The sequence below is a fragment of the Sparus aurata genome, chromosome 16 (genome assembly GCF_900880675.1).
Source record: "Sparus aurata chromosome 16, fSpaAur1.1, whole genome shotgun sequence".
In the NCBI taxonomy this organism is placed as follows: domain Eukaryota; kingdom Metazoa; phylum Chordata; class Actinopteri; order Spariformes; family Sparidae; genus Sparus; species Sparus aurata.
The window spans coordinates 4,445,757-4,689,549 of record NC_044202.1 but is presented as its reverse complement, the minus strand read 5'-3'; the positions used below and the strand labels follow the sequence as shown (position 1 = coordinate 4,689,549).

The 243,793-nt window shown below is 42.2% G+C and overlaps 20 protein-coding genes and 1 long non-coding RNA gene across 44 annotated transcripts in view; 12 read left to right on the top strand and 9 right to left on the bottom strand.

The window, feature by feature from the left end:
- Positions 1-537: 537 nt before the first annotated feature.
- Positions 538-4,900, top strand: marc1 (mitochondrial amidoxime reducing component 1). Its single transcript, XM_030392133.1, has 7 exons — positions 538-864; positions 2,046-2,216; positions 2,810-2,972; positions 3,051-3,194; positions 3,498-3,559; positions 3,785-3,856; positions 4,262-4,900. The coding sequence occupies exons 1-7, from the start codon at positions 614-616 to the stop codon at positions 4,386-4,388; spliced, it is 990 nt and encodes a 329-aa protein (XP_030247993.1). The 5' UTR covers positions 538-613; the 3' UTR covers positions 4,389-4,900.
- Positions 4,901-8,609: 3,709 nt separating this feature from the next.
- On the bottom strand, positions 8,610-17,115 carry hhipl2 (HHIP-like 2). Its single transcript, XM_030392132.1, has 9 exons — positions 16,235-17,115; positions 14,465-15,117; positions 13,341-13,484; positions 12,764-13,095; positions 12,474-12,600; positions 11,337-11,482; positions 11,176-11,257; positions 10,444-10,526; positions 8,610-9,799 (listed from the first exon to the last, which is right to left on the bottom strand). Exons 1-9 carry the CDS (start codon positions 16,592-16,594, stop codon positions 9,048-9,050), a joined length of 2,679 nt encoding a protein of 892 aa, XP_030247992.1. The 5' UTR covers positions 16,595-17,115; the 3' UTR covers positions 8,610-9,047.
- Positions 17,116-18,475: 1,360 nt separating this feature from the next.
- Positions 18,476-27,515, top strand: wdr32 (WD repeat domain 32). Its single transcript, XM_030392149.1, has 7 exons — positions 18,476-19,167; positions 21,337-21,450; positions 21,713-21,910; positions 22,335-22,537; positions 22,882-22,962; positions 23,070-23,215; positions 23,568-27,515. Exons 1-7 carry the CDS (start codon positions 18,707-18,709, stop codon positions 23,937-23,939), a joined length of 1,575 nt encoding a protein of 524 aa, XP_030248009.1. The 5' UTR covers positions 18,476-18,706; the 3' UTR covers positions 23,940-27,515.
- A 256-nt stretch (positions 27,516-27,771) lies between these two features.
- On the bottom strand, positions 27,772-36,980 carry LOC115566319 (probable carboxypeptidase X1). Its single transcript, XM_030392148.1, has 13 exons — positions 36,561-36,980; positions 35,485-35,594; positions 34,524-34,663; positions 34,315-34,399; positions 33,113-33,263; positions 32,907-32,995; positions 32,641-32,764; positions 31,500-31,696; positions 31,202-31,381; positions 29,687-29,981; positions 29,016-29,155; positions 28,837-28,939; positions 27,772-28,724 (listed from the first exon to the last, which is right to left on the bottom strand). Exons 1-13 carry the CDS (start codon positions 36,955-36,957, stop codon positions 28,363-28,365), a joined length of 2,373 nt encoding a protein of 790 aa, XP_030248008.1. The 5' UTR covers positions 36,958-36,980; the 3' UTR covers positions 27,772-28,362.
- On the top strand, positions 35,750-48,644 carry LOC115566318 (RING finger protein 145). 2 transcript variants are annotated; one of them, XM_030392147.1, is made up of 11 exons: positions 35,750-35,909; positions 40,234-40,484; positions 41,128-41,236; positions 42,240-42,331; positions 42,990-43,231; positions 43,406-43,581; positions 43,674-43,814; positions 44,858-45,040; positions 45,182-45,329; positions 45,540-45,896; positions 47,140-48,644. In XM_030392147.1, exons 2-11 carry the CDS (start codon positions 40,316-40,318, stop codon positions 47,962-47,964), a joined length of 2,442 nt encoding a protein of 813 aa, XP_030248007.1. In that variant the 5' UTR covers positions 35,750-35,909; positions 40,234-40,315; the 3' UTR covers positions 47,965-48,644. The 2 variants fall into 2 exon arrangements, with proteins under 2 accessions (XP_030248007.1, XP_030248006.1); XM_030392146.1 differs by lacking the exon at positions 35,750-35,909 and adding an exon at positions 39,716-40,019.
- A 2,041-nt stretch (positions 48,645-50,685) lies between these two features.
- LOC115566321 (ubiquitin-conjugating enzyme E2 D3-like) lies at positions 50,686-58,241 on the top strand. 2 transcript variants are annotated; one of them, XM_030392150.1, is made up of 8 exons: positions 50,686-51,165; positions 52,322-52,385; positions 53,341-53,372; positions 53,583-53,660; positions 54,093-54,198; positions 55,211-55,304; positions 55,414-55,464; positions 57,156-58,241. In XM_030392150.1, exons 1-7 carry the CDS (start codon positions 51,142-51,144, stop codon positions 55,460-55,462), a joined length of 447 nt encoding a protein of 148 aa, XP_030248010.1. In that variant the 5' UTR covers positions 50,686-51,141; the 3' UTR covers positions 55,463-55,464; positions 57,156-58,241. The 2 variants fall into 2 exon arrangements, with proteins under 2 accessions (XP_030248010.1, XP_030248011.1); XM_030392151.1 differs by lacking the exon at positions 55,414-55,464 and having other exon boundaries at positions 50,687-51,165.
- Positions 58,242-59,504: 1,263 nt separating this feature from the next.
- On the top strand, positions 59,505-67,725 carry manba (mannosidase, beta A, lysosomal). Of its 3 annotated transcripts, XM_030392429.1 has the most exons (17): positions 59,508-59,916; positions 60,891-60,985; positions 61,068-61,173; positions 61,257-61,430; positions 61,891-62,014; positions 62,197-62,366; positions 62,476-62,586; positions 63,282-63,433; positions 63,626-63,743; positions 64,035-64,121; positions 64,312-64,479; positions 64,559-64,777; positions 64,943-65,107; positions 65,407-65,551; positions 65,825-65,967; positions 66,406-66,663; positions 66,757-67,725. In XM_030392429.1, the coding sequence occupies exons 1-17, from the start codon at positions 59,596-59,598 to the stop codon at positions 66,979-66,981; spliced, it is 2,781 nt and encodes a 926-aa protein (XP_030248289.1). In that variant the 5' UTR covers positions 59,508-59,595; the 3' UTR covers positions 66,982-67,725. The 3 variants fall into 3 exon arrangements, with proteins under 3 accessions (XP_030248291.1, XP_030248290.1, XP_030248289.1); XM_030392431.1 differs by lacking the exons at positions 65,825-65,967; positions 66,757-67,725 and having other exon boundaries at positions 59,505-59,916; positions 66,406-66,638; XM_030392430.1 differs by lacking the exons at positions 65,407-65,551; positions 65,825-65,967 and having other exon boundaries at positions 59,506-59,916.
- A 1,000-nt stretch (positions 67,726-68,725) lies between these two features.
- Positions 68,726-77,622, top strand: slc39a8 (solute carrier family 39 member 8). Its single transcript, XM_030443993.1, has 8 exons — positions 68,726-69,298; positions 70,949-71,111; positions 73,427-73,596; positions 73,677-73,799; positions 74,187-74,333; positions 75,533-75,740; positions 76,392-76,576; positions 77,204-77,622. The coding sequence occupies exons 1-8, from the start codon at positions 69,074-69,076 to the stop codon at positions 77,348-77,350; spliced, it is 1,368 nt and encodes a 455-aa protein (XP_030299853.1). The 5' UTR covers positions 68,726-69,073; the 3' UTR covers positions 77,351-77,622.
- Positions 77,623-79,098: 1,476 nt separating this feature from the next.
- nat8 (N-acetyltransferase 8) lies at positions 79,099-81,179 on the top strand. The gene is made up of 2 exons (XM_030443994.1): positions 79,099-79,351; positions 80,116-81,179. The coding sequence occupies exon 2, from the start codon at positions 80,125-80,127 to the stop codon at positions 80,797-80,799; it is 675 nt and encodes a 224-aa protein (XP_030299854.1). The 5' UTR covers positions 79,099-79,351; positions 80,116-80,124; the 3' UTR covers positions 80,800-81,179.
- Positions 81,180-82,556: 1,377 nt separating this feature from the next.
- On the bottom strand, positions 82,557-86,019 carry LOC115597746 (uncharacterized). The gene is made up of 2 exons (XR_003987150.1): positions 85,269-86,019; positions 82,557-83,004 (listed from the first exon to the last, which is right to left on the bottom strand). It is a non-coding gene; the product is annotated as an uncharacterized LOC115597746 (long non-coding RNA).
- On the top strand, positions 82,943-119,791 carry dctn1b (dynactin 1b). Of its 7 annotated transcripts, none has more exons than XM_030443988.1 (31): positions 82,943-83,053; positions 91,771-92,022; positions 94,348-94,426; positions 96,834-96,865; positions 98,281-98,325; positions 103,592-103,609; positions 106,186-106,206; positions 107,312-107,482; positions 109,402-109,599; positions 109,869-110,073; positions 110,762-110,840; positions 111,214-111,373; positions 111,482-111,586; positions 112,519-112,710; positions 112,810-112,926; positions 113,158-113,310; positions 113,394-113,554; positions 113,678-113,846; positions 113,960-114,028; positions 114,228-114,440; positions 114,563-114,724; positions 114,823-114,954; positions 115,057-115,185; positions 115,273-115,415; positions 115,515-115,672; positions 115,888-115,899; positions 116,652-116,779; positions 116,984-117,170; positions 117,473-117,546; positions 117,641-117,730; positions 117,875-119,791. In XM_030443988.1, exons 2-31 carry the CDS (start codon positions 91,795-91,797, stop codon positions 118,010-118,012), a joined length of 3,768 nt encoding a protein of 1,255 aa, XP_030299848.1. In that variant the 5' UTR covers positions 82,943-83,053; positions 91,771-91,794; the 3' UTR covers positions 118,013-119,791. The 7 variants fall into 7 exon arrangements, with proteins under 7 accessions (XP_030299848.1, XP_030299844.1, XP_030299845.1 ...); XM_030443984.1 differs by lacking the exon at positions 82,943-83,053 and adding an exon at positions 87,657-88,112; XM_030443986.1 differs by lacking the exon at positions 82,943-83,053 and adding an exon at positions 87,658-88,112 and having other exon boundaries at positions 98,281-98,301.
- alms1 (ALMS1 centrosome and basal body associated protein) lies at positions 119,063-132,645 on the bottom strand. Its single transcript, XM_030443983.1, has 18 exons — positions 132,395-132,645; positions 131,205-131,385; positions 130,989-131,109; positions 129,053-130,880; positions 128,677-128,836; positions 127,321-128,466; positions 127,096-127,211; positions 125,739-126,750; positions 125,366-125,479; positions 124,348-124,506; positions 122,798-123,723; positions 122,480-122,597; positions 121,875-122,054; positions 121,482-121,744; positions 121,221-121,386; positions 120,967-121,024; positions 120,287-120,386; positions 119,063-120,142 (listed from the first exon to the last, which is right to left on the bottom strand). Exons 1-18 carry the CDS (start codon positions 132,407-132,409, stop codon positions 120,098-120,100), a joined length of 6,708 nt encoding a protein of 2,235 aa, XP_030299843.1. The 5' UTR covers positions 132,410-132,645; the 3' UTR covers positions 119,063-120,097.
- A 157-nt stretch (positions 132,646-132,802) lies between these two features.
- LOC115597743 (nucleolin) lies at positions 132,803-144,131 on the top strand. The gene is made up of 18 exons (XM_030443992.1): positions 132,803-132,959; positions 133,223-133,275; positions 133,569-133,641; positions 135,465-135,622; positions 135,829-135,912; positions 136,016-136,072; positions 136,190-136,396; positions 136,559-136,759; positions 137,036-137,090; positions 137,195-137,285; positions 137,380-137,521; positions 137,749-137,853; positions 138,663-138,771; positions 138,860-139,046; positions 139,143-139,217; positions 139,672-139,774; positions 140,763-140,869; positions 141,124-144,131. Exons 1-18 carry the CDS (start codon positions 132,932-132,934, stop codon positions 141,257-141,259), a joined length of 1,971 nt encoding a protein of 656 aa, XP_030299852.1. The 5' UTR covers positions 132,803-132,931; the 3' UTR covers positions 141,260-144,131.
- A 25,904-nt stretch (positions 144,132-170,035) lies between these two features.
- LOC115565948 (nanos homolog 1-like) lies at positions 170,036-171,862 on the top strand. The gene has a single exon (XM_030391640.1). The coding sequence runs from the start codon at positions 170,182-170,184 to the stop codon at positions 170,857-170,859; it is 678 nt and encodes a 225-aa protein (XP_030247500.1). The 5' UTR covers positions 170,036-170,181; the 3' UTR covers positions 170,860-171,862.
- A 3,038-nt stretch (positions 171,863-174,900) lies between these two features.
- neff2 (neuronal intermediate filament family member 2) lies at positions 174,901-178,286 on the top strand. The gene is made up of 3 exons (XM_030391639.1): positions 174,901-176,064; positions 176,647-176,771; positions 177,110-178,286. Exons 1-3 carry the CDS (start codon positions 175,057-175,059, stop codon positions 177,165-177,167), a joined length of 1,191 nt encoding a protein of 396 aa, XP_030247499.1. The 5' UTR covers positions 174,901-175,056; the 3' UTR covers positions 177,168-178,286.
- A 2,927-nt stretch (positions 178,287-181,213) lies between these two features.
- On the top strand, positions 181,214-183,736 carry mrps26 (mitochondrial ribosomal protein S26). Its single transcript, XM_030391641.1, has 4 exons — positions 181,214-181,585; positions 182,700-182,846; positions 182,967-183,090; positions 183,250-183,736. Exons 1-4 carry the CDS (start codon positions 181,365-181,367, stop codon positions 183,379-183,381), a joined length of 624 nt encoding a protein of 207 aa, XP_030247501.1. The 5' UTR covers positions 181,214-181,364; the 3' UTR covers positions 183,382-183,736.
- A 1,327-nt stretch (positions 183,737-185,063) lies between these two features.
- Positions 185,064-204,752, bottom strand: loxl3b (lysyl oxidase-like 3b). Of its 6 annotated transcripts, none has more exons than XM_030391632.1 (16): positions 204,504-204,752; positions 201,080-201,442; positions 200,713-200,876; positions 198,356-198,573; positions 196,537-196,602; positions 195,485-195,541; positions 193,988-194,195; positions 193,686-193,866; positions 191,390-191,544; positions 188,880-189,035; positions 187,439-187,598; positions 187,106-187,349; positions 186,889-187,004; positions 186,561-186,697; positions 186,316-186,427; positions 185,064-186,229 (listed from the first exon to the last, which is right to left on the bottom strand). In XM_030391632.1, exons 2-16 carry the CDS (start codon positions 201,432-201,434, stop codon positions 186,156-186,158), a joined length of 2,403 nt encoding a protein of 800 aa, XP_030247492.1. In that variant the 5' UTR covers positions 201,435-201,442; positions 204,504-204,752; the 3' UTR covers positions 185,064-186,155. The 6 variants fall into 6 exon arrangements, with proteins under 6 accessions (XP_030247492.1, XP_030247490.1, XP_030247491.1 ...); XM_030391630.1 differs by lacking the exon at positions 188,880-189,035 and adding an exon at positions 190,570-190,740 and having other exon boundaries at positions 204,504-204,751; XM_030391631.1 differs by lacking the exons at positions 188,880-189,035; positions 204,504-204,752 and adding exons at positions 190,570-190,740; positions 203,544-203,609.
- A 1,052-nt stretch (positions 204,753-205,804) lies between these two features.
- Positions 205,805-212,180, bottom strand: pank2 (pantothenate kinase 2). 2 transcript variants are annotated; one of them, XM_030391638.1, is made up of 7 exons: positions 211,785-212,180; positions 210,931-211,283; positions 209,710-209,963; positions 208,713-208,856; positions 208,269-208,392; positions 207,734-207,859; positions 205,805-207,648 (listed from the first exon to the last, which is right to left on the bottom strand). In XM_030391638.1, the coding sequence occupies exons 1-7, from the start codon at positions 211,996-211,998 to the stop codon at positions 207,598-207,600; spliced, it is 1,266 nt and encodes a 421-aa protein (XP_030247498.1). In that variant the 5' UTR covers positions 211,999-212,180; the 3' UTR covers positions 205,805-207,597. The 2 variants fall into 2 exon arrangements, with proteins under 2 accessions (XP_030247498.1, XP_030247497.1); XM_030391637.1 differs by having other exon boundaries at positions 208,680-208,856; positions 211,785-212,179.
- Positions 212,181-213,028: 848 nt separating this feature from the next.
- mavs (mitochondrial antiviral signaling protein) lies at positions 213,029-219,599 on the bottom strand. The gene is made up of 5 exons (XM_030392274.1): positions 219,487-219,599; positions 217,125-217,247; positions 216,842-217,022; positions 215,891-216,750; positions 213,029-215,337 (listed from the first exon to the last, which is right to left on the bottom strand). The coding sequence occupies exons 2-5, from the start codon at positions 217,245-217,247 to the stop codon at positions 214,585-214,587; spliced, it is 1,917 nt and encodes a 638-aa protein (XP_030248134.1). The 5' UTR covers positions 219,487-219,599; the 3' UTR covers positions 213,029-214,584.
- Positions 219,600-227,481: 7,882 nt separating this feature from the next.
- On the bottom strand, positions 227,482-229,617 carry LOC115566457 (probable G-protein coupled receptor 151). The gene has a single exon (XM_030392360.1). The coding sequence runs from the start codon at positions 228,952-228,954 to the stop codon at positions 227,821-227,823; it is 1,134 nt and encodes a 377-aa protein (XP_030248220.1). The 5' UTR covers positions 228,955-229,617; the 3' UTR covers positions 227,482-227,820.
- Positions 229,618-234,511: 4,894 nt separating this feature from the next.
- The window catches only part of LOC115566456 (uncharacterized), a 9,544-nt gene continuing 262 nt past the window's right edge, over positions 234,512-243,793 (bottom strand). Inside the window, exons 1-7 of one of the 8 annotated variants that reach the window (XM_030392353.1) lie at positions 243,713-243,793; positions 242,310-242,345; positions 241,164-241,346; positions 236,903-237,998; positions 236,596-236,742; positions 236,234-236,335; positions 234,512-236,135 (exon numbers count right to left, since the gene is read on the bottom strand). The exon at positions 243,713-243,793 is cut by the window's right edge and continues 262 nt beyond it. In XM_030392353.1, coding sequence (XP_030248213.1) covers positions 235,827-236,135; positions 236,234-236,335; positions 236,596-236,742; positions 236,903-237,998; positions 241,164-241,346; positions 242,310-242,345; positions 243,713-243,793 — 1,954 coding nt within the window. In that variant the 3' untranslated portion in view covers positions 234,512-235,826. Of the gene's footprint in view, positions 236,136-236,233; positions 236,336-236,595; positions 236,743-236,902; positions 237,999-238,690; positions 241,347-242,309; positions 242,980-243,499 lie in introns of those variants that run through there. The other 7 variants (XM_030392354.1, XM_030392359.1, XM_030392355.1 and 4 more) reach the window with 7 other exon arrangements.

Sequence of the window (243,793 nt, the reverse complement as noted above, 5' to 3'; positions counted from 1 at the left end):
TACGAGTTATTTTTCAGATTATGTGCTGCGTCAGAGCCAAATCAGTGCAATTTGAAATGAACTTGTTTTAAAGCAGATGCCAATAATCAGAACAATTTTGAATATTAGATCTGATAATATGATAATCAATCGACCAATAGGATAATCTAAAAAGATTAGAATATCATGGAAAAGCTCCTTTTTTTTCTTGACATTTCTGTATTATAAATCTTTTTAAATTATTATTATTGGTCTTATGTAATACTTTATTATGTTGGGATACTGGATATTTGATTTTCATGAGCTGTAAGCTAAACAAACAAAAAGGGCAGTTAATCTTGAATATATTGAATTACAGAAATAAAACAACTTTTCCATGAATTTCTAATTTCAAGTAAAATATGTGAATTTGCTTTTTTTTTTTTTTGCTAATCTACCACAGCTTGTGTTTACTCCTGTTTACAACTGATCCCAGAACTTTTGTTGCACATTTTGTTTGTGAATTGCTCCTCTCAGTTATTGGCAGGGTAGCGTCTGTGAACGAGGGTCCCTGAACGTCACACGCATGCAGAGCCTCCTCCTGTGCCTTTAATGAAAGTTCAGTGGTCGTGCAGAAAGTCTGCTCGGCTGCAAAATGGACCTGAAAGCGCTGGTCGTGAGCGCGCTGGCCCAGCGGAAGACAACCGCTCTTCTGATCGGTGGAGCCGGCGTTGCTTTTCTGGGATTTGGCCTCGGATATAAATATCTGCGAAAGCCAGAAAAGCTCGTTCGTGTAGGCGTCGTGTCGCAGCTCCTCATTCACCCTCTCAAGTCTGGCAGAGCTGCGTCTGTGGCGCTCGCTGAGTGCCAGAAGTTCGGCTTGAAGTTCGGAGAGCTGCAGGATCGGTGAGTGTGTCCAGCTGAAGATTTTAATGTCTGTCACAGTCAGAGAGTTACTGAAAAACACACCATGGTCACAAAAAAACATATTCACAAACAACATTTCACTTGATTTTTTTTTTTCTTCCCAGCGTGTTGAGTACAACTTTTACTCCACTACAGTTCACAGTGCACGTTGGATTACGTAACGCTTGCATTAAAAAAACAACACATTATTATAGATTGTCGAGCTGTTTGGACCTGTAAGGAAGTCTGATTTGAAAAAAAAAAATGCATAAAAATCCACGTGGGTGTCAGAAATCAGAAGTACAACATAAAGAAAATGTAAATATGTGCACCAAACTATGGAATATGGCAGCTGTATTGATACTTTAAGTGCCCAGTTGTGCTCAGAATCTGCCTTATTAAACTCAACTTTGTTGTGGTTTGATTCATATTTTGAACCAGGTCACACCAGCACACATTTTTACCTGCAGCATCCTAATTTACCATTTTAATAGCAGAGGGTTTTTCAACACATCTGGTGTCTCTTAAATGCAAAATATAAGGAATAGTAACGGAAAAATGGCTGATCAAAGTGAAGATATACCTGAGGTCCAAAGTAGGAGACACTGTTTGAAGGGTTTCCCTCATCATACCATCATATTTATTTAAAATATTTATTTTAAAACCCACTAAGTCGATGTAACTGTGTCTCATAATTTTGATTATTTAATCTTTTTCTATCTTGTCTAAGAGGAAAGTTATTTTCTGGTAAGGTCGTGGTGACCATGAAGCTCTCCTCGACTTGACATGATTTATATTTTTTATCATCGTTTGTATGTCACTGCTACACAGAAATAGTTTGACTCTGAAAATGAACAAAAATACTTTTATTTGAGCCATTTTGTGCCCCTTGAGTTTAATCCACTCAGGGACACAAAATGGCACGAATTGAATCAACTTGCTTTTCCGAGGGAACTGCCCACATTTCGTTCAAGATGCAATGAAAAACAAAGCAGGACTTCATGAAAATCTGGGATTTCACTGCTGCTGTATGAGCGACCACACATGATGTCATCAATCTGGTGTTGTTTACTTTCCTGCGCTCAGAGTGCAGGTTTGTTGTCTTGGATGGTGGCGTCGATCCAGGGATGCCAAATGTTGCAAATGAGGACAATCCTCAGTTCTGTCTGTTTTGTTTGCAGTCACTGGCTGGTGGTCACAGATGACGGTCACATGGTGACGGGCCGACAGCAGCCTCGCCTGGTGTTGGTGTCTCTGACCTGCGAGGGAGGTCATGTTTGTCTCAACGGACCAAACATGGAGGAGCTGCGGTTCCCCTTCAAACAGGCCGACAACCCGGTCCTCAACTGCAGGTTTCACATCCGGATTTCACTCTGTCGCCACAATCTTTCTCTGACTTTGATCATTTTTCGCCTTTTATTTGACAGTGTAGACAGACATGACACATGGGGAAAGAGAACACTCCTCTGCAGCTGGTCAAAGGAAAAGTTCACACAAAAATGAAAATTCATTATCGACGCGCAACCCCCGAAGATGGAAAGTCAGGTGAAGTTTCGTAGTCCACAAAACATTTCTGGAGCTGCAGAGCAAAACGGAGTCGCAGCATAAACAACTAAAGTAGATGAGAGCAACCAAATAAAAACACAAAATGGCTCCATACAGCTTGTCCGGCGTAATGCAAGACGTTATTTGCACACTTGTCATGTGGTTGAACACCTGCGTCCGCTTCAGGCGGGCTGAGTGCCAACTTTTTAACGTACAGCTCCAGAAATGTTTTGCTGACAACGAAACTTCCCCTGACTTTTTATCCTTAAAAGATTGAATTTTTAGAGCTCATTTTAGAGCAAGTTTAAACTGAGTTTGTCTTGTTCCATATTTACTTTTGTTCCGGTTCTGATTGCAGTCTTGAATGAATGATTCCTGCTTTGTTTTTTTTTGGCTGCAGAGTGTTTGGCGACAACATTCAGGGACGGGACTGCGGCGACGGAGCGTCTCGCTGGCTCACAGATTATCTGGGGACGGGGCAAACCTTTCGCTTGGTGCACTTTGAGCCTCAGATGAAAGCGAGATTGTCGGTGGAAATTGAGCCTCTTTTCCCTCGGTCCGAGGTACACAGGCTGGACTTTGACAGCTGTTGTTCTTCTGATTATTGCATTCTTTAATCATATTTACCTTTTCACATCCAGAAAGTTGCCTACCCAGATGTAGGACCTGTGATGCTGCTGTCCGAGTCCTCCGTAAAAGATCTCAGCAGCAAGTTGGAGAAGGACGTCACGGTGGAGCGTTTCCGCCCGAACATCGTCATAAGTGACTGCCAGCCGTTCGAGGAGGTGTGTTGTTTAGCACATCTTGAAAATTTACAAAAGAGCACTAAGACAAAGACAAACACACCAGAACGTGATGTAACGATTAGATTAGAACCACAAATGTCATTAAAGGAGAACAGATCCAGTATTTCTCCACACTGCAGCCCGTGAGGTTCTGTTTTCTTCTCCCTCCTGTTTGGAGAAATGATCATTTGGTCCTTTTCTTCTGACTAATACTCTGCCCTTTTCAGTGTGAGCAGCGTGGACTAATTTTATCTCCCAACTCAAAAAACCAACTGCTTTGCTTTGCTGTTTTTTTTTTTGCAGGATTCATGGGAAGAGCTCCAGATTGGCAGCGTGAGGCTGCAGCGTGTAATGTCATGTGGACGGTAACACAGTTGATGCTTCAACACAGATTTTAATCGGAGGCAGAATCACTTCATTTATCCAGAGCAATCAATCCAAAAGCCGACGTCTCAGTCACCGCTGTGGCGCCCCTGGACACAAATTCAATTCACAGATGATTATCATTTGAAGTGCATGAGTGTGTCTTTCTAATTGGAGATTTAGGATTAACGGGATTGATCACACGTATCTGTCCCTGTTGTTTCCAGATGCATTTTCACCACAGTTGACCCTGAAACTGGTGTAATCACCAGGAAGGAGCCTCTGGAGACACTGAAAAGGTAAAGGGATCATTTAATTTTGTGTTGGGTTGCCAGATCGGAAGGTTTTCAGCACATTTGGGCTACTCTCTTTCTTTTCTTTTTATTTAATCAGGCTTGTTTGAAACATTTACTAGTCGTCGTGGTTAAAAAGTAACTGTACCGTTTCTCCGGTCTGCTGCAACTTCAAGTAGAAGAAGAAGATATTGTCATGGGGCTGAGTTCAGAAAGCTTGAATGCTTGATGCAAAATTATAAGAGAGCTGCTGACCAAAAAAAACAAAACAAATGTCACTTTGATTTATTACGACTAGGCTAAAATATTTACATAATTCTTCTACATAAACTCATAGAGGGCTCTTTTCCTGTCTGATCTCAAACCCTTCATGTCCCTTAAACTCTCTCTCATATGGCGATTCTTTCACAGTTATCGTCTGTGCAAACCATCCGAGAAGCACATCTACAAATCGGATCCACTGTTTGGACAGCTGCACACCGTGAAGCAGACGGGCATCCTGCAGGTCGGCGACGTGGTGTACAAGATCAGCCGTTGACTGAAGGGAAGGGGAGTCAGATTCTCTCTCTGAAGGAAGCCAACGAGTATGAAGCCGAGGGGGGGAAAGAAAAAATCTTTGTTATCAGCACTATCACTTCGAAATCACTGGGCCGGTTCACACTAACGAAAGCACTTTTATAAATGTATTATACACAAATAATGAAGAACACTAAAGCTGCAACGGAAAAAAAATCACTATTTGTGAAATGAGACTGTGATTCAGAGACTGATCCACTGATGCAGAACAACAATGAACAATTTTCATGGTGAGTTGTGTTCTGCGTCCACATTATGCAACACTAACGGTGCCTGTATTAAGCTCGCGTCACACTGAGTTCACTGGTAATTAAATCCTGTAAGTACACGCTGCTATTAAAGAGAGAAATTAAACTGCCTGAAGTCTACGCGGCAAACTTTTACACGTGTAATTATTTCCTGGAATAAATGAGGCCGGAAACGATTGCTGAGCAACGGCAACCTCTGGTATGAAAAAATAAAGAATAAAAATAGCAGAGCATTTGAGGTGTTATCTGTCTGACTGCAGGAAGGTCTGAATACATTTTCACGTTTTCATATTTAAGGCGTGACAGCATCTAATGTTAATACAATTTAAATCATCAGCATCGAGGCTGAGATATACATGATCATTTATATTTTAGAAATCAAAGCTGATATCAAACTGATGTGTTTTTTAAATGTTTTCCTGTGAATGTGTAAAGCTGGAACTTGAAAAATCAGACAAAAACAGAAAACTGATCCTCTTCTGTATCTGTGTGTCAGGGTTTAATGTTTTCCAGCCTCACTGTCGTCATGCACTTGACACTTTTATCCAGTTAAACTTACAGGGTTTCACCAGCAGAGGGTCAGTGGTTCGGCCACGCGTGAACAAGACAAACACATCTGATGGAAACAAAGATCAAACCTGTGACCTGCCTGTTAATGGGCCACCTGTGCCGCCCTGCCAGTATTACAAACCAGTCACCTGATTTTGGTCTCTTAAACACCGAGACCCAGTTTTAGTTGCACGCTATGGCCAGTAGGGAGTGATATCCCTTTACCTAACCACCATAAGAGCCTGTAGAAGGGAGGAGGATCGCCTCTTTGCTTCTCATACGGCAGCAGTGACCGTTGAATTGAATTGATAACGACATCACAACACACAGAAACAGAAGTATGCGTTCCTGAGCCTTTACATAAATCTAAATATAACAATATGTCACAAGTCTTTATTATAGCGCTGGCTTAATGTCAAACATGTTTCGACCACGTGTTTAGAGACCCGATGAAGACACTGAAACATGCTGGGTGCCTGTATTGCTTCTACTCTGCTTCTACTTACGCATGATGACATTTGTCTTCTGTGATTCCAACATTTCTTTAATATTCCTCCTTGAATATTGTGTTTGGATCGTCATCCCTTGTACCGCTCCAGTTTTTTTTTTTTTTTTTACTCCTAAATCAAAACAGACCCAAACAGACATTTGGGTTTTTTAGCGGTCAGTCACATATCATCATTTCTACACCGAGAACAAGTCGTAGAGAGGTGCTATATTTCTCACTGAGCTGTCAGAGGGCTGATGTAAAAGCAAGAGCACTCCAGAGTCCTTTTAAAAATGCATTTGTTTTTATATACCTTAGACCAGAGGTGATCAAATCTCAAGGCACACCTGTAATCATAGCCGTGCAAAACAGCCTCTGGTTTTCAGTTTCCTGGATGGTTTTTAAAATACTTTTTCAGGGTATAGAATTTGCCTCTGTATTAGGAAATGGATTTGTACAAAGGGCTGATATAGTTCACTTTAAACTCAGTCATTACTTGTTGTATAGTCACATATTGCTATAATAATAGGTTATAATAACTTGCTTCGTGGCACACCATTTGGGCACCGCTGTCATAGAGGGTCGTCCACTTATATAGAATAATAAAAATGCTTTCTTCAATTTTTTTTTTTTTTACTACAACAAGCTCAAGACTCTGCAGCCATGATATCAGCATGAATGTTTGCTGTGTTCACTGTTAATTGCATTTATTTTTTAAAATTGTATTTTTCTTAACAAATTGTAGCTGAGGATCACAAAAAGTCACCAAAGTTTTTTGGATTCATTATCTGTGGACAAAACTACACCAATCTATTTAGTAGATGTTGAGATATTCTACTGGATTAGAGATAACTTGACATGATGACAACTGTTGAGGGATTGTCAGGTGACGTGACATAATGTGATGTGATGCGATAAATCATTTAGCAAGAGAGAATCTATGTTCTAGTCACTTATTTATGTATTGGGCAACTTGTTGTACATCAGTAAAGTTCAAAGGAATTCAAGAAAAATGGCAGAACACTGAAACATGCAAACATCCTCTCCGAGAGGAGGGAGACCACCGTGTTGTGTGTTGCCTCACATGAGAGAAAAGTGCCTGGTTTGCTGAAAAGTGCACTTCAAACGGTCGCCCCTCCAGCAAAACAGCCACTTAATGACCAACAGAGCTAATAGGAGTCGTTGCACAACAGGAAAGGAGTCATCTCTAGACGGCTCTTCGGCCTCTTTACCGTCACAAAATGAGCACGTCTGAGGGAACAAAAAAAACCTTTTTAGGTGTAGAGTGAACAGTCAGTTTCTAAATGATTGACGTTACGCACAAAGACACAGTTATGTAGGTCTGTAATTTGTTTGGGTGTTTGGTTCAAAGGCCTTCAACAGACACAACACCATATAGAAGTTACATAGTAGTTCCACCTCAAGCCCCTACATATTTTAAGACCTACACATTTAAACCCACAATCACTTTTAATGACTCTTGTGCTTCCTTTTCTAATCAGTATAATTTACGTGTAGCACTGCGGTGCAAGTTGTGAGGGGATATGAGTACGTTAGGCCCTGTAATATAGCAGGACCCCTAAAGTTTCCACACATCGCTTCAGTTGGGTGAAGGAGAGCTGGAAATTACACAAGAGGATTTGTCAAAGTAACATGTATTCTTTATGTGTGTGACTGCTGCTGTTGTCTTAATACGTAGCAGCAGCACTTTTCTTCATGCATGATCTTAATTGAGGGTTTATAGGTGACATTGTTATGTCACATCTTGTCGCGTCATGGTATGTTTTATGTCCTGTCAAATCATTTCCGTGCCGTGTTGTTGTATGTTTTTAGAGTCGTGCCAAGTCATGTCATGTCATGTCATTCACGAGAGGCGGCTGTGCCTCAGGGGTAGATCCAGCATCTTGTTATCGAAAGGTTGCTGGTTCAATTCCCCCTGGTCTGCATGTGAAAGTGTACTTGGGCAAGATAGTGAAGCCCAAACTGCTCCTGATGTGCTGGTCGGCACCTTGCTTGACAGCTTCCAACATCAGTGTATGAATGTATGTATGAATTACTGTAAGTCGCTTTGGATAAAAGTGTCTAATAATTGCCCTAAAATGTAATAGTGTGTTATGGAAAATATGTCCCACCATGTGTTGTTACAGTATATAGTGTTGTATTATTAATATTGTATAACGTAGCATTGTATATTAACGTCACTTTGTCATGTTATGTTATGGTACGGTGTGTTTAAATCATCTTATGTTATGTTATGATACAGTATTGTATAGTGAGGTTAGGTAATGTTATTCTAAAGTCATACTTACATATTACATATGTTACATAACATACATATGTTTATGTCATGATGTATCTGTAAGTGTCATGTTAGGTCATGTTTTGGTATTGTATGGTAAGTTTTTGTCGTGTCTTGGTGTATAACAATGACTTCATAATGGCATGTTATTGAGTGGTGTGCAGTGGTAAGTAAGGTATGGTAAACTTATACATCTTACAGAATATTTCATCTGTATATGTTTAAGTTATGTCATGTTACGGTCATGTAATGTCATCTTATGTCACATGTTATGAAGCAGGCTGGGTTGTAGTTGACTGGAGGTTGTACAGTTTATCCTCGGGTAACCTTTCATTCATAACAATTTTAAACAAAAACTGTTAAAAACTGTCAGACGGTGGTTTTTCCAGAAATAATAAAAAACAAAAAAACATGTTGTACGTCTCCGGATTGGCAGCAGAGAAGACGTTAAAGAGATTTGTGTAACTGCACGCTGCAGTCGTGTGGCTTTACGTTTACAGGCCTCATTATGTGATGTGAGCCACACTCACAGCGGTTTTCAGTTACAATCAGTGGTGTGGAGTTAAATTACAGAGAGCTTCTGAAACACACACACAGAGACACTTTCTAATGTTTATTTTTAACACTTGCATGTGTTGTAAAATTAGAGAGAAATTAAACAACAGTCGGCTCTGCTATGTTAGGAGGTTGGTTTTTTTTTCCTTTTTATGTTTGCTGCTTATTTTTTACTTCAAACCCATTTTGATGTGTGTTAAATACAGACAGGCTGATGTTTTTCGGACAAATGAATTTGACCAACACTCCAAAATAAAAATGTAAAAGAAACTGTCTCATTACATGCATAATGTGTGGTTTGTACTCATGCACTTCATGCAGAAAGATAAGATTGATAAGCCTACCAGTCTACATATCAAGCTAAGAAAACAGGGGAGAAAGCTAGGCTAAGCTAATCGGCTGCTGAGGGTAGCTTCATCTTCACACAAGCATGAAAGTGGTATTGATCTCCTCATAAAAAAGAAAAAAAAAACAACTTAAGTTTTAAAGTGCTTTTGCATTTTTTGCTCGCTTCCTTTTCACCTGAAGTTTGTTTTGCATTGTTCTGTTTGTTTCCACGTTCAAGTTCGTCACGGTTTTATTCACGAAGGCGTGATATTCTTTCGCAGATTCTTTCACCTTTATGCTGTTTTTGCCGGGCACGGTTTGCTTCTGTGCAGCTTTCCTTTGGGGCATCTTCTTCGTCAGGACCTTGTGGGGATCTCTCAGGCTCTTTGGGGTTTGTAGAGTGTTAGACTGTATATCAGCTGTGGCAGTTTCGTTGGTCTTCATCGGTTTTACTTTGGCACTTACGGGTTGTACCGCGGCGGTCTTTTTTGAATTCTCCTTCTGCTCCTTTGACTTCTGTTTCTTTTTTTGTGTGTTGGCTGCCTGCTTGTTCAGCTTTTTCTTTTTCCTCCACGGTTTCAACTTATTCTCCTTCCTGTCTTTCTTATCAAATGATTTCCATTTCAGCTTCACCACAGTGTCGCTTGCCGTCGTTGTAACGCTGGCTGCAGTCGTCGAAGGTTCGACCCGGCTGCTGGTCGCAGTGGTGCTTGTCGTGGTCGACACGCTGGCTGCAATTGTCGTAAGTTCGACCCTGCTGCTCGTCGCAGCGATGCTTGTCGTGGTCGACACGCTGGCTGTAGTCGTTGTAGGTTTGACATTGCTGCTCGTCACCGGTGGTTTAGTGGTCAGTTTGAATTTTCTCGGTGGTGGTCTGGTGGGTTTTTGATTCATGTCCAGCACGGTCACTGAAATGGCACAGATGTCAGTAAGTACTCATTTTCACAGTTTTACTTGTCGAATTCTGCAGCCACATGTATGGAATTTAAAAGGCTTGGATTGAATATTTAGCTCAGAAAACAAACCTAAATGTTTGAAATGCTTTCCTCTCTGTTTAGCATGTTTGATGTATATTGGGAAACTGCTTTTTATAGTTTTATATATGACCTCAATGTGATTATACAATTTGGCTGTATAGATGTGAAACGGGGAGGGAAGAAAAAGCAGGGTTCTGCTCAGGACTAGCATACTAAAGAGTAAAACGGTAAATGTTGGCAATTTGTTGTTCATGCCAGAACAGATGTCCTATTATAGAAACCTCTAACATCAGTGTAATTGACTTGATAATATGTTGTGTATGTGTTGTTTATATTTAGGGCACCTTGATTGACCCAAAACTATTTTTCACTTCTAGAAACATGAAGAACTCGATGCACATAATTCAGTTTAAGGCTCAATTTCAGAGGCTCCACTTTGTCAGACAGGCACAGACAAAGAAAAATTTTAACTTTAATGTGTCTCTCTCCACATGAAGAATGTGCAGACTATAAAGTGAGAAGTAAAGCTATAAGAAGAAGTCATAACAATATAAAGGTAAGTTGGAGTAACTTACGTTCCCTTGGCACAAAAGGGACCTTTTTCCCCCTCACTTTCACCGGCAGCTGCTTCTGCTTACACTTCCCCGGAGGAGCTCTCCTGCAAAAGTTCAACGAGAAGCGATTCTTAACAGTGATAATACATTAATTATTCCCCCAAATGTCTGCTGACTTCAATGATTATTGTTGTTAATACTGAACTTTCCTTACGACAACTTCATATTGATGAGTTTTCAGTGTTGCAGACCTTGAAAATCCTTTGTATTATTGTGAGAATGAAACAAAAAGACCTTTAAATGCAGCGTTGGCCTTGAAGATACTGATTTATCTTGAATCAAATCAAAATTCTGTAGAGGTTAATCATTAAGCAGCCTATTATTTAGTTGTCAAATTAAGTTTGTTTCGTGGTCTTTTAATAGGATTTTCACAAGGAGGTAATGTAATCTGACACTGGCTCACAGGCAATTCCATTAAGAGAGACAATTTAAGAAATGTGTCTTTGTTTTAAAATCATTGCCTTTATTATAAATACTGGTCCTTGACTCAAATATATAACTCAAATGGAAGAAGGATTAGTTGTGTTGAAAACTACAAATGTAGCTGACTACAAAATGTCGTCCCGAAACTTACTAGTCCACTTGAATTGTTGTTTTCATGTTCCAACATATCCTACTCCTACCTTTCCTTGTTGGCAACATGTATTACGGTGATTAAAAGCACATGATTTAATGCTGTGTGTGATACTGCACCTGGAGGGATCCATGAACTTGAAAACAGTTCCGTGAGGAGACATGGCCCCGGGGTACGAAGTGGCCAAAAAATACAGTTCCCCTAAAAAAACAGAAATATCCTTTTAGTAGCTGTTAAATCGATACACGACTAAACTGTGAGAGGTCGACTGAAACGTTACCTGCTTCGTCTTCCGCGAACGAGATGATGAACTTGTGGTACTGATTAATGAGTCCAGGAAACGAGCATGTCTTCTTGTCGCCCATGCACACACTCCTCTCCTTCCAGCTTTCTGTCGATTTCTCCTCCTCCAGCGCCATGATTCGGCTGCAAGGTGGACAGGAACCACGTGTGTTGTTATAGGCAAACATTAAAGTCTCTCAAAATCTAAAAAGACCAAGAAATTATTATTCATAGTAGCCTGGAACCTATTCTTCCTTTAGAATTAAGAACAGCGTAAAAAAGGAAGAAAAACGCTTAGAAATAATAGATTAATAGGTCAACATTTCACGAAATATGCTTACTCAGTTTCTTGCCAAACTTGAGAAGCGTCAGTCAGCAGGCAGTATATGCTGAGTTCAGCATACAAGCTGGAACTGATCCAAACAACAGTCACAACAGACCCGTTCGGTAGCTAATTATCGTTAGCACGAAGTACAGACCTACAATGAAGAGCAGCAATTGCCGGTCCAGGTAGAGTTTCTTCATGAAGGCTATTTTGTTTAAGTTCACATGATTGTGGCATTTATGTATTGATACATTTTAAAAAGCTCAAAGAGAGCATGTTGAATTTCACATTTTGTTTTTGAACCTGTGGCGATAAAAGACGGAGGCTGGATTCTGATTTCTTCTAACCTACTTGCAGAATCACATGGATGGAGTTTTGTCTCATCTGGACTGGGCAGATGGAAGTGATTGAGAAGTACAACTGTGTGCTAGAACACTGCATTTATCCTTAGGTTGTGTAACCGAGCGTTCCCTCGTGTCCTAAATCATCCTCAAGTCCCCGATCTTAATTCTCAATTCAAGTGTGAGCACGAAACACAGCCTGAAGTCAAAATAAAGTTAATATGTTGGATCAAACATGAGCTTAAAACAAACATATTTATGATGCGGTTGAATATAAATGTTCTACCTACATCACTATTTTATTGTATGTATGTCTTGAATTCATTGAAAAACACATTGGCTTCTTAAAAAATGCACAACAGCTGAGCAAATATAATCAGAGGAGAGAGTCTGTTTCTCCTCCCCCCCCCCGGAAAAGCTGACAAACAGTTGGAGAAAAAACTTTTGGCATCGATCGAAACAATCTTACCCACTCATGAAGTCTCCGAAAATGTACAGGCCGTTCAGATTGGGTGATTCACATCCTCGGTACACATATCCCCCTGTCACAGACTTCCCAACATGATGGCTGTATGCAAATATAGGGAGGATGTCATCTGTGGTGGCAGAGAGAGATGCACTGAATTCAACTCGAATCTGAAGCATCCGAATTAGATTAGGGGGGGGGAATAGCAGGTGGTGGACGTATCAAAGAGTGAGAAAATAACTCTTTATTTTTAACCATCGGTGAAGTTTTTAATGTGAACAGAAAACACTCACTCAAGGAGGAGTTGTAGCACAGCTTCACATCATAGCACTCGAAGCCTTCTTTGGCTCTCCAGCCGTAGTTTCCTCCCTTCACGATGATGTCGACTTCTTCGTAGCGGTTTTGACCCACGTCTCCGCAGAAGATCCTGCCCCTGCCGTGACCGCTGACCTGGTCTCCGCGGTCCACAGAGCACCGCCACATGTTTCGGACTCCGTATGCGTACACCTCTGGCCGGGCGCCTGGGTCGTCGGGGAAGGGGTTATCAGGGGGGATGCTGTATGGCTTTCCACCGGAGTCACTTCCATCTACGTCAATGCGAAGTACTTTTCCCAACAGTGCACTCCTGGGTAGGATAAAAATGGGATTAAGCAACAGTTAAGAGGCCTGCATGTACAGTAATTCCCAACCTGGGTTATTGCAGCTTGTAGCCTAGTTTAGGAGGTACTTTTGCACTTCTGCATGTTCAGTCAGCTGTAACACCACAATAGACTATCAGGCTAAAAGTACTGAATAAAAGAAATGGATAAATGTCAATTGATGAATGTTTTAGCTTGGATGAACTGTTGAAAACTCCTGAAGTAGCCTTACTTGTTCTGTGCGTTGCCATACTTCCCAAAAGGATCCCCGGCTTTCCCCCCGTCTCCGGTGAAAATGTACAGATATCCGTCCAGACCGAACAGCAGCTGGCCTCCGTTGTGGTTTGCAGCTGGTTCCTCGATTTCCAGGATGACCCTGAATGTCAAAAAAAAAAAAGGATCAGTTGAGCTACTGATCTACTGAAGGGTGATAAATGTGTTTTTCAGACGTAAATATCTGGTTGCCACGATCTTTAAGTATGCCTTCAGGTCGTGCTCATCCTTCCTTTAACCTTTTCAACAGGAACAATTCTGTGTGTGTCACTCTTATGTGCAGTTAACAGAAAGAAGTGATGACAGGGTAGACCTCGGGCGTTTAAAAGAGCCCACTCACCCCAAATTACACAAAACAGTTTTGTTTCATCTGCCCTGTAATATCTGGTCATGCTGGTTTAGAGGGGGGAGGTTTGATTTTCTTGTTGCCTGCCACGCCTGAACAATAGAGGATTGTTCGTGAGACATTTGAATATTAGCCTGGTGGGCGCTTAGATGTTCAGACTGATACCTCTCTGGTTATTATCAAACTACCGCAAACAGTTGGCTAGCTTAGCTTAGCATAAAGACTGAAAACGGATGGAAACAGCTAGCCCGGCTCTGTCCAAAAGTCATGTAAGATTCACTAATTAACTCTTTCTATCACTTTGTTTAATCTGATGGGCCAGATATTTGTGTGTGTGCATGATGGTGCATGTAAGCAAGTCTGGAGATAGTTGTTCAGTCTCGTTCCAGGGTCCTCACATAATGATATGATGCTGTGAGTTATTGGCAAACCACCAACACAAAGCAGCGGTATTTGACAACCTGAGACTCAACAGCAATCTGTGTTTGTTTTTGTATATATGTACCTGAAAATGTAATGCTGCTCAGGCTGAGAGGGGAATTTACAGTATTAAGCTCTGAACATGTTTATGCATGCTTTGGTGCATTTACAGCCCATGGGGGGGGGGAAGGGGGTCTGACAGCATAATCCTATACGTCTTTCAAGGAGTAATTGCTGTAGGTGAAGACGTTAACACCAACAGCCAAACTTTGATGCCATGAAAAGAGAGATTAAATGGAACCCTTTCGTCTGCATACCTCTCTGAGGAAGGATCAGCCGTGTTCATATCGTAGGCAGACACTTTCATCTCACTGATTCTGACTTTCTCCAGCTTGCTGTTGACCTGGATCGAGTAGTAGATGAAGAAGCGTCCGTTGACCCGGTACTTTGGGTGGAAGGCCATGCCCAGGAAGCCCCTCTCATCCCCCAGCCAGGCGGTGGTTATCACCTCCCCGCTCAAGTCCAGGAAGGGCTGCTCTAGCCGGCTGCCGTCACGCAGGTAGACCCACACGAAGCCCAGCTGCTCTGCGATGAACATGCGATGGGTGTCGTCGCCGCTGTGCAGCATCAGCACGGGGTTCCTGAGGTTGTTGGCCACCTCTGTCAGGCACAGCTTGAGACACCCTGTGGTGTCCTCTGCCACCTTTCCCAGTTTGTTGTTGAGGACTGAAGTCTTCAGAACGTTGGGGTAGCAGTAGTCCTGGTCGGACAGGTCCAGCAAGCTGCAGAACGTGGACACATCTCGCTCAGAGGTGTCCTGCAGCAGCTTGTTCTCGGTCAGATACTTGACCACATGGCGACATTTGCCGTGAAACTCATAGCAGTAGCCAGAGCAAAGGCCGGGAAGCTCTCTGACAGGCGTGTACGGGTCCTCAGCATCGTAGAGGTGGGCGGCATACGGAGAGCACTCCTGGGGAGGGCGAACACGAGACACAACAGAGACATTTCAGGACAAGAGGAACTCGACAGTTACAATACACCCCATCTCTACCACCTAGCCCTCCAGTTGGGGGTGCTGAGGGGTGAGTCAGCGGCGGATGGCCAAGATACATTTTATCTCATAGTTACTAACAACAATTTGAGATGGTTTTGCAATACAGCCGACACCAACTAACTATAGGCCAAAGACGAGGGAGAGAAATTACCCAGACTCTCTTGGCACTCAGCTAGTTGCCCCCCTGCCCCCCACTTACCACGCCACTGTTCTAACACTATGGAAGCATTTATTCATCTAATGTCCAGGTGTTGAGGCTCAGACTTTTCACACCTTCACACACATGAATTAAAGCTTATTTCTATCTTAAGCAACATCATATATAAATTGGCATTTTGCAGGACAAAAGTTTACAATGTCAGTGAAACAGAAATTGGCATTTTGTGTGACTTGGCGCCCCCCACAGTTTCTGAGTGCAACACCACTGTCATAAATACAAATCCCAGTTCTGCAACAATTTGTCAGATGTAATGCAGGTGCTGACTACAGATAAAACTCATGAAGTCATAACAATGTTATGTGCTGGAAACTTGTATCCTCAGGCAAACATGTTATCCGACCCTCTCAGTGAAGTTACAAGTGCAGAAACAAGTAGCAGAGACACTGAACCATCAACATGGTCTAAAGCTGTTATTTAAAGTTACATAATGTTGCTTTAAGGTACACAGCTGGGTGAGAAACACAAGAATCTAATGTATCACAACCAAAATATCACCTCTTACATGTGATCTCCACCTGCTAATTAAAGTTTGGATTAAATTAGAGAAGATGACTGTCGGGGAGTACTGTGTGTTAATTCAGTTCATGAAATCATGAAGCCTACATTTTTTATTTCTTTACAAATGTGGATCAGTTTGATAACAGCGGTCAGTAGATAAAAGTAATTCAAAGGAATTTATGGACAGAGAGTTTCGACGGTGCCTCAGCAACATCGTGTAATTAACGGTGTGCCATAAAATGTTATACCCATTTATTAGAGTAGCATGTGTAAAGCAGGGCGCACATCCAACCTTTAGGGAATAAATATATTTACCTGGCACATGATGTCTTTCAACATGTCTGCACAGAGATCATAACCCGCCACTTCCAGCTGGTCGATAATGTCCCAGTATCTCTCCGCTATCGTGTTGTCCGTTTGCTGGTCGCAGCAGCCAAACTGCTCGTACTCCACGCAAAACTCAAGGTGCCACTGAGGTTTGAAAGGTGGCTCGAAGTCCAGACACTGAGGATGAGCGGATGCCGGCTGGACAGTGACGAGCAACATCACTGACACGATCAGGAGAAGCTCAGGAAGGCTCGGGGTCTTTTTGGATGAGCCGGGACCAGCCGCGCGTAAAACCGCGCCACAGGCGCCGTGTGGATGGAGCGCAGCATCCCGCCACATATTTGTCATTTTTGCCGTCTGCCCCTGAAAGAGTACAGCTGTTTGCTCTTCTTTACTTATGTGCCAGAGCTTAAATGTGCGGGCGTGTATAGCAATACATGCGTTGCGCGTGCGTAAACGTATGGAGAAGGATGTGCGTCCCAGCTTGCCTCCTCAAAGCAAGGTACAAACGCACCTTGTCACCAGTTCTGTCTCCAATCAGACTTATTACTAACAATTAAAATAAAACAGATTCGTAATGTCGGTCAAGTCAATGGTATCCTGCATCATCCGCCGCGCACAGTGGGATACACCACAGTGAGGATGGCAGAGGAGACGCAGTCAGCTTTAAAGGGCGCACGCAAAACAGGGCACAGTGTCGAGACACGCAAACATCAATAAGTAAACTAGTTTAGTCTCACAGTCATGTTAAAGCGCCTCCAGGCAGCTTGCATTTGGGTAACAGCTCCTCAGCAGCTGGGCCTCTTCCTAAAGATCTACTGTCCCGGCATGTCAACTCAAATTTGAATATAGAGTCATAGGTGTCTGTTATCATCATCTCCTGGTGCCAAGAGGAGGGAGACGGAGAATGCAAGAGACACCAAATCACTGCGTTTACATAGTGCCAGACCAGCAGTCTAACAACGTGAGCGTTATGTTGTTAGGATTTAAATGTGTCGATTAATACCAGCAAATAAGAACTATTTCATTCAAGTGCACTGCGATTTGGATACAAATTCTACTTACTACCTAATTCATATTTTCAAGCATTTTAAATGACACCAGGCAGTAAATAGTTTAGCTGGGGGGATAAATACATAAATAAATGGCATATATGTGACAAAACACCTTTGCAACTTTTCCCTGAAGCCAATGCTGGATTGCCAACTTTGAAACTGGCCCCATTAATCCAAGTGCTAAACAAACAGCTATCTACCTTTAGTCCAAAACCACAAAATTATGTTTTGTAGAATAATTCATATGCAACTACCCAACAAAATAAAGTATGTATGTATATATATATATATATATATATATATATATATATATATATATATATATATATATATATATATATATATATATATATATATATATACATATATATATATATATATATATATATATATAGAGAGAGAGAGAGAGAGAGAGAAATACTATATCGGGTTACATAGCTACTACTTACTACCTTACTCGTATATATATATATATATATATATATATATATATATATATATATATATATATATATATATATATATACATATATATATATATATATATAAAGAATTAGGTAGTAATTTTAGGTAGTATTTTTATCCAAATCGCAGTGCACTTGAATGAATAGTTCTTGTTTGCTGATATTAATCGACCCATTTAAATCCTAACAACACAACGCTCAGACTGCTTGTCTGGCACATTATGTAAACGCAGTGATTTGGTGTCTCTTGCATTCTCCGTCTCCCTCCTCTTGGCACCAGGAGATGATGATGACAGACACCTATGACTCTATATTCAAATTTGAGTTGACATGCCGGAACAGTAGTATTTATCCAGCAGATGGCAGCAACCAACTCATGGATGCGCCTTAAACTGGCCCCGGAAGCGGAATTACGTCATTTCTTTTTATTTTGCATTTGTTTTGGTCAGGATGAAAAGTGTCAAGGTAGTGACAAGAAAATCGTGACACTTCCGTCTGAGCCCTTCATCTTAAAATGTTTTTCGATAACAATGTATTTGTTGCGACGTGATTGAAATCACATAAACGGCGATACGGTAAGTACATTATAATAAGAAACTAATGGGTGATAATTGTAATATTTCTTGTTTCTTTTGAACACACACACACGTGGAAAACAAATGTGTGCTTTTATCTTGGGGGCAGAACTGTGCTCTTCCGGTAGCATTTAAGCTAACTATGTTCGGTTTGACGCGCGGCGACACGGCTCTGCCAAGTCTGACAACAAAATGTAATTTGCCTAACCTGTGCAGCTAAATTCCCCTGCCATGGCATCTTAAATGAGTGCATGAAGACACGGTTTCATGCTCGGTAGGTGACCCAACTCAGTCAACTTTTCGCCGTTGAGCCGAGACGCTTCGCTCCGAAACGCAGACGGCTGCTTGGACGTCGGAGAAGCTACAATGAGCTCCGAGCACCAGAGCGACAGCGAGGACGCCGACGAGTCGCAGGACAGGCCCAACAGCGGCAGCGACAAAGAGGAAGACCCTGACATCGACGACTCGGACGTGGAGGATGACATCGCTCCGGTGGCTTCTCCTTCACCGCCCAGGAGCAGCGAGGAGCGACCGGAGCGGACTGCGAGCTCTCCGGTGTTGGAAGAGCGAGAGCCCGGCTGCCAGGCGCCCACCGCGCCGCAGACAGGGAGCGGCGGGGACTCCAGCAGCGACATCCGCAGGGGGAATAGCCTGTTTTCATGGTTGCAGAGCAGGACAATAAGACGGGGGGTGTTTGTGGACCCAGCTAGGGATAACTTCAGGACAATGACCAGTTTGTACTGCTCGATGAATCCGGCTGTGGAGTCTGTCAACCTGAGCACTCAGACCCACGGAGCGGTGTTCAACCTGGAGTACTCCCCCGATGGGTAAGACATCATTTTAGGCCTCTTATCTGAAGTTCACGTTCACAGGTATTCCACTTACCTGGGGGATATTTAAAATGTGCAACAATGCATTGAAAATGTTTGAAACTTATTGTGTAAAGGACCTGTAAAGTGCTTGAAGTGTGTCATCAAATTCAGCCTCACATGCTTCCTGGACTCCAAGGAAGAAGCCAAGTGGGTGATAATTATGGGAATACTGCAATTAATCTTGACATTTAAACATGCATATGAGTTGTCAAGCTGCCAGTTAATCAGTGCAATCCAAAGTTCTTGCATTTCTCAAAACAAAACCTCGAAAGTCTTGCAAAAGCCACTCAGAGTAACCACAACTAAAGAGAGTACGCGCAGGGTTTAAGCCTCAGTAACCAGACAGCAGATGTAAGCAGAAGTAAATCCTGCAGACAAACCAGGTCAAGCTGTGTCCAGTCTGGGTTAAGTTCATTTGTGGGCGCGTGAGACAGCAGAACACAACACTTGTGAGTCTCCCTCCCTGCACAGTTAAGTGCCTTTTGTAGAAAATGCATTATGTTTTTGCAAGAGAATAAAATGTCCTGAGCCACAGTTTTGATCATTTTGATCATATTATTACAATTGTTGTTACTTGGACACCTCTTACAGGCGCTTTTGCGTCACAGACAGGGATGCAAAAAAAGTGTGAGTTGTAATTTTGGCTGCGAGGCTGTCAGAAATCAGAAATTCTTATGTGGCAATGTTTCATAAATCTGTCTTTTCCACGAGTTGTCATAATTCAAATTAACGGAAACTAGAGCCTGATCAACACTCGATTCTTGGGGAGTAAAAAAGTTAAATTTCTTCCCACTGAACCTCAGTTTTTTAGCTCTTTGCAGTTTGGCATTATTTGCTCTATGAAATATGTTGATCAAGCAAAGTTTATTTATATAGAACCTATTACAGACACCAGTCATAAAGTGCTTCAGTGTCAAACAAAGTAAAAAATAAAATAACAACAAATTCAAGATACAATATGAGCTGATGAAACACAGGAGTAAAACATAAAACCTTATGTTCTGCTGTGTCTATATAAAGGAAGGTACTGCTTTTAAAAGAGATCTCAAGCATTCTGGGAGACTAATCCAAAGCTTGGATGCACCTCGAGTCTTGGGCTCAACTTGTAGTGTAGTGTGGAGCCTGGCCAGGTAGGGCTCCACAAGCGAGCGCCAAGAGGAAGTCGGGGAGATTAAAATCGGTGTAATATGCGACCTGGCAGCAGCATTTTGGACAGTTTGTAGGCGGTGTAGTGAGAATTTGCTTAGCTGTGTTGATAGTACCGCACCTGCCAATGTGCGATGGCGTCACCTGACATTTGAGATAAATCCAGCGGAGTATCTAACAGACGGACTGAGGCTTGATTCATTTCTTTCGACTGTATCATGCAGCGCAACCTCTGCATCTATGATCCGTACAGTCATAAATAAGAGAAACACAAGCCGCCAATAAAAAAGAAGTTTAAGTTCTTCTGTAACGCTGCTTGACGCTCAGCCTCTGTTTCTGCTTTGTGGTTTTCCCCACCCTTTCATGCAGAAGACGGCTGTTCAGTGTTGCTCACATTTTCCCCAGAAAAATATATTTCTCAGATGTATTGATAAAAAAACACCTGCCGATGTGCACCAACTGACAGTGGAGCTTCTAACATGCATATTTAAATGTATTTCTTAAGATTATAATTTATTTTCTTTGTCTCCTCTTTATTTGTTGCGTCGCGTTGCAATTTTTCCCCATTTATATTCCCAAAACATATTAATGTGAGTGTTGGATTATCTCTTTGAGCATGTCATGTGCAACGTGCATCATATATCCTGGAAGTTAGATGTTAAGTTCTCATTAACGCTGTCTGTGTTCTCTCTCAGGGCTAAAGAGATGGGGATGCAACTAACTAGATTTTATTTTCTGCCAATTACTTTCAGCCTCAGTGAATCATTTAGTCCATAAAATGTCAAATCAAGTTGTTTCTTTGTCCAATCAACAGTCCAAAACTATCATCTCTTATCGTAAATGACAAGGAAAATCAGCAAATCCTCAGATTTAGGAAGCAAATGTTTAACATTTTGCATTATTGCTGCAGAGACTGACTCGTTTCCTCACACTGTATTTCTTATGAGCGTCTCTGATTTGCGTGTCTGCTCTGCTCAGGTCCGTCCTGACTGTCGCCTGCGAGCAGACGGAGGTTCTGCTGTTTGATCCCATCTCCTCCAGACACATCAAAACCCTGACCGAGGCCCATGAGGACTGCGTGAACAACATAAGGTGTGTTTGTCATGTCTTAAATCATCCAGAGACGGTATTAAAAAGAAAGCAAGCGCATCCTGCATCCACATCAAGGACGGGGCCGAGGATAAAAGATTCTGGATGGCAACGTGATGCCTTAAATCATCTTCTTAATATGCCAGATGAAGCTCGTGAGCAGACTTGACGTGCAGAGGCTAATAAAAAACTTTTAGATTTTAGATTTATGTCTGTAGAGGATGTTAAATGTTCTACTGACTGACTGACTGACTGTGCCCTGCAGGTTTTTGGACAATCGTTTGTTTGCCACCTGCTCTGACGACACCACGATTGCATTATGGGATCTGCGCAAGCTGAACTCAAAGGTTTGCTCATTGCACGGCCACGCCAGCTGGGTGAAGAACATCGAGTACGACACCAACACTCGGCTCCTCGTCACGTCTGGCTTCGACGGCAACGTCATCACGTGGGACACTAACAGGTATGTTAGAACTTACAGCTGATTAAATGTGAATGTGGTGATTGTGCTCACTGAGAAAAAAACATGAGATGCTCTACAATCCAATCCGGTTATTTCCTGGAAAATTTCCTTTTCTAGTGTGCACGTCATGCTCTACCAGGAGCTGCAAATAAAACTTCGACCAATCCATGACTGATATTTTAAAGAGTCTCTTTCCTATATTTGTCTGTCAAATAAAAACTTCAACTTTTCAACTCTGAAATGGGGTAAATTGGGTTTCTGGCTGCACTTCAAACCTCAAAACCTAATAACCAAGCAGAGTTTATGTTCCTCCAGACGAACCGTTTCTCTGTTGATTGTTCTCCAGCTCAGGAAAACCCTTTTAACCACAATTAAATCTGGAAATCCTCCCCCAAGTATTCATGTTATTGTCTTTCTCCTGCAGGTTTACAGAAGACGGCTGCCCGCACAAAAAGTTCTTCCACACCCGTTACTTAATGAGGATGCGACTGACGCCCGACTGTTCCAAGATGCTCATCTCCACTTCCTCAGGGTACCTGCTCATCCTCCACGACCTGGACCTCACCCAGTCCCTGGAGGTGGGCAGCTACCGTATGCTGCGAGCGCGACGGACGCCCCTCAGCTCAGGTAAAAAGAAACACGTTTAACGTAATTATTTTACCCCTTTTTTCCCTTTTTTCTGTTTTTTTTTTTTTTTTTTAGTGTGTTACTTCCTTTCTGTAAAGCTTATATGGATTTAGTGCCAAAACAACTGGTTGATCAATCAATTTTTGATGGTTGAGTAGTTACTTCTAGTCCTTTATCAATAAAAATACAATATATTTTATTACAGATTGATGAATGCTAAAAGTTATCAGTTTTAAATGACAATTCGCCATAATTACTGACATTCTGTTGACTAAACGTTGATGTGATTAGAACATTACTGTTCCCAGATTAAAGACATTTCTCATCCTGTTCTGATTCTGTAGATGGCGGCACATCGGCGTCCAGGTCGGCCGGCACTCCTCGCCAGGGAAATGACTCCAGCAAGATCCACCCTCACAGAGAAGGTCAGAGTTCACGGTGTAAAACTGAATAATAGATGTCAGCCACGGTTCTCCTCTGATAGAGCAGTAAAAGATTAATCACAAGGTTATCACACACTTTGTTCTTGCAGGTATGTCTCCCAGGAACAGCCTGGAGGTTTTGACTCCAGAGATCCCCGGGGAGAGAGACCGAGGGAACTGCATCACCTCCCTGCAGCTCCATCCTAAAGGCTGGGCCACACTCATCAGGTGCTCCAGCAACATGGACGACCAGGAGGTGAGAACCATAAATCTTATCTATTAGGTACAGCACAAGAAGTCGTAGGCCTTGTCGTTGATGTACAATTGCCTGAAGCGGACATAAACAAATAAAATACTGTCCTTGTCGAAGGATTTCAGGAATCTTTGCCGTAAGAGTAGCCACACACAGTAGATAGTAGGGTTAGCAGTAGTAATTGCTGTTGTTGTAATTTGTATTCAGTGCAGCTCTATTGTTAAATCACAAGTAGAAAGCCACTAATGGTCGGTGTCACTGTGCGTCCAGTGACCAGTTTCTTTTTCCAGTGACGACACCAGCATGATGAACAGTTTCCGACTCTGATATGTTGTTATCCTGTTTTCTTCCACAGTGGACATGTGTGTATGAGTTCCAGGAAGGAGCGCCCACCCGCCCGCTCGTCTCCCCCCGCTGTTCCCTCCGCCTCACCCACTACATCGAGGAGGCCAACGTCGGCAGGGGCTACATCAAAGAGCTGTGCTTCAGCCCGGACGGACGACTCATCTGCTCCCCGTATGGCTACGGCGTCCGCCTGCTGGCCTTCGACGAGAGCTGCGGCGAGCTGGCCGACTGCCTGCCCGTCCAGACCAGCTGCCTCAGGGAGATCCGCTCCATCTACTCGCACAGCGACGTGGTGCTCACCACCAAGTTCTCCCCGACACACTGCCAGCTGGCCTCGGGCTGCCTCAGTGGACGCGTCGCCCTTTACCAGCCCAAGTTTTAGCAAAGAACGATGCGCTGCAGACCTGGGTAGAGAAGTGCTAATCAGGGCTCCTGCACAGATCTAATCTAATCTGCATTGAATGATTTTACAAAACAGACGACACACACCAACACACTAACTAGAAAACACTTACAGTACATACAGAACATACTGTCAATACAGATGGCCTTCATTTGTTTCACAGATCACAAAACAATTCAGCAATACAAACTCAGATATGATCAATAACAGTTATCTTAACATAAATATGATTTTTCTCTTCGTAAAGTCTCTTAATACTGAGCAACATTTGAAGTTTTTAAGCATAGATTCCACAGTTTGGCTCCAAATACTGAAATGTGCTTAAATGTAGTGCGTGCATACAGACTGTGTTGTCATGGAAGAACGGAGGAAATAAGACGTTCGACCCATGACCATTTAGGCTTCCGTATTTAGGAAACCCTGAATGACATTTCCTTGCATTTGTTTTAAAGTGCTGAAGTGCACCAGATGGGTGAGATTTACCGCCTGCAGATATCAGATATGTCTATAAACAGTCTGACGAACGGTATAAATAGAGTATTGTGATTTTTTTTGTGTGTGGAAACCTGAAATGTATTGAAGTACTTCTAGACCCAGGTCTGCAGCTGTGAAGCAGACTGAGTTTGTTTGGGTGGGAACCCTTCAGCTGACAGCCGCCGACCCGGAAACAAAACTGAAAGACGAAGACTTTCAGCTGTGACTTGTTGACCAGGCTGCGGTAGCGGATGAAGACTTTAAGAGTTTGAACTTGAAAGAAAAACAAAAGAAAAAAAAGAAACTTTGAAAATCACAAAAACGAAACGGCACCATTGAGCTTCTCAAACTAGCCTCCCACCAGGACTGAGGAGAGGGTCGAAGCTCGGAGGTGCAGCGTGGCGTCCGTCAAAAAACAAACTCTGCAGTTCGTCTGTCGCTCTTTTTCATACTAAAGATTCCTTTTGTCCTCTATAGCAGTGGAAGACTTATTCTGAGACGCAGCACATCCAGATGTTGCTGTCTCGGGGCAAAAACACTAAGGATGCAAACAGACAGATATTAATCCATTAATTCTAACGAGACAAACCAAGAAACGTGTCGTCTGCGCTGTTGTTTTTCGTCTCGACAGGTGCGGATCGTGTCGCTCTCAGCTGCTCCGCTCTGCTCATGCCTTTTTCCACAGGTGCTGCTTCTCTGCTCATACAATCTGAACTTTGCGCCCCCTCACTTCATCATCGTCAACGCCTTTCCCGCTCACCTACCTGTCACTTTTCCATCTTCCATCTTCCACCCTGTTTTCGCCTTCATTGTCTTTAGCGGTTTTATTGTTGTAGCGTTGTCACTTCTTGTTCACGGTGTTCGCTTCGTTTGATTCTTCAACTCACTTACGCTTTAGAACGAGTTGCACCTCTTAGTTCCCTGCACAGTTTGTTTGTTTTTAACTTAAGCCTGTGAATAGAAACCTCGTGCTGTCTGGACAAATACAAAAGTCCAGCTGATGTCATTATCTTAGTTTTCAAAGTATCCCCCTCTAGACACACCCCGAGCAAGGAAATAATAGAATTGCATACGAAATGATAACGCTGGCATTTTCTGTATTATTTTTGTTTGGACTGTAATCCGTCTTGCAAGACTTTCTGACTTCCCATCATTAAAAGTCCTATTCTTGACCTACAATCCCAATACATCAGTATTTGACAAGTTGGGCATGACACTTAGATATCAACTTTTCTTACAAATAGCACCTTTTAAGATCAGACAATATTAGTAAGTTGACTCAACACATCTTTGTCATGCAGTTTGTCATTATAAATATAGAATTTTGCCAGCTTCAATTCGTTAACCAGCTCGTTGACTTCAGTAGAAGTTGCCTCAGCTTCCTTTCGTTTAACCTTTCTAGTATGAAATCGTTGCCAAGAAATCTTGTTTTTTCGGCCTTGTACCTCATTTTGTCTGAGTGTTGATCCACATCAGTGTTTGAATATTTCCCCCTCCCCTGCGCATCACATCCAGTTTCTCATTTTTACAACGTTGTCATAAAGCTGACCAATCAGGTTTTTAATCCTCTCTGCGGAGCGAACGGATCGCTTATTGACTGTTCTCGTATCGGCAACGCTTTTGTGTTTTCAACCACTGTAAGTATAGTTCCTGTAAAGAGCCAAGCACATGTGTGGATGCTACACCTCAATATAAACTGGTTACAGTTCATACTTACTGACTGCAGAATAGATATAAACAAACGAATAGACGTTAGCGTATACTACTATGCATACCAGCCTTTATGAAGATTCTCCTTTCTTATTTATACGAGGGTGACGCTCTGCGTGGAGCGGTCAGATGCCAAAATGTGTTTTTGCTCGGACAAGGCAGTGTTTCTCCTCGGTAGTGAATTGTGAGCTGAGAACTAAAGGTGAACATCTGCGATTATGGACGTAAAAAATGTGGCAAAAGCTTTGATTTTACAAGAACGGATGGATATCGAGGGCTGCAGCGAACGCTTATTTTCACTGTTGATTTATTCCGCCATGAAGTAGAGTTAGCTTTTGTCTTTTCTTTTTTCCCGAATGTTTGAAAACACAAAGCATTAAATTAAGAAATGCAGCTGCAGCGTCAGAATGTCAAACATTTGCCGGTTGCAGCTTCTTAAATGTGAGGATTTGCTGCTTTTTCTTCACCATGTCATTTATGACACTAAATGAAGAGTTTTTTCGGGGATTTTGTCAGACAAGAGGAGCGATTTGAAGACGAAGATGAACCAAATTTTTAATCATGAAAATAACCAGCCGATTAATCGATGAAGGAAATAGTCGTTCGGTGCTGCTCTGTTGAGAAATGTATTTCAATTTGAAGTGAAAAGATAAAAGTTGTGTGAACGCAGATGTGACTTGTTAATTCCCAGCTCACAACATGGTCCTAAATGTACTGAGAAAGGATGCTTTCAACACTTTGTACCTCAGTTATCTACTCAAAATGTGCATATTTCACAAACGGGGCTCATTTATCTTTCAGTTCAGTCAATTCTGTGACTTTTCCTCCTCTGGAACAACAGAAATTAAGAAAATACCGTACAATAACTTTACGAGTAAACTGCTAAATGTACAGATTTAAAATTGGCTGAACTGAAGGATAAAGCAGCAGCCATGCTGTATATTCAGTGCTGCTTTTATTTCACTTATATTCAACAACAAGCTCTTCGGAGAGAAGTGTCTTATCTGCCATTTTCACTTCAGGTACAGCAGCTAAACACCGGGTTCATTTTTATTATGACTTTGTTCCTTTTGTTTTGTTTTTTTTTTTGCTCACTCCTGTTCGGGGTTTTAACCCATATTCTGTTGTGGATTTATTGAATGTTCTCAGTAGTTCTGGTGTTACCTGTGCACCGTCACCTCAACTGATAACAGCCGGAGGAGGAGGAGGAGGAGGAAGAAGGGTGGAGACGGAAATCATGTTGAATTGCTCGCACTGTTGTTTCCTAAAAAAAAAAAAAGGCTACACACAGCAAGGAATCCCAACAATGATACTAAAAATGGTACTTATAATTATCTCTGAAATAAAAAGGTTAGCTTCTTTTGCACTGCTGACTGTCTGGTGTTTGAGTCCAGTATTTATATCTTTCAGTATTTTTGTTTTATTTCAATTTAAAACGTCGCACTTGGAGGAGAATCGACCACTAGATGGCAGCAAGTAAACCAGCAATTACTCTAAACCAGTGGCTCACAAAGTAGAGAGGATCCTGAAGGGGTCATCAGGGAGAAAAATGTTGTTTTTTAGACTTTCTTCCAATAACGTATTTAAATAAAACAATCTGAGGGGGAAGACTCGCAGGCCTACTTATTTGATTTATATCTAGGCACTTTAATATATATAACACAATTAAGTCATATTTATTTGAGATTTTATTGTCCTTTTGGACTTTAGTCAAAGAAAAACAGACACAGTGTTAGAAAAAAAAAAACATGTCACATATCAGACCAGCTGACAGGTAAATTCTCAACTCAGTCGTCTTCCGGATAAGCAACGAACACTACAGCGTCCTCAGCTATAATGTCGAATAAAACAGTCCGCCTGTCCATGGATGTGTAGATATCCATTAAAACCCTGCTTTTTTAAAGTATCCTGTCAAGTTCTGTTAGAGTTTGTATGACTGTCATAGTTGAATCTGCCTTAAAGGGTCAGTACACCCAAACACACCACGGTTTCAATATCTTAAATCTGTGATCGTCACATTGGTGGAATTAGAAATCTCTCCTCACCAGATAAACTGTCTGCCTGTCTTGAAAACACTGACCCTATGCAGAAAGATACATGTTTGTAATTTGGGTGAACTGACCCTTTAATAGGAACACGTCACTAAACCCAGAGGTCAGGTTTCTCCGTTTGAACTGAACCTAATCAACCCATCATCCAGCTTGTCTCTGCGGCCTCTTCAGCCCCTGATCCCGTCTCCTCCTTGCGACCTCCGGGCTCCGATGGACCGAGCTCTCCTCCGCTGCTCCTGCTGCTCTCGCTGACTCTCCCTGCGGCGGTTTATGACCTTGGTGGTTGCGCGAAGCTTGCGGAGCCTCAGAGCCCGAAGACGCAGCTGAAGGTCCTGGGGGATCTTCCCTCCTTTGGCCCGGATCTCCTTCAGCCGCTGGATGGGCGTTTTGGTCAGGGTGAAGTCGCAGATGGTGGGACGTGGCTCCATCCCAACGCGGCAGTGACGCACGGACGGGAAGTAACCCTCGGCCCAGACTATCACCTTGTACTCGCCCGGGTTCAGGAGACGCCAGTAGTCTCCATCAGCAGCTAAGGACACCAAAATGCATGGACAAAAATAAAGATTGATTTTGTCTCTACATAGCTACACATGTTCCAGTAGAAAGGAGAACCAACAGATCAATGAAATCAAGGGTCAGACCTGATCGGATGTCATGATCGTGGTCCTCCACCTTGATCACAGCGTCTGCTATTCCTTTTTTGGTCATCTTGTCTTTGATCACACCCTTAATCCCTCTGTGAATCTGAGGGAAGAGGAGAAAGTTATCGATCTACAGCTGCCGCTGCTGCTGACTTGTGTGATTTCCTCTGCAGACTGACCTGCTCCATGTAAACCAGCAGAGACTCCTTGTTGTTCTCCCACTCGACGGGAAGCTCACTGGCATGAGGGAACTTGTCACAGGACAACTCCACGGTCACCTCGAAGCAGTTGGTGTGCATATAACTGAAGTCATTCATACCTGCAGGAACAACAAAGAACAACGTACATACGAAAGATATTTACTAGTTTTATTGACTCAAAGAATCGATTGAAAGGCTTCTTTCTCAGGTGAGCTCAAGAAAAAAAGAAAAAAACAGTTGCAAGGGAATGTAAAATATATAATTTAACATCCAAAGATCAAGAACATGATGTCCTGTAATCAGTCCCACGTTCTGCACGACCTCGCAATTTTGCACAATCACCACAACTTTTCTGCAAAATTGACCAATCACCATAATGATGCAGCGTTTGGACATAATGACGAGGTTGCTCAGAATTCAACTTCAATTCAACTTTCTGATGGGACTGTCTTGTTTTGTCCATACCCCAGATATTCAGCTTACTCTCATGGAGGAGACTGAACCAACCAGCCAGCAGCAGCAGCAGACAGTTATCACTTACTACGCTGATAACTGTCTGCTGCACACTATGCAATTTTATTATTGAAACATCCTCTCCTCCTCCTAACTCTCCTCAGCTGGTTTCCATAGTTCAGTCTGAGCTGACTCACTGCCGGGGACGGTGTGCCAGGCTCCTCCGTTGATGATGTTGTTGTGCGCCTGGAAGTCCTCGTAGTGGCACATGCGGCGGTCGGGGTTGGCCATCACCAGGTTGGTGGAGGCGTAGACGGTGGCCAGCCAGCGGAAGAAAGCGTTGTCCGCCGTGGGGGTGTCCTCCTGAGGGGCCCAGTCCCGGGTGCAGTCGAAGGGGTACGTGACCACCAGCTCCCCCCCGTGGAGGTTCGCACTGAGGACGAAGGGAATGTCCTGCATCCAGCTGATGACGGCACGAGTCTCCGGTGCAACCTGAGAGGGAGGGAAAACATTGTGACGTAACAATCAGGAGAAACTCATATATAAATAGTACTTTTAAATATTTCCATTTATCAATACCTGGTTATCTGGAGGCAGAGTTTTCAACATGTGGTGACCTTTAACAAACTGTTACCCAACATTGAGTGACAATGTTTCCAGGAAAACCACAGCCCTCTTGGCTCTTATTACTTCCTGATCTGAGGTTTGCATGCTGCTGCTGCTGCTGCTGCTGCAGTGGAAACATTATTTTCCTTTTCTGAAACCGTCCTCACACACTACCCTCAAAAAGTGCCTCTCAGCGTGACCTACATTTATCCACTAATGAACTGGAGACTCACTCAGTCACTGTTTAAAGAGTCGGGTTCTTTAAGGCAACCATCTGTATTTCATTAAATTCTCTTTCCTCTTCTCAGACAGCAGAAAAGTCCCTTGTGTTTGTTTTATAAAGTTATGTGATTCTTGTTGCTGCCTGCCACAGTGCTGTTGTTTCTTTACACCACCAGATGGTGCCAAATAAACACATTTTTTTGAAATCTTACGCCCTGGTGCTTCACCTAAATCCCCAAACTTAGTCAGCAATCTGTATTGCTTGTCACATCAATAAAGACTTTATTATTTTTTGGGTTGTTTCATAGATGGAATGTAAAAAAATCACATTTAATCATCTGCTGTACTTTAGTACGTATTTAAATGTTCACTGAAATTTCTTTTCATCCACCTACAATGCTGTACTGAGTTCCCTCCCCAGACAGCTTAACAACCATTCACATCTGGGCTCAACTACCTCTACCATCCCACATGAAGGCCAGTAAGGTCAACAACTCACCAGTGGCCCTAAAGACTCTGTGAGGACACTCCCACACAGCCTGCAACTCCCTTCCAGTTAGGTAGAACTGAAGAAACCTCTTAGATGAGAAGTGAATCCTCTTCAAGAAACTGATAAAAGTCCAGTTGCCTACGATACAGCACTTGGAATTACAACGACCTGGATGACTGAGAGTCGCTAAAAAGGCAAAAGGCTTTCTGTAGAGCCAGTGTTTGGTTTGGTTTGGCGGCTCTGGGCTACTGTAGAAACATGGCGGAGTGTGTGGAAGAGAAGCTACTCTCTCTGTAGATATAAAAGTCATTCTAAGGTAATGAAAACACAGTGATTCTTATTTTCAGGTGTTCGTACGACTCTACGACTTAAGAATTGAGCTACGCATCCTTACCATCGCGTCTTCTTTGGTGTAGTACTCTGGGATGGGGATGTAGTGGTTGGAGACTTTGGACGTATCTGCTGCCGTCTCTTGAGCATCCCACATGATGTTGTTCAGGTCAGGAAAGTTATGATTCAGGTCGATTCCCTCAAAGCTGTATCGTCCATCAGCCCAGCCGGCCAACTCTGAGCCCTGCAACCAGGAACAGAAATTAATAACTACAATTGTATAAAGCATTCATTTCAAATTAGGGGCAAACTACAGAGACATATCCGTTAAATCTACACAAAGTTACTTGAACTTTAACAACCTTCACATAGGCTTCTTCATATCCATCAGGGTTCATAGAGGGCAGGAGGTGGATTCGGGTCTCGGTCACCAGCCGAACAACACGTTGGTTCCCCTTCTTGTATTCTTTACATAAATACTGCATGAGGTTGAGGACGAGCTCTCGGCCCAGAGCCTCGTTGCCGTGCATCCCCGCCACGTAGCGGAACTCGGGCTCGCCTGCCGAAAGAGAAAATAGAGACATTTACTTTGCGTGCCAAGTAATAAACGTTGAGTCTGGGTCACACTCTACATCAAGCACCCGCAGCGTTTTATTGGATTCGATCAGAGAGTCAGGGCTAGAGGCACATCAGGAACCTCTCTGATAAAACCTTCAACACCTTTTATATTGTGTGAGGAAACAGCGTTGATCTGGCTCACAGCACTTTGCCAATGATCATGCATGAGTTGCAGAAAATTTGCATTGGCTGGTGCCCCTCTCCTTCTTAGATTTGGCGCCAGTGAAACCACCGAAATTTGAATCAGCTGCTGACATTATAAATAACCTAGATTCCCATCTTTCCTGAGTGTTTATGCCATTTGTCCGAGAAGAAGAAGAAGAAGAAGAAGGGGAAAAAATCTGCCCTCAACGTAATTTATTTAAACTCTTTGGCAGATGTAGAGGCGAGAAAACCCGGCATCTGAGGACAAGATCACGCAGAAATCTGTCTTGTATGGTGGCGAGAGAGTTGTCTCCGATTTCAACCCTTTATCAGTGTGTTTACACGCGGGAGGCCCCCTTTTTATGATACGCCTCAGCCTCCCTCAAGAGACAAGCCTGTATAAACACCGGAGGATGTTGAACCAGCAGGGGCCTCTGAGCAGCCACGCCGCCAAAAAACGAAAACCACGCAGGATTAAATGTCTTAAATCAAGGCAATATGTGCTTGTTTTCTGTCTCACAAAGCAGTTTTTATGCTGCATTTATCTTGTTTAAAAGCCATTTTGTCCTTAATAATCTTTTAATATATACAAAGTGTTACTGAGATTTCATGGTTTTTGAAACTGGAGAATCCCAGTATGAACTTGTTTGAACACCGTCAGGATAACTTCTCTACGAACTCTGTTAGACTTTAAAATGTCATCTCGACTCATAAAAGAAGGGCTGAATCACTTTTCCTTACCTAGCTCGTGTTTGCTGGGGTTATCTGAGATCACCATGACGTACAGTTTGAGGCCCATGTAGCTCTTCCCGATGGTGTAGACGTGGGTGATGTCCGGGCACTCCTCCGTCACAGACTTCATGAGCTTCAGGGTTGAGAGGACAAGTTGGACTCTTTAAAGGGTTAAATCTGACAACTGAATCTGAGTAAAACCTCTGGTATTGGCTTCGGGCGAACCACGGTTACTCATCACGCATCTGTGGCCCCGCAGACTCAATCGCTCTAACCTTTCTCATCTCTTTGTAGTTGTGGTGTCTGAAGTCCAGAGCGTCTTTTGATCCGAGTTCTCGCTCTGAGGCGTAGATGTCAGTCGGGTCTACGAGGAAAGAGAGCGTTAACTCCTGAAAGACCACCTGGCAACGTATCGGTCAGTGTGAATCTTATTATCAAGTGAATCATCATTACTGTCAAAAACTTGGAGATCTGTTCCTACCATGAACTCGGCAACCGAGTATCTCCGCCCTGAGGCAGATGGTGCCGTTGAAGTACCAGGTCTGGGGGTTAATGCGGATGAAACGGGCGACGGTGGGAACAGGAAGGAGTCCGAGGATCGGAGTTTCTGGATTCTGGTTTCCTTCGAAGATCTGTGCAATTCAATGGGACACTTTGGTTTGAATATTTTTGGATCCCCTGTAAAAATTACAACATTTACACATAAAGCTAGACAACAATTAGAGACAGAATGACCTACAACCACCAGGACTGCACAACCTTCACAATCGTTACTGTATTCCAGACTGTATATCAACATATTTTTGATGGATTATTGTTCAATTTTGTACGACACTGACATTTGTGGTTGTCAGAAGATGAATCCTACTGGCTTTAAGGCCACAAAACACTGCACTGGCATCAAGATAAACAATCTAACATGACAGTTGGTGGCGTTAATGCTCCAATTGGCTGTAAGTCACAGTAAGAAAGAAGAAGAGGAAGATGGCGATGAAGAAGAAGAAGAAGAAGAACATGGTGGCTGAAAACTCTTGTTAATCTTTTGGCTTTTAGAGTTTAACCAAAAGAAACAAACTTGTAGAGAATCGATGGGACATTTTTTCCAGCTGTGACTCATAATAAGAGGGAAAAGAGTCAAAGTTGCGCCTGGATCGACACACCAAGAGCTAATTATTTGTTTCTTGACCTTAATGTTAGTCTTTGAGATCTTAACGGACCAACAGACAAACAAACGGGACGGAGACAAAACCTCGTTAGGGAAAACCTTACGAACTACAACGGGGCAAAGAATTTTCTGTTTCTCCTCCAGCTCCTTGGAAAAAACTCTGACTGTCCAACTCACTCATGTGTGGCGCTGAACAGAAGACGTCCCTTCAGTTTTAGTTGCAGGTTTCAAGGTTCATCGAGGTGTATTTAACTTTGACTACACACCTTAATTTTGTCATTTTAGAGGCAATTAAGGTCAATGTTTACTATGCCAACCGTAAAACTCCAGTGTTCTGCCGCCCTTTATTTGTTTTCATTTTGAGCTCTCTGTTATTTGAGTGGCTCTCTTCTTACTCGCAGAACATATTTCACTTTGGCTCAAGCGCTTCGAAAATCTGTTTTCCATCTGTGTGAGGTCCAACGGTCACGGTAGAAAACATTCCTCAAATCAGAGAACACAAAAAAGGTTGTTCTTACTGCTTCTTCTGTCCCGTTCATGCAGGGCTCCCAGTTCACAGAGTCGTTACTCAGCTGGACTTTGTAGGTGTGGACCCAGTCCCAACTGGAATGAAGACCAAAACGTTAATATGCTATCATCTTGTGATCTTGTTTCTGTGTTTCAAGCATCCCTTTCTTTCCATTTTGGGCCTTAAACTCTTCAGATTTGAATCCTGATACTACCTGACCTCCAGATGGAGTTTCGGCCCTGCAGGATGACTCCAGTGAACAGCGTCAGGTGCAGCGCGTCCACCTCCAGCCACTGGTGTTGGTCCTTATAATCAGCACACCAGGCTCCGTCGTACAGGTCGCCGTCCTCGATGCCAGACTGCAAACACATGTTACACAGACGTTTCGAGGTCAGCTGTGGAATCCATTAATCAGAAACACGCCTGGCTCAGCCTCTGTCTGAATCGTTGCATAAGATTTCAGTTTTGACCCTGATTGTTAAATAATTGCTTTCAGCCTGCAGAACACGAAGAGGGAGGCTGGCGCGTTGAATCGCACTGCTGGCTCCTCACTTTACTGTACTCGACAAGAAGGCTCTTTACTGCAAGGCCAATCAGCGGCTTTCATTACAGTGGTAATTTTAAATGCTAATAAAAGATCACAAGCAACTATTGCAGCTGATTTAACAGCTTAAGCCACCTAAAAAGCGACAGGAGCAGTGGGCATGTTCACAAAGACTTCTATCAATCATACACCAACAGAATGGAAATGAAAATGACGACTACGACACTGCTGGTACAGCATGTTTCACAACAGAACCACTACATAAAGTAAGAGAAGTCAGGCGTCATGGATCTTGCCGAGTTTCTGACTTGGATGACCGTCCTGACTTGAGTTAATCTGACCCTTTCTGAGGCTTCTTCCCCCGCCTGTGGGCGCCAGCTGTCGGGTATCATCCATTTCCTGACACCCTTTGGAGAACCAGAGAACCATGGGAATGTTTGGGATGTATGCACATTATTCGCCACATGGAGCTCCATTCCTGGGTAAAGATCCAGGCAGTTAGGAGGGACAACCTGGGGTCATGTACCCGACTCAGAGTTCCCCTTTTCCTGGGTAAACATCCAGGCAGATACGGGGGAGATAAGAAAGCTGTTCTCTGTACTTTGTGTTTGAAGTGTGATCCAGATCTAGACCCACCTGGATGTTCAGCCTCCCCCTGTGAGGACCCAGACCCATCCGCTGGTAGGAAGACGCTTGCATCTGGCTGTCATCGACCCGCAGGGACTCAAGGCCGAGGGGAGGACAGTCTGGAGAGAAAATAAACACGAGATGAAAATCCTTGTGTTTGAGCTTGTCTGGTGATACTGAGGGGTTAAAAACTCCCCTTCTGGTTTCTCTGAGTAAGCAAACACCCGGCTGATGTAACAAGAGGTCCCCGCAGTTATGTGGAATATCTCTAATCATCCGCCGGTTCAGTGGAAGTTTGGAGGCCCTCTCCAAAGGAAACCGCAGATAAGTGAATTCAAGGAGGGTTCGAATGTAATCTGAGACAAAGCTGAGGGCCAAGAGAGAGTGAAGGCAAACGTCCAGCAGAGCAGGGAGACGAGAGTCACAGCTGGAAGGTATTTTATGGTTTTGGGAAGAGGCAATAACAATCCTATTAATCATAAACACTACTGGTACAGGCCGGGCAAAATACCTTTGTTTGCTCTCTTTAGGTCAAGGTTGTTTGTTTTTTTAAAGGTGCACTATGAACAGAAAGATCTTCATTGGCTGATTTTTTTTATTTTTTTCTATTTATTCCTAAATTAACTTTGGAGGAAAAATGTACTTTTTACTCCAGTAACTTTACTTACTAGTTACTTTACAGATTCATTTTATGAATTAAAAAAATCATATAAGCGAGTAAATAATGATATATAATCATAGATTAAGATAAAAAACAGTATATAAAGTACATGATAAATATTTCCAGCATTAAAAGCTGCAAAATTGGACATTTTAACACACTGATGCATAAATGGTAAAACTTTTAATGCACTACTTTTACTTGTAACAGAGTATTTCTACACTGTGGTAATGTTACTTTTACTCAAGTACAAGATCTGAGCAGCCTACTTGAAGATATCAGGAGCTCTGCGTGTCCCTGAAGGCATCATTGATTCATTGCACCTAACTGCTTTGTCAGTTAACATTGATATCTGGGTTAAATCAGCTTGAAGTCTCCCTGGATTCTCACGCCTTCATGTAAAAAGAAAACTGTTCTATTTTACCCAGTGTGGTTTTCTCCTCCCCTGTCTTCTTGACATCTGGTTCTTCTTTTTTCTTGGTGTCTTCTTTGCTGTCTTCTTTGTTGGTGTTTTTGTTTTCCAGCTGTTTGTCTCTGACAGTGGTGGTGGATAATGTAGTCTGAGCCGTGGTCGGAGTCGGTCTGTCTGTGCTGTGGTCCTCGGTGACGGACTCGGCCGTAGTCGTCGTGATGTTTAATAAATAATAACTCTGAGTTGATGCATCTTCAGTCAGAGCTGCATCTGAAAATCCTCCCAGAAAAACCACTGCAGCCAACACGAGCAATGACTTTTCCATCTTCTTCTTTGTTTGCTGCCGCAGAGTGGGGGGAAAAAAACTCCCAGAGCAGTTTATGTGGATCTGACAGAGCCAGACCTCCATCTACATCCGTCCTCCTCCTCCTCCTCCTCAATCCCACCTCCCCTGCCTCACCCTCCCTCCTGAAATTCCAGCCAGAGTCCTGCAAAAAAAAAGTGACTTTAAACAGACATTATTGCAGTTACATAATGTGGGTTGTGCGTGAACCAGTGACCCATATATCAGTATATAGGCCCACGCTTGTGCTGCAAAGTAACTTAAGGACATTCACTCAAGTACTGTACTTAAGAGAGGGATTATTACTCTACTTTAGCATGAATTTTTCTATTCTTAGTCATTCATTGTGCCCAGAGACTTTGAGGCTCTGAATGCCTAAAGTTTTCATCTACACTGTAAAATCTGACAAAGGGACTTTACTTTAGAGAGTGAGGAAACCAATTACCTCAAAGTTTGTCTTCTTCACTGATCAGCTTACATTTCTTCAACTTTTACTTCTTTATTTCAGGGTTTGGTGGCTCCACGTTATCAAAATACATATAATGTGTGCTTGTCCAGAGTTGCTGGAGCTTCCTGTTAACAACAACAACTTTTTCTCCCAGATTTCAAAACCCAATTTCCCGCACATCCTGCCTTTCGAAATTTCAGGCCACTCCAAGCTATAAATTTGGACATGTTTTGATTCTATTTTTCATGATTCACATCCGCTTCCCTCTGCTGCTCTGACTTTCTGAGAAACTTCTTACTCATTCAGCATTGTCTCCAGCTTATTGCGCTCCTGAATCATGACCCGAGACAATGTGAACCATTTTAATGACAATATAAGATGCATCTGTGTCAAGATCAGCATGTTCACCATCTATTGAACCGGAGAAAGATGCTGAGATTTATTGCAGCAGCACAGATTAGACAGATTAGTTTGAACGTGACAAACGCTTACTGGGAACGCGCCATCCCCTGTTTCTCTGCTTCCATCCAAACCACACATTTGCAGTTTTTCAGCAAACCATCACATCTGTGTCGTATTCAAGTCGCTCTGCCGTGAGATTTACTCACTTTGGCTGTCAACATCTGGCAGAACTAATATGCTGCAATGCAATTCGACATTTAGACAAACAAGGAGTCCCTCACTCAGCTGTATATGACTTGTTCCCAGATGGTCTGTGAGCCTGTCGACATAGACAGTATATACAGTGATGCTGTTTTTGTTTGTGTTTCCAAGTTTGGCTCATTTTCTCGCTGCCAGCCTCTCTGAGAGCATTTTAATCATCTTCTCTTCAGCATTGAGTCGCGTAACGCTTGTAAATATTTAAACTACTGCTCAGCTTCACGGCAGTAATTCTGCCTTTGAACATAAAAGAGACCAAGAAAGCCATTTTAATTTAAGTTCAGTCGAAATGATGACATTAAACCGAGTGTCAACACCTCATTAAGTGTCATACACTTACACTCGTATGTAGTTCGTTAAAGTCAAAGATATTAGTTCTTGTACATCCATCATATATCTGTAAATACAGTACACGTCTGTGTGTTTGGGAGGAAAATATATGTTTTATTTCTAAGAGCATCATTCCATTACTAAGGCCATGGTATATTCTTGATCATCTAAAGGAGATAAGAAGTGTCTGAAGTTTAAGAGAGAGATTTCATGCAAGGATATCTTTGTAAAATCAACTGTGAACAACGTGGCATGAGTAACATTTCCTCTCTAGATGTAGAGACAAAGATGAGAGCCGTGCAGCCTCTCACCCACACAGTCAGGAAATTCACTTTCTTTATATTAGTCATCTCTTTTTCGGAGAATTAACAGTTATAACATCTACACTTTGCAGCAAAATGTATTATCCTAACAGGGCAGTCATGTGAAAGATACTGTGATTTCGACTGCTCGTTCTGGGGATTTAACTTAATAGTTTATTTGTTTGGGGAGACAGGATGACATTCTATCTGAGAGAGTCTGTGTGGAGACGACAGCCGTGCAGTGCTTTCGGGACAGAGAGAAAACAAATGCTGACAACAGATGGACGATGGTAGGAAAAGACACAAATACAACAAATGTCCAGTCATGTCAAAAACACGTCAGATACAAGATGATGGAGGCATACATTTGGATTTTCTGTGAAACATTATGTCTTTCATTGTGCTTTAGACAGGTTCAGGAATATCTTTATTCTCCTGTTTCCGTCCAAAATCTAATCACAAATGTTATAAGGACAGAAATCGTTTGTATACACGTTTGTCCAATGTGGGAAGTGTGGAAACTGGTCGAGAAAATAACACTGATTGTTGTGCCTCCAGTTTGCAGCATTTTGTGAAATAGCACATTTATCATTGCAATATAAGCCCAGTGTTTCCCAAATGTATGCCTCTTACAACCCCCGTAATAAATCTTGTGGACTTGAGAAGTTTGAACAAAGACTCATTAATGGCATTATATAGCTATGTCATACCTCGCAAAAGACATTTTCTGGTTCTCCTTGACGTCTTGCCATGGCTGTGATGTTTGTTTGTTTAGGGTTTGTATACAGAAACTACATGGAGTTCTGTAAGTTCATCATCTTGTCCAAATTCATCTTGGGAGCCCAAACACAGCAAAGAAATAATAAGAATATATAATTTCTGACTAGAAACACACATGAACGTTAATTTATGATATTTTGTTTCTACATTTAATTCAATTGTATACAAAAATGGCAGCTAAGATGGTCTAAGTTGCATCATGTTGCTAAAAAGTGCACTGTAAGAGTAGTAACACCAGTTCTAGCTTTTATTTTGAAATCGAGAATGCCTGAACCCGATGGCCGTAGAAGAAGAAGAGCCTGAAGCTGATTGGTGCATTTCTCCGTGACGTATACACGGGAAATGGCCACGCAAGCGAGCGGAATCATAACACTGCATCTGAAGTGTCTTTACTCACACCGATATCGCTTAATTTGAGCTTTTTAATTTCACTTTCTCCATGGCGGCTTCTTCTAAGTATCTCCGACAAGCGGCAGTTGCAGAATAAATTAAATATTTGTCTCGCGGCGCTGTAAAAACATGTTGCTGGTCGCTGTGAAAGCTAACAACCAGCAGCAGGAACTAGCTAGCAAATGGCTGTTCGGCTGTGATGTCTGTCACTGTGCAAAGTAAGTGAACCACTGTCACTTTACACACACCAGCTTACAAAAAGCTTCACCACTGTGATATCTGACATTACAAGCTCACTGCTGCACTTCTCTAGAGTTGATTAATGGCTTGAATTTGACGCTAAAGCGGGAAATCACGGCCTGGTTGCTGTTTCCTTGGATTCCATGCGTGGCTCTCATGAGCCTAACTTGTGTTTTTTGGGGTGTTTTCCAGATGACAAGAAGACGAGCAAAACAGTGTACGGGTTAGCTAACAGCATGTGACACACAGGCTCAATACACAGCTGGTTTCAAAGATGCCTCGACTGGAAGAGTTGGCCAACGTTGCCCTCAGGGTGCCGAGCATACTGGTGCTGGACCTGCTGTATAAATGTGACATTGAAGGTTTGACGGATCACCTCAAGGCCAAAAATGAAGACATGCTCTTCAAATACAAGTATGTCATCTGGAACATGTACTACGTTGGTAAGTATGAATGTGGTGAAATTATATTGCAGCTGTGGGTTTTTGACACAATAACTTCTGTTTGATCTGTTCAGTTAGTTTTCAGGCAGGGTTCAGCTGATTTAATCACGATTCTTCATTAACAACAAAGCCACTGTCTGTTTAAAGGCTGCAATGCAATTTTTTTTGTCTTGTGAAAGCCTAAAAACACTTAACATTGCTGCTTTCAGTTAGCCTCTTTGAAAAGCTGCCAACCCAAGAACGCAGACATGAGTCAGAATTCTCTGTGAAACTATGATCTTTGTTGCTAACGTAAGTGAACACATAAAGGAATTTTACCACAGTTCCAATAAAAACATTTCAGGAAGTTCCCCCCTAATTTTTGGGGGGATTTTTGACTTTTTGTTGGACATAACAAGATGTATAAAGGCGTCATTCTGTGCTGCCAGAAACACTAAGGGATATATTAACTATTTTCTGACAAATTATTGATAAGCTCTAGACTTTAATCAACAGTTGAAAACAGTGTACAGCAGATCAGATGATAGAGCTTGATATAATTGCACCTTGTGTGCCTTTCTAGCGTGTATTTTTGATTTTTTTTTATCTTCACTCAGGTTTTCTTTGAACACAGGAAACACAAACATTTCATTTTTGCCTTCAGGTCATCTGATAAATGTGGTGGTTTTGGTTCTGCCACTGAGGCACATTGTGACGCTCTACCTCCATATCCTCGCTGCCCTTCTCCTCTACATGGGGCATCAGATTTCCAAGTGAGAGCCGCCCTCCTCCTCCTCCTTCTACTACTACTACTTCTCAGACTGCTAGATTTATTGTACCTAGATCAGGTTTCTCTCCTGAAAAAGCTTGGCTGCAGCCAGAGTTCCCCTCCCTCCCTCCCTCTGTGTATCCAGTATCCTTCAGCCTGATATTTAATTTTAGGAGACAGATAAGTGTATCATGTGTTGAGGCCACTGTTGTTTACTGCTCGCTTGCTTGTTAATTTGTCTTGCAACTTGAGAACAGCCTGGTTTTCTTTTTACGGCTTCAGGCATGTTACTATAAAAAGACCAAACCATATAAATCTGAACAGATATAAATCAGGGTTCGTACGGGTGCTTGAAATCCTTGAAAGTGCTTGAATTTAAATGTTGTGTTTTCAAGGTCTGAAAAGTACTTGGATTTTCGTTTAAGTGCTTGAAAGTGCTTGACATTATAACTCTGTCTTCCACAAAATTGGGATCAGACTGGATAATTAATTTCTGAAGTTTTTGCTATTATGAAACATAATTTTAGATGTTTACAGCATAATACAATGTACATAATTGTGATAAGAAAAAATCACGAGTATGTATATTCCTGTAGATACGTATTTTACCCCAGCAAAAAGGTGCTGGAAAATCTTGAAAATTACCCTTAAAAGTGCTTGAAAAGTGCTTGAATTTGACCTTGAAAAATGTGTACGAACCCTGATAAATACGTGAATAGACAGCTAAAAATACAAAATAAACTGAGAAATTAATTAACTAGATTTGACCTTTTTCTGTCACCTCAGGAATTGTTATAATTTATTGGATTTATTAATTTAAGAAAATATATATTTCATAATAAAACCTGCTGGTACAAAGTCCACAAAAGAATCTCAAATTTGCCAAATGCAGCCTCAGGAAGTTGTGTGGTGCTCTGTGTTTTTTGTAATGATGTGTCTGATATAAACACACAACAAACACTGCACAAAACATTATAAAACCTGTTTTATTTCTGTTCATTTTACAGGGATTATGTTCGTGAGGAGCTGCAGTACGGTTATGAAGGAGCAGTGTACCTTGATTCTCTGGCCTTCAATAGATTTGTCTCTGCAATGACTAGTGAGTCCTGAAACCAAACTTTAAATATGTGGTATAAAGTCATCAAGCTTCATATTCTTGGACTGTTTTGTTTTCATAGGGCTTCACTATAAATATCCTGCAATTTGGCCTGCTAGCATACAGTTTTCCACCCTTTCCCAGCTTTATGGTTGGAAAATCGTCATCATCAGTCATTTTTCTTTCGTGTCTGACAGTGATTGATATTCTGTATTAGTTTGTTCCACTAGAAAATTACATGTCTCCAAGTTTTATGGCTCCACCCTTCCATCAATGGTAATATTGTAGATGTCTTGTGCATCATTTTATACACATTTCCTTGAAATGTAACTGAACTAAACCGTAGCTTTTCAGGAATTTTTTACTTATGATCTGTGGGTTTGAGTTAACAGTGGGGAGATGATTCATTGAATAATTTATTCTTTTTAACTATCAAATGAATTGCCAGCTATTCTAATAATTGATTGCTTGCTTGAGATTTTTTTTATAAAAGAAAAAGCTCAAAATTATCTGATGCCAGCTTCTTAAATTTGAACATTTTTCAGTTTTTTTTTACTCCTCTCTGACAGAAAACTGAACTAATTCAGACTATAAAGATCGGAGTAGTGTGTAAGTGTAATTCATTCAGTTGTATCAATGCAATATGTTATTTTCTGTTCAGGTCAGATTATTCTCAGCACGCTGTGTGCCTTCCTGATGAAGACCAGAAAGGTGTGGTTGTTTTCTGCTCACATGCTCCCCCTGCTGGCCAGACTCTTCGCTGCTCCTCACGCCACCCTGTTAACAGTCAACACGTTCTCCATGGGACTGACTGGAGCAGGAATCACCGTATTCCTCCTCTCACATCTCTTTCTGCCATATCGCCTCGTAAAGGCTGCCTACTCAGAGCTGCTGCAGCTGGAGGTGCTCTTATTTTGAAATACTTCTTCCTTTTCTTTTTATAAGGAATCCTGTTTGTCTGAAGAGGTTTTAGATGCTTGGGTTTGTTTGTTTGTAAAAACAGCCACTGACGGTGTGGGTTCACACTTCTCTACCTCTTATCTGATCTCATCTCATCCCTGGTTTTCTGTCCCTCAGGTGATTGAGCTGTACAGACTCCTGGCTGTGGGAATCTCTCTGTGGAACCAGTTTGCCGTCCCAGTGCTCTTCAGTGTCTTTTGGTTTGTGCTGTTCATCGTCCAGCTGTGCTCAGATGCCATGTCTAGCAGCGCCTCAGCAGGCCATCAGGGAATCATGTTCTTCCTGCTCACAAGGTGCAATGTCATTCTGTGTATTATACACATTATTCCTTCATTACTTATTTTCTTTATAATTTAATGTTGTCTTTGTTTTTCAAACCCTACAGTGTCTCTGAATGTTGTGCCACTCCGTACTCTCTTCTGGGTCTGACCTTCGTGGTGTCCTATCTCGCTCTTGGACTGCTCAACCTATGCAAGTTCTACCTGGGAGGTTATGCAGCTGTTCAGAATGAGAACGTCATGCACAGGTGAGATGTTATCTCCGGTTTCGTACTCTCACCAATTAACCCCTTTTTGCCAATTTTCCACAAAAATCCAGCAGTAAAACATTTTTGTGCTATTTATTAAGCTGATATATTGAACTTGTTGGCCAACAGTAGACTATATCCACATTCAGCAGTTACTCAGCAACATTATAATTCATTTGGAGTTGTGCTTCTGTCCACCTGGTGAATGTGGGTTGCAGTATTCATTCTTGTGGCTTTGTGTTTGGGCTCTACCGACTCCTGAGGGAAATATGTTGCTGTAAGCAACTAAATCCTCCTCTGTGTTCACCAGTTTATTGCCAAATGTGTCTTACTGCGCTTTAGTGCTGATCAGTGGGCTTCTAGAGCTTTTTTGATAAACAAAGCTGTCTGCTGAGGCTGAAAACAACGCTGTGACAGCGAAGAGAGTGAACCAAATCAGTAAAGTTGCAGAATAAGCTGAAAACATAAAGCTCTGCAAAGTCAAAAAGGGCTGCAGATTTGGGTGATATTCTCTGTGGGTTCAACTGTTCAAACAACTTGTTTTATAGTCTTTGTGTAGAATGTGTGAGATTATAACTTCTTTTTGATAATATTTGTTACCACTGGAGGGTGCTCCCTGCCTAAGTCACATAAAAGCGACAAACATTTCAGGTGATTTCCAGGAATAAAGTCTTTGTCACTGTGCTCAGGAAGTTGGAATCTGGAAAATTCCCTTTCCAAAACAAAACTTGGAAAAAAACAAAACAAACAAAATCACAGAAAATGATCTCCCTTTGTGCTCCTCACAAACACTCAAGGAAGAATGACTCTTTAATCATTAGGATGGTAATTAAAAATCATTTTCATCATTGTTGATTATTTAATTGATTACATAATTAACTCCATTCACTCTCTTCCAGATCAACAGTTTAAAAACAAGATTTCTTTCAATGTTATATAAAAAATTAGCGCCTGAAATGACTTTAAATCTGTACATTTCTCAGTATAATGTGCTGTGTTATTTCTGCTCTGTTATGACTTGACCTTTCCCTTGTTGTCCGCAGAGGTGTAACTGAGGGCGTCACGCTTCTCCTCCTCGCTCTTCAAACTGGCCTGTTAGACATGCAGGCACTGCAGCGCACCTTCCTCCTCAGCATCATCCTCTTCATCGTGGTGACTTCAACCCTGCAGTCGATGATCGAGATAACAGATCCAGTTATTCTGGCTCTGGGCGCATCGCGCAACAGGTAACAACAGCCACAACAGTGAATTTCACCTCCTCAGGAGAGATAAAAGTGAAGCTCTCTGGGTGAAAAAGTGAAATGCTTCATGTTCCAAAGTTCTCTTTTGCTTTATTCCCTTCATTACTGTTTCTTCTGTGCTTCCAGGAGTGTGTGGAGACACTTCCGTGGCCTCAGCATGTGTCTGCTTCTGCTGGTTTTCCCAGTTTTCATGGCTTATAAAATCTCCCAGTTCTTCCACATGGACTTCTGGCTTCTTATATTGGTGTCCAGCTGCATGTTGACTTCCCTTCAGGTAGGAAGAGCGGGTGACCTTATATGATTTCCTGTGATATGTTGAGGAAAGGAAGCTGGATTGACGCACATGCCTTATAAGATTAGAAGGAACAAACCAAATGCTGTTAGAATAATATAAACGATGTCATAAATGCATAAACAGAATAAAACAAAAAGTAAAAATTAGATTTTCAAATATTCTGAATATAAATGTTTACTCTTTATTTAGGTTACTGGCACTATGCTCATCTACTCCCTCTTCATGGTGGAGCTGTTTCGTCGCGACCCAATCGAGAGCCTGGATGAAGTGATCTACTGGGTGAACGCCGTTAGCAGGGTGCTGGAGTTCGTGGTGGCGCTCTGCGTGGTGGCATACGGCACCTGGGAGTCACTGTTCGGGGAGTGGAGCTGGATGGGCGCCTCTGTCATCATCATTCACTCGTACTTCAACGTTTGGCTCCGAGCTCAGTCTGGCTGGAGGAGCTTCCTGCTCAGACAGGAAGCAGCAAAGAAGATTAACTCCCTCCCCAGAGCCACAGCTCAACAGCTGCAGGAACACAACGACGTCTGCTCCATCTGCTTCCAGGTTAGTCACACTGTGACTGTCGTCATAGGCAGCTCATCAGAGGGCTTCTGCTGTATATTACTTAACACTGCATGTACCTTTCAGACAGTGGGACTTGGTGGCTTTTACAAGGGAGGCGTGGATGAACAGGAAAACAATATGGAGGGAAACTAAGTTGAATGAATTTGATCACGTAGGGGAAATAAACAAGAGCTAACTTTTACTCACTAAAATCAACTCGGATAATAACGTGGAAGTTCCTTCCTCTATCATTATGAGAGATTTAAATGTTTGTGGGCTGTCGGCTTCTGAAGAGTGGGCCATGCCGGATAAGGTTTGACAACCACTGTTGTGAGGCATGTTGTTCCTGTCTTTCCAGTTTAGCTCCACCTCTTCTTAAACTGTTACAGTACAGTCTTTGGCCCTCGGCCAGAGTTTTTGTTAAAACTGGTTAATATTGTTTTGCTTTATTTCTACCTGTCGTTGACATTATTACTAGCATGTTACCAAGGGAGCAGCTACAGAAAATCTTGATGATATTACAGAAAGCAGTTGCAGAGAAGATGTTAATTATTTGCTGTTTTTTAAAATCATCTTGTCTAAAGAAAAAGGTAAGATAATTTAAGACTTACGTGGAGACGTTCAGATGTAACAGCAGCACAGAAACAACTTGCAAGGTAAAAAAAAACAACATTTGAGTTCCGATCAGTCAGACCACATTCACTGGAGGCCTGGACCACATTCTTATATCAATGTGTCCGCACATGTGTCCTGGGCCACATTGAAGAACTGCCTACTCAGCTGATGTCCTCTGCAAAACAAGCAGCAGAAGAAGCCACAATAACAGGCAGAATCCATTACTGACTTATTTCCATGTGGTTTACTACAATGCAAACTAGAGTACGTGTTTAGGCTCTCTTAGCTTGTCTATGTTTGCAGCAGATGTTTGTTTGTGTATTTCGACAAACCATAAATTTAGTGACTGTAATATTGCCAGACTCCCCTAGAAATTTAGTGTTTTTAAGAGTTGTTAACTGAAGAGAAATGTTATAAACTTTGTGAAATGCTGTCTGCAACTGATTCTCCACTATTGGGGCCTTCTTATTAATCCGGCAAATGTTATACATGAAGATATTTCTTTAATTGTGTAAAAAACATACTGGTATAAAGGTCTGAATGAGTACAATTGCAATGTATATATTGTTATATTTGTTTTACTGGTCAACAGGTGAAGAAATATAATAAGATATCTCTCTCCCTACAGGAAATGAGCTCTGCTGTGATCACATACTGCGGACATTTCTTCCATGGCAACTGCCTCCGCAAGTGGCTGTACGTGCAGGAGACCTGCCCCATGTGCCACCAAACGGTCAGACCCACGCCACCGGGTCAGAGCCAGGCTTCAGGCGACGCACCGGAAGCTCCAGCTCAGAGAGACGCAGGGCCAGATCCGGCTGCACAAGAGGGAGATCAGAACCAGAACAATGACACGTCCCAAGAGACACAGAGCGAGAGCGAGGCTGTTACTCCTGATCCCAGCGAGCAGCAGGATCAGACGGGAGGATTTGCGGATGGAGATCGTGAGAGAGAAGATAAAGCTGACGGAGAAGCTGCTGAAGGTCTTCGCTTCAGCTCCAGTGGAGATTTTGTTGGATTTGTCGGCCCAGTGTCGAGCTCCTCTTTAGCGGACGTTTCTAGTAAAACTTTTCCTCCTTACGTTCGAGTTGAGGAGAGCGGCAAAGACCCTCCTCTGCCATCGACTCTTAACGCTGTGAATGAGAACACAGCGGAGAACCAATCTGACTCTAACGGAGCAGAATTTAACGTCACTTCCTGTCCGAGAGTGCCACAAAATGGTGACAGGATACCGAAATCATGGAACAGCCTGAGTTCACCTGAATCAAACAATACAAATACAAATCTTGAGGCATCTGGTTTCAGCCTCGATAGCCAAACATCTTTCAAATCATGTAACTCAAAACTCTTAGACTGCAATGACGACCCTCAGATTCATAAAGGTAACGGTACATATTCGGACTCGGACCTTGACGGGCTTGAAGAGGCTGACAACAGTGACAACAGAGACTGACTGCCCTGCATCAGTGCCTTGAAGGAGTAAAAAAGGGTAATCCTCCATACTGGGGAATAAAAAGCACATTTGCCTTCTCTGTGTACCAATAGAAAAATAATTGTATCCTTAACCAGACAGTGTACCGAATGTGCTTCAGTGAGCAGATAACGAGCATCCGGATTGAATATTAAGACTAAATCGTGCTAAATGACACTTATTGTACAACTGTAAAGAAATTGTAAAAAAAAAAAAGTATAATTCATAGAAATTATGTGTAACTATAAAGCAGTTATGTTGCATCAATATTCACCTAATTCTAGCAGGTTACAGGTAAAGACGTTTACTTAGAGAATTAGGTGATATTTGATTTATTTTTATTTTGTCCAGTGTCCTGGTCGCTTTTTTGTTTAGCATTTTTGTGAAAACAGCGTGGAGGAAAAAAAAAGGAAGAGCTTCAGCAGTTGTCTTTGTTATTCATGAATCAGCCTTTTGTACTGCAAAGGTTCTCTGCCCCCACCCCAGTATTAAATTACTGCTGTGAACATTTTTTTTCTTTCTGTAGTTTTTATATTAATTAATAAAACCGTGGCAGGTGCACGGTGACGTTGTCATCGTTTGCCACATCTCTGAAGTCTAAACAGAACATTACCTCTGTAGCCTCGAGATATGAGAGGCCAGATTAAACTTTTTGGCTCACATGTCGACTTGTCACTGTATAATTTCACAATTGTCTACAGTAAAATATCATAAATCATCATTAGATGCTAAAAAAACAACTTGACAAAACTTGGGTTATAACATACAAAGCATTTTCTTATGTTTAGTTTGGTCAGGTCTTGATTGGAAAAACATCAGGGGTCTGAACTTAAATATGTACAAGTAACCCACATCATTGCTTACTTTTGATTAGATCTATATAACGGAAGAGTTGATGCTTGCATTTTGCATTTAGGCACCACACTAGAGTGACAAATACATTGTGATGAGTTAAAATGACATTTATTATAAAGTGGTCGAAAACAGCTGCAACAACTGCAGAAGGCATTATCAGTTACATCTGTGCTTTCCCTTCTAAGACATGTTCAAATGTAACAGATTATAATCGCCTGTTACCGTAATAGTCAGACAGTTTATACAGCGTTTTCAAATAACAGAAGAGGGGTTGATGAAGACACTGCTTGTGTATCCAAGCAACAACAAATAAGCAAAACAACAGTGGAAAAAATAAAAGATTAATTAAAATAAAGTATAGGTTTCAATTGATATATAACTCAAGTAATTCAGATAGATTTTCAAGTCATTTTTAAATGCCACAAAACTTGGACCAACTTTAAAGAAATCTGAAAATATATTCAAAGTTTCAACCTCCAAACTTTGCAATGTAATATATGCAAACAGGTTTTACTTGATCTGAAACTAACCACTCGTGCATTCTGTCCCAAAAAACGTCAAACAGTATTACACATGTAGGAAAGAAGTTCCTGACATTCAACATCTATATGATGAATTTAATGTATTTATATTTTATTTAAATACTTTCATTTTTTGCTACTTTATCCTCCTACTCCACTACATTTTGGAGGCAAATATTGTAGTTAGTACTCACTACACTTATTCTTTAAATTTAATTACTAGTTATGCATTTTTAAATCAATTGCTTTCTTTAAAAAAAGGACTTATTCTGATATTCAGCTGAGACGAAAATTGCTCAACCGATAGTATCCAATATATACATACAAGGGGTCGTCTTTGTGGCTTTTTCAGGGCCGATACCGATTATTAGAAATCTAGGAGACTTAAAAGCAGCACTATTTGTGTGGGTGACTTTCAATTTTACTAAATCAATATTTAAACATTTTTACTCAAGCGTGACTTTTGGTTTCTTTTTGCTTTGACTAACTTTTTCAGCTGTGTTAGAATTGAATAAATAGGGTTCGTCTTTGTGTTTTTTTTCAGGGCCGATACTGATTATTAGAAATCTAGGAGGCTTAAAATTTATATTTGGGACGGATATACATTTGAAGTAAAACTTTAAATCTTAATTTCAAACAACCAGAAATGAATTATTGTTAGTTATTTCCATTATCTGCTACTTTATTCATCCTCTCTGCTACATTTATTCATACATCTTGCAGATCCAGATTATTTTTAATGTTTATAGGCTGTTAATTGTTACACCAATCAGATATTGTGTGAAAGGATGTTGCCTCAATTTTAAATAAGTTTATTTTATCGGCAATCTGACTGAAAAATCACAAATAATGATACTCAATCCACCCATAATACTTACATTTAAATATGTATATAATTTACTTTTACTTATACAATTACATAATATATACGGTTCAGACCCTTAAAGACTGAAAGCAGCACTATTTGTGTGGGTGACTTTCACTTTTACTAAAGCAATATTCAAACATTTTTACTCAAGCGTGACTTTTGGTTTCTTTTTGCTTTGACTAACGTTTTCAGCTGTGTTTTAATTTAACAGATGTTTTTTTTTTTTTTTTTTGAAAAAGGGAATATTTTACTTTCAAACTAGAATTTCAAAATAAAAGTCACATTGTGGCTTAAAAAAATGCTATCATAAGTTATAAGTTATTAGTGTCGCATTTTAATTTAAGTGCCTTTATAATTAAATGCTGACATGTCCCAACTGGTCTGTCACGCATGTTGTTTTTTTTTTCTGCCGGCTTGTAACCAATCTGCCTTCACATCCGCCCTGTCAATCACACGCCGACCGCACCGCCTTCTGCTCATAAAGCTTCAAATACATGTAGAGAGCTGCTAGTCGGCTAACGGAATCGACCGAAACCAAAAGAAGAGAGGAGCCTTATCGTCCGGGTTGCTTCACCTGGCACACGCACTTATTCAGCCTCGACCGGGGACACGGATAATCCGACAGAAGACGTCGAAACTACGGGGAAAGTGAGGTTTATCGAAGGGCAGCGTGAGGTCTTGTCGTTGGGCGAGAATAAGCTGGATAAAATCGCCAGCTAGCTTTGTTACCAACTCCGCGCATACGTAGTTTTAGCTCGCTAGCAAGCTAACTACGCTAGCTCGAGAAGAAAGGCCGTCGAGTTGACCCCGCGTCAAATCATTTAACAGGGAGCGAATCATCCTGGCATATCACGGTTGCCTCTCACTGCTTGGATCGGAACACCTTGAAATAAAAGAGAAGAACATCGAGAGAGGATGGCTCTGAAAAGGATCAACAAGGTAAGATAACATCGTTGGCTAGCTAGCTAGCCAGCTTGCTAACTGCACTAGTTCGCCGCGCTAGCCTCCCACAATGTAACGGGGACGCTGTATCCTGTGTAACATGGCGGTGAAACATGTTCGAGAAAGTCTCAAGTTTTCTGTTTCATCGTGTGTACAATAATTTGGTGTGTTCAAGAGTTGAGTGAATCGAGTGTAGTTTTTATTGCTGGCGCCGGCTGGCACACACGGCACGGTTTGTACGGGAAACGCCATTCATAAAGCTAGCTAAGCTAGCTAACGTTAGCAGTTTCGTTTACAGGTTCAACTCGTCGAAATGGACTGACGACAAAAAAGAGGCCTCGTGAATTGCCCAACACTTCATACCTTTACATAAACATACACGTGTTGTAATGCTCTCTGCTCGCGATACCAAGTCGTTATTGAAGCCTTCCACTTTGACGACGTGTGTTTTCTTGGCAAGTGAATCACTTCAACATTGTATAATACTCTGTTACCAGAACCCATGACTCATATCACTCCCTGAATCTGTGTTAGCAGTCAGAGCCGTGTTCATGAAACACTTCCTTGGTATGTGAAAGTATTTGCTCAGTGTATGGGCACATCACAGGGTGTGTACTGGTGCTCATATGGAGGAAGTTGGCAGCAGTAGAGAGAAGAGTGACATGTGAATTGTTCCCCTGAATGTCTTCTTTTCTTCCGTGTGTTGTTCTGAACGAGAATTTTCTAACGAAATCCATGAAGTAACTTATCCTGTCATGGTGTGTTTTGTAAGCCGGGGTGGGGCAGTGGTCGCCACCTCACCCTAAAGTAGCCAGGGACCTAAAAATAACATAAGAGGCTGTAGTGTATATGCTCCTGGCTCATCTTGCGGTTAACTGGAGACGATAATAAGGCGGCCCCCGGCCCCTGAGCTGCTGCAGAGTTGAACTTGAAGGAGATAACAACACCGGGGGAGGCTTGTGAAATAAGTGACACGCACAATGACCTCCCATGTTGCATTTCCCCTCCCCATTCCCCATGTTGGCATTCATACCCAGGATGTTAAGTGCTATTCAGTCTGGTGTATTGATTGTAAATGGTGTCTACTCTTTTGTTTTGCCTCTGAGGATCACTGTGGTCTAATTGGTTATTGTTGTAAATCTCTTCGTTATAGGAGCTCAGCGACCTGGCTCGTGACCCTCCAGCACAGTGCTCAGCTGGCCCAGTGGGTGATGACAGTAAGTGTCAAAAAGTTTTTAAGCTCAAAAATACCTGTTTATAATTCCCCACAGACGAGGGCGACCTCTTCACATGTATTGTTTTGTCTGACCAGCAGTCCAAACTCCAAAGATATTCAGATTACGGTCATGTATGACAAAAAAAGAAACATCAAATCAGCAAATTTGGTAGTAGTTTATAATGTATAACTAACATAGGTAGTTATCAAAATAGTAAATGATAAACTAACCATATAATAGATTTTTGGGAGATGGTGGAAACGGCAAGACGATTAAATACAAATCTAAAACTGAACCAGCTTCATTTTAAAGATTAGGTTATCAGACACTTTTCCAAAATAATTTAAAGGATAAGTTCACCCAAAACTTAAAGTGTAGTCATCTCCTCTCTCCCGTGCTGATGGAAAGTCAGGTCAAGTTTTGTAGTGCACAAAACATTTCTCGAGCTTCACAGCAAAACAGTGATGCAGCATTCTCCTAAACAGCTGAAGTAGACGGGGACCTGTTTGAAATTTGTTACCCCCCACCCCCCCCCCCCAAAAAAGGCTCCATACAGCACGCCTAGTATTCAGCAGCCCTTAGAGCCCAAATTGTTTTGAAATTACAGTGTTAAAAGCTCAAATTGTCTCTGTTGCTACTAAGCTAAAAACGTTTACACCCGACATGTCAGTTCAAATAATTTTGGATTACACCCATCATTCATACAGCTAAAACTTAACCAAACTTTCCATCATGACAGGTGTTAAACTGTTGAGAGAAATGTATGTATGTCTAAATGAAAGTAAAAAAGCGCCGGTGGATTCGGATCGAGTACTGCTAACTCGTTATGAATACCTCCACCCTAAAATTCCCTTCTCTTGAAGTGGCAAAGACTGCTGAGAAGCCGTGTTCCTGTCAGATCACATACCTGTGACCTTTGTCCGCTTTACTAAAATATACTTTCTGTTCTCTGCAGTGTTTCACTGGCAAGCCACAATCATGGGACCTGTAAGTAGATACTTTATGACATAATTGTTGCTCTCTTTGTACTTTAAAGCGCCACGATGTAGAAATTTTTGACCAACGTTGTGTTCCTGGCTGCTTTAAATGTATTCATGAGATAAAGGTTGAAATTTGACTTGATAATGAGAAGCTGTGGACAGCAGCTTTGAGATCATTCCTCTCTAAAATATATGTAAATGTTGTTCTTGCTTTCAGAGCGACAGTCCATATCAGGGAGGAGTTTTCTTCTTGACAATTCATTTTCCAACAGACTACCCCTTCAAACCACCCAAGGTAAGCGGAATCACGCCTGAGACGAGATTTTCTGTTCTCGCTTTGATCATAAACATTTTGTCATTTATCTATCACGACACCCGCCTGTGGTAAACTTTAAATATAATGGCTTATATGTTTAGTATCAGAAACTGGGGTCAAACATTGTATTTAAACACTCAAACTCATTTCATGCATAGTATTGTTTTAAAAGTTGACGTGAAACAACAAAGAAACCTTCCTCGTCATGAAACTGAGCCAGGGTGTTTGGCTTCATCAACACATTTTATCTGTTGACAGCCCTCATGAAGTAATACCGGTCATTCCAGAAGCTGATAGTCATGAGCATCAAACGTCATGGCTTAGTGTCAAGATACTAAAATTGCACAACCATGAGTTGTTGTGTGACGCAGGCCTAATTTGACTTGTCCCTTTTTTTTCTCTTCTTTTCAGGTTGCATTTACAACAAGAATTTACCACCCAAATATTAACAGTAACGGCAGTATCTGTCTGGATATTCTCAGATCACAGTGGTCTCCTGCACTTACTATTTCTAAAGGTATGGACACCCACAATCAGACGCCACAAGTTGTTGAAAGTGAACTCATTAGTAGACGACAGGGTTTGAAATGAGCACTAGCTAGTCGAGGAGGGTAGTTGCTTCTAACAACATGAGTTTCAAAGTGCTCTACTGTAGATTGAGTTCTATTTTACTGCAATTAAAGTGGAAAAAGTTTTGAATAAAGGCAGTACTTCCTTTAGTAGAGTTCTCACCTTACGGAAAAATGTTGATATTCAACACCGCAGTGATAAATTGGCAAAACAAGTCTCCAGACAAACCTTTTACACTGGTTGCACTGGTATGACTCACTTTTTCCATTAAGGTGCACCCATTGATTTTAATTGATATGTTGTACATGTTAATGGCAATAAAGGTACAGATAATCGTTTTTCCTTCCTGTCCAGCTATAATCTCTGAACATGGAATATTATTGGGGTATTAAAAAAGTCCATAGTCTCACTCTGGAGCCTTGCTTAAAGGTTTCAAGATAGATATAGCAAGGGTAGTGTAGTGTGTGTGTGTGTGTGTGTCTGTTTTTTACAGGCCCATAAACAAAAAGGGCTAAAAATATGTTCAACACACAGAACAACGGCAATATGGGTCTAAACAAGCTGCTTTCACAGCTGTTTTCTGTTGAGGAGGGGCTGAAAAAGTAACACATTGTCACTATTAGGACATCCGAGTCAGTTTTCCTCTGACTATAACCAGACTTCATTTAATATTTTAAGTGTTTTATACATCTGTTTTGATATTTTCAACTGATGCTATGCACATAAAACATAAACCGATCACAGCATATTGATGTGGAATGTCTTTGGCAGGTATTTTATTCTCTAAAATATATTTTTACATTTGTTATGGACGCTTTGAAGCGACCTGACAAAAAATACACTACTAGATGTCATCTATTGTTTAATCAACTTGTGTAGATGGTTTAAATGTGACAAAGACTGCAAACTATATCCCCTTATTAGATTAGAAAACTTATATTCACGTTTCTTTCTTGCAGTACTTCTCTCCATTTGCTCACTCCTATGTGACCCAAACCCCGATGACCCACTAGTGCCAGAGATCGCACGAATCTACAAAACAGATAGTGTGAAGTAAGTGTTTATAATGTACACATGTGATTAACTCTTTCTCCCAAAAGGAACAACTGTCCTGTATTACATTATATCCATGATGGTATGTAATCTAGTTTCACTCCGTCAGGTACAATAAACTAGCTCAGGAGTGGACAACGAAGTATGCCATGCTTTAGGGGTAAGGCCAGGAGGCGGTGCTGCATCTTGGCTTGGGGATTGGTTGGTTGTGTTGCTCTGGTCTCACTGGAATAACCAGAAGCTTCAATCTGTTATCACGTGTATGACTGTTGTGTGGGGTTTGACTGTGATACTAATCCGTGGCTGTCTGTACCTATAGAGTACTCTGTTGGCCATGCGTGGCTCCAATCTTGGGTCCAGTGTGCACCTTTTTATAACCTTTTAGATGACCTAATTAATTAGATATTTGTGCCTTGCATACAAGCACAATGTTGTTTTTGACAGTTATGCATTATAGTGTTCTGTTGCATGAAGAAATACTCCAATGAATTAGCTTTCATGGGCCCAGTGGTTAAAAATTAACCGTGGTCATTTTCTTTTCATGGCCAATAAACTCAGTTGTTAGAGAAGTCTTTATAATGTTAGACCACACCTTTTTTTAGTAGAGATCATGGATCTTACACTGTTGCTGACACATATACTAAGTTACTTCATCATTCGTTTCATCATGACAGGAAAGTCAACGTTTAGAAACTAGAAATTGGTGATCCCTCGCAGTAAAAAATGGGTTGCCTTTTTGTTTTTGTTGTTGCTGCATTGTAAAGCAGTTGTCAGCAGGGACCACCCTGAAAATGTCCTTGGTGGTGCATTCGAGGACACACCAACATTTGGCTGCCAAAGAGCTGCATTCATGAGCTATGATGTCTGAAACTGAAGCCCAGCAGATAAACAATAGTGGTCATACGAGTTAGTTTTCTTGTATGAAAAGGCTGATGTTTGGTTTGTTGTCACCTGCAGGTTCACAATCTGCTCAAAGGTAGTTTGTTTTTTTTACAGTCTGTGCTGGCAGCTGCATCAACATGCGATGAACAGAAAAGACAACAAACCATACACTGTGACGTATTTTGTCTCAAATCATTATACAAGTATTTCCAAGCTAATTTTCATATCATACTGAGATGGACAGACAGTACAAAAGATGGAACGAGTGGCTTCCTGGTGGGAAAATCCAACTATGTTTGGTTTGAAGTACAACCTGGAGGATATATAGATGGATATATCTTGACATTGTTTCAGGGTCGTGTAACATTTTACTAAAACAGAGCATAAAAAAGTAATAAGAAAATGTAGAGGGGAAAAGCTTTGGTGTGACTTTTAGAATTTGTTTTTCATTATTGTTTAATCTGTAGACTATTTTCTTATTGGTTTGGTCTGTAAAACATAAGAAACCGATTTTAAAGACAAATGTCCATGACAATTTCCCAGAGGCCTCGCTGATGTCATCTACCAACAAATGGTCTACGGATTTAATAGTTTCATATGAGCGGGGCGTGAGCATAATTATTGCTTATTGTATCTGTCATAATGGCCACCCAGCCCCAAATTAAATCCCTCGCGTAACAAGTTTTGTAGCTGAATCTTCTTCTGTGCATGTTGTCGTATCCACTAACTCCTGCATGAAAAGTTTTTGTCCCTTGGCAGGTAAAGACGACGTCTCAAAGACATTTCACTGTTTTTAGATTAGGAGGTTTATCTTGTACAAAGTGTCGAGTATTGTGCATTTTGTTGAGGTGCCAACTTTGCTCGCAGTGTTAAAAAGGCAATGTGCTCAAATGCATGTTAAGAACAAAATGATGGTAGTGGGGAAAGTGTGATTCCTTTGGTTAATTTTGACCCGTTCTCTCTTTGCAGATACACCAGAACAGCAAAAGAATGGACAAGCAAATACGCAATGTGATGGCATCGTTTGGAAAGCTGGTGGAAAATGTCATCGCTGGTTCAAACTGAAAAAAAAACCCCGGAATTATGTTTTCTTTACACTTTTTTTCTTTTTCTTTTATTTTCTGTTAATCAGAACATTTTACCCCCCTCCTCCTCCTCCTCCCTACATTTCACCTGTGCGCTCATAAGAAGATAGTGTTTTCTCTCTAGGACACGTGCCAGTTTCTGTGAAGTTTCTGCTCCCATTTTGTGCGGAGTTAAAAAAAAAAAAAAAAAGAAAAGAAGAAAAAAAAAGTTCTGAACACTCGGTCTGAGCATGCACCAGTAAGAGTTTTTACAACCCGAAATTGGTGATGTTATTCATTCACTCTGCACACACTTAGTAGAATCTGATGCAACTGGTCTCCTGACAACGAACATTATATCAACCCCACGATGATCCAGCTGTTTAACTGGTCGGCTCCTGTGGGGTTGATATTTTACTGGATCACTGGATTTCTCAGAGCACTTAGAGAGGCCTGTCTTATGCCATGCCCGTAAAATTCAGAATTTTAAAGCTCAAATTGGCTAAATAAATTAAATTAAATAATCAAATCTTGGCTCTTGTATCTGCCTCCTGGACTGGTGTGATGTCGGTATGTTCTTCTGATCATTAGTATAGGAATCTATTATCTAAGGAAAGAAGTGTATCTTATTCCACTATCAAAGTGTGTGTACAGAGAAGCACAGCAGTATATATCAATGTTAAGGAAACAAAATATAAGAACTTCAATGTTGTATTTTATGCATGTTAATAAAGGTAGGCTATTATATCTGATATGTTTCTGCAAATTAAGTGGAGTGTAAGGCTGGAAGTTGGAAAAAATTTGGTTCCCCTCAAAGGCTTTCTATTTCTTTTTGTTATTTAGAAGCCAGTAGATATTAGTTTTATGCCCACATGAACACTGTCTTCTTGTAGCCCTAAAATATTGATGCAAAGCTAATGGTTGATAATCAACTTCTGGCTCTGTTTTGTTTTTACTTTTCCCTTCAATAAAGTTACTTAAACCATAAAAACGAATCGGTGTGGTGCCGTTTTTGTTTTTTATTTAAAGTCAATATGTGAACTTTGTTAAATGTCTTTGAAGTTGCAGAAATATTTGTCTTTTTTGTAGACTTGTGCAGAGTTTACACCATTTTATTTCCTCTTGCCTGTTGAAACTATGAAAAGTAACATCAGCTGTCTTTTCCTGTAAAGCCTTGATTGTTTTATTTTAGGGTAGGGCTAAAAAAAACTGGAAAAAAATATCTAATTGCGATTATTTTAACTGATATTGCAATTAAGATATTTTATTTGAGGGAGTGATGGTGAAAATCATTGTTTCCATTCAAAAACATTTTAATCATGACGGGATTATCTTTTTGTTTTTTTCACATGAATATATATACTTTAATTTTTTTATTTAACCTTTATTTACCAGGAAAAAAAGACTCATTGAGATTAAAAATCTCTTTTACAAGAGTGTCCTGGCCAAGACAGGACACTCATGTAAAATAAAGAAACTAATTTAAAATGGTAATTGATTTAGCAAAATTGGTTATTTGTAGTCCTGTTTTTGGGAAATTCTTCAGTGATAAAGACTAGTTTGAATATTTGAATTTAAAAAAAATATTAAGATTAAGACGATTATTTTTTATTTTAATTCTTTTGTATATGCTGCGACAGAACTTAATGAATCATGAAGGAAATTCTTGTGCCAATTAGTACAGTACAGCTAGTAATAACCAGCAGGTAACTCTGGTCAGGCTCACACACTGGGCCAAGCTTTATAATAAATTAATACAGAAATGAACTAAATATAAAGGTTTTAGGGAGTAAATGCAAAAAAAAAACAGTGCCTAACAATAGAAGTAAGATAAGTACAAGAGTAAACTTAAGTAGAAGAAAGTAATATTGGCAGTGATATGAAAATGTAGTAAAAAATAAAGTAATATTGCACCTGATAATCTACTTCTAATGCACATGATATTAAATGTTATATAATGATAACGAGTAGTTGAAAGAAATAAAAGATATTACATTTTTTCTGATACTTTATGTAACACATGCAAATTAATATCTAACTTATCATCCAATTAAATATGTATTTATTTGCATAAACATCTTGAACAGAAGTCTGAAATAAAAACACACCTAAAAGTGTATTTTGTAATTGTATTTTTTTTCCACAGCAAAGATCTATGAAATAATAATATAATGATAAATAATGGACTCATCCATGAAAAATAGATATTCACACCTGTAGTGCGTAATAATTCATGTGAATCTTACTGCTTGCATTAACAGTTTTCTGATAATCTCAACAAAACATTAAAAATGGCCAAACTCTGGAACGACTCCTGCGTCACGTGACTGCCGCCTGCGCGTCACATGACAAACCAGGAAGTGCCCTCACAGCAAACACACTTGAACCCGGACAGTACACTTTTAAAGAGTGTTCCCGTTACTTACCATGTCTTAAACAAACCAGAAGTCATGCCTCTGCGTGTCGACATGTGTATGTTTGTTTCTGGTGTGTTGTTGTGTTCGTTTTCCGGAGTTTTATCCGGATTTTCTTCGGTGACGGACCAACAACACACCGTGAGTCTGAGCGGTAAATGGAGTCTGTCCAACAGTAACGGCTCACTGTCTCTGCCTGCAGAGGTGCCAGGATGTGTTCATTCAGCCCTGCAGCAACAGGGATTCATCCAGGTGAGTAACGAACATATAAGTACACTTTAATCACTTTACTTTACTTTATTGTGCAAGTGCAGTAGTCAGTTATTCACTCTGAATCAATACAGTAAGTCCAACAATGCAATAAAGTGAAATGAAGGAAGTTTTGTACTTTTTACCTCACTATAGTACCCAAAAGTCATAATTAAGAAATAGTAAAGATATCCTGTTTAGTTTTTACTTTGCTGTTTATGAAAGTCACCCATAAAAGTAGTAAAAATAAAGTCTTAAAGTGTCTGATATTAAATTTACTTAAGTAACAAAAGGACATTTCTGGCATAAATGTACTCGAGTATCAAAAGTAAATAAAGTCAAGTAAAGAAAATATATCTTAACTTTTATTTATATTGTTTATATTGTATAACAACTAGTTACTGAAGTTATCAAATAAATATAATGAAGTAAAAATGCAATATTTGCCTCCAAAATGAAGAAAATGAAATTGAAGTACAATTACTTCAAAATTGCACTTAAGTTTAGTAATTGATTGAATTTTACGTTCAATCAGTGCGTTTATGTCTCAGATTTAGCCGAGTAACTGTACAAATGGAGAATTTTGTGCACAAAACATGTATAGAGCTTCTCAAATATGATGTTTTGTTGTAAATTAAACTTCCCAACATGTTAAAGTACATATGAAACCATCAGTCAATTAAGCAATTAGTCGATTGACAAAAACATAATACAGAAAAAGAACTTTTGGGGTGATTTTTTAAGTATGTGTAACACTTTCCTGGGTTTACTTACTTTTACTTTTACTTTTACTACATACTTTTACCCAAGTAAAGGATCTGAATACTTCCTCCACTTCTGGGTATTGGTGCCTTAATTAACGTATGTCAATATTTCTTGTACCACCTTTAATCAAAGGTAAATATCAACACTTTTTATAAATTAAAGCAGAAAGAAGTGATTCCTTTCAGCTAAATCGTCTTTTTGTCCCATTTCAGGACCCATATTTCAGGTTCAACGATGTGTCCTATCGGTGGATTGCTTTTGACAACTGGACATACACGACCACATTTAATGTATCGACCCAGCTGAGGTCAGAATCATGATTTGTATTATTTTTAAGGCATATTCTGTTCCCTCCTCCTGACTCAGCTGTGTGTTTTCTGCATTAACAGGTCAAAACAGAAAGTGCTTCTTGTCTTTGACGGTGTCGACACTGTCGCATCGATTCAGCTCAATGGAGTCAGCGTCGGGAAGACGGACAACATGTTTCGTAGATATGTACGATCACGATGCTCTGTACACATTTTCTTCTACATCAGAGCATCGTTTGTTTGAAATAACGTCTGTTTTTGGTGTTTTAGGACCTCTCAGTCAGAGACTTGCTGACAGACGGGGATAACGTGCTGAAAGTGAGCTTCTCGTCTCCTGTTCTGTATGCGTCCGAGCGCAGAAAAGCTCATTCTGCCTACAGAGTTCCTCCTGAATGTCCTCCAGATGTCCAGAAAGGGGAATGTCACGTCAACTTCATCAGAAAAGTGAGTGTGTGAGTGTGAATTACCTCTGAAAGTCAAACAATCTGAGTCAAAACCTGTCCTTTTTCATGCGAAAAGGTATTTGAGGAACAAAGAGTTTTATGTTCAGCCAGTGAATCATCATACTGAATGATTTTTGATACATTTTTGTAATAAGAAATGTCCTTTTGTTATATTCTAGTTACTTAAAGTTGAACTTATCTTATTCAGAGCAGCGAAAAAATCTTCCAGGTGAAATGTTTTAAGGTTTTTCTTTCTGTTTGATTGTATTCTTAGACACGAACTAAACACTGATCTTCATCTCACCCAATCTGTTCTTCCTTCCTCATTTTCTGCTGTTTGTGTTCATAAAAAGTGAACCGAATAAGCGGAACAAACCCTGACGTCCTTTGAGGTCACTCATGTTTTATCAGTATTTATATCAGTGTACGTCTAACACGCCAGCTTCTCTGTTTTATTGTAGGAGCAAAGCTCTTTCAGTTGGGACTGGGGGCCTTCGTTCCCCACGATGGGACTGTGGAAGGGAGTTCGACTGGAGGCGTTTGATGTCCTGCAGCTCATCCAGGTGTCTTCTGTTCCTCTGTACAGTACGTCCTAACAAATCTTTACCACCACCTTAAAACTACAGACAATAAGGAACAAATAAGGATGTTATTTTATCACAACATCCGCAATCTAAGTTGTTGCACTTTTCCCATTTTCTTGTTCCTCTAGAAGTAGTTTGTCTCCTCCTGTCTTTTTATTTAAAGCCTATATAATCTGTGTCTAGACTTCAGCGTCTCTCAGTGGCGGGTTCAGGTTCAGCTTCTTGTCGATGCGGTTCAGACAACAAACGGCCAAATCACGCTCTCCATACCTGAGCTGGATTCAGAGCAGACCGTCCAGACGAAGTTTCTATCAGGGAAGACCAAGAACAGCTTCACCTTACACATCAACACGGTATTAAACACAACCGGATCAAACTGTTGCACTGTGTAAAGGCTGCCTTGTTAAAATATTATTTGAACCTGTGTAGGAGTTTTTAGTCCTTTTTGTCTTCTTCTTCCAGAGCAGCCAGGTGAAGCAGTGGTGGCCCAACGGACACGGTGACCAACCCTTCTACCAGCTCACTGTCAGAGGCTTTCAGGATGGATTTTTAGTCCTCAGTACAGAATCTAAGGTCAGAGGTCACTGACTGTCAACACTTCCACTCTCCTCATATGTTATTTAGGCAGTCAGCTTGAAGAGAAGCTTAAATTCCAGGTTTGCTGACATCAAAATCCCAACATGACAGATAAAATGAGCAGGATTCAACTTGTTTTTCATGCTTGATTTGTCATCCAGGAGCGGGTTAGATTACACTCATGATGCTTAGAAAGTCATGGTTACTATTTATTATATGGCCACATTACAAATGCAGGAAAACAACAGTGGTGAAGGATTCAAAGTCTAAACTCTGACAGATGTCGTACGGATTTAAATCACAAGATGGAGCTGTGAAGTGACAAACAAAGTGTGTTTCAATGCATTGGTCCAGAGGTTTTGCAAAATTTTTCCTCTGGCACATCACCCATCAATCACTGTACTGTTATATTAAACTATAAACACTTATTAGTTTTGATAAACTGAAGGAAAGTTATTCAAAAAAATGTAAATTGAATGTGTTTTATTGCTCCTAACTCAGATTTTACATTTTAAGAACAGCTCTTTATAGGAATCAGAGTGTCTGTTGGTCCTTAAAACGTCTTAAAATGTCTTAAATTCATTTCTTTAAATAGAAGCATGAAAAGTATTACAGTTGTACAGTACAGCATGTGCTTCAGAGACTGAACTAAATCACAGAGGTCAGTGGTTTGATGAACGTGTCCCCTGCAGGTGTATTTCCGCACGGTGGAACTGGTCCAGGAGCCAGTTGTCGGGTCTCCAGGATTGAGCTTTTATTTCCGAATCAACGGGAAGCCAATTTTCCTCAAAGGCTCCAACTGGATCCCGGCCCACTCCTTCCAGGACCAGGTCTCCCCTGCTGTGTGAGTTCAGCTTGAAAAGCTGCGTCGCCTGATGAGGAGAATACTGATCAGTAATTAAGATCATGTTCAAAGAGAGTCTGTATCTTTGTATAGATTTTTGTATTCACAGGACAGACGTAGAGTTAGAGCCGGACCACTGAGTTTGTTTGTTATGAATATATCGTGACTCAAGCTTCTCTGCTTCTCCTGCAGCCTGAGGAACTTGTTGCAGTCGGCTGTGGATGCTAACATGAACGCCCTCCGGGTCTGGGGAGGAGGGGTGTACGAACAGGATCTCTTCTACAGCATCTGTGATGAGATGGGAATCATGGTAACTACTACTTCTTCAAGTGACATCGATATTGATACAACTACAGAAGAAAAAAATCTATATAGCAACATCATAATGTCGCTAAATCGCTCAAAGGCAACTTGTTTATATGTTGTACTGGTAGTTAAAGGTGCTAGAATCAGTCAGCCACTCTCACATACCATCACTCTAGAATTGTGCGGCTATTTAGGGATGCATGACTATATTCTGTAAGATGTAGGTTGTGTAACATCACCGTGACTCATGGCCATATTGCGGGACAGATGGAAGCTCAGAAATATTTGTCTTTAGGTTTGGCAGGACTTCATGTTTGCCTGTGCCATGTATCCCACCGAGGACGACTTCATACAGACCGTAAGAGAGGAGGTCAGCCAACAGGTGAGTCGAGCATTTATTTTAATTTAATTTAATTACACTTTTATTCAGTTTGCTCATTGTAAGAAGAGTTTTAAAATGCCAACAAAAATAATCAGAGGTGCAGCATTTCATGCTAATATTCGGTTCCTGAATGTTGCATCCTGTCCTGACGGTAAAGGTCGTCTGTTTCGTTTTGTGTTCATTTGTTAAGGTTCAGCGCCTCAAGTCTCATCCTTCCGTAATCATCTGGAGCGGGAACAATGAAAACGAAGCTGCCCTCGCGACGGACTGGTTCAGCATCCCCGTTTCCCAGAGGCCTCTGTACCGGAAAGACTATGTGACGCTGTATGTGAACAACGTGCGGGCGATAGTTCGAGAGGTGAGAGTCAGATCGTGTTTTTAAAAGTGTTCAGATAGTGTGCAGCAGGATGAAAGGGAGAGTCTCATCTGTCCTTCAGGAGGACGAGAGTCGGCCGTTCCTCGTCTCCAGTCCGACAAACGGAGCTGAATCGGAGCAGGAAGGATGGGTGGCAGCGAACCCCTACGACCCTCTCTATGGGGATACACATTTCTACAGCTACTTCCTGGACTGCTGGGACTGGAGGACTTTCCCACGAACACGTTTCGCCTCTGAATACGGCTTCCAGTCCTGGCCTTCCTTCTCCACTCTGCAGCCGGTGACCGCACAAACCCTCCATTCTCCAGTCCTTTGAAACATGAATTATATCTCAAGAGGAAGATGCCGATTGTGTCCATCACATCTACGGATCTCAATTTAACCCCTTTGGTTTATTTTTTATTTTAGGTGGTGTAAAGTTTCCGCCTGTTTTGTGACGTTTCAGGTGTCCATCAAGGCAGACTGGAGCTACAACAGCAGTTTCTCTTCCCATCGGCAGCACCACGAGAACGGGAACCAGCAGATGTTACTGCAGGCTGCTTTACACTTCAACCTGCCGAACGCCACAGATCCCCTGAAGAGATTCACAGACACTCTCTACATCACTCAGGTAAAACACACACACACACACACACACACACACACACCACCCTCAGCTCACGTCTGATTCTTCCAAAGCCGCGCGGGGCAAGTTAGTGCAGGTACGGCGGCTTCAGATGGAAGTTAAGAATTTGGACTTCAGCACAGATGAGTTATGTAACACGAAGCTGTACATTTATGTCTGCTGATCTGTGAAAACGCTGAGCTCAGACTGAATCGTTTGACGATATTCAAAGTGATACGATATTCATTTGATCTTGTAATCCTTCGAACTCATCGTTTAAAGCACTAATCGTGTCTCGTATCCAGGTCACGCAGGCTCAGTGTGTGAAGACTCAGACTGAGTTTTACCGGCGGAGTCAGAGTGAGATCATCGAGGGCAAAGGTCGCACCATGGGCGCTCTCTACTGGCAGCTCAATGATATTTGGCAGGCGCCGTCCTGGTCGTCGATCGGTGAGCAAACGCCGAGTCAGCGGATCATTTTCACTGATATCTTTATTTATTATTTTCACAACTTAATTTTGTAAATAAAGGTTACTGTCACCCTGACATACAATTCTGGACTCTGACTCCTGCACTCATCACTTTGTGGGGATTAAGCAATGAGAAAATGGAAATTTTTTGACGATCACGATAAATAATTTGTTGTGTAATAAACATCTTATCCGTGCTTGAGATTAGATATCGCTGTTGCAGAATAATCACACATAATTTCCGTGCGCGTAGAGTTTGGTGGGAAGTGGAAAATGCTGCATTATTTTGCGCAGAGCTTCTTCGCCGCCGTCCTTCCTGTCGCCTTTGAGGACGACGACGCGCTGTTGATCTACGCCATCTCAGACCTGAGCCACGACCTGAAGCTCAGAGCCGCGGTATGTTTACAGCAGTAAACTGTATCGTCACATTAAATTTGTCCATACTTACAATACATGCATTCAATATTACAAAGGAACAACAGCTGGACATTCAGATGAGAATAGAAGTTTTCAGAGAACTGGTAAAGTATTTACAGTTTCTCTGTAATTCAGACAGTAAAAACAGAATGAAAATATATCTTATTAAAGTAAAAACAAGATCAGAAAGCATGCATTCTGTCTATCTATTATTTGGCTGTATTTGTCAAGGTCCAATTTGTGTGGAAGTTGATTTTTAGCATTTTACAGCATCTCAAGGGTCACAAGTAGAGGAAAAGAGTGATTGAGTGATAAAGTAGTTTGTAGATAATTGAATTGATGCCTTTTTTCTCATTCCTCCACCTCCACCATTTTTGTAAATGTAATAGGTAACAGGTTTATTCTTTTGCCCATCAGGTGTCCGCGTACTCGTGGGCCGATCTGGATCCTGTGTGCACGCTGAAGTCAGACCTGCTCCTGGTCCCCGGAGGCAGCGCCGCGGCCATTTTTAAACAGCCGGTCGCCGCCCTGTTGGCAGGATGTGGACGCTGCACTCGCCTCACCTGCCTGCTCACCTTTCACCTGGAGGACAGCAGCGGCCAGCAGGGTCCCACCAACCACCACTTCCTGAGCTCACCTAAAGACGCTCAGGGACTCCAAAAACCAAACATCACAGTAAGACGACAAGAGTTCCACTGGTTTTATTTATTCATAGACAGATTTTAAGATCGCAGCAATAAATGAGGATCTGTGTGCGTTTCTCTGCAGGCTAAGGTGCAGCAGGATGCGACGGGATACACCGTCACCCTCCACTCTGCCTCTGTGGCTCCGTTCGTCTGGCTCGATGTGGGAAACGTTCCCGGACGCTTCAGCTCCAACGGCTTCCTGATGGTTTCTCGAAACATGACAGTGGGTTTTGAAGCGTGGCGTCCCACCAGCGTCGCTGAACTCTCCAGATCCCTCACCGTCACATCTTTGGCGGATGTTTACTGACCTGAGACCAGCCAGCAACGATTATACCAAAGTGCAGAGGCAACAGAGGGCATACTGGGACTGTCCTGTATCTGAGCGGACTTTGTGTCTTTTAAAGAGATAATACTCTGTGGAAAAGAGAGGTATATTTTTTTACTGGACCTGCCAATTTTCTAAATGTTTGCTCATCTTTTCTTGCCAAACATTCAGAGCAGAAAAGCATCTGAAACCTGTGGTGAGAACATCATGGAGCACTGAAATTCTCCGACGGACGTTTCAAACAAAAGGAAATTCTTTGTGTGTGTTGCAGCTCTTGACAAAAGGACGACCTGCTGTATATTCAGTCACAATGGACCTTTACATGAAGCATTCATTCACACAAAACCCATCAGACAAAGAAATGGAATGTGTAAAGATCAATACATGTTTGATAACGTTTAACGAGATCAGCTGGATGAAGAATTATTCCAGATTTTTCCTTTTGCCGTTGACATAATTGGATGATTAATTTAGCTCAGTGGCATTGATCTGATCAGTTTTGTTCACTGGAAAATGTTTTACCTTTTGTGTGTTTTGCTTGTTTGCACATCTCTCAGATAATTGACTGAACAAAGATTCAAACGTGACATCATGGATGAGTTGTGTTATGTACAGAACTGTTCAAAATGTGCTGTTTTTTATTCTGCTGATCAGTCTTAAAATATCCTGATTGTATCAACTGTGATTGATTGTTTAATAAATAAATATGAAGAAAATATGAAAAAAGTTGTATATTCTGAGTAAATGATTACACATGAAGTCTACATATTACGAGTTTATATAGCAGCTAATGGTTATTTGCATTATGGATCGATCTGCTGATTATTTCCTACATTCATCAGTGTTTTCTTGTTTGTAAAAAATCTGAAAATGGTGAGAAACGCCGTCAGAATGACCCAAAGTGAAGCCTTCACAATGTTTGTCTTGTCCAACAGTCCAAACCCCGAAATCATTACGAGTAAATTACTTTTATTGCAATTATTAGAAGGAGAAAAAGCAAATGGCTGAAATCTTGACATGTTTTAAGAACAATCAACATGGTCAATTTCTCCTGATTAACTAATTGATCAGTCATTGCAGCCGCATGTTGGATAGTTGAAGTTAAAACACACATATTTTCTAATGTCTTCATATGTTTCTGCCTGTAACGAAAGCTGCAAAACAACTGTAGCACTAAACATGGAGATGCAGAGGTGAAGAAGTAGAAAGTGTATGAAATGTGTAAGTCCTCCAACAAAAAAGATCAGTAAACAAAGTCGTCTCTGGATCATTTTCAAGCTTAAAAAGGCCAATAAATGGAGTGAAAGGGGTAAAAGATCTGCCAGATATGTAGGATTCAATTTATTATTTACTTTGCATTTGATCAATATAATACAATATAATAGTTACCTGTTTTTTGATCATGTCCCACCTGCAACCTCCTCTTGCCTCTCCCTCCTGCAGTGCACACCTTCTGCCACAAGGTGGCGACAGAAACATTAAAAACAACCCTCACATGTGTCATGTTTACTTTTTTTTTCTTCACTTCCAGCTGTTTCATAGTTGATCTGACTGAGACTCGGCAGCTGTAAAGTGACTCACGTCGTCCCACATCCGCCACTTTTGCACTTTTACCCTCCACATACACACAAACACACACACACACACACACACACACACACACGACCGTCGTGTGTGTGTGCGCGTGTGTGTGTGAGCACGTTGCATACCAAGTGAGAAAGTCAGCCACAAAAGAAGGCATTGAAAGACGAGAGTGGCACGCGGTCGGTCCCCTCCATGTTTTTCCTCCTCCGTGCTTCTTCTGCAGAACTGATCTTTGAACCTGATCTACCTCCGATTAAGTCCCGATTGATCACCAGAGAAGAAACACACACACACTCACACACACTCTCACACACACACACCCGGGACTTTAATCAAGCTGCTGCAACTTTTTTTTTTTTTTTTTTTTTTTTAAAGGACTGCCATGGATGAGACTGAGCTTGCACAGATATCCTGAGTGAAATGCTCTGAGAGGAGCTGAAGAAGAAAACAGATTAATTCACTGAAGGACTTCACACTTTTTTAAAAGAAAATGTCTAATTTAACGTGTTTGATCAGCTGCCTGCTGGTCTTTATCTCACAGTCGCACAGTTTACATGTGTTTGAGAGGGATGGACAGAGATTCCTTGAGGATATTTTGCGCTATTACGGTCAGAATAACTCCATCTCCACAGAGGATCTGGATCACTTTCTGCTTTTAATCTCAGCCAGGAGATCCGAGGAGGTCACTGAGGAGAACCCGCTGGAAAACCAAGAGGTATTTTACATTTATCAACACATTTTTTTTAATGTTTATACCCATTAATAAGCATTTAAAGCACCAAACACCACCGAATGTGCTTATTTATTACAGTGTGTGATACACAGTTCATAAATAATGTTATAAAGACTAAAACATTCTAAGTAATGTTATATCTTACTGGCTCGTTCACTGTAGGCACTCGTGGTTAAATAATGTGACTTATTTTTGACAAAATATGCATTTTGATTAATATTTGATGTCAGTTTTTGCAGCCAGTTTATACATTAAAAATAATCTAAATTTAGTCGTAAATGAACTTAATTCTATTGTTGTACATTTTGTTGACACTGTATAGTAGTATTTAAGTAATTTGGCTTATTTCTTTGCCAAATACTCGCCTTAATGCATATTTATGTGATTTTCACGCACATTTTAAGAGATATAACCAGTTTAGAAGATTTATTCGTAAAAACAAACACAATTCAGTTGTAAATTTACCTTATCTTGTTGTTGTACACTTTATTGATACTCCATAGTAATAAATAAGTGTAATAAATGCCTGAAACATTCTTACTAATCATAAATCTTACTGACTTGTTGTCAAAAATGTGATATTTTGCGTATTTATGTCACTTTTTCTCCTTGCTTTGTGGTCAGAGACAGTTTATAAGGATTATTTGTTAAAATGTATTTTTTATCTTTATTTATACTTGTTGTTTACAGTGTTTCGTCATGTATACTTTAGTTATAAATGCCTGAAACCTTCTTTCTGATGTTATATCTCACAAACTTCTTCATTGTAGACATTTGTAGTTATATGATTTGGCCTATTTTTGACTAAGAACGTGCAAAAATGTATAATTTATGTAATTTCCTGCCACGTTTTCAGGGTAATGGCAAGTTTAAAAGTTTTATCCTTTTGAAAATAACAAAATAACAGATACTGAATTAAACCCCTGAAACATTCTGACTAATATTATATTATACTGACTTGTTTTTGACCAAATAAGCACATTAATGTATATTTTATGTCAGTTTATTCATAAAGAAAAAAGAAAAATTAGTGGGAAATAAACTTTATTCTGTTGTTGTTTACATTGTTGACATTGTATGGTAATGAATAGAGTAGATTATTTATGATCAAATACCTGCATTAATGCCTTTTTAATGGCGTTTTCAAAGCATTTCTTTGTTTTTTGCTGTTGTTAATACATTTGAAGATGCTGAATTACAGGAATAAAAGGTTAATTTATAGTTAATTGTCTTTAGTTCACTGTTAACAGATGATACAATGCTTCATAACAATGTATCAAACATCTGTTTATTGTAAAGTTGCATTTTATGTTTATAACCCTTTACAGCAATCAATCAGTGGTTGCTGAAGCATTTCATTATTTGTTGTGATTGATCACGCACACTGCTTTACCTTTCCTCTTTTCTACCATACATTATAATTAGGTTAAGTTGCTCCATCGTAAAATAATCTACTTTCATCCCATGACAATAATAATAAGAAGAACATTATTTGTATAGCACATTAAATTCAAAAATAATAATGAAAGAAGACAGATGCAAGAAAGAAGATCATTAAAAACGCAGCAGGAAGGACTTTCGAGACTATAAAGATATTTAAAAGTGGTCTGATCAGGTCTTTTTGTCCCTCAGTGTCCCTCCACAGGGCAGATCTTGTCCCACTATGGGCTCAGTAATGTCAGTCAGCTGACTGTGGAACATCTGGAGAGGATCTGCCCCGCCGTGTTGACCCAGGTGCTGCTGCCCTCCTGCCCCTACGTCGTCCCCACGCCTGTGGCCCCTCTCGACTACACTGGTGAGTTGCTTCATCACCACATCGGTTTATTTGCTGAGACCCCCGCAAGTCAAATAATTCACAGTTCACCGCGGTTTGTTGCCTTGAATTAGGTCCAAAGTGACACAAATGCTCGGGATGAATCAGTGATCGGAGACGGAGCTGCCTCACTGAAGTCTGCGGTCGGCAATTTGCCCTAAAAACCGCAGGATGTGGGGCGGTAGAAGTTTCCTTTGACTCAGCTGTGAAGTCGAGGGTTCAAATCCGAACCGTCTCTTATCTTTCCCGTCTATAACAAAAGTGTTAAAACCTGTGACGCCCAACAGCTTTTTATCTTTTAGATTCTTTCAAATGAGTCATCACTGCAAGAAGGAAATGACAGGAAACAGAGAATTCACATGTATTTATGGTTAAGTTTGAAAGTTGTTGTCTGATCATTTGAGTTTCAGTCTGAGAGCCACTGACGTTATTTACTTTTCAGGTCTTCAAAAAACGAAATTGGAAAAATCTTCGTTCACATTTGGTGTCAGATTCCCTGCGTTCTCATTTTGTTACCCCACTTATCCTGATACTTCTCACTATTAAGGATAAATTCAGGAAAATAAGAATTGGAATAAGAGCTAAATCGTAGCTTGTAGCTCTCATAGCTGTTCTGAGTTTATTTCTATTTCTTTTACACATTTTAAGGACAAGATTTTAGATTATTTGTCAACTACTTTTTAATGATAATTACCCTGAGCATCTACAGTTCCACGCTGACTGCTGTTACCACGGTCATGAACTTTAAATCAGAGACTACTTTCACCTCTGCCTTCATCTCCATTGAGCAAATAAATGCTTAAACTTGTAGGTATAAAAGATATTCTCACATTTGTCCCGTGTATATACGTTTGTGTGGACAATTTAAAGAACTTTACAGCACATTAAGAGAAACGATATCATGCAAAGAAGACAGGAAATCACTTTAAACTCTCTAACAAACGCTGTCTCCTTATGTCCTTGCAGGAGTTGGTCGAATTTGAAAATAAAATGGACATTCCCAAATCAGGGTTAACGTACTTTTAATCTGCTTCATGGTGAACTCATCAATCAGAGCGGGGAACAGCCGCTCTGATTGATGGGTTCGGTGTCCTGAAGCCACCACCGGGCTTGACGCTGGCCCCTTATCTCAGGTCGTCACTTGTTATCTCCCATTCTCACTTATCTGTTTCCATTAATGAATAAAATCTAATCATCCAAAGTCATCTCCTGCCGAGGAGCCATAACTCTCCATAAAGTCCTGGACTGAGTCACAGAGCTACTGACCCCTCGGATTCACCCTCAGACTCTCCTCCTCCTCCTCTTCTTCCTCCTCTTCTTCCTCCTCCTCCTCCTCTTCCTCCCCTTCCTCCTCCTCCTCCTCTTCCTCCTCCTCCTCCTCCTCCTCCTCTGTGCTGTTGACACAGTTACAACCAACTGTGACTGTTGTTCAGTGTGTTGTTCACGATGCACGCTGGTTCCTCACCGGCCTTGTGAACAGAACTTTCCCTCTGCAAATAAATAATAATCGTGTATTTTGTTGCATTAAACATCTGTTCGGCGACTTCGTTACTTGATGATGAAATAAAACAAAATGTAGGTTTTCAAGTTAGACATCTTCCAGAGTAAATATCCGGTACCGTGGTGAAGGTGCTTTTGAAGGACTGGTTCTGCACATGTCACAGATCACACCACAGCAATAAACCTAAAGCATTAAAGATGTCAGCAAAACACTTTACATGCACACAGTGGTGTGCACAGACTTTTTGAAGGGCAGGGGCGAAAATAAGGGCACTTTAGCGCACGTTTTGACTCCCAAGAGTGCACTTTAGCATGTGTTTTTGCCACCAAAGAGGGCACTTTAGCGTGCGTTTTTGCCACCAAAGAAGGCACTTTAGCGTGCATTTTGGCTCCCAAGAGGGCACTTTAGCATGTGTTTTTGCAACCAAAGAGGGCACTTTAGCGTGCGTTTTTGCCACCAAAGAAGGCACTTTAGCGTGCGTTTTGGCTCCCAAGAGGGCACTTTAGCATGTGTTTTTGCAACCCAAGAGGGCACTTTAGCATGTGTTTTTGCAACCCAAGAGTGCAGTGTATCATGTTTCAATCAGCCAAGGGGACGGTTCAGTGTGTTTTGCCAACCAAGAGGGCACTTTAGCGTGCATTTTGGCTCCAAGAGAGCATTTTAGCGTGCGTTTTTGTTTCCAGGAGGGCACTTTATCGTGCGTTTTTCGACAATTGGGCCACGAGGGGGGGGGGGCGCCCGTTGCATGCACATTACAATGCTTCTGTCTCACTGTTTATTCTCGATGTCCTGACAGTGTGGGGTTATGGGTTTCTGGCGGTCACTGTGATCAACCTGGCGTCGCTGCTCGGCCTCTTCCTGATCCCCTTCACCAAGAAGTCGTATTTCCCCAAAGTGCTGACCTACTTCATCGGCCTGGCCATCGGGACTCTCTTCTCCAATGCCGTGCTTCAGCTCATACCAGAGGTTTGTAGCAGGTGGAGTGATTTGAATGGAGCCAATATTTACGTGCCACTAACATTAACGTTCTCCCGCTCATTTCGCAGGCCCTGGGTTTTGATCCCAAAACGGATAACTATGTGGCGAAGGCGGTTGGAATATTTGGAGGGTTTTACCTGCTGTTCTTCATGGAGAAGATCCTGAAAATGGCTCTCGGGATGGAGCATGAGGTGAGGTAACAGTGCGGTATGTGAGTTTAAACGGTGCAAAGCACTTTCCTTTTATTGCAGAGTGATATCAATTGTTCTAGTTGCATATCTACCACTGATTACCTGGATTTATTAGCTAATTTGGCTGCTAATTAGTGACTACCATGAGGACATAGTTACAGTTTATGGGAGTCATGTGCATTATTTATATTTTAATAGTTTTACACAAGGATGGGGGGGCACAGTACTCATTAAATATATCTTTTATATAGTATCAAGGCATCCTAATGTCTTAAATAGGTATTAAAATCTGTCAGCAGCAGTAATGAGAATTATAAAGGTAGAAAAACATTTCAATCAGGCGAGACTTCATGTTTTTTTTTATCCGTGTCTCTCTCTCGTCCTCAGCACGGCCACAGCCACTTCACTCCTGCAGAGAATCAAGAAAACTCCCTCCACAACGGCGACATACTGGACAAAAAGGACTCCATCATCATGACCGGCATCAACACCATCGCCACGGACAAGAGCAACCCCAACCCAGAACCCTCTCAGGTACGAGCGCCCGCTCACGTCATCTGTGACAGAAGTCTGAATCGCACCGTGCGCCTCACGTGTTACGTTGACCTACAAAGCAATCAACCTTGTGCTCGACTGTCTTTTATCCAATGAGTAGCTCAGTGTTCAGATAAGCTTGTAACAACAGTGAGTCTCTCCTTAAGTCTTATCATTTGTTGTGCTTGATAGAGATTTGCTGTCCATGATCACAAACACGCCTCACAGGAGCTCAACGCGGATTATGAATTAATGACTGTATTTAAAACTTCCAATCAGTCGCTGTGAGTCACGGGACGTGTCACCATGCAAAGAGTTTGCGATTTCAAACGGTTCGGACCCACTTTTGTTTTTCTGCAAGCACTGTTATTCAGCTCGGGACTCATTTAGTGCGCTGTTATCAGCGACACAGGGCGTTTGGAGCTGCTGTTAATATTTAACGGTGAAATCTCTCGTGTCCGGTGGAGTAGTCTGGCTTTGAAGGGATCAGAAATGCTAAACAAACAGACATGGCGCTGTCACAGAGGGATGAAGCGGTGAAATCAGGCTGAAAGCCTCGGATCCGTCCCCTCCTGATAAATGCAGGAATTGTCTGCCTCGAGCACAAAGACTCCTTGTTCGGCCGTGGCTAATAAAAGGGGCCCAAATGCTCTGTTTCTGTCCGCCTGCTCTCAGGTTTCCCATTAAAGACACTCGTGCCTTTATATCTGTAATTGAAGAGTTCTGTTTGTAATGCTGCGCATTCATTTAGGGGAAATACTTCCTGTATTTGTTCATCAGTGTCTCTTACATTTTGAGGATCCAAATGAAAACACTCAGCCGATCGGAGCCTTTGGTCAGGAAGATTCCCTCAAAGTCTTTATTTTCAGCTAATTCTTAGAGCTGTGACATGTTGTAGACATTTAAGGTGTCTTATTTTGGCGAGACTCTGACCTACCTCTAACACCACAATGAGGTTTTATGTCAGCAGATGTCACGTCCCCCTCAGGATGAAATGTAATCACTTTGATGATCCCTTAATTGTCCAATAATTGGACATTTATGACTAAATACCTGCAAAACTAAAGACATTCCTATTGTCCTCTGTGCCTCTGGACCATTTAGAAACAGTGTCACAAATACATAGTTTCATTTTCAAATGGTTTAATCAAACAGCAGCATGAGTCGTGTGACCTGAACCCGTCCGCCCTCTCTTCCAGGAAGCCCCGGGCTCAGATCTGATGTGCCACTGGTTGCGTGGGCGACGCGTCTCCAGCATCAAGACGGTGGCGTGGATGATAACGCTGAGCGACGCGCTGCACAACTTCATCGACGGTCTCGCCATCGGTGCCTCGTTCACCGTGTCCTTACTGACGGGGTTCAGCACGTCCACCGCCATCATATGCGAGGAGTTTCCCCATGAGCTGGGTGAGCGAGCCTTTTATCCGGTTTGACCCCGTGCGGGCCTCATTCGTCACAAACCGTATGTGCTGTGCAGTTAAACATTGCTCAAACCCACTGAACTTTGCTGGGAGCACTTGTGGAGATCCCAAAGTCACCAACGGTAACAGATATTTCAGGCTTTTCAGGCTCATTAGTTTGATGAATAACAGATCGTCAGGTTTGAATGTTTCATCGGTAAAAACATCATGTAGCTTCAACGGAGAGCGGGACTGAGTTTAGACAGGATGTGTGATTCTGATTTGATTTAAAATATAATATTTTTTAAAGCAATATAAGAGGAAATGAAATGAAAAAACTGGATTTGTAGGTCAAAAGCAGGTAACATATTTTAATTTAAACTCAAGGGATCTTTTCATATCTGTGATCTTCAGCGATCTCTACTGACAAACTGCAGAACTGCACCAAAGCATTTATCATCATCATTTATTTTCAGTTTATGCAATTAAAACACTTAATGTCACCTTTCAAAAGAAAAGTAAATAACAAATACTCGACTCGGACATCATACAATCACACCAAACTCGGACGACAGAAGACAAAATAGCAACAGAAACAACAATGAAACTCATCTTTGACCTCCTGTTGTATCCACCCTGGGTTTCCTTCCCTCTGCAGGTGACTTTGTTATCCTGCTGAACGCCGGCATGACCATACCTCAAGCTATTTTCTTCAACCTGCTGTCGGCTGTGTCGTGTTACTTCGGTCTCGTGTTCGGCATCATTCTCGGGAGCAATTTTGCCCCCAATCCAATCTTCGCCATCGCGGGAGGAATGTTCCTGTACATCGCACTGGCAGACATGGTGAGTGACGTTACACAACCCACGAGGATCCTCGCGCACCGCCGTTAGTTTTGCATCTTTTACGTCCGCTTACTTCCCTATCCTGTCCTGTGGTAGTCAGACAAAGTAGTGTGTGTTTAAAATAATAATGGATGAATGCCAGGATTGATCAAACATGCACCATTTTGTTATAAACAAAATGCGTCTGTGATTTATTACCTCAGTTTACAGTTTGAGTTGATGTTTTAACCAAATGCGTGATGTCACGGTGGACTTGCACTTGTAAGGATCAAGTGATAGTCGGTTTTGGCCTCTACATGGAATTTGTTGACGATAAAACAATTCCCTTTCTGATAAGCTAAAACTCTTTTGTTCTTTTTTCCAATTACAACTTGTCACTTTTAAGGAACCAAAAAATTGCTAGTATTTTCAAACATCGAGAAGCAGTCAGCGCTCCAGACAATGACAACGCTGACTTGCGGTCTGTTTTCCAGTCTGATTGCTCCGGGACAATGTAATAATTGTGGCCACACAAACTAACACTTCTTGTTTCTGTACTATCACTTCCTCATATGTGGGCTGTTGAACAGTAAGGCCAGTGTATTTGGTGCACCACACAGCCGTCTGATTGTCTTTTCTCTGTCTCAGTTTCCAGAGATGGACAATATAGCACGGGAACAGAAAAGAACCTCCACAAAGATCGTTTTCTTCCTGATCCAGAACGCAGGGCTGCTCAGCGGCTTCACCATCATACTACTGATCACCATGTTCGCAGGGCAGATCAATCTGGGCTAGCAGGGCACGAACACAAGCTGGAGAGAAAACTCAATAAACGAGCTGCTTCTGTTTCTGCTCCAGCTCGTCGGGCTGGGCAGGAAAGTGAATGTAAAGTGAATGTTTTGTACAAACAAAACCAAATGTTTAAAGGAGAAATGATGCTTTTATATGTCCTGACTATCAATTTAGTTTACTCCGTATGAAAAAGGGAAAATCTTTGCAATCATTTGATGTATGAACTGTAGTCAAATCTGTTTTCAGGAGACAATAAATTATTTTTTTAGTCTTCACATTGTGTGTAATATTTTACATTTATTGTATCTCACTGATGCTGTAGTGTAAACTAACGTTAGTTGTGTTGGTGTGACAACACTTATTGTTTTGCCTTTAATGGCGGCGGTGTTTGACCTCAGGGTTTTGTGACCTCTGTGACCTTCACTGGTGCTTTTGTGAGTTCTCCTTTTATATTTATTTGTCTTTTTTAATATATGTATGTTGCTTGTGTAAGGGAGAGTATAACAAAAATCATCACCACGACTTCATATGATACAACTCTTCACCACATGCACTGTTTACATTTTTTCCATCAGGGTTCTGACAGATTCTGTCAGTGGCTGTATGATTAATACATTAACCAACATGGACTGCCACAAATACCAAAAACAAATTAAAGAAACTTTTAAACAATGCAAATGAATCAGTTATATACAATCTGTGCATTTTTCCAGTAAGATTCTTGAACGTTTCACCTTTGTTTCTCTTTATATGCAAACCAATTTGTTTTAAAGTTCATTTTGAAAATCCTTAACAAAAACAGCCGATAAAGCAGTTCATATGATTGAAAAAAAAAATGTATGCACATTTGCACTGGCTCTGATATTTTGTCTAGACGATACTGATATTGAGCACAGCTTCCTAATACAGGCTGAAATAAAAAGGAACAAAAACTAATAGTCAAGGAAAACAAGGGGTAAGAGGAAAATAGTCATTCAAAAATAAGGGGAAGTTTAGGCAATACTAAGTTAAAAGGTTATGAAAGAGGGCTAGGGGAAGTGAAATGGACATTTGTTTTTCAAAAGATTGTTGGGTAAAAAATTTGTGAAACTGCGTACAACTAATGGGAAAACAAAGAGGAAAAAGAAAAAAAGAGATTACGTGGAATTTATTTTTTTGTATTGTAACTTTGCCATACAACAAATCACAGTTCACCTTGGAAAGTGACAGAAAATTGGTGTGGAGACACAAATGGCCATACAAATAATGTTGAGAGGTCTTCAGTAACTAGATGTTAACCATCCTCAAGCCGTTCTTGTCACTTGCTGGGATTAAAAATGTTTTAGAGTTAGGTGGTGAGGATACCTTATAAACAATAAATGCCAGACATCAGTGTAGGCAAGTGACAAGAGGTCCAACAACCAAAAACGAAAAACTGTTTGATGCAAAAAATAAAAATAAACAAGACATCTATTCATTTAGAATGTCATTTACTGTCATGATTCTTCTTGTGAGTACATTTTAAAATATATATAATGAGTTGCTAAAAGTGTTATATATACACACAGGTAAAGTTTACACCATACAGAGGGGATGTTTTGTTTTATATAAACAAATGACGTGGACAATTCGTCAGCAAGTGGCAACCAATACGCGTTAAACAGGAAGTGGTATGGGTTGCGTTCAATTACACGGCACAGCTCGTAATTACCTAAATCCATTGTAAGACCATGTTAAAGAAATACTTCACGCCAGCAGCCTGATTGTCATTCCACGCTGAATATATCGCGGATGTTTGACAGAAGATTCGACAATCCCACGGGAGAATCGATGGAGTTTAATCTGAGGGAAATCCCGTACTGGCGAGACGTGACTTGCCTTTTTCCTACACCCACGACATTCAGTGAATGCACCATACTAGACGTTGGGGAATTGGACATTGAAATTAGACGGTTTTGACTTCTGGCGAACTTTTTCTGCGCTCAGTATATACACAGCCTGCTGCCGAGCTTCACAATTAAACACGTAAGTCATGTTTTTTCTTGCGGAGACTTTAAGAGCAAATTAAATCAAAGCAAAGCAATTACATCCTCGGCTTTGTGAGGCTAGCATTGCTGTTAGCTGCTATAAGCTAATCAGACGAATTAACACTTAGCTAACGTCTTATCTTTGGACATTTTCTGAAAGAATATGTGTAGTTAAAGCTTTCTATTCATTTTTTAAATGTCGCTTGATTGTGTGTTTAAGTCTGTCAGTGGCTAGCAGAGCTAACATTGCTAACATACCCTGGCTTTTTGGTTAAACTGACCCTCATGTGACGTTTGAGGGTCACAGATTCGGCTCTGTTTTCGCCAAACCTGAGCCTGCAGCAATAATTACTCATGGTGTGTTTATTGTTTCCACTACTTGTGCAAGACGGGGTTGTTTGTAATGATTACAATTCGCTTTGGTTCACTAGGTAATATATACATCACACATCGATTAAAAGTAGAAGCTCCACATTCATTCACTTGGAAACAGTAGTAAGTAAAAGGTCTTATTCTGATGATTGTGGTCCACTTTGTGGCACTAACATAAAAACCAGACTGACACTGGATTTTTAAGTCTGAAAGAATATAGATATAGAGTTATAATATACAATAAAGCTGGGCAATATCTATGGTATATATTGTTGTCTTAATATGAGGCTTATATCGTTAATATCATTCAAGTGTTGTCTTTTTCTGTCTAATCATTTGTATTGTTTTGATGACTCTCACATTTCCACTTCCTGTCATTTTAAAACCCAGGGCTGAGCCATGGCCAGCATTCAGATCCGGAAGTATCGGGATGACGACGCTGAGGCAGTGAAGGAGATGTTCACCCTGGGGATGAGTGAGCACGTCCCTTCGTCCTTCATGCACCTCCTGAAACAGCCGCTGACCCAAATGGTGCTCATGTGTTTGTTCTGCGCTCTCACGACCAGCTCCAAGTCCTTCCTGCTGCCCATCCTCGCCATCACTCTCTTCTTGGCCGGGGCCAGGCAGTTAGTCGTCTACATGTTCAACAGATACATCGATCACTCCCTCAGCGAGGACCTCAACAACATCAGTGAGAGCTACCTGGAGCAGAAGAACTCGTGTTTTTGGGTGGCTGAAAGTGACGGTCGGGTGGTTGGCTCGGTGGCTTGTCTGCCTGCTAAGCAAGTGGCCGGGTGTTTGGAGCTGAAACGCATGTCAGTACGGCGCAGTCACCGCGGGATGGGCATCGCTAAGTCTCTGTGTCGGACAGTGGCTGATTTTACTCGAGAAAGGGGATTTCCAGCAGTCGTCCTGTACACCTCCGTGGTGCAGACGGATGCTCAGAAGCTGTATGAGCACATGGGCTATGAGAAGATAAGAGAGTTTGTCATTCCTGAGCTCATTGCCAAAATCACAAACTTTACACTCATTGAGTACAGACTGGATTTACAGAAAGATGGGAAAAGGGACTGAGTGTTCTTAAACGGAAACACAAGGCTGTGTAACATATCAGGGGGACAGTACTGTCCATTCTCCCAGTTTCTATGCTTATGTCTACCCAGCATGCATTGCAGTTAAGGCAACTAAACTCTCAGGACAGGTCAGGTAACATGAACTGTTTACTCAACACACTCGAGGTAAAAGGTCAGGCATGTTTTCCTCTTCTTCCACAGGAAGGATTAATCCATTATAGTTGTGTTTTGAAGAAACACCTTTTTTCAAAATAGTTGATAAAAATGTCCATGTTCATGCTGTTAAAGGTCTGTGTTGATGAGCTTCTTGAAAGTTATTTGATTATTTAATTTTGTAAATGACATTTTACATGACACCAAGAATAAATTGATAGATCTGAACATGCTCCTACAATTTTTTCTTTTTTCCCCTCAATGCTCCGGATTAGTATCGGTGTTGCAACTAATGTTAATATTAATAATAATCCATTTTAGTTGTATAGCGCTTTTCATGGGACTCAGAAACACTTAACATGTGAACATAAAAGCGAAAACTAATGATGATTTCATTGTCAATTCATCTGTCGATTACTTTCTTGATTAATCGATCAGTTGTTTGGTCTATGAATGTCAGAAAATGGTGAAAAAAATCCCAAGATGACGTCTCCTCAAATGTCTTTTTTTGTCCGCAACTGAAATATATTCAGTTCAAGGAAAGAAACTGGAAAATATTCACATTTAAGAAGCTGGAATCAGAGAAAGTTGAGCTTTTTTTCTTCAAAGAAGAACTCAAACCTATAAATCCGTTATCGAAAATAGTAGGCTATTCATTTAATGATTGACAACTAAATGATCGTTGTATCTGAACCTATTGATTGATCAGTGTGAGGCCATAACTTCACTAAACATTAAATATTTTTTATGAGGGCATTAGGGCCGTCACAATATCAGATTTTTTACTGGCAGATTATTCTAGACTGAATGAATTCATAATATTAAGGGCGACAACGATATTTCATAGTATTGCCTTCTGACACGGTATTTGACATGCATGTTTAAAATGTACCTCACATTTTCAGTTCTTTTTTTCTTCTTCTGCTGGTTAGCCTTGTTAGGTTCTCTGCAGCAATCAGGATAACCTATTGTCTGATTTGTTCAAATCTAATCTATTTGTCAGTCTTTCTTCACTCAGAGTGATTTGTGCAAACCGTTTTCTGAAACTGAGCCCTGCAGCTTCACCAATTCCCCTTTTTCTTGACCACAATTGTGCAGCCTGAGGCATCAAAGGAGGGTCTGGCAACTGTTCAGTCAAACGGGGAGAACAAGTCTTGTTTTTTATTAGAGCACGAGGAAGGTTGTGGCCACAGGGCGAGGATCCTGCCGGGAATGAATCAGATATTAATGGGTCAGGGGAATACTGAGGTTCTGCTCCAGGGTTTTGTTTCGCCCACAGGATGCATCGCTATTACCGTTGTTGTTCCATACTGATACTCATAAGCATTGAGGATGTCAGGTTTTAATTTTTTTTATTACAGATCTTATGAATATCTCTGTTTCATCCAAACTGTTAATTTAAATTGGGACACTACTTCAAGTTTCTACTATTGATATTCAACTTTAATTTGAATTTAAAAGTTTGTCTTTCTGCCAGATGATAAACTGAAACACAGAATGTACTCATATAAAATATGAAACAAAATATTACATGAATATGTAAAACAGTTGCTGAAACCAGACACACAAACTCACATTAAACAAATGTGGATACATGTGCGTGCATTCAAATTCAAAAACTTTATCGTCCATTAATGCAGGCAATAAAGAACATTTTGTCTTTGCTGCTGCATTGCTCATGAAGAGATACAATAAAGTACTGTAAGAACATCAAATGCACATAAAAATACAACACATTACAACTCTGATAGTTCATTTTATTTTATGCTTTGTTTTATTTTTCCTTTTGTGAAAAATACATGACATTTACCAGAGGAGTTCCCCCAAATGTACTAAATTCTCACATAAAAATATATATAATTTATACAACCTTGTCTGTAAGCTGTCATAAACCTACCAGGGAGTGCAGTAATGTATTTACCATTTTTATAGTGTGATACAGTGTTTAGAAAATCACCGGTCTTCTCTGTGTCTGTGAGGCGGGCTGGGTCAGGCAGCAGCTCGGACACCTCAAACGGATGTGTCCGGTCAGACCTCCATGGATGGATGTAGCCTGTCAGGGACGAAGCTGAGCGGTTAGCCGGATTTTAGGACATAAACAGGTGAGATTAAGCGTATGTTTGTAATCTGAACGGTGTGAGAAACATTTGAAATACATAACCACACTTGTCTAGAAACATATATGTGTGTGTTTTGATCAATTTAAAGCGTCAAGAGGCTTTTTATTGAGAAAGACAACCAATGCTAACGGCTATGCTAGCAGGCAGTCAGGGAGTGTCCAACTGACAGCTGACAGCACCAAACCTCAGCGGTAAAATTGACGATTTTAATGTGAGTCACAGCTGTTAAAATGCAACATTTGCACATTAAAACGACTAATTACGGAGTCGAGACCTTTACATATATTTAATTAGCATCGGCTTGGTGATTATGGACGCCTTTTGGATCCAGATATCCAGCCCTAATGGGATCAGAGGGCTCTCTTCTGGTTTAAATTAATTAATCCCAAATCCAGATTGAATTCGTTAATTTCTCATCCAATTTGGTTAATCTAAGGGGAAACACTGTCATGTCAGCCTGCAGCCACACCCATGCTGTGATTGATCATGACTCCCACCAGGTATAACAGGCAAAATATAGGCATTATTTGCCTTTTTGTGGAATAATAAATGCTCATTTTGTTACATAAATGACTTGAATAACATTATTCAGGTCAATAAGGCAGTAGGATGTCTTTGGATCAGAGGTCTCTGGGCTTTAAACTCACTAGATGGCACCAAATGACAGATTTGAGAATTCCCATCTCACATTATAGAGGATTTATTTATATTTTGCAGGGATTATTTGTATTGATCATGCAGTTTAATTAGGCACGTTGAAGCTAATTTGATACACATTGAGTGAAGTACTGGACTGAACTGGCTCTGCCCCTGTTTTCTATGTATGACCTATTTCTGTCCTGTGTGCTTACTATAGTACTGACTGAGACCAAGCTGAATATCATTAGCATGCATGTAGTGGAGAGGAAGCCAAACCTATTAGTAGCTAATGTGTTATCCACTATTAATCTACCGATTATTGTTGCAATTGAATATTCATAGTCACAAAGTCAATGTTAAAACTTTGCGAAAACAAAATGTCCCTTACAGCTTCAAGAATATCCTCAAATTCTGTTGTAAAATAATGTAAAACTAAATCTTCTTAATCATTTTCAGTTGATTAACAACCCAGTTTTCTTGATAAATCTCTATATGTAAGGCTTACAATTCAATATCTATAATTGCAACTAGTCAACAGAAAATAAATCAGTGACATTTTAGGCAATTGATTAATATTTTTAGCAATTTTTTTTAAAAGCAAAGATGCTATAAATTCTGAATCCAGACATTAAAATGTCATATATGTGTCATCTTTTAAATTTGCATAATAATCATGAGATTATTTCATTATCATTTTAATCACATTATCTTTGAATATTGGACTGTTGGTCAGATAATATTAAACTGGATTATTGTTAATAAATCATATACAGTTTATCAGATATCATATATGTCCATACCGATATATCTGTGAGAGTTCAATATCGGTTGATAATATCTGTTGTACTTAAATTGAGCTTTGGGAACTTGTTATGGCCATTTTTCACTATATTTGCTGGCATTTTATAGACCAAATAGTTCATCAGTTAATCCGGAAAATAATAAGAATAATCAATAGTTGTTGTCCTATGGCCAAATGTTAAAGTTGCACTGATTATAAAAGGCTAAATTGATTAGTTCTGGTGTTTTGATATGAATTAACAGAAGTTTAGTCACACTGGCGTCATAATTTATATAATGAATGAGACCACTGATGCTGAATTCAACTTAAAATTGATTGATTCCAATTTGAATCAATAGTTTAAACCATTTATCTGGTAAAAGAACAGATATCTGCTGGAGAAAAGGTTGCTCAGTCAGTTTCTGAGTCATCTTTCTTCAATGAGTCATTTGATTTTCTGAAAGCAAGTAGTATGAAGTCACCAATCTGAAAGCTCTCATCAGTCATGTATCATTATTTTTAAGGTAAAATGAGCAAATTACTGATCATTGACTTAATTAAACAGATTCATTCGTGACGTACTTAAGAATTCTTTACCTTGGTGACATAATGATGACACCTTGATGCGTCCTGACACAGCAGTTTCGCATTTTAGCCCGCGATTCAACTTCTCAATGAAGACGCAATCATTTTTTACCCGTGACAAACTTGAATCATATTTTTAGGCCTCGTTTTAATCAATGCCAGCTTCAAGGACATAGACATACTCAACCTTACCTTGTGTGATGACGTCGATTTGTTCCTCCTGGACCTGCAGACCGGCTGAGGTGCGCCGTGGTCGCAACGTTCCTCCTAAAATCCTTGTGTGTCACCTCTGTTCCTGCAACCTTCCTGTGTGCGCCGGTCTGAAGAGGCTCGCAGCAGCGTTTGGCTGAGCCGGTGACGCCTCTTTCTGTCCTATTGTCCTCATTTTCTGCAAGAAGGCAGCCGTTCTTTGATTTTGGCTCTCTGCTGGTTGACTCTCTTAATTTTTCTTTGGAGGGAGAAAAGGGCTCCCCCTCTTCCCCCACACCCTCCCTACATTTTTGGTTCTGCCTTTGTCATTTGCATAAACGGGTGCAAAGAGACTGCAGAGGTTGATTTTTGTCTCTAAACAACCTAAACTGTGAATAACTCTCCCATGTCTGAGATCCAAGTCTGTTTTTCAGACTTTAAATGCAATTTTGGGTGTTTTATCAAGGCTCTATAGGTGAAAAGACATATACCTCTTCAATCTGTAGTCTCTGCTGGATATGTAGGGATATTTCAGAGCCTCTGGACAGTCCATGTTGTTGTCCTGATCCACTCTTGGTTGTTGAAGCATTACGACCAATGCATTTCTCGACAGAAAGAGGAATATCTCCCTTGTCCCGAATGGTCTGTTTCTTTTGTTCTGATCCTTAAATGCATACTCTTACCACATCTCTCATCAGCCTCTAAGCTGGAAGCTTTCACAGAGAAACCCTGCAGCGTTTGCTTCCATTGCAAAAAGATGACAACACAGAAAATAGAGAGAGTTGGAAAAAAAAAAAAAAAGAAAAAGCCCAGCCACGCAGTTAGCTGATAAAAGCTGATAAAGGAGAGCTAATCCTCGCTCTGTGATGGGCCACAGCATCAGGCGGGGCCCTAATGCAATGCTGCTGGCTTTTGCTTACAGTGTGCTGCATTATTACAGAGCATCACCTGGGCCTTTTGTGTTCAGCCACAATGAAACGGCTTCAGATTGAGTTGAACTGGTTTCAAAATGCTTACTGCCGGCATTTCCGTCCGCCCAGTTGTCACGATTTTACTGTGGCTTAAGAAAGAAACTGAATTGGACAGACATCTGACATCGACTGCAGTGCCTCTAAAACAATTCCAAATTAGGGACTGACTGATATATTTTTTATTCAGGACCTGTAACTTAAAAGTAAAAATAAAAATGTTAAAAAATTTAAAATAACTAGTGAATGTAACCCACAACAATTTGTTTAAGTAGTGTACTGAAGTACAGTTTTGAGGTACTTTCCATTTACTGCTACTCTATACTTCCACTCCATTACATTTATTTAATAACTTCAGTTGCAAGTGACTTTACAGATCACATTATTCAATGTTGAAAGGCTACTGAGAGGCGAATCCTGCCCTTTTCAGTGTGTCCCATGCGACCTTGTTTTGCAAAAACATTGTACAGTAGTCAGACAAGACAAGACAAATACATTTTTGATCCCATTTGAATTGTGCCATGAATCACACAAATTATTTCAGTCAGTATAAAAGATAATTTTGCAAGTCAAGAAGTCAAAGATTGTTGTAAAGATATTAAAAAAACGTTGAGTATATCGACAGCTGCCGTCATGTAAAAGGAGAGTTTGTCAGTTATGTGAGCGATAAACAAGACAAACGCGGCTGTGTAGTCTTCCTTACTTGTATTTCATTAGTTTTTACTTGAGTTGAAAACTGACCTTTAAAACGACAAACATCATATGTGGGATCAACGATATTTGTCTCTTGCCTCTCGCTACCAAACATATTTATTCTGAAATAACATCCCGTGCTGGTCCAATGGAAGGGGCGTGACTCCGCCTCTCTGTTTAGGCTTTTACTTGTGACGTGTAACCAATCAGATAGTGTTGTGGGTGGGACATTGAGTGAGACTGGAGCCAATGCCAATATAAAGGAGGTAAAGATTGCCAATATTGATCAGCCGATTATGCTCTATACACAGAATGTATGCATAACGATGATCCTTCAAATGTGGTTTATCAAACAGACAGATAGACTCGTACTGATTTAACTTAGGCAGGATATTTAACCATCTAACAATAAACTTCACTGGGAATTTGATTTTCATAAATAACAACCCCTCATCTTCTTCTGCACGATGTCCTGTAAAAAAAAAGTTTCCATATTTGCCCATATCAAACAACAGACACGCTGATACCAATATATCTGTGATGGGCTAATATCAGCCAATAGTTACGTTGCTCTGCTCCAAACCTCTCCATCGTGCCTAATTAGCAAGACTTGCATGAGAATAATGACTGTTAAGTTTACTGGGAGAAGCTTTTGAGTAGCATATTTGCAGGCTTTAGGACCCAGCGCCTCAGTCTGGGCCTAAACCTCCCTCCCTCCTGCAGAAGCCAGCACAGACACTAGCGCAGCGCAGTGCTGCCGCTCAGCTGATGCACTCACAGCAGACTGAGCCTGGCCGTTTTTTTCCTCCTGTCCTCGCTCTGCTGTTTTCCTCCGCTCCATTCATCGGAGGGGTGGATCGGCAGCGTCTGCCCCTCTGAAACTTTCTGACAGAGCCCAAAAGCTCCTGCAGCTTTTTCCTCTGGCAGCAGCAGAGAGGAGGAGACAAGGAGTTTTGGGAGCTCAGGCTGCGCTGAGGATCAGGAGAGGGATGGTGTGATCCTGTAAAGAGACAGAGAGAGGAAGAGGGAGACGCTCCGGCAGCATCACCGAACCCCCCCCCACCCCCCCCCCAACCCTCTCCCAGACCCCCTTCTGTCTGGCTGACGCTCACCCCAATAACACGCTCCTTCAGACGAGACAATTTGGGGAAACATGTCACAGACAAGGAGGAGCACGTACACCCGGGTGAGTGTGTACGAGGTGTTGAGAGGTGAATGAATGGGCCAGACTGTGGTGTTTAACTTAGTCCTGAACGGTGCGCCATTGTTCCTGTTACGTCTGTTCAATTTGTCTCACTCTGTCATCAGCTTCATGTCGATTTCTACTTTCAATAGAGGGGTTTCTAATCCATTCCAGCGCTGCATTCCTCTGTCTGAATTGTCGCCTCTTTGTTCGGCTCGGATGCCCCTCCGGGTTCAACGTCGCCGGTCTGATGTTGAGGTTCAGACCTCTGTTATGACTGTTACATGAGACATGACAGGCAGGTAATGGCTTCACAAGGGGTTTTGTTATCAGCAGGCTGCTGGACACACAATCCATGAGCCCCAGAAGACTTCCTGTTTGTCATCCGTCTCTGAGTCAAGCAGCTTCCCTGTCACCGGGAGGGATGACATCAGTGCTCGCTCATACAGCACCTTTCATCTACTCTTTCCTCTTTCTTCAGATCAGAAAAACCCTTTGTAGATCAAGAGTAGTCTTTACATTGTTTACTAGCCTGTGTAACATGGTGTTTATATGTGAAAACAACGTGTATGAAAGCATTTGAAGAGCTTATTTTGTTGAGATAACAAAGCAGTACCACCTTCAGTTTGATCAGTGCCTTCGTCAGAGCACGGCGAGTGTTACAGTGCAGAAAAAGAGGCTGTATCACTGTTTTTATCCCCCTTTCGTTTTACATCATAGTCAGTGCGAGCTCGCGTGTGTTTAAGAGTAGAGTGGCACTCAATAATTCATCTCGTCCTCCTCGGGTCCTCTGCTTCCAGCACATGACGAACAGTTTCGGAGCAATGACTGAACTACGCTGAGTGCTTCATTACAGACTGGTAGCTGAAGCCAGAACTCTTTTGTTTACATTATTTAATGACTTTACAGACGACAGGAGTTATGACCCCCAATGGATGACTGATTGCAGATTGTTGACAGGTGCATTTGAACTTTGAAGCGCTGTAAACGAATGATTCCTGCTTCTTTTATGGCTCTGAAGTAATTTTTATGTCTTTAAATAGAAGTTGAAGCTTGACTAAAAGATCTGAGGCGTTGATGTGATGATGAAGCGGCTTAACAAAGACTCAAGGATGCATCTACTCCACATGACGAGTTAAAATGTCTCTTTCCTTGCTGGTCATGAATTATAAGATAGGTTAATTAGACTTTAAGCAATCACGGGAATTCAGGGTTGGTTGGCAGCATCTCAGCGGTGATGTTAATAAAAGATCATCATCTGCAGCTGTTAAATGATGTCTGGAAGCAGAGAGAGAGTGAAGATGAAAGACTACGAGGTGGAGGAGATGATGATATTTCATGTTTTTTGCCAACAAAATGTTTGGATATATTGATATTTTATGAGAGAAAGAAAGTGATTGTAGCTCTGAGTTATGCCTTCAGCTGAGAAAAAAATTAGTTTCCATAAATGCTAAGCTGAGAATAGACCTACACCTCCCTCCATTGTGACTGAGACCATTTTTCTTCATATACAGTCCGAATCATGACCAGTAAATCCATGTTTCACTGGTTGAGAAATATAAACCATTCAAAAAAGGCTCTTAAGAAGTGACACCAGCTTTCAGCTTATGTTCAACAAAAGATTTGTTATGTTACCACATTCCAACCTATACTTTACTCTTTAGCTTAGATTTAATGGCCTCCACCTTGTGCAATATCAGTAGCTGACTGTTAAGTCCTATAGATTTAACCAGTATACAGTTCAGTAACCCTAACCCCTAAATACAAATATACAGTTTGTGCTAGCTTCCTGAAAATGTCCCGTCTTTGTCGAAGAACACAAATGAGGAGCAAATATCGCTGTCAAGAGTGCTAGCCTGTTGACTTCGGAAGGTAGACGACAGGAGCAGAATCAAGAAGGATGAAGATACGATACGATAAATTAATTTAGCAAGACCTGTGTATTACCGATAATCAACACTTGGTGGAATGCAATAGTGATGATATGGCTCATTGTAGATCTATGAGTGTGTTGCTGCCAGAGGTAAAGAGAAGTCGCAGCAGAGATATATAGAAGATGTTTGAGGTGGGTTAGAAACATTGAGCCATAACATAGTTTGTCCACCAGAGAGCACTGACAAATTTTACAGCTGTAATATGTTCGTTAAAACTTTTTAGGGCTGCTTAAAGAAGTGGTTGTTATAGGACTATCCATGACTTTTTATTAAAAGTACAGTATCTAAGTCAAAACAATAACAAAAGTGGAAGTTTGTGATGTCATATAGTAGTGTAGGATCATGGGAAACGTTGTCCTCATTTTCATACATAGCATGCAGCAAATGGCCATGAAAAAAAAAATCATGAATTGATGGAAACATTTAATAAAATTAGTACACAACTCAAAAAATAGATGTCTTTAAAAGCGGGTTTTAATGGGGAAATGTTACATATTATGCTTTTTATGCGAACAAAATTAGTAACTGTAGTTTGTGTTTGATATTTCCTGAGAGTTTTGTCTGAGTTAATAAAAGGAATATTTGTAAGTTGTCAACAGATTTAGCGACAGAAACGTGTCAAAAGTGTTGTCAGAAATTAAATTAGCTTGGATCGGAAAACAAAAACAGTCTAATGATTGCAGAAAGCTGCAGTGGAGGAGACAGACCGGGATTTGAAAAAGCCGTCACGTTGCAGCTGTTTGTCTGTTTTGGCTCCCGGTCCTGCGGAGGCTTCTTTGTTTAGTTAAACAGCAGCATATAGACGGTGTATGTTTACAGTAAGCTGAAGGAGAGTCAGAGTATGTTCTCTCAGCGTAATAATATCTGCTGCTCCTCTTTGAGCTGTTCTGCTGAGTCACCATCAGTTCTAGGACATCACACTGTAAATTGGGTTATGCGGGATGATTTGATTACAAAATATTGCAGCACGAATAAGTGTGCCCTATTGAAACCATTTTACTGTGTGATTGCGTTTGTTTCCGTGGATTTATCACAGAAATTTGGCCTCTTCTGCTAGAAAGAGAAAGAAGCTTATGTTGACATTTAGAGAGTGCAGGTCAGGACAATTCCTGCTTTCACTTTCTGTGTGGTCCTGAACAGCCCGGTGGATCAGAATGACACTTGAACTGCTCTTTTGCAGTCTTATCCCGGCTGCACTACGCCTCTGTGTGCAGACACGACCCTGTTAATGGTTCTTTTTTAGACGATATCCACTGAACAGCTTTAGTATGCACCTGTAAAAGGATCTTAAGTCCCATTTTTCACCCTGAATCGTTGCAACAAACATTCAGTATTCAGGGGAACTTGTGGCACGCAGATTGAAAACAGTGCAGTATTTGGTGCTGGTCTATATCAAGCGTCAAAACACTTGATGGTGTCTTCTTTAAGATCTTCCCCGTCTGGTAAACACCCACACCTTTCATACTCTACTCCTCCAGTTTGTAACTCAGGCTTTCTTTAAAGTCACCTTTAAAGGCCAAGGTGAGACAACTCTGATGACATCATCATCAGACTTTTGGACAGGACTCCTCCAGAAGACATTATACAACAGGCTGAGATGTACTCATACACCGACACCTACACTGATATGTATATTTAGTGGAGTGCCCCTTTAAACATTTTGATATGAACATGAGTTCTTGTTTTAAGAGTCCAACTCCCTCTCTGTGTTCCTTCGTCCCACTCAGACCACCAGCAGCGGCAGCAGCAGGATGAGCTCCGACGGGGGCGGGCGGCCCGTCAAAGTGGGCTCCCTGGTGGAGGTGATCGGGAAGGGGCAGCGCGGCACGGTCGCTTACATCGGCAACACGCTCTTCGCCTCAGGAAAGTGGGTGGGAGTCATCCTCGACGAGGCCAAAGGCAAGAACGACGGCACCGTGCAGGGCAAGCGCTACTTCACCTGCGAGGAGAATCGTGGGATATTTGTGAGACAATCACAGGTAAACTACAGAACTACTTGCCCTGTGCTAGAAACCTAAAGCGTATAATGATACAGTTTTTATTCAACATTTATCTATTGTTCCTTATTTTGTGAGATGTTTGACATTTTGTTTTTCTTGTTATTTGACGCAGTCTGTCTGTGTGGGGGTTGATGTTTTCCTCTGCTGTCTCAGTGGTGCCAGCATTTTTCTTCTTCTGCTTCAGGCTGCATGCTCAGTTGTTTTGGATCAAAACAACTTTATTATTTTCTCCCAGAAAATACTGCATAGCGTCCCTCTGTGTTACTCTGACCATTGATTACATGCGGCAGCCTGGAGAGGAAAGTCGAATATATATCCCAGAGGAAGGAAAGCAAAATAATCTTTTTGGGGCGGTTTTGGGTTAAATCTCATGGCATTTAATGAACATCATTGTGGTGTTTTTTTAATTGTTTGAAATGGCAGATTTGAGTAAAGCTCTCCATTTTTTCAAACACAAACAAAGGCTCAGAGTTCATGGTTTCTTGTGGAGTTTTCTTTTACAGCAAACAAACAAAAGTTATGTTTAAATTCACTGTTACTCACCATAATGCATTTTGTGTAGCCAAGATGTCAAAGGATATAAAATCTTGCATTGTTTACATCTGTGTTTGTGATATGGTAGAAGTTTGCCTTTGGGACAATCTGCCAGAAATCTCTTTGAAAGTCATGCAGGAGACCAGCGTTGTGTCCTTTGTGTTAAGTTAAGGCAACAACTATATACTTGGTTAGGTTTTGGAGAAGATCAGTAAACGGTGACTTCAGGTTTTTACATGGAGCAACAACAGCTTGAAGAAAGTTTCCCCTGGAGGCAGTTGTCTCCCACTTGCCATGTTTACTAGTTAGCAGTTTTCTTCCTCCTTGTCGTTCTTGGCACATTACAGCGTTTCTTGTCACATTATCACAACCTTTCCATCAGTGGAATAGTGTGAAAACCATTGGCAGTAATGTCTGTCACATCACCAGTGTGCATGTGTGTGCATGAACATTGGAGCAAAAGATCCCCACAGAGCACCGTTTAATGCTATTTGGACCTCCTGCAAGAACATTTCTTACCTCGCGTACAGTAACTGAAACCTTGTCCATCTGGTCCTGTATGTTATCTAGCTGACAGAACTGACTAACTTTCCTTATTTAAAAAGCTTTTTTCAATGCTGAGGTGGCACATAATGTGTGAAAAGATGTAGTTCACTGATAATCGTATTATCTTTATGACAAGATGCAACATTCTTGATATTCAAAATCATCTTTGAATTTGACAAACATCATATGTGCAATTCATGGCATAGTTCAAACAAGATCCAAAAATTTGTCTCTCACCATACTACAGTTATTTTCTGAAATGGGGTCCTTGAGAAAGGGATTATAGTCCCTTAAAGGAAACCGGAAGGGGCTCTGTTGACACCCCCAAATCACCGTATGACTCTACGTGCTCTGCTCCATTTATGTGCCAAGTGTAGCCAGTGTTATTAATGATATAAGGGGGGCCAGAAACAATGTGTTAAATACTGGTACTGTAAATGCTTTGTCATTGTAGTGCAGTGACAAAACCAAGGTAAGAATACTCCATTCAATACAAAAATATCCTCCTAAAGGAAAGCAGTTCATGACACAAATGAGAGCAAATGTGACCCTCATGAGAAGGACAAGAGAATATATTTCATTACAGGCAGCAGATGATGTTACCCTGTGCAGGGACCTGCTGATATATGCAGAACAAAATATGTATTGCATACCACTTTGTATTATTCTTATCATATATAAACACCTAATTACTTCAGATTTATACGTATGGTGGTTAAATGGTTAAACGCTATGAAAATGGCGTGGACCACTCTTGAATTTTAATGCACTTGACACCTAATAATGCCTCTTATTGACGGTTCGATGAGTGAGACCTGAGAGTAACTTCTTCATGGTGTTAATGCTACCTGTGACCCAGCTGTGCAGGCTCAGACACATACAGGTCAGCGTCAGTATCGATTAGGTGTCGTATTACTAATCCTCCTCATTATGTCCCCCGCTTGGCTTGAAAGACTGTCTGATGCTGACTGAGCCTGCACTCCACTTGTAAAGGTTGTTATGGAGATGGAAAGATCAGGACTCATTTGGAGAGTGCTACATTTAAATGAACATCAGTAAACAAGTCAATTTGATTTTTGTAGCTGCCCTTTAACATCTGTCGCCTGCTCCCTGCCAGCTCTGCTGATGAATATGACAGTTGGCAGCCAGATCCTGTGATGTTTTGGAAGAAATGACTAAATGTGTCTGGCTGTCTTTCTTCCTCTTTCCGTGTCTCTGTCTCAGATCCAGCTGGTTGACGATGGGGCCGACACGACGTCACCGGAGACACCTGAGCCCGGCACTGGCAGGGTTCCCAAACGAGGCAAGAGCACATGCATTCAGTTTTTTTTTAGTATTCTGGAGTTGTTTGACCGGTGAAATAAAAGGGAAATTTGCTCAGAAAAAGTGCATGTCATGTCGATTTTGACCTTCTTGAAATGGAAGTTGTCTAGGGGACATGCATGCTCAGAGTGCTAAACGTGCAGCAGTATTGAAAAAGGAACGAAATGAAAAGTTCTGCAGTTTGAGAACACACGGGTACGAACTTCCATGCGTCCTTCACGTTAATGGATGTTAAGCAATACAACCACTAGAGGACCTCTCTTGTCCTGTGGTCGTGTCTACACTGCTGCACTGCCCCCCATGACTAGCGAAGGTACTGCTCTGTTTGTCCTTATCCATAAGCTTTCAGAAAACCTGCAGAAATACAGACTAAGTGAACGTAGAGTGCCGACAGTACAGACGTTGAGCATACATGACATTTACTAACCACATCTGCTGTGTCTGCATCTCTGTGTCAGTGTATAAGTGCATAAGTAAGACAGTGTAAACCCGCCTGCTCACCCACTGTTAGTCACTGTGGTTTCGAGTTTCTTCCTAAATGTCTCATTACAAGGACACCCTATGGTTTTATTTTGGTCATGATGAGTCACTGATCAAGCAGAGTGTGGCACCATCACTGCCAGAGTTGTGGGTTTGAAAACCCTCTGTTGCTCCAGTAAAGTGTCTACCGGGTGATGATCTGTTAATGTCAAACTTAACAACAACACGTCACCTCACCCAAAGTGTTTAAGATGATTCGGGTAGAACTGCCAGCAACAACATCTTAATTCACTTTCAACACAGGGCTGCAGGACACAGTCACAGTAATCATGAGAGATTCATTTGAGGCCAGTTGGCAAAACAGCCTCATTACCGGGGCCGTTAGTAGCTGGAGCTTTTCATCATAACATCGTCATCATCATCATCGTCGTCTTATCTGCTGAGGAAGCTCCAGAAAAGCTTCTAACTTGATCCTTAATTTTAAGAGACGTTAAAAGACATTTTGAATTATTGTCCTCTCTCTACTTTCAACAAAATGAATAAAAAATAAATTGCCTATTTTATTTTCCCACATCTGGTCACTAATATGTTTTATCCTCTGGAAAATGGAGCTGCACTCTGTTTCCATGGTTACGCCTCACTTCTGCCACATCAAATAGGGGGGTGGTGGCGGCGGCTGGTGCATTGTGATCGGTTTAGTGTCGTCCACTTCCTGGTGCAGAATGTTGAAAGTGCTCACACACTTAGCACTTACTTGTGGTAATGGTTGATGTTTCAGTAGCAGGAAACAACAAGGAGACTGTCGATGATTCAGATGTTTTATTTGACAATGAGATGTTTCTTGCGTATTGAACGTTGAACACAGAGGAGGGTTCTCATGACGCAGGGGTGGCTGTAAATGCTGCCCTGCACCAAAATAAAGATAGAAAAATGATTGAAAAAATGTCGCACCAAGTATAATTGTCTAATTTTCTGGTGAAAATATCTTGATGTACTTTATATGAGACACAAACACTTAGAAAGTAACATTTATGTGAGCTATAGGGGCTTGTTTTTATACAGTATACAGTGGCAGTTTTTTCTCCTTGCTTCAAGCATGAAACGCCCTCTATTCATTGTTTTTTTAGTAATTATTGAAGTGGTATTTTTTCCAGTTGATGCCCGTCTCCAGAGGCATATTGACGCCCTTCTCAGACATGGAGTATGTAACCCTGTGCTTAATTTTTCAGTTAAAGTGATGGCTTTCAGACAAAGGTAACTTTATAAATCAGTTTAGAAATGACAGGACATATTAGAGAAAGAGCCACGATCTCCACCAAACACTGGAAAGATAAAATATTATAATAATAATTATGAGGAACACACTTTTTTTTAGTTGTGACTGTGATTCTTTTTGCTTGACATTCATTCATCTGTAGTTGTCATAATAAAGGGAGTGCAAGGAGACAGAGATAATACATTTATTGTAGTAATGTTCCCTCTCTGAATGTTTAACCTTGTGGAGTCTTAACATCAGTCTGAAGGCGGTCGATTCAGACGTGTGCCTTGTTGAAAGTAATATGAAAAGATTGTTGCCGTGCGTAGGCGTGAAGTTGACCAGGGCGTTCATTCACACGTAAAACCGACATGTTAAATCGCCATCAGATAAAAGAAAAGGGGTGTAAATACTGAAATCACCAACACACAAATAACAGCTACTGAAGGGAGAAAATGGACACAGAGAAACTAATTATAGAGATGTGATTGTGGTGTTGCAGCAGCACAGTTCCTGCAGCTCACTGTGCATCTGTGCCAGTGTTTGCACCAGGATCTTTGTGGGACTTTATACCTTGTAAAAGACGGTAAACACTGATTTGATATGACAGCTCACCCCTTACTTTCTTTATTTGTCCTTTTTATCACTTCAGAGATCCTGGAGACGCCCAAGTCCACTAAACTGGTGAGTCAGATCACAGATAACACTGCAGCGCGACAGAGAAAAAGTTCCCCCTGCAGGAAGTCAGGAGCAGATCCGGCAGCGCACACCTGGACTCACAAATGGATCCGCTCAAACTCACATACCTGCACACACACACACACACACACACACACACACACAACCTCGGTGTTATCTAAAGTAAACCCAGTGTGTTACTGTTGGAAGAAATAATGCCACACCTGCTCCGATTGTTCAGCCTCATCCAACAGTGAGAGTTGATTCATTTCTGACTGATTTTTTTCAAAGCAAATCTTCCTTTTTACAGGTTTTGTTGTAGTTACTGTGTGGGAAGATGCTTTATAGCCCTCACATGAGTATATGGACATTTGTTTTTAGTATGTTTAAGTCACATTTGCTTTGCTCAATAGTGTGTAATGATTCAGTCTAAAAGAGATTTAACTAAAATCTTTCTATGTATGAAATGAACAGTACTTTTAGCACGTGGCACACTGACAATATGCAGCTTAGAGGTAGTAAAGAAGAAATAGAAAAATATAGCGAAATATTATAAACATATTTCCTTCATACTTTAACATTTCCTTCCTCCATAATTGACAACAGATTTCAGATTTATGTAGTATAAAAACATTAAATTGTCCTTTTAAATCATCCCTGAAAATTAGTTTACCAAGTTGGACAAGTTGTGTTGAACCAACTCAGATCTTGAATCTTGAGCCAAAGTGTCTTTTCACCTTTCTGACCACCAGAGGGCGACATTCACTCGTGAATGAAGTAGCTGTGCTGCTACCCAGACAGATTATTTATTTAAGTGACGCAAGTGAGGGAGCTCCCCTGAGATCATTTTAACATTATAATATAAAAAACATATAGGAATATTCCCCTTTCAGTGCGTTTTAATAGCTCTATTATAGCTTTATGAATCTGGCTGTATAACCACAAATTGAAGATATAATTCAGAACATTTAGATTTAGCATTTGTGCAGTTGTGCCCATAGATGCAATGACTCTGAATTCCCAAAAGTCTATAAGAGTCATTAAGACACAAAACTGAGCTCTGAATTAAAACAAATATATGCAACACGGATGCATAAGAATGTGTGTTATGTTACTATATGTTAATGTAATCACTGTGGAGAGAGACACTATTTTGGTGACACATCAGTCATGTTTGACTCATTTAACAGGATTTCTTGTGTGCAGTGTGTGAGAGAATGAGCTGAACGAAGGGATGTTTGTGTGAAAGTGAAGATGTGTTTGTGAAAATATGTGTACTGTGTATTCGACTGAGGTCTTTGAAGAGCACCGACTCACTACAAGCCCCCGTCACCTCCAGCATGACAACTCTTGACCTCTAACCTCCACCTTCCCTACTATCCTTCCTCACTTCCTTCCCTTCTTTCCTTCCGACCACGCAGCGAGGAGTGAAGCCTAAAAAGGTGCTGCATGTTTCTCTAACCTCGGTACAGTGGTAATGTTATGACCTGATGATCGTAGTGTCCGTGGCTCTGAATGGCCTCGCTGCTGCATGGCAACAGGGCCTCATCCCTCATTTACCCATGATTCCTCTCAGCCCACCGCACCGCCATCCTCTGTGTTTACATGAGAAGAGCGAGAGGTGACACATGTGTCTGTCCGTCATCGTGCCACGTCCACTTCCTGTCATCTGACCTCACCGTGCTCTGTGCTCCGGTCTGTTTGTGTCGATGCGGCTCTGTGGCTCATGGTGTGTGTTTCTGTGTTTGTCTGCTGTCTGTGCATTTAAAGCATGTTGAAGTCAAATGGTTCTGGCAGCCGTTTCTTACTGACGCACGTTTGATTATCAGTGCCGAATTATCCTTATCTCAAAATCCAAAGAGCCTCAGGGAAAACTGTTGTTTTAGTGATTATTTATTGTACAAGCACAATAGATTCCATCCAATCTGGTTTTTTGAGAATCAGTTCCTCTTGATAACAGAGACGAAGCGTTTTTGAAGGGTTAGAGGATGTTCAGAAGTTTTAGGAGATTGTATTGAAAGACCAGAAGCTGCAGCTGAAGATACTCGTCAGTTGGCTTCATTTTCTTGGCGGTGTTTGTCGCTATTTAACTCTTGTTTCCGTGGGTTAGATGGGTGGTGTTAGACGCGTGAAAGCAATAGGGCTGGTTTGAGGTCATACATTTTGAGAAATGGTTGACTGTTTTGGTAATTTTCTATTTCCTGCCTCCCAATTTGTGAGATTTTGCTGATTTCTGTGCCAGCGATAGCTGCAGGCGTCATGTTTTCAGCTTGTCCGTCCATCTTAGAAAGACAGTGAGGGAATTTCTTAAAATTTAGCACAATGTTCGCTTGGAGGTTGAAGCGTTTGAATTCGCTGGTCAAAAGTCACCGTGACCATACAGATGATTGTATTTTTGTTCATAAAAGTTTCTGGCTCTACCCAGGCACAGCAGTTTGACGTTACTTGTTCATCTTTCCTTCTTCTTCTTCTTCTTAGATTTAATTGGTGGATTACAAACCAAATTTTAAAAAAGCATACTGTTTTTGTGTAGATGCTACGCTTGTTAAATCAATAAAAGCAATTTGGTTTCGTGTTATCAACTCGACTAATCGCTATAATTTGTTAAAGGCCACTAAAATACATTTTCCATTTTTGGTCATCTTAGAGATTAATTGATGATAAAGTCAAGTCGGCAGCCTTTGTGCTTGCATATTCTTTTACTGTCAACTATCAGTAAGGCTTAGCATTTTCATTTTGTATTAAAATGCACATGTCCATCTGCAATATCTTATTCTAGCTGAACATGCATCGAACAAGAAGGTGTAAAAGATAGAATGACAAAATATGATTTAATATATAGTGACTTTAACATTTTATGCTGTGCCACTCGGGGGATTCATCGCGAAGTCCAGTGCTCTTTAATAATCACTCTCCGCTGAGTCATACATGCAGGCGTTCCTCTGCTGCGCTGCTTTGAAAATGTCAGACTGTGACGGAGGTGAAATCGGCCGCCCTCCCGCCTGCGGAGAACGGACCTGCAGAGTATGGATTTCCTGTCGGCTCGGTTCTACTTTACCGTCTCCTCTTCTGCAGCTACTCCTCAGCAGACTGACTTTTAACACCGAGAGCTCAGTTTAGTCTCGAGCAGGAAGCTTGAGTATTCTTTGTTTCCCTTCGGAGATTTAACTGGGGAATAGAGGATGCAGACGAGACAGAAATGTACTTGTAGAGATTAACTGAAGGACTGAATGACATGAAATACTAAATTTGATAGTTCAGCCCCAAAAAGGAAACTGAGTCTACAACTAATAGTCCTCCAACTGAAGGTCAGAAGACCTGAAAAACAGCAGTTTAGTGCCCAGATTTAAATTTCAGCCTTCCCCTAAGCGTCCAAAGAAAAAGAATAGATTAAATATTTCTTCTTTTTTTTTTTTATCCTGAAGTCCATGCAGAGGAGGCGTCAGTGCTTGTCTTTAGCCCTGAGTGCCTTGAGCCTTTCTGTCAGACTTGCACACCCCCAGAAAACCTCGACACATGAGATAACCTTAACGGAAACATGTCCTGAGAGACTTGGGGATGCAGATGAGCATGCAGCATGTTTAGAGAGAATTAAAGCGAGTGAATCACTGACTGAAACGTCAAAAAAATGGGACGAGCGGACAGAGAGGATGACGGGATTTCTAAAAAAGTTACGTCATCTGGTCAAAGCCTCAGGGAACAGAGTATAATGGATGTGTATATTGCTCAGTTGGGACCCTGGAGCATTAAGCTATAAGTATGATGATGTACCTCATCCTCAGTGGGGATTACGCACATGCAGAAAACCAAATACACTTAGATTTTTATTCTTGTGCTGCTGTCCTATGAGATCACATCTTTCTTCTGGCAGAGCGCGCTGGGTTCTGCTGCGCTGATGCTTCCTGGGCAGTAATTTTATCCTCTTTCCGTCCTGCTGGAGGCTGCAGGGCAGTGACCTCAGATTCAGCGATCCTCCCCGTGTGTGCTGGGAAAGCAGGAACTTGATCCATCTCCACCCATCCCATCATCCTCTCTGTCTGTCCGCCTCACTACCATCACTTCAGCGGTCCTCTCAGAGCAGCACTTAGCGTGAGAAAGTCAGGGGATTACACAGAAAGATGTTTAATATTTCAGCAGGACAGATTTCCCTTTCGCTGCTCTGTAATGGATACGCGTAAACAGTTTTGCTCTGTAGTTCAGGAGCCGGGAATCTTAAATTCCGCCTTTTTTCTCTCTCATAATAATCTATTTTCAGTTCCTTTTAATACTCCCTATCAAACACTACAGAGTCTGTGCTCACTGTGACGTAAGCCTCATTTAGTTTCATCACATCAATCTCAAAACACTTCAGCCAGTTCTCATGGCCACAATGTAGAAGTGTTTTCAGGTTTAAAGCTCACAGCTAATCGGAGTATCCCCCACTGAATTAATCCTCTTACATCCCTCTTCGCTTCCTGCTGAGCTTCTGGTGAAGAGGACGAGATTAGCGTAGCTGAGGAAGATATGATGATAGCTACTCAAACTCCGGCTCTCGGCTGTTAAGGAAGGAATTGACCCATTAAATCACTTTTACACTAAAAACTAATTTCGCTATAATCAGTGTTACGACTAAAGCTTGAGGCTTATGTTTTATTGCGTAGAAGAAAAAAGACATGCAATGGTGTGTACAAAAAGTCATCAAGCTAGAGCAGATAATAAACAAACAACACCCAAAAGGCTTTGAGGCAAAACTTGCTAAAGAATCCCACAGGGAGGACCAACTACGACCATTAAATCTGGGGAAAAAAACTCATTACCAGATGCTCTCCACATTGATTTTAGGGGTTGCTCAAGAAGCCTGGGAACTGCGTGTAAGCCGTATAATGGTTGGGAAATCCCTGTAACCCATTTTGCAAGGATTTGTTCTCCGTGATAAGAAGAAGTAACCTGTGTAGAACAAATAAGACCGTTGGGAAATAGGCATTATGAGGTCTGTGCTGGTGCACGCTTAAGAGATTTTGCTGTAGTTCCAGACCTGCAGATTGTTTCAGTGATCCCAGAAGTATAATCCATGAATAATGGAATGAAATGGCACTCCACCATCATTTACAGGCTTAAACAGTGGTTGTGATCGCTTAAATATCTCCGGGTGCGTTAAGCCATTGTGGGTAATGTTGCGAATCCACCAGCTCCAAGGCCATATTGGATTTAAAGGGGCACTCCACTGATTCCCGGAGAGACACTGCTGTAAAAGCAGCTGCGTTACAGTCCAGATGAAGTGAAATTTTTAGCATTTTTAAGCATGTTGGATCATAACCCCCTGTCGTATTGTGCACCAGTTTAACAATACATGCAAAAGAAATCACAAAAATCTATTTCTTTGTATTCTTATAACAAAATCTTATTGTGTTTTCTTCCTGTTAAACAAAATATGACTCTTTTAAACCAAGACATCCTGAAATCACCCACCATCAGTCATTCTTTTTGCGGTACAGGCACTCGCTAAGATTAATTAATTAGCTAGCTGGCAACAGTGTGGTAGGTTACTGCGTCCTCGCCACCTCAAACCTTGTTTCGTTTACCTGAAATACTGCGTTTTCGGGCCCGCTGGCTAGAATGTATTGGATTTTCTGTGATAGCTCCAGATTATGCACAAGTCATTTTCCAGGGGAATGCTTTAACAACCATGTGGAAGAATGTGTTCTTCATGACTCGGCTGGTTGATTAAAGGTCAAATAGAATCGAATAACATGGTGACAACAACGAATACAAACAGTGTCAACAGGCTAAGACAACAAAAAGAGAACCTTTGGGAAAGATGCATCAACAGATATGTGTTTCTTCTGCACATTGTTCGAGGGAAAAGGGTCACGGTTTACCTTCATACAGTTTGTAATAGCAGATCAGGTGTTCCCTCGTCCTGGTCTTCATTGTTTTTGTCTCATTTCAATGAACCCAGAGGAGGAGGGCTTTGCGAGTGTTGCTAGGAGACAAGAGAGGCTTGCATCACTTTCCCCCCCTCTCACCTCCGATAACAGCACCGCCCTCCTCTGTCTCACATCCTCCCCTCTGTCTGTCCCCCGACACCGCTCAGTCTCACCCATCCCTCCCTGTCTGTCTGTGGTTGAGGTGGTCATGAGTGGGTGAGCAGCAGCAGCGAGCAAGGGGAGGAGAGAGAGAGAGGGAGGGAGGGAGGGAGAGAGGGAGGAGGGTGCACAGTGATGTAATGCAGGAGCAGGGCATTGGCCGGGCTGACAAATCACAATGAGCAGAGTGAGAAAAGGGTGGGGGGGGTGAGTGAGGCAGAGGGGAGGAGGGAGGAGGGAGGAGGAGAGGGAAGGTTAGGGGAGGCGAGGCGTCTCCTGTGAGCAGTAGCAGGTCGGAGGCTCCACGGCAGCGAGATGTCAGAGTCGTAATCGGAGCGGAAAGGAAAGGGAGGCACCGACCGAGGGCTCCGGCGAATGGATTATGAGAGAAGGAGGACATAAAGGAGGACGATAGCTGGAGGAAGGGACGGACGGAGGCAGGGAGGGAGGGGGAGCCTGGGAAAAAATCGTTGCGGCCATTTGCACCACTGCAGCTTCCCGGCCTGAGTGGCTGCCTGTCTTGTTCGGCTTCAGCTGTCTGTCCTAAAGCCGGTGTCTGTGGATCGAGCATCTTTCCCTGTTTTATCACCTTCCTCTCTGTGTGTGTGTGTGTGTGTGTTTCTCGGTGACTGTGTTGTCTTCTTCTCTTGCAAATATGATGAGACAGACTCCTGCACCCCGGAAGGTACAGAACTCCAAATGATCGTCCTTAAATGTTGGGATGTTGCTGTTATTGTTGTCATCATCCATTTGTTCTGTTGGCAGAGCTGCTGTAAAGGTCATGCCCGGAAGTTTCAGTTATTCCTCATTCTGCTTTGATGGGAATCGCCCTTTTTTTTTTTTTTTTTTTTTCCTCCTCTTGATATTCCCAGAGTGGAAGTAGAAGTGTACCTGCAGCTGGGTTGTGCTCTCTTTTGATTTTCCTATTGATTTTTTTTTTTTTTTGCGAACTCACGTGTCTTCTTTGCAGAGTTATTTCATGTGTGTGCAGCAGCTTCAGTTGTATTTTTCTGTCTATCCTTAATTTGGGCTCAACTTGCACGAGTCATGCCTTCCACAGCTTTTTTTTACGAGGTCAGTGATTTTAGTCCGTCGGGGGAGAATCAAGGGATTTCACTCTTGGGTGCAGATGTAATAAACAGACTGATGCGATGTCAGTACAGCGTGTTCTGTTATCCACAGCACGACACTATGGCTTAAGTAGGCTGTCGGCTCTTATTTGGTACAGCTGTTAGCTCGGGCTAATTTCTGCTGAATGGTCCAGCTCTAATCCAATAAAGAACGATAACTGACCAAAGCGATGGCCGTGCCCAAGTAGAAACAGAGAGAGAGTCAGTAGGGTAGAAGAGAAAGTGCTGGACAGCGTCTGCACAGACCTGGGTTAGAAATTCAGTTTTAATCAAGGGTCACCATATAGGGAAGGCCTCTGTGGAGACAGCGTACTGTCACTGTCCATTTTGTAGCTGTTCTGGCTATCTGCAGATTGAGTTTGCTCAAAAACTTAAATATATATATTTAGGTCCTCACAATTTTTCTGATAATGTCCTAGAAAGTTTCCAGCACAGAACAACGTAATGTGGCAACGATCATGAGGAAAAAAACAAGACAAAGTTCAAGTGGTTCACTTCTGATGAATAATTCAAAAACCACTAAACTAACATAATCGATATTCTATTACTGAACAGGAAAATTATTGATTAATAAATGTTTACTTGGGTTTAAAAGAGGCTTACCTCAGTTGTTCCTTCCAGGAAATGTTCTCGGAAAAGTTAGTATATAAAGAATGAATAAAGTAAAGTTTTACAGATACTTATTTATAATCAAACAAAACGTTGATAGTAAAACATGTACTGTACAAAACCCCACCACCAGAGTAAATGTTGGCAATTCAGGTTTCTGCAAACAAGGATATGTCACAATTTTGTATTTCTTTATGTTCAATTTTCAATTTTAAAACCCAGTTGGTTAGGATTAGCAAAAGATCATGGTTCAGCTTAAAATACACGGTTCCATTGCCACGATCTTGGCTAAATTGTCCAGATGTCTCCTCAAAAATATCCAGTATCTTCACACTTACAAATGTTGAAACCTGTATTGAACAGTGGTCACTGGCTTGGCAGCTGTCTCGCCCTACTGCCACACCACCACTATTCAAGTAAACGTTAATATACGTAATTTCAACGTGACATCATGTATTGAAGAAGTGAACTCTGTGTAAAGCTGTGACAGTTAGTGAATTGATGCCCAAATTGCCCAAATTGTGCCGGTTACAGCTTCTCAAATGTGAGGATTATCTGCTTTTGCCAGTTTTATATCTACTAGATTAAATGTGTTCATGTTTTGGACTGTTGGCCGGACTAAACAAGACATTTGAAGAAGTTAACTTGGACGCTGGCAAACTTCTTTTACTCAAATAACAGACTAAAGATTGCAAAAATATCTTAGCTTGCAGAGAAACCAGATCTTGAGATGAGTTCTCTCGTGGAAATCAACTAAAAATAGAGATGCAGATTTTTCCTCGAGAGCACATTACACCGTAAGTGTTTGCTTTGATCGTCTTAGAATAAATTGTGGGATTATCTCCTCTTCCTTAGGATGCTCTCTGTTGTCCTCTGCAGCCGATCTCTCCTTCTCTAAGCAGTTTAACTCAAACATTCATAAGAACACGGTTAAAAAAGATGCAACCCAGATCTGGTGGACGGACTCCTTTTTAGAAATCAGATAAGAACAAAGAGTGGATATCTCTCCGCACACTTCACTGATGATCCACTCAGCCAGCCGTCTGTGCAGCGCGTCTGAAACAGGCGGTGTAGCAGGATAACAAGCTATTATCCCAGTATGAGCAGCAGCACAACAGCTCTGGTTTCAGATGAACCTGCTGCGTCCCCCGAGACACAATGCAGTCATTTAGGTCACAGCAGCCGTACCAGCCACTGTGTCCATGTTGTTACTGGGGATTTGTTTTGGTTTTTTTTGGTCACGTGGGTGGAAGAGATGAGGCCCCGGAGAGCGGCGAGGACACGAAGGAAAACAAAAGGAGAAGAGATCTGTAGGGATGTGACATGATAATGGATTCGTTGTCGCTGTGTCAGTCTGAGAAGTTTCATCTTCCACTCATTTTGTCCTTCTGTCTGTGATTTCCAGTTTAATATGAACTTTGCCTTGAATCACTAACCCTGGCTGTTTGTTTCCTTCCCTTCCCTGATCCTCCTCCTCCTCTTCCTCTCCTCCTCTTCTTCCTCTCCTCCCTCTGCTCCTCAGACCACGGCCAGAAGGCCCAAGGTGAGCCCAGTCCTCAAAGTCTTCAGGGCTTCCCATTTCAGTCATATCAGACTCAATTTTTAGTATTTATTTTTTTACGTGTGATTGCTTTTTCACTTCATGCAGCAGTTTGTGTGTGAGTGTTTGAGTGAGTGTTGCTGAGACAGTAGTGACAGTACATCACCACAGACGACATCCATTTTGTCTTCATTAGAGGATTCACAGCTTTGGTGCCAACATTTTTCTACTTACGTCGCCGTTTTCCTTTATTTCATCCTTCTTATTTTGGACGTCTTCACATTTATATTCACAGCACAGATTCACGTGTTCAACAGTTTTGTTTTCAATGTCTTTCTTTCTGCTCTAGTGACTGTTTTTATTTCTCAGTTTTGTCCCTCTTTTTGTTTGTTCCATGGTTTCAGCATATTAATGGCTTTGTTTGCTTTCTAATATTGTTTTTTTTTCCTATTATTTATTTATGGTCATTATTTGTAAATCAGATGTGGCCATGATGGAGGTCCAATGAAAGAGTCAGATAGTGAACATTTTCACAATTTCATACTGTTTTGCTTTGTTTATATTTGGCGGACCCTGCCACCATTCCAGCTTCAAACAGTGTTCTGGGGACCTGATTTTCCTCTCCCTTGGAAAAATGTATAAAGTATTCCAGAGTTTGTATTATCACCATTTAAAAATGTTGGTTGGGCAGCGCAAAACAAGTATTTTCATAATTACATGGACATTAGTTTTCTTGTTATGATCAGTCAGAGTATCCTGGTTATGTGTTGAGGCGTGTACTAAACATCATTTCATGCTAGATTTGCAAGTGCTTCATCAATTTGAGTGACATAGTCCTCAGCAAGTGAAGCGTGAACAATGTAACGATGCTAAGCACACAAAATTAAAAGGATAGTGTGACTTGCAGAGCTTAAATCGAAACTAAAAAGTTCTTAAACCCTCAGCTATTGAAGATTTCAGCCCGTTATAGTTTGTACAAAATGCATTCATTCAGCGACCTCCATTATGGCCACTATTACATCATCAGACAGCCATTTATACCGAGCGGGATCTTTTCACTGTCTTTCTATCCAGATTTCTAATGGTTTCCTTTTATTTGTTTCTATAGCAGCCCACCCGACCTGCTGGTGGGAAGGGGGCTGCGTCCGGCTCGGCCTCGGCCTCAGCTGGGGAGATGAGCAGCAGCGAGCCCAGCACGCCGGCTCAGACCCCTCTGGCTGCTCCGGTCATCCCCACCCTCCACTCCCCTGGAAACCCTCCGGCGCCCGTCCCCAGCAAGGTCTGCGTCAGCTCGAAAAAATATCTCGTTTGTAGTTCGCAGTGTAGCAGATCTGATGTTCTACAGTCAGTGTGAAGTGAGAAAGGCTGCCTGCCAATGAATTAGGAAACATGTTGCATCCAGCAGATACAGGGATAATTCTATATCTGTTCTCCATGTAGTGACCAGGTGACTCAGCCAGCTATGAGAATTACTTTTTCTTTCTTTTTAAACCAATGACTACCTGCTATAATCAGGAATCGGGTTGATAGCTAAGTCTTTCGATCTTGTTGGCACGGTGAGTAATGCGTTACAAAACCACGGAGCACGGCGTGCCAACACCATCAGAAATGTCTCAACACTCGGTGCATGAGCAGCAGTAGTAGTCGAGGTGTGGGAGTTAAATTAGAGGTGACATCTCTTCGCTATAGCTTCTATAAATACACGTTTTTTGACACAGCTGTCAATTTAAATTGGTGTCATCCAAGAGTCATCGGGCATCATCGGAGGCCATAACTGGTATCTAACAATACATTAGGCAACATGCTGAAAACATAACAGACATTTCAGTCAAATAAATCTAAAACATGAGGTTATTATTTATGATGTAGTGCCAGTCTTTTAGTTATATAATCCATTCACCCACTCATTGACAAACGCAACATCCTGTTGATGGTTACAGATGTTCGTTTTCGTTTTTTTCCTTTTGCCGAATCAAAAATCTGTTCTCTGCTCCCGAAACGCTTCGTCAGTAGTCCCGCCTTTAATTCTGTAACTTTGTGACATCACCATGTCACACGTTTGTGCAATTTGATTCCTATATTTTACGGTAGAAGTGAAGCCACCTGGAAGCTGCAGGAGACGCAGGGGGCGTGTTTTTTGAGCGTTAAACCATTTAAGACTATTCAGGTAGTGACCCAAAATAAAAATTCTGAACCTGAAAATGAGCATCTGTCTCATTTGAATAAGTCATTAACTGGAGATAACGAGAAAATGTCTTTTAGTGCCGCTTCTCAGAAATGAGACAATCAGTAATTGCTGAAGTGATTAGCTCTGGAGCACACAGTCAATTAAGCACGATTAAGAACCGGTGCGTGACCAAATGTTAGTCAGTTCGAAACCAGTAAAGTGGCTTAATGTTCTGTTAATTCGTTAATCAGAGAACTGGGGACAGATTCAATCTGTTGCAGCCAATAGAGCGAAGCAACATGTATGAAAATGTCACCTATTATCACGTTAACATTTAGTAAAAGTCAGCTGCTATTCGCTCTTTGATTTTTTACGGCGGACGTGATCGGTCTGATTCATATTTTATCCCCTCAGGAGGACGTCGCTATGGAAACACAGGTGCAGTGATGTGGCGTGATGTGATGTTTTCTGCACTTGATACTGGCGTGTTGTTTTTCCTCTCACTAACATTCTTAACGAGATGTCAAAAGTGTGACTTCTAGGCTTTAATTGGTGTGTGAGGTGGCTGTTTCTGTTACAGGCTGCAAAAAAAAAAAATTCTCTTCTATTGCCAGATTGATATTGTCAGTGTGCACTTCCTGATAAGGCATGTGTGTGTCTTTTCCACTGACTTTCTCGTGTCTACAGGTGGAGTCACTGCATGGCAAGTGAAACTGAAGCGTTCTCTCTAACACATAAAAAGACGAAAGTGCTGTCAGAGTGTCAGTGAAAGCTTTGTACTTGAAATATTGCTTTCATTATTCGCCGAGAAGAAATCTGAAAGTAAATCGATTAAAGAAACATTAAAGAATGAAAAACTGGAGCAATAGAGGGAGGTTGAAACCTCCTTTTGTGTCTTGGAGCGCTTTTACTTTGTTAAAATGTGTGATTATCTCAACATCCTGCTCCACTAACGCGTTGAAACTAATTAAATTGCTACTGTTCCTCCCATCTGTCCTTTTAACTGATCCTCGCCGCCGTCCTGTATCCAGGAGGAGGAGGCGCTGCGTGGTCAGGTGAAGGACCTGGAGGAGAAGCTGGAGACGCTGAAGATGAAGCGGACGGAGGACAAGGCCAAGCTGAAGGAGCTGGAGAAGCACAAGATCCAGCTGGAGCAGCTGCAGGAGTGGAAGAACAAGATGCAGGAGCAGCAGGCCGAGCTGCAGAAACAGCTGAAGGAGGCCAAGAGGGTAAGAAGCAACAGATGGATGAGCGTATGACTAGATGGACAGGTAGATGTAGCTGATTACTAGACCATTTTTATGACCAGTGACAGGTAATCATGTTTTCATCCAAGAACAATACACTTGTCAGGATGGAGGAGACAGTATTTCAACTAAAATCAGACAAATGCACACAAATAAAACATTTCTGCAGCCACACCCAGCAGCAAAAATAAAAAATGTATCCTGAGAAAAGATTTTATTCAACTGTCCATAACTGCATTTTTTCTCTGTAGGAGGCAAAAGAGGCCCTGGAGGCGAAGGAGCACTACGTGGAGGAGATGTCGGACACGGCGGACGCCATCGAGATGGCCACGCTGGATAAGGAGATGGCCGAGGAGAGGGCGGAGTCTCTGCAGCTGGAGGTCGACTCGCTCAAGGAGAAAGTGGACGAGCTCACCATGGACCTGGAGATCCTCAAGCACGAGATCGAGGAGAAAGGTGCTGACAGAGAAGAAGAGATGATGTTTTTATCTCTTTATTTTAATTGTTACATCCAACAAATTACAGACAATGTTAGACGGTCAAAGTCGTCCACATTAAACTTTACTTTAATGTAAAAGTTCACAACGGTTCAGTACAACGACAACAGTCTTTCTGCTTTAACGCATATAGATAAATATATTTTTATCTTTTAAGGCTGTTAAAAAATAAACCTGTACTGTAAGCTATCTAAAGTAGAGTGAAATACTTAAAGTGGTCTGTACAGAAGGGCTAAAAATAAAATAATTAAGTTTCTGTCTGTGAAATTTGATCTCTCACTCTCCTGTCCAGTTGCTATCAAGTAGCACAAGAGGATAAATCTCTCGGGCTTTAATGTGATCAGACTGCAGAAGGAGTGCAGAGAGAGTCAGTCTTCGGTGACCTCTGAGTGCAGCTTGATGCCGGCTGATTTATCGATTTCTTTACAGCTGCGGCAAACAGTGATCAGAGCCGACTCAAGAGAAAAGCCCCATTCCTTTAATTAAAATATTCCATGTTCTTTTTTGGCAATAACATGCAGCCACATCAATTCTCTTCAAGTGTCATTTGGTCACATAAATTAAAAGTTGTTCTTGGTCTTTTAAAAACTTTGCATGAACAAAGAAAGTGTGTGTTTCAGCTGTGTTTTTTTTTTTTTCTCTAACAGGTTCAGATGGTGCCGCTTCCAGTTATCACGTGAAACAGCTGGAGGAGCAGAACGGCAGACTGAAGGAAGCACTGGTTAGGTAGGTGTGCTGGCAATTCCTTAAATTGACTCTAGGGCTGCAAGTAATGATTATTTTTATTGTCGATTGATCTGCAGATTATTTCCTTGGTGAAAAATTTCAATCAGTGTTTCCCAGAACTCGAGATGACGTCTTGTTTTGTCCACAACCCAGAGATATTCAGTCATGGAGAAGGAAAGAAACCAGAACACATTCACATGTAAAAAGCTGGAATCTAATAAATGTAGACTTTTCTTTCCAAGAAAAGCTCTAATGGACATCTCATCCTGCAGCAAAGCCGGGCAGAGTGACAACGGACAATAAATAGAGATGAGAGAGAAAAGGAAAGAGAAGTTCTTCATCCAGATGTTGATGGTTTTCCTGTTTTTGTCAGGATGCGCGACCTGTCTTCATCGGAAAAGCAGGAACATGTGAAGTTGCAGAAGCAGATGGAGAAGAAGAACGTGGAGCTGGACACTCTGAGGAGCCAGAAGGAAAAACTGCAGGAGGAGATGTCAGCGGCAGAGAAGACCATCGACGAGCTGAAGGAACAGGTCGGTGCTTTACAGTGACGACGATCTGCCTATTAATATGTTCAGAGGAGATCTGAGGAGATGCCAAGGAGACAAATAATAAACTCCATTTCTGACGCTTCGTTTCAGGTGGATGCAGCTTTGGGGGCGGAGGAGATGGTGGAGATGCTGACAGAGAGGAACCTGGACCTGGAGGAGAAAGTCCGGGAGCTGAGAGAGACCGTCACTGACCTGGTGAGTGGAAGTCATCGGTCTCATTGACGGCAGACGTGTTCAATGACATTAAATTAACAGAAAACACAGAGTTGATCCAGTTTTTAATTAAAAAACTAACGACTGAAGACTCGTTCATTTCCTGCTCTGACCCTCTGAGTATTTATAGGACTGAGGTCAGAGAAAATTAAAGTGCCACAGTTTGCTGACTCATTTCATTATCGATATGGGATCATTGCCATTAATATGCATGTGCTGCCCTCTGGTGTTTGTAGTCGCTGCAGTCATTGTTGAGTTTCTATTTTAATTGGATTGAACTTGTGTTTTGACCCCGATCGGAACAAATGTTGCTTTAGAGGAAACCCGACAGGTTTGTAATTGTTTTAGGCAAAAGTCATCAACTACAGTATGTGCAGGATTTTAATAATGATTGCATCTTTAAAAACATTATGGTGGTGTGAGAGTTTTCCCAATACACACATCATAGTAACAAACAAAACAAACTATGTTCAGGAGTCAAAATAATTTTAGATATTGCCAATTTGTTTGCATTAACAAAGTGTTATGAGTCAGGTAGTTAGTGTGAGAAGCATCAACAGCAGCGCCACCTACAGAAACACAAACTTTACTACAGATCAAGTTAATCCACGTGTTCTTCATCAGGCTCTTCTTTCTCTACAGCAGATTTGTTTCTGTTATGAGGAACGGTTTTAGAAATAGAAATGGCAATTTTTCCCCTTTTAATATCACTGAAAAGGAGATTTAATTATGGCAACAATGTGTTTTTTGCCGGGGTTTGAGCTAAACAAGCATGTTCCCTGCTCGGATCGAAAAAATTGCAGCTCCTGTGATTCCAAAATCTGACAGACAAGCAATAATTACAATTTTCAATAGTGGTCATAGAAGTTTTCCAGTAAAGGACCCTGTTTGATTTTCGTTGTCTCGCCCTTCAGGAATCTATTAATGAGATGAACGACGAGCTGCAGGAGAACGCCAGAGAGACGGAGCTGGAGCTGAGGGAGATGTTGGATCTGGGCGCTGCGAGAGTCCGAGAGGCCGAGAAACGAGTCGAAGCCGCTCAGGAGACGGTCGCTGATTACCAGCAGACCATCAAGAAGTACCGAGAGCTCACAGCTCACCTGCAGGTACACAGTTAGTGTTCAATGTAGCGTATCGAGCCAGTTGTTTGATTACACGTTTCTGTCTAATGCTGCGTCCTGATTCTACCTTTGTGTTCTCCGCAGGAGGTGAACAGAGACCTGACGAGCCAGCAGGAAGCCTCCGCAGAGCTGCAGCAGCAGCCGCCTGCAGAGATGTTCGATTTCAAGATTAAATTTGCAGAGACGAAGGCGTACGCCAAGGTCAGAGACAGAAAGAGCTCTGTGGTCTGAATAATGAGGAAGTCTGATAACGTTAAATGTGATTCTGTATCAGTCTGAATGTCCTTTTTTTCACCTCTCTTTTGATTAAGAGTTTCAAAGTCAAAACTTTGAAAGTTTAAGTTTGAACCAGATTATAAGTCAGAGTCCGTATATTACATTCTCTGTGTTGTGTTTAATCTTGTGTGTGTATGTGTCTGTATGTGTGTCCAGGCCATCGAGATGGAGCTGAGGAAGATGGAGGTGGGCCAGGCCAACAGACACGTCTCTCTTCTGACCTCCTTCATGCCCGAGTCCTTCCTCCGTCACGGCGGCGACCACGACTGCATCCTGGTGCTGCTGCTCATCCCCAGGCTCATCTGCAAGGTAAACACTTTACTTTTATAACTACATTTCCTCCAATAGACGAAGAAGGACGACAGAAATAAAACCTGTTTGTGTGTCTGCAGGCCGAGCTGATCAGCAAACAGGCCCAGGAGAAGTTCGACCTGAATGAGAACTGTGTGGAGCGAGCGGGACTCAAGGGAGCCGCCGGGGAGCAGCTGAGCTTCGCTGGCGGTTTGGTCTACTCGCTCAGCCTGCTGCAGGCCACGCTGCATAAATACGAGCAGTATGTTTCATTAGGGTCCATAAATTCAAGAATACACAGCAGGAGGGAGTCTGAGCACTAAAGTAGCACTAAAAAAATGTAGTTCAGTTGAATATAATGTTGCCTTCTGTGTTTGTGTTTAAGGGCTCTGGATCAGTGCTCTGTTGATGTCTATAAGAAGATCGGCTCTCTGTACCCGGAGATGAGCGTCCACGAGCGTTCTCTGGACTTCCTCATCGACCTGCTGCACAAAGACCAGCTGGACGAGACGGTCAACGTGGAGCCGCTCACCAAGGCCATTAAATACTATCAGGTACACACAAACACAGATGGTTATTTCAGCTAAACGTAATGAGGCAATGATTTGAAATGAAGAGGATATAGTGTATTCAGGTCCACTTATCGATGTGTATACATCTTTCTCAGCACCTGTACAGTATCCACCTGGCAGATCAGAACGAGGAGTGCACCATGCAGCTGGCTGATCACATCAGAGTGAGTACCAACATCAACATCAGGACAAAGGTCCCACCTCATACTTAAAATAACTTTTACTAATAAACCTCTCTCAGAACTTTAAGAGAGAGTGTCTTTTTACGTCACATTCTGACTTTAGTCCATCAGCTCACGCGTTAATCGTGACAGTGTGTGAGCACCTTAAACAGCTGTGGATCTTGCCGCTGTCACTGTACAGTTTACCCAGAGTGCCTTGGACTGCATGGCGGTGGAGGTCGGTCGCCTGCGGGCGTTCCTGCACACCGGTCAGGAGAAGGCCGACCTCGCCGTGCTGCTGAAGGACCTGGAGACGTCCTGCAGCGACATCCGACAGTTCTGCAAGAAGATCCGCCGCAGGATGCCCGGAACCGACGCGCCGGGAATACCAGCGGCACTCAACTTCGGACAGCAGGTAACCACGGCAGCAGAACCCCACAACTTTTACTGTTTCTCTTATTTTATCACTTCGGTAGAATAAATATTGATTTTCACACGGTTGTGATAACTTTAGCTCTGCTGACGTTTGTCCCGCAGGTGTCAGACACCCTCTCAGACTGCAGGAAACACCTCACCTGGGTGGTGGCGGTGCTGCAGGAGGTTGCCGCAGCCGGAGCTCAGATGATGTCGCCTCTCGGTGAGCAAGAGGGGCTGTCAGCCGTCAAACTGGAGGACGTGGCGTTCAAGGCAGGAGAGCAGGTATACAAAGTGATACTTCAGTTTATCTGTGATGGAAACGGCACAAACGCTGTTCTGTGAACTGCTCCGGTTCTAAAATATCTCACTATCATTTTCAGATCTATGGATCCCAGGGCGCCAACCCCTACGAGTGTCTGCGGCAGTCATGCAGCATCGTCATAGCAACCATGAACAAGATGGCCACCGCCATGCAGGAGGGAGAGTATGACTCAGAGAAGCCTCAAAACAAGGTGATTCACTCTGATGTGATTTCTCTCAGCTGTAGTTTTTGGCTCTGACAGAAGGATTAGAAGTTTCTTGAGTTTTGACGTCATTCTGTCGTCCCCCCTCAGAACCCTCCACCCGTGGATGTGCGTTCAGCGGCTCTCCGAGCTGAAATCACTGACGCTGAAGGCCTCGGCATGAAGCTGGAGGACAGAGAGACGGTCATCAAAGAGCTGAAGAAGTCTCTCAAGATCAAGGTGGGTGAACACACACACCTTTCTCGCTGCAAATTCACCGAGGAATAAAAACGCAGAACTGCAGAGTCACTGTGTTCGTGTTTTCAGGGAGAGGAGCTGAGCGAGGCGAACGTCCGCCTCAGCCTGCTGGAGAAGAAGCTCGACAGTTCCTCCAAAGACGCAGACGAACGCGTTGAAAAGATCCAGACTCGACTGGACGAGGCTCAGACTCTGCTGAAGAAGAAAGAGAAGTGAGAACCGACCGTAGATTCAGACGGTAGAGTCGTGTTCTGTAACAGAAGTCTGCAGCTGTGTCATGTTCTCCTCCTTCCTCCTCCTTGTCTCTGCAGGGAGTTTGAGGAGACGATGGACGCTCTGCAGGCCGACATCGACCAGCTGGAGTCGGAGAAGGCCGAGCTGAAGCAGAGAATCAACAGCCAGTCGAAGATGGACGGGAGAGGAACCGGCCCGTCAGGAATCGCCTCCATCGTCACGGGAATGGCAGGAGGTAAAGATTTACTACACATGCTTAACTTATCTCACAGCTGTTTGTAGAAGTGTCAAGTATTTTCACTTTTGAACCATTTTCTGGTTATTTATCATCACTTTAACTCCAACGCCTGTTTTTAATTCCACCTTTTGACCCTAACAACCTAAACACCTCCTCTTTGTCTTCACTCTTTTCTCTTTGTATGACTTCTTTTTAATCTTTTACTTCTGCAGAGGAACAAAAAGGTATCTACTCCTGTTGTTGATTCTGCATGCTTAAATTAATGATGAATTAATCGTGCATGGTTTGACTGCAGTTAAATACTTGCACGTTTTTTTTTACACATTGTTTCAAGTCTTCAAAATAAATAAATCCAGGACTTATCTTCCATACTAGTTATCTGTCTTACTTTAATACAGCACAGGATGATGGAAACAGATATTAAGTGGAATTTAATGTGGTACTATGAAAAGTCTTAAATCTAACGAATTGAATCTGCAGAAGAAACTGTTATTGAACCATTAAGACTGAGAAGGTTTTATGTTAATATTCATTACATCTATTAATGTGATATTCATCACATAAATCTGTTTTTCATGGCATGTACATCATCTTCGTGCATGATCTTAATTGATATTTTGCTAATTCTGCGAGTCAAACATGAAAATCGACATTATTTTTAAAACATGTTGAAGCAGAAAAACTGAACGATGATAGTTTGACCTCCTCTGAACAGTTGAATCAGTATGAATCAGCACGACGGTCTAAAAATACTCCTGCAGTCAAAAGTCCTTGCTTTGGTTACAGTATTGTAGAATTATCGGCTGCAGCAGAATGGCTCCTGTCAGGGTGGAGCTGGCAGAACATTGTTTGTTTGTACATGAAGATTTGGACAATAAAGAAAGTTTATCAGGAGCGTTTAATGAATGCAAACTCTCACACGAGTGGAAATAAAAGTTTGGTTCCTGTTCTCTCTCTCTCTCTCTCTCTTCTGCAGCGAACATGATGTCCGGTGTCGGCTCAGGTTCGGGTGTCCAGGTGATCGACTCTCCTCTGCTGACTCAGCAGATCGAAGCTCAGAGGCTCTGCATCAAACACCTGAAGAACGAGAACAACAGACTGAAGGTACAAGTCACCTCTAAACCACCTCAACTCTTAGAATTTGCTATTTTCTTCATGATGAATCTTCAAAGACGTGAGGAAATAGTTACACATGTTAAAAAGAGGAGAGAAGTCAATTTAAAAGCAGCTAATATAAGTTAATAGATTGATCTTTGTTGCTGCTTTCATGTCCGTATTAACGAGTGTCCACGTCTTTTCCCCTCTCAGGCTGAGAAGATGCGCGCTCAGCTCGCCTCCCTGCCTCCTCTTCACGTGACCAAACTTCCCTCCAGAGACGGAGGACGTCCCGAAGTGCTCTCCAGCGCCCTCTATCGCAAAACCGACCAGCTCCTGGAGACTCTGCTGCAGATGAGTGCCAACGTCAAGGTGGTGGACATCACCGGGAAATCTCCAGGTGAGTGAGTGCGCGATCAAGCAAGTGGGTTTGTGTCCTGTTTTTGTCCCCCTGGGTTTACAGTCTTAGTTTGATTTAGCATGTTGGCTCGTTTCTGTCCTGGTTTTTGACTCTCAGGGAACGCAGAGGCTGTTTTTAGACTTCTGGTTTGTGGAGCTTTCGGAGCTGTCACTTATCTCCCTCCTCCAAATCATCAAATCTGTGGTTTGGTTTACAGAGAGACGAAGACTTTGTGGTTACAAATGTAAACACTAATGTTACACATTACTCTTTTAGGGATAACTGTTTTGTTTGTCCTGCAGTGACACCTAGTGCTCAGCTCCTGGAACAGACGGCTAGATTACAGTCCCTGAGCGACACTCTGAGCAGACTGAAGGTAAACACATCTTCACACCTGCACTGAACAAATAAATACTCAGCTAAAATTCAGTTAAATTAAAATGTCCTCCTCCCCATCTCTTCTCTGTCAGGATGAAGTAGCCGAGCACGTCGTCAACCACCAGCCCGGAGCTCGAGTCTCGTCTGATTTTGCGACGTTCCCTTCGACCACGTTTGTCAAGGTGAGTGCAGCTACAGACAACTGTCACTGCTCATCATTTATTTATTTTCTTGAGAGTTCATAGAGGAAGGGAGGGGACTCGGGGGACTCACCACACTCTACCCTCGCCCAGCTGATCTAACACTGAACTCTTTCCTGTCTTCAGGCGAAGGAGGAGAAGCAGACCGACTCGGTGCTGGTGGGTCGGGTCATGGTGCCGTGTCCCCGCGGTCAGGAGCAGATCCACCGCCTCGTCCTGTCACAGTGTCAGCTGCAGAGAGTTCACAGTCTGCTGCGGACCTGAGCTACACCTGCCCTGTAATCCTGCCTGCTGCACCAACAAAACACCACCACCACCACCACCTCTCATCATCAGCTTGGCAGCCTGGTCTCCACTCCAGGGCCAAACAAGTCAGACCAGGAAGTAAAAATCATGATCATGACTCCATCTTCGTTTCTTTTCATCAGAAACAGAAGAAGAGATATCACGACTGCACTGCTGCATGCTGCCCAAGATTCACTGTATTTTATATTAGTTTATCAGACTCGTGTTTGGCCCTGCTGTGGAACCTGCAGTGTGCTTTGAATTAGGCCAGAACGTTGGATGTCGCTCCATGTTTCTATGTTACACTATCGGCGCTACACAGGAGAAGAGAGCTCATGACTGTGTTGTGAATTTTAATCTGGTGTCACTGTTGTGTGCTCCGTTTTTATAACTCGACTGTCTAAAGGGAAAGAAGGATAAGTACGGAAGCCCTGAAGGTAAATAAGGAAACAAAACAAACTCTAGTGATCTATATTTTAAAGTCTGAACACGAAGAAAATAATTTATTTTTGCCAGTATAATATTTTCGATTCTTTATTTGTGTTCTTATTAATCAGTGAAACAGGCGGGGATAAAAGTTTTTATTTCAATTTAGTCTTTGGTCGTGATCTTTTTTGCTTTCATCTATAAAAACAGGCAGGGAGACGTTTTGCAAGGTTTATTGTTTTGTATATTTTTTTTCAACTATTTTATAAGTGAAACAGTTGGAAAAAAAAAGTTTGGGCCAGTTGAAAACAATTTAAATCAAATGTTAAAAATGGATCACTAAAGGGTATTTTTTTCCCCTCAGGGCTTCCGTAATTATTTGATTTAGATTTGTCCATTTAAAGTCGTGGGCGTTTTACTGTGGTTTGATCATAAAGACTTTTTGCACATATTTAACAAGTCATGAGTGACAAAAGAACAAAGTCCTGCACATTTGCTTTGTTGCTTCAAAGACGTTTTGCTGGTGGTTTTATGAGAAAATCATTTTGGAAACTAAGATGCAAGAAAACTACGGAACATGTTGAGGATTTTTTTGTGTTTTTGATGAAAATCTTGTTGGACTGCACGGAACAAATGAAGCTGATTAACCTCAAGGGATCTACTGTGGAAAAAAAAACTTGTTTATTTAAAAAAAAAAACAGATGAAGCATTAATATGATTTAAATTATTTAGTATTTATTACACTGGTGGTGTAAATTCCTGTACGCTGTTATCATCTTCTTTTACATGCTTGGTGTAAATGAAATGCTGGTTGTGTTGGTGAAGTTACTGAATTATCCACAAACAGACTGTATTACCTTTTGCTGTTTCAGACTTTGTCCGAGCCTTAAACCTGCAGAGAGCCTCGAGCTGAAGAGCGGTCGCCTGCCTTATTTTTTTGATTCGTTTAGACCAAACCTCGTTTGAAGCAAAACTACATCTTTGCCAAAGAATCTTTGTTTCTCTCTCACCACATTTGCCACGGCTGATTTTTAAGGCTTTTAGATTTAATTCCATGCTAATTATCGTATTTATGATCTGTTAGAATATTTATGTTTACACTGTCATAGCTTGAAGTTTAATTTAATTAAATTATTGGGCATAGTGCATCTACTTAACTGTAGTTAAACGAGGAAAAATGCAGCTTATTTATTCATTCTGTTATTTATCTGTTGTCTCGGTGAGCAGCTGATGTACTCGACCTGCAGCTTGTCTAACTCGTCTTACAGTTTCCTCGTGTGGCTTCCTGCTCTTGCACAACCAATAACTGATCAATAAAAGACATTAATGCCAGTGTATCTTTCTGGGTCTTCACTTCAATCAAAACATGAAATTTAGCAAAAATGTCATTAAAAATCTGCAGAAATCTGGTTTATTTTTTTACATTAAAACATTCTATTGGTCTGTAAGTAAAAAAAAAAAGTACAAAACAGTAGAATTCAACTTTTCTACATAATATATAAAATATCAACTAAAAGATTTGGTCGCAAATAAATAAAAACTCTTGTTCTAGTTAGGTAGTTTTGTTCTTAAAAATTGTAAAAATGTTTTCATACTGTTGATTTAATCTACAGTAAAAAGTGTAACTGCTGTGTTTGATCAGTGCCACGCTGTTCTCCTGCCCAGGACTCGACCGGTGATTCTCTGAAAAACACAAAACATTCATTTGATTAATGCAAATATTTATCTTTTGGCACAGGTTGGAAAAACAGCTCCAGTCAAATATTTACTTTCAGAGCTGGAGTTTTATATCAAACATCGTCTGATGAATGTGTGTTTGTGTCGTACCTTGTTGTAGAGCTGAGCGTTCAGCCGGTAAGTTCGATACTCTGCTTTTCTTCTTTCCTCCTCTTTCCTCCGCTGGACCTCCGGCAGATTCTCATAAATCCTGGAGAAGAGACAAAGTTCAGATGGCTGTATAGTTGAGACTTTTTTCTGCAACATCCATGTTAAATAAAGATACTGCAGCACTATTTTTACTTTCTCGGAATTTATGTCACAATTCTCAGTCATAATACCTGAACATTTAACACATCTGCTGTAGCTGGATGGTCAGGATTGGTCACATTTATAGTGTAGCCATCTCTTAGTAAATGAAACAAGACCTGACATGATACTTTACTCGCATTTAACCATTAATAATGCAATAACAAAGTAAAATCCAGCCTAGATTTTAAAACCTGGAAATGTAGGTGGTCAGACATTTCCAGCAGCCTTTAGCGTTCCTTTTCCTACAATCCTTCAGGAAGGTTTGTCCCAAGAGTTGGTGTATTCTAATGTCAATTTCTCTGAATTATGTTCTTTAATTACCGCAACAACCTCGTGCAAAATAAACACATTTGGTTTTTCATTTGGCAGATGGCTGTAAAACAAGATAAACTGGAAAAATGGGCTCAAAATGTTTTTAGCCAAGTTGTCAACATAATGAGTTAAAAGTTATATTCAGAACAGAACAAATGTCAGCTTACTGTTTGGACCTCTGAATCATCTCTTTCCTTGGAACAGCCCTCCTGAGCTGAGCAGTGCCTTAACAGAGAAAAGAAATAAAAAGTTGTCAGTAAGACCTTTAAATACAACAACACCGTCATTCTTCTTCACAATACATGTGCAGTAAAAAGGTCTACATTCATAAAACATGTAGCTGCGAGACAGGACATTAAAAACACCTCAGTTAAGGATCATCGGACGCTAGAAATGCGAAACACTATTTCCTGATGAGTACCTGCGGGCTTCGGCAGCCTCCCTGGTCCTCCGGGCCGGCTGAACAGCTCTTCTCTCTCTCTGCTGAAGACTTCCTGCAACTTCCTCTCCTCCGCCTGCCGAGCCAGGCGCTTCACCCGCTGCCTGGACTGAGAGATGAACTCCGGACGACGCATCTCCAGAGCCTCCTGCAGGTTTGAAGAGGAGCATCGATGTTTTTAAAAGAGCACCATTTACTGTTCTTTTCAAAATGTCTTGTGTGATGTTTGCCCAAGAAACTAACCTGGAGAGAGATCCGTGTCAGACTGGAGGATGTAGTTTTGGTTCTTGGATCTAAATCAGTTTCATGGTGAAGTATAAACCTGGGCTGTGTGTTTCTGTCTTCAAGGACTTGTCTCTGTCTGAGCGGCTCTCTCCACGGTTTCGTTCTGCTGTACGGTTCAAACCAGGCGGTGTTCGGCCTCCACGTCGACTCCTCTTCCTCCGGCCGGTTCTCCTTCCTCGCCTCTGGCCTCAGCTCGTCAGCTGATATGAACCAGGAAACGCCTGGAGAGGACGAGGGAGATTCAAACCAAACACTTCAATATAAGGATTACTGTAAAACAAATATACAGTGTACACAAATGCAACAATACAAAACAAAGGGCCCAGACAGATCATCTGTTGTCTGACGTACCCTCAGGGTAGGTCTTTGGTGGGCTTCTCTTGCTCTTTCTCTGCCCTCCTCTTCCTCTATCTGAGCTGGATGAGGAAGATGAGACCCGCCTGTAAGTTCTGGCTTCACCAGGTGACGGGAACGTCGTTCCAACGTCGCGGGTGTGACGACGAGTCCCGTTACTGACGAGCTCCAGATCACCTGAGGAAGATGAAAACAACAGACAACTTTATAATCCAAGTTTTTTTTTACCATTTCTCAGGTTTTGGTTACAGAATTCATCTCATTAAAAGGTTCACCTCAAGATGTTTAAAATAAATAAATAAATAAATAAATAAAAATGAAGAACACAACACATCTTCACAACAGCGGAGAGAAACCGTCTATTTGGGTTTTTGTAGGTTTAAATATTGTAGCTTATTTTGAGTGATTCGGCCCTTTAAGTGTTAATTTCATCTCACATTTGGGTTGCTGCCGACTTTTTCTGACTGAGGAAACACAACAGGCCCTCAGTGATTCATCACGTCGACAGTTCAGGAAATAATGTGCCCCATGTGTCACCGGTCTTTCTTGGTAAATGTTTTTCAAACTCAAAAGAAAACAATAAACGTTCAGCACACACTGACCTGCCTGGATGCCTTTGCTGACCAGTTTAACAGCCTTCTTGGCTGTCAGAGTCCTGGAGGGGCCGTGTTGTGATGGGAGGCTGTAGGTGCTGGTGGATGATGCAGAATCAGCAGCAACCTGAAGACCGACGACAACAAAACATTGGAGCTTTAAAAACCTGTTTTTTTGGGTTTCATCTTTGCTCCTACACAGATCTTTGTCACAGACCACATTTCAACACAACAGAAAAAGAATGTCTGTAAATAATAACTTAATGATGGTTGAAATGGTTCAGTTTCAGGGTGCTGGCTCATTTTCGTGGTTAACTGTAAACTTACTGATTCATCAGTGCCGGTGGTCTCTGACAGACAGATGATCTGAGGCGGCTCTTTGTCTCTCCCTCTCCTCTGTTCCCTCCCGTCTTTCTGCCTGTTGATGGTGTTGTACAGTTTTCTGAGGCCGGAGCTCGTCTTCACGTGCTGGACTCTGTGGGCGCCGAAGGCTCGGATCAGCCTCGCCGTGTCCACGGTGGACATGGAGCCGGCGGTGGACAGGGTCTCGGACTCTTCTCTGTCAGCAGGATAGATGAGCTGACTCTGGGAGGAGGCGTGAGAGAAGCTGGAGGTGGACGAGTCCTCGTCTGCAGGTGGAGACGCCTCCTCTGTTTGGAGCCTCTGCGTCCTCTGTGGGATCTGAGCTTCACCTTCAGCCTTTCTACCTCCTCCGACTCTCCTCTCCAGGTCTTCACCACCTACATTACTCTTCTTTCTTTCATCTCCTCCACTCCTCCCTCGCGTCTCGTGTGGATCACCATACACCTCTGACAGGTTTTCATCCCGAGTGTTATGAATAAGACGAGACAGACGCTCGAGGCGCTCCAGCAGCGACGCCTCTCTGTCACTGACGGGTCGGGACTCCTCCAGACTCCACCGAGCACAGAACCTCTGCCACAGCTGGTCCAGATTGCTGCTGCTCTGCTGGGTAGAGTCCCTCCTTTCCTGATCTCGCTCCAATCCATCCTGAGGGACGGAGCTTCGGTGTAGGCGGTGGCCGACTTCCACATGAACCGGCTGAAATCTCTCACTTCTGGGCTCCGGTTGATCGTAGCTGAGGAACTGCACCGGGCTGGTCCCCTGGTCTCTCTTGGAAGTCTCCTGGTTGCTTGATAAAGGCACTCGGGCGAAGGCAACTGACACCTGAGAAGACGGCTTTGGAGTTTGAGTCGCACTTATTTCAGAGGCTTCCTCTGTTGATACAGACACACCTGTGAAAAGAGACAACAGGTGTTTAAACACAAACATTTTTAAATAAAATACTGGAACATCAAGAACATGTTGCTTCATGATAGAGCTGCAACATTAAGTCAATTAGGTGATCAACACAAAGTCTATTTCGTTAACCAATTTATTTTTTAATCAAAAGTGTCAAACATTTGATGCTTACAGCTTCTTACATACAAGGATTTGCTGTTTTTCTTTTGTCATTCATTACAATAAATAGCAACATAATATAGTAAGACTCTTTTCTGAGACATTTTTAGAGCGTTTGCACTTGTAGAAATGAGTTTCTGTGTGACCGGCCCCTAAATACAGAGAGCTTTCTGAAATAATGTTCTCTACGATGTCTCTAACCTTTTCCCAAAAGCAGTTACATTTTCTGCATTACCAAACTGTGTGAAATCCTTTTCACCTCAGTACATTTAGTGTGTACATTTCAGATGTTTACATAATAATGAATTCATTTAACCAGAGTGACATATGTTTGAATTAACCAATGACAGATAATATATCAATTAATGGCCGAATGATTCTTGCTCCCAAACCTCTGATGTCATTTCAGGAGAAATTCAAAAGACTGAGTCTGTATGCTGTGTGTGTGTTGCGCTCACCTCTGTGTTCTCCAGCCTCGCTCATTTTGAAGCTGGCTGTCTTCCGCCTCTTGCTGTAGATCCCCTCTGTGTGTCTGATGGAGACTCCGCGGTCCAACCCCGGGTCTCTGTGTCCGAGGACCTCACTGCTGAAGCGTGGAGGCACAGCGTCGTCTGAACCTGGTCAGAATCCCAAAGCGTCTCGTTATCTCATGAAGAGTGTGACTCAGATAGTTAAACCATGATTGTCCTTATTTTTAAGATAAGAGATGAATAAAACTGCTGGAAAAGTGACCAAAATCCTTCATTTTCAAGATGCTCAGAGACATGGAGACTACGGTCTCCTCTCCCTCGTCTCTGCTGGGGCCCCAGCCTGCCTTTGTCTCTCTCTGCCCCTGAACATGAATAATTAATGCTCTACCGGGTGTGTGTTACAATAGAGCAGCTGCTGCCCAAAAGGCTCAGGGGAAATGAGAGCAGAGCCTCCTCATTCATCTCAGATTCAACTGACAATTCAATATTCTGGATTTGATCAATTTCTTAATTTTCAATATGATTAACTTTTTCACTCAGGGCCCGTCGGGGACAGTTGCCAGACTGTTTGGCCATATTTGGAAATTGGCAACCAATTACTGGCCTTTGACTAATCGAATCTCATAATTTGTTCCAGATTCGAACAAAATCTTTCAAGCGTTTCTGGAATATCATGTTCAAAAGGATGGGACGCCATGAGAACGCAAAGACAGGTGTGCAAACATAATGCATCCAGCCCTGGCTATTTCCGGCATGGAGACATAAAATTATATAATTATTAACTCCACTGCCCAGTTATTGTGAGACGAGCCAACACCGGGGCGGAGCAGCAAACTGCCAGATTCTCTCTGACCGGCCTCGTCCTGTTTACAGCGTGTAATTTACAGCCTGCCGCGCAGTTGCTCCTGCACTTGTCTCAGTGCATTGACACAGCTTTAAAAAAGTGCACTGACTGTACTGACAAAATGCAAGTTGACCAAGATATATAAATATGTGTAGATTATACCTGTGTGGGTGCTCTCAACGGTGGTGTCGGTAGAGGAGGAATCAGCTTCGGTTTGAGGGACGTAGAAGAGCTCCTCACTGCCGCGGGGTTTGTAAGGCAACAACACGGGCACAGCTGTATGAGGAGAAGTAAAAAGAACAGATAATTAGGAATAAAGTTATGTTGACATTCATTTCCTGATTATCTAATTTTGCTAAGAGTGCACCATCAGCTCCACACCCTTCACTTGGGCTCTGTGTTTTAGCCAAAGTCCAAGTCCTTTAGTTCTCTGCCTTCGTTTATTGTGCGATAAAAAACATAGCGAAGGGTTTAGTTTTCTTATTCTGTTAAAATCTATTGTAAAACTATAAAAAAGTTCTTCTGAGGTCACTACCTGGTGATTCAGTGGTTAAGGGTCTTTGTAACACTGCAGCTCTGTGACTTGGTGTAAAGAACCGTGAGGATGTGGACGTCATCCTGTCTGGAGGCACAGCGGTTTTAAACAGTGTGGACGTGTCGGCTCTTTCTGTCCCTCGTTGTCTCGTTGGCTCTCTGTTGTCGTACCACTCTGGCGGACTGGACAACCCGACACCTTCGTCTGGACTGCTGGCAGGAGAAGACGTTTTTCTGAGGGGGACAAATTCTTTACGAGGCAGTCCTGTAACAGCAGAGGCCGAGCTGTGATCGTTGGCTTTGGGGGACAGAGTGAGATGGACATGTGAGACGTGACCCGTCTTGTGTGGAGATTCAGATGTAGATGAACTTGTGGTTTGTACAGATTCATGACCAGAAACAGAGCTGTCCTGGACGGATAACTCGTCATCTCGCCTGGAAGACGGTGTGCTGTCATTTTTAACAGTCACGTCTTCTCTACCTACACCCAGAGAGGATGGAGGAGGCTCTTCACTTTGGCCTCCTACAGCATCTTCCCTCCTCTGCTCCCCTGACACTGACTGAGAAGTCTTTTCTTCTTCATCCGCGATGGGAGGAAGCTGCTTGTTAGGTTTAGGGTGGTCGACTGCTCCTGTAGAAAGCTCTGTCAGGTGAAGTGGCTCTGGTGCGGGACTGAGAGGAGTTGCGGGTGACGTGGAGGGCGAAGGGGAGCTGGAGCGCCTGCGGGTGGCGATGGTGATAGATGTAATGGCCCTAGGGTTCGTCTTAGGGAGAGTTACTCCTTCTCTGGCAGCAATCTCACGTACATGAGCCTCTAGATCTGGATGAGGAGGGTTTTGAAGCTGCACGCTGGAGTCAGAGGGATCAGTGCAGACGCCCTGCAGTGCCTCGGGTGGCTGATAGTTAGGGTCACTGATGGTGGTGAACGTCTGCACTTGCTGAGCCGCTTCCTGTCGCCTTGGGGCTCTAAAGCTGGACGCTGCACTGCTCTCAGTATCTGTGCTAGCCTGACTCTGAAAGAAAGGAAGAAAAAAAACAGTGTATGAAACTGTGTGACCAGGAAAATTATACTGTGAATTAATCCACCACAAAAATTCAAAGAAAACATTTTCACTGAAACAGTGTAAACGTGCACGCCATTGACTTATCGATTAATCATTGCAGCTCTTATTTGTTGACACACCAAACCTGCAACACACGAGTTACCTCGAGCATGAAATCTGAACTGTCCAGAGATTGGAGGCAGACGTCAACGGAAACAAAAAAATATAATTTTTTCAGCATTTTCATGACTACAAATTACAAAATGTGCAATTATGACTTATTGCAGCGTTAAGATCTCTTCATCAGTTGTTTACCTTCATGGGGTTTTTTAACAGCAGCTCCCTCTTGATCTCTTCAATCCGCTCTCTGTCTTCTTTGTCCAACTCGAGAGGCTCACACTGCTGTCCTGATATCTTCAGCTTGATCCACTCTGCAACACAAAAACATTAATACCTGTGCAAAACCAGTTTATCTCAAAGGGATAGTTTAGATTAGATTAGATTAGGGAGTAAATTTGTATAGCATGTGAATCCTCTTACCTCGGGCTTTGCTCTCCTCCTGGTCGGTGACACTGGGTGTACTGGACACCATGGTGGCAGGAGATTCACTCTGCAGTAATCTGGCCACTCTGACTGCCAGCAAGCTCTCACTGCTTCCGTCACTCATCACACCCTGGTCAGCGTCCTCGAGGATGGGTGAAGAGGAGCTACTCTGTACTGGCCCTTCCAAAGCAGTCTGTTCTTCCTCCTCTGCCATGTCTGCAGGAGTGGAGGTGAGCTGTTGTGTGGTCAAGGCTGGTGAAGGAATGATGATTGTTGGCGGGGGTGGGAGTGTGTTGTCAGGGGGAGCGGCACTGCAGCCTTCAGGCTCTGCCCGCCGGGCTGACTGAGAGTGGACAAAAGACGTCCCTGCACCTCTACTAACACTGCTATCCTGTGGCTTTCTGTATGCACCTGTAGCCGGTGCTGTTACAAGAGGCTGTGTGGATGGATAATTAGATGGCCCTGATGAAGTCGCGCTCTCTCGACCAATAGAGCTTTCTCTCAGTTTCTCTGAGGTCAGCATGGAGTCGGACGAGGACCTGGCCCACAGCAGGGAGGATCGACTTCTGGGATCTCCAGTCGCAGAGGAGGAGGAAAATGATGATTCCTGGAGTTGGCTGGTTGTCTTCCTGACCGAGAGGAAAATGTCCTCATCAGAGAGTGGGAGACGGGGCGCTGCAGGGGAAGCCACCGAAGACCCAGCAGAGACCACGTTTTCTGCCTGAAAGAGCAGCTTACGGATCTCCAACAAGGCCTTGGAACTGACAAAAGAAGCTTCTCTGCTCTGCTCCATACTACGGCTCGTTTGCAAAGGTGACTCCAAGTCACTACGTAACGAGGGGTCAGAGCTAAACCTGTCTCCCGGCAGGAGGGTGTTCTGGCTGCTGGTTAAGCTGCTGTCCCTCTGTTGTTGTAAGGCCGTCTGCAGCGTGGAGGGATAAGAGTCTTCATCAGGCTCAGAGGAGGGGGCCAGTCTGCGTTCACTCTGGTTCGAATCGGTATCTGATGAGAGAGAAATCCGTCTGGTCCGCTCTGAAAGAGATGCGGCTAGACCGAGACTGTCCTGGCTCAACGGGATGGATATACTAGAGTCCACTGACAGAATGCTGGACCTGGAAAACTCTCCTTTATGGTTACTGCCAACTGAAAATACAAAATGGAAGTATTCTTTAAATCTTTATGGGTAATTAAGGTACCAAATAAAAGTTGATAAAAGTAGATCCGTTCATCTTTTATAGACTTCTTTACAGACCAAACAATAAATCAATTCGTCAAGAAAATAATCAACAGATAAATCGACAATGAAAATAATTGTTCGATGCTGCTCTCATAAGAACATCAGCTGTTAATCACCTTCAGAGAGTTGGGTGCTCTTGGTGGGGGTTCCAATAGATCCTTTAATCGTACAGAGATCGGTGGGAGAGAATTCAGGCTCTCTGATTGGGCCTCTGGGTACAAACGGAGTTAGGATTGTTGCGGGAGACTGGTCAATCCCCAGGTTATGGAGATACAACTGCAGGAAAAACAAATACAGAACATATCAGAACCAATACTAATCTACACATATACACGTTTGATTTGCATGCTGAAAAAATTTTGCTGCTAATTTTTGGGGTTTATTATCTTCTGAAAGTGAACCTGTAATAACAAAATTACATAATATGTTTTCCAAGTCATAAACATATTTTTTTATATCTTGTATGTGTGAGATTTTCAGTTTTTCAAATACCGGAATTCGTTCTTCAATGTTGAGCTCTCGCGGCCTGGGCTGAGGTGGTGGTGTTGACAGCTTTGAGGTCCAGTATGGGGCGTAGTTATCTACCTCGAGGCTCACAACAGAAGAAGCTCCGACTGAAGTTCCTAATTTAACTCCACTGTTGTAACTATCTTGGGAACTTGAGAGTGCCAAATCTCGATCAAGTGACACATCACTGAACTGACCGAGGCTCATGCGGGGCAATGGCTGAGTTATGGCACTTGGCTGATGACTGACATCATCCTGAGTGTGACTCGTCTCTTCTTCTACACGTCTTTCTGTCTGCTGATCTTTCTTAACTGACATGACCACTGTGCTAACAGAGGAGTGGGACTGTGACGTGCCAAAGGTCGAGATAGAGGGTCTTGTTGTAGACCCAGTGTTGTCTTTGTCACTGGGAGCCCTGCCAACCGCCTCCCCTCTTCTTGAAAAAGAGGGAGTAGTGGAGGAGCTCTGTGTAACACCCTCATTGGCAGCAGCTGAAACAGGAGGCTGTTGTAAATTCCTCGTCTGCTGACTCAGGAGGCGATTCAGGGTGTCAGATACTGCATCGTAAGCCTTCTTTTTAGGAGAGATGCCAGAAAAACCTTGCAGTGCCAAGCTATCAAATAGTGACGTCTTGCCTGAAGTTTGGTTTGCCCTCCAAGCATCTACTTTCTGCATATAGCTGAGACTTGGGAGAGACTGGACTTGTGCAGTGGTAGCTTTCTCTTGGCACTGATTTGATGAGTCTGGGTGGTGGACATCAGCCACAGGAACATGTGGCTGTGGAGAAATCTCTGTGCTTGACTGATAGGAGTTCTCTTTATTGGATTCAATAAGAGAAAGTTTAGCCTTGACACTGGATTTGGGTGGGGCCTTAAAAACACCTGGAGTGGACTGAGACTGTGGAAGGAAACCTAGGTACGATCCATCAATCCCTGTTTGGTTCCCAGATGACCAGAGGTCTTGCTCTCTGGGACACCGCTCAACACCAGCTGAAAATGGGCCTGTCCATGGCATGCCACCCAGATTTGTTCTGGTGACACTTGGCTTGCCTCCAGACATCTTTGTAGGATGTGGTGTGAAAGACTGACCAGGTTGTGTTAGGCTTTGCTGTGGTTGGTTTTTAGATTCGGCTTCACGGCTGCTGCTCCTCTCTACCTCAGACAACAGCTCTCTGTGTAGCTCTTCACTACTCTCATCAGGGCGAGTGCTGCGGACCCCCATGGTGATGTTACAGACCTCAGATGACAATGTCCGAGACTGATTTCGATCACGTTGTTGTGTGTGCTGCTGGGGACCAGAAGCTTCACCTGGAGGACCTTCTCTTCTAACAGTACTTTGGTCGATCTCTGGTTTGCAAACTTGAGTGCTTTTAGACTCTTTGGAAAAGGATGCAGAAATCTTCACAGAGGTCTCAGAGGCAGAAGACACAGCACTGCTGCTGCTGCTGCTTAGCATGCCGATATCTTTCTGAAGGAGCTCGAGAAGATGCTGGGCAGGAATATCCTTATTCAGAAAGAATGTCTCATCTTCAACAGCCTGTCCTGCTGGCTTGTCTGGAGGGTCAGTTACAGTGTCTGAGTCCTTCTCCCTGTTGCCTGTATCATCTCTGGATGGAACTTCCTGTTTGTCTTTGTCCCCTGGTGACAAACTGTGCTGGGACAGAGAGCCGCAGCTGCTCACTCCTTCCTCAGACAGGACGGTTGCCTGGGCCAAAGGGTGCTGGGACAATGAGCCGCACTCAGAGGCCTGAGTGGTGCGATCCTGGGGCAGAAAGTGAAACCTCTCTGATGCCATAGAAATGTCGGGGTATGACCTTTGAAAAAATTAAATACAATTATAGACTTGAGAACATTTAAGTGATACACTGCACAAAGCCATGATCACAGAACCAATATTCTATTTCTTATTTATTTTATTTTACCTTAAAGGGGCAAATTCATTGTCACTTTGTTGGAATAAAGAATATTCTCTGAACATGTGCTCCACACCAGAGTGGACAGGAAACAGGGGAAGGGCTGGAGACAGGTTACTGTCCTGAAATTCTGATAATACAGAAAATGCTGATTGTTATCCACACCATAGTCAACATACTTACAACTAACAACATGAGTGTTATTCATTCATGTACTGTACATACCTGTCTGAGAAGAGGGCTCCCACCACTGTTGAGGCTCCCAGCCATCTGTTCCCTGCCTGTGTTGCCCCTGGTCCTGACTGGCAGTGCCATGAGTCTGAGCTCCAGGTTGGTTTATGGATGTTTGTCCAGCAGACTGACTCACATCTTCATGTGCTGGAAAATGAGGAGATGCCGCCTCCCTCTGTCAACAGAATCATCAAACAACTCACTCTCACTGTTTTCTTGTGAAGTTTTTTAGGAGGCTTAAAACAACTGTAATTCATCCTCAAAAAGATTGAGCAACTGCTCCACCACCTGCTGGTCAGACAGCAGAGCAGAGAAATATATTCTTATCCTTTATATATATTTGGTCATTCCTGCTCGCTGTCATCCATCACATTTTATAAAGAGCCTCCTCTGTGTTGGGACAGTTTTCAATGCACAGTTGATTCAAATAATATCCAAACATAATCTTGCACCTCGCTGCATAAATCTATCTAACAGACCTGCACTACTAATGTACATCATATTACTGGGGACCATCTTTGGATAGAGTATAATCAAGATTATGGGCTCACATTTAGTCTATTTTGATTTGTTTCACTCTAATTTTCATTCATTGGGCATTCCTGTGATCCCAATTGCTTTGCTACGATGACAGGCATAATGTTAAATAACGTAAACACTTAACGAAAAGTTCTTTAAACTCGAAATGACCGAATCAAAAATAAAAACACTCATGTACTGCAGACTCATTTTAGAGTGAAAAGCTAATCGTATAACAGTTGAGTTTAACCACATTATGTTATGTACCACATATGGATGAGTTGACAGGCACAGAAAAAGTAAGCAGGCTAATAGCAACAGGTTGCTGTTAGCTAGCTGAAAGACACATGCCTTCGTAGCCTATTATACGTTAACTTGCAGGTGATTAGCTGCCAGTCATAAATGCAACCAATATTACAAACGATAGCAAACCAAGATGTTGTCTGACGATGGGATTGTGTTTTGAACGAGTACGTTAACGATGTGTTTTAGTCGGCTAACTACTTAGCAAAGCAATTAGCTAGCTTAGTAAACTAGCTATAGGCAAAAGCCAACGATTGGTAGACTTATGCCAAGTTTCTCCGGGTGAGAATTACGTGTAAGCGCACATATTGACGATCACAATGTGGTGAAGTGACTAATTTTCACCCAGGAATCATAATTACCTCTGGAGGCTCCATGTTGATGTTGTTGTTATCGGGCCGCCACAGTGCGCGCGCTTCCCCAAGCGCGTATCCATGGAGCGTTGCTAGGAAATGTGGGGGAAACCGGAAACTCGTGCGGTAAATTGGCGGCCGTTGATAATTTATGTATTTTATCTTTTGTATTGTCTATTGTAGTGTATATGTATTTTTTTATACACTTCTGTCTATTTTAACGATTTTGAACGTTTTACCTATTGTTTGCTGTCAATCATCATGACAGCACAAACACAAACGTCGCGCCAAATCCCGCCTACTTTGCCGTGATTGGCAGCACCACATCCAATCACAGCCCCGGATCACCATAACAAGCGAGTTATACAATTTGATTGGTGGAGCTTCTTGGAGGCGGGGAAGTGCATGATAGGTTAAAGCCAGAGTGACGAACATCCACCGCTAAGACGCGGAAATCAGAAGTCAGTCATCGCATCACTGTAAAATTTGCCTTCAGCAAGATAAATACAGCCTCGGGACACCTGTACAAACACACAAGTTCACATCATGCCGAGGAGGAAGGAGATTGTTAAAGGTAAGAATACGGCTTCGAGTTGTATTTGATAATTTGATATCTCAGTTGCTCAGTTTCATTTACTGAGAACTTCACCTATTTCGTCAACATGTTAAGCTAGTTAGCTTAGTAGCTGGCTAGCTAACGTTTTGGCGTTTGGCGAGCAGGTCCGTGCGACTGTAATCGTGTCACCTTTATCCACGGACTTTGACCCTCGCCAAGTTATGTGATGAATAAAACCATGTCTGTTATGGATTTGAAAACCCCCTTTTTCTGACTTTCAGGAGGCGCTCCTATTGCTAGAATCCGAGAAAACTCGAGACTAATGCACACCCATGTGAGTATGATGACTGGAAATCTTGTACTGTCATTATCAAGGTGGCATAACCGGTCTGTCCAGTTTACAGTGTGTTGCTGGTATCATGCCAACAGTAGGTAGGAAGCCATGGCAGCTTATTGTTTTACTTTGTTAACCAAATTCAAACTGTCCTCTTTAATGTACCCTCATAAAAGGGAAACACTGTACTACACTTCAGTACTCCTTACATATAAATAATCTTTGTGCACATTTGCTGTCACTGCTGCAGATGACAGCCAACTCACAATCAGCTGGTCTTTTCTCCCTCTTAGGAATCTATGGTGGATTTCATACATGGACGTCACTCTGGGGGCTCTTTTATGGATGTCGTCAGCTCTGTCTTCGGTAAGGCATTTTCTGGCTGTTGCAGGTTATTTCAAAGTCAATGTGGAGAAGTGAGCTGGAGGGAATTAATGCATTTTAAACAAGTCTTATTCATTAGAGTTTATCTTATTTATTAGAGATGGCAGATGTTAGACAAGCTGATGGTGCCTAACACAAATTCAGTCTTCTTGGTTAGTTCCTGAATCACCCTGTGAATGCCCATGTCTGTCAATATCTATTTAGTCACTAGATCTAAAAGGCCACATCAGTTTATGTAAAATAGACGCCAATAGACAGACATGGTGGTTATTATTTTGACTTTTTTGGGGGGAAATCATTGCCTCAGAGCTGCAAAGGTAAATGCTAGAAACTTTGCACAGTTGATATCTAGTTATTGTCAGGAGTAGACAGCACGGCACCCATACAGATACCAATTACAAAGGGTGGGGAAGGCAATCAACTCCTCCTTGTGACGGTAAACTGCAGATTGCATCCTGTTCACTGTTGCCATACTGTTGTTTACTGTTAATAATGTTCTGATGACCTGTCTGTTAAGGTTTATGGTTGGCCTTTGTCGCCAACAGCGTTGCATTCCATTTTAAGAGCGAGCGAGGAGTGAGGAGGAGACGAGCAAACAGTCATTTTATTGAGAGGTTTTGGGTGTGACATCTTCATTTGGAAAGTATAGGTCAGGAGGGGGCAGCCAAGGGATGAAATGGTAGGTGTGATGCCATTGGAAAGCAAAACTGTATATAACTGTTCTGAACAAACAAACATTCAGACCAGGTCAGGTGTAATGGCGAAAATGCCAGTCTTCGCATTCAGCCTGAGTGGGTGCAGTGCACACTTCAATTGTTGTTGGGAGGGGAAACAAAAAAACTGTGGTCCTGCAGCAGACAAGTTAAAACACAATCAATGCAACCAGGCAGCATGTTGCGGTAGCCTATCACAGAAGCTGGCATTCAGACACTAAGAATATAGTCTACTTCTATAATACTTACGATGGAACGTTTTCATGTTTTGTTATAAGCAGTTGGTGATGTAACACATTCGGTGTCAGTTTCTATTCTGTCGCTTGGTGCTTCAAACAACATCGTACTGCCAGGAGACTGAACCAACAAGGGAGGGGAAATACTCTGCAAAGTTGTTGTGGCTGGAGGGAGCCTCTGTGGAAGAGTTGCTGCTACCAAGCTCGGAGCCTGAAACCTGGCACTGTACTCACACACAGAGTTCAGGGACCAATGAGGAGACTTTTTTTCCTCCTGCGCTAATCGCAACAACATCTGATTTGGTCTAAATGCAGCCTCGGGTAGACTGAAAAGCATGCCAGCATAGAAACTGGGTGATGCAATGCCATTTTAAATATGAGGGAATCACTGCACATGGAAAAGCGCTTTTAATGTTGGAGTTGTTCACATGGAAAGTTGCAGACATAGTTGGGCAACAAATAAAAAAACAGCTGGAGAGAGAAGGTCAAAGGAGTTGTGAATGTCAGATTGTTGATCTCCCAATTTAGACATTGGAAAGGTGAATACCCCATCTGAAGAACAGTTCTGATGTGTACAGTACAAACGTGTACAGGCACAGTTATTCATCAAGCTCATTAAGACTAAGAAAGGTTAATGTGCAAGTTCTGCTACTGCACATGCAACTAGTGATATTGTTCACTGCACTAAACTGTCCTAACACTCACTAATGTTTATGCACCACCAAGATCTGAAGGACGGTAATGAATCAGATTATCTACCCTCTTCTTTGATAATTCTGATTAAAATGTGTTTGGTGATCCATCTGAAATGAGGGCACCTCAGTGAATATCTGGATCCTTTTCGTTTGTCTCCCAGGTTTAGATTTTATAAGGAACAACCTGGAGGAAGACCTCATTTATTCAGATGATGACGACGATGATGATGATGACGACGATGATGATCGCTTCTATCCACGCAATCATGTCCACAGGCCTTTAGAACCACATCCAAGAATTAGACAGCTCACTGACGAGGTATTGCACTTGTGTTTTGTTTTTTGGAAAGTGAAACACAAAGGTTCATTGTGTTGTTTATATGGGATGTAACTATCTGGAGAATATAACTGGAGATGAGATTGAATTCATCCTCAAAACATGACACAATTAGCTTGTTTTAGTCTTAGACGGTGTGTTTTTAGTGTGTTTTAGTTAAACACTTGACTCATAATTTTTTTTCCCAGGAGGCCGATAGACATGCAAAAGAATTGATAGAAGAAGAGGAAAAACGTAAGGAGAGAACGGAGAGGAACAAGCGAAAGAAATTGGTCAGTTTTGGCACAATTATTAGGTTTAACATCATTTTGAATGTTGGTTTTGCTTTTTACTCTGACAGTGACTTGTAACACATCGTTTTTCTTTCTGTTACAGCGTAAAAAAGAAAAGAAACGATTAGAAAAGGAGAATGCTGTTAAAGACATTATACCTGTAAGTATTCTTTGGTTCATGATTGCTGTGAATGAAATATTAGCATCTAGAAATACAATACAGACAGAACAGCAAAGCAAAGATGATTGTTTGTAATATTTTTTTTTGTCATCGCAGGAGGGAGAACAAGCAAAGTCAGACTCCTCAGAAAATCAGGAAGAAAACCCTGTAATTGAAAATAATGCTGAAACGAAAGAATCTCCTGAATCTGCTAAAACACAACATGCAACAGAGGCAGTTGGATGTGTTGCGAGCAGCGGTGAAAATAAAATTAAAGAAGAAAATATTGTGGAGGAGAATAAGAAAAAAGATGAGGAGCAAAAGGTTTGTGGTGCATTTTACATTTGTTTGTCACATTACTGTGTTTGATTTCTCCAAATTCACTTGTAAACTCTGTTTAAAGATTAGAATCTTTGCCAGTATTTGACAAACAATAGTGGATGGTTATCTTAAAACGACCACCCTGTGTTTGATTGTCGTCAGCAGGACTTGGATTTAAATAATTCATATTCTTCGACGACTGAATCGGCGCCTGAGGAGACGAGTAACAAGAAGCCTGCAAAAGAAAGAAAAAAGGAAAAAACAAAATTACAGGAAGTTCAGCAGCCCAAGGAGAAAAAAACAAAAGAAGTGGAGAAAGCTGAAGTTCCAAAGAAGAAGGAAGAGAAACCTGAACCCGATAAAGAGGTGGGAACACTGAAAACATAATATTAATGTGTCCGTGAGGCATTAATAAAAAGTTGTTTGCGACACGAAATTATTGTCAACCTGGAAACGAAAACCTTTCCCTTTTTAATAAAAAAAAATAAAAAATTATAGCTTGATTTTATGTGGTCAAACAATAACCGGTTGGCCTTTTTAAAATAATCTCATTTTTCACAGGAAGCCTCGCTCAGATTTGTTGTTTCCTGCGTTCCCCAACACGCCGTCGGGTTACTAATGTGCTGCTTCTAATTCTAACAGAAACCTGCGGATGATAAGGCTGAAGAGTTGGCAAAAAGAAGCAGGGAGCTTGCTGGTAAGTTCCTGTTTTCCATTAACATTTTTCTCATTGAGAATTTGACAAAACGATCGCGTGAAAGGTACCGAAGCATGCACAACTGTCTCTGCTCCTCCCCACAGGTATTGGAAATCGTTTGGCTGCCTCTGGTCAGTACGACATGGCAGTGAAATACTTTACTGACGCCATTAAATTCAACCCAAAGGAATTTAAGTAAGAAGACTTAAATTGACTTCAGCCTTTTCCGTTAAAGCATCCAGAAGCATTTACCGATAATGACCTTGAATTCTGTGTACTACTCTCTCAGGTTGTTTGGAAATCGGTCACTCTGTTTTGAAAGAATGCAGCAGTATGAAAACGCGCTCAGGGATGCTGACCTGGCACTCTTCATGGAGCCAAACTGGATAAAAGGTTTATTTAGGAAAGGGAAAGCTCTCTGTGGGCTCAAGGTAAATCACTGCGCCTGAATCCACTTAACCTTGCTTTGGTGTTTGTCCTTTCATATACAGCAGCTTTTCATGTTGCAGCCGGCGAAAGCTGTTTGCAAATGAAGAACTTGATCGTATTGGCAAATAATTTCTTTCAAGATCAATGCTTAACCAAAAGTTAATGTGCTCCATTACCTAAATCTTTAAACCCTTACTTATTGCCCTTTATTCCTCCCTCACTTCTGCAGAGATACTACGAGGCCTCACTCATCTATAAGGAAGTGTTGCAGCTGGAAAGTTCAAGCAAGGACGCCGCGCAAGAGCTGAAACGAGCACAGACGTTGCACCTCATGGTGAGTGAAGCTTACAAGGCTAAAAAAAAAAAAATCCCCTGATTTAATAAATGACTGTCATTTGCTCACCACAGTGACTGAAGTAGAGAACTGAGAGTGTGTAAAGCTCATGTGAAAGTTGGTTGTGGTAAGTTGTGTATAGGCCTATAAACGATTGACTCAATAAAAGAATGTTGCTGAATGTTTTGTTGGAGAGTCCAACTTTTTTATAAATGGAACGCTCTCTCACTTCCAGAGCAGTTTCTTCGCTCCACCTGGTTTGTTTTTTCACTCTGTAGATTAAATTCATGTTTGTGTTCGTCAAATAAGTTTTGATTTATTCATGTGTTCTGGTGGTCCTGAGGCAGAGTCTTCTTTAGGACTTTTCAGCAAAGTGGGAGGTATTGATCCGTGTCAGGAGTTTTGACCGGACTCAAAGGAGCTTCAGGTTTCCCACACTGTTCACTGCTCCTGTGTGGAAGGGGACTCCCTCATTTGTTCTCCTTGTCAGTCGACAAGTCAACAACCATCTCCTATTTCGTTGAGGTGTTGAGTCTCAGGATGTTGTTTCTACACCACTTGCGCCGCTTTCACACTGGACAAAAAATCCCCCAACATCTGCTAACGCCTGGCTTTTATCTATAATGTGAATGGCTACAATCGGCTTTCGTAAGCTCTGTGCAAATCAGTTAGATTTTGAATATAATTTGAATTGAGTTTGACATCCTTGATACTTCTCATGAGATTCTCAAGGGTGTCTTTTTTGTGTTTACTGTGTGTAGGGTGTTATGATGTTGGCTTTATGAGGTTTTTTTTAACTGTCATTTTAGGAGATGGGATTCACCTGGGCGCAGAGCTCCGAGGCCTTGAAAACACATGCCACCTTAGAGGAAGCTGTCGAATCTCTGTTTGGTGGCGACTGTAATCCCGTTCCTGGTGGTAAGCGTCTCAAAATGTTTCTGAAAGATGCAGAGATGACACGTCGCTTTGGTATTGAATTCTCTGATTGTTTGTTGGCTCTCTTCAGAACTCGGTGCCAGTAAGGACATCCCAGATCCACCAGTGGTCCAGGAAGAAGCGGAGGATGCGGGAGAGTGGATCGTCCGACAAACAAGTCGTCCTAGAGCGCTGCAGATCAGAGACATTGATACTTTGGACCAAAACAGATCGAAATCTCAGTCACCGACCCCTCGTTCAAGAAATTCTGTGAAACCGTAAGTTGGATGCCTTTTTAATTTAATGCTTGCGAACCTTTTTTAAAGTGAATTGTAACCATAGTGCAACATCTTTCTCTTCTGTTTCGTACAAAGGGAGCTGTTCCCCATCTGGGTCGGATCCTTGGCCCCTGCTGTCACCTACACAACGCTCCACGAGCTCTTCAGCAGGTGAAGTACCTCAGTCTGATCTCCTTCACACCTCTTGGCAGGTTTTCATTTTAAGGATGTCGTTCCACACTTTGTCAGAATCAGATGCTTCACAGTTTACAGCTTCACAGACACAGAAGATTTCGGCTCCAAGAAAACAAAGAATGAAAACAGCAGTTTTAAGTAGGAAGGACAAAAATAAATCTGCTAGGACAAAAGTTAAGTTGAGCCGTGTTTTAAAGCAGGTGCAGCTTGAGTTTTTGGTGGTTAATTTCAAGTCCCTGATATATTTTGGATAAGAAATTGCCTGATGCTGTAGTGTTGGTATATGTCCACCAGAAGGCTCAAGTGTATCGACTCTGAGCCTGCCATGTATCTATATTATTGCTGCGTAATTAACGTGCCGATTTTCCCTTATTGACTCCAAGATTTCAGCTTGTGTGTTAACCTTCTCTTCCTTTCCTCTCTCTCTCAGAGCTGGGACGGTTTACAGCATCAAGATGCTGCTTGAACAACAGTGTGCCTTTGTCAACTACACCAAGAAGGAAGACTGTGACAGAGCCATCCAGTGCATTAATGTATGTGTCTTTTTTAACTTCTTTTTGTGATATTTCTTCTTGTAAACAGTATTTTAGTGTTAATATTGAGCAAAATCTTCAGCTGGAGCCACAAAATAAACATCTTAAGTTCACTGACGTTACAGACAGCAAAGGCGCACAGTTTTATATTCTGTATAAGTGCAAAAGTAAAAAAATCAGATAATACGAGTTTGTATTCACAACTTGGCAGATTCTAAGTAGAGCAGTAAGTTTTGAGACGAGGGTAAAAACTTCTTCTTTGATTGTGTTATTGAAGCAGTGACTGAAGACTGCAGGGCCTTCGCTCTGTAAAGTTATTCCTGCTTTAAAGTCTGTCGGCTTCTCTTTTAAAACCGGCATTATTTTCACATCATACTAAATCGACTCTGACACAAATCTTATCGGCCGTGTCTCAGTAAAAAAACCTCTTTTTATTCCAAGCTGTGAGGCTCCTCAGTGCAGCTCTGATAACTGTCACTTGCCCCCTTTTTATTTTTCGCCGCTGCAACTTTACAATATGGACGGAAATGTGAAAGTTATCAAACCGTTCCTTCAACACTTCTTCAGTTATGACTGCTTTAAATGAATGCAATATCAATAATTGTCTCTAGATTATTCTACCAAAAGAGAATGAATCACCGACAACTTTGATATTGATTGTTTCAATCATTTTCAATTAATGTCAAACAACGTTTGCTGGTTCCAGCTTGTTATTTGTGAGGATTCACTGCTTGTCTTTGTAATTTATGACAGTAAATCGAGAGTGTTTGGGGATTTGGATTGTTGTTTGGCGATTTGAAGACAACTTTTCAACAGTTTATAGACTAAATCGATAATAAAAATAATCCTAAATTCCGTCCCTCGGTCTGGCTGGGAGTGTTAACTTTACAGAACGTACGTTGCCATGCTTGATGAGCAAAATTATTGATTTTAACTGCTGTCAGTGTTGACATGTTTGCTAGATGTTTAATGTGTCTTTCCTCCTCAGGGGATGGTGGTAGAGGGGGCTCCACTGTCGGTGCGATATCCTAATAGAATCCACAACGGGCTGGGTATGTCTAGATCGGCCGCTACTGACACCTACTCACGGCCCGGGTAAGAACGTGCTTTTCTTCTCAGAGTTTTAACTTTATGTTCATATGTAAAATTATTCAAATCATAGATATTAGAGGGGAAAAATGTAGATTGTCGGCCGTATTTCATTGTTTCATCTTGAACTTGTGGCTGTAAGAAGAAGTTTTACATTTACTGTGTTCGTATGAGTTCATTTGCTTATTTGTAGTGTGTGTGACATACCTCCCTTACAGTCGAATCTTGAAGTAAAAGATTGTTTCTCTCCGTTGTCGCAGGCCGTTCAGGAAGGAGTGCTTCTTCTGGAGGACCACGGGCTGCACGAGACCAGACTGCACCTTCAAACACGACCCGGAGCACAAGAACATTGACAAGGACAAATTCACCAGTAGACTGGGAAACTTTAACATGTAGGAAGTCAGAGAACGACAAGCATGCATCTTGTTTCCTTTGACATTTGACGCAGTGGTGGAGCCAGAATGAGCTGCTTTCTGTCCCCTCTGTTCCCCCTTTTTTTTTTGTTTTCTGGACCTTGTGAATTTATGGCAACAGATGAGTAAGTGTGTTTTGATGTGTTTGGGTTTGATTCGTTCGCAATTTCGGAAATGTTTGCACCGTGACGGCCCACCACTGTTGTTCAAATACAAAGGTCACAACGAACTTTATCATACTGCTGTATAACTGTATTAATTCGTGTGCATCCAGCTTCGAACATTCATTTCCAATCTGATTTTGTCAGGGATTAATTCTGAGTATCTAATCTGTTTAAAGATTGTGTTAAACACTTGATTTTTACTTTGTATCGTTTTAAAATTTTTATTTTTAAAAGATGTTTCTGTTCTCTCGGTCACCACTAGGTGACACTGTAACCTTTTATCCCTCAACTTTGGGGCTGCAAACATTGAACTGCTTTCACTACTACAGGCCGTGATTGATGGTTAGTTTTGCTACCGGCACATTTATGGCGTCATGTTTAATGATGAAGCTGTTCTCTGTGATTAGAGTGCAGGGGCATTGGGTTTTGTTAATGTGCTGCTTAACTAATGGTTCAGTTCAGTATTTATGTACATTATGTATACGTTTTTAATGGCATGTCTGATGGTGAATCTGTTGAAGTGATGTTTGGACACAAACTGTCACACATTAAGTGCCTTTTTAGTAGCACTGTAGGCTGCAGTTTATCATGGGTCAGCCCAGAGGGATTGAAGCCTCAAATTGGAGAGTGTTAATGTTGTGCCATAAACATTAAAGGACCAGTTCACCCAAAGATGAAAGTTCAGTCATTATCTACTCAAAGCAATGGTGATTATAAATCCGGGGGGGATTTTTGGAGCCGACAAAACATTACTGGAGATTCACAGCAACCAATTGAAATCGCAGGCTGACTAGTGTTTGTGGTAGGCTTAGGGTTTTTAACCCAAAACCTAACCTGAAGCTGAAGCGATTAAAATACAAAACATTGTCCATGTTGCTCCCACTTTTTGACTAGACGCACACAAACCCACAGAAGTTGGAAGAACGACCTCCGAAATTGGGAAGTGCTGCCATCGTAGGAGCACGTGAATGCAGCAAAAGTCTGTCCTGTCTGGACTTCCCCGAATGCCTTTAAAGTTTGCGAGTGTGCAGAACCGGCGAGGTCTGGACATTTGGGTGCAGCCCAAGTCTCTGGATGCCCCGAGACATTGATTTGGAAGCTAAAAGCTCGAGGATATAAAGAACATCTTCTCAAATCAATTTCTCAGGGCTGCTTGAGACTTGGATTACGCCAGATGAGCTTTATGCATACACATAAAACCAGTCCTCATCTACTTTAAGTTTAAGAAGGGATATTGCAAGTGAAGAAAACAAGTTAATACATGAGTTAATTAGTATTTTTCATCTGTAGTCCCCTGGCCATGGTGTTAAAAAGGCATCCTAAAATACAACAAGAGAAGACAGACAGATGTTAAGAACATTAAACCCAGAGGCGAGACATCAACAGTATGTATAAAATGAGGTTACTGAGTGCTGTTTTGCAGACTTATGAATCTTCACCTGACTTTGAGAGTGAGAAGGAAATGACTGAATTTCTATTTTTGGGAGAACTGTTCCTTTTTTATAGACATATATATATATATACATACAGAGCAGGACCAAAGCCTTGGTGTAGGTGGAGCAGTACACACAGATATGAATCAGTACAGAGAATAATAAAAGTCCGCCTCGTGATAAACTACGTCAGGCTGAAGCAAGATTCCTGAGAATGTAACTGAGTGTAATTTGGGAGATCAGTGTGCGGTCGCCGTCCCGCCATCAGCAGATTAACCCCCGGCAGCAGCTGTGTATCCTGTTGCAGTGTCCTTGAGCGAGAAGCCCTCTGCAGTCGGCCCGAGTCGGAGCAGAGTGCCAGTTAACCACCTGAAAAGTTACCATTGTCCCAGAGGTTTTATCTAAAGCAAGGTTCTTCTAATCCTAAAATACCTCGCTCCAATCCTCCCGGCTGTGTCTCCTCGCCCGTTAATGTGGGTGGGATTTGTGTAAGATCCCTCTTTGCTGAAGCCCAGCCCGTTTTTTCTTTTTGTTATCTGACTTCGGAGCAGTCCAAGGTCACTCTCTGTGACTCCCGTTACGCAACGTGTGGGGTGTGAATTACCAAACCTTCCCAAAGAGCTGAATAATTACCTAAAAATGAGGCCGGAGGAAGAAAAAGTCGAGGCGTTTAGCTGTGAAAAGTGCTTAGTCTCGACCTCGCAGACGGAGCAGCTGTACTTGTGGGCATTAATTGGCTGATGGTGGCATACCTCACAAAGCCCTTTTGATCTGTGTGAGATTGGAGAGCATGAAAGGCCCGTAATACTAACAACATGAACTCTGGGTGAACCCATAGGCAGCAGTGGGACACGCGGTTCATACATTACCAGCTCAGCAAAGCAGGGGTCTATATATTTAATCTCATTGGTCGGCTTGGCTTAAAACCTGTGCAAATGCAGATAAAGTCTGATAAGAGGTGAGGGTTCACGAGCCGGCTGGAGTCAACATCCCGCCACTCTGCGCCCGGGCGAAGCCAATCCCTCACTTAACTAAAGCAAACAGCAGGAAGATTAAGTGCATCTTGTTAAAAGGCCGCCTGGTTTGTAGAGCTTTTAGCAGATTTCTCTCCTTCTCTCCCTCCCAACAGGAGGCAGAATGGGGAACGAGAGAATGAAGCAGCAGACGTGACATGCTGCTCTCCCACTCTTTGCTTCTTGATGTATTGCTATGCAGCACCAAAAAAAAAAAAAAAAAACCCCTCCTCACTCCCCCTCAAGAGAAGTTTAGAGTCGGCGTAATTGAATGCGTCGCTTCTATCGCAGGGACACATAATCTAATTTTTATTCTAATTCTGTGGTTTCCCTCCGCTGCTAAATAAACTATTGATGTGACATGAGGGAGTAGCTGACTCACGCTCTGTATCAACAGTCTGATTTGTTTCTCAGGAAGCCAAAGTAAATGCTCCGCTGCAGCCCTGCAGCCGCTCAGCTTACAGGCCTCTGTGTGAACTTCATAACCTTCCCAGCAGGGCTGCTGCTGTTTGCTTGTCCTGTTTTAAAAGGAATGACACTTCAAACACGGCGGAGTGTGTGTTTTGGAGCGACGCACCTCATTTTCTTGTGCCTCGTTTCCAACAGATTCTTGCAGGAACATCTTTAAAAGTTTAAAAAGGCCCCTGAAAACGTATTTTCCTCAAGCATATTGCCTCGCCGTGAGCGATGTCCTTCATAACACACAATTTTCTGGTAAAGCTGGATTAGTTTTGGTTATATCACAAGAGAAATATCTGTCTTTTACTGTTTTTTTATCTGCGCTGGTTTTAAAGCAGGCAGGGGTTTTTCAGGCAGTGTGAATAATCCATGTTTCGGATAGATTCGATTGTCAGCGTTTTCTCCCCAATTTCTATAGACGTCTGAATAATATCGTTAATGTGAGTTTGTTCGGCTGCAATAATCGTGAAGTGAACCTCATTTATCCATCTTTTGATTCAAGCTTTTCAGCATGAAGGTCAACATTCGGTTAAAGGTTATCCTAAAAAGCGTTGAATTCAACGTTTGATGCCCGTGGACACCCTGAATTTAATGTCGATGTTTAATTCTGGACCGAAACCGTTGTGTGTCTTAACCAGCGTGGCGACTGAGATCAACAAGATGTTCTGATGCTGGACTCGGCACAATGGGGGAGGCATTTGGTTCACCGCGGTGACTTCCTCAACCGTCGACTGGATTCCTTTTGTTGCTCTGCGAAATGAATACAGTAATTGTCACAAAGAGAAATTGACCTTCTCTTTAATCTCGACAGAGGCCCCCCTCAACACGTTAAAATAGCGCAAACCCAATTAGGGAATTGATTGCTTGCTTTCATTTTCCTCATTTGCATCAGGGTCATATAGGGAAGATAAATTAACGTCTAGTCTTTTGTCCACGCTGTCGTTCCTGGTTGCGGAGCATCTATTGCTAAGAAATGAGCAGGAGAGAAGTCTTTTGTGTCCTCCTTGACGAACTCATCTCTGATTATCTGCTGTTAAACACCTTCAGAAATAAAGACTTGCAGAAGATTGAAACAGTCCTCTTTCATACTGCTGTCTGAATTCAAAGTGGAGTTTTTATGTTAATGGGATCATTCAAAGGGGAAATATCAGAGTTTATGAAAAGGTCAGGATGGGCTTTCTTTATCTCTAGCCACAGTTAAAAGGTCTTTTACAGGTTTTAAATGTGTTGTTTCCATTCAGTCCACCATTTTTGTAAATGCCAACATTGCCTGAGTTCGTCTCCACAGCATTATCTAAATCTTTATAATCCATTCATTTAGAAAAAAAAGGTTCGGTAATGTCCTAAAACAGCTGGGCGCTGTAGTTTTCGAGCAAACGCTTATCAAATAGAAATAAATAGTGCACATGCTGGGGACTATTTTCAGCTGTGGATTCATACACATTTGATGCACTGTGAGTATTTGCAGAAGCAGGACGGTGAATGTGGGACAGAGTCATAATAAAACTGTGCCATGTTCGTCTTCGTGTTCAAAGAGAGGAAATCTGATAAGTTGCCTGAAGTGATGCCAGTTCAGTCAGCACCGGTCGAGCCTGAAGTAGAACCCGGCCGATATCTTGGTTAGTTATCAGCTGCTTTGGTCCATCACAGCTACGTATATCTGACATGAAACCATGGTAGCGTCTTGTTAATTACAAGGTAGTCATTTTATTCTAAATGGGACCAGAATTTACAAAATGAACATCATGTTGTGTTGAAGGAGACTCGAAACTAGCGATCGAGACCATAAACTCATCAGGAAACTGTTTACAGAGGTAATAAGTCAAGTGAGAAGTAGGGTAATTTCCTCATAAGCTTACATACAATCAGACTTATTTTTGAAATTAGAAAGACGGCAGGTTTAAGACACTTCAACACTGGCTTCCCTTTTCAGAAATGGAAGCTACAATACTTCCATATTTAACTCATTCACAGTCAAACGTCTGAAAACTAAAAGTATGAAAATGAAAGAAATCTGGGAATGTGAGGCAACATTAGCCGCTACTAGCATGACACCTAGCATTGTTTGTAAGGGAGGCACCAGATATTAAAAAAAGACAGAAGAATGTGTGGACAAAAACAGGCTGCATCGATTTTAATTTTCTTTTTCAAACAGTTTTTTTTTTCTTTTAAAGCTGACAGTGGTGGAATGAGATTTATCAGGCTTCGGAAACAACAAACGCAAACAAAACCTCTTTCGGATCTGTTCATTGTTGGTTTTGGTGTTTTCGTGGGATTTGTTGATGAAAAGAAAAATATTAAACTTGTTGTTTTTCTTTTTCCCGGTGGTTGTTTTGGCAGAAGGAAAAAGCTACAACACTTCTATCAGTGGTCAACAGTAATATGATAATTTAAACAGTGAACACGTACAGTAAATACAACTGGTGCTGCCTTCATAACAACCGTGTCTTTTATGTTCCTGCGCATAAACTATTCAGTGAAACTGTCTGCCTGCATCCATAATGTACACTCCCGTTTCTTTATGTTTGGATAAATTATTCAGCAGCGCGGGTTTTTATGTGTATATGATATGTGCATGTTTACGTTCACCCGCAGAGACAGCGGGGTGACGTGGAGCATAATGGCGTCGACTCCCTTTGTTGTCTGCCCTGATAAATGGCAGTTTAAAGGTTGAATCTCACATCTCTTTCATCTCCGTCAGACGTGCACAGACACAGATTCTGTCTCTTTACGTTTGGTCTCCGTGATCGATTGAGAGACGGCCTGTGCGGGATGCACATTAACATGATTAGAAGCTTGTAAACAAAAAAAAACACAACTTGGTTTTTTGTGGGGAAGTTAAAACCTGGGGCATGCCTCAACTTGTGTTTCCCTCAAGTATTTACGTAACTTAATGGGGCAAGAAAAATGTGGCCTGTGTGTGTGTGTGTGTGTGTGTGTGTTGGAATCATTAAATCCTCCCGTCAGGTTGTATTTCATCCCGCTATCGACCTACGTATCTGGAGGTAACATGTTCAAGGGCATGAAAAATGTCAAGGCCTGTAAATCCGCTCACTGTTGCCCGGAGGAGTTTGACTTCCAATAATTGATGCCCGCTTCCATTCATCACCATCCTGCAGAGGTCCTAACGCTCAATCCCGCTCTCTCTTTCACACATTGTCTTGTGGCTCGTCTTCCGTTTTGTGTCGTTCATTTTCTCCAGGAAAAAAACATACATTAACCTCTAGAACACCGTAAAATACAACGTCACCATTAATCTCCCGTTTTTTCCGCGGACAGTGATTTATAACAGGAGACACTTGTAATAAAACTTTGCCCTGCAGGCTTTTTTTTTTTTTTTTTTCTTTTTACAAAACTGTGTGCTTCCTGTGTGAATGAAACCTGCTTCCTTTAATACAGATAAAGTCACCTTGGTTAAAGTCTTTTACTCAAAAAAAAAAAAAAAAGAGATTTTGCTCCTCGAAGGCATCAATCCAGTCAAATTTACGACTTTGCCACTTTTGCGCCACGCCGAGCTTTATTGTTTAAACGCCTTGTGTACGAGGGAGACAAGGCAAACAAGCTGGTTTGCTGTGTAATGTTTACCGCCTATTTAAGCAGCACTGAGCAGGCTGTTTATCTCTCTTGTGCTTATAGCAACCAGGATGTCTGGGACGATTTAAGACTTCCTCCTCCTTTTTTTTTTTTTACCCTCCCCTTGTTTGAAAATGCTGCAGAGGATCCATCTATTCCTCCCGTTGTAATGAACCTCCCTGGGGGCCCGGGCGCACCATGTGAAGACGCCTTAGTACCAGAGCGATTCATTACCTCGGAAATGTGAGCTTTTGTTCCGTTTTCAGCGGAGCCCCATTAATCTTGGGCTGCCTCCTGGCATGCAGGCCAGGTACTGCTTTGGTAATTACAGTTAATCATCATTCAGACGTGCACACATGGACCGCGGGCTCCTCTGTGGTTTACATGCAGGGGCAAATCTGCCCCCTTTACGCAGTTGTTTACCCCCCTCCAACTGTAACTCTGTGTCCCAGTTGCACCACGAAGCAGCCTCATTTTTTTTCCTTTTTGGAGAGTTTTAGCAATTGTGTCCGGTCAGGTTTGGTTTGGCCTGCCCCTGCACAAACAAGTAAACACCCACCCGGCCTCCCTCCTCCCGCGCTAAACATTTATACTATCCAGCTGTCAGCGGTGCACAGTTACCGGAGCCCACTGTTCACCTGCCGTTTATGATTGTGATTAATGGACAGATTACAGGATGGATGATTTTCAGGAGCAACAAGCAGAAAGAGACCATCTGTATGTTCCTGCAGCAGAGGGACACGTGGAGGCGGATAACTTCATCACCCGGGGGTTTTCCTACTGTCGCCGAGAACACACGCAGAGCTGCTGTGAGAGTTGACATGTTTACATTTAGAGATTATTAGAGATACTTTATTGTACATTGGCCGTAAGATAGCGAACAACGGCACACACCGAGAGTATATGTGTTGGTGTGTTTACATTCAGGTCAGCCTCTGACTAAACGCAGCACTCACCACAGACTCCGGGTCTCTTACTTCAGTTTTTAAAGGGATATTCCCTGTGTAAATTTAATCCATGGTCTAAATCACCATGAAACTGTGTTAGACTCCCTCTCGAGAGATCAAGTTAGCAGACCGCTAATTTACGGAGTTTTATCAACCTCAGAAACGACCGCACGACAACAATACACTGCAGTAAATGGATCCAAATATAAATCGCCACCAAAAAGCCACAAATAATGCTCAGAACAGCACCAAACTTCAGCAACAGTACAAATAGGGTCTCAGCACATAGTCCGGGGCATCTAACCTCCGCTAGCTTAGCTGGATTTCTATTGTGAAGCTAAAAACAGAGTTCAACTCTCCTCCATCAGCTTCCGGGTCGGGGAAGTCCCGACGCGACGATTACCGAGTGCGGTTAGAAATGCTCAATTCCGTTCTTTTCCCTGACCGCTCTCGATAATAACTGTTATAAACTGGCAGGTAAGACACATATGAACTTTGATTGCTTTTCCATGGAGTCATAATCATACATTTTCATCCATGAGCTGCGGAACTCTACTGCACTCGGTAATCGACTCGTCGGGACTTCCCGTCAACAGGAAGCTGCTGCAGAAGAGTGGTAAATTTAGTCAGCTTTTCAGTAGAAATCCAGCTAAGCTAGCGGAGGTTAGATGCCCCGGACTATGTGCTGAGACCCTATTTGTACTGTTACTGAAGTTTGGTGCTGTTCTGAGCATTATTTGTGGCTTTTTGGTGGCGGTTTCATATTTGGATCCATTTACTGCAGTGTATTGTTGTCGTGCGGTCGTTTCTGAGGTTGATAAAACTCCGTAAATTAGCGGTCTGCTAACTTGATCTCTGGAGAGGGAGTCTAACACAGTTTCACTGTGATTTAGACCATGGATTAAATTTACACAGGGAATATCCCTTTAAACTATTTTGAGATGCATTTTGTTCCGAAATATCTCGACAACTACTGGACGAGTTTCCATAAGATAACGTGCAGATATTCAGATAAAGACGACAAATTCTATACTGTTTTTTTAACCCAAGTAAACCCACAAAAATTAAGGAATTGACTCCTTTTCCTTTTGCCAACAGACACATTTACCTTGTTTTTGTTTTCTTCACAGTCGATGTCATGAACGCGCCAGAAAACAGGGAACAGTAGAAAGCAGCATGGAGGACAGTGACAGTGTGATGGTGGTTACTTTTGACTTTGCTTGAACGGAGAAGGATGGAAAGGTATCATATTCTTATCCCATGTTAGTATTATTATCATGAGCATGATCATATCTTTGGTTTCTCAACTGTTGGTCGGACGAAACAGCTGGTTTAAACGTCATCTAAATGATATTCAAATCCCTATTTTTCATTTTATAACCCTTATAATGAATGTAAACAAATGTCAGCTGCTCCGAACTCTTACTCAAATCCCTGTAAAGCACTGGAGGAACAATACAAGCTCGGGCTGTTGGATGATTTAGTAGAAAGTACAACCCAAATGGCATTATTATATAATTCAATGGGGAACAAAAAGGGATTTCCATTCTGAGAATAATAAAGCATTACTCTATCATTTATCGTTTATTATTAAACGTCTCTGAAATATTCAGTAAAAAACTGCTCATAAAGGGGGGAAGCGTCGTGTCAAAACCAAAACCACCTCTTCTACTCCTGCTTCAGATTGTGATTACCTGCTTTCCCAGCATGCATTTCACTCTGAGAACGTTCCAGATAGTGCTGCATTAATCTGTAGGTTACGCTCTTTAAACAAGGCTGGATAAAAGTGCACTCATAATACAGTCGAGCAGGAGAAGCAGGGTGAAATAGACGAGACAAAGAGCAATTTGTGCGCCCACAGTAGGAGGGAATGCACCAGAATCTGTGTGAAGGGTCACAACTCTCCTTCTGACAGCTGAATCTCTTCACTTTTACCGATTCTGTGGGTTGTATACTGGTATCGTTATTTATTCAAGAGGGATTCTTTCTGTTTTGGAAGCACACCTTATCTTGAAAGCACATCCGACTGCGTTTCCCTTTTTTTTTTTGTTTCTGATATGAGTCATCTTGTGAGAGAAGGTGTCAGTTTTTTTTTTTTTTTTTTATAAAGTGTTTTTTCCACAACAAAAACCCTTCAGCTGTGTGGTTCCCCAGAAGAACAGCCAGTCAGCCATCCATTCAGCAAGATGAAAATGGAAAAAAAAAAGAAAGAAAGAAAAAAAGGGAAAGAAAACACGAGCATCTGGGGAAACTGTGAAGACTCTTGATCAGCTCTCTGTTGCACATTCCTCCAAAGACCAGCCACAAGCTCTCGGGGTATTGATTAACATTTTAGATATGAGCAAAGAAGAGAAACAATGTGTGCTGTTCTATTAGCCAAACGAGCCCTCAGAGGTTTGGTTGTTTGTGATTTGAATGCGGATAAACTCGCCGCTTAAAGGCTGCGGCAGCAAATGAGATGAGAGTTTATAGGCTGGCTGACCTCCTTTAAAAGGAGAACAAAAGCAAACTCAAACAAGAGCGAGCTGTTGTTTGCTCTGACTGATAAAAAAAACAACACACAAAACCTGGCGATAGGTAATGATGGCAGAGTATGCTGAAGACATTCGGGTCCCGTCTGTCGGAAAATGAGAAATGAGCGAGGGCAGCGGCCTGTTATCTGATGTCAGACGAGGAGAGAAAAGATTTCCTCGGGTTTGTTTCGCACCTGTTGCGTTGCGCCTGGCGTGTGAAGGAGGAAGAAGCTGGAAGATGTCCTGACTGTGTCGTCATCCGGCGCTGCAGACTCACTCATGCATTCACAGAAAAACGAACACCTCTCTTTGCTCCCCCCCGAGGAATTCCTGCGAGCCGGGAAACCAAATCTGATCTGGGTCATCAGACCTGGTTCTGTTTTTTTTTCTTCCACTTAACGTACATGCACACATCTTTCTTGTTCGGATCCAGAGCCCCGAAAAACTGTGAATTATGTCCCACAACACTCTTTGCTTTGTTATATATACACATGTTTTCCTCAAACAAGCATCCAACAGTGTTCTTAGTCTTTGCAGGACATAAATTACTGTCAGCAAATCCCATTAAACACCAACATCAACCCTGAACTGATTCTGAGATTCAACCTTTAAACTGCCATTTATCAGCGAGGACAACAAAGACGCCATTATCCTCCCCGTCACCCTACAGTCAGTGTGTGTGAGCGTCAGCATGCACATGTACACATCAAAACCTGCACACCTGAATAATTTATTCAAACGGATGGATGTAGTGAGACAGTTTTACTGAACATACTTCACGTGCAGAAACACAACAAATCTGGGCTGTCTGACGGACCGAGGCAGCGTTTTGTTATTTTAAAATTACATTAGGCGCTTTAATCTTTTGTAAGACATTTGTTGTCTGAAGTGTTTTTGATTTCATCTGAAGGCTTTTTGCTCCTCTTTTCAAAGAGAAGTCTGGAGATATTTTCATTAATATATGCAGCATGTTTCTCGGAACATCCAAACCAACAATGAATTGATGCTACAAACAAGTATCGTCTGCGGATCCAGCGTAAGATAACGAATATCCGACCCATAATCATGATTTTAAAAACATTTTTATAATACAGAAATGAAATAATCGTCTGAATAGTCCAGTGAAGATGTTTGGACTTGTGCATCTTTAGTTAATCTGGTTGCCCTTTCACTAGCAACTGAGTAGTTGATCGTAACTTTTTGTACATTTTTGGTACAAAAGTTACAGTTACAGACTCTCCTTCCCCCTACATTCTTATTCTAAGCGTAACTTAATCCATTTGCCAAAAAAAAGAGACAAAACATACAAAAAACAAGGTGAAAGATGGATTTGATTGCCATCTTTTTTTCCTCTAAAAGTTCTCCAGATATCACGATAATATCCTGATCAAAACGCGATTGTAGTTCAGGATTTATCAACCAAAACAGATGACAAACACTTCTGACACCAACATCCTGGTCCCTCGCCTACAGATTCAACATTCATATGAAGATATCTGCTTACAGAGATTAAATATATCTCACTCCTCTGTGCCGTAGAGCTCCAATGAGCCACAACAGCGCTGCACCGGGTGACATATTCCTTCATTACGATGAAGTAGTTTATTTGGACTCAGTCCCACACTCACTATTCACTGGAGCACTGATTGTGTCTCAATCCACCGCTGAAAATAGTCCAACAGAAGCGCTGGTTACTTCTATTTGAGTAGAGTAACTCTTTCAGGAAATAATTTAACCATATAAATGAATGAAACTATTTATTTGTGAGCTGCTTTTAAAGGTCTATTTGTCAGAGAGAACCACGGGTTTGAAGGCTGAGAGTGTGTTTTTATGGTTTTTTCATGGGTTTTGCTGACAATAAGTAAAAGAAAGAATCAAACAAGGTGTACTCTTTAAAGTTTTACTGATATATGTGCAGGTATAACATTATTTTAAACTATACGTGATGCAGAAACAGCTCCAGATTCTTCCACTGACGGAGTTACAGGAGCGCGTCTTTCCTCAACGAGGCCTCGCCGATTGTTTGCTTTTTACCTTTGTGTCCTCCTCACCGCTGCCACCTTAAACCGCGAGACACCTGTCCCTTTGTGTGACACTTTCCACACACACACACACACACACACACACACACATACGCACACACACACACCCATTGAAAAACCTCTGGGGGTTTCTGCCCAGTCATTTGGCACATTTTTGATGTTGAATCAAAAAAGACAAAATGAGAGAGCGAGGAGGGAGCAGGGGAGGGAGGGGGAGCAATCTAGGCTTTCCACTCCAGTGAAAGGCACTCTTTGTTGAGCACTCCTCTGCAACCTCCCCCCCCCCCCCCCCCCCCCACCTCACCTCCTCCTTCTCTCTTCAACTCAACCCTCCCTCCATATCCACCCTCCCCTCCAAAGCCCGGGTGGATTTTTCATTAAATGCTATCAGAAATGTGACTGGTCCTATTCATGGGCAGATGGAGGGCTGGCTGTGCGACTGGAGACCAATACCTTCACTGGAGAATGACAGGAATCTGGGCTGTGGGTGAAGGTCCGGGCGGGTATATCAGAGAACCTGACAGAAGAAGAAAGACAGGAAAAAATTAGCTTTCTTTGTGCGTAAAAGCACCTTTTTTTTTCTTTCTTTTTTTTTGCCAGTTCTGATTACGTGCGGTGCGCTCTCGCTCTGATTTTCTCCGGTTGCACCTCCTTTGTTTGCAGAGAAAGGAAAAACAGCCTCACATTTGTTGTATTCAAAAGGCCCCTCTGTGTTTTCTCTCCCCGTCTCTGAGGCTCCTCCGAGTAAGACCTCCTTGTCCCCATTTGAACAAAAAAAAAAAAAAAGAAGCTACTTAAAGAGTTAAGAGCACTCTGCCTAAACAAAACAACATATTGTGCCTCTGTTCCCTCGGACAAACAAGGTGACCAGGCCCATCCGCTGTTCATTTTCTCGCCAAAAGCAGAGAGATGAACCTCGCATATTGTTAGAGAGCGCTCGATTATGTCACGGGACAATGGGAAGGGCAGCGGGTCGGAAGAAAACACAAACAATGATTTCCGCAACAGCAATTTAATCCTCTGGCGTTAAAAACCTGACACAAAAGTGGACAAAGGCGAGGAGGCTGGCACGAATAAACCCCCCGAATCTGAAGATTAAGCAAAAAAAAAGAAAAAAAAAGAAAAAAAGAGGATCCTTTGTGTAAAAAGGCCCTTTATCTGCTTTTGAAGTCTGTGAGACCTGCCAGCCGTCCTCAGCCTCTCTTTGTAACCGGCCCCCATGTCCCACAGCAAAAAAACCACCACCTCACTTTCATCTGCCCGTCATCTTAGGGGGCAATTAATGCCATTCAGGTCTACCCACTACACAGCCAGTGGGGAGAGGGTGGGAAGGCTCCTCTACTTGTTGAAGCAGGGACTTGACAACAGTTTAGTGTAAGCCTAATTTGGTGCATATAAGGCAAGTGTCATTTCTCATCTGGTAGGATCCGGCGCCCGCTCTCTCTCCTCCTGCCTCCCCTGTTATTATTTATATTTGATTGGGCTTCTGTTTACAGGCAGGCGGCGTGGAAAGCAGCCAGGCTGTCGCTTAATGAATATTTCACTGCCTCCGCACAATAAGCCTCCCATGATAGCCTTGTGAATAACGCCCTGCTCTGCAATTCTGCCGTGCGGCGTGCAATAACTCCCAACTCATACTTGATAAAGCTGCATGAGAGGAGAAGCCCCGGGTTTTTTTTTGTTGTTTTTTTTTTTTTTTTTTATCGCTGACCTTTTCGCTCTCTGCTGTAGTTCCTTTACTCGGGGGACTCCCGCCGTTTTCTGCTCTGCTGTTCTCATACAGCGGGACCCCGGCGTCTGCGAAGAGGCAGGGGAAATAAAGCCTCCATTTGCATTACGTAATTTCATGCATTATTCAGAGCTTCGGAGAATCATTTCACCTAGACAACTCCTCAGAGGGCAGTGAGGAGATAACTGTTAGTGACAGGACCGGCTCATGAAATGCAGAGTGACTTAACCACCCAATCTGCAGATATTATCCCGGCCTGAATTGGAAATATACACCGGCGAGCGCTCGCACAGATGCGCTCGCTGCCCGTTTGTTTTCTTTTTTTTTTCCATTCCTCACACTGAAGGGGAGAACAAGCACATATCAGATGCACATTTCTTTACCGTATATCTGTTTTATGATGCTGTTGATGTTCCAAAAAGGATTTCAAACCACAGCACAGATGAATAGTGCTGTACGGGTGGGAGTGGATCTGTCTGTTTTTCTCTTTTTTTCTTCCCTCACGCACAAAAGAGGAAAAAACACTCTGAATTCAGACACTGTTAGATAATGATGTTCTATTTCTGCCTCCTCAGCGAGGCTCCTCTGCAGCCTCTGTTATGTTGTAGTCGTGTCGAAATGAGGGAATATGTAAAGATTTTATTGTCGTAATCTGTCTTTTTCTTTAATAGTTTGGAGGCTGAGCTTACAGCAGCAGCAGCAGAAGCAGCAGCAGCAGAAGCAGAGGCAGACAGGCCAATTAGGGCAATCAAACAGCAACTGTAGCACATAAGCTGCATAGCAGGGCTGCTCACAGCAACTGGACATTGTTTCTTTATTGTCTGAGGCTCACAACAGAAAAAAAGAGAGTCTGAAAGAGCCCCACCGCTCCAACAGCGGTGCTGCAGTTGTTATCTCGGCTAGGGGGGGGAAACACAGCAACACAAGACGACGGAGAAATAAAGCTTTCTCCCTTCTAATCATAGACAATGGAGTGTATTTCATTAAGCCAGATAATGGTGTGTGCATTTCATTACCATAGATAACTAGGAATATTTAGATGAGGGATGAGGTGCTCGTAAAAGCGCCAGTTGGTAGCCATGGTAACCCGGATCTTGGCAAACAAAAGAGTCGGGGAGAAAATGTTTGCTAGGGGATGGAGAGAGAAAAGGGGGGAAAAAACAGAGAAAGGAAAAGGGAAAAGGAGACACACACACACACACACACATACACAAACACACAGTCCCAGGCCAACGCATCCACGCCGAACGCTTCCATGTTGTTTTTTCCTTCTTCCTGCAATCCGTGACGAGACTCAGGTGACCAACCGCGATGCTCCTTTGTTCTCACGAAAAGTTAAATATGCTTCCCCCCCCCCCCCCTCCGTAGGATACCCGGGATAATCACATGCTAATGTAGCCGCGAGCCAAATAATAAACTTAATCACCCAAAATGTGGAAATCAACGCTCAGTAAGAAAACCTATCCATCCATCTTGCTCCGCTCCTGTGAATTTATTACAACCCCCACGTGTCCTCCTCATGCTGCCAGTCAAACCTGACTTTATGTTGTGTGAATTTCAAATGAAGACGCTCGCCGGCAATAAGAAAAGGGCCTCCGAGCCTAAATCAGCCCAAACCGTGACCTTGACCTTGGGAGATGGTTCTCATTCATCCTGTTCCAGAGCTGTCAGTCTGAGGACAAAAACCAGGACGGGTTATATTACTGTGGCTGACACTAAAGCAACGGGAATCCATTTATTTATTTATTTTTGGCAGCCGGCTACATTAAGCCCCGCTCCTCAGATACGAGTCCATCATTATTATTGGTGGCTGCAAAATTAAAGGCGGGAGTGAATGACAACTCAATACAGCCGATTTGGCATTTGCAAAAATGGAGCAAAAGACGACAGCGGCTCACATTTTTTAATCATAAATTGGCCAGTCAAGCTTCTGTAGCTGTAATTAAGTAAGTTCAGACACGACCGCTTCATTTAATTTAACAGATTAAAATATATTTTACACCGTCTTGTCATCCTGTCGAAATGAATATTTTTCTTTAGATGAATAGAAAGAAAAGACACGGAGGAAATAAATGCTTTAATCTTTTATTTGGTAGCTTTTCTTCTTGTGCTTTTTTTGCTCTGTTTATTTCACACATTTGTATTTTCATGCATCACAAGCTACTGTTTAAAAATCTCTTTTAATGTTTGTGTTTACATTCTGAACATGACTTAGTGAGGCTGCAGTGATAAACTGTTTTCAAGCTATAAGTCTGAAAATCAATGATTATTATTCCCTGTACATTTGCTTATCAATGGTTTTGAATTCTATTGTGTTAATGTTATTAAATTGTTTATTTTTTTCAAGTTTAGGTCATGATTCATGTCTGTCAGAACATAAGAGCTTACATTTCTTATTAAAAAGTCACTGTAACTGATAATAACAAAAGTAACAGTGCAACAGCATGTGGAGGCTCTGTAACGTTAGCATGGCAACATGTTCACCACCACAATGCTAACATGATGATGCTAACCAGGTATGTTTACAGTTGCCATGGAAGTTCATTTTTCAGTGGATGGTAAGTTAATATATTGTAAATTTAGTCAGAAGGAGATTTTCCTCATAATAATATAACATGTCTGAACAAAATATTGATTCACAACAGCCTCATCTTTTGTTTTTCTTTTGCATTTCCTGCATTGCATCATCCGCTCGCTAGCTTGCTCAGGTGTTAGCCTCAGTGGCAAACAGACGCCGTTGCAAAGTAGAAGTTATCTCAGAACTTGATGTCTTGAACACCAACACGGGTCTGAGTCTAGTCTAATCCGTTAGCATGCTAAATTCCGCTAAATTCTTCCTGAAGTGATCATGAATGCATGCACAGAACTGAATTACATCCACTGGCTAGTTGTGGAGACGTTTCACTCAGAACCACAAATGTCAACCTCATGGTGCCGCTGAGGGAAAAGTAAAAGGATCGCCAAGACTTAAGGGCTCATCCTCTGGGGACCTTAAATATCTGTGCAAAGTATAAAGTAGTAGTTGTTGAGATATTCCTGTCTGGACCAAAATGGTGGACAGACCCGTGACCCTGCCATCCGTAGAGCCATGCTGCTAAATCCTAACGCTGATAACGGCATCACCAAAATGCTTGTGTTGTATTTTATTCAGAAATGTTCAGTGTCTGTACTTATTAATTTATTCCTTTTATGCATCGCAAGACTCAGTATTAATCTACTTTCTTGACTGCGATTAAATTCAGGAAAACAGCCCAGCAGATGACCCACCGAACACACCAAATAACTGCACATGACCCGCACGTGGAGTTCAACCATTAGGTGAAAGCAGATAGGACTCCATATGGACGATGTGTTTGCTCCCCTCCGATACTCCACTTTGACAGGAATGTAGCGCTGCTGTCAGACCTTTGATCTAAAATAAATTCAGCTTTTGAAACTTTTATCCATCGAGGGATCTGTTTTACAGAGCATACGGAGAATGTTCTCGCTAACACTCGGCCTCGCGTTCAGCAGCGCTCGTTCACGTAGGAAAGTCTCAAATTCAATTTTCAGAGTTTTGTTCGTTAACATTTAAGGATCTGATAGAAAAGGGGTTGCTATTCGGATTATATGAGGCAGAATTGATGTTTTTTTTAAGCGATGAAACAAGATGTTGTACATTTCCAGTTAAATTATTATGATATTTATAAGATATTAAATATAGGCCAGTGGTGATCCACAGCTAACAAGATATAGGTTTATTGCTGCACACATACTGGAAGGAAGCAGCACACACATTAAAAAAAACAACATTAAAGGAGCAGTTCACCCCAAAAACTAATATAAATATCTGACCTCTTACCTGTTTATATATTTCAGCTGTAGAGATGTCCGCCTCCTCTCCAATATTAAGGAACTAGATGGCTTGTGTTGCACAAAGCGCCCAAAAAATACATTTGAAAACCTCAACGGCAATGTCTCTTTCCAGAAAATACTCAAGATAATCCACAAACCTTGTTGGGAGCATTTTCACGTACTAACTATTATCTTTCTACCGAACTTGTGCATCTACTCGTGGATGTGTTGGAAGGAAAACACCCGTTAATTAGGATCCAGTCTCTCAAACCCTGCACACAGGTGATCTGAATCCACTGCAATCAGCCCAGAGGGGATTTTGAATTCAGCCAAAAATACAAAAGATAGCAAGTGCTGCACAATGGGACTGCTACACCTCACGTGATGTAAACAAAGCAGAGGCTGTGGTGCAACAACTCGCCGGAGTAACATCAGTACATTGCTGATATAACCAGATCATCTAGGCCGAACATTTATACTAACCAAGGTCCCTAACACTACCCTAACAGTGCAGCTGAGTCGAGGAGCACACTGTTAATGTTTACACGTCCATGTGTAGATGCACGCTTCCTTCTAGGGCTGATTTCTCACAGCGTAACAATAAAGATGGATAAATAACACTACAGATAAGAGATACCACACGATCCATCCCATGTAAAGGCACAAAACTAATCTCAATACCGGTCCTCAAATGGCCTGTATTTCACACGTGGCTGGTTCCAGCATTCCCCCATCCTCAGTAACTTGAGAGGGCACCATTTCCAGATCATAATTCAGTCATCAACCCACACAGAAGTGGAATTTTCTGGTTTGAACGCCGATGAAAACATCTGACGAGCCGTACAGGTGAAAACAGACACAAAACAGGGTGAAACCAGCCTGCGACGGTCAGGCATAATCATGTGGATTCCCCTGATGATGATGGTGTGTGTGTGTGTGTGTGTGTGTGTGTGTGTGTATGTGTAAGCAGACTCCAGTCTTGGCCCGCAGTAATAAGATCAGCCTGTTTGGGCCCGGCAGGCTGAGCCTCTCTCAGGGTGGCCCATCTGGCCAGCGCCCAGGCCACGGCGCCAGCCACCGGCTCCACTGTGCGGGGACCCATCTGTGGTCCTGTGTGGTATCAACCATTACACTGCCAGGCCTGTCCCGACTCGCACATGGGTCCACTGGTGTGTGTGTTCTGCAGATGGGATAGTGGGTCAGCTAATGGCAGCAAATCACTCTTAGTGATTGTCTGAACCCGCCTGAGGTGCACAGACGGGCGGTATTTACAGCAGCAAGATGTTTCAGCCTGATAGTGTCAGGTGAGCTGCCCGACGCAGGAACTGGGAGAATTCTCACACAGTAAATCATTTGCCGCCTTTAAAACGCGAGTTAGGTTGAATAAAGCTACTATAAGGAGTTACGTAAGCTACGTAAGTAATCGAGACCACCAGCGGGAGGTGGTCTATTTCTTTTTTGGCTTTTCTTGTCGCCTGCCACCGGGTCTGCGTACAGACAGGAAGAGCCTGTGTTTATGTTTTCACAGTGAGTAGGAAGTTAGCCAGTTAAAAAGAAGCAGAAGGAGATTTTTCTTTCAGATACGTCTGTTGTTGACATTATATTTTGTGGTTTTGATGGTGGAAACACAACCACTTTTTTCTTAAGGGGCCTCCAAAATCGACAAAATACCAAGCTTTGAGATGTGACATCACAAGCAGTCATCCCCCCTTTTTATAGCCCAAAACATGTTCATTTAATGTTTTATTATTAGTATTTCATTATGAAAAAGAAGAAAAAAAGGTCTTTGGGGAAATATCAGAAATGCCTCTTTTCGCCTCAGCCGACTGGAGGGGTGTGTCGGTGTGTCGGTGTGTGTGTGTTTGACTGACGGCAGCCGACAGGTTGAGTGTTGCTGCAACACCGTAGGGAAACGAGAAACAAAGTACACAAACTTGTGCTGCAGCTACATGTCATGGGCAGACAGCGTGATGTGCTGTTGTCGAGGCGGACCACACCTGCATTCGAACACACTGAGGTCATTCTTTGCAGGGTTGTTCGCATGCTGCAGCTGAGCAGGTAATTAGCTATCCGGACCTGCAAACTGACGCGAGCAGAGCGCTTTGTGTGGCTGAACGCTGAATAAAAAGTGCAGCACGAGATGATTTTAACACAAAAGGGTCATAAATGGAAGCTTCTTTAACGGGACCGCATTGATAAACAGAGATAAGAAATCAAAAACTGTCTCTGAGCCTCTCTTTTCTGCTCCCAACAATCGCCTGGCACGAACGCATCATTAGATTTGGAGGTAGATATATTGTGGAACATGTGCAGGCTGAGAATGTGATTGCCATCCAGCCGTGCAGGCAACTTGACCTGTAATACGCTGTATCTATTGCCCGTAAGTGTGCAGTTTCCTTGTAATTCAGTTTCAGGAAGATGAACGCGAGACGAGGGAATGCAGACATGACAGCCGCTGCATAGCTGAAAGATCACAAGAGACAGCCGAGCATGAGCTAATACGAGACAAGACACATCTGCCTCTGAGATCTAATGGTCCGTGAGGTAGAAGAGCACCGAGTTTACTGCATATTAGCAGCGGAGCGCAAACAGGACTGTACTCTGAGGATTTTAGCACAGGGTAAACAGAGCGTAATATTTACAGTACATCAGACTCAATCAGTTTAATCAAAGGGCGGATTCACAGGTAGGAAGAAATTGTCTGCCAATTTCTGTGTGTTGGTGCGTCATGCCAACATTCACGGCGAAGTCTTGCATAAACACAAGCACCGCGTCGACATCTGGCTGCGCCTATTATTCTCCTGCGATTTGGGAAAACACTTTGGCTTGTTTGCGTCAGTGCACCTTCCAAATACGGCCGCTGGCTTGTTAAAGTTTGCACCATTCGCGAGCAGGTCAGTCGTTGTTGTTTCTCGAAGCGACGGGGATTTTAAAACAGCGGCGTGCAGAGCGCGGAAAGCATCAAACTGGCGAATGACCGGTCTGAATGAACGTCTCCGGTCATGAGTTGTTTTTTTCTCTGGCGACACAAACGAGCCAAAGATTTCAATTTCCAGGTGAAAAATCTCAACATTTACTAAGCTATATTGGCACAAAACTTGACCTGGGATTGATTTCCAGTTGTAACCTTTCCATTGAAGACGAAAGCCAGATGTTGGTGGGTGTTAGTGGGTTTTTCTCCGGGACGTAAGGGGTTTAAGCCTCGTCATTGTAAGCATTGTTAGCATGTTGACATAAGTATTTAGCTCTAAGCACTGATTTGCGTAAGTACAACCTCACTTTCTCGGTGGATTACTAGAAATAACTCTACTATTACGGGGGCTATCAGCAAACTAGTCAGCTCTCGGCCGGCAGTGGGACCTCTCACGAATGAACTGTTACAACCGAACCTTTTACCTTTCAGATAAACCTCTTTATAGCGCCGCGTTACAACCCATTAAACTCCGTACCACTGCATATATTTCAGACATGGGTGGCCACAGCGGCAATTAAAGCCGCGGCAGTGCTAGTGTTAGCATTACGCTCCAATCATAAAGTAGATGCCCCGTATCAGCATTGTCTTAGGAAAGGTTATTTCCACCGGGGCGACGACAAAAAGAAAACAAAAAAAAAAACACGACAAGCAGACTTCAAACGCCTCGCAGTGCACTCGCCTGGCTGCACAGTTTAAAAGCTCGACATGGTGTGTGGGACAATGGCGGCTCTCGAAAGCATTGTGGTAATCAGGGCCAATGGAATTTTCCCTGCATCATTAAAAAGGGATTGGTGTGTTCACCGCGTTCATGGGAAGTGCCGTTAGTTAACCCAACAAAGGTGCTCTGGCTGTGGACCCCCAGAGATGAAGGGCATCACAGGGGCTCAGCGAATCCACCTCTAATCCTCTCGGCCCCATTGTACCGATACACTCTAAACCCTTTGACCACTTCCCGCTCTAATCTCTCCAGATTTGGGTGAGTTAAACAAGTTTCTGATCCGTGGGCCTGCAACTTCTCCTCCTCCTCCTCCGCTGCTCTCCTCGCTCTGCAAGTTTAGTTACAGCAACTCGCCTCAGGAGAGAGTTTTTACTTTCCACTTATAAATAGATGCAATCTATAGACCGCAGACTTTCGCTAAAGTAGTACAAAGTATTACAAGTTTCTTTGCAACACACTTAAAAAAACACTGCGTTAAAAAAATCACCGCGGCGTCATATATATGTGACCCAGCGTTGGTGTTTTGTACTATATAACTTCAGGGTTATTGTATCAAATTAACTCTTTCGTCGGGTGTTTTTTATTACCCGTTGGAACTGCGATATAACAAATTGAATATTGCGTTGTTGATCTTGGGAAGCAGCCACACATTGAAAAAGGATTCAAAGTGGCGTGTGTAGGATTTAAGGGGATCTGCTGGCAAAAGATTTGACATAATATTCACAATTGCAATCACATAACCTTCGAACAAACCTTTTGAGTCTGCCATGTGTCCACAAAGTCTGCTCTGTTTCTACGGTGGCTCAGTATGGACAAACCAAACAGTACGTGATGTGTGATATGTGTAAACGGAATATTTTGGGCTTCGGACAAAACAAGCAATTTGAAAACATTTAGGAAGTCACGATGTAAGTTTTCCTCTATTTTATGACAATATATAGATAAAAGAAAAGAAAAATAATCGGCATATTATCTAATAATGTGGTTATTTAAAAGTTAATTGGAAAGAAAGTTGATTCTTTTAGTCTCATTCCCAACCTGTCACATACTGGCCCGTCCAAACTCAAAGATATTCAAAGGAGGAAAGGAAGAAATTCACATTTAAGAAGCTGAAATCAGAGAATTTTGTCTCTTTTTCCCCAAAAATTACTCAAACTGATTGATTTATTGTCAAAATAGTTGACTGGTTAATCGTTGCAGCTCTATCAAACAAGACGACCTATTAAAATGGACTCAAGACATCAGTTTGTAGCAGATTTATGACTTGATAGCTGACAACAAATTGATTATTAGATGAATCAGTGCAGCTCTGATCAATATGTAATCACTGTCCTCCTGAAGGTTTCTTTACGTTTCCTATTAACTTAGATATTAAATTAAATAGGAGTGTGTGTTTTTTAAAGAAGAAGTCGGAGGTGAAGTCTTGAGATTGCTCGCTTTGTCCGATCAAAACAAAGACATCCAGTTTATTATCATTAACCAGGGAAATTATTTAAATGATAAACCGGCGATCAAGCTGGTTTTAAATGGTTTCCAACGCAGCTAAAAACATCAAAATACTCCACATTTCACACAACACATTAATATTAAAGTGCTCGTTTAGGTTTTTCGTTGGGTCTCCAGCTCGGGGGACACTGGTCCACATTCCTTTCAGTCCCACCACTTCCACCATGTCAAGAGGAGATTGTGTTTATGTGTGTGTGTGAATGCATGAATAAGCTGGTGTGAGGAGGAAGGGGCGGAGTTAGCAGCTAAGTAATAGTGGGGCTGCTGCATTCAGAGAGCCGGCGGTCGTGACAAAGCACTTGACAGGCCCAAAGACAACCCCCTAATTTCAGGTTGACCTTGGCTTGTTTAGCATTCCCCACTGCTGCTGGTGACAGTGACACGTGTCTGGTGTTGGGTCGACTCTAGGAGCCGCGGGTCTGAGAGGGGGGGGGGGGGCGGCAGAAGGTGTGTGTGCAGATGGACAGACCGTTAGGGATGAGGTCCTAAATTCCCAGGAGAGAGGAGGCAGAGGTCAGGGATCAAAGCCCCAACCGACTCCCCTCCTCTTGCTCCGTGTCTGGGGACGTACCGAGAGCCAGAATGAAGCGCTCCTCCGGCCGGCCCGCATTATGCAGCTTGTTCAATTAATGCAGCGACCGGGATGGCAAGGGGTGTGTGGAGGAGCGGGTCGGCTGTTGTTTGTGTCTGAGGCTGTGTATGTTTGCATGGAAAGGGAGTGCTGTGTGGGAGTCTTCCTGTGCCAGGCTGTTGAGGCTTGCACAATGTAGCAGTGCAGCTGGCACGTGCCATACACACACACACACATGCACACGCGCACAGCAGAGTCTAGAGAGGTCTTTTAATTAAGGGATTTGTTAATTTTCTATTCAACTTGACAGTGATGAATGGGGGAGCAGCGCCTGCCCGTCTCAGCCTCGGCTGCTCGGCAGACAGAGCCGCCTAGGAGGCCTCTGGGTGCGATCATCACGCTCTGAAACCGAATTCGCGCATGAAGATTTCTTTTTTTAACCCGTCAGAAGCCGGAGCTGCTGCACGAACTGGAGCTGCGAGAGAAAAAAACCTCTACTAGACGTGGCTCGCAGTGTGTAGCAGCCTGCGTGCAGTCAACAGATTAAACAATGGACACATTGTGGGAACAAAGCGAGATTTGTAGCTGCTGTGTGGCTACAAAGGAAATAACTCCTTATTGTTATCTTGGCCCGTTACCAACTGAAGCTTATCACAAACTCTTTTTAAATGACTAAATGCACATTAAGCCTTTTATTGCATTTCGCTTGCTCACTTTTGCTGAAGTGTACAATCCTTTAGATACGGATTATTTTATTCTCAAAAATTTGCGAGGAGCTGTTGACTTAAAATTTTAATAACAAAGAGTGTGTGTGTGTGTGTGTGTGTGTGTGTGTGCACCAGACGACTGCAGCAGCCAGAATTATGTTGCCAATTCTAATAGAAGAACAAGGAGAAGTAGCGCATTATCACATTATTACACTTTCCCAGTTAATGAAAGGATATATTCTGAAGATTAAAGCCGGTGTTAATCTGTTTCTCTTGTTTTCTTTGTTAGGAAAAAAACAGAACCAACAATGACTTTGTTCATCTCTCAGTGTCCAATCGCAAGAACTTAGGTTTCTGCAAACCATAAATTAACATTTCATTAAGTTGCAGGTTGAATTTTATGTTTTGTCTGCGTCTGATTAGGTTCATGTACAAAAACCACTAAATTAGCGGTATGTAGAGATCCCGCTTTGGATTAAAATACCAGGTTTTGTCGGCATAAACACGTCCAGACGTCTCGTTAAAAGTATCCGGGGGTTTCACGCTTGTAGAAATGTTGATATTAGTAGAAGCATTCAGTGTTACTTTTGGTCTTTTCGTGGGATTTGTCAACAGTAAGAACATCTACAGTATCATCAGACTCAAGTTTTCCAACACAAGCTGTGTGTATTAGGTGTGTTAATTGCGTAAACTATTATAAACCTCTGCAGGGTGAAGCTGTGTTTAGATGGAACCAACGTCCTGATGATCTTTTACGTATTTGTTGTCTTTTAATCTAAACTGAAAACTGTTTCCTCGTTTTCTCTCGACTGCACTTCCTTTATTAAACCTGTGCTGCACCGTAGCTACATTAGAACTGTCTATTATTTCGGTTTCATTACCCTTTAAGCATCATTTTACGTGTTTTAAATCCCCTTTTGCCTCCTCGACAGCACTTTCAGAGTCGCCCTCTGCACACGAACTCGCCTCGACTCCTATTATCACGCCTGAAACCTCTCTGTAAGATCAGCTCGACCCCTTTTTTTCAACACGACGGTCCTCCAGATGAAACTCTTCAAAATGCAAAAGTGAACGTACTTTATATTCATTATCAATACTTTCCTTTGTTGCCGCCCCACACGTTTTGCATTGAGAGCCATACAGGCACCCTGAAGCAGCGGAGCCACATGTCAGATTGGCCCCCGTGCAATTTATCTATTGTGATTTGGCAGCCATTCATCTTTTAAATGCTCTCTCATGATTTCCTTTGTGCGCGCAGGAGCCGGAGGTGACCTTGAAAGTGGACCATGTGGTGTATTCTGATGATAATATATTCCCACATACAAGAAACTGTCTCACTAACATGATTTTCTTTATGCTTTATGCCGTCCACACTCGCCGGGGAAACTGTAAGGGCGGCAGCCGATGCGTTCGCAGGGCCATTCAAATAGTAGACACACTTTTTTTTAAGGGCGATTTCAGCAAGATTGAAAGTCGAATTCAATCCTCTTTCAACACCGAACACAGGTCTCTTACTTTAGCATTCTTATAGATTTACAACATCCGCAATCACACAAACATTCTTACTATAATATAATATAACGACTATATCCAATATGTTGAGGAAAAGCCCCACAAATGTTTTCTGTTCCAGATGAACGCCTTAATTGGTTCCCAGTCTGATTTTCTTTTAGAAAATGTTAAAAGAAACCACAAAAAAACGAGTTGAACATCAGATTTACACTGAATCAAAGAACATATTATTCAAATGAGAGTCGTTTTGAATCCGGCGGTACAAAAGCATTTGATATCAGTCTTTGTGGTTTTTGAGATACACCCAATCTGCTGATTACTTTAACTATTAATGAATGGAGTTTCTGAGTCTGTAAAATGTCAGAAATTGTGAAAAATACTCAAAGTGACGTCTTCAAATTGCCTCCTTTGTCCAACTAACAGTCGAAAAAACCCCCGAACAGTCTTCATTTACTGTCATAAGTGAAGAAGAAAAGCCGCAAATTCTCACATTTAAGAAGCCGAAACCAGGAAACGTTTGACACTCTTGTTTGAAAAATTACTGAAAGGATGAATTGATTAACGGAGCAGTTGGCAACTCATTTTCTTCCCACTGACTAATTGATCAGTCAACTAATCGCTGCGGCTCACAGTGCGACGTGTATATTCAGTCGTTGGTCGCGAGGCGTTACTCATTTTTATTATTATCGCACTTTCCCAGAAACACTGGTAGAAATGCGCGTTCCTATGATACCTGCTGAGTTTGTCTCAAGCACCTGAAGTGGTCGCCAGTTTGTGCACGAGCTAACGCTAAAGTTGCTGTCGTTTGTAAATGCTAGCTGTCTTTTAATGTCGTAAAAGGAATCCTCGAGACATTAAGATGTTAAAAAACACGCTTATAAAGATGTGATGAAGTCAAACCACAACATACAAAACTATGGATTTATAGGTGTTTGTGTCCATTCTCTGACAAAGCTGAATCATTTTCAGAGACTCCCTGTTAGTCTGTGAAAGACTGATATTGATTTTTTCCCCCATCAATAAACTCCCTCAGCACCGTGAAGACAAACCGGATCTGAGTTTTAAAATGTAAGACATGCAAATGACTTTTGCCTCAACTTTGACTGTCCTTAATATTTCACACGACTGTCTGACAAAAATAGTAACATGGTCATTGTCTCTCTTCTTCTTCTTCTTTTTTTTTTGGAGTCTGTCTTACTGAGCTCTGACCGACACACACACACACACACACACACACTCTCTGTTTTAATGCATATTAATGAAGTTAAACGGCCCACTGTAGAGAGGAGACAATGGAGCATGAGGATGGCTGGTTGTGAGCACAAAGCCGTGGACTCAGGGGAAGCAGTTGCAGGTGCAGAGAGGACACTGCAGCTTCACGTGGAGACGACTCACTATAGGTTCACCAGTGCAGGAAGGGATCCGATAATGTGCTCACATGCTTCATCTTGATGGTTTCTGGCATCGTTTTGTGTGTCGAGGGGTCTTTGTTGACACAGGAATCGTCTGTTAGCTCAACACGGAGGCCGGTGCGAGACGGTTCTCTCTCATTTTTAATGTTGATGACTGTTTTCCTCCTTCAATCTGCCCACAAATAACATGACGTCAGACTTTTCTTTGACTTTGTGCAACACGTACGGCGAAATCCAGTCCAACAGTTCAGGGTTGAGGCTGAAGGATGTGTCAAACCAAACAAAACACAGGACTTTCACCGAGGATATCGATGTCAATGTTGACTTAACTTGATGTCTGGAAGTGAACGGATGTTACACAAGTGTTTACTGCACCTACATCACATCTGACAAGTTGTTACAGACCTGGGATTTGTGTTTACGACACCAGTGTTGCACCCAGAAACTGTGACCAAGTCGCACAAGAGGGTATTTTCTACATCATGTTGGTTTAACGGATGTGACGTACGTAATGTTCTCTTTACTGAACCCAACCAGTGGTTCTGTTGACTGAACCATGACAACGAAGGACGAATGGATGACGCCAGAGGTCGCCTGACAATATTTAAACGTCAGATCTTTGTATCACTTCTTACGTCTGTAAGTTAAAAACCTTTTAAGACCTGCGTTTAAATTAAAGAACAGCTGTTTTCTAACATGCAAACTTTGGAAAAGGGTCAAAATTAGAGCTGAACAAATGATTTTCATTGTCGATTGATATGATGATTCGTTGTTTGGTCTATGAAATGTCTGAAAATCATGAAAATATCGATCATGGTGTCAGTAAGCGATATCGCGATATAATCCAGTGAGGATGTTTGGTCTTGTGCATCTTTTGTACATGAGTTTGTCTGGTCGCCTTTTCACAGGTCATCGCGTGTAATGCTTTCTTTCTGGACGATCTTTTTTAAAGTTACGGTTGAAGAGTCTCTCTCCACGGACAAACATTGATATTTTGAGTGTAATTTCTTATCCAAAGAGAAAAAACACACAGTAAACAAAGTCAAAGATGGATTTGACTGCTTCGAATTCCTATAAATATCATGATAATATCGTGATAATTTGTTTGGCGATGATAATTGTGTGGTTTAAATCTGATACGGTGACGGCCATACTTTCGATCAGTCCTCCAATGTCTTGTTTTGTCAACAGCAACAAAGATTTCTGTTTATCGTACAGAAACAACCACCCAGTTATCAAAATAGTCGGCAATCAATTTAATTGTTCAGTCGATTATTCAGTTTTTTGTCCACATCACCAGCACGGTTACTGGTTCAACCAGCTCCCAGGACAAGGGGTGGTGAGGCACGACAGACATGTGGGCCCATTTCTCTCCAGGTCTTCTTTAAATTCAAAAATGCACAAGCACAAACAGCCTGATAAATAATTATGAGGAGAAGGAAGCAAATTAGTCTCCCGGCCGACAGGATAAGTAATTCCGCTGTAGCACAAAGAGATAGTCTCTCAGTGATAATATTGTGGGAGGGGAAGTGATTTTCCCAGCTCAGTGACTCCTGCTCCGCTCCCTGGACCCTCCTCTGCCTCCACACACGGGTAATCAAGTTGAGGCAGGCCACGCCCCCCCCCCCCTCGGTTTTTATTCTGGGGGAATTTATCTGCGCCTACATGTTGAGCTGCGCCGCACACCGGACCCAGCAAGAGAAGAGAGTAGAGCACCTCCACAGACAACCCGATGCTGACATCCGAACCGCCTTTTCACTCCTGCGGATTCTAAAACTCTGCAGCTCCGAACTCCAGCATGGATTTTTTAGAGCGCGGCTACCTGGAAGCGCGTTCTCCTTACGATTACACCTTTAATTTTTGGAACGACTACCTCGGCCTGTCGACACTTGTCGCCAAAAACAAGAGCCCGTCCTGCAGCCCCAACTCGATCACCGAGTCCCTGAAAGCGACCCTGGGCTTGGAGGATGACTCCCCGGTTTGCTCCTGCGTAATTGGGCACGGCAGGGACGGCGACGGACACTTGGAGTGCTGCTGCGCGGCTCCTGGCTCCCCGCCGATCTCCATCTACGACCTCAAGGAGCGCATCTCGCTCCTCAGGCCGTACGAGCAACTCGCGGGTGACTCACAGCTGGCGGACAGAGATTCGCCCTCCTACAGGGGAAGCTTCGCCGGGCTCGACCTGCTCTCCATGGACAGGAGGCGCAAACAGACTCAGAGGGGCAAACCCGAGCCGAAGGTGTGCGTCTTCTGTCGGAATAACGGCGCGCCGGAGGAAGTTTACGGCACCCACATCCTGAAGACAGCGGACGGGAGGGTCCTGTGCCCCATCCTCCGGGCATACACCTGCCCCCTCTGCAGTGCCAACGGAGACAATGCGCACACCATCAAGTACTGCCCGCTGTCCAAAGACCAGGCGAGCCAGAGGATGGCAAAGGGAGGCAGAGCAGTGGGGAAGAGGCTGAAAATCTTCTAAAAAACAAGAGGAGCTGAATGAAGTTTGAGTTGCACTGTAAATTACTAGCGTGTGCCCCCCCATTTCATGCACAAGACAAGTCTGGAGAGAGATTTAAAGACTTTTTTTTTATTGACTTTGTTAGACGTGTCACAGCTTCATTTAGTCTCTCCTGTAACTCTATGGGCACATAGTTTACACCTGGACGCATTACGCGCAATATTCCCCCTCCTCCTCCTCCTCCTCCTCCTCTTCTCCTCTTCCTCCTCCTGCAGCAGAAGCAGCACTCTTAAATGACTTGGTGATCAAAAAAAAAAAAGAAAAAAAAGAAAAAAGAAAGAAAATGAACCAAAGTACTGTACAGATCGACCTGTGAATGACCAACCTTCATGCTGTAATCAGAAGTTGCCAGAACAAACACAAGCCCCTGCTCTGCTCTGCTCTCTGGGGGGGGTTCTTGAGATGCCAACATGAATGAATATGCAGCACTCCTGATATGAGATGAATGTTTTAAGTCCCATAACTTGGATGTGAGAAGATAAACTTCTTTATATCGAAGCACATTTTAGTTTTTTTTTCCCTCCTGAGATAAATGTTTTCTACCAAAGGAATAACACTTTTTGTACTGACACTTAGCTCTTGTTCCTCTTGTTTATATATATATAAATATATGTTGGATGTCTTATATTCTTTGCGTGACTCGGTGTGGATAGTATTTTGCAGATATCAACTGAATGTAAAGACGGCAGGAGGCGAGATGTGACATGCAGTTTCGCCTACAAGCTCCAAGCTTTCAGTTCCCTGTCATAATGTCAAAACACGCAGATGCTGAATTTGAACGTTTTCTTTCACCTGGTTTTCTTGTAAATTGTGTCAAAAAGGTGGGGTGGAAACTCAGCCCGACATTCCAAAGTCTTTATCTGTCAATAGAAAATGTTTTATGTACTTATTTTTACCTTATGTATCACTGGGGAGTATATTCACTGTAAATGACCCTCTGAATAAACATGTCATTTGCATTTTTTTCGGCCGAAAAACTGATTGAATGTGACGCGAAATCGCTCACGTCGTCGCGATGGAGGGTGTCACAGCTCATTTTGTCACACATAACTGAATAAGCACTTTCACACACACACAAAAACAAACATCTGCAACAGTCGCACTGACACGAGGTGCACATCTGCCACCCAGTGTTCAAAACCTTCAACGACAACATCCCCTGCAGGAAAGATCTCCACCAGACTCAGAAACAGTAAGAACTCGGTTGTTTGATCAGGATCAGAGCTGCAACTCAGGATTATTTTGTAGAAAGTGTGAGAAAATGGTGAAAAATGGAGACCTGTGGTTTGAGATGACGTCCTTAAATGTCTTGTTTTGTCCACAACTCAAAGAAATTCAGTTTACAGAGACAAACCAGAAACTATTCACATTTAAGAAGCTGGAATAAGAACATTTTGGACTTTTTCTCATGAAAAAATGACTCAAATCAATCAATCAAGTATTACAAAAGTTGGTGACTAGTTTGTGCAACTCTTACAAAGATGATATTTTATGATTCATGATGGATTGGTCTTGGATATTAGTCCCGACATGTGTAAACTTGGCTAAAATGGGACAAACAACTTGAGAGAAACCTTCCTTCTCAATGCCAGAAATCAAAAACAGCTCAGTTACTTTGTCGTACATCTGCACGTCTGTGATATAGTTGCAAGTTTTCTTCTAACACCAAGTCTTCATGCAGCACTGTCATCAATCAGTCACAGACCTTCTAGCATGAAACGACAACTGGTGGACGTATTTGGTTTGAGTTTGTGATGATAGTTCTAGATTAAACCTTTCAAAATAAGATCTCTGGATTCCTGTGCGTTTATGTAGAAGGGATTCTTTTCATACACTGAAGAGTTTGAGGTGCGATTGTGCCACCTAGTGTTCAAAATCTTCAATGACAACATCTCCTGCAGGAAAGATCTCCACCAGACTCAGAAGTAGAAAGCAGTCGAGCTGCAACTAATCAAAAACTTCACTGTTGATTATTCTGACGATGATTTTTGCGATTAATTGATGAGTTGTTGGGTCGAGAATCTGTTGTTTTGTCCACAATTCAAAGAAATTCAGTTTACCGTTAGAGAGCAGGGAAGAAACCAGAAACTATTCACATTTAAGAAGCTGGAATCAGAGATTTTTTTACTTGCTATACTTCAAATCACTCAGGCGGATTCATCTATTATTAAAATACCATGTGCTAAGTTTTCTGCTGGTTTTAATGACTTATGATGGGCTGGTCTTCTGCCATATGAGACGAGATTAGGAAGGTGTTTTGAAATCAGCTCCGATCTCAAACTTTTCGGCTTGTCCTGATGTACAAAACCTCGTCTATTCGGGACAAAACTTGTGAAAAACCTTCCAACTCAATGCCAGAAATTAAAAACTGCTCAGTTAGCTTGTAGCCAAAGATCTCTGCGTGTTGCACGTTAATAAGTTGTTTACTTACAATATCAAATTCAAGCATCCAGGAGAGACTACCATTCTAAGTGTCAAGGAGAGTTTCTTTCTTCCCCGTGTAACAAAACTGTTGAGTCAACTCAACTGTCTCTTTAAATGCCGAGCAATCAATGAGCGTCATTGACCTCTTTTGGTCATAAATAGAACTGAGAGCATCTCCCTCTACAACAGCCTTCAGATCTAACTGACACAATAATGAATAATAGTCTTTACCATCGCGAGGAGTCGTCCTGCTGATTACATCACAGGCGTTTTATCTTTTGGTTTGTCTGTGAGGAAGATTTCAGTTTGAAATGGTTTAATGGTGTCACCTACTGGCAAAATCATGCTTCTTTATTGGCCTTTTAGGCTTGAAATCAACACTTCCTCACCTTTATAGCTGAGGTGCGATGATGGAAATACTTCTCTATAGCACCATACTTTATTTACCAGATGTTTAAGCATTTCTCGCCTTTATAAGGTGTTAATTTTCATGTACTTGCTATTTGTGCAATTAACAAAAGATTTTGTTCCCGGACATCATTTTTAGCAGCTTGTGAATGATCGAACTTCACTCTGCTGATCAACGCTCTAAAATCTTAATTATTTACCTTTAAAGTTGTTTTGTTTTTGATTTATCTGCAGGGATCAGATAAATAAAAGGTCAAAAAGTGACCCCGAACACTGTCCTACAGCTGCCACCAGTCTGAAAGCATCGGTCACTCGATCCGTGTCCTTGAGCAGAAATCTGAATCTTGTCCTGAATCGCAACACCGGCGTGATGCCTCCTTTACAACAAACACTGAGGGTGATTTACAGGTACCCTCTGACTCATCTCAGGGTGTTAAACAGCAGGAGTGTTTCATCCGTGTCAGCAGACACAGATAGCACTTTCTTCTTCGGTGGTGTCTCCCACGCACACTGTGACTCATCAATTTGGAAATCTAAGTAGATCGAATAAACACGTCGAAGGATACGACAGCTGTGATGTCCAACTCTCAGGAAAGGCTTTTGACATCGGTGCTTGTGGGCTAATGTCGGATTATTTAATCGCCATTCATTATTCAGTTAAAGCAGCAGGCTGGCTGGAAACACGTCAATATATTTAAGCACCGGGCAAATTAATTTGTTGTCTTCTATGGCATTAAAACCTTTAAGTGCCTGGCTTTTAGAGTGCATGCCCTGCTCACTTCACTACAACTGGGCTGTGGAAAACACTTTGTTTCAAGTCATTTCCACGAGGTCTGACCCAGTGTTTTCACTCTACTAACGTGGATGTTGTCGTTGATCAGAGGATGCACCTGAGCCGTCGTTAAAGGAGAATAAAATATGCATTCAGAGGTGCACGGAGTAATGAGAGTGATTAACTGAGATGTCATTTGAGGGGAAGATTAAAAGAAAACCTGCTCTACCACATGGCGCTCTGCCTGCCTTGGCTGAGAGTGATTCTGAAAACCAACCTGCTCTCTCCTCACTGCAGCAGTCTGCTATTGGCCTGGAGGATGCTGACAGCTCTGATGTTCCTCCGTGGCGGAGGGAGGGGGGGGCCAGCCTCTCTCTATAAAAGCCGGGGATCTGCAGCATCACCGAGCTGGTGCAGTGCAAAACGCTCGCTCATCCTCACCGATGGTGTGCAGAACAAGGGGGACATAAAAAAAAAAAAACCTTCTGAAACTTTAAAACATCCATCCTTTTCTTAAACAAACAAAAAAAAAAATCCACAACAAAAAATTCATCATGAGCTACGATTCCTACATCTCCTACCGCCGTCCTTGGGACAGCTACCGAGGCTCCCAGACCTCCTACAAATCCTCCATGTCTTCCTCGCTCTTCTCCACTCCTCGAGCTCCTCCGTCCGGGAAGAGGATCCTGAGGCTGGCCTCCTCTTCCCTGCCCGATGGGTCAGAACGGATGGACCTGGCTCAGGCCAGCTCCATCAACACAGAGCTGCTCGGTCTGCGCTCCCAGGAGAGGGAACAGCTGGTGGGTCTTAACGACCGCTTCGCCACCTACATCGAGAAGGTGAGGCACCTGGAGCTGCAGAACCGGGCCCTGCTGGCCGAGCTGGAGGCGCTGAGGAGGCGGCAGAACGACCCATCCCGTCTGCAGACGCTCTACGAGGGCCAGGCGCGGAGTCTGAGGGCCATGATAGACTCGGAGAACGGGGAGAAGATGCGGATGGAGGCAGAGAGAGACTACCTGCGTGACGTGTACGAGCAGATGAAAGAGCGCTACGAGGAGGAGACGAGGAGGCGACTGGATGCTGAGGAGACCCTGCAGAGGGCCAAGGAGGAGGCCAGCAGGGCCGTGCTCTCCAACTGTGACATCGAGGCCAGCGTGGTGTCTCTGTGCGACGAGATGGTGTTCCTGAAGAAGGTCTTCGCCGAGGAGCAGGCCGAGCTGCAGGCTCAGCTGCAGGTGGCTAACATCAGCGTGGATGTGGAGGTGTCCCGGCCCGACCTCTCCACCGCCCTGCGAGACATCCGGGCCCAGTACGAGCGGCTGGCCAACAAGAACATGCAGGCCGCCGAGGACTGGTACAAGAGCAAGTTCGCAAGCGTGGCGGAGATGGCCAGCAAAAACAACGAGGCCGTGCACGCCATCCGGGAGGAGACCTTGGAGTACCGGAGGCTGCTTCAGTCCCGCTCGTCCGAGATCGAAGCTCTGCGGAACGTCATCGACTCCTTAAACAAGCAGCTGGAGGATCTGGAGGAGACGCAGGCCAAAGAGGTGGCAAAGTACCAGGTGAATGGGGGATATCTGGATCCCGATCTGCATGAACATCCACCCTGTGAGGGATCTAATGTGTGGGACCCGGTGTGGTTATTTGCACATTTGATCTAAGTATTCTGCTTTCAGATCAGAATCTTCTTACTTTTGCTTTTTAACAGCCCTTCTCTGTCCAACAGGCGAACAGGGAAAAGCGACAGGACAGATAAAAAGATGTGTGTACAGGTCATCATGATAAGACACAGAGATATGATGGGATAATGAAGAGTTAAAAAAAAAAAAAGGCAGGAGGAAGCCTTGCTTCTTCTTTTTGAAGATGTAAATGTAAATCTGTTCTCTGCAGCAGCTACACCCTCCCCATCTGTAGTACTCAGCAGGAAATGAAGACAGGCTCACAGCAGAGGTGAAAATCTGCAAGGTTACTGTCCGAATAAACCGAGAGGGAACAACCAAACTACAGCAAGAAAAGACAACAAATGTCACTTTAACTGACCCCTTTCCAATCATTTAGAATGATTTTAAAGGTAATTTCTTCAGGCACCGGGCTGGTCTTCTTGATATTTGATAACGAACGGCTGTGTTTGTCTCCATTCATAGATAAGGATAAGCGAGCTGGAGCAGGACATCGCCGACGCCAAGCAGGAGATGACGCGCTACCTGAGAGAGTACCAAGACCTTCTCAATGTGAAGATGGCCCTTGACATTGAAATCGCTGCGTACAGGTGAGATCTTTGTCTGCCAATCTCCGGCCCGGGCAATATGTCGTTGGTATATCAGACTATACATCGTCTTAGATTATAGCTGTTAGTCTTTTCCTGGTTTTAAAGGCCGTGTTACAATAACGCGATGTGATTTTTCTGAACTCTCCAAGACTGTTTATCCACATTACTGATGATTATTTATCGGAAACCTCGCAAACGCTTGTGATTTTACGACGTCCTCTGGCGCAACATGTTTAAAAAGGCCTTGTTTGGTTTATTTTCAATCTCATTTCACACTTTTACTGCAAAAATAGGCAAAAGAATGCACAGTAAACATCCGCTTCCTTCTTCTTTTGCAGAAAACTCCTGGAGGGGGAAGAGATCCGACTGGCTTACCCTTCCCTTCCCGGCCACTAAAAAACCTAAATGCCACCAGCCTGGCATAAACCTGAATTCTTCATCCCCTTTTCTGATCTCCCCCTCACCTGATCATCACTCCTCTCCCTCCCTCCCTCCCTCATTTCTTTTACATCCCTCCCCTCTTTCATATTCCCCCCCCCTGCCCCCCCCCAAAAAAATACTCTTTCATTTACTCCAAACCAAAGCTCATCGTTCTCAAGACAGATGCGCCCTTGTGCTAAACAAGAGGTCCACCAGAAGTCCCCCTTCTTCTACACACGATATGACACCACACATCACGAAGACGGCAAACTGTAAAAATGCAGAGTGGCTGCACTGCGTTAGTTACGTAGCTATATATCGGACAGCAATATTGCTTTGGCTGAGTTCCTTTTTTTCCGTCTCACATGCTTAAAGTCCAAGCAGCAGAGTAACTATTCGACTCTCCTAAAACCTCGTTGTGCAAACATTTGACCAATTGTTTGTGAAGGAGGACAAAGAAAATCCCCTCTATGCCTCGACTGCTCGGACTTTAGCTGTGGTTACAAACCGATGCAAGAAAACCTGCAGGATTAACCGACCGGGGAACTCTACCAATCGATTATGCACTGTCGTGCACCCCTGGTTCTGTAGTAGACAGTGAACCAGTAACCTTAAAACATTTAATTTTCACTATATTAAAGTCTCATTTTTGTCCGTTTTAGTTATTCTTCCTCTGCATTTACGTCTGTAATTCCACAAGTTTGGGTTGGTTTAAGAATCAGAGTGAGTTTTTTTCCTATTTGGCCGGTTGTTTAAATTCTCCAATTTCCAACAAACCCGTCTTTTTCTTGCATCGCCGTCTGGACATGTAAATGCTGTGGAAGACTAATTGTTACTGGTTTTCTCCTAATATTCATGCAGCGCGTCTGCGTTAGATTTTTGTTGTTTTTTTTTCCTGTTCTGTGAGTCCATTCGAAGCTAAACGACGACACTGAAAGATAACCGCAGGAGCTCCTCGTCTGTTTGTCTGCTGGTGTTAGATCCTCAATGGTGCTTTTACATCCGTGAAACTAATACAACGTCTGCACCATTACGCTCGGTCACGTACCTGTAACAGCCGGCAACAAGCTGAATAAACATATAACTGACCTGCAAATCGGTTCACGTCTTGTGTTTTTCTTTTGACCTTGTTGCAGCGTTGTGTCTCAGTTATTTACCTGGGTGTTACCTCATTTAAACCAATCAGCAAATGAGTATTTACATATTTAATCAAGGTGCAAATGTAGAAAATACGCAGAGATGTTCATTTGACGTCAACAGCAGCCTCATTTTAGCCTTTCTATCATAAAAAATATGTTTTAAAGAGGCCATTCAGGCAAAAGCAGACAAATTCACTCAATTAATTACACAGTTGTGTTAAATATCTGTGTGTTTTAAAATCCCTTCATTGTAAAATTAGCTCTGATTAATTAAATTTACTCATAATGACCCAAATTCCAATTCCAGCGCTCTTCTTACCACATGATGTACAAACACCTGCCACCAAGTATAGCTAAAGACTTATAACAAGAAATATACAATTTTAAAGGAAGCTTTAAAAAGTTCAGCTGGAATTTATACACATAAATTGTTAAAGCAGTGGTTCGTAGTGACAAATTAAAGGAGTTTAACATCTGTGACTGAGAAAAGAAAATATTTTCTACAAGATGTTTGTGACTTGTGAGTTGTCTGAGTATCGAGGGTGCTGCTATTAAACATTTTCCTTCTGAGATGCTGTTATAACGAAAGCAAAAACAGCCTTCACAGACTTACTTACAGCTCTCAAAGTCACGGGAGCGACACACAGCGGCACTGCACCATTTCCCATCATCCCGAGTTCCTGGCAAGCGGACGGTCGCTGTAATGTGTTGGTGCCTTGCCTCAGCAGGATCATCAGTCACCAGGCTGACACACCACAGCATCCCACTGAACCCTGAAGGAAACACAGAAACACACACACACACACAAAGAAAAATGCAGCTTTTATATGGTTGTGAGTGTAAAACAACAGTTCAGCATAAATGATATGAAGTGTTATGTTGTGTCATTGTCTGGTTTTTAAGAGCCAGCTGGTCTCTGTTGTTGAGAACATCAATCACAACGAAGTAATTAGAAGTATTCTCACTGCTTAAATGTAATCTATTCTTTATGCTCTACTGATTTATAGAGTGTGTTAAAGAATGACTCAGTCTGGTTTTTATTGAGACAATAATTAGAGTAACCTGTCACCTGCTTTTCTTTTAAATTGTACTAAAGTATTGGTGAAATGGTTGCTACAATACTTGATTCTTACCTCCGTTTGTTGGTTTATAAGCAAGATTATACAAAAACTACAAAACGGATTTCTATGAAACTTGGCTGGAGGATGGGTCATGGCCCAAAATAGACCCCATTAACTTTTGGTTCTGGCTAAAGGAACATATTCAGGATTTCTTTCTCACTTTCTTCTTCATTTAAAAAAAAAATTTAATTAATTTCTCAGGGAATAATGCATTAGAAGAAATTAAGCGTATTTAGGTGGCTGGTATCTAAATTAGCACAAAGTTCACCTTTGCCAGTTTGGCAAAAAAAAGTACCTCATATAATTCATGCAAGTAGTCTAGGAAGTACTAAGTTCAGCAGTTTATGTATCTTGGACTACTACTTCTTTTTCTCATGTCGTCCTTTACTTTGAAATCCGGAAGGATACCTTCAATTTATTACTGGGAATAATTACTGTAAAAGTATCGTATGTTTCCCGGGTCTGATTGTGAGACTGCAGTCTGACCCAAACTCACATCCAGCAGCTCTTCAGATTTCATTACGATTAAAGTAAATGTTTGTGCATTTCCGTGTTGTATCGAGCTCAGTTTCCTTGTCGAAGTTTGTTTCCCCTGGTCCCGCCCAGGGGCGGTTCTGGGGGGGGTGGGGGGCAACAGGGGCCAGTGCCCCCGTAACTCCGAGTCTGGACCCCCCTGTGGCCCCCCCCGACAGGGAGTCTGCATCAATAATACAATGACAGATTTCTTCCCTGAAGGGAAAGGCAGAAATAAAGTGTCTTAGCAGTTTCCTACCCAATGAAAAAATGCTGAAATTGTAAACACTGTTTTGTCTGAATGAGGGATTTAGGTTTTTTCCGGGTTGTATGTGCCCCCTAACAAAAAAGGCCCCACCCTGGCCCCCCTATTAAAACTGGTCTAGAACCGCCACTGCGCCCCGAAGGGCGAAGGAAGCGCGCGTTCAAGAAAAGCTCGCCCCCGAGCTGTTGTACTCGTACCACAGAGGCACTGTGGAGAGAGCTAAGGTTCAAAACTGACTTTTTTAAGCGAGTTTTATCTGAGGATGTTGTACTGTAGACGTGAAATCCAAATTTCATGACTGTTAGTTATATTTTTAAACTGGGACAACAGCACATGTTTGTGTTTTTATGTCTTTATTAACACAACCAACTACTGTTATTTCTATTAATAAAAAATATTATATTTGTCAGAGACTTTTCATTTCGAATATTGTGAACTTTTGGAAAAAAATGTGCTCATTCATTTATAGGCAAATAGAAATCGCTATTTTATCATATTTGTCTTAAATCCAGTTCCATTATAGCAGATAAAGCACATCCTGACAGCGTGGAATATTACTGTCAGATACTGTTCCCCCTCTGCTCAATATGAAAGGAGGCTCACACATCTTTCAAATTCATACTCCTGACTTCTTTCCCCACAACAGATAAGTCCTGTGATTTTCAGGCTGATATCATTAAATTTGACCATTTAAACAAGGGGAACGCATCCCTCCTATAAGTTATATATTAAACCCTACCCAACAAGTTGCAAATGAAAACATCTTTCACTACTCAGGCTATTATCTCTGAAAAATCTCAAAAAATACAAAAGAAATCATCTTGTCCTCACAAATGTTGCCCTCTTTCAAATACTATTTTTCTGACAGACGATCTGACAAACTTTTGCCTCAACTGTGGGGAGGAAAATGTAGATGGCGATGACGTCACGCACTCGAGCTCATGCGTGGTGACGCACACCGGAAAAGGCGGGGCTTCTGCTTATTTTCCCTTCCGCCGTGCAAAGTTCACCAACATGGCCGCCTCCTTGCGCCGATAGCATTTCTGTCTCCAATGTGAACTTAAGGCGCACGTTTCAGAAACAAATGCTATAGTTAGCTGTCATTAGGAATTTGTTACCGTACTCTTTCGCCGACATGTTCCAGGTGATCGGCGGCAGGAGCGTCCAGGCGGCCCGGCTCCTCGCGCCCAGGAGCGCCGTTCTCGTGGAGGCTGTCCGGGGCAGAAAGTCCCGCAACGACCCGGTGGCCAAGTCCAAACAGGGGCGAATCAAAACGCCTCCTCCGGTCGATCCGGTGGAGATGGTCGTCCTGAATGAGAGATACTCGCAGTACCAGCTGATCATGAGGGCGCTTCGGTGCGTTTAATTACCAATATAACATAATGTGGTTAATATAGGACGTGTCTGATGCGTTAACAGGTCATCTGGTGTTGCGGGAAATTATGGTTTCTTGCTCAAAATCTGTCCTCCTGACAATTATTGTGGCGATAGAGATTTATTGTCACCTCAACTCTGATCCCATAAAGCTGCTACATTTACTAACATGTGTTGCAAAATGTCAAGTATTGTGCCACTGTGCCATTTTAATTGCTTGTATTTAGTTTTACAATTTTCATGATTTTGCATTCCCTAATAGTCAGAATTCTGACTTTAAAGTCAGAATTCTGACTTTAAAGTCAGAATTCTGAGATTAAAGTCAGAATTCTGAGAAAAAAGTCAGAATTCTGACTTTAATCTCAGAATTCTGAGAAAAAAGTCAGAATTCTGAGAAAAAAGTCAGAATTCTGACTTTAAAGTCAGAATTCTGAGATTAAAGTCAGAATTCTGAGATTAAAGTCAGAATTCTGAGATTAAAGTCAGAATTCTGACTTTAAAGTCAGAATTCTGAGAATAAAGTCAGAAGTCTGCACATGTAAAAAAATTTTGAGTTCTGACTTTAATCTCAGAATTCTGAGAAAAAAGTCAGAATTCTGACTTTAATCTCAGAATTCTGACTTTAATCTCAGAATTCTGACTTTAATCTCAGAATTCGGAATTCTGACTTTAATCTCAGAATTCTGACTTTTTTCTCAGAATTCTGACTTTGAAGTCAGAACTACAAAAAAAATTCACATGTGGCCCTAATCCTCTTCCGTATAAGTCAATATTATGTTTAAGTGTGTAATTTTATCATTTGCAACAAACCTTTATGTGTTAGGCAGTTAAATAATACAATTGTTATCCATCAAATTAACTAGAAAAACTAGAATAGAAATGATTTATTTTATTTATTAAATATTATATAATAAAGTAGAACTATGTACATGTTTAATACACTAATATGATAGAATTCTACCATAGATAAGCAAGTGTAGTGTAATACTGTGGTATAACTTGCTGCAACCCTTTAATCATATTGATTCTGATTTGACAGAAGTTAATTTTTAATTTTAAATTTTTTATTAAATCTTCTTTCCTCCATCTTTGCCAGCCTGGAATTTAAAGAGGAGGTGCTCCGAAAGAAGTACGAGCAGGAGACAGGCTCCCTGGCCGAGGAGCGGGCGAGGCTGGAAGCGGAGGAGCATCGTGCTCTCATGGCGTGGAACAACGAGGAGAACCTCCGCTTGCTCAAACTCCGGTAGGTAGAATCTCAAAATGACGACGTGAAGAATAAAAACCTAATTTAAAGACACGCTGAAAATAAAGGATTTTGTCCCATCCTCAAAGTGTTCGCTCAACTGCGTCTCTAACTTTTCAGGACACTGAGGATCCAGCAGGCAAAGGAGGAAGCCGAGCGCAAGGAGCTGGAAGCTGCCATCAAGCGTGAAGAAAAACAGCAAGAATTCCTCAAAGAAAAGGAGAGGGAAATTCTGCAGCTGCAGGTAAGATTCTCTCAATCTGAGTTTATGTTCTTTCTGTTTTCTCATTTCAAACTGACGTGGAAAAATGCCCCTTTTTTAAATTTCTACTTCCAAAGCTACTTTTGCCTGTTTTTTAAATCTGTTTTTCCATAAATAACTTCACACATTCAATCTTTGCAGGAGGATGCAAAGAACTTCATCACCTTGGAGAACTTGGACCAGCGAATAGAAGAAGCTCTGGACAATCCAAAGAACTACAACTTTGCCATCGACAAAGAAGGACGAGTTGTTAAACAGACGGTGCTGCAGTGAAACGTCTCTCTCAGAAGACAGCGGGACTGCGACCCGAGTTCAGTCTCATCAAACCTGGATTTTCTTCAAACGAGAACGTTATCGTACCTGATTAACCAAGAAATATCTGAGGCGTTTCCTTCAGCTGATAACTTCTCGCATCGTCATAAAAATATGAGCTTGAGTTGAGAATGAGACCATGTTTCTGTTTGTACCTGGATATGTGATGGACAGTTTAAACACACAAGGTCACTCTGCCTTTATTTTCCATGTTCCTGTTTTATTTTCGTCCTTATTTGGGTTCTGTACCTGATCATTACTGTCTTCTCATGATATGTATGTAAGTAAATTAACGTTTATTGGAGTTTCCGCTGAACTAGTCTGAGATCCCTTTATTTTCTTTACCTATAAATATTAACACTCCACTTTGTGATGGTTAGAAATGCTAAAAAACTGAAAAGGGAGCTTAATTAGACTTAATTTTCACAACATTGTGGCAGACTTAAAGAGCTTAGACTTAGAAAAGAAGTGAGTGGAGACCATGGTGGGTTCTGAAGTCTTATGAGAGGGTTTTTTCACATTACATCACATCCTTCAGTCCTGCATTTGAAGCTGCTGCCCTGTAGGAGGCGCCGTGTGCAGCTCTCCTCACTGTCATCCGTGTTTGCTGTCACAGGTATTACAGCAGCTCATGTATGACAACGTGCCGCTGCAGCAGTGTAATCCTCTTCCCGTCAGTTAAAGCTTTCAGGTTGATGGGATGATGATGATGGTCGGACAGGAAGGTTTCAAGAGAAACTCAGGCGTCCTGCAGCAGCTTCAGTGTGAAGATAAACAACACCACCCGGCTGTCTTGGCTTCAACGTGGTTAAAGAACAGCAGTTTTTCTTTGAAACATATTCATTTGTACCTTCATGTTCATCCTGTATTGACAGAAAGTTTACAAAATGACCAGGAATATATACATTTTAGACTTTTGCACAAACCACAGTAAAAAGTCCACCCTTTTGGAAATATTCTTCATATTTACAGTATCTCTTCAAAAATATAATGAATTTTAATCATAGGTTTGGAGAAGAATGCAAGTTATAACCTACAGCTACTTTGATGACCCATAAATTCAATCACTGAAGTTGATTTTCAAAGCAGAAATGACAAACTTGGTGGTTTCAGCGTCTTCAGTGTGATGATTTTCTGCTTTTCTCCATTTTAGGATCTTGTCACCTGAATATTTGAGTTTTTTGAGTGCCAGTGTTGCACAAAAAACCAAACATTTGAGGATTATACCTTCAGATAAACACTACAGGAGCATGATATTACAGTTGATGTGTTCTGACTGCAGTGTTCAACATTATAGGACGTGATTTGAGTTGTTGTGATTGCAGTGAGCACGTTTTAATGTGATTGGTGACTGAGGTTGACGGGATTGTTCGACACTGGCAGCACAGGTTGGGGATTAGAGGTGACACGACGGAGCTGACTGAGATTAGCAGCTGTTCTCGCAGCTCAGTCGGCATCACGGCGAGCGGATCCCGTGTTTAATCAGCGCTGAGTACTCATACGGTTAATTTATACCTGAATCAGACTGTTTCCTTCTCGTGGAGCGATTTTACATTTCAGGCCTTCAGACCAACGAGGACAGAAAACAAGACGTGGCAACAAACCAGAAAGGTTGAGAGTCACTGCGAGAAACAGCACAGTTATTTATTATTCCAATCCTTTTTATTGTGTGTAGCAGGTGTGATTACATCAGCATACAAACAGCGATTCTTGAGTGTAATTGTAGTTTTTTTTGTCTCTGCCCGATAACATCTATGTTCTGACTCTAAACGGCTATTAATAATACACACAGACTAAAGCTAACGTTGGCTTCAAACTGACCGTAATGCTAATAATGAACACGTGTTGTTCTGGAGCACCTTGATAGTAGCAATAAATACATTCACAAAAATTGAACTGTGGAGGCAGGCGTAAACAGAGATGGCGGAAAACTGAACAGGAAGTGATGTGAAAACCTTGTTTTTCTCTTGTGCAACACGTTGACCCTTCAAAATAAAACTTGTCGAGCGCGCCGTGGGAAGGTTTTTTGGAAACGGGACTCTCTCATCTCGTTTATCAGTAATTCCCAGTGATGGAATGAAACTAAGTACACTTACTCAAGTACAAATTTGAGGTACTTGTATTTTACTTGAGTTTTGCTACTTTATGCAGCCTAATACTTCCTCTCCACTACATCGCAGTGACTCAACTACATTTGACTGGCAGCTTTAGTTACAAGTTACTTTTAAACCCAGTATGAAGTTGCACTCCAGACCTGTAAGACTTTCACAGAGCTGCACTTGTTCCTGTTCTGCTGTCGCTAACAGCTAACGCTAACACCTCAGGTAGTTCTGAACCAGCCCGCTCCAAGTACAAACAAAAACTGGTTATAAAAAAAAATAAAGAAGAAAAATAAAAAATAAACCTCATTCATAACTCGGAATATAAACATTCAACAGAAGGCTGTACATTTCGTCATACACAGACTGACTTTATAAAATCCTATTTTGTGATAAAAAATATAGCATTAGCTCACATTAGACTGAGAAAGGAAGCTTTAAAAAAAACACTTGAATATTCAAGTATAATAACTCAGACGTACAACACATTCACTGGAGGAAAAAATACTGCTGGCTTCTTCAAAGGCTTTGTGAATAAAAGGTTTGTGTCTTTCTTTTTGAGCTAACGAGGTGTTTTTAACTCATTAAACCCTCACTTTGGGTCTCATATTGTTGATTAAAAAAAATGATTGTTTATTAAGAAACTTGGTTATTCAGCTGTCCGGGGTATTTGTCAAACCTCCTCTCTGCCTCCTCACTGAACGCATCACCTGCAGAGATGAACAGATTATGAATAAAGCAGTTAGAAAAATGTAAAATTAGACAAATTTGACTTCAATATTTGACTGCTGCTTACCGATGTGGCAGTTATGGAGCCAGATTCGATGTCCGTCATATTTGCAGTTGCATTTCATGCCGTTGTTGGTGAAGTCACTCTCGGCCACCTCCTGATTTGGATTGATCACGATCTGAATGGGTGAGAAACGTAATGGGAACGTTTTTCAGACATTTAAACAGTGATGGAGGACGTTTCCTGATCCTGAAGAAGATCAAAACTCATGATAGGCCAGATTCATACAGACAGAGTCAACACATGCTCACCTGCAGGATGTAGTTTCCAGGTCTGACGTCTGTGATGTCGATCCACTGGCAGTCGATGTCGTGTCGGTACAGATCCCAGCAGCCCACGGTGATGCCCTGATCGCCAAAGTTGGCACACTCGTACCGCTTAGAAACACCTGGGTGGGAAAAAGATTGATTCATTTTACGATGATTTAATGAATCCATAAAAAAAATAAAAGATGGCCGAAAATTCAACCTTCATCTTTGTCATTATTATCACTTGTACACATCTTCTCTTTGTTCTGTCTTAGTTCTCCTAACAAATGAAAACATACTCTGTGGTTCAACCCCGAAGTGTCAGACTCACCCTCCTGACAGTCCGTGTCCTCCAGACAGAAACTGGCTTTGTGTCCCTCGGCCACTTTGGTCCCGTTGGCGTTCAGCAGATCGTAGTGGGTGAAGATGTCCATGCTGTGGTAGTGACTGTAGAGAACAGAGAGGACGGTGTTAACATATGTAGGGATTAAACATTTCATCAAAACAAGTCTCTCCTCCAAAGCCTACACTAATGAAGACAGCATTACCCGTGACAGGCGTGCCAGACCCACGAGTGCCTCCCGGCCTTCGGCTTGAAGTCGGCCCGGCCGATGTTGTGGATCTGGGAGGAGAAGCGGAGCAGGCGGCGGTGTCCGTAGGGCCAGTTGGCCTGGGCTGCAGATTTGGACAGGCAATCCTCCTCGGCAGCGCAGTAGAGCATGTGCAGAGGACGATCCTCGATGTAAACCGTCTGCTGGACCAGAGGGGCGTTCAGGACCAGGTCAGAGGCCGCTGGGAACAGGAGTAGATGCAGGATTGGACTTCATTTTACAATTGTCAGCAACCAGAGTTTGTTGGAAACATCTGTGGTCGTCACTCACTGTCAGAGCAGATGACTCCGGCTGAAAACTTTGCAGCCGACTTCTGGCAGCTGACAGTTTTGTGATGTTGGCACTGGCTCAGCGACATCTCGGTGCCCGTGCACTTCACGCCGCTCATCACCATCTCCGTCACATTACTGCTGTCCCAGTACCACGTTTCCTTAGATTCAGGGTTGAGAAAACAAACAAACAGACGAACAAAGAAGAAATACAGTGCATTGATCAGGAAGTTGAAGCTGCAGAGGGTTCAGTTTGGTGTTGCAGAAAAACAGATGTTGATGACTCATCTCTGGCTGCTCGCTGAGGACACAGTGTGATGCTGAGTTTATGTTCACTGGAGGACGATAACTTCGTGCAGACACTGAGCGAATCAATAATTACATGACTTACTGGAAGGCTTCTTAACTCCACACCACTACAAGCATAATTATAGACCGTTGGTAAATAAGTATTTTGTATCATGTTGCTTTGCTGCAATTAATTCAACTTAGATACTTCAAATATTTGATCTTTGTGTCTAAAGTGCTGAATCGTGAGCTCCAGGTGTGATGTTGTCATGCAGAAAATGCAAATTTCAAAGTTTTGTGTGCCCACTTTCCCCTCAGACTAACCCACTTATTTACTCCAACGCGAGTCAATGATTTACTACATTTTCAAGAAGCCACAGAATAACTAAATCAGTCTCGTCCTGTAATCGTGGTATGTTTTCTTCTGTGGGTGTAGAAAATGCTCTCTGGAAGGACTTCTGCTTGTTTCGAGGGAACAAACACCAAAACTTTACATTGTTATTGCTGTTTTTAAAATATACACTCCATAATTTTTGTTTGGTTGCACATCAGTTCATCCAAATCATCCAGTTTCCTTCCAGTTTAGCGCTTCGAAACTCGACACAGCTCCCAGCTTTTCAAAGCTGCAGCAAAGAGCTGAGATTTAAATCTCTTATTGTAAATAAAACTGACATGACTGCAATATTTTGGTTGGTAAAAGGTTTTGGTGTAAATTTTTACTCCAAATGAATTTCCAAAACTTGATAAAACTGATTCCTGTTTCTTTTTATACGTAAAAATGTCTATTAAAACAGTTAATGCAGACTTATTTTGAGATGTTCTGACATGTGTGGCGCTCTTACTTTTCTGTTTTTACGTCTCTAAGCTAATTTAATTGCTTGATATTCGAAATTTGTTTCAGTAAACCAGTTTGATTGAAACGTTTCAGTATATTTAGACACTCTGATACGCTTTTCTTCTTTGTATTCTCTTTTTCTACATTTTTATCTGAGATTCAATCTGATTACAATAAATTAGCATTACAAATTAAACCCATAACAGCAAAACTAGCCTTGAAATGAAGCGACATCTGGTTCTAATATTTCCTGTGATTAACATCAGTCGAGTGTCTCAGTGTGGAACAAATCTCTTCATTGAAGGTCGGTCCTACTTACATTGATGGCATGCATGGAGTAGCCGAGCCCTAGCTGCCTGCAAACCACCATGGCTTCCCTTGTGGTCCAGCCTGTGCTGCACACTGTGCCCCACTTGGACCCAACCTGAACCTCCACCCGGCCCTCATAAGTGCTCCGGCCGCCCACTATCCGGATCTGTAGAAAATGTCCTGCTGGGAGTCAGTGAGGGGACACACTTCCTGTCCTGTCTCTGAGCCGTCTGGGCTCAAACTAACGTAGGTGGAGGATGTGTCGCTGAAGCAGCAGCTCGGTTAGACTTTTCTAGGGGTGAGAACGTCAGCGTGGTTTCCAGATGAGGTCACCGCTTTGGGTTCAGTGGTGAGTTTGATTAGAAACTTCGTGCGAGTCTGTTCTGGCTCTTTCAGCCCACGTAGAAAAAGACCACAACAGGATCGTATTCTACGCAGGAGGAGAAAACATCTACTCCATATGGAACTCATAATTTACTGTCAGACATTCAAGTGATAGTTCTGTGTTTTTGACGTGGGACTGTGAAAGGTGCTTATTCCTGGTCAGTGTATTACATACAGCAGATGGTGGTTAGAACGCCCCCAGTTTGAAGAGGTAATCGAGAGAAGATCCTGGCAGGGAGGCAAAGTATTTTAGGCACCTAAAAACAGGCCTACCTCAAAAAAAAATGTGTATTAGTTTAGGTTGACGTTATATTTAGAATATTTCCGTCAGACAGTCCTTTCCTCTGGCGCCATATTTCTTTCAACCGTAAAACTTTTTGGAGAAACTTCTGCTGAACTTACATTTGCTTTTACGTAACCTTTTTCATATGAATGATTACCGCAAATGCTGAGCTGTATGATAGCAAGAAAAAATGGTGGAAAAACACTAAATACAACATGCACTTAAACTGATACTGATTACTTTTAGGCAGGCCTTTGTCTGTCTTCTTTTATTGTGTTTGCTTCCCTCCTGAGCGCCTCTCCACACCCGCCCTGCATCCGCCTCGTTGTCCCTGCCCTGATCAAATCAGCTTCCTTCCTGTGTCTTCACCTCATTCCCCTCACCTGCACCTCCTCCCCTCCTCAGTTTAGTTTGTATTCAAGTCCAGCTGTCATGTCGGAGCCTGATTACAATCGGTTTAAAAGCCCAGACAAGATAAAAATGCTCCATACAAACACCTCAGTCAGAGTAATCAGGGCCAAACTGAATTAAATTCAATCAGTCGCATAAACCCGTTAAAATAAAAACTGATTATTTCCCAGCTGCGATGTTTCTGCACGCCATCCAGCTTGTTTTTATTACAAAACTCTAAAAAAAAAACGTAACATAAACAACGATCTATCGACATCTATCTTCAGGACAGGAAGCTGATCAAACACGCGCCAAAAGAGATAAAATATCTGGCGAGGAAGAGGAAGGCATGACGGGACATCGCCTTAGCACAAAGTCGTTGTTGCATGTAAACACGCGACCCTGTTAATCCCATTTGACCTGAAATCTTCAATCAGAATAAGGTAATAGTGTCCATGTACTGTAAACAAAGCTACTGGTTCACCAGCTGCCATCTACTGAAGGTAATACACTGACTCTGTATGGGTGAAATCACGTCAAACCAATTGGATCACTGAGTGTTCCTGACAGTATATTTAAGTTGCATATGTTACGTGAACTGGAAGGCAGACAGTTGCCCTCAGCGTTGTTAATGTTAACCTACTTGCAGGCCCTGGTTAGCGTAGCCCAGGCCCAGCTGCCTGCAGGCCACCATGGCCTCCTTGGGGCTCCAGCTCTCTCCACAGATCAGACCCCAGCTCTGCGTCCCGTTAGAGTCTGAGCCCAGCACCTCCACGCGGCCCTCGTAACGGGTCCGTCCTCCAGTGAGTCGGATCTGTGCGGGGCCGAACGGGTTAGAGACTACAAGGCAGAGTGTGGATGCACAAGAGACACGCGGGATAAAAAACTATATCTTTTGTGTTTCAGCCTCGTTAAAAACCTTCAAAGTTAACGTGATCAATTAACTTTACTTGTGGCTTATATGACTGAGAACTTGTAGAGTTTTTATCCCACTGAGTCCGGCCTCTATGTGCATCTACACGAAACACGGGACGGTATCATCTGGTAGAATACAAACTGCATGACCAGATGTACTCCGTGTTAAAAGAAAATCACTGCTGTCACAAAAAAACGCATCTCTAAAAATACATTCTGACACATTTTTCAACAATTAATCAGGTCTTAATTCAGTAAATGCCAATATGAATCGGATAAAATGACAAATGAGATGACTGTTTTTTCGTGACGGCAGTGAAGAAGTATTGATTGAGGGTGAAAATGTGAGATTTCTGTGAGTATCAGCTCTAAATCTAACATGTTAGGGCGACTGAAAAGACCTCTTAAGCAGCAGAACTAGATGAACGGATATTACAATAAATACAGTACGAAACAGTTCTGACTGACGTAATAAATAGTGAAATAATTAGCAAGTTAACAGCACGAATACAAGATGAAACATTTAAGTGAGGAGGTTCAGGTCTGACCGAGTTCTCGAAGCCCATGTAGGGCACGTTGCAGCGCACGGCGGCGTCCTCCACGTGCTGACAGTCCTCTGAGGTGATGTTCTTAAAGGGGCAGTTCCAGATGGACCTCTCCTGACCGGCGCACTTCACCTCGTTCATGTAGATCGGACCCATTCCTGGACGAACAGTCACAACGGACGGACAGAGAGAAGCTTTTAAAAGACTCGTTTAGCTGCGGCATTAAATGCACATGAAGCCATTTAATAACGTTCTCACTGTAGATCAGATTAGAAACAATCCAGGTCAGTTCATGAGCTCCAGGCGTATTAAAGGAGCCCTACTGTAGATAGTGTGATTTCTATTTATGATTTTAAATCAGGTCTAGGCGCTTTATGAATCGGCGAAGGTATCAAAACACTCAATCCACTCAGAAACAGGAAACTGTGATTTCGAACGAGCCGTCAAGACTTCTGTGACGTTGTGATGTCACAACTACACAGTCGCTGCTCTCAGAAATGTCCTCAGCACGGCCAATGGTTGCATGAACACCGGCAGAGCTGAAATACAGTGGGCGGGGCCGACTCTGGCCTGTGAGAGCTGACCAATCAGAGCACAGTGGGCTTTTAGGGAGGAGGGGCCTTAAAGAGACAGGAGCCAAAACTGTACGCCTTTAAGACCTCTTGAAACTAATCTGCAGCTCGATTCTCAACCCTCTTTGCTGAGCGTGCGTGTTCTCTGTCAGCGACACCCGCTTTTACCTCCACCCTCTAAACTCTCACTCCATCACTTTAGGGTCGCACCATCGTGAGGTGATCGAGTTATGAAATGTCTCTGAAAGGAATTCCTTCACCGGCGCTCGTTTTGGACTTCGGTGACGTTCAGGAATGTTTCTTGGACTCGTTCGGCCAGGTGGCGGTCCGACATCCACCCGAGCACAGAGCAGGTATGCTGCTGCCTCCTCCACCGACTTCCTCTGCGGTGGAAATCATAATGTACACACACGGCAGCAGCCATCCACACCCAGAACCGCCCTACAAAAGACTGCTTGTTTCTTCCCCGGTGGAATCTCAGGGAAGTTTACCTAAAAGCTGCACACACCTCCGTGTTCTGGAGAATCGCCAACGAAGGAACACACACACTGAGATAAATATTTTAATATTGAGCTGCCACTTTTGTCCTGAGTGACGTGGCAGCACTGGAACAACTTCCTCATGCTGTGACCCATTTCACTAACTCCACTTTGGAGGTTGAAGAGGAACAAATACAAAATCCTGGACGTACTGTAATGACTGCTCCTTCCACTTTTAGGCACACAGATGACCTAAAAATCCACATAAATCTATAAACGCACAACTAGTAATTTGACAAGGGACTCAAATGTAAATGTAAACACTCTGAACTGCAGCTTCAGGGTGTATTGTGTCTTTATAGCTCTTCCCTTAATAAGATACTTTAACATGAGCCTTTACAAACATCCTCACACAGAAGTTATTTCTTTCCCAAGGAGATACGCTCACTTTCTCACAGACACACACACACACACACACTCCTTCATTCAGCTGCTCTGAGCCATCAGTGAGGAATTTTGAGTCAGATTTTGCTTTTCGGCCAAATTTTCAAAGCAGTTTCCAGCCAACCGACCCAACGAGTCCAGTAAATGTGTGTTTGTGTGTGTCCAGAGAGGGAAAAGCAGAGACAACAGTTTGGTATGAAGTACTTCACTCCCACTCATCACCCGAAAAAGTAATTGTATCTTAAAAACTGTTTTATGGTCACTCATGTGGAGGCCGGACCGCTCAGACGCAAGCTGCACTTGTAAAATCAAGCGCCTCATTTTCACATGAAATGGTCCGTCGCCTCGCTGGAGTAACAGATGGTTTTCTCTTCTGAAAGTGCCTGACGGACCCTCAGAATAGCTATTTAATGAATATGGGGGGGAGGGAGAATTCATGTCGGGAATGTAGCGGGAGATGGAAACGATACGGTGAGATTCGTCTGTTATTGTAGTGATCTGGTGAGAAACGGTTTGTTTACGGTGATGAAGTTCTTCTATCATGTCTTTGTTTCTCTTCCGTCTTCATGCGTAACATTCCTTTACTTATTAAAATAAGCTCCCGAATGAGGAATCCGTAAAAAGGAATGTGGATTTATAGGGGAGATTATCAGTGCTCGGGGGTTAAAGGATGACCTGAGAGATAAGACAGGCGGCTGCGGATTGACAGCTGATGACTGAAGTCCACCTTCCGTCTCAGGTGACGGGTTTAAACGGGTTTAATGTGATGCAAAACCAGCACATTCACTATATTTTGTTCCTGACCTTGACCCATGCGGGCCCCGGTGAGAGCCTCCTTGGCGCTGCCGAAGCCGAGCTCCCTGCAGACGACGCTGGCCGACTGCAGGTTCCAGCGGTCGTCGCACACCGTCCCCCACTCGTTGTCTTTCAGCACCTCCACCCGGCCCTCGCCCAGCTTGGCACCTCCCTTCAGCCTCACGTTTCTCTAGACAACAAGCAGACACATAAAACAGACATTTTAAACTACAGCACACTGTGCACTTAGGAGAATATCATCCAAACCAGTCAAGGTGGACGAGCTGCCCTTCACTTAAACACAACTTTACCGAAGTTTTAAGTTTCTTCTTCAGGCCACTGTTCTGCATGAAGAGCGGCCCCGGCATGCAGCTGACCACGGCCGCCATGCCGCCCTCGCAGGTCGATGTGGCGTTTGGCTTGCTGAACTCCAGGGGGCAGGCTGCCAGGTGGACCTCTGTGCCCGAACACGCCACAGAGTGAATGTGGAAGTGGTTCTTCTGACGCTCCAAATATAATCTGCAGGGAGCAGAGACGAGACGCAGGGGGTGTGACGGCGGAAACATCAGCTGTGTCCCAAACCCACACTTATTCTATACAGTATGTACATTAAAGTCATCGTAGACGATTTAAACAGTTATTTATTAGGCAATTTCTCTCTTTCTTTCTTTCTTTCTTTCTTTCTGTCTTCAATGTCTTGTAATGTGGATTTGGGACACAACAATTGATTAAACGACTGAACTGATGCATTAGACATAAACAATTGACAATATGCTGAAAATAAAAATAATCACGATAAAAATGCACAAATGACTGAAAATGACGCTTTATAATCGATTTACAAAGAAAAACTGCACATATCCTTCTTCACACCCATTAACTCACATTACAGTAAGAATAAAATCAATCAGGCTCACACAAGCAAGCACATATATTGTCTTAAATTATCTAAAACATGTTGAACAAAAGGTTGAATAAGGTTGAATATTCAATTAAATTGAGTTTCTAAATTTAACTTGCAAAAACGTCAATTTAGAGCCATTGTTTGACACATTAGTAAAGCCTGTCACCACTCTCCAGCTTGGATGGTAAATATGTCGCTGCCTTTTAGCTTAGCTTAGCATAAAGACTGGAAACAGGGATGACAGCTAACTGTAGCTGAGTAAGTGGCTAACAGCACCTCAAACTACTATTGAACAATAACACACATATCTTTGTTTAATCTGTAGAAAAATGAGAAACTGAGTTTTACGTGAAGTTGCAAGTGAGCAAACTGGAAAAAGGGAAGAAACTGCCAACAAAAGCCGCCCTGCAGAAGCCTAAAAGCTCAGAAATTAATGTGTAATGTATCTCATGAGTTTAATCCATATTGGTATTTAACTAATCCAAGCGCTGAGTTTATTGTTTCCCCCCAGTTTCCAGTCTTCATGCTAACCTAAGCTAACCAGCTTTAGCTTCATGAAAGTGAATATCAGTGAGCATATTTCCCAAAATGTGGAATTAATAAAGCAAATAGATCTCTGCGATCAAAAACCAAATGGTTTGCACATAAATTAAGATGCTTTAACTAAAACTAAATGCTCAAATAACGTTGGAAGTCATGGACCTTCTTCCTGTCCACATGTGGGCAGCAGGTGGGAACACTGGAGGGGAAGGATGTGGCTAATTATTAGCTTTCTCTATTCTTGGGTACATCCAACATTTTGGGGCAAATCCCCCTAAAACTTCTCTTCAGTTTTGTGAGGGAGGCTTGTTGTGTGATCGCGTCTTTGCGGACAGCTTGAATTTTTTTTGTTTAATCAGTTTACCTTTTGCCAGGGCTGCTCTGTTTAGACTTAGAGTTAGCTTTAGCTTTGGAAGTCGGCCTGCAAGGTAAACACGGGTTAGACAGCTGCACAGTGAGAATGAAGTCACAACGGTTACACGATGCACAATTAGGTTAAAAACTGTCACAACACTGTTCAAAACGATGTGTCTCCTTCAACACAGAATATGTTTTTCGCACATATGTTGAAGGAGACGCATCCTTTTTAAATGACAACAAACACAAATGTGACAAAGAATGAGGACACATGGAATTTGGACATTATTGGGTTATTTTGACAGGCTGCATGACAAAAAGTATGTGGACGCACACTTTTACCATAGGAAGCGTCTCAGGTTAAAAAATTAAAGGGGCACTATGCAGATTTAGTGAGGAAATCTGTATTTTTCTTTTCCACGACTGAATAAACAAGCTGTTCACTGAGGGGGATAGAAACACATAGTTTTAAAGCTAGACCGGTGGCAGGGTCCGCCACATATAAACAAAGTAAAAACAGTATGTGTTGTGCTTCAAGGTCAGTTTGTTTATTCAGCGTATTCAGTCGTGAAAATGAAAAAGGGTTAGAGGTTTAGGGGTTTGCGTCAGGTTAGGTTAAGGTTAGCGTTTGGTTTGGGGTGAACCGAAACTGACCCTCCTCCAAAAAGCATGCCGTGGTGCAGAATGGGATTTCCAGATGTTGCATTACATTAAAAAAAGGACTAATCCGTGAAAACAAATAAGCCCCATGTTACTGACACAGCACAGATTGACAACATCTGTCCTATCAAAAAGGTTTAAACTTTCTTAATCCGAGCACTAGAAGTTCCCTTGATAAGATCAGTTTTTTTTACAATCTGTGCCACGTCTGTAGAAATGTGAAGAAAGACAAAAAACAAACCCATTCACATGCTGCACATCGTCATAATGTGATATTAAGAGAGAGAGGGGGGAAGTGGTTGACTATCATCTACTCCCGACAGGAAACCCACTGTCATGAGTACAGTACACAGAGTGCAGACGGCGCTGGACGGTGGGTTTTCCCGGGTGACTGTGTACCTTCCACCGGCTGAGACATTAACCTTTGGCCTGGAGACCTTCTCAGCCGCTCGCTTTTTCAGACGTCTGCAACAGTGAGACAGCCGAGATTCCATCACACACAGGAGAGAGACTACATTGCAAACACACACTGTCTCCTGGCTGCACTCGTACATGTCTTTCAATACGGCGAATAACACGTTTGACATTCCACAGGTCCGCAGTATATCATGTTGCAGACTTCAGGTCAGCGGTGTACGATCACAATTACACAACTATTCCAGCTATTCAGAATTCAGCACCATGGTGGCTTATTGAGTCTCATTCAGCAGCTGCAGCAGCTCAGTACCTACCTGTCCATTGGCTGGTGATGCATTAGAAGTCCAGTCATCAACTTTGACGGTGATTGTGACAAACTAGCCAATTAAAACTGGCAGATTTCTCTTTAGGTGCACATATATGTGTGATTTCTGCTGCTAGGGGTCAAAACAATGAACACAGAAGAAGCAGTTTGATGACACTGTGAGGTAGCACGGGAAATATTGCCTTCACGTGTCCAGGAAATGCTTCGCCAGCGAAACCGCTCATCTATCTTGGCGTGAAAATAGTCACATTTTAGGAAAATGTCTGTCACAAAATCTGCAACTGGCAAATTGTTTCAGCGTGTGCCTGTTCCTCTCTATCTCGAGAACTTCCAACACTCACATCGCACAATCTGACTGTACGCAGGTCGTCTTCACTGCAGTCATTGTTGTCTGTGCATTATGAGACCTACTTGAACCCCCCCCCACACACACACTGTTTCCCTCCCCGAGCTGCAACCTTCACACACGCTTGAGAGAAAACACACACTTCCCCTCGTACTACTGTGAACCATCTGCAGGGAACGAATAAAAAAAACGACGTCCACTGGAGCGCGGCCAGGAATGTGTGCAGTCACAGTGGAAGAACAAACTCGGAAGAGGACGTGGAGGTCGGAGAGTCCACTGAAGTAATCACTGTCCTCTCACCCCACAGGAGGAGGACATGCAGTACAGAGAACACTGTGAAGAGGCCTTAAGTGTTTTAATTCGACCGTTAATCTTTTTATTCTGTCCGACTGTCCCATACGATTTATCATTTTTAATATTTGTGCACAGGATGAATGAACCCAATAGATTGTGAGAGGAAACATTTCTTCTGGTTTTCCCCTGCACCATAAACAACCTGCAGGAGATTCATGATCTGGTTTTTAAACAATAAATCATGAAGCAGATTTGTTAACTTTGCTATCTCTTCACTGAACTAGCTCACTGCGCCAAACGGAGCCCCGCAGATATGACAAACACGCACCGCTTCAAACTTTTTCATCTCTGCAGGCGGTTATAATAATCGCTCTTCAACTCCCTCTGCAAAGTAATGACCAGAGGCAGAGAAACGTGAAATATGTGACCCGACCTGGAGAGTGTCTTTTCCAAAAAAAAAAAAAAAGGAAAAACAAAAACATCCTCTGAAGGGAGAAAAAAAACAGAACAATCAGACGCACATGTGCTTTGTTGTCGGGCTGCGAGTTGCGGCAGATGGAAGACAAAGTTAACACGCAGCTCCTCTCGTGTCCGCGCAGTAAACAGCAGGTCCTATAATGTCCACTCTCTACTGAACAAAGGCTGATATCCTGCGTGCGGTTCGGTCAACGTGCTGCCACTTTGCTTTACGGACTAAAACCACAGGAATGTCAAACAGGGCTGCAGCAAACTTCCCAATCCCGAGTGAATGAGAGAGCCGCCGAGTGGTCCGACTCTCACTGCTGGTGCGCGCGAAAGCTCCCGCAGCTGCACCTTTAACCTCACCGTGTACTTACTTGTAGAAGTTCTTGTTGACTTTCTTCTCGTGGGGGAATCCCAGCATGCCGCAGACCACGCGCGTGTTTTTGATGGACCATCCCACGTCGCAGATCTGCGCCCAGCCGTCTTTGTATTTCACCTCCACGACGCCCTCCGAGATGGGCAGCCGCTTCTTGGCCATGGCGACCACGGGCCGGAGACGCACCTCCTCTACCTTGTTTTCATCGACGTGAGCCTGTTCGGAAGAAATCAAGGTCGACTCTTTGAGTTTTTTTATAATGAATATAACAAAAAACTCATGTTGAGAAATGTAAAATGGACCACTTGCATCTTTTTTTCTGCCTCAGGCGTTCTTACTTAAACCACTAATTTGATTGTAAAGCCTGATACAGTAAATCTGCTGTCTACAGACAGTTTGATGACGCAACACACCGTGACTTGACAATTTAAGGATCTAAGGCTTCGGTTTGCAGAGAGGAGCAGACTAAACAGTGAGTCACAGCTGTGACGGAGAGTAATTTAGGTTAAATCTTCTCACTCACAGCTCATAAGTGGTCAAATGTGACTATCTCTGATTACCAGCTTCAGACTGAGTCACTTCCACTCTGGTTTATTTGGGAAAAAAAACAAAAAAAAAACTGGCTGTGGTTGAAGATTGAAGTCTGGACGCCACATCAGAAACAGGCGGACAGACGGAGGGAGAGTCGTAGAGAGTCCGCCCACTTCAGATCTTTCTAAGCACCGTTGCGTCTCATCCAGTGGTCTGTGGAGACCGTTCCCCCGGTCTAACCTTGTTCACCTCGGACCAGTCCCAGTCGCACGGACGGGACATCAAAGAGGACGCGTGGAAAGATGATGACCGGCTGGAAAACAGCTTCGATCTTTATTTATCCAGGGAGGGCTTACTGAGCACACTGGAGTCTTATTTCGAAACACTCTGCTTCACATTTGTTTGGCCATCTCTCCCACCTGAGAGTCCGTGAATACGAACTCTCTCTGAGTGATTCCACTGGAGGAGGCGGGAGTGGAGGAGCACGGAAAGTCGAGCTTTCTCAATAATATGATTAAAGACAATTATATTCGTGCAAAGCAAAGCGATGTACTGCTCAGAATTCATTAGACGTGCTCCCTACAGCTGTCTGTCTCCGGGTTATTCTCAGGTTTATTTTCTTTCCCAGAGAGTTTTCAGTGTCGTCCCGCCCTGCTGTGCTGTGATTATTGAGTTTTACTGTGCTGCCGGAGAGCTGCTGTAAGCTTCTCACCTCAGAGACGAGGATTTGTGTCCCTTGTGTCCCCTATTTGCGCAAGGCTAGTATCACCTGTTGGCCTCGAGTCATTTGCAGTAATTGCGGAGGAAGTCTGTGATCTTAACCTCATGTGAATCACATATTATGAGATCATGCGATAATACTGCTCCGCTTCAGAGAGCTGATGTTTCACAGAGCCTCAGCGAGAGAGGTTGTGATTTCTAAATCATATTATGTCCCCTTCTAATACCTTTCTCCTGTGGATGAGACTCATTTGTCTTCTTCTTCTCTCTTCTTTTTAGACGTTTCAGTCGTGGTTTGGATAGGTTGAGGTGCCAAAACTAGCCATCTGTTTAGTTTGGACATTATCGGGCTGATATCATCTTCTGTAGTCAGATCCCAGAGGACGTTTTGTATTTCTCAGTTTAAATCAAAATTCAATTCAATATAATGAGTATCAGGTCTTTAAAATGTTCTGCAGACCCTTTCAGATTGTTTTTGTGGGACTTGCTGAGGTTTGGACCTTCACAGACACGAGTTCATCTGCTTCTAGTGCGCGAACGCTGGCAAAAAACATTTAAAAAAAACCACAAACCACAGACCACAGTCTAATCAGACACAGACCTTTTTTTGCAGAGTGAACCGAACACTGTACTCTCTAGTCTCGAAGGCCTGTCGGATATCTGTTTATCTGCATACAAGTTTGTTTGTTGTCTTTGGACGAGAGGAAGAAACCACATCAGCAGAGCTGGATTTCACATCTGCTCCTCGGCGTCCCGGAGGTCACGACCCGGCTCCGCTCCGCAACCCCACAAACAATCAGACAAAGGTACCGATGCTGCACTCTGTTATGTAAGGTATGTCAGCTTTACTGAGAAAGCTCTGCACACACTTCATCACCTCAGGTTTTCTTGGAGAGACTGCCTCTTTCAGACACGTAGTATAGAACAGAGTTAATCGGCTCCACGTGTGCTGCAGCTTCAGGTGGCGCGGCACCGAGGCGTTAAACCTCACAGTCTATAGGCTGTAAACACGAATGTTTATGGTCGTGTAAAAGCTTCTTAATGAACTCCGAACATCAATTTCACTGCAACGAAATTACACAAACCTCTTAAAATGATACTCACGTCGATAACGTTTGAGTCCACGAAGCCGGGGATCCTCTCGTCTTTGCACACGACGCCGGCGTCCTCGTCGTGGGTGCAGTCGCTGTTGCCCCAGCCGCGGGACTTGCAGAATTCAATGCTCTTCTCGCCTCCGCCACACATCACGTTGTCCAGCCAGATTTTCCCTGGACAGGCAGCGGACTGTCAGTGTGGCTCCAGCACACTCCCAGGCCTGCAGGGTGCGATGAGTCCAGGCCTGGGAGTGACACTCTGGGAGCTCACAGCAGCGAGCTCTCCACAGTTGCACTTATTTTAGAGGTTATGAATGCAGCACACAGTGTATCAAACCAGAAACTGAATTTGGAGAGGCAGCTGAGGTTGCTCTTACCTTGGCCCTTGCCATATTTGGCGCTGTGCGTCCATCCCGTGGCTGCGACGAAGCCCAGTTGGCGACAGAGCACGTTGGCGTTGGTTATCGAGAAGTCGTCGTCACAGATGGTGCCCCACTCTCCCTTGTAGAAAAGTTCCACCCGACCCTCGTTGTGTTTCCGCGGGTATCCAGCCAGTCTGACCTTTAGCCGATCGGTCACCGGCTTGGGGGACGGGGACGGGGATGGCGTGGGTGCCGATGTGGGTGTCGGCGTGGCTCTGCTCGACGGTGTCGTCTGGGCCACGCAGCAAGTCAACCAGAGCCCGAACAGAAGGCCGAATGCAAACTGCTGCCTGCTTGTTGACTTCTCCATGATGTCAGCTGCACGTGAAGAAGAAAAAGAAAAGAGAGATCTGAGATCAAAAAGGAAGACGGTTTCATCTTCACATCAATAATATCTCCTTGGAGCTTGGTGATCCCTCTGGTTGGACTGTACTTGCTGTGATCCTGCATACAGTGGCGGTCTTTTTGACAAGTCTTAAGTGTCAGAATGAGACACCACAAGACACCTGTCAAAATATACGCTCGGTTATTGGGTCCAGTGTATATGAAACAAGAAGACCTGCACAGAGGAGCTGAAAATATACTCTGCATATGGAAACACAACTGATGAAAGAGTGCAGAGTTGCTCTAGCAGTTTGATTCAAACCATCTGCTCACTGTTGACTTGACTGTGAAGTGAAGAAGAAGAATAACAGGGAGCTTTTAAATATGTCCGGGCGTCAATTACATGAACGTTTAGCTGCTCTTTCACACGTTGTTCATCTCTTTTTGCGGATTTTCTGTCCAGTTTCTTTCAACGACGATGTTGCGCTGAAGATCAGTTTTCCACCATCACTCGGGAAACTTTAATCGTTGTAATATTCATTCATATTTCTCGACACAACAGGCCAACCTTTTCCCTACAAAATGTCCACTCTGCTCTCTTAAAACCTTCCTGTAGGCGCTGCATGCTAACATAGTGCCCGCTATTGATAACCTGACAGCTTCGCTCCGTCTCAGCTTTTTAGCGGGTGGCGGGGGGGGGTTGTTCCCTTCCAGGAGACACAAATACAGTAGTGTGATGTGTTTGTACAGAGACCACAACCTTAAGGTGCCCTTTTCCAAAACATGTCTGCGGACTGACTGCGTCGTCTGAGTCCAGTTTCACGGTGTGTGGACGGACACACAGACGCTTTACACTGAGCTTTCGTCACGGAAGATATTCTGGATCTCAAAAGTCCAGAGCCCGACGAGCACATCAGATTGGTTGGTTGGGCGCAACTGGTCAAACTAGACATTGTGACATAACCAGGTGTCTTCCAGCAGCTACATTCAAGTCTGGTTTGGCGTTCGTCCCCCAAAAAAGCAGCAGGGAGCGAGAACGACGTCTAAAAGACATCTTAAAGAACGAGCGAGGAGGAAATCTGCAACCGTGGACTTGTTTAACCGATCTTTACACTCAAACTACACAGTTAACTCACCATATTGTTCACATACACACATTTTTCCTGTGCAATGAGGGATGAGAACAAGCATTGTTGGTGCTTACTTTCTGTTAAACCTCCAAAAAAAGCAGTTTAAATCGTCTCTAAGCGGTTCACAACCTGCTTGATAATCTCACCTCCCATGTGGCTTCATTGAAGTAAAGTGTTAAAGTTTCCAGATCTTAGGAATTACTGAAGTGTTCTCATTACTGATAGAGATAATGGCTACGGAAACAAGGCCCAAATTTAATTAATTGGAATCATCCCGAAAGGGAGACGGACCCGCTGCTATAACACATAACTTCCGCCCCCCCACAGCGTTTCAAAGTGGTATTATCCTTGGCGCCGCTGATGGAAAGACAGCTTTTTATCCTCAGAGAAGACCACCAACACAGGACAAGACATGAGTTTATCAATTCATTGACGAGATCACCAGCAAACTTTAATTTCTCAGGGGTTTTTGCTCCCATTGGCGGACAGAACGGCATTATGAAAGTGAGTTTTAAAGGTGCAGATGGAGTCATTACTCCATAACCATCACATTGTGCATCTAACATTTACTTTAAAATGACAAATCGAAGCAAAAAACTGCAGCGTTTGTTCCAAAGAACCTCCATCACACAGTCCAGAGTATCTGACTTTAATAAAAACACTAATTCAAACCAACCCTCTCTCACATCGAACTGTTTCTCTTCCTCGCTCGCCCCCCCCCCCGTCACTGAAGCAGTGACTCTTCATACCAATGTGCTCATGGATCAGGTCTTGTGAAAGGCTCAAATCATCCAGGCGGCAGTTCTCCACATCAGCACGACCGCTTTCCCTCGACACACATTCCCACTAAAACGCAAACACACATGCGACTGTTTGCGCGTTTGCTAATCACAACCAGAGGTCTGCACCTTGTTGCCCCTCAGTCACACTGAAACAAAACCGGGCAACGGATGAGATTTTCCTACCGTGCTGCGTTGTGTTGTTGTCGTTGACCTCGGAGGAACTTTTGGGAAACTTTGGGAAACTTTAAAAGCCACATCACAAAGGACAGGACGAGTGATGGAGTGAGCCGCGTTATAGATCACGTGTGGAAGGAAAGAAAAAACTGCAGTGGCTCAAAATAGAAACAGACGGTGGTCAAGCGTGGAAATTCTGAGAGAGTGCAATTAGGGTTTGTGCAAAACCCAGATACAAAACCACCACAAACTCTAAGAGAGAAACAACATTTAATCTGTTTATTCTCCTCCAGCGTGACACTCGATCTGTCTTATCAGCTACTTTGGGAGATCGGAAAACTCCCACCGACGGAAAGTTTCAGCACTTATCTTCTGGAGAACAGCTGCAGAGCATCTGGACCGTGAAACAATTAATAAACATTTATATTACAACTGCAGGCTTGCTGGCTTCCAAGAAAGTGAGAATGAGGATTTTGCAACCCAAATGTTGCATATATCTGATATTTAAAGCATTCATAAATAATTCCACAACTTATTCAGCCTTAATAAGCGTATTTTAGCACATTTACACAAGCAGAAATTCCTCTGAATACACCTCAGACTACTTTTCCAAGTCTATGTTTGGCTTTGGGGAACAAATCTGCTCCCTGTTGCAGCATTCCTGACATTTTTTCCCCTCTCTAATGATCAGCATCCTGATAGTAAAGGAGGTGGTTTTACTTGTACATTTGAATATATAATGAAAATACACACTTCTGTAAATGGAGCTTGAGTCGGTATGAGGTGATTTTATTGCACACTGCTGCCTCACAGAGTTATAAAAGCTGTATCAGCCCCAATGTAACTTATAAGGCTGCTTTTTTTCTATCAGATCAGAGAGCTAAATGTGAGTTTTGCAGATAAATCTCGATTCTAACCTGCATTTTTCTTCATCTCAACACAAAAACTGTGAGTGTTATGAAACCTTACCTTATGTTTGCAGTGTGAGGAGGTTATAACGGTTCCAGTGGAGAGTGGGGAGCTGGAGGGAGGGGGGAGCTGATCCAGAGTCCCCCGCAGACAAAAGGATTAATTAATATCCCAGCACTTGTGTTAATTCATGTCCTCCGTCAAACGCAGGTCTAATCTGCGGGGCAGTGGTCCACCAAGCAGCCAATTTACTCCTGACGGCGTTATTGTCTGTAAATTGCCAGCTGTGCAGCCCTCAGTGAGCAGCAGCAGGAGGAGGAGGAGGAGGAGGAGGCTGGAGTGGGCTGGATCTCCTCCCTGGAAAGAAAGACACTAACTCTTTCATGGATGGTTCTGTAACAGGCTGTCTCTCCTCTTGCATAAAGCCGAAAAAACGTGCATTTCATTTATTTCACACGGAGGCTACGTGCCTGCGGAGGCGCGACGTGTCTGCAGATTTACAGCCGGAAAATAACTGAGGACAAGTTTCCTTTTAGGAATATCTGGAGGTTAAACTTTATAAGATATCTTTGTGTCGACCTGCATGTTTGACGTCGAATTTCTTTTTAATAGCTCCCATAGAAGAACCAGTAAAATTAAATAAATATTAATTAAATATTTAATAAAGAAACATGACGAGGACTAAAACCCAGTTAAAAGAGTTGTGTCTCATTAAACTATTATAGAAAGATAATTCGGCATTGATTTTGAATCAATGGGTCACATGAAATGGAATCTATCGCAAAAAATGCTGATTTTTAATTACGAATATTAATAAACATACATTGGGAGCTCTAAAATCCAATATAAAGAGGTGTGTCCTATTCTTTCAGAGCATGTTTACAATTCGGCATTGATTTTGAGTCACATGGCATGAAGACTATTGAAAAAAATGCTGATTTTTAAAAATATTAATAAAAAATATGGGGAGCACTAAAACTCAATAAAAAGGTGTGTCCTATTCTTTGAGAGTATTTATACAATTCGGCATTGATTTTCAGTCACATGACAGGAACTCTATTGAAAAAATGCTAATTTTTAATAAGAAATATTAATAAAAGATATGGGGAGCACTAATATCCAATAAAAAGAGGTGTGTCCTATTCTTTGAGAGTAGTTACACAATTCGGCATTGATTTTGAGTGACATGACTCAAGGCTAACAAAAAAATGCTGATTTTTGAATAAGAATATTCATAACAAATATGAGGACCACTAAAATGTAATAAAAACAGGTGTGTCTCATTCAATCGGGAATAAACTTATTTCACCAAACACTTACCCGAAAAGTTCTCTCATAAAAATGCCACAAGTCACACAAAGTTATGAAATGTTTGATTTAATCGTGACAATGCAATAAGAAATCTGTAACTCTGTTACAAAAAGTACATTTTTTCTTTGCAAAGTAGAAGCAGACAACAGAGGGAAACCTTGAGAATTACACATCAGTTTGTCTCATTTTAAAATCACACTGCTGGACACATTAATGTATTCTATACAAAAACATGACAGGCACTTCATTTAAAATCAGCTTACTGAATACAACTTACAGACTGACGGCTGAAAGAATGTGTCCACTGAATTTCCGACAACTCTGGGAGCCACATCTCGTCATTGGGTAGGTTGTGATTCATTCTGGTCCCTGTAATCCATCAATGGACTGATTACTGAGCAAAGAGATTACATTAAAATTGGGACGGATGAGCATTAAATGAAATGATGGGACGTGTAACAGTCGAGACACGAGGTTCAAAATGTTTCAAGTTCAACGTCGCTAAATTGCTCTTAAAGAACAAAAACATCGGGGACGATGATCAAGACCGACATTCATATTTTATTTCAGTGCATACTGAAGATGGTCCTAAGACAGAAATCGTTTGCGGTCACGTGACATAAAACCTCCATTGGAGGGATGCATCGAGCTTCTGCATTAGAAAGAACTTCTTCTATTTAACTCGGGGAGAAAAATCAGGGATTTAAAGCCCTAACTCAACCTCTATTATCACATTAATCAATCTCTTTCATCTTGCTTTGCTTTCTCTCCACAATGAAAGGGATGCAGTGGCTCAAGGGCACTTCAGCAGGGCAGAGGTTTGGGAAAAAAAAGGGGCTGTATAGTTTCTGTCACTAGCCCCAACACTGATTGTCGATTTCCTGATAGCCTGACAGCTTAGAGTAAAAACGTGAGGTCATAAACTTTACAAACATTGATTTAAATTAGGAAAAACTACTGTAACAGAATATTCATCACCGAAAGAAGCAGAAACAATCTTCACGACTGACCATATATAACGGTAACAGTTAATGTTGCTATTAAAGAATACGATAAAATGTGAACGTTGTCATTTGAAAGAGACTCTGACGCGCAAGTTTTAATGTTATTCAACATCCAGTGACGGGAAAACAGTTGGTGACGATGAGTAAATGCTCAGAAATAATAAAAAAAACGAGTGGTTGTAAATGATTCAAGTGTTTTGTTTAGGTTTATTAAGACCACCAGGTGAACAGGAGCACGAGGACGATATCTCACCTGACAGAACAATTAACAGCTGATTGCAAAGTCACCGCTAAAGATATCATCCGTGACTTTTAAAAGCCAGAGTTATTTGAGTTCATTTAGAGCTACAGGTATCTACGTGTAGCTCAAAAGGATATCAACAGACAACTGAAGTGACTCCCGTCCACCTGGTGTGTACGAGGAATAAAATAAACCATAAAAGGTACTTGCTAATATTGGGCCCAGGACCTGATCCCCACTGGAGGATTCGGTACTTTTTGAACCGACAGTATTTCAGGCAGCTGTGGTGAACTTCCTTGAGATATTTTAGACCAAACTCTTTTCTGAAAAGTCCTGCAGACAGTGACTCTTTTGTCGGGGCAGGATGCAGACTTCCATCCACTGACCACAGCAGCAGATGTGCATCAACATTTAGAAGCCAGAAAACACAACAGGACCTCCAAATGTTTGACATTCTGCCTGCCGCAACCAAAAATTTAACAGTAACTGTCTAACGGCTGGCGTAACATCCCACTGTCATTCTGAAGAAGGTTAAAGTGCTCATGGTCTTTGCAGCAGATTGACATGAAGTTCTTCTTTGGATGCAGTTTGGGACGGACTAGGACGGATGCAGGAGCTCCAACAGGGCTCCAACAGCTCCGAAGTATCCCTACAAATCAAGAAAAATTTGAAACAGTTAGAAATCACTGAGCTCATCGTAAATGCAGCGGTAGATAAGAGGTTGAGTTATTCACCTCGTGCCGTAGGAAGAGAGCCTTGAGCTGTCCTTTAGACCAGTAGTCCATGGCGTAGGCCAACAGCTTCATGGAGAGGGTGTTCACTCTGAGGAAGTTGCCCACGAACACCACCCTCTCTATGTTCTTGGTAATGAAAGAGAATGAGGAAATAATTATGAGTCGACAAACATCATCCATTAGATCTTCAACATCTGGTCGACTCATAAATGAAAGGAAACTGACAATCAATTCATCGTTTCAGTCATTTTTTAAGCAAAACTGTAAAAAAATTTGCTGTTTTCAGTTTCTTAAATGTTTTTTTTGTCATCTATGTAGTAGATTGAAGATACTGCAGCTTACCTCCTCTCCGCCTTCATAGCCCTGTACAATGCTGCTTGATCAAGATGCCACAAGGCAGCACCGTAAAGAGGCTGAACGCAAAGAGGAAACGACCAGCGGGGGGCGCCGGAGGGGAACTGGACAGGTCAACCTTAAATAAGTCCCTTATAAAAACAACCTGACTCACCAAACACAAAAAAATCCCATCACTGACCTCATTGAGAGCACACATCCTGGTGATGGAGCCGATGTTGTTGGTGATGGTGACCAGCGTTGCTCTGGCCAGGTCCTCTTTGGACACCGACTCCCTCTTCTCTTTGGACATCATGTTGCCGAAACTACAAGAGCAAAACACAAACCACGTTAGACGAGAAAGTACTTTGGAAGCTTCTGGAATTTCTGTAATAATGTGCATCAAAATGAGGAAGCCAATTGTAATAAAAAATTAGTAGATAAAAGTCAGTTTTCAGTTGCTCATTGTACATGGAACTGATACCAAGGCTTCCTGTTTTCACCCTGGGTCAGGAAACAGTATATTTAGCACTGTCCCGGTTCCCTGCTTCATTAAAAAAACAGGCTCTACAGTAATAAAGGAGGGGAAAAAAAAGCTGCTGTAAACCCGCACCTTGAGGCTACAGCCCAGCCTGGCAGTCCAAACCTCTCATAGTCTCCTCCGTAGATGTCCCGAACCAGCTTGTCCACTCGGGTGCTCTCCCCCTGAGAAGCCATTTCTAGAGCTTCCTCGAAAGTAGAGCAGCCGGTCAGCAGGCAGCACAGGCCCAGGAAGGTCCCACCACCGAGGCTGTGAACACACACACACACACGGATGATATATGAACTATTGGTATTTTAGAAATGTAAATACATCAGTGTTCGGCTGGGCGGGGATTGGAACGTCTAACTTGGGAGTCTTAAATTAAGGGCAAAGAGGAATAAAAAGGTACTGCCAAAAGTAAGACTGGCTCATCGTCAAAGAAAAGAGAGCGTACATTATAGACTCCTAATTCAAACCCACTCATCTAGTGTTTCTTTCTGAACACAAGGGGCCATTATGTTGAGCGAGAACTCAGCATTCATGAGTCCAGAACCACCAGACAGAGAAACCACAAGTAAAAATAAAACCAGCAGAGAGCGTAGGAGGAGGGAAAACCATCAGTCTAACTTTAAGCTTGACCACACGCACAAAAAAAAAGGACCATTTTAATTAAACTCGCAGTTTCACAACTAAACAGTTGGTCAGGAAAGTGGTTTGGTAAAAAAACATTTCACACCAGGGAGACACGGAGGGCAGACGTCACCCTACAGGTCACCCTCCTGTAAAACCGGTCATCACTTTTATAAGCTGGTATCAGCATGTGTGTCACGTTTCTGTTTCTTGTTCTGCACTCGATTGCGCTATCCCTCCATCACTGACATTACACGGTCAGATTTTAAACAAAGACAAACAAGCATCCATCTGAACAAAAAAGCAACATTTCTGTTGATCTACTCAAATCATCAGGTAATATTTTGGTCTATAAGATATCAGAAGACAGTGAAAAATCCCTGTCACAACTTTCAAGGTGAAGCAAGGCATCTACTGGTGTCAAACACCTCAATTTAATGCTTTTAAAAGACCTTTTCAGACATTTTTTTAATCCATCTCTGATAATTACCTGGTCCCTGTAACTCGTTTGTAGTTGCTCTCAGAGTAGACGGCCAGGATGCTGACCCCGGACCCAATGTTGACCAGCAGCAGAGGATAGGGGTTCTCCAGTGTGTAGGGCTTCTGGACGCAATGATCCGGGTCAGTGGGGTTTTCAAAGTAGTAGCACTCCGAGGGTCCGCTGGACATCACCGAGTCGATGTACAGCACCCCCCGGATCAGACAGTCCAGCTCATCCAGCTTGTGGAGCTGCAGGTCCGCCATCTTTTTTTGTGTGTGTGTGTGTGTGTGTGTTGTTGTTGTTGGAGAAGAAAGAGAGAACATGGATTACATCACTGAGGGGATGTGATCAGGAGAACACAGGGAGGAAACGGGGCGAGGAGGGACAGCAGGGGGCAAAAAAACAGGAACCTTTATTACAGTCTGCTACAATTGATTTACAGTTCTGAACAACTATCTGTCTTTTTCCAATCTTTAACCTGCGCGCCCCGTTTTGTTTTGCTTCGTTTTTAGCCTTGGCGTATTTGAGGAAGCATTTTTAAAACACCACGGCCAGCCGACTACAGAAGACAAAAATAGCCTTTCGACTCATTTTACCCTGTGTTTTATTTATCGACATTGAATTTACATAGAAGTTTCCTTGCATAAATTATCATGGTTTATCTTATTGTCGTTTCTGTTGCTTCCTGTGGTGCAGAAGGCAGAAAAGTGATCTTAACAATTTGTCAGAAATGGAGCTGCAACGATTGTAGTTAAATAGCTGATCGAAAGAAAATTATTTCTAGCCATTTGATGAATGATTAATCGAAGAAAATTGCAATATTTGCCGGTTCCAGCCTCTTAAATGTAAGGAATTGATGCTATTCTTTTTCATTTCTGATAGATAATGAGGAGTGTTTGTGTTTTGGACTGCTGGTTGGAAACTTGAGCCTCTGGGAAATCATGAAAATAATCAGGAAATTGATGGATAACAGCAGCCCTGGTCAGAAAATGAAATTGCTTTGATTTCTTGCCAGCTGCATTAGGATTTTCTAAAATAAGACAGCTATTTAAATGACCTTTTGTGCTAATTTTCACAGGCTGTGGATTTCCAGCGCTCTCCATCCCTGCTATGACTGCAGTAACCTCCATCACACGCTATAAATACGTGTGGATTTTCTCTCCTCCCTGTCCATCTCAGCTGTCCAGCCTGTAAAAAAACCAAACAAAAAGACGCCACACGCAGACCCACCGTGCGGAAATCAGACTCGAACTTGTACGCCCCCCCTCCCGTGGCGCAGAGGGTGGTGTGGAGGCTGGAGAAGTGCTTGTTGCGGCCCATCTGCAGGAAGGCGGGCAGGTCATGCGTGGGGAAGCGGATGAAGTGCAGGTTGCCCGTCCTGCCGCACAGCGTCAGGTCCTGCAGCTCCAGGTGCACGTCCCTGATGCCCGTCTTACCATAGGCGGTGTTGGAGGTGAGGTAGCGGCGGATGCTCTTCAGGTTCTCCACCTCCTCCTGCTCCTCCTCTGCTGTGATGTCTTTGGGCTCAAAGTACACCAGCTTCACCAGGGTGCCTCCAATGTCCATGCCAAACCAGGGAAATGCTGCAAGATGTGAGAAAACAAAATATGCAAAACTGTTATTAATCAACCCATATGTTGTTTTTAATTCGATGACAATATGATATTTATTTTATTTATTTTTTACAAATGAAATGCTCAATGACAGCATGCATCTGATGTCTCATTGTTGGCGGACATAATGACATGCAGCTCCATCCTCAGAAGCAGCGGTACAGTGTGTACCACGAACGCCATCTTGTTGCAAAACAGATCCAGGCTATTTACTGGCACTACAGCTCACCGATATTACGCTGTAACAAAATTATTTCCTGTTTTCACATCATCACAGCACATTTAGCAGATTTTTACTGTTTATTTTGAGGTGTTCGTGTGGCTAATTAAAGGATTTTCTACCTAAATCTGTATTTTCACTGGCTGTCTTTTGTGGGGGAACGCCTTTTGATTTTTTTGTAAACATGCGACGATGCCATCACCTCCCCCAGTAAATACACTAAGCCCACGCGAAGAAATGTGAACACCTACGCGGCCTGGTTTTCTTCACCGAGTCGGCCCGATGTCTCATCGTCGAGTTGGAGGTCCGCCGCTCGGATGTGGATCTTCCTGCCGAGGCGGATGCCTCATTGTGGGGCTCGGTCTTGAAACAACCGGGCATCTCCTTCTCGGAGCGCGGCTGCTTCGTGGGCGTTTCGTCCTCGTCGATACCTTCATCCTCGCGTTGGTGGCCATTGAACGCCATTTAAAATGACCAATTAGCTACATATATGCTGCAGTTTATGATCAATTAAGCTATTGGACGTCAATAATCTCTGTGGACAATGAAGTCCGCTGCTCTACGAGCTAGCTAATTAGCTAGCTAAGTAGCTGTCTCGTCACACGGCCGGGGTACATGTCCTTTTTATGTTCGCTGTCAGGGCTGAGGGGGCGGGGCCAGGAGGTGATTGAAGGGCGCCAGAGCCAATCAGAAGGCAATCCGCTCCAGTCAGAGAGTTTATAAAAGGATGCTGATGTCACATTTTTCTTGAGATTTCGGGGGAAAGAACATCATGTTTCCATAAAAAGCAAAGTAAAACCAACGCTTTTTTATAATCCCAATGAATTATGAGAACAAGATGTACAAAATGTAACATAATATAGATACAGTATATCACAATGATTTACACTTCTATTCAATTTCTAGATTAGTAAGATAAAGTGCAAAAGGCTTACTATTATTTTAATTCTATTAAACTACTTGTGTGTTTTGTTTTTTTTTTGCATTATTGATATTTATATATGTGCATACAATAATATTCCAATACCGATCATTTGTATTTAAGGGGACTGATAAAACATTTCATTTAATGCGTTAACAGTGTCATAACGACAATATACACACGTACTGAGTTTACTTCCGTTTGCTTCTACTAATACTTACACTCCTCTCCGTTATTTTAGTTATTATTTATTCAGTGTTGATAGGCTATTACGTGTGACGTGTAACCAATGACATAGTGTGTTGGGCAAAACATTTAGTGAGACCACAGAGCGGTAATTTCAGATATTTTCGAATTATTTGCTTTATAACGGCAATCAGACACACAAAAAAACATGCATACCGATAATCAGAAAATAACTAAACAGTGGCCTTGATGATCAGCCAGGCAGATAACTGATGTGATGAAGGATGTTCTGTCATCGTTGTTCTGAGTAACAACAAGTTAGAAAAAGCAGCATTATGTTATCAAAACTAGTGGTTTCTCTGAAGGGAATTCAACATGCACATTCAATATTTTTGATTTTTTAAGTTTATTGACATGATTTTCAAGTGCATAGCTAGAAACAAGTGCATGAAAATTGAGCTCAAACCTAACTAACTCTAACCCTAACTGAGATTACACTGTACATGTGTATCATCATGATGATACATTTGATCAACAATGCAGCTTTGCAGCTCAAATTTCCTCCTAAAAAGCGCAAAACCTTCTAAATATTTGATTCCCCCTGACACTGATTGTACAGACAACACTATTTACAATGAAATCCCATGTTAAAGAACATATCACAGTAAAACGTATTTCTTTTTAAAGGGGACGAATACTTGGAAAAATAAAATGTCATCTCAAACATTCACATTATGATAACAGCCAGAAAGCACACAGGCACACGTCTGGACCAGTGGTCACCAAAGTGGGCGTCTTCCAAGTGCATTTTTGTGCATTCCCAATTTTTTATTGCACATTTTTATGTATTATCTCACTGAATAAAAACACAGGTGATGTTTACATTAGCTACATTTCTATATTCCAATTTCCAACATCAATACGAAAGACATAAGCATTAATTACGCTTAAAAACCTCAGTTAAGTATGTGGCTAAGAAAGAAACAGGACTAGAAACTATCAAAGAGGACAATGGTTTTGAAATGTTTGGGAGTTACTGGTCTTCCAGTGGTTCTCAAGGAGCTTAAACCGACACAAATAAGACCATGAATACCCATCTCATAAGAAATTTGCCTTTAAATGTTTTAAAAGAAAGTGTGTGAAAGCTATGACTAAAATAGTAACTAAATGACAGACTTATAGCACAACTAAATGATTCCCCGTTTTGCTAGGGACCCCCTCAAGGACCCCTCTTTGAGACCACTGGTCAAGACTATGATCCATATACAATTATTCAATTCTTTAATTCTTTAAATGCTAAATATGAGACATAACTGCTTTGGAAAGATTTGACACATCAGTTTTTCTTAAAATACATTATTTGAACTACATAGTTTGTTTACATATATGTACAAATAAATACAGACAGTGCACAAGCCATCATTAAAAGCACCGCTTCCCACTGACACCAGGAAAGGAAAGTGTGGTGCTGGTTCTCTTCCTTCCACAGTCCAAATCCAGTAAAATTCAGGTCCTTGCTTCTCTAATCCTCACTGGATGACAGCCAACAGAGTGTTTATCAGAGGAATGAACATTTCCATCATTAATACACAGTTTCTGTGAACCTTTAAAAACCACATACTTGCAGCTAGTGCATAAATAACCTGAGATCCAAACCCAGTTCCATGACCACAATACGAAGGGTAGATTTGGTTTCTGCTCACTAAGGTTGACTTCATTCAAGGGTAAAATAATAAAACACAGTCCGACTTCCTAACAGGCCTGTAATTAATGACATGATCAAAGGTCTGGCCAGTCAGCTATTATTACTATAGGTAATTATTAAACAGCTGCCTCACGCCAGCCCAGTCCAGGGACTGCAATAAGGCACCATACCCTCAAGATCCTCTTTCCCAAGCCTTAAAGCCGTAATCTTCTCTTCCTTTAAAAGGTACTAAGTCCCCTTAATTCTTAAACTTCCACGCCATCAGCAGTGCACAGGCGCCCACTCCTGCAGCGGTCAGAATGTACTTTGTATTAGCTGGGAGGGTGCGAGAGGGAGAAATCTTCTCTGAATCCTGCAGGGTCTTCAGCTCTCGCGAAGCCTCAGCTGGTGCAGGCTCCGACAGGTGGTGGTTCTCACAGGAGGGGGTGTTCACGCTCGATACAGTATCAGCAGCGTTAGAAGGTACTGGTGGTGCAGAGGTGATCTCTTTGGCTGCTTCACCGTTGAAGATTTGAGCTTGCGGCGTTGAGCTCTGGCCGTCCAAGTTGAGAATAGACGGCTCCTCGGATATTTGCACCACATTCTCCCGCACATCCTGCAGTCCCAAACTCTGACCAGTAGACTCATAGAAGTTCTCCTCCGGTTCGTTGTGGTCAAGAGCGATGCCGTTCTCTTGGCACGGCAGTGCAGACAGTGTGATCTCAGCGGTGGAGCTGACAGCAGAGCATGTGGGGACGTGGGCCGTGCTCACAGCGTCCGGTGCAGTCTCGCTCATTTCCAGTCGGTCACTGTTACCCGAGTAGGGCTCCGCTGGAGGGCTGGCTGCAGGGATAGCAGGGCTGCCATTGTTTTGTGGATAAATGCTGACAAGGTGGCCAGGCTTGCTCAGACACACGTCGCTGTCATCAAAGAGAGAGCTGTCGAACCCAGCAGCACCAGGCAGGGGGGAGGTTGCAGGTGCAGTTTCTGTCTCCGGGCTGCTTTCAACAACCTGCAGGTGAAATTGATACTTGTCAAGTTTATGTTTCAAAAAGGACGTTGGTGTCATTCTGTTAAGTCTAGCAGAGCTGCACCGATTACTTGATTAGCTGTCAAGTATTATACTCGTCAAAATTCTCTGATTCTAGCTTCTTAAATGTGAGTCTTTTCTGGTTTCTCTCCTCTATTTTGACTTTAACTGAATGTCGTTGACTTGTGGACAAAACAAGACATTTAAGCACGTCAACTTGGGCTGTGGGAAACAATTTTTTGTGACGTTTCATTGACCAAACAGCTGCTCCGGTTATCAGGAAAATAAACAACAGATTAACTGACGATGAAAATAATAGTTCCTTGCAGCCCTAAAGTCAAGTAAAAACACTTCAACGGACAACTGCCCCAAAGTTTAGATGAATTAATCCCTCTCTGATATGCTGTTCAACAAAAACTAAACACATTAAGCTTCACAGAGGCAGGATTTATGTAATACAATAGTAATAATAATAATAATAAAAATGAATTATTTTGTATTACTAATTCTTAAAGAAGCATATTTAGGTGTTCACCTTTGTGGCAGGAGGTTCAGATGTCTCTTCAGGCTGCAGGACAACAGCAGGTTTTATGTTCACAGGAGGTGTGGTGTCCTGGACCGGAGGCTTCTCTGGGGTCGTCAGGAGGAAATCTGATCCATCGGTCACATCGGAGTCTATCTGAGTCGGAGAGGGACTCCGTGGTGGCCTGACCTCTGTGGTTGTTGCTGTTGTTGTTGTTGTTGGGAGAGGATCAGGGCAGGGTGGAGTGTCTACAGGGCTGATCGATACCTCGCCGTTTCCTGCAGTCACACCATTATCACCAGAAATATCCTGGATATCTGATTCAGAGTTTTCCTCCGGCTCCTGGTGAGAATTGATCTCCCTCTGAGGAGGTGGGGTTGCTGTTGTCGCCTCAGTGTGTGGGGTTTCAGGGGAAGGAGGAGGTGTTGATGGAGCAGGTGCCACTTCGATTTGAGTTGGCTGTGGAGGCTCAGCGACAGGCTCAGGCGGAGAAACAGTCTCAGGAACTTGGGCTTGTGGCTGCATGGGGACGTCCAGAGGGGGTGAGGCCTGGGCAGCTCGCTCAGGAGGAGCTGCTGCTTCAGCTGAAGGAGCTGCTGCTTTAGCTGGAAGTGCAGCAGCAGCACCTGGAGGAGCTGTTGCTTCTGCTGGAGGTGCAGCAGCAGCACCTGGAGGAGCTGTTGCTTCTGCTGGAGGTGCAGCAGCAGCACCTGGAGGAGCTGTTGCTTCAGCTGGAGGAGCAGCAGGAGCAGCAGCAGCAGCAGCAGCCTGACTGGTTCCACCACTCTCTGGGATGGGCAGATGACTGGCAGATGGGGTCGGATGGACGTGTGCCCTGATGACAGTCGTTGGAGGAGAGCTGGGGCTGGAATCTGGGGCACAGCAAACAATGTCATTTACATCTGACTGAACACACACATTCAAAACATCCAATTCTGCAGTGTTAGTGTTGCGCTGACTTACTGTTGATGCCTCTCAGAGCGTCGTATTCTCTTCTGATCTCAGCTGCCATAGTCGGATGGCCACACGCCTCAAGTGCTTCGATGAATTGCTCGGGCCAGTTTTCTCTTCTCTTCAGACAGTCCAGAAGAAGCACCATGCTGTTGTAGTTGCCATGCGTCTCTCTTTTGGCCTCAATCGTCTCCTAAAATTGTATTTTATTTCAAAAGTGAAAAACACATCAGTTTATCACTTTACTGTTCATGTAGTGCTCGTGTTCGGAGTCAGTATAGCTGATGAAACTTACCCTGTCGTAGTCAGTCAAGCAAGGCAGATACGGCACTATCTCCCTCGCTTTCACCTTGGTCACAATTGTCGGCATATTCTTGATTAAGTACTCCCTGTACAGCTTGTCACTGGCATACGACATCTGTGAAATGAGAAAGTGGGGAAGAATAACAGACCTCGATCATTTTGGCTGACCTCATCATTACCCACTGTGTTAACAGGCACATTTGTTTACATACTAATAACTCAATTGCAGTTTTATGCAACTATATTCTCATTATATCAGCTGCATAAAAAAACTCCAAAGAAATAATCCAAACAAAAAGCAGTTATGGTGACATTTGATAATCTACAGTATTTAAACCTTCTATATTAGTGTTATTAAATCAAATACACCTACTATTGTACTGCTATCCTATTTAAAATCCCTGTAACTGATAATAATAGCAATAATAATAATAAAAGATGTTGTACTGTATGTTGAGACACATGCAACTGTGATATTTTAAGAATTTGTTAATCTCATACAGTTACAACCTTAATTGTGACAGGCTTACTCCTGATTCCAGGTTTGTGTGCTCTAGTTTTGCAAAGAGGTACTTAAATAGTTAATAAACACTCCTACATTTCAGTAACTGCAGCTCAGTTGGCAGCCTGGCCACAGTCCCTACTTCTACTGTTAACAGTTACTACGTGTGAGATGTGAAAGTACCCAAAAAGACAGAATGAAACAAGCTCTTTATTGGATGATCACAAACACATTTCGGGGACTTTTTCACTCAATGAAACCGAAAGTGAAAGTGACGATCAGCCAGCCCACAGCTACGGGAGAACAGGAAAGCATCACATTTTCCTTTTCGATTCAATTTAGGAAGAACAATGGTTTTTTCTTTTCGAAAAAGGGGTGGACACACTTCAGAATCATTTCAAGGTTGCAGTTGTCTCGAGCGAGAAGAAAGAGAGCAGGCCCAGACTAGTCACTGATTAATCACCCCGACACTCCAGCTTAATATCTGAACTTTAAATGTGCAGCATGACAGTATCAACTGCCAAACACACCCACACATTCTTACATGCTTCTCAGGGTCAAATAGAAAAGCTTGGGTACACTTTTCTGTATTGAATACAGCTTAAAACCTTCGCTGTGTTTGGACCTAAACAGTCAGCTGGAGTAATCTGTTGTCAGATTTCAGTCAGGGGGAACAAACCTGACAGCACAGGCCCCGTCAGACAGAGCTGTATGTTAAAGTTTGGTGTAAACGTGGGACTGCAGCCAGACTCGCTTCTCGTAATGGAATAAATGTCAGAGGAGGCTGCAACCAAAGAGCAAAGTCTTCCTCCTTGTATCATTAGCTCTCAGAGGCCATGGTTTACCTGACACACACACACACACTGAGCTTGTCAGGTGTACTGCGCTGTGTCCAGGCCCTTAAAAGGACTGTGGGAATTTTGTGCGTGAGCGTGCGTGTAATTTTCAATCATGCATCTAAGTGTAAAGCGATGAGGGATTGCAGATTAACAAGACAAGGAAGGTGGTGTGAGAGGGGACAAAAAGCACCTTGAAACAAGGGCGAACTGTGCCGGACTGGGACAAACGAATGACCTCTAAACTGGCAGGTCGTGACAGCCCTTCTCTTGCCAGTCCTCCTTGGCCTTTCAAGACCGTGGATCAGATTTCATGAATGGCAGATCTGTTTTAGTAAAATCTCCCAGCTGCTGCTTCATGTGTCGGGACGTTTGCAAGAATGAACGCATGCAAGAGATGACAAGAAGTGGAAGTGGGGCACATTGGACGTGCACGTTGGTATGAGGAAATGACTAATAAAAAGCCCAGCCACTGTCTTAAAATGATTGGTAATCATTTAAAATGTACCACGCTGACAAAAAAGACTATATGATAGATATGAACAAGCATATTATTGGATTATCAAAAAAAATGTGACATACAATACATATTTAGGGGTGAAATAACTGTCTTAAAAGGCTGGAATAACTTCAAAAAGCTGCATACAAACACAAAATAGAATTTAAAACCACAAAAGCCTGTTTTATACTCAATCATATCATGATAATTACTTTTAAAAACCCATTTCTGGGTCAAACTGAGAAGGTTAGTCTTAACAAAGCATGCACACAAACGCCAGAGACTGAAACCTGCACGTAAATAACTCAAATACGTTGTGAAAATTATCCTTGCAAACAGGAATTAGCATTTTTAAGTGAGCATGCTACTTTAAATTAACAAATACGAGACAACCTACCTATGTCACCGCTCTCTCCCCGAGTTTACAGGCGATTAAACTCACAATAACACAAGAATTCGATGTCCTAACACGCTTAATTTATATCATTATCGTAATGACACACAATATAAAGCTTACCTTGCGTGTTTTAGTGCCTCAGCGGTTCGTGACTCCCTCTCAAACGCTTATTCCTGCTCTCAGCGAAACCTGCGCTGTCTTCTGTACACACATCTGCGCAGCGGTTCCCCCGCAGGTCCCCGTTCTCTGTTCCTATTGGACGATGGCGCCGTCGCTCAAGCAGCGGGCCAATGGGAATGAGACCAGGATGTAAAAGAAGGCGGGGCAAGATTAATCTTGACCCCAGCCGTGACATTTCCTCTGCTGTGATGGCAGCAGAATTAGATTGGAGCTCGACTTCTGGTTTACATCTGTCTCTAATCCCTGAAGCCTAATCCCTTCACATGAACGGAGGGAGAGAGAGGAGGGGACAAACTGTGTTGTTTATGCATGACGTACAAAGTAACTAAGTACATTTACTCAAGTACTGCACATATCTGAGGCACTTGAACTTGAATGTCTTAAATATTTACATTTTCTAAAATGTAATGCATTATTATAGATTGAAACACTCATCCAATATAACAATACCACTCCCATAGGCTGATCTCTAATTACTTTATGTATTAATGAGTAGTAAACAAAGCATTAATTAGTTATTAGCTGCAAATCAATTACATTCCACATGCAGATTATGGGCATGACACTGAAATACTCAAGTAAATGTACAGCAGTTACACCGCTGCTGTTATTATTACATATTTATATGAGTATGCAGCCCAGATTTCAAATGTCCTAATCCACATTTAATCATGATTATCTCTGTGTGCACCGACGATAAGCAACTGCAGCTGCAACATTTGTTTATTCATACTCGCCATCATCTTTTATCCATATTTTCCATATCTGTGTCTACCTCACCGAGTGCTGCCTTGTCATCAGTGCGCACCACGACACGTTCAATTCACATAATTCAGTGTGATGGAGGTGCAGCTGAGGCCTCCCTGGTGTGTCACGTGTCTGAATTGCTGGTTTATTTAACTAAGGAGGGGTTAATTTGGTAGCTAGTGCAACATAAACTGTAGACAGTGAAGTGAAAATGAAAGCAATGCATTAAACAGACAACCAGTGAATGGCTGCCCTTAGGGCCCCTCAAATAGCCTTGACTTTATGTTTGAGGTTTGTGGTGCTGTTGTGCTGCATTAAGGTGTATTGCTTCTGTAATGATGTCACAATTTGTTTTCTTGCCTTCCCCGAACCTGGATTGCTGTTTCCGTAATGATATCATCTTTTCTTCTGCTATATAAATTATGTTTTTATGTTCTCAAAGCTGAAAACATCTTTTTATTGAAGCCCTTTTATGTCTTTCCCAGTTTATTTTTAATCTTGACTATCACTGCTGTCATATTCTTGCAGCTCGATCATAAAATGTATCAAGATAAAATGAACTTTTATTGGTCCCATGCAGGGAATTAAGGGATGTAAAAGGATAAAGCGACCGGTGGGGAAACAAATGCGTCTGCCGATCTGCGTTTTAATCCAGACATCTGCTGAATAAGAACAACAGCACAGTTATATGACTAAATTATAGGCATATCAGAACTTTACAGCACCAAGTGACATCATGATCTCTGCTCATTTCAAACCAGAAGGTGGCGCCACTTTCTCACTGATTGATTCAGGAGGAGTCTACTGTAAGTGGCTGTGCAGTGACACACAATATGCGTTAAAAACATGAAATACCTCCTGAGATCTTCTTAATCTAATTCAACGACATGAGGAGCATCTCGATGATCTGAATCACAGGGGGATTGTGGGAAGGATAACGTCATCAGGCAGGATGTAGGTTGATTATATTGCAGTTCAGTTGCACAGGGAGTAAAGATGTTTGATTGCGCTGCTTGAATGTAAAGATTATTCATGATTAAAATGCCCCTTATCCTGTAAATAAACACTTAAGGTCTGATTGCATTATAAATGCAGTAATTGACCTAATTTCCAACGTGAAGCTATAGAGGAGAGTTTGTGATTTAAAGCACCACTTCATCAGTTTTGTTCCCGTTTTCTTCTTCATGAGAACTGCTCGGTCTGTGGGATTAGTTTGCATGTCTTCTGTAGCTCCAGAGAAGTGTCCTCAAACTTTCCTGTGACGGTACATCACTAAATTACTAGAGTACCTCTTTATGTTTCAACTTCGAATCTCTAAATAATTCAAGCGATGCCCTAAAGTGACTTGTTTTATCTTGCAGTGGTATCCTCACTGTGGTTGCTTTGCGCTGCCTGTCAGTCAAACCGCGTGGGCTGGAACCAGTTTGGGACATTTTCCTTGCATGCGTTTCCTTTTTGTTGTTTTCTGCATGAAGGTGCTGCTCTTGTCTTTGTCTGTTGAGCGTTTGAGGGCCATTACTGCTCAATATCTTCTGTTTCTTTTTGCGTAAACTGAGCTGAGAATGTAAAACATGTCACGGCAACAAACCAAAGATGTGCTTGTCTGAAAATGTGACAGCTTATTATCACAATTATTCCTTCTTTATAGTATAAGGTCTTTGTGATAACCATGAGGTAACAGGTTATAAGTCCTTATAAGATGCACAATAACATGTTTATGTTACTGCACAAGTAATTTAAAAAATTAACATTTATGTCAGTATTAAACCTTTTTTTGTGGCTTTATTGAGAATGATATATACTTTGTTATGCATCTATTAGCAGTCGCCTCTTAAAAATAGTTAAGGTGATGTTTATTGCTTACTTTTTTCAGAATTAAAGGGTAACTTCACTAACGGTACACATTAAAGTGTGTTTACAGGTTTTGTTGAGTACTATTGAATTAGTGAAAAAGTAGTATAAATCCTATTATGGCTCCAGAGGAAGCTGCATGTAATCTGATGAATGGCCTCCAGTGATGTCACTCAGTGGCTGTGCGGCATTGTGGGTAATGTAGGCGCCTGGTTTTGAAATGGAGGAAGAACGTCTGGAATGAAAAAAGGTGATATCTCTCTTCATTATTTGTTTTTAAACTGTCGGTGAGTCCAACATCGTTATAGGAGTGCAATGTTTGACCGAACCCAGATGCCTTCATTACCCACAATGCAACTGAAGTGACATCACTGGGGGCAGTTTATCAGATTACAAGCAGCTTCCTCCGGAGCCACAAAAGGCTTCACCTTACCTAAACTTAAAGTTACCCTTAAACAATCAGGGTTACTGTATGTATTGTGTCTGTCAGGAATTAAAAACATTGTATTTAATTTAGCTGAATCACCTGGAACAGTAATCCTGATACCGATTACAAACCTTGAATGACTGATGATAGATTTACTAGATGAGAAAGGTTTGCTACATGCAGCAGCATTTTAGAGAACATGAATCAGTTTAGATTAGCGTATGGCAGATAAACCAGACACAAAATCCAACCCCGGTGACTCTCGCTGCAGCTCAGAACAAATGTTGCACTATTAGTGAGACCTATTTGACTCAAGTCTGCTTCGGTCCTTTCATATCTCGCAGGGCAAACCTTCTTCTTCGGCAGGAAGGAGGGTACAAATAAAGCCGGAGCCCGAGGCAGCAGCATCAATCCATCACGGTTGAGCGAGGAGAAAAAACACCATGTACATCTCAATAAAAGAGCAGGACTGTACTCTTCTCAGAAGCCTTTAGCTGTAAAACCACGGCGCACTGGGACGAATATCTGGCATACAAGATTCTCATATCAGGCAACGCAGACATGAGTCAATTTGGCAAGTAATGCATTTAAAAAATGTGTAGAATAATCAGAAAAATGTCACCTGCAACATGCAAAAGCAGGATTTTACCTCCGTAGATATATTCAATTGATTTTTTTTTTTTTGTCAAGTTCTGAAAACAGTAAGAAATGATGTCATGATGACTCAAAACCTTAAAATTATCTAAAATACATCAGAATAATTCAAATAATTTAAAGGAAAAGCTTCAAATCTTCACATTTGTTAAGCCAGAACCATAAAAATGAAATCATTTTAGCTGTAGGTAGTTTAATTTATCACAGAACATCAGATTTTTTAAAACTCTTTAGAAATCTTTTTGTGAAATAAATCTTAAGTCATGAAGTAATTAATGCTATCAGATAAAATAATCTGAGTAAAAAGTAAAATATTACAAAAAAGGCGTGAAAAGTAAGTTGTTCTATGATGTTGAGTCATTGTGTATTAATTAAAAGAAGTGTGATACTTATAGTGATGTATGATACTTGCATAATTAACTCTTTATTGTGTGTTTATGCATAAGAATTATCTATAAGTCTGCATTGATTTAATTCATGAACATTGACTCAACTTAACAGAGAAAATGTTGCACCAAATAAGACCATTTTTATTGAACTTATATTGTAAAAATAAATGGAAAATTGACTTAAAGCCATTGCCACTTCAGTTTTGTTGCATTTGAAAGCATTTTGAAGCTTTTATAATCCGACTCTGCTCCTCCTGTGAGCGCCTCAACGTGAACTTGACTTTGTAGGATCAAAACAAGTGATTTCTCAGCGTAACTGAAGTCATGTCAGTCAGCAAATCTTCCTGCTGATCCGACCCGACTGCTTCAACATGGTGTGAGTTCAGAGCTTGGTGAAAGTTCAGCAGGTCAGTCTGCAGCAGAGCCGGCCAACCTCTTCACCGTCCGCCATATGAAGAGTACTTATTAATATTTCAGAATATTTATATCATGTGAACCCTAAAGAGAGTTCATCCTCCTCCACTTCCTCCTCCTCCATCATGGGACCTTATAGACTTTGTCCGCAGGGCATTTCAATCCTTTCAGCCCGGCGTTTTCTTTTTTTGTTTAAATGGCCCAATGAACAGAGCATTGTGGCGGCGTTACACACTGTTACATAAGAGGCTTCATTATTGCTCCTCAGACGGTGAGTTAATGGATATCACCACATACTGCAGGGGACGACCGGGGCCACAGAATCAGGGGCGACGTTGCAACATGGACCATTTCTTTTGCCATTAAGTGACGATAGAAAATGTAAATCCCAAGTGAGAACAGCTTTATAGTATAAGGTCTTTGTGATAACCATGAGGTAACAGGTTATAAGTCCTTATAAGATGCCCAATAACATGTTTATGTTACTGCACAAGTAATTTAAAAAATTAACATTTATGTCAGTATTAAACCTTTTTTTGTGGCTTTATTAAGAATGATATATACTTTGTTATGCATCTATTAGCAGTCGCCTCTTAAAATTCCTTAAGGTGATGTTTATTTGTTGGAGATTGGAAATGTTTATCTTCAGTTAGACCCATCCGCAGGCTCTGGATCAGCTAATGTTAGCATTTTCGCGCTAGCCTATCTTTGGTTCTTACCAGTTGACAGAGACTGGGGAGGGATACGAGTAACATGTTGTCACGTTTTGTGTTCATTTGCACATTGTTTTTGTGGGAAATGCTCCACATAGGTCTAACCAGTCCATATGTGAAGGCTCTGGGAGGTGATTATGAATAAAGGTTAGTTTGACACACTGAACCAATTAGCTTAACATGCTAGAGTATTTTGAGAGTAACATGGTCATTTGCTTGGAGGACTAACTCAAGCATCCTTGAGAATAATCTGCCTGAAATATTAAGTATTTGCTTGTCGATTTATCCAACTTCTATCCCGACACATGTCAACATCTTTAGAATATGCTTTGCGTCGAGGGAGACGACACTGTTGTGGCAGCACTGCAACATTTGTAGGAGGACACGTGAATGAATAAATCACTTTGCAAAGATGGAAATGCTTACATCCCGTTCCACCCTCTCCTCTGAGAACATTAAACAGCTCATAAAATCATTGTAAACAGTTCCTTTCATGTAAAAGTGGGGGATGTTTCCTTTTCATTCAAACACAGCGGTATCTTTCACAAAGGAGACTTGTTGTCTTGTCACAGATCGCTCTGGGTTATGAGGAAGTGTATTGAACTCGACCATGATCCTCTACTAAGTGCATAAAGGTTGTGTTTGCTTGAACGGTGAGTGCTTGTGATCCAGGTCTTGGAAAGCTCAGACATGCACTAACACTGTCGAGGTCGGAGGTCGGATCTCTGTCAGGGTTTTTTTTTTTAACCTACAAAGGCAGATGTTCACAAACAGCTTTGGAGAAAACAAGCGATGAACATGTTTCAGTCAAAGCACTGAAGATCTTTTATATCAGTGAATGAAAGTATCTTGTTCTGGTGTAACTAGAAGTGAATGTTAGCAAACTTTAAGTAGACATTGCCTTGTAACTGACATGACTGAGTGATCTGAACACAAACAAGCCTTTTGTTGTACTACTTCTGGATTAAATTAGACGAATACACAAATGGAGTCTGGTGGTCCTCACAGTGAACCTTCTGTCCTACTTCTTGTCTTTTACATTGAGGGATTAAAACAAAAGCTGGGGAAGCTGCTTTTACCCTTTGAGTTTTAAAAGCAGGTTAAAAACTTCTCTTTAAAGCCTTTAATTAGGATTTATCCTGTTTATTTGTTTGTCTGCGGGGGTGTGATTATGTTACATCAGTGCTTCCTGTGTACACATGTACACATGTTTTTTTTTTTCATCCCTTTAAACTACACATTACGTTCAGGATGCCGTCGACTCCTTGATTGGCTAGAAAAGAAGTGACTCGGTGTGGTTTCCTCCCATGAGAGAGAACTCTAAAAATACAGTGAATCATGAAAAAAAAAGGAAAACGAAGTGACCCAAGGCCAGACATTTGAAGACATGGTCTATTGTCAATGAATAAATTATATGCGGGAGCACAATCATGCTCAAGAGCTTTAGAGGCTTGTTTTTTTTTCTCCTCCTCTTCAACCTGTAACCTTTCTTTTCACTCAGGCAGACTAAAATGTCAAATCTGCCGGGGCGTCGGAGCCACGGGCGGCCGATGCTTTACTGGTAAACACACAGACGGCTAAAAGCTGGTTCCTTTTCACGACCAGTGAAAGGTTAGACTGTTAATGCAGGTCGTGCGGGGTGGAGGTGGAGATGGAGGTGGTGGTGGTGCATCTGTCCATCCACTTCACATCCAACCACAACAACATCTTCATCAAGATTGTTGTTGTTTTCGAGGTGTGTGGAGACTGAGTGGAGGGCAGTGGATACGCCATTGATCTGTTGGTTCTGAAAGCACACTGGTGATGGGCCAAGCTAACGCGCTATAGCTGCACTGCTAACTGTGCTGTTTACTCTTATGCATCATGTAATCAGCAAAGTAACCAGTATTTAAGGTATTTGATAAATGTAGAGGAAAATAAGTACAATATTTACTTCCAGAATGTGGTGGAGTGGAATTATAAGCAGCAGAACATGGAAATACCCAAGTAAAGTGCCTCAAAAGTGTACTTAAGGAAGTGTACTGCAGTTAGATTATAATATATTTTCTGAAAACACAAACATGAATGCATCTAAATTCATTCTGCATGATGAGTACTATTACTGTTGGTACTGTAAGTATGTTTTGATGCCATTACTTTTGGACTTTTGGACTTTTACTTGCAACAAAATACTTCTACACTGTGTTATCTGCCTTTTAAATATACATACTCTGTAACTCTTCAGAATAACCCTCATCAATAAATGGTAAATGTGTCAATGAGATGCTTATAAACTGGTTATCAAGCAACTTTAAAACAGTTTATACATCATTTAATTGTTTCTTAAAACTGAAATAACTAATTTAATCAACTATATGTTTGTATGCACATCCTGGATACTGGTGGAACATGTTTAAAATACAATTTCAAGTCAAACTTCCTGGTTGCTGGTTCTTTAATGTCTTAATAATGATAATAAAACCACATAATGCACCGTTACAACCTTTGGTGTCCTCACTCCTGCTTGCTAAAACTGAAATATCGTGATTGACCTTAAAACATGCAGCTGGATTAGTTCCTGAATTTAATAATGCAGAAATGATTTAAAGGTTTTCACTGTGCATGTCATCTCATAACCCCCTGAATGAATTAAACGGAGAGATTTGATGGTTGCATTGTGTTTTTTTTTATTTTTTATCCGTGATTAAGGAGAGCTGAGTGTTTTTATAGCAAATAAATAAAAAAAAACCAGAGCAGTCCATAATTTGAGAATGTTTTTATTTCATCACACGTACAGAATCACAACACACCCCGTGATGCTCGATGGATATTTACACTGGCATCACATGTGCACAGACTTCCTCTAATAAAGGTGTTTTTCTACTTGACAAATATTCAATATAGATAGTAGAAATATGTGAAACATCAAAACATGATAAGTTTTATTTTACATCTAATCAAGCTCACGACAGCGAACAGGCCACTACTCAACGAGGGTCTGCACTGTGGGTCAAACAAACTAGAAACCAGCTGATTTAACTTTTTTTTTTTTCTTTTAAAAAAAAAAAAAAACAACAACACTTTCACGTCTGGTTCACGACTACAACATTTTCTCCTCTCGCTCCCACGGAACCGGGTCCTGCTCCTCCTCGACCTGCGTGTTCCTGCGCCCTGTCCAAAAGTGCTCCAGGTCCGGGATGGTCTTGTCCCCCTCCGTCGAGACCGCGTTGGCGACGGCGTTGGCTCCCGCCTCTGCTCCGTTTCCTTCCGTTTTCGGACATATTATCCTCGGGAGCTGCTTCGAGCTTCTGCAGGTCGCGGTGAACCAGATGGTGACGAGTCCCTGGCGCACGTCGTCGTACATGGTCATGAGGATCACCGGAGAGAAGGCGCTGCATGCGTAAAGGAGCACTTGCGCAAAGATGATCAACCCCACGGGAGGTTTGTTGTACCCGAGTCTGATCCAGGTGAACGTCCCCCACTCCGGCAGCAGCATGAGCCCGAGCGCGCCGCTCAGACACAACAAAACCAGCGTAACTTTGCTCTGGTGCCGCGGGTTTGGCGCGTGGTTCACCGCAGAGTGCAGCGCTTTTGTGTAGTAGCCGAGCGTAAAGCTGACCGGCACCAGGAAGGTTGCAGTTGGGTAGATCTTGTAGAACAAACTCATGAAGTCAGACGCGCACACTGGCATCTCAGAGACGCAGATAGTGTCGCGGCCACGCTGCACCACGGAGGCGAAAAGCATCTGGGGGATCGGGAAGATCATCGACACGGTCCAAATGAACGCCAGGGCTCCGTGGATCCACGTCGGGCTGGACGGGGGCCCCGTGGCGGCGCAGGGGACGAGAGTGTGTTTGGCTCTGGTGGAGGCTGCGAGGATTAAAGTTTTGGCAACCACACACGAGTGCTGGAACCAGTCCGTGGTGCTGCAGACGAAACTCCCCAAGGTCCACGTCTGTTTGTAGTAGGTGACGGCGCGCACGGGAGCGCACAGCAGCAGGATCACCAGGTCCGTGGAGGCCAGGGAGGCGAGCAGCGCCTTCACCTCGGAGCCCTTCCCGTTCCTAAAGTCGCGGATGAAAATCAGCAAAACGAGCAAATTCCCAACTGCTCCGGACACGCAGATCCCGATGAGGATGACGGGCATGGCGGTCCTGGTGTCCTCCCCCTGGAGGAGCTGAACTCCTCCAACAAAATCAAAAAAGGTGACATTTGCCGGTCTATCAATATCCATCTCTTCCCCCTTTGTGACTGTAAAGTTTTAGCTCCTTAAAGTGGAAAAAAAAGGCTCCTAACAAATAAATTCAAATGTTTCTCTTTTCCACTTTTCTCGTCCAAGAGTAAAAAAAAACCAAAACAACCCAAAACCGAGGCGGAGGAGCTGTCCAGCGCGCCGCGGTGCTGAAAGCGCTCTTAACAGGGTCGTGATCGCATCAGCAAGTGGGTGAGCAGGCTGGCAGGTAGGCTATTTCAAGTGCTGCCATTTAGCATCGTCAACCACTCACGTCATTTTACCAGTGTGGCTCCAGGCTGCAGCCAGCCCGCATGTGAAGCGCAGCCTGGTGTGATTTACATCTGAAGCCTCTGAGGGATCCCGGCCGGCCGGCAGTGTCAGAAATATGTCTGCGTGAGAAATGATCTCCTGAATGTCTCTCAATCATCTCTTTAGATTATAAATGTAACATGTTGACATGTCAGCAGAGCTCTGACTTCCGCTGGAATCACTGACAACACGGCATATTGCGCAGCCATATGAAATGATGAAATAATAATCACATCATGCTGAAATGGCTCAAAGGCATCTTCTCAATGAGGACAAGCGTCCATTCAGTACATTAGAAAAAACATACATGAATCACGTCTTTATATGTGCAAATAATGGCTCAAATTCCCCCAACTAACAGAAACATCCTTTTAAAACTAGTCGAGTTCAGCGGAGGCCAAACATGAATCCCCTGAACCATCTGTTTCAGGACAAACTCAGAGCAGTAAACAACATTTGGAGCTGAACTTTGTGGGCGACTGTGGATGAAAATTCATTATTTCCGGCTCCTTAAAGAGACACTATGTGGATATTGTTTCCATAAGTGAATAAACGAGCTGTTCTCAGAGGAAAATAAGATCCCAAGAACTCAAGAAAGACCTACCAGACCTTCGTTTGCTCTTATGCTCACAGTTTGGTTAGAGTTCAGGTTTGGTTTAAAACATCTAACTTAAGTCAGAAACATCCCAACACGTACGTACGTAAGTTACATTAAGTTGTATAAAGTTTACACACAGATGGAACTACGTCCGTAATTCAAAAATACCCACCACTGACTTTTCTTTGACACTTCTGGTAAAAAGTCCTTTCCTTGTTCAGCCGATCCGTCTGTCCACGACCTCCTCACAACACGAGCTTGTCTGTGCTGTATGATACTTGTCCTGACTTCCTCCTTTGCTGCCGTAAGGATAACTGTGGCCACTAGAGGTCGCCACCAAACAAGAAACGTAAGTAGGCGTAGTGATCAGATGCTTTCAGTCGACCTGTGTGGTCGTTTTTCTGAAGTACACACCTGTGAAAACTTGATTTCAACCAATCCTCCTGAAAACTACACACTGAACCTTTAATGCATCCTTATCGAGAATGTTACTTTATCAAGTGTGTTTTTATTAAAGATTAATAAACATGTGAATACCAGAAGATAAACTGTGACCAGCTTTTTAAAACCCTCACTGTGGCCTCCAGTTCAAAACCTGCAAACGTGATGAATTTATGTTAAAACCCGTTAAATTGAATCACTAATATTATACATTTCCTGCAGAGCCAGAACCAATTAGCACCGATTAATTGAGTACCAACACTTCCTGCTTTACAGAGTCAGAAACCTCAGCTCAGTGTCTGCTGGAACGGATCTTATACCAGTTCTCTCTTTTTTCCCCCCCTCAAAATGTATCTCAGTGCATGTTCATCGCTGTCAAGTAACGTGAAGTGAAGAGGAGTTTGCAGCCTGCAGCGACCAAATGATCGCAAGTCACGTCGCGGCTGATGCCTGACAGAAAGAACCGTCTGTATTCTGTCTGGTTTGATTGAATTCTAACTAACACAGTGACCCTGACGCAGTCTTGCATCGCAGAGCGAGGTGTGTTTACTTGACTAGAAGAGCATCCGGATGATGAAGGGAGAGGTGGTGGTGGTGGTGGGGAGCTGGTGGTGTTTAGTTGAGTGTGTGTGTGTGTGAGTGAGTGTGTTGGGGGGGTTGCATGTAGAGAGGTGAGGGTGCCCACTCAAATGCTGTCACCTCCTCTAAGAGGGCCGGTTGCTAGGAGACGGGAGCCACCATCACAGTATGGGGTTAGGAAGATGTGAGGCATCATGAAGTAGTGTGAGATCCAGACGGATGGAGAGGCTTTAAAGAGACTCTGGAGCTTCAGATCTAATGAATGAATAGTTACACAGTGTCACTGCGGCAGGAGGAGGGGGAAAAAAGGGCTCTAGTGGTGTTTAGAGGGATGATATAATAGCAGAAGCAGGAGTGCTGCCCCGAGGGCGAGCAGTAATCAGAGATAATTGATATGTTATGGACTGTGCAGGGCTAAGAATACGAGGAGGTTTCGACTCCCACTGATTTCGCCTCGGTGGGACGTGAACGGGAGGCTCAAACACTCAAATATCTGCATGTGTGTGCACAGAGATGCATTTATATCTTAAACACATGACCTGTAAACGTATTCCCGTGAATTTATGATGATGAGATGAATAAGAATAACGCAACAGCACACATATTTTCATGCAGATGCGCAGCAGCGTTAAACAAGAAAACAGAAGTCAAAGCAGGATGTAATTCATAAAGCAAACAGCAAGAAAACTGAAATGAATTACATTAATGTGGAAGGGCAGGAAACAGGAAGTCTAGCACAAGGAGCCAGGGAAGGGGCGGGGTTTATAAAAAAGGGGGTGTGGACTCACCTGGGCCTTCCTACCTGCAGTGAGACACACCTGAGTGTCAGCGTTTGCTTGCTGCTTCACTCGGTAGGCCACATTCTTATAAAAAACTTGTTTAAAAGCAAGATATGAGAGAATAGTGGAACTGTGTGATCATGAATTTTTTGTTTTATAACTCACGATGCAAAATTAGAGAGTCTCTAAATTATATATTTGTTGGATTCCCTCTTGTTTGTAAGCTTCCAGTCACCTCTGATTTAGGGAAAAGACTGCTAGTCTGGAGAAGAACATCATTTATTTTTTATGATGTGTTTGGCTGTAAAGTTTTTTTTTGGTCTATTAATTTGCTTCTGTTTTCCTTTTTAAAGTTCAAAACAAAAACAACCCTGGAGGAGGCAGCCACAGTTTTTCTCAGTGTAAGATTTGTAGTGTGCTTCGAACTCGCTGATGGGTAGATTATCTTTCATGTGTGTGTTTCTGGTGTGGTTTGAGTCAAAGAAGCTCGCTGTGCAAACCGTGCAAATAGTTTAAAATGGTTCCGTGGTTGTGGTTCTTCCGATAAATTACTTTTATGGTTTGTGCAGATCCCTTTTTAATGCATGAACTCCAAACCTACCCCTCTGGTAGTGCAGCTTATCCCCATGTAACTTAATGTGTTAGTTGATTTCTCATTGGTTGTTTTATAAAGTAACATTCTCATTTCATCCCTCCTTTATGGCCTGTGTTTGGATGACTTATTGGACTCCCTAGTTTTCTATTTTTCTTTTACTTGTGTTTGATAAAATCTGTATTTCTGATGTAGCAGTCTCTGGTTCCAGTTTGTTTTGTGTCCTTTGGATTTAATCTCCCAGAGTTACGTCAAGTAGCTTGAGCTTGAGACGTCTGAAGAAGTTTTTTTGGGCATGTGTGCACCAGATGATTCTGTAATTCCAGAGTTTAGTCCGTATGTCAGATTGGAATTCGAAGCCTGGTGCTTGAACAAATCCGGACACCTCTTAGGCCGATGTCGGGACCTTTTCCAGCCGTGTTTGTGACCAAATAAAGTGTTTTCCTGAACCTAACACGTGTTTATTGTCTCTTAACCTAACCTTTCAGCACATCTCTAGTTTTGAGATCTGCTTTCATGCCTGTGGATTCTCATTCTTCTATCATAACCGTGTGTGCAGATTAATGAAACAAATCACAATCCATTTAAAAACCCCATAAATCCATTAGAGGGGAAAATTACTTGCCAGAAGTAACTTGAGGAAGCTCTTCTCCTCATGAGGCGTTATCACGCTGTCAGTCATGATTGCTATTATGCTTTTTTTTAAAGGTGCGTTAATGTGCTGTCATTTTCCTCTGCGCGTCATTTAAAAGGATAAGTCTCGTCCTGGAACAAAACGTTTTCTCAGCAGGGGTCTCGCTAAGGATGGAAGACGCACTGTCACGATGGCACTCAGACTGTAATTGTGGGTTCTTGTTCTCAGGAAACAGCCTCAGACCGGAGGAAGCCTGCGAGTTTTCCTTTTCTTCTTTTCTTTTCTTTTTCATCTCTGCGTCTGCACAACCACTCCACCCGAGACTGAAGCAGCATTGTGAGAGTTGGATCCCTCACATCTCCCCGAGGGCTTTTTTTTTTTTTTTTTTTTTTTTTTACAGAGCCGGAGAAGGACAAAATAACAGTAAAAGAAAATGATAGAGAGGAGGAGGAGGGAGGAAGAGAGGGAGGGAGGGAGGAGAGCATGAACAAAAACCCAGAGTCTGAAATGAACTCCAGTAATGTTCCCTGTGGAGATTAGAAACAAAGATGAAGTACTTTTTCGACCACAGGGATGTCTGCCATTAAAACCATGATACATTTTTGTCCCAGAGATCCCTTGATGCAGAAAAAGCTCTTACAGTATCAAAGAAAACAAACACAGGTTGTTGTTTTTTTTTCTCATTAGCTCCATTCACAGGGATCAAAGGTAAAAGGGTCTCCCCAGGTAACGCAGCCTCGCCTTATTGATGTTATTGTTCAGAAGTGGAGAAGCGATTAGCAATTTGCTGTTGATGTTGCGACCCCTGTTTTACATGACTCGCTTTCAAGTCGCCCCTTCCATCAGCGCGAGACGGAGGCGATGGACGCCTCTGCTGACATCAAGTTGCTCCTACACTCAGAAAAGTTTGACCATTGTCTACTTAAAAAAATTATGGCAACAAAGTGACACTTAATATAATTGAATAGATTTTAAGACCTTCAACTTTGATTAAAAATTATTGATTTGATTAAGTTAATTTAAACAAAACTATTAAATGCAAAATAATGAAATCATTGGTTGAAATATTTTGGATTTACTAATAATATGGAAAATGTTGAGTAAATCCAAATCAATTTTACAGGTAAAACTGATTAATATTTACTAGGTATCTGAAAAAAAAGTAATTTAGATATACTAAATATCTGCGAAAAAGTTATTTAGATTTACTAAATTTCTGTGAAAAAGTTAATTAGATTTACTATTTAATAAGGTGGAATTAATTTACATTTACCAATTATCTGTATGATATTAATGTATATTTACTAATTTTATGGGTGAAATTGATGCCATTTTTTGAAATATTAGGATAAGAGTGATTTGGATTCAATAAATAAAATAAGTTACATCAACTCATAACTTGGAACAATGATACTTAATTCAACATATTTTAAACTGCAATTGGTATTTATCTTTTCATAAATTAATTGTTCAAATCAACTTATAATTGGTATCACATGACTTAAAATCTATTTAATGTTAGTGATTGTCACTTTGTTGCCATAATTGTTTTATGTTGAATCTATTAAATATTGTGCCTTCATGTTGCAATAATTTACTGAAGGTCAGTTAACAAAATTACCATATAGGAGAACAGCAGGTAAACATTTATTTGTGCAACTTTGTTTACACATACATTTTCAACATTTTTTGTTTGAAATGCACAAATACAAGGAAGGCTATAAGTAATCAGACATGAACATGTGTACAACAGGGATATGCATGCTGGCAATCTGTCTATTATGCATTTTGATCAAGGCTTATTATGAAGTGAGAAGGAAAGATGAGAGAGATCTACAAATTCCTCCAAAGTGCCAAATTACCTATGAGCGCTGTCCATCACTTGTGAGCATTGAGGGCCAGATGAGTCTTGGGTGTGATTCAAGGTTTGGTGTTTACATTTTGGCCTTTATCCCAGACTTAAGTCATCACAAGGATGTTTTGATTTGTTTTAACTCAGTTTTCATATCAAAATTTTAAAGGTTTTTTTGAATTCTGAAATCAGTGTGTCAAGTAATTCATTTGGTAGTTCATCTCCAACTAAAGTGGCACTCAAATCATTCATTTGTGCAAATTCAAATTCCTCTATCAAAACATACAACATGTGTATCCCTCATGTACACAACAGAATCACAGTAGCAAGTCCCTCAAATGAGTATGACACATTTTTCTGAACACACCTGAAGAGTAATTAACTGCAGCACTGAAACTCAGACAAAGCCTCGAAGTACACCATGTGACAGTGACTTAGTAATTCCTACAGAACACCCACAATCTGTGAAACATCAACAACTACATCAGATAAAAACAGATGTATATTTTTCAAATTGGCAGGAGCTTTAAGGGCCTGCAAGCAGAGTGATACAATATTTCTGGAGAAAAAACAAAGGCTCTTGCTATTTGAGGCAGGCAAATTGCACTGGTAGCTTCCTCAGTGTCAGATCAGAACAGCTTGAGCTCACAACTAACAGTGGCACAAATCCCAGGTAAAGACCCAGCAGAATATTGTCCATCTCCATCATGGAGCTGTGAGGTGGTGTTGCAAGAACAACCAGAAGAATCATGAAAAACAAGAGGAGTGTCTGGTTTTGCGTCTGTGAAAGTGGACTGTGTCACTGGCATCCATATGTCCTAAGCTGATGGCCATGTGTTCATAGTCCATCAAGAAGCTCTGTGTTTTCAAAACACAACTCTCACTGTCCTGGTTATAATGCAGCATCATCATTTACTCGTTACTTCTGGAATACCAAGCTACAAAAACAAGTTACTTGTGGCAGTTGTAAGTCCAAAATATAACATCACACCCTTCAAATGAGTATGAATAACATGTTTTTTTCTGAACAAGAATTGAACACTTAACTACAGCACAGAATTACTGAGCACTCCAGTGTATTTAGGCTCTTAAGCCAGAAGCTTGTTCTTGAGGGTGTTCACTTTTGGGGAAAGCTTTGAACAATCCAGTTCAAGGAAGAGTTTCTGAAAGGCTTCAAAAGTGTACCTGAGCTCCTTGGGATAGGCTAGATTCACTGCATATGTCAAACCAATGAGCATGGCACAAGCCCTCGGAAAGTTACCCAGAGCAGTCAGGACCTTTGTTCCGTCTATCACGATTCCGATGTCCTCTGTACCCTCTGACAGATTAGTCTGGATGCTGTAGATTTTCATCTCTTGTACAGCAAGGTCCTGTGCCACACTGTCTTCATCTGCATCCTAAGATAACGAGAACATTTTGTATTTTAGACTGTACGGCTAAAGGAGATGGTCCTAAATAGAGCTTGAGAGATAAAGAGATATACATTTCAACTTACATCATACTCTTTAAAGAGCTGATCAGCAGATTCCCCAAGGTACAACATCAGACACCGGATGACAATGTCTCTGGTTATGTTGATGGTAGGATTGATTGGAGCCTGAAATAACATAAATTAATATTACTCAAGGTCAAGGCGCAGTTTTTGCTATGCTAGGAGGCTTAGACTTGTGTTATTTTTAAAGAAACCCCTGTCAATGATCCTTTATGTGCTGTCTGAGAGACCAGTCTTATGAAACACGTCCTGTCTTAACTGAGGTTTTCAGAGGACCAGCTATGACCCCAGAAAGTCACTGGTTAACATTTCCTCCTGCAGATTTAATATAAATAAAAAACATAATATGGCCAAACTTAGGATACCTTCAGTAGGATAGTCTGCAACCTCAATCCCGCGGTCCCGCCCTTTGAGTGGAAGAGGTTCAGAAGCCTGGGAGAGTATTCATCCAGCTTGGACATGAACTTTGATTCCAGGTGCACCGTTGTGATTCTGTGAAACTCACCCTGGATCTAAAGGACAAATGATGTAAACAGTAAACCATATTTGATCTTTAAAAAAATACCTGAAAACATGATTTATGAGATGACAGTAACTTATATTTTGTATCAAATAATTGACCCCTCACAATTGCAAAGGAATGTTTCTGATTACTATACACTTGTAACTCACATTAGATGCCTCAAATAAAGCTGGCCATCTGGCTTTTATGTCCTCTATGGTGGGTGACTGGTTGACGATTTCATTTCTTCGGTGTGCAAAGGTTTTGGCCATCTTTTCTTTGATCAATTTGTTGTTGTCTCGTTTCCTTACTTCAGTTAGCAACTGAATCCTTTCCTGTTCTTGACTTTCCTCATCCTCTCCTGCTGGGTAAGGTGGGAGGTAGTTTACTTCTGCCTTTCGAGGCTTTTTCACATTCTTGGCAGATTTCTGGTCTGCAGGGCTCTTGCGCTTTAAGGCATTGCACATCACCTCAGGAACACCGTAACCACGGAGTTTGGTGCGATAATTTGCCATCTTGTATTTGAGGCTTTGTTGCCAGCCATAGTAACCTGAGAAGGAGCCAGGTTCCTTCAGACAAGGATATTTCTTGACAAGTGCCTCAGCAACATCACACATCTGTGCACTTGACGGATAAGCTGTATACATATATACAGTTTCAGCCAGCTTCTCCAATATGTCTGCCTTGACCTTTGAGGCAGTCAGAAGTGTTCCATTATTTCTGTAGTCTTCAACAGCTCTTTCAAGGTACATCTCAGTCTCATATGCAAACTGTGGAATGGGGAACTGCTTTGGCCATGGCTGACATCGTTCAGTGGTGCTTAACCGTCTTGGCAGGATAATGGTGTCCAGTGAAGATGATGTTCCAGCAGAGGACTCTGCATTTGATGCTGATGACTCTGCATTTGATGCTGATGACTCTGCATAAGATACTGATGACTCTGCATAAGATACTGAGTCACAGTCTGTTGATTGTTGACCAAAAGAAATGTCCAAACTTTCAACTTGCTGCAAGTTAAGAATTATCGGGGCAGCATAGACAACCTTTATCGTGTCTTTGTGTTTAATTTGGTCAGTTTTATGCAGAGTGAAGTAATTGTCAAAGTCTGAGTCCAAATATTGAAAACTGAACTCCTCAGAAATTCCAAAGTTCTCTTTCACAGTAGTTTGCAGCTCCTCCATAGTCGGTGGGATTCCTGATGGAAGGACCAACTTCTCAATTCGTTCGTCGATGATAACTCGCAGTTTTTCCTCCATCTCTGCCAGCCTGATAACGAGAATATCAACAGAAAGAAGCAGATGCTTAGACCACACATACAGTGAATAATACAATGAAGAGCCTAGAGTGTGACACCAGAAAAAAGAAACTACACAACAAATTCCGAAAGAATATTAATGACAACTGAAATACACTTGGATTTTCAAATAAAAAATATATTTCCTAATTCTGTCATCACATGATAAATCACTGACAAAATAAAAAAAATCAATGGAGCTCTGCTACTTTTTTGGGTATTGCCATGTATGTCATTAGTTATATGTCTAATGTAAATTAATGCTGCTATCATATGTGTTGGACCACTTTCAGTTTTATGAATTCAAAGTTGAAAAAAATAGTGAGTGTTTTTTAAGTATTTTTGCATTCAATCTTGACATCAAATTATTAACCATTCATATATGGAAATAAAATAATGTATTTAATATTCCCAAATCATTTAACCTTTTAATTCATCAATTTCTATAGGCTTTTTAAGATATATGTGTAGGAATCAACACCAAACAAGTTCATAATTATTAGTGGGACACTGGAATTATGGACTCCTGACAATGTATTTATGCATGCCATAATTTTAACCGTCATGAAATTGCACAAAATAAATTAAAATCCCAGTTACATGGACCAGAATACAGATAACATGATGCATGTACAGATGTCAAGTTCAATATAATGTCATTTACCTAAACCGAACAACAGATGTGACGTTTGAGTGTAACCAAGCGTTTTCCTCCCACACTGTATGCAGCCAAGGGGTAGACATCACCAAGTTTCTGCTGCTCCCAAAGTGCCATTTTCCCAGTGTCCTCCAACTGAAAAGATCTGAGGTGCTCTTCATACCAGGCAGCAAGTAACTTTACAATGAAGTGTACACAGTTGTCCAAAATAGCAATCTGAATAATCTCAGCAAAATCAGGAAGTCCGCCTGTAGAGCCGAAGGAAAGGATCATCCCAACATTGTACCTTGTTCCATAACAGGTGACAGTCTTGGCTAACAACACAGCAGACATAAGTGGTGATGTATCTCTTAAGGTTTCCTGGATGTCTGGATGCAGCACATTTAAAGGCACCTCAGATATTTTAGCAACACACAGTGCCTGCTTTCCACCATCTGTTTGCAGGTGGTATGCCATCATCATCTGGTGTCGTGTCGAAAGGGTCAACAAGACATTCCTGAAATTGTTAGTGTGCCTCACAACTTGCTTAAAAAAGCTGTGTTTCGCTTCAAAGCGCATTGTCCATACACCAACCAGAGGCCCATAATTTTCGATCAACGTAGGGTAGTGTTCCAAAAAATGGTGCTTGGGTGTCAGTGTCTCTTCTGGAAAAACTGCCAAAAATCTGTCACGATGTTCAGATATTTTAAAGTCCAGGTATGCAATTGTCTCAGGTGTATGAACAGGGGCAACCACCAGTTCAACAATGTCTTTTAAAGTCAGAAGAACCTGCCAAGCAGAATCACCCTCGGGTATCAGTGAACCAACAATGAGTGGCAACAACCGTATTAGGGCCCAATTTTCATGAGCGTTTCCCCCTATAGATTTGCGACTTGTGTAACTTTGAGGGATTTCCTGAGGTCTATTGGTTTTGTCTGATCCCTTATAGGAGAAACATGTAATTAACTCATTAAGTTGAGTTAAATTAAAGTACTTGTTCTTAGTGAAAACCTGAATACACAATGCCAGTTCCCTTGGAACAATCCCTTCAAAGATATCATGAAGTACATCTGGTGGGTACCCAGAGACAAAGTGAAAGTGAGTCAATTTGTCAGTCAGTGGACATGACCGCTTTACACCAAAGGAATGTGTTAAACTAAGATTTTCTTTAACAGTTTGTACATGCAAACTATGGTCCTCCTTTGTACGAGGTGGAAATGCTCCACCTCGCACTTCATGTGCCTGGTACTTGGAAGAATGTCCAAGACAAAACCTACAGATGTATGGCCCTGTGAAACTTTCAACTAGTCCACTGATCGAATGTGCACCGAGATTATCAGCTGCAACACAGTGCACTGTTCCTTTAATACTTTTTCCAGCACTGGGAATGAAAACCCCTTCCTGTTCTAGAATGCAAAGATCTTTCAATAGTGGTTCCAAAACTACTTTGTATTCAAACTGTTTAACATCAACAGCTTTGCAAAGTAAAGCTAGGTTTATTGATGTTAATTCAGATTGCAACTCAGATTGCAAATTTGCCAAAACCCAATAAATGGCCGTAATTTTATGTTTTTTCCTTGAAGTCCCTAGTGGGTTACACACCTCAAAATCATCTACATAAAGGATTATTGAGAGTCGTTTGTCCTCTCCAGCATAAAAATCTTTTTGCTTGTAAAATTTACCATCAAAAATTGACTTAATATATCCAGTGCTGTTTGAACAACTGGATAAGATTCCCTCTGCGATGTCTTTATTCTTCACGATTTCCTGCAAAGTTTTGAGAATGGGCACATACTGAAAGGTCTTGTTCTTTTGAAAATCAAGAATATATTCAACAGGGTCAACACACAGGAAATGCTCCTTAAAATACCTTCTTCTCTTGAAAGCAGAACTAAGAGGACCACCTGCTCCTAGTGCTGTACTAATGGGATGGAAGTTGCACAGTTGTTCTGCCAAGTCAGTTATGATGGCCTGGTCTACAGTGCAATTATTTAATCTGAATGTTGAATCAAGTGTATTTCTAACAACAGCTACAGATGCTGAAGATGAAATGAAGTGAAGGTCTTCAACCAAAGTATCAATGCACCTCACAGATGCATTACAGGTGCTCTCTAGCTTCAGCAGAAGCAAGCCAATTCTTTTCAGAACTAGGTATGATGCACATTCAGGATCACAATCTAAACTTGTTCCCTCATCAGCACTGGCCTCTGGTATATCAGAGAGGTCGGCTGTCTGATTATAGTGTCTCTCATACACAGCTTGCTTAAGATCACTTAAAGAATAAGGTTGGTGTTTTCTGCTTTTGTGTTTCAGAAATGTATTGTAAATATTTGTCCTAAAACTGCACCCTTCAAATACACAAAAGACAGTTTCATGGCCTTTGAGATGATTTCCAATATGCTGAAAGAAGTCCTTCTCAGTAGAACAAACAGCATCACAAACTAAACACTTAAAAGTGGAGATGATATTTGGATGTAGGCTTTCCTTAGCTGCATGGTACCTGGACAAATGTGTGCGAAGCGCACTCTGCGTTTTGAATGTGCAAGGGCAACTACCATAGAGACATGGCTGAGATTGCCCACGACCAAATGTTGCGTGCTGTAGTCTGTAATGCTTTAGTAGGTTCCCTTTTGTAGCAAACAAAGTCCTGCAGATCTTACACTGCCATCCCATAGGGAAAAACCTAAAGTAATGAGACAAAAAGGCCCCATTAGTGCTGGGCGGTATGACCAAAAATGTATATCACGGTATTTTTCAAAATTCCTACAGTTACACGGTATATGACGGTATTTTTTTTTCATGCATAATCAGGTGCTCACAGCATTTTCTACTGGTTGAGAGAGGAATTACTAGCCCCTTTTAGATAGAAAAGGTGGCACATTTGCTGCAAGGTAAAGGCAGCACTCTGTCTATCTGTAAGGGAGGTGTAATTTTCCTCTCTCAACCACTTTCTCATTCCTTCTACCCAAGAAGCGCCACTGTCACATGTGACATGACGTGAAGCACGAAGTTGGGCATGAACAGTGACATACAAGATATGCATCGGAAGAAATGTGGTGACACTTGATAGATTTACTTAATCATAGACCCGTGGCCCATCAACAGTGTCGCGCAGCGTAGCGTTTCGAACGTTGTGTAATCAAATACAACGGTATATTAAAAATTCATATCATAACGAAAATATACACCGGTGTTCGGTGTGAACCGGTATACTGCCCATCACTAGGCCCTATTAACTTGTAGTATAACTGATTAAGTAGTAACCTACTTCAGTAATAGTGCTAATAATTACATGATGTACAGTGAGATGTAAAAATTGAGGACAAAACTAAAATCAGTTTTGGTTCTTTTTCAATCTTGTACATTTGAATTATTTTTGTCTGTCATCTAAATAATTTTCGCAACAAATGTGTACACACTAAATGTCATCATAATTAACTGCATATATATGAAAAACATGTTCTATATTTTTTGCTGCTTTCATTTAAAATTCAGGTTGGATGTTCAGGTTAAACTGTATGAAATTTGCTTAACCAGCAAATGTCGACAACAGGGTATTGCAAAACAGTGAACAAACCTTTACACAATATACTGTATGTGAAATGTAGTATAACAGCATGTATTGTATAGTAAGTGCAATACATACCTGTGATCTTGATGTGTTGATAGATTCCCTATGCACCTAGAAAGAAATACATAGCTTTAAGTCATCTGGATGAATTAATATGTTAAGCACAAACTCAGAAGAGAGGATATCTGAAGATCAACTCAAATAACCAATAACAGTTCACACTTGCTTTTGTACAGTGAGGTCCATTATTATTACTTGGATGGTAATCATAACATTTGTTTTCTGTTCCTCAGGCTTTGGAAAGGGATAAAAATAAAAGCTGTATTTATGTCTGCCTGTCATAGACTGTCACACGATCATCACCTATTAATTTGCACAACATGATAATTTGTTACATATATACCAGAATAATAATATAATTTTCATAACTGTGACTAGAATTTTCCATGCCAATAAATATCCATGCTAAATAAATTAGCACTATGCATTGACTATGCAAATAGGAGGGCAAGTAGGTAAGTGCAAAAAGTGTCATTAGTTATAGTGCTCTACTACTTGATTCCATAAACTTTTATTACAGTATACAGCAGTACTTGACCTTTAAGAGGATTATAATTGCAAAAACACAGACACCCTGACACACAAAATACCAGTTTATGCATCATCACTCAACAGTTCCCTACTTCACATTCACCCCAGGCAGAAAGCAATCGAAACAGTATCAAGCATTAAGAAATGCATTCAAAAAAAAAAAACGTGTGTTGGGGGGGGGGGGTTCACATAACATGTAGGTGTTATGTATCATGGTACAGTGTACAGCTTCGAATGTTTAGGAGCAAACGGGCATTAAGGAATGTCGAAGCATCCATCTTGCAGCTCAGAGTTAGCACCGTGCTCTTCATTACTGACCTCTAACCAGCGTTCTCAAACAGCATTAGTGTAAAGTGTTGTCACCACGACCTACAACCAACAGTTTGAAAACACGATCGACACAGAATAAATGGGGGGCTTATCTTATTCGAACGACCGGGGAACTTGACCGTGTTGGCCAACGTAAAAAGTGTTTAAGAACGTATAGTATGCCGCCGCTGCCCCCACCCGCCACCACCGCTACAACCACCACCACTGCTAGCACCACTACCGCCACTCTGAAAAGTAGTAAAGCCAGTAAATGTACCGTTTTTGACGGTTACTCAAGTATAAAGTGACAGTCGAGCACAGCATACCCGATAACACGAAGTGTGTAACTAACGTTTTAAACTCACCTCTCAGAACAACGTGTTTGCCGTCTTGCTCACTGTAGCTAGCTTGTTATGGTGGGGGAGGGGTGAAAGCTCCGGCTGACTTTGAATCGCGATATTGATTAAACTTGCCAGTAAACTACTGCCAGTGAACTTGTTAGGTAACTCGCAGTAACGCAGAACAACGTTCAAGTTGGGACAACGTAGCTATTAAGTGTTATTATAGAAGCCTCTTACCTTGAGAAAATGGCAGTGGAGACGGTTGTGACATCAACGTCCGTGTGGCGCAAATGTCTTGGGCGGAAGTGTACGGCGATT

What these genes read in the sequence shown, in the direction of transcription:
- wdr32 (XM_030392149.1), top strand. Translation starts at nt 18,707, where the DNA reads ATGAGCTCCGAGCACCAGAGCGACAGCGAGGACGCCGACGAGTCGCAG. An exon ending in CTGGAGTACTCCCCCGATGG is followed by an intron (nt 19,168 to 21,336) that starts GTAAGACATCAT and finishes TGCTCTGCTCAG; the next exon opens with GTCCGTCCTGACTGTCGCCT. An exon ending in ATCACGTGGGACACTAACAG is followed by an intron (nt 21,911 to 22,334) that starts GTATGTTAGAAC and finishes TTTCTCCTGCAG; the next exon opens with GTTTACAGAAGACGGCTGCC.
- LOC115566321 (XM_030392150.1), top strand. Translation starts at nt 51,142, where the DNA reads ATGGCTCTGAAAAGGATCAACAAG. An exon ending in TGCACTTACTATTTCTAAAG is followed by an intron (nt 54,199 to 55,210) that starts GTATGGACACCC and finishes TCTTTCTTGCAG; the next exon opens with TACTTCTCTCCATTTGCTCA. An exon ending in TACAAAACAGATAGTGTGAA is followed by an intron (nt 55,305 to 55,413) that starts GTAAGTGTTTAT and finishes TCACTCCGTCAG; the next exon opens with GTACAATAAACTAGCTCAGG.
- LOC115566457 (XM_030392360.1), bottom strand. Translation starts at nt 228,954, where the DNA reads ATGGATATTGATAGACCGGCAAATGTCACCTTTTTTGATTTTGTTGGA.
- pank2 (XM_030391637.1), bottom strand. Translation starts at nt 211,998, where the DNA reads ATGGCGTTCAATGGCCACCAACGCGAGGATGAAGGTATCGACGAGGAC. An exon ending in AAACGAGTTACAGGGACCAG is followed by an intron (nt 208,857 to 209,709) that starts GTAATTATCAGA and finishes GTGTGTTCACAG; the next exon opens with CCTCGGTGGTGGGACCTTCC. An exon ending in GGATGTGTGCTCTCAATGAG is followed by an intron (nt 207,860 to 208,268) that starts GTCAGTGATGGG and finishes TTCATTACCAAG; the next exon opens with AACATAGAGAGGGTGGTGTT.
- slc39a8 (XM_030443993.1), top strand. Translation starts at nt 69,074, where the DNA reads ATGTCTAATTTAACGTGTTTGATCAGCTGCCTGCTGGTCTTTATCTCA. An exon ending in TGCTTCAGCTCATACCAGAG is followed by an intron (nt 73,597 to 73,676) that starts GTTTGTAGCAGG and finishes CTCATTTCGCAG; the next exon opens with GCCCTGGGTTTTGATCCCAA. An exon ending in GGAGTTTCCCCATGAGCTGG is followed by an intron (nt 75,741 to 76,391) that starts GTGAGCGAGCCT and finishes TTCCCTCTGCAG; the next exon opens with GTGACTTTGTTATCCTGCTG.
- neff2 (XM_030391639.1), top strand. Translation starts at nt 175,057, where the DNA reads ATGAGCTACGATTCCTACATCTCCTACCGCCGTCCTTGGGACAGCTAC. An exon ending in AAGAGGTGGCAAAGTACCAG is followed by an intron (nt 176,065 to 176,646) that starts GTGAATGGGGGA and finishes CTCCATTCATAG; the next exon opens with ATAAGGATAAGCGAGCTGGA. An exon ending in ATTGAAATCGCTGCGTACAG is followed by an intron (nt 176,772 to 177,109) that starts GTGAGATCTTTG and finishes CTTCTTTTGCAG; the next exon opens with AAAACTCCTGGAGGGGGAAG.
- LOC115597743 (XM_030443992.1), top strand. Translation starts at nt 132,932, where the DNA reads ATGCCGAGGAGGAAGGAGATTGTTAAAG. An exon ending in TTAGACAGCTCACTGACGAG is followed by an intron (nt 135,623 to 135,828) that starts GTATTGCACTTG and finishes TTTTTTTCCCAG; the next exon opens with GAGGCCGATAGACATGCAAA. An exon ending in CTCCACGAGCTCTTCAGCAG is followed by an intron (nt 139,218 to 139,671) that starts GTGAAGTACCTC and finishes TCTCTCTCTCAG; the next exon opens with AGCTGGGACGGTTTACAGCA.
- LOC115565948 (XM_030391640.1), top strand. Translation starts at nt 170,182, where the DNA reads ATGGATTTTTTAGAGCGCGGCTACCTGGAAGCGCGTTCTCCTTACGAT.
- mavs (XM_030392274.1), bottom strand. Translation starts at nt 217,247, where the DNA reads ATGTCGTATGCCAGTGACAAGCTGTACAGGGAGTACTTAATCAAGAAT. An exon ending in CGCTCTGAGAGGCATCAACA is followed by an intron (nt 216,751 to 216,841) that starts GTAAGTCAGCGC and finishes GCTGTGCCCCAG; the next exon opens with ATTCCAGCCCCAGCTCTCCT. An exon ending in CTGAACCTCCTGCCACAAAG is followed by an intron (nt 215,338 to 215,890) that starts GTGAACACCTAA and finishes TTTCACCTGCAG; the next exon opens with GTTGTTGAAAGCAGCCCGGA.
- nat8 (XM_030443994.1), top strand. Translation starts at nt 80,125, where the DNA reads ATGGCCAGCATTCAGATCCGGAAGTATCGGGATGACGACGCTGAGGCA.
- LOC115566318 (XM_030392147.1), top strand. Translation starts at nt 40,316, where the DNA reads ATGCCTCGACTGGAAGAGTTGGCCAACGTTGCCCTCAGGGTGCCGAGC. An exon ending in AATGAGAACGTCATGCACAG is followed by an intron (nt 43,815 to 44,857) that starts GTGAGATGTTAT and finishes TGTTGTCCGCAG; the next exon opens with AGGTGTAACTGAGGGCGTCA. An exon ending in CTGGGCGCATCGCGCAACAG is followed by an intron (nt 45,041 to 45,181) that starts GTAACAACAGCC and finishes CTGTGCTTCCAG; the next exon opens with GAGTGTGTGGAGACACTTCC.
- marc1 (XM_030392133.1), top strand. Translation starts at nt 614, where the DNA reads ATGGACCTGAAAGCGCTGGTCGTGAGCGCGCTGGCCCAGCGGAAGACA. An exon ending in TTCGGAGAGCTGCAGGATCG is followed by an intron (nt 865 to 2,045) that starts GTGAGTGTGTCC and finishes TTTTGTTTGCAG; the next exon opens with TCACTGGCTGGTGGTCACAG. An exon ending in CCTCTGGAGACACTGAAAAG is followed by an intron (nt 3,857 to 4,261) that starts GTAAAGGGATCA and finishes ATTCTTTCACAG; the next exon opens with TTATCGTCTGTGCAAACCAT.
- hhipl2 (XM_030392132.1), bottom strand. Translation starts at nt 16,594, where the DNA reads ATGACAAATATGTGGCGGGATGCTGCGCTCCATCCACACGGCGCCTGT. An exon ending in TGAAAGACATCATGTGCCAG is followed by an intron (nt 15,118 to 16,234) that starts GTAAATATATTT and finishes CGCCCTCCCCAG; the next exon opens with GAGTGCTCTCCGTATGCCGC. An exon ending in TTCGGAGACTTCATGAGTGG is followed by an intron (nt 11,483 to 12,473) that starts GTAAGATTGTTT and finishes TCCACCTTGCAG; the next exon opens with CCGAATCATGGCGCTGGAGG.
- mrps26 (XM_030391641.1), top strand. Translation starts at nt 181,365, where the DNA reads ATGTTCCAGGTGATCGGCGGCAGGAGCGTCCAGGCGGCCCGGCTCCTC. An exon ending in CTGATCATGAGGGCGCTTCG is followed by an intron (nt 181,586 to 182,699) that starts GTGCGTTTAATT and finishes CATCTTTGCCAG; the next exon opens with CCTGGAATTTAAAGAGGAGG. An exon ending in GGGAAATTCTGCAGCTGCAG is followed by an intron (nt 183,091 to 183,249) that starts GTAAGATTCTCT and finishes CAATCTTTGCAG; the next exon opens with GAGGATGCAAAGAACTTCAT.
- loxl3b (XM_030391630.1), bottom strand. Translation starts at nt 201,434, where the DNA reads ATGGAGAAGTCAACAAGCAGGCAGCAGTTTGCATTCGGCCTTCTGTTC. An exon ending in GTCTGGCACGCCTGTCACGG is followed by an intron (nt 187,005 to 187,105) that starts GTAATGCTGTCT and finishes TGTTCTCTACAG; the next exon opens with TCACTACCACAGCATGGACA. An exon ending in GGACACGGACTGTCAGGAGG is followed by an intron (nt 186,698 to 186,888) that starts GTGAGTCTGACA and finishes TTTCCCACCCAG; the next exon opens with GTGTTTCTAAGCGGTACGAG.
- LOC115566319 (XM_030392148.1), bottom strand. Translation starts at nt 36,957, where the DNA reads ATGGAGGTCTGGCTCTGTCAGATCCACATAAACTGCTCTGGGAGTTTT. An exon ending in GGAGGAGAAAACCACACTGG is followed by an intron (nt 35,595 to 36,560) that starts GTAAAATAGAAC and finishes TTTTCTCTCCAG; the next exon opens with ACTGTCCTCCCCTCGGCCTT. An exon ending in CCCCAGCAAACACGAGCTAG is followed by an intron (nt 31,697 to 32,640) that starts GTAAGGAAAAGT and finishes CTCTTTCGGCAG; the next exon opens with GCGAGCCCGAGTTCCGCTAC.
- manba (XM_030392429.1), top strand. Translation starts at nt 59,596, where the DNA reads ATGACAAACCAGGAAGTGCCCTCACAGCAAACACACTTGAACCCGGAC. An exon ending in TCACCTTACACATCAACACG is followed by an intron (nt 62,367 to 62,475) that starts GTATTAAACACA and finishes TTCTTCTTCCAG; the next exon opens with AGCAGCCAGGTGAAGCAGTG. An exon ending in GAGAGGAGGTCAGCCAACAG is followed by an intron (nt 64,122 to 64,311) that starts GTGAGTCGAGCA and finishes TCATTTGTTAAG; the next exon opens with GTTCAGCGCCTCAAGTCTCA.
- alms1 (XM_030443983.1), bottom strand. An exon ending in AATGAATTTGCCCCTTTAAG is followed by an intron (nt 130,881 to 130,988) that starts GTAAAATAAAAT and finishes ATTTTTTCAAAG; the next exon opens with GTCATACCCCGACATTTCTA. An exon ending in ACATTGAAGAACGAATTCCG is followed by an intron (nt 128,837 to 129,052) that starts GTATTTGAAAAA and finishes TTTTTCCTGCAG; the next exon opens with TTGTATCTCCATAACCTGGG.
- dctn1b (XM_030443984.1), top strand. Translation starts at nt 88,080, where the DNA reads ATGTCACAGACAAGGAGGAGCACGTACACCCGG. An exon ending in AGACGAAGGCGTACGCCAAG is followed by an intron (nt 112,927 to 113,157) that starts GTCAGAGACAGA and finishes ATGTGTGTCCAG; the next exon opens with GCCATCGAGATGGAGCTGAG. An exon ending in ACACTCTGAGCAGACTGAAG is followed by an intron (nt 117,547 to 117,640) that starts GTAAACACATCT and finishes CTTCTCTGTCAG; the next exon opens with GATGAAGTAGCCGAGCACGT.